The following is a 247,500-nucleotide window of genomic DNA, read 5'->3' as shown; positions in this document are numbered from 1 at the left end:
TCTTTCCTAACATCACGGCTGTTTATTACCTGTTTTCTATTGAAAATATTGTAATTTCTTGTTTACAATTTATTTTATGGATCTCATTTAGAAGCTAAATAGTCCACCAGACGGGTTTTTTGTGAGTCGGAAAACGCGGTTTTCCGTTCAATAAGGAATCACTTCTGGTTTTGTGAACCGGTTCAACTGGTTTATTGAAAACAGCCGACGATCAAAGTATAATTTGCTGCAGTGTATACACGCCATTTCAATTATAAAAAGTATTTTATGGTCAGAATAAATATGGCAGATCCGATTATTAAAGTAAAAAAGAATAATTATTGACATTAACATTGACACTACAGAATATTTTTCGTCTCTAAACAAAATCATTAGACTAACGTTACTACCATGTAACGTTACAGCATTACATTTGACACAGTTTTAACTAATTTAATTTTTCCACATATATAGCTACATAATGCTAATTGAGCATACTGAATCTGTCGGTATAACAGTACAGTGTTCTGAACTGATCTCAGATCAGCGTTGAGCCTCGCTCGCGTCTCGCAGCTCCACATTGACCGACTCCATTTTGTGTGAAAGGATTGTTCGCACAGTCACGACTCATTCAGAGGAGAAACATTAGAAAAAGGTTTGTGCCTGAGACAGTTAATCTTTTCATCTTCATACTTGCATGAATTAAGCTTTTAAGGGATGTGTTGTTTAACCGACTGTTTTGTGGAGCGATTCACCAGTTAATGAGCTTTATTTGGATGTGGGTTGTGGTTCTTCTTAAAGGCCTTCTAAGCCTTCGTCGGTGTTTGACGCTTACAAAATAACAGCATCGTATCACGGTGTTTTTTTTTTTTTACATTGTTTGCATTTGTTTTAAAGAAGATGAGCGGTTGTCGTATTTTCATCGGTCGGTTAAACCCCTCTGCTCGGGAGAAGGACGTCGAGCGGTTCTTCAAGGGTTATGGGAGAATCAGAGACATTGACCTGAAAAGAGGCTTCGGATTTGTGGTACGTTTTGCCTTTCGTAAACAATTTAATAAAATTGCCGATATTGCAACAACATGCTGTTTGTGTTGCACTTTAATTCTAGTGATTTATACTAGGTCATGTGTTGTATGTATGTCAGTGCTTAACCTCAATAATATTAATAGCACATGGGCTGTGTTTCAAAACCTAGTGAGCTGTCTACAGGGACACTTGTGGTGATAGAAAGCTCTCCTTGTTTTTAGACAGCCACCTAATGAAGTGTTAATTTGTGTGTGTGTGTGTATATATATATCATTTCAGGTTATAAGTATAAATTTAAGTTATTTTAATACTATATATTTTCAAATTCGATACCATTCAAAAGTTTTGGGGAACTCAAATGCTGCATTTATTTGATCAGAAATGAGTAAAAACAGAAATATTGTGAAATATTTAAAATATCAATTTTAATATATTTTAAACAGTCATTTATTCCTGTGATTGCAAAACTGAATTTTCAGCAGCCATTACTCTAGTCTTCAGTGTCACGTGATCCTTCAGAAATCTGTGACGTCTTTACTGTCACTTAATAAATTTAACATTTCCTTGCAGAATAAAGTATTATTTTTTTTAAAAACATGTCTTACTGACCCCAACGATTTGAACAGTAGTGTATATAATATTGTCATATGAAATTGCAACAATAAACTGAGCAATTAGCAAATGTAAACGGATTTGTTTTGATATTTAAGTAATATTAATTGGACATCTAAGTAGGAAAAATAAACTAATGCGGTATAAGGAGACGAATCAATAATCCTCTCCACTTTAATAATAATCACATATAAATTTTAACTGCTTATTTGTTTGCAGGAATTTGATGATCCAAGAGATGCAGAAGATGCTGTTTATGATCTTGATGGGAAAGAGCTCTGCAATGAGAGGTATAATTTACATCAGTGCCTATTTGTATAGTGCTTATCACAATACATATTGTTTCTAAACAGCCAAAAGGCGACAATGGTGAGGAAAATCTAAAATGTTTAAGTGGAAGAAAAGAAGAAGCCTTGAAGAGAACTGAGATTTAGTTAAGGCAGACACATGTATGAGAGAACCTTATTTTTTTTTCTGCAGAGTGACTATTGAACATGCCCGTGTCCGCCTGCGTGGGGGCCGAGGTCGTGGTGGTGCCGGTGGAGGTAGTGGGGGTGGTGGAGGACGTTTCCCTGCTCGGTATAGTCGTGGCTCCCAGGACAGCCGGAGGTAGGGGTCAATTTTTGTAAAATATACTTTGCTCATGCCCTTTTATATTATTGCACATTAACCTTATAACGTTATATCCGAGTACTTTTTCTTTTATTATTTAAAGAAATTAAAGGGATAGTTCACCCAATAAAGGAAAACTATCCCATGATTTACTCACCCTCAATCAAACCATACTAGGTGTATATGACTATCTTCTTTCAGACTAACACAATCGGAGATATATTTAAAATATTCTTAGTTCTCCAAGGTTTATAATGGTTGTGAATGGGGGGGGACTGTGTTATGAAACCCAAAATAATGCATCCATCCATTAAAAAAAGTAATACATATGACTCCAGGGGTTAATAAAGGTCTTCTAAAGCAAATCTATGCGTTTTTGCAAGAAAAATATCAGTAACACTTTACAATAAGGTTCATTAATTAACATTATTAAACTACATTAGTTAACATGAACTAATAATGAACTTATACAGCTTTAATTATTAGTATCTTTGTTAAAGGTGCTAAAGAGGATCTTTTCGTCGACTGAGAAACCAAAGACTGTTAGTGAGTTTTTGAAATGAGCGCATGCGTAAGAACAACCCCCCTCCTTCACAGCTCATTTTGAGGGAACGCCTCCCAAAACTCGTGCACGAATACTGGAACAGGAGTGTTTACCACCGGCATTCGCTGTATCGTGTTAGTGGATTCATTATGTCGGACTCACCGCAGGTAACTCATAATCTGCAGCTGTTACTCCTGTCTCCTGACAAAAACATTGCATGCGGCGCCTGTGGAGTGTGGAAAGTTACTGGAGCGTGCAGCCGCGCTCGTCTCTCACAAGGAACGTCACGGCAGTGATTGACAAGCCAGAGGGCGTAAACTATTGGCTGATGTTTACCTCGTGCACAGATGATGTATATTAATATTATTCCTTTCAGTGCACCTAATAAATAGTCTTTTATCAGTTAGTAAAGACAGTTTCAAGTAATATTGCAAAAATGTATAAAACAAAACATCCTATTTAGCACCTTTAATGTTAATTTCCACATTTACTAATACATTATTAAACATGAACAAACAATGAACAACTGTATTTTCATCAACTCATGTTTGTTAAAACATTAACTAATGAAACTTATCGTAAAATATTCATTTTTAACACTTTATAACCTTGGAGGACTAAGGATATTTTTAAATCTATCTCCGATTGTGTTAGTCTGAAAGAAGATAGTCATATACACCTAGGATGGCTTGAGGGTGAGCAAATCATGGGATAATTTTCATTTTTGGATGAACTATCCTCTTAATACTTTTATTCAGCAAATATGCATTAATTTGATCAAAAGTGACAGTAGAGTCATGTTTGCGCAGATAAGGTTGTGTAAACGTACTATGTTCAGTATTTTTATAGAAATCTAGTCGATAACTGTTTCACCTGTCAGGAACCCTCCACCGATGCGCACAGAGAATCGTCTCATTGTGGAGAATTTGTCGTCAAGAGTCAGCTGGCAGGTGAGTGTTCATCAATTTCCTGTCATGTTTTGGGGAGCCAGTTGTATTCCCAAACACTGCAAATAACACACACAAAAAAGGATTCCATCATAGACAATTAGAATATGTAGAGTTAAATTGATTTATTACCCAATTAAATGTAAATCAATGGCAGAAGTTGTCATTCTGAGATTACTTTCAAATTCAAGGTCATATAATACTGAGGAAACAGTAAGGTTAAGTCACTTTGCCTCTGTTTTAACCAATTGTTCACCCCTCTATTTACCAGCCTGACTGTTGTGTCGTATGGAAGAGCTCGCTAATGGTGGAGTTAACCCCTACAGGGTCCCTCTCTCTGGTTAAGCCACTCCCATTGTGTCCCACGCCTAGTTGACCTCCGCCGATCGCACGAGAGCTCTCTGTGAGTGATGCCCTCTCGCTCTAGACGCAGCGGCTGCCGCTACAAAGCGCAGTTTGTGACGGTGCCGAGCTGAAAGAGAGAGAGAGAGACAGAGAGTGAAATCGAGAGATCGAGAGAGAGAGAGGGGCAGAAAGAGAGCGAGAAAAAGAGAAAAAGAGAGCGAATCTCTGGCTTACGCAGTCAATCGAGGGGTTCGGTAATTTGAGAGGCTTCGATCGGTATACTCACCCACCCAGCTCTCTGGTGGTCCCACACACGTGGCCGAGGATAAAACAGCCCGATGGGTACGTTCCCAGGTATTAGTCTATAATCTCTTCCTCGCTGTTTACGCTCGGTGCCCTTGAGGGGATGGCACAAATAGGGTACGATCGATGGAGGGAGGCCTTGTGCTCTACCACACTGTATGCACTTGTGTGTTGGTAAGAATGCATTTGCCATGTAAATGTACATTTTACTACATGTGGGGCCCTTTTTTTACGAGCCGCTCCACATAGTTCCTCTGCTAGTCTGAGTCTTGTAGTTACAGGGGTCCGGGAATGTCACAGCATTGCAAGCCAAAATTTCCCAGGTCAACAGTTTTCCCTTGATGGCACCACTGGCACCACTTTTTGTTCCAGTGCTCATTCATTTTGGCGATAAAACACAGAAGTCTTTGTGTTTGCACGTTTGAGAAGCCAGGGTTGCCATCACAACCTTTGAATAGAGTGTGGAACGACCATGAATTGGATTTACCTCTTCGCTGCATACCATGTTGTGATTCTTCACTAGCCTTTTTTCAATTATTTTCTGATTACCAATTCAGAACATTACCCTACACTTTTTGTTGGTTACAAATCTATCTGTGTGCTGCGATTTTCTTACCTTCAACTCATTTTAATGTTTATATGTAGCATATCGAACATGGTCCAGGCTTGAGCAAGATCTGAGAGGTTCTCGGACCCCAACTTTGATAGTTAATTCACCTTGATGCTTCATAAAAGGTGTTAATGTGCTAACCTCAGTTACCTAGCTAACTCAAAATGCTGCTGTACTGTGTGTAGGATTTAAAGGATTTCATGAGACAAGCTGGAGAGGTTACTTTTGCAGATGCCCATCGGCCAAAGCTTAATGAGGGGTGAGCTGGGTATTTTCTTTCCTGTTACTCTTCCAGTAAAGTTTTTGTGCATTGAATTCGATCAATTACAGTAACTGTAAATATATGTGATGTTAAGTGGTTGAATATCGCAATGAAGACAAATCATGGATTGAGTCTAAATTGATACTTTTTGGCTGTTTTATCTAATAATTTGATCTTTCTACAGTGTGGTTGAGTTTGCCAGTCATAGTGATCTAAAAAATGCCCTGGAGAAGTTGTCTGGGAAAGAGATCAATGGAAGGAAAATCAAACTTGTTGAGGCATCCAGGAAAAAGTGAGTTATTCTTGTTTTTAGCTGTCTGTTAATGTTTAAAGTTTATCATTTTAAAATATATTACTAATACATGTAATATATATTACTGTATACAATATATGAATTTAAAAGCATTTTGAAAGCCGCAACGTTTGAAAGCAGGCGTCTATCAGTGGACTGGTCCACGCCTGCTTTCAAATGCTCCCGTGTGTATCTGTGTAAGTACACAGTGAAGAGCATCACTGATGACTATTTACAACGTTGTTGAAGCGTTGATCATTGTAGCCAATCACACACATATCCGATGAGCGCGTCAACACATTGGCCAATCAGGTGTTTATGAATCCACTCAATAGTGCTCAAAGCGTCACATTTTTAACATTTCAGTACCGACTTGGTACTTTTGACAACTCAGAAAAAAATTACTTTTTAAAATGTATAAAAAAAAAATAGAAAACTTCTTTTATATTGTAATAATATTTCACAATATTACAGTTTTATGGTATTTTTGATGAAATAAATGCAGTCTTGGTGAGCATAAGAGATAATAAAAATTAACGATAGTGTGAGAATTGATTTTCTTTTCTTTCTCTTGTCCTGTAGATCCAGAACTCGGTCTCGTTCAAATAGCTCATCTCGCTCTCGTTCACGAGGGCGTTCTGCATCACGTTCTCGTAGCCGCTCCCGTTCCCACAGCCCCAAATCACATAACCACTCAAGAAGTCATTCCCGTTCACCCAGTGCTTCTCCTGTGCGGCCCAAAGAAGCAGCACGTGCTGAATCAGCATCCCCACCGACCCCAGTGCAGCGCCCCCCACCGTCTCGTTCCCCCTCCGCAGACAGCCGTCATTAGACGCTGCTGCACTGGGTGCTGAGGGAAGCGTCTGTGATCAGGCACTGCAATAGGCTGATGTTTATCGCAGCAATATTGCCCCACCTTTGGTCAATTTAGGTCCCGAAAGTGGAGGGACGTCCTCTCTCCATGCCAGGAATTTCACAGCACAGGCTCTGTTGCTAACTTAAAGGTATTTGACAGGAGAATCAATTTAAATCAGGACTAGACAGCTATTTTTGATGATTTTTTTTAAGTTCATGTCTGAACTGGGTTTTGTGGTTGTATTTTTTTTTTTCACTACGTAAAGAGTGAGGTTTGCTTTCTGTTGAGAAATTCTTTAATTCTATAAACATTTATGGACAAGCCAGTAAATATGATTGTTTTCAGTAAGTTTGACCCTTTGTTGTGTTCTGAAAATTTGTAATTAGGGTTTTATGAATAATGAAAATTGTTTGTAACGTAGATGAAGCTTGAATTATAATGATAGAAGTCAAAGAATTATCTGAGTTCCTTTCACACTGCATGAATAAAGAGATCTTGTTTCAAATTTGTGAATCTCTGTATTATATACCAGCCTATTCATATGTATGCATTTGATTCCTTATTGTGTATACACATTTTTGTTGCATTTTTTTGTACGATTAAATTCTGCTTTTTTTGCAATGCATATTCTCTTATTCCTTAACAAAATGAGGATGAGATTTTAATATGCCATATTTCTGATGTATTATTTTGTTTTAAAGTATGTGAACATCATATCAAGTTGAATCAATGTCAGGTTTTGTCTGGATATGTTTTGATGTTTTTCATTCATTGGAAGCTGTACCATGATATAAATATTAATTAAAAAAAATTAAAAATTATAATTAAAAAATTTTGAACATTTATAAAGTTTGTGTAGCACTGTCAAAATAAATAAATTCCCTGAAAGCTGTGTCAGTAATGGAGTCAGTTGTTCATCTGAAAACTCAAAAACATTACACATTAGACCAAAATGTTTATCAAAAAAAAAAAAAAAATTACAGTACACCATTTACTGTTAACATGAAGGTATTATTGTAATTTTACAATAACTTATTTTGAAAAAAATAAGCATCGGACTACTTAATGTCATTCTCTGTTTAATTTGTTTTATGGATTTGATATGTATTGAATTTATTAAATGCTTATAGTGAAATTAAAACAAAAAGGCACCTGTTTCATAGCTGCTGAAAAAGCAGTCACTTTTGTGCTGTGCAACCACATACAATTGTCACAGTGTTGAAACATTTCAGGCTGATGCTTTTCAAGGAGGAAGAAAAAAAGTGCACTTTTTGCAACTCAGTATATCAATCTTTCTTCTCTGTGGCCCCAGCACCCACTCTACTTTGGCCCCAAATTCCTTTTCTTTTTTCAACTTTAACACTATGCAGTCCCCTCAAATGTCACTGTTGGAGTCTAATAGTTTCTTAAGATGTTATTGCCACTGCTGTGTACACTTGTGTAAGAAAAGAAAAATCATTTTTACAGTCTAATAAAGAGAATTACAGTCAACTTTGTGTGTGTGTGTGTATATATATATATATACACACAGTGGGTACAGAAAGTATTCAGACCCCCTTAAATTTTTCATTCTGTTATATTGCAGCCATTTGCTAAAATCATTTAAGTTCATTTTTTTTCCTCATTAATGTACACACAGCACCCCATATTGACAGAAAAACACCGAATTGTTGACATTTTTGCAGATTTATTAAAAAAGAAAAACTGAAATATCACATGGTCCTAAGTATTCAGACCCTTTGCGCAGTATTTAGTAGAAGCACCCTTTTGATCTAATACAGCCATGAGTCTTTTTGGGAAAGATGCAACGAGTTTTCACACCTGGATTTGGGGATCCTCTGCCATTCCTCCTTGCAGATCCTCTCCAGTTCTGTCAGGTTGGATGGTAAACGTTGGTGGACAGCCATTTTTAGGTCTCTCCAGAGATGCTCAATTGGGTTTAAGTCAGGGCTCTGGCTGGGCCATTCAAGAACAGTCACGGAGTTGTTGTGAAGCCACTCCTTTGTTATTTTAGCTGTGTGCTTAGGGTCATTGTCTTGTTGGAAAAGTAAACCTTTGGCCCAGTCTGAGGTCCTGAGCACTCTGGAGAAGGTTTTCGTCCAGGATATCCCTGTACTTGGCCGCATTCATCTTTCCCTCGATTGCAACCAGTCGTCCTGTCCCTGCAGCTGAAAAACACCCCCACAGCATGATGCTGCCACCACCATGCTTCACTGTTGGGACTGTATTGGACAGGTGATGAGCAGTGCCTGGTTTTCTCCACACATACCGCTTAGAATTAAGGCCAAAAAGTGTTATCTTGGTCTCATCAGACCAGAGAATCTTATTTCTCACCATCTTGGAGTCCTTCAGGTGTTTTTTAGCAAACTCCATGCAGGCTTTCATGTGTCTTGCACTGAGGAGAGGCTTCCGTCGGGCCACTCTGCCATAAAGCCCAGACTGGTGGAGGGCTGCAATGATGGTTGACTTTCTACAACTTTCTCCAATCTCCCGACTGCATCTCTGGAGCTCAGCCACAGTGATCTTTGGGTTCTTCTTTACCTCTCTCACCAAGGCTCTTCTCCCCCGATAGCTCAGTTTGGCCGGATGGCCAGCTCTAGGAAGGGTTCTGGTCGTCCCAAACATCTTCCATTTAAGGATTATGGAGGCCACTGTGCTCTTAGGAACTTTAAGTGCAGCAGAAATTTTTTTGTAACCTTGGCCAGATCTATGCCTTGCCACAATTCTGTCTCTGAGCTCTTCAGGCAGTTCCTTTGACCTCATGATTCTCATTTGCTCTGACATGCACTGTGAGCTGTAAGGTCTTCTATAGACAGATGTGTGGCTTTCCTAATCAAGTCCGAATCAGTATAATCAAACACAGCTGGACTCAAATGAAGCTGTAGAACCATCTCAAGGATGATCAGAAGAAATGGACAGCACCTGAGTTAAATAAATGAGTGTCACAGCAAAGGGTCTGAATACTTAGGACCATGTGATATTTCAGTTTTTCTTTTTTAATAAATCTGCAAAAATGTCAACAATTCTGTGTTTTTTTCTGTCAATATGGGGTGCTGTGTGTACATTAATGAGGAAAAAAATGAACTTAAATAGCAAATGGCTGCAATATAACAAAGAGTGAAAACTGTAAGGGGGTCTGAATACTTTCCGTACCCACTATATATGTATATATATAAAAAAAGGTTCATAAACAGTGTATTCTCACCGAACCCTCTATATGAAAACATAGCCTGTTATACAGTACACAAATCCTCCAATTACATAACCCGAATGAAAACCACTACTTTTAAACTTATACTACAAAAAAAAAGGTCATTTCATTTTATTAGGGTAAGTCTATAGTGTATTTTATTATTTATATGGCATTAAAACAATTATAAGTGTTTCAGTTATGACTAGATGACAGTACAAAAGAACAATTAGGTTCTACAGTCAAATTTATTGTTACTAGCAGTATTTCAATGTAAACAAAAATCATTTTAAAACTGGCCATTCTGTTCTGCACCTACTGTTTCATCGATTTACTCTTCTATAAAAGTGGAATGAAACCGTTCAGCGTATAGTGATATTTGGTCATAACATTGCTTTTTCAGCTTAACAAGCACTATAGAGTCCCATAAGATGTCACTGTCAGGGGGTAGGCACCACTGCTGTGTACACTTGTGTTTCTGTGTAAGAGAAGAGAAAACAGTTCTTAAGTATTTATAATACTTATGAGAATTTAAAAATAAGTGCTACATCAATTTTAAGGTTAATTTTTTTTTTCTTTTTCTTTAAAGATAAAATACGTTGGTAAACTTTCTCCTTAAGCCCTGGGTATAGTTCTTTTTTTTAACACATAGCTACGCTAGCATACATGTATGAATGCACAGCCTTGCAAAGTATACTTCACTTGACTTGGCGTTCAAGTTTTGAGCAATCTCTTGCCACGAGTTACAGCCCATGTTAATATATTTGTATTCTTTCATGCTAGAGTTGTACAAAAAAGGATACTTTCTAACCTCTTCGCACAATCTGCCGTCTATAAGACCTTATGTAGCCACTCCCCTTTTCAGCATTGCACTTGTTGTCTTTGACTTCCGGTTTGTATTTTCACAGCAATTTTATGTATTTATGAATGAACTGTTAGTTTTAAAATCTTCCCAGTCTACTGACATTTGTTAAGACATCTGCTTTAAACATCACAATGTTCATGATAACTTTTGTTAACTACAATAAGTAAATCCACTTCACCAGCTAATTATTCTTTGACAGAGATGCCATAGAAATATACAGGGCTACCTGTATAGACAAAATTCTAAAGATGGCTGCGTGCACATTTCTCTGGTCCATAAGATCTATAGCCTTCCATTGGATGAATCCCAAATGCCACATTTCTATGCACTTTCGGTCTTGGCTGCTGCATACGCATTTCGGCCAATGGCTGAATGTCAAATGGCACCCTAAACCCTCAAGTTGCATTCACATGGGGCGTCTGCATTAACGCTTGACGGCGGGTGCGTCGGAAGCTTGTGTCGATGCGACCGTTATTGTGATAACAGCCAATCACATTACTTTCCGGTGTTGCATGAACACAATTGGCTAGCTACTGCTCTAGAGTGTTTGCATAAGGCGATTTGATTGGCTGACGCCTGCATTGGCACTTGAAAAGTTGAGAAATCTTCAACTTCTGCCGCTTGCAACGCGAGTGAAGCTACGCGACAAGACAGAACCCACAGTTCAGCAACGCATGATGTCACCCATTCAAAGTAAATGAGAAGAGTTAACGCCTACACCCCCTGTGAATGCAGCGTGATAGTCTTCCTCTGAGTCCGCACTTTCATGATGTAATGCCGCTTTGACTGCCAGGTAAAATCCTCTGAGTAGCTCACAAACTTGCGGGCTCAGCTGAAGTGTACATATTGGCCGCAGAGGGGGCTCGCGAGCACCCTTCTGAAACCTAAAATGATGAATGGACACCCTAAGGTCTGGTGGACTTAACGAACATGCAGCCATTTTAAGTCCACAAGACCGCAAGTGTGTAGAAGTGTGCCATTTGGGATTCGGGCATTGTTGTTGTAGCTTGCATGCTTTCCGGTATGTTCTGTTTGTGCAGGTTTTCTTCGACTACCCTGTAAAACGACGCCACCTTGTGAAAAATACACACAGTTAAAAAAAAAATGCGGTGGTGTGCATACTCTTCTGATGACAAAATTTGCGTCGCCCACTGAACGCTGACCTTCTCGTGAAGTATACTTTGGGTTATAGAAATGTAATTTCATAAGTTTAATGGAGTTCATGTACCTTGGGATGGTCTCAGCTTCTGATGGCATCTGAAAAGGACTATGAAGATAAGAGCCTCGACTATCTGGAACACAAGGTAGATAAGAGGAAAGAAATACAGCTGACCCATGTACTCATCAGGAAAGGCCACCTTCAGGATTGTGGAACACAGTTGGATGTTCTGACAGCCTACCTCCACAGAAACAGTCCGTCTGCAACTGAGGACCCAAGGACACAAATAAACATCACACGAATGAAAAATGCACTGTGTCTGAACAATAAATCAATTGGTTGACTATCTTGAAAATGGATTTAAACCTTGGCCAGATACAATACAATTTCATATCCTGGTGGACATACATACGGTGCATTCATTCTGAACAGAGTGGACAGGAAATATCCACATATGTATCCAGTCAATGGCATCAATGCAGCTGTGGCTATAAGCTGAGGAGATAGCACTGAGAAAATTTTTCTTCCACCAGTTATACCAGCAAGAACAGCAATGACAACAAAGGAGATCAGCAAGATCATCAACCCAACCTACAAGCCAACAGGGAATAAAACAGGAAAATAGTTGCAGAACATGCTTATAATTCATACAATTTGTCTATTATGCTGATGACATTTAGCCAGAGGATTATCCTTTACAATACAGCAGTTTGCATGGGTCGAGCAGTGTTCTAAAGTGTTGGTAGTGATATAGTGTTTTCACAACATGTTAGAATTACCATAATTACAAGATCACATGTCAGAGCTTTATAAATAAAATTAAGAGTTCTATGAGGGCATAAACACTTGGTAGCCTTAGGCTGAAATCTCATTATAACTCTAATCCTGCGTATGTTTGTGTTTTCTTGTTCCGGTCTGTTTGTGTTGGGGATTTTTTTCAAGTGATGCTCACTGCAGAGCTAAATGGGTCAAATGGGTGGAGCATAACCTAACTAGGTTTAGGGTTAAGGTTAGAGCAAGTGATGCTCGCTGAAGAGCCAAATGTCCAGCACCCAGTCTGGATGTAATGGGTGGAGCTTAACTTAGCTTTTTCAGCTTTTAGACAGCCTATAAATGCAAATATAATTACATTATAAAATACTCGTACACCAATGAGGGTCTTAACTGCTCTCATTGTGACGTAATCTGGATTCTCCAGATTTGGATAGCCTTCACATGGAATTAGCATTTGGCCTCCAACTTCATTGACCAATCTCAGTGCCTGAGTGCCTCCCACTCTGTCCATCCATCTATGAGCGTTAGTATTCCTTGCCTTTGGATGGTGTAATATATGTGTATATTTCCAAACACAAAGTGTATCAGTATCAGAGCTCCTCCTCCAGCTCTTCCTCACTATCATCTTGAGCAAGAGACTGGATTATACACTATATTGCCAAAGGTTTTGGGACGCCTGCCTTTACGAGCACATGAACTTTAATGACATCCCATTCTTAATCCGTAGGGTTTAATATGGAGTTGGCCCACCCTTTGCAGCTATAACAACTTCGACTCTTCTGGGAAGGCTTTCCACAAGGTTTCCACAAGTGATGTTGGCGAGAAGGCCTGGCTCGCAGTCTCCGCTCTAATTTATCCCAAAGGTGTTCTATCGGGCTGAGGTCAGTCAGTCAAGTTCCTCCACACCAAACTCGCTCATCTATGTCTTTATGGACCTTGCTTTGTGCACTGGTAGTCATGTTGGAATAGGAAGTGGCCATCCCCAAACTGTTCCCACAAAGTTGGGAGCATGAAATTGTCCAAAATGTCTTGATATGTGAAGCATTAAGAGTTCCTTTTCCCTGAAAAACAACCCCACACCATAATCCCCCCTTCACCAAACTTTACACTTGGCACAATGCAGTCAGGCGAGTACCATTCTCCTGGCAACCGCACAACCCAGACTCATCCATCGGATTGCCAGACAGAGAAGCATGATTTGTCACTTCAGAGAACACGTCTCCACTGATCTAGAGTCCAGTGGCGACGTGCTTTACATCAATGCATCTGACGCTTTGCATTGCACTTGGTGATGTAAGGCTTGGATGCAGCTGCTCGGCCATGGAAACCCATTCCATGAAGCTCTCTACGCACTGTTCCTGAGCTAATCTGAAGGACACACAAAGTCTGGAGGTCTGTTGCTATTGACTGTGCAGAAAGTTGGCGACTTCTGCGCACTGTGCACCTCAGCATGCGCTGACCCCGCTCTGTGATTTTACGTGGCCTACCACTTCGTGGCTGAGTTGCTGTTGTTCCCAATTTCTTCCACTTTGTTATGATACCACTAACAGTTGACCGTGGAATATAATTCACTGACTCCTGAGAGCGAGCCATTCTTTCACAAATGACTGTAGAAGCAGTCTGCCGGCCTAGATGCTTGATTTTATACACCTATGGCCATGGAATTGATTGCAACACCCGAATTCAATGATTTGGATGGGTATCCCAATACTTTTAGCAATTCCTGAAGTTTGCAGTTCCTGAAATATGCCTGCTCTCATGTTCAGACATCACAGGCCTCATCACAGGCATTTTCGAATGTTGCTTTGTTAGAGTTCACTAACTGGTCTGAAACACGGGACTACAGCACCGAAGAATTGCCCAGAATCAGTTACTTTGTCTTTTATATAACAGAAGGCCTACTTGGAAGGAGACTGCATGCCCACTTGGAAGGAGACTGTATGCCCTCCATGTTCAAGTATAGAGATGCCACAATGGCTTGTCACCATCATATTCATATCCAACCCGGTCCATCCCGAATAGGGAAGACCACCTCTCTGAAGAGAAGGGCTTTATCTGGCATCCCAATCCAGAATTGTGGATCTGCACATCTGGTGGCGTTAATTACTCTGTCTCAGTGCATGCTGAATACGATTACTGAAGCTTCTACAAGGCACCTTTACACTGATGGAAAGATTATGAGAGCTCAAGGGAGGAGAACCATGTGAATTGCTCAATGCCAGTCATTCTGTCCTTACAAGAATGCCTAGAGAGCGACAACACGCCTTCTATAAAGTATATGCTGCTGCCTTTTTATCATTTTAAAGCGAGGTTAACAACCAGTCAGCAGCCAGGAATGACATGGTGGTCAAGTTTCTACAAAGCACGATAGGGTTGAACGATCCCTACTTGTGATTTGGCATTGGTTTATAGTGGCTGGGTAAGCACCGTCCCCTCCTCTATTACTACTATGTTTGTCATAACAAGGCGGTGCCTAAGCTGCCGTCACTTAGCCAACTCACGTTCACATTCACCATAGTGTTTCACCATAGTGCCATAGTATGACACAACATCTCATTCCTTCATTTCAGGGAACCAAGGTTATGTTGGTAACTGGAGATGCATCGGGCTTCAGTATTTCTCGGAGAAAGGTGTTTCACCAGAGTGCCATAGAATGACGCAACATCTCATTCCTTCATTTCAGGGAACCAAGGTTACGTTGGGAACTGGAGATGTTATCTTTCTAGTTATCCTTGATGTGCATCGGCATTAAATGAAATTGTACCTAAAATGTTAGTTGAAGTGCTGTCACATTTATTGCAATATCCAGTCATTTCAATAATACTCCACGGGATCAGGAATTTGGAATGATCAAGGACAAAAGATTTCCCCACGCAGTGTTAGCATCTTGTTTACTCAACTGTTAAATAAAAGCAGTGTTACTCGTCGTCGTGGGAGTTTAATGTGTGTTAACAGTTTGACATTGACATTGAACTGGGAACATAGGACCCTTTTCATGTGTTCATTATGTGACATATTAATCTGGGAAACATAAGACCCTGGCAACATACAAATGACCATCATGGTGCTGTTTTACGAATATCAGCATGGCAGTGATTCGTTCGTATAGGAACAATGTGTGTGTGCACTGTAAATACAGCACAATTTTTGGAAATTTTTTTGTTTAATTTCTGTTTATTACAATCTAGAAATTGTTAAAGTATCCATACATGAATTAACACACACCTGGATGATGATCTTAGAATACTGGGGCACTCGGTAGTTGATCAGGATCCCAATACCACAGGGAACCAGGATCAAAATCAGGGTCAAAGTGATCCAAATGAAAGGAACATACTCCACCAGGTTTGGGAAACCCAGGCTGTACACTAAGAGCAGGAGGGGCATCATAACCAATCCCAGTGCTGTGGAGCACATAGTCATCACAACACTGAGAGAGAGAGAGAGAGAGAGAGAGAGAAATAGTTCAATTAAGAACTGCAAACTTATAAGATTTTCAAAAGGTGAGAGACCAAAAAAAACTGATCCTCCAAGCTGATCCTCTGCTGTCCAAATCCAAACAGAACCCACAACAATTCAATTTGGCAACACATGACGTCACCCATTCAAAGTAAACGAGAAGTGTTGACGCCGACATTAATTATTAACATTAATTAATGACACAGACAACAGCAAAGGCTGCTGTCACTTTAAGAAGGAAAGCACGGACCGAAAAACTGGCACACATCCGGTTTCTTTCTCAACTGTTCACTTACGGCATAACCAAGAGAATACTTGCAGAGACAGGTATTTTGACATAATTTTGTGTATGTGTCCGTTCAAGCACAAGTAAATTAATTTGTTGTTCGAGCACTGTCTGACTGTCTCTCTCTCTCCATGCACGCGTTTCAGGGGTGTGTGGCTATACAGATAACGGTTTAATTGCGATCCGTTGCCCAAATAATAATTGAAGAACAGACATCTTACCAGAGATGGAGAAAAATCCTGCTCCTGTAAGTAAACGCGTCCCTGTGAACCGGTCCTCAAAAATGTTGGTACTCAAAAGCACTTCCTTCCATGTTTTCTGGTGCGCGTTGTTTATTTTTAACGTGCATGCACACATGCGTACCACTTGTGTTGCCCCCCTGATTATCTTGTGGTGTGTATCCAGCATAAGATAATATATTAAAGGTGCACTATGTAACTTCTGGCCCCTTTAGTGGCTAAAAAACAAAACTGCATGCATTTTGTGAAAGAACATTGTTTTGGTTGTGCTTTGGCTCTGCGTGACTGCAGATGAATATGGTTTGTGGCACATGCGAACACCTACAAATAAAAAAAGAATGTAATCTGTGCATAAAGGTGCAATATTTTATGCTTTTGTTTTGCATAAAATTTCTAATTAGAAATTAGATATTTTTAAATTAATGACGTTCACTGATTCTTAAGATAAGGTGATAAGGTTTTAGATGTTAGTTTTTATATTTTTAATACTACATTATTAGAAAGGTCTCAGATAATGGACCATGTAAGGGAACATGTTTTTATGAAAAAAAAAAAAAAAAAGTTTCTTCTAAAAATTAACATTTATTCATTTTGTTTGTGTCAACTCTGTCAGAAACATGGTCACAAAAATTATTCTCATCGCTTCATAACATTAAGGTTGAACCACTAGTTATGCTGATTATTTTAACAATGTCTTTACTACTTCCCGGATACTGAATGTGGTAACTTCGTTGCTTTCTATAGGAGATAAAAAACCTCTTGGATTTCATCTAAAATATCTTAATTTGTGTTCTGAAGACGTTGCGGGTTTGAAACAACATGAGGGTGTGAAATAACATAACCACGCAATACACAGAAGCAGGTGTGTAACTCATCAGTAGCCTAACCATAGAAAGAAACTAGTAGCTGGTAAATGAGAACAAAGGAAACAGGTACAGGAACTACAACTAAACAAAAACAGAGCATACATGTTAAATAGTGTACCTTGTATCATTTCAGAGTATCAAAAGAAGGTCTAAAATGTGCAAAAGAGCATGAATTACTGAATTGATTCATTGTTTATGTTCAAACAAAGTCATTAGAATGATTTGGACTTTCCAACACTAAAGAGAGCAACTTTTAAGGCGAAACAATTCACTAGAATAAACTTAGAATCTAGGGCCCAGTTTCACACACAGATCCTTCTCCAAGATTAGGCCTTAGTTCAATTAGAGCATTTAATTAGCTTTTATAAATGTACCTAGAAAAAAAAAAACATTACTGGTGTGCATCTTGAGACAATGGCACTGACATATTTAAAGTACCCCTTTAGTCAATAATTTTATCCATTAAAACTAATTTTGATCACTAAAATAACATATTTAAATGTTTTTTCCTGTGAAAAAAATTCTTCATGCCTTAAAATAGCTTAAATGTAACTCTACACCTTGCCTCATTTATTATACACGGATCAATGAATATGCTAATTAGCCCCGCCTCCACTCACTCTCATGGGCCCAGAGATCCATTTTGCTGAGGTAAATGCTGCACAAAGGAATTGCTTTTTGCTAATTTGCTAATGTTACACAAACCACGTTCCTGTTTGTCATATCAGAGTCAGACAGCTGCCTTCTAAAAAAGCCGGGGACACACTTAACTACTGTAAGGCCGATTATGAATGTAATTTGATACTTACCGATCATGTCCAAACGCGAAGAGTCAGAGTCTGAGCCAGAGCCAGTTGCATTCAGTCGGTGTTTATATTCTGTGTGCAAGTATTTAAATCTGCTCAAAGGAGACAGTGTATGTGTTTTGAGCTCAGTAGTCATTAAGTGTGTCCCCAGCTTAAAAATCAAAAGGATTTGAACAACTTAGAACGTCAGTGGAGAAAGGCATATAGCTCATCATAGCATCGTAATACACCTGCTATAGTTCAATATCATATCAACAGAAAAATATATTGGGATAACCTGGTTGGTCAGTTAATGAATTGTGACATCACAAACACCAGCGATTTCAAACCATGAGATCACTGCAGTTTTAATGAGAAAATACTCAGCAATGGTGTTGACTTTTGAATTTGCACATGGTTTGTCTTAAAGAATATTAAAAACACATAGGGCCCTATTTTAACGATCTAAACGCAAAGTGTGAAGCGCATGGCGCAGGTGCACTCAGGGCGTGTCCAAATCCACTTTTGCTATTTTAACGACGGAAAAACGGTCCGTGCGCCGGGGCGCATTTTTGAAATGGGTTGTCCCTATTCTCTTAATGAGTAATGGGCATAACGTTCAATAAACCAATCAGAGTGTCATCTCCCCTTCCCTTTAAGAGCGAGATGCGCTTGCGCCATGGCGGATTGCTATTTACATGCCGGAATTTGTTGGCGGAAAAGCTGAACGCTTTTCAAGCGAAGAAACTGATCTGCTCGTGCGCAAAGTTAAAGCGCGCGAGCAGATCATCTATGGGACAAGCAGGATATAACATTATATATATTATATAATTATATATTATATAACATATAACATTATAAAATACACTGACTTATTAAACACACCGATTCAACTGAGGAGTTCAACGAGTGATGTTTTGCTGAAATTACCTGTTAAGTGGCCAGTCAATCTTTCAGTCGTCTGCTTTGGATGCAGGCTTTCAAATAGCTCCGCGCGATCAGTCAGTTAATATGTGTGTGTATTGGCAAGATTGTTCAATTAATTAGCCAGTTTCGTTCATCATTATAAGTAGTAATAGGCTGAATTGAAAATAGGTATCCTAATTCTAATACACACAATGACTATTCATCATTACATTTTTATATTTATGTAGCCTACACAATAATATTCTTTTACACTGTAATCCTTTTGTTTTTAATATTTGGCATATTTGTGTGATACGTATCCCTGTGTCTAATAAGCAAAGTCAACACGCACTGTGGACGCGCCCAGAGGTGCAGTTTCTACCAACGCGCTCTAACAAAAAAAATATTGCGCCATTGACTTTAGACTTTAGACCAGGTTTGAGTTGGTCTATGGCGCAGTCTATTTTCAGCTCCTTAAAATAGCAATGCGCCGGCAATGCGCCTGAACACACCTCTTTTTTAGACCAGCACGCCCATGGGCGCACTAACTGGCGCAAATGCATTTAGCCTACTAATTTAAGGACGTGGCGCCGAAAGGGAAAACGGGAACGGCGCCGGACGCAACCTAGCAAACACACTTGCGCTGCGCCTTGCGTCGCATTGCGCCGGGTGTATTATAGGGCCCATAGACATAAACAACATTAAAAACTTGATTGTCGCCACAGGGGGGGCTTTAAGACATAATTTTGAAATATTTTAAAACAGCTCATTACCAGGCTATTATTACCATATCACATCATTATTATATATAAAAATATATATGATAATATATATGAGATCATTCCAACGGTATGCTTTATGCAATAAACTGAAGCTCTGTTAGTATGAAAGATATATAATTATAGAAACTTTAACGAGAAAAGCATTAGAGGATGCAGCAGATCAGTGACAAAAACATCCTGTTTTGCTTTATCTTTCCTCAAAACTGGAATTGGAATGTGTGCTACAGTAAATAATGAAGTTAACTGCAATTTTTTTATTTTTTAGGGTTTCTAAATAATAAAAAGCTGTATAGTTTTAACAAATTAACTCACCTAGGCTACTTGAACATTCTATGCAAACATCTGGGCTAAAAACACACAAACACCTGATTTGCTGATTGTCACTGATCTGTTATTGCTCAATTGGCTATGTAAACTATTTAAAGGAAATCCATAGGTCTTGCATTTTTGCAGCAGATTTCTCAATAAGATGAAGCTCATCTTTTTCCTTATTCTATTATTGTTACATATTTATTGTCTCAAGAATTACCTGAGGTTCATGTCTCCCTGAAGGGCCAGAGTAAAGATGTTTGAGATGTTTCCTCCAGGACAGCATCCACAAATTAACACAGATATGCTCTCCATAGCACCTAAATGAAACAGCTTTGCTAGGCAGAAGGCTGTGAGGGGCATTATACCATATTGAGCCAAAACTGCAATTGCCACCCCTTTGGGTTTTGTGAGATGATTCTTGATCTTTGGGATCTCCATTGTGCAACCAAGAGACACCATGGTGATAAAAAGAATGACAATTAAGGCCAAACCGATGATCTTGTCCATATTTTGATTCAATGCAGGAGTGGTGTTTACATTCCTTGAAGAGTTGGTTTGATTGAAAGTATCCATCTTTTTTTTTTTTTTAGATGAATTTATTTTATGTTTTTCATAAGCTGTGAGATAGAAAAGAAAGGAAGTTAAAGTGTAAAATAACATTTAAGTAATCCAATAAACAACAACAAATAACAAAGATTGTTAAAAGTAGAATGTTTGTTTTTCAGTAGATAGATAAATCTCAAACCTACCTCTGATTCATGTAGTGCTTTAGTGAATGTGTTGTGCAAGTGAGAAAAAAATAGAGGTCTCCTATCTGTCCTCTGATCTAGTGTTTCTTTTCAACCCGTTTGTTCCTTAACCCTTTAAGGGCTAAGATATTTATAACCGTTTTCATTCACCTTATTTACATTTAATATAATGTAATAATTTCTGAACAGAGACAATTGTACTCTGATCTGTTACCAAACACGCATAGATTTCAGCTTTTTTCCGTGCAGTTGTTTCAAAAAAAGAACATAATTGAAAATATACTCATTTGAAACATACTATCAACCTTTTTCATACATGTATTAGGCATCAGAAATAACTAGGTAAATTCTTTCCAACACGTAGGCTTGTGGGAGAATGCTGCTTTATTCCACACCACGATGAATATGTTGAAACAGAGTGAAACTACAGAAAGGAGATGTAAATATAATAGAACTACTTTGTTATCTCCAATAAAATAACACTAATATGAATTTGTTATAGTTCTTAAAATGGCTAACAGTCCACATTAAACAGCTTTATAAATAGTAAATGTAACAAATTGAATACAAATTAATCACAAAACTTACAGACAATGCTTTCTGCAGAGGATCACAAAATGAATGGCTTGCTTCAAGTTCCTTCTGTGTTGTACTAACTGTAACTGATGCAATTAACTGAATTTAACTGTCATGGAATGTTACAATGGCAACTATTTTTAAAGGAAGCTACTATCTATTGGTATTGGAATCAACATTAAATTAATGATCCAGAACAAGAAATGTATGCGATCCTTCATACTTTTCTCCAAATTTTGTTCTGTAGCAAATTCTGTTATGTTATGCAGATTATTTCCTTGTTGAGTTTTCATGTTCTTTGTCATTCAAGTTTCAAAGCTGAAATCTTTGCAAGATTTCGATTCTCGTGTTCTTTGCTACCCACCGTCTATAACCACATCCTACACAATGCAGCTGTATATTTCCAGTTAGTCAGCCAGGTAAGGGAGAAAACAAAATAATAATTTACATTTATGTATTTGGCAGATGCTTTTATTCAAAGCGATTTATGTATTCAGGTTACATTCCCTGGGAATCAAACCCATATATTATATTATATTATATTATATTATATTATATTATATTATATTATATTATATTATATTATATTATATTATATTATATTATATTATATTATATTATATTATAATAGATTATATTAGATTAGATTATCAACAACAATACTATGAATAAATCAAGACCAGTTATGTTTTTTTAGTATGTTATATTACATTATATTATATAAAGGTACTTTCAATTAATCAAAATCATTTGAACAACCAATCATAAACATTTGAACATCATTTTAATCTGAAAAGCTTTTTCTTAGGCATATTCTTAATGTATAGTGCCATCTAGTGTTAAATATGAAATACTTGCTAAACATTCTATGTATCTGAAACACAAAATTATCTAAAAAAAAAAAAAAAAAAAGTGTTACTATACTTTAGGGTCCAACAAAATTAAATTACAAATCTTATGTTAAAATATGTTATGTCATATTTTAAGTATTTGCAAGCTTTTATTTAATATAACGGTGCATCTTCCATTATGAAGTGTTATGAGAGTACTTGTATTTTTTAATTTGACTTATTTAATGTGTGTATACACTGGCATTGCAGTTCACCAAAGGGGTCTGGGTGGGTCAGATTAATCCTGCAGTGAAGCAGAGCCCCCCTGAGGAGGTATGGGGGAAGGGTGCTGGTGGGCCACATAGATTGTCTGAGCTCAGTTGCGAGCTGCCACATAGACAATGCTGCTTTATGAAGCAGTCACCCTTCATCCCGCTTCAGACTCCTGTAGTCCATTTCATTCTCCACAGCCAGTATAGCATTTAGAAAACAGATAGTTGGAAGTGCAGAAATGGATCATTACTAATGGAGGTGGAACATTATGAAAATGTCTGAAAGGGGTTTTGCCCTTAGGACTGCAATGCATTCCTAGTATTGACACCCCATGTGTGTACATTCTTTGACCACAATATGGATTCAGAAAATGTGCATGGCCTATATGAAGAATTTCAAAAGGACATAAAGCTAATGGATAAGTAAATGAGAAGTTGGTTGGTTAATGAATGTTTAATTGCAATAACAGCCAACAAATTGGGTGACTTATTACTTATATATGTATAAATTATATATATATATATATATACACATATATATAATAATATGGGGGAAGGGTGCTGGTGGGTCACATATTATTTGTTGTGGTATAAGGTGGGTCAGAGCAAAGATAGGGCAATGAGAAAGGGTCAGTGACAGTATTGGTGTGTTTGCATGAGCCCCCCTGTTTGGTACTATGACCCTGTTGGGGGAGTGAACACAACTATGTGCTTGTTTTTACCCTTTTACTGATCCAGCAGCTCTTATAATCCACTGTTTAAGCTCCTTATCTGTAGCACTATTTTGAGGAGAGAGGGAAAAAATAAACTATCTGCCTTGCTTTTTAGGGAGTCTGACAGTTGATCTTTATGTTGACTGTTTATTTATAATCTGTACAGAACAATTGAATTTTAATCATAAAAGTTATGTGGTCTTATAAAATACCAGCACATATATTTGATATGGGTTTGCTGTATTCTATCTAGATATGTGTGTTAGGATCATAAGATGTATGCATTTTTATTGGTTACAATGGATTTTTTTTATAGTATGTATGTATGTCAGAGTATTGAAACCATTATTTAGACATTTATAATTTCAAAATGAAAAAATAAACTACTTTATACAGATTTAATTTTTGACAGTCACAGTCATAACAACAAAAAAGTATGTTATTCTCAGAGATTTTGTAAAGAAAGTATTTTTCATTGACATCTGGACATTTTTTATATTAACTGCAGAAGGTTATATATATATATATATATATATATATATATATATATATATATATATATATATATATATATATATATATATATATATATAATGTTTTTATTTAATTTATATTTAACCTCATGATTTTGTGTAGTAAATTTCATAAAATTGAATGAAAAGGCAAATTTGACAGCCATTTCATGTTTTCTTGTTTTTACAACTTGCTTTGTTTGTATAGGCTATCTAAAATATATCAATAAGAAATCAAAATGTTGTATTTCAGAAGATTAACTAAATAAATATTTGTTTTGGAGTTTATTTAGATTTGTTTTAAACTATAACCCCTATTTAGGCTGTTTATTTAGTATGGACATGTGGTTTGTATTGTTCTAATAGGCATACTAATAATAATAATAATTAAATACGAATATTAACAATGGACGAAATGTTTATAGTGAAGGCCTAGTGTTACTTACAAATATTTGTAGTATTAGTAATCGGCGCATTAGTCACAAACAGCACTGAGCACTTTCCACGTGTCTTGCTGGTAGCGTGACATAAAATGAACTTCATTTACCATAAGGCACTCCGAATAGAAGGGCTTTCCTACAACGCGAAATAGAGGCGCCGCCCACAAATGCTGGCTGGGTGTTGTAGTTCATTTGAATAGATTCGTCGTTACATCGACCGACCGCATAGTTCTAAAAAGACAACAAGTCCCACAATGCTTTGCGCCGCAATCACAGACGTGACACGCCACGGTAAATGTCCGTGTGTAGGCGAGTCACGTGTGGAGAGTCCGTTGATCTCGTTTCGTGTAAGCAGTGAATCTCTCCTGTTTGTTCATTTGATTTGGGCCCCATTTCATGTTGTTTTCAAAACAACATTTCGTGTAGTTTTATCTATCTTCGCCGAAGAATGAGCGACAACGATGATATCGAGGTCGATAGTGATGTGAGTATAGTTATTTGTGTTTGTACTCTGCATGTTTGATAATGAAACCTCTTCTATTTTCGATTCTTGAGCCTCAATACGAGGCTAGCCTGTTAGCTAGTTAGCCAACCTAGCGTTTGAAATAATTTTCTAACCAGCTTAATGAGAATATCCAGCCAGATGAGCAATTACTCACGGGGTCGAGTCTATACTTGGCTCCATATTTGTACATTTGCGATGCTATGTACTAAAAACAGTGCATTGCATCCATCAATAGCCAGTTAAGTATCACTCTTACAGCTGTAGCTACAATTGTACTTTCTGTTCTGTTTTCTTACAGGAAGAATCACCGAGATTTCACTCTGTGGTGCGTAATAAGCGGAGCAATTAATCCAGTTTAGCCTTTAATGCCGAAAATATCTTCTCTTTTTGAGATTAGCTACAATTTATTTCCGGGTAGGTACTGAACGGCCGTAACTAATTTGCATCGCTGGACGACAAAACAAGCTAGAATCAAGCCTAAAAGGGGGTAGATGTGGTGGATTCGATGAACACGAGCAGTGGAGCACACAGTCTGCTTGTTTTGAGTCGGTTCAGGGAGTTCAGTGCTCGACAGCAGGGCACTTGCTGCAGGAGGGAGGGACGTGAGCGCAGGGCTTATAGAGAGCCGCATCTACAATGCGAGTGCGCGGCGCGACACGTTAGAACGCTCGCGTCATAATCAACGACGAATTCTCTATACTCGAGCGTTCTAGCGTGTCGCAACGCTAGCAGGTGTACATGGCATATTATTGGACGATCTCCATACGGCGACAGGGTTGTAATGCATGCCTTTCACCCCAATGAGAGCTTGTTTTTCTTAGATCACACTGTAGGAATAATTGAGCAACATTAAATATTAATCCTGAACCTATGGAACATCCCCCCCTTTTCAATTTTCAAAGTAAATTATCAATACACGTGCAAAACAGTGATAGAAAAGAGAAAAAAACAAAACGAAAGTGTTTATATTATATACTTACACTTTATTTTTGTTTTTTCTCTTTACATATTATATATTTTATATTTTTATATATTAAATCTAGATGTGTAGCCTAATTAGGATAATTCTGTCATTTATGTATCATGCTGTTCCAAACATTTTTTTTGGGAGAATGAGAAAAGATGCATGTAAATGCTGACTAAGTTTGTCAGTCCCTAATATTAATTGGTTTTAAATTTTCTATATTTTCTATTAAAGTAATACAGGTTTGGATCGGCGTGAAAGAGTTTGATAATAGACCCTTTTCACAGACTGTGATGACGCGTTTTAATGGTCATATATATTGTAAATCCTGCAAAGTTTTTTTTTTAATATATTTTCATTTTTTTAAAAATGTATGTACATTTATAACACTATACTTTGCATAAAATTACAAAAAAAACTAGTTGACGCTGCTGCAAGGGTGTTTCTAATACAGCGGCAATGGGAGTGACTGTAAAAATGACATCTTTCTCTCTTCTGACTGCCGATATCAATTGTTCTCTACTTTTTTTTCCTCTCTTTGAAAGTTGTGAAAACACTATTGTGGATTTTTTTTGCTATTTTAGCAAATGGAAACACAAAAAATATATTTTAATGTATTCTCTCATTCACCGCTATAGAATTTTACCCAACTATGACGACTTCCGCTTCTGAGAAACCTGGAAATGTGAAAAGGGTCTATGATGGAATTAAAAAAAAAGTAAAATATTACTTTAAATTGACTGTAAAATTTCCAGTCTGGCCAGTGAATTAAAGCGCTTGGTTTCTGTCAAGCTTTCACGCCTTACAATTACTCATGCATTTGCAATAGGCTTTTTTTAAAATCACAATGTTTTTGTTTTTGCCATTATGACATCACGATAATCCAAAGGCCTGAACAAGTGCATGAACCTGCTGCTTGGCTTGATATCTTAAATGTGCAACTTTAATGAGAAATATGTAGAAATGAAGTTATGGCATCGAGTAGCTAATTTCCAATACAAATTTGAAACTACATTGCTTAGTTTAAAGGTCCCACTTTATATTAAGTGGCCTTAACTACTATGTACTTGCATTTAAATTAATCATTTGATACAATGCATTTATTGTGTACATACATGTTTTTACATTGTATTTATATTTTAAAAACAACTGCATGTAATTACATCTGTTGACCCATCCCTTACATCGTACCCCTACCTACCCATACCACCAAAGATTTCCCTAATCTTACCTGTATCCCACCTCAATAGCAGCAAAAGTGTTTTGCAATTCAATATGAACCCAATAAGTACATTGTACTTATTTTTTGATGCAAGTACATAGTAGTTAAGGCCACTTCATATAAAGTGGGACCAGTTTAAATTATGTGACCAGAAATGAAGCACAGCAGAAAAGGATATAATAAAATGGATTGAAATGTAAATTTGGGCTTCTTAAAAAAAAAAAAAAAAAAAAAAAAATGCCTGGCCTTCCATGCTTTATGCATTTGGACATTTTGTGTGATAAGACCACAGTCTAACCAGAATGATCTTATGTATTTTAAGTATCGATTCATAGTTGTTGTTTTTTTTCTGCACACAAACCCTAAACTGTTTGCTCAGCATGCACTCAGGCTTCTCTGGAGAATGGGCTTGTAGAGCCCTTCTCACCTTAGACTGAGACCAATTTTTCCTTCATTATAAACTTTAACATAACTATAATAGTTATGTGAAGTTTAACTATAATAGTGTTATTGTCATTTTTTGGCTTCCCAACCAGTAAATGTTTTGATGTTAAAAAGAATAGAACTTTCTGACATTTACTCACATTCATATCAGTCCAAACCTGCATGAGTTCTGTGGAGCAAAAAGATATTTTGAAGAATGTTTAATGCAGTCCAAAATGACATTGGACCTTATTGACTTTCATTGAATGGACAGAAACATGTTGTGTGTTCCACAGTAGAATGTCATACAGGTTTGGAACAACATGAGGGTGAGTAAATGAAGATAGAAGTATTGTTTTTGTGTGTACTATCACTTTAAAAAGTGAGTGGTCCGTCTTTGTAAGGTGTATTGGTAGGGTTCATAGTGGGATGTTTAAAATAGCACTCATCACAAGCAGGGCTGTTTTTACTAGCCTTGAGTTTTCATTGGGTAGACTGGAGACACAAGGTCTACAACGTCCCCAAAGTCCTGTTTATCTCCCTCTTCTTTTTGTGCTGGGAGGAAATAGTTTTTTTATCAGGATGTTGGGATCATAAGACAACAAGAGTGCATGTTGTCTGTATTCCGAGAAAGTTTTCCTCTGCAGTACTGCTTGTCATTTTGCTTTCTTTTATGTAATTTATAGCCCTTTATACTTTTAATTTTACTGGAGACATTGCTTGTGCTTATTATTATGATGGAATTGTGGAGAAGCCATATGCAGAGTATAGTTTTTGCTATACTTGAGTGCAGAATAGCCCTTGACATGTTGAGTAGTCTGTCACCTCGCGTGCATGTAATTCAATCCTGACACTGGCAGTGTACAGTGTCACCTTTTAGTCATCAGACAGACAGCCTGGATCTGCCAGTAACACTGTCGCCACACCTCGCCCTTCCAGGTGGTGTGTAGACATTGGAATGTTTTTGTGCTGCCCAGTGGCACTTCAGCATTTGGATAACTGCTTTCGTTTTGCCCCTTTTTTCCACGGAATGCAAAAGAGGCTCTTGTTAATGAGTCACTGGATTTGAAACAGGTTTTACAGCTGTGCCTTTATATAATAACAGTGTCTTGGCCAAGCCCAGTGACATTGGACTCCAGTGGCCATGTTGTTTTCTCAGCTTGTACAGTCTCAGGGTACTAAAACCAGGCCTAACATAGAGACTTTTTGTAGGATAGTGGAATTGCAATCTTTTTGTGTGTGTCCTTTAAAAGCAGATATTTCAATACACACATTAGTATGTCTTAAAGGGTAAATTAAATTTCTGTCATTAAGTACTCCAAACCTGTAAGACCTTCGTTCATCTTCAGAACACAAATTAAGATATTTTTGATGAAATCCGAGAGGTTTTTTTTATTATTATTATTTTATCTCCCATAGAAAGCAACGAAATTACCAAATTTAAGTTCCAGAAAAGTAAAGACATTGTTAAAATATTCAACGTGACTACTGTGGTTTAACCTTAATGAAGTCACAATATTACTTTTTGTGCGCAAAACAAAAATAAAGACTTTATTCAACAATTTCATCTCTACCTTGTCAATCTCTTGTGCAGTTTATGTTGAAGACATTGCAGAGCTTCCGTGTTCTACGTCAGAACGCCGACTCAGTATTGGCTGGCTCCTGCGTCAGCATCACACGTATGCGTCGCTCATGTGAACAGTGTTGGCCAATACTGAGTCGGCATTCTGACGTAAACAAGGAAGCTCTGCAATGTGTCTTCAGCGTAAACTGCTGAGGAGAATGACAGGCTAGAGAAGAAATTGTTGAATAAAGTCGTTATTTTTGTTTTGCGCAAAAAAGTAGGGCTGCAACGATTAATCGTGATTAATCGTTTGCAAAATAAAAGTCTGTTTACGTAATTATATATGTGTGTGTTCTGTGTATAATAATTATGTATATAAATACACACACATTCATGTATATATTTAAGAAAAAAATTATATTTATATATAAAATATTTGTTTATGTAATATTAAATATATGTAAATATATGTAATTATAATACATGCATATATTTCTAAACTTTATACCTGTATGTGTGTTTATATATACAGAATTATTATACACAGAACACACACATATATATTACGTAAACACACTTTTATTTTGCAAATGATTAATCGTTGCAGCCCTACAAAAAAAGTGTTCTCGTCACTTCATAACATTAAGGTTAACCACGTGGACTATTTTAACTGGACCATGAATGTGGTAATTGTTTTTGCTTTCTACGGGAGATAAAAAAAAACCTTCAGGTCTTACTAGTGTGGAACGACATGAGGGAGAGTAATTAATGACGGAAATTTCATTTTTGGGTGAGCTAACCCTTTAAATGAACTAAAGGAAGTTATAATTAATTGCGCATTAGCTAAGGATGTTCTGACAGACATGTTCCAAAAGATGCAATAAAATAGACATCACGCAGCTTGTTTCTCTGACAAGTCTCTCAAAAATATTTTTATAATTGTCAATATCACTTTGTTAAAACAATAGAATATAATCAAGCTTTTGTTGACATTTTAAGGTCTACAATTAAATAATAAAAAAAAAAGCTTTGTTGAACTGTAAATGTTTCTTTATAACTAACACTGTTACCCAATGGCACCATGACAAGCGAAGAGGCTGAAGCCGCTGTGATTCTCTCATTGCAGGCAGACAAACGGGCACATCACAATGCGCTGGAGCGCAAACGTAGGGACCACATCAAAGACAGCTTTCACAGCCTTCGGGATTCCGTTCCCGCCTTGCAAGGGGAAAAGGTTGGTAAATGTCATTGGTAAAACCGTGAGGAACATAAGTAGGAATAAAAGATATTTGTTCTGTGTTTTGTTCTTTTTGTCAATGAACTGTCTACTGTGTTACACATTAAACTATTTGTTGAATATGATCAGTTTAAATGTTATCATGTGCTGATTAGCTTAGGATTTCCATGATGTTTTAAGTTGGAGCTGGGGTGTGAATGACAAGTGTTATAAGAATTGAGAGCAGAGTAGATCCAGACTGATTTATGTGATCCAAGTACAGGCGTGGTTCCAGGAAGCCATTACAAGGGGAAATGCGGTTTCTCCTTCCTTTGGTCTCATATCTAAAATAGAGAGCTCAAGTGTGTAGTAGAAAAAGTTGTATGACCCTTATGTTAGAGCCTCTAGGAATATATGCAAAAGTGCATGGTTTTTGTTATATTTTAGTCTATTAAAATGTGAGTCACATGACTAGGAATGCATAATATTTGTTATGCAGTACAACATTTGTTATCGGCTGATGTTAGAGTTTTTAAATGTACTGGTATCACTTGATATTGGATGTTTAACTGTTCTCTATTTTTGCATTTAGGTTAAGTTAGTGTTAGATTGGTGGTGAAGTTAATCTTAGCCTAATTTAGTAACAATGTTAAATGTAATATTTAGCATTTTAATATCGGCCATTTATCGCTTATCAGCCATATGACCATTTTTTTTTAGTGTTGGCTGAAATTTTCCAGATGTGTAGCCATGGTAGTAGAACACGTAGGAGATGCAGGGAACATGTCCCCCCACTTTTACAATGTAAATTTGTCCCCCACACTTTTTTTTGGGAAAGTGTGTTCACATGGAGGTTTTCATGAGCCAATGTCAATAAATCTCAATTTGAATTCAAAGAGACAAGATGGTCTATGCATGACCTGATGTTTTCTTCTTATCCAAAATGTGGCGATGTAAGCATTACGGAGCGCTAAGAATTCTAATGAAATGTATGTTTCATTAATACTTGAAGCCGGAAGGCGCGTTTTTACATAAAGTCCAGAACAGACTCATAGAAGTAATGACTTATTTGGACAGAGGTATCCAGCTATTGCTGTAGCTGAATAAAAAGCTGAAACATTAAGACAATAAACACACAATTGTGACGATATGTTTTATTTGTTTTTTAGAGGCATCTCTGTGTGTTTTCATAACATTAAAGTATATGAATAATGCAGTGCTAATTGACACAGCCTTTATTACAATATAGAAACTATAAAATATCTTTTCTTTCTGCCTTATTCTGATGAAAAGCCTCATTACGTGTTCAGAGTGGCTTTAAAAAACATGCTATTTTACATTGCACGAAATCCATGATGACTTAAAGGATTGTTCACCCAAAAAATGAAAATGTGATGTTTATTTGCTTACCCCCAGTGCATCCAAGATGTAGGTGACATTTTTTCTTCAGTAGATCACAAATTATGATTTTTAACTGCAACCGCTGCCCTCTGTCATTCAAATAATGGCGGTTGATGGGAACTTCATCTGTAAGAGTGAATAAACCTTGCTTAGACAAATCCAAACGAAAACTTGCGGCTCGTGACGACACATTGATGTCCTAAGACACGAAACGATCGGTTTGTGAGAGAAACCGAAAAGTATTTATATAATTTTTTTACCTCTAATACACCACTATGTCCAACTCCGTTCAGGACTCCTTTAGTGAGGTCTGATCGCGCTCTGACAACGGCAGTGATGTCCGACACTCATTGAAGTATATGCGCGAGACATCACTGCCGTTGTCAGAGTGCGATCAGACATCACTAAAGGAGTCCTGAACGGAGTTGGACATAGTGGTGTATTAGAGGTAAAAAAATTATATAAATACTTTTCGGTTTCTCTCACAAACCGATCGTTTCGTGTCTTAGGACATCAATGTGTCGTCACGAGCCGCAGGGTTTCGTTTGGATTTGTCTAAGCAAGGTTTATTCACTCTTATAGATGAAGTTCCCATCAACCGCCATTATTTGAATGACAGAGGGCAGCGGTTGCAGTTAAAATCATCATTTGTGATCGACTGAAGAAAAAATGTCACCTACATCTTGGATGCACTGGGGGTAAGCAGATAAACATCAAATTTTCATTTTTGGGTGAACTATCCCTTTAATTCACAAGTGTTTGTAGTACATAAACCAATTATAAAATTGCCATTAGGAGAAATATAAGACAGAAATTATTGGTTATTGTTCAGTAGTGGAATTAATTTCTTAGTCAATTAAAAGCAAGAGATATGAAAAAATTCCCATTTACTGTTGAAATGATGTGTAGCTACTAAAAGAAGAGGTTTTTAAGATGTTTGCATTCATTGGGATTGTTTGGTTGAAATGGGTTTGGGGTTTATGTATGTGATATGAAATTGCATTCCTTGCGTCAAATTCTAGTTTTTCATTTGTTGCTGACAGCAATCTATCAAACAGGCATCCCGAGCTCAAATCCTAGACAAAGCCACAGAGTACATCCAGTACATGCGACGGAAAAACCACACACACCAGCAGGACATCGATGACCTGAAGAGGCAGAATGCCCTGCTGGAACAACAAGGTGGGTGTCGCTATGTTATTCCTGGCTTTTATTGGCTGTTTGTTATCTGGTCATGGTGGTTTGTGTGCTGAAGGAAAAGCCTAATTTGGCTGTTGTAGCAAAAATGAAAGAATGTGTCGTCTTGTCTCTTTATTTTCCAGTGCGGGCACTGGAGAAAGTCAAGGGGACCACGCAGCTTCAGGCCAACTACTCCTCTTCAGACAGCAGCCTGTACACCAACCCCAAGGGCAGCGCTGTATCAGCCTTCGACGGTGGTTCCGACTCGAGCTCGGAGTCTGAGCCGGAAGAACAGCGTTCCCGGAAGAAGCACCGCGGGGAGGATAGCTAAATAGCGGATCCTCGGCCTGCTCCACAAAGTTCTCCTCTGAGGGGAGGGAGAGTCACAGCAATAGCCTGTTTCTTGTTGTATTTTGTGTACCTCAATCTCCCCAAAACCACCTTGATCAATCTCTTTCAGTGAATGTCAACCCTCGATTCCACGCCTGAAGAAACCTCTTCAGCAGGTTTGCAAGGGCGAGGGACGCCAGTTACAGGAAGAACACTCATGGAGAAAACGGCTTGTTTTTACTCTCTCTCCCTCTCCGACTCTGTTCGTCCATCTTGCGTCCTGGCACGCGCAACAACAAACGATTTAAACCCAAAATGAGGCAGCTTTGCAACTTAAGAACTTGATGCTTTTTTTTGTTTTGTTTTTTTGTACCCTTGTCTGCAATCCCTCCAGGTGGAAATTCAAAGGGGTGAATGAGGCGTACAGCTCCTAGCACTGCTAAAATATACATTTTTGTTGAATATCTTAAAGCCTGCTTAGAACTTACCCATAGCTGAATTGTCCCGAGTGGTTTGCCTTTCTAAATATTTGTTACTTTTCCATAAAGGAATGTTTTTGAAGCATTTATCAATGTACCCCTTGTTAAACCTATGGGATGAGTGATGCTTTTTGACATGTTATCGATGAAATCCTCTATTTAAAAAAGAAAAAGAAAAGCAACATTCTTTATGGGAAGGCTGCTGAGCTTGTGTTGTATTTGTTGTTTTAGCCTGATGTAGTAAAGTTTACAGGTTGGGGGAAAAAAAAAAAAGATTTTTTTTCTTTTAAAAATGGGGGTTAAAAAGTGAAAAAGCTTATATTTTGCATCTGTCATCTGAGCCTCCCAAACATGTATTTTATGTATTTCACTCCATATTGGGAATATAAACGTTCCAAATTATGTATCCCCCCCACAAAGCTAGTCGATATTGAAAGAGTAGATTCATGTCGTGACTTTTAAAGGTAAATGTTCTAAATGTTTATTGGAAATTTGACCGCTGCACACCGCTAAAGTTGCATTTTGAGTGTCTAGGAGACGTGAGTGAGTGCGCGTGTGTGTGTGTATATCTTACCATATTTTCCACTTAGAACATTAGTAAAACTGAGTAGGTCTTTCTTTGTCTGATTCCATTCCATGGAAATTACAGGTATGTTGTACATACTGCCAACAGTTGTCTTGCAAGTTGAGGCCTACCTTTACAATGAAAATATAAATAAAACTATTTTATCCTTTACTCATGCTGTATGGTTCCTTTTATACCAGTGGCTCTCAGCCTTTTTGACTCCATGGGGCTCCCCTTTGTCCACAAAATATTTTTTGCAATTTTTAGCTGATTAAATGTTTGAGCTTGGCATAGCTATACAAAGGTATATTCATGAATATATTCATTTTTTTCATTATTTGATCATTTACTCACCCTCACGTATCAAACCTTTATGACGTTAATAAGAGAATTTAGTATATTGATGCTAAGCTCAAAAAAAAAAAAAACCTGACAAAATAGTGGTCAATATTTGTGCACTGTAATCAAAGTTCTTACACCTTACAACAGCTTTGTGTAAGGAATAATTGAAAATGTACAGTTATTGAAAATGTTCCCTCCATCATAGCTCTTAAGTCTAATTTGTACTTCTGCATATTCAAAGGTACAAATCAGGAGATGTGAATGACCTTTACTCACCCTATTTGGATGAGAAAAAAAAAAATGGAATCAAACACTTTAATGAAAAAAACAGCTTCAGTCCTCATTCACTTAGTGTTCCACAAAAGAAGGTCAAACGGGTTTGAAAAGACATAAGAGTGAGTAAATAATGACACAACTTTCATTTTAGGATGAACTGTTCCTTTAATGTAATAAGATGAAATCCCATTCTGTTTTGATACTTCATACCACCATATTAAGATTTAAAGCATGATGGTTGAATAACTGAATACAATTGTAATGCTCAAATAGCACAATGATAAAAAAAATTACAAAATGTAAACTGTACTTATGGCTGAGTGTTTGTTGTACCAAGACTATTTTCACATATTTGACAGTTACGATATTTGTTTCAGTCATCTGTAAAATAGCACTAATTAGAGAAAACAGAAATTAAAGTCAAATAACCGACTGCTCATAGTGAGTATAGATCATACATAATACACCAACTGAGAAATAAAAACAAACTTTCATCCAAGTCTTTATTTCTGTCCAGAACCTACTGCCACATGCACTCTGGGAAACGTATGCCAAAGCCCAAAATAAGCTGGTATGTGCAATAAAATATCAATCAATGAATGGTGCATGAAAAACACCCTGCCTAGTCAGTTTCTACTGTTTTCCCTGGCTAAAATCCACAACCCCATGCTGAAGCTGTAGTATATCAGGCCCTCGGAGTGTTTCCCCATCTGTAGATGCTGTACAGGTCAGCAAAGGACATTTGGATACAGCATTTACAGAAGATGCCTCTGCGTTAGGTCAAGCTAGCTCAAATTCCCAAAAATGTTTACAAAAGAAAAAGAGGAAAAGTCTATGACTGGTCCATCGCACTTGGCGTAGCTCCCATCTGAAATGGAACAGGTAACCGGTGGAAATGTTCAATCGCTTTGGCGACCTTCTCTGGACAGATGTTGTAAACTGGATGAGTTGGTGCCTGAAAAGAAAAAATATGAGAAAATTTAGTTATATTAATACATTATTCTCCATGTGGGTGGACTCAACTGAATTTTTAGTATCTCTTACCAGCCTGTTCTCGTCTCGACCGAGGATCAGCTCATTATGGAGGTCTTTGCTTCCGAAATGCTGTGCAATTGAGAGTCCGCTCAGACAGTAGCATGTGTGGTAGAAATCTCTAGACCTGTGGGGAATCAATCATGAACTACTATGAAAGTCTGCTTTGGTCTATAGTTAGTAAAAGGACAAAATATCTAAGACAATTGTATTTTTCAAATTTTAAAGTTAATTTTAATTTAACTTTGATCCTTACATTTAAACAAGACAGATGTAATGTACAACAGGCCAATGGATTATGACCTTAGATATTTGTCTTTTTGTTTGTTACTGTAAAAGGATACGTCAAATCATTTGAAATCATATTCGCTAACTAATCATTCAGACCAGTCTGTGATGTGAACCACTTAGTCTGATTCATTGAAAAGAATCAAATTCAAAAGATGATTCACTCACAAACGGGAACGTTTTGCTCCACACAAACTCTAGATGAGAAATATCTAGCAGAATAATGTTTCAGAGCAGAGCAGAACTAGAAAAAGTTTATTCATGATAGAAATTTACATGACTTTAATTCCATGACTAGATTTTTTACTCAATTACAAAAATAATTGGAAATGCAGCTACAATAGAAAACATCTTTCCTCATATACACTACCATAAATTCATTTTTGAAAGAAGTCTCTTGTGCTCATCAAGCCTGCATCAATCCTTTGATCAAAAAAACAGAAAAAAAAAACAGTAATATTGTAAAATATTATTACAATTTAAAATAATGGTTTTCTATTTTAATATACTTTAAAATATATTTTTTTTCTGTAATGCAAAGCGGAATTTTCATCAGCCATTACTCCAGTCTTTTGTGTCACATGATCCTTCAGAAATCATTCTAATATGAGGATTTGATACTCAGTTATTATCAAAGTTGGAAACAGTTGTGTTGCTTAATATTTTTTGGAAACTGTGATACTTTTTTCAGGATTCATTGATGAATAAATAGTCAAAAAGAACAGCATTTATTCAAAATATAAATATATTAAATAATTTCTAACAATATAAATATTTACCATCACTTTTTATCAATTTAATGCATCCTTGCTGAAAAAAAAAAAGTATTAATTTCTTCCAAAAAAAAAGAAAGAAAGAAAAAAATACTGACCCCAAACTTTTGAACAGTAGTTTATATTGTTACAAAAGATTTAATTTAAATAAATGCTGCTCTTTTTTAACTTTTTATTCATCAAAAAATCCTGGAAATTATCCACATTATGAAAAAATATTAAGCAGCACACCATTTGTAATAAATCAGCATATTAGAATGATTTCTGAAGGATCATGTGACACTGAAGACTGGATTTTTAATGATGCTGATGCTGAATTCAGCTTTGCATCACAGACATAAATAATATTTTAAAGTATATTAATAAATAAATAATAATTAAAAAAATATATTACTGTTTTTTTTTCCTGCACTTTTGATCAAATAAATGCAGGCCTGAAGAGTAGAAGAGACTTCTTTCGAAAACATTAAAAATAGTAATGTTTCCCAGCTTTTGAATGGTAGTGTAGATCTTTGCAATAATGGATTAAATATTTAGTGTAAATATGTGTCTAAACATTACATAAATACATTTTCTCCTTCAAAAAGACACAACAAAATGTGTATACCCTTAGTGGTTCTAAACCAGTTGCCCATTAGGGGGTCTCAGCAAAGTTCTTAAGGGGCCTCATGATGACTTGAATGATTTAAAATGACACAAAACAAGCAGTAAAATAAGCTAAAACAACCCAAAACACAACAATTCCTATTTTTAGTTCACTGTTTTTAATTCTTTTGTTTTTCCCCTTTGAAGAACCAGGATTCCCACAGTGTAGAAAAATCTGAATATATGTGTAAGCCTTTAAATCTCGTGCTCCCTCGCGCTTGCCTTAAACAGCATAAACAAAGTTGACACAGCTAATATAACCCTCAAAATGGATCTTTAAAAAAAGTGTTCATCATGCAAAATGTCTAATCGCGTAAGTATGGTATTTATTTGGATGTTTACATTTGATTCTGAATGAGTTTGATAGTGCTCCGTGGCTAACGGCTAATGCTACACTGTTGGAGAGATTTATAAAGAATGAAGTTGTGTTTATGAATTATACAGACTGCAAGTGTTTAAAAATGAAAATAGCGACGGCTCTTGTCTCCGTGAATACAGTAAGAAACGATGGTAACTTTAACCACATTTAACAGTACATTAGCAACATGCTAACGAAACATTTAGAAAGACAGTTTACAAATATCACTAAAAATATCATGATATCATGAATCATGTCAGTTATTATTGCTCCATCTGCCATTTTTCGCTGTTTTCCTTGCTTGCTTACCTAGTCTGATGATTCAGCTGTGCACAGATCCAGAAATTAATACTGCTTGCCCTTGTGTAATGCCTTGAACATGGGCTGGCATATGCAAATATTGGGGGCGTACATATTAATGATCCCGACTGTTACGTAACAGTCGGTGTTATGTTGAGATTCGCCTGTTCTTCAGAGGTCTTTTAAACAAATGAGATTTATATAAGAAGGAGGAAACAATGGTGTTTGAGACTCACTGTATGTCATTTCCATGTACTGATCTCTTGTTATTCAACTATGCCGAGGTAAATTCAATTTTTCATTCGATGGCACCTTTAAATGTACATTTTATGAATTCTAGTTGTGCCAAGCTCTAAAACATTTTATCGGTAGAAATTGTAAGTAAAAAATATTTTTAAAGTCGCCATGAAACGGAAGTTGTGATTGTTCTTTTTTTCCCCTACTGTGACTTATATCTGAGTGAAACGACTTCTGAAATGAGAAAAAAAAAAAAGTAGGGTGGGGCATGATTTCATCGTTGGGGAATTGATTGGATCATAGGAATACAGCCCCACCCTCGTGCCATAGCACATGACAGGAGGAGAAGTTGTTTCAAGGGGAAAGGAAGGTTAATGTTTTTGATTAAAGATTATGAGGGCACATGAATTTAAAAAAAATAATGAAGTGCACACATAAATCATTTATAATAAATAGTACAATATTACATAAAAAATCATTCTGATTTCATGGCGACTTTAAAAATTATCCACTATATCACAAACAAACAATTGTAAAAGTTATGAGGTATTCGAATATTTTTTGGGGACAGTGGGGGGCTTGGAGTCAAAAAGTTTGAGAATCACTGCTTTATTTGACACATTACTGGTGATATTATTGCAAAATGATAGACTCTTTCATATACGTGTATGCATTTATGTGTGTGCGTGTGAAGTGTAAGAGCTGTACTCACTTGCCCGGTTTGTCCAGAAGGCCTCCACCAGGATTCTGGCAGCAGAGGAGGATGTATTCCTGCAGGGCCTTCCTCTCAAACATCCAGCTACTCACACTCAGCGTTGAGTCTCCTATACACACACAATAATATTTTCTTCATAGGTTAAATAACTACATATGACACCAGATCCCAATATATCCATGTTGGATTTAAATTTTGACAATGTACATAGGGGGAACAAAAACATATGAACATTGTAGTATTTTTAAGTGCTTTATTATCTCTCTATGTTTTCACCTTCTTTAAAAAGAGCCCTGTGGAGTAGCGGTAACAGTCCTGCTTGCCAGAAGGAGTAACAACCATCCACCAGCTTGTTACAGCGGCCTTGAAATCCACCTTCAAAACGCATTTGTTTGCTGGTTACCCAGCGCTAATGAAGAAAAAAAGAAAGAAAAGCCTCCAATTTACAGGTTTACAAGTATCAGCATAGGAATATCATTTAGTGCTGCTGCCTTATCGTTAAGAAAAATCAGCTTGTGCACTGGGACTGTAAAACACCCTAATGTCAAAGTCTGCCAAAGACCCTCGAGATCTGCTGATCTAAGCATCTACAACATTGCAGCACACTAATGTTAATATTTCCAAGCATGTTTAGTGTCCCTGAGGAACCAGTAACGAGATACTTCTCCTCCAACGTTCATAATACGCACAACTGACCTTTAACGCATCCCATAAACCTCAGTTTATTCACTCTAATGGACAAGAAGATTCAGGTTAAATGAAAGGTGGATGTGTAGCCAAAGCAAAACAAGGCAAGACAAAGGACTTACTAACAAGGCTTTGAGATCCAGCATGTGTTCTTTGCCCAGTATGACTAGGGCAGCAGTACCACAGAAGGTGTAGCCACCATGTGCCTCAAGTCCTGGCACTCCACCTAAACCGCCCTCCCAGTTCTGACAGCTGAAGTTCAAAGGAAAGCACAACATTTTAGTATTTATGGGTCATTCTCAGAAATATATTGTGCTGTGTTTGAGATTGAACTCTTTTAGGGACTGTTTAAACAAAAAGGTAAATGTTCTAAATGTTTATTTTTGCCTAAAATGTGAGACACAGGACATAGGACAAAATGGTCTGGAGATGTGTTTTTAAAAAGTTGAATGACCTGACCTGAAAGACACAAGCGCAATGGTCCGTCTAGACTCTAGAGCATGTTTACATAGAAAATCAGATCAGTAGAATGTTCTGTGTGAACAGCTTTTTAGAGTGGAATAAATAAATAAATGTATTTTTTAATGTTTCTTTTTGCATGCTCTGATTCATAACTACATTTTAACTGCTATATATGGATATTAAAATGTTTTTTGTTTTTATAATGCAGAATTTGTTTTTCTGTTCAGCCCTGCTATGTGGGACAAACTGCATATTTATTTAAATCACAGCTAAAAAAACAGAGGTTTGATGTTTGTTTTTTAAATTCTTTATCAGTATTTGATTATGTTTATATTTATATTGGCCTTGTCAAGCTTGATAGTTCAGCTGTTATTATGGAGGAAACCAATAAATAATTTCTGTCTAAAAGCATAAGAGTACTGACACTGCATAAATTTTCAACCCTGTAACATTCAACTCAAACTAATTTTTAAAATTTTTTTTTTATTTTTTTAAATTAACTAAAACAAAAAGTATTAAATATTGTTATATAATTTTCATTAATGTAAATAAAGCTGATATTAAACAAATATTAGGTGAAAAACGTAATGTTGGCAACTAAATGAAATAAAATAAGTACTAAAATGTTTATATATATATGTTTATGTAACACACACACATTATATATATATATAAAAGTTACAAAACAAAATGACAACCTAAAATAAAATGTGAATGGAAATGTAAAAATAAAAGCTTATTCAAAACATAAATAAATACTATAATAGTATATAAATAATACTAAAATAACAGTAGCTACATTTACATTGACACCTTTTGTTTCAATCAGAATGAATTAATTCTGATTGATGAATCCGAATGTAGTGTTTACATGAACGCTATAAAAATAAAGTGGTGGGGTTGGTGTGTGCGTGTTTATACTGTACGTCACAAGCTTAAAATCTGAATTGATTTTTTGAATATACAGTTTCAATATGCATTTGCGCATACACTAAAAAACTATTTTCATGATTTCATGAACATTTTTTCTTTTGTCAAATCAACTTCAATAATTAATGTGGTTCAGATAACAATATTTTGAGTTTCTGTTGATTAAACCAATCACTTTATTGTATTAACTTGAATTTAAACTATTAATTTGAATGAACTGAAAATTAACTGAAATTTTAAGGCAACCAGGTAACTTAATTTTTTAAGTTAAACCAACATTTTTATTTTTTTTTTAATCTATTTCGTGTCCTGATCAGGAGACAACAAGCACATGAATAATTGTGCCATGCTGCTTATATTTATCAAGCAGTAAAAACGCCCCAAATTCCTGCATCTCATCTATGGATGAGAGTCCCAAACAAGGACTGGTGGGACAATATTGTCCTGCTCCACTTTACAGACGATGACTGGAAGGAAAATTTTAGAATGACACAACTGTCATTTATGACACTTCATTAAACAACAACAACAACTTGTTTTACGTGCCATAAGTCATTACGCCATTTCTACATCATTGCACATGCGCAGTTCTTTCCATTTTCGGGTTTCAATCCGATCAAGTGTGTACATGTCCTCTCGATCAGATCAGAAAAGTTTTAAACCACCCCTTATAATACGAATTAAATTTTAATCGGATTTAGCCAATTCATTCCGACTGACATGGTTACATGTGACTTTTTTTATTTCGACTGTGCTACTAGTTAGATTATTAGGGTCCATGTGAACAGCTACTGACCCCAACATAATCTGAATGTAACTGAAATGGCACATGTTTTGAATAGAGAATGTGGAAGGAGTTACCTTAGAATCCAATTGTGCGTCCCATCAAACAGGGTGGGAGTGATGATATTAGTGAGTGAAGCCACAGAAGCTGCACAATATGCACTCCTATCAGATCAGACACACAAGAGCAACCCAGAGTCAACAGGCAGACTACTATATCATCTATGCAAGTTAATAACCATGAGTTACATTATTAGAGTAAGACTGAAAGCCTGTAGGATCAGCGCTGACCTATGGTGAACATAAAGAATTTTCTAGCACTAATCTGTCTGTTGGGAACAGTAAAAGTTCACTCCTGAAAAATGCCTGAGTATAGTAACATCAGAACATGGAGAATAAAGAGATGTATAGCTGTTGTGAAGATGCTTCAGGGTATGTTGCAAACACGGTGACAGAACTCACCTGACGTCCACCTCCCCGCCCACGTGCATCACAAAGGAGCCATCTGGCTGCTTCACAGAGTACAGGAAGTCCAGGAGCTTCTCTCTGATGGGGGATGGGGCAAACAGAATGTGTTACTATGGCAATATAATCCACACAACATCTGAAGGTAAACAGGTGATAATACAAAGCAAACATGAAACCTGTTGATGACTTTGTAAGCCTCCTCTGTACCCAAAATGCAAAGAGCGTTGACAGCTGCGTAGGTAGGTGCCAGGTGAGCGTGCTGACCCGGACCTCCACCAAAGCCACCTGTCGGGCTCTGACATCTGGTCAGAAACTGGCACACACTAGCAGACAACATTCATGGTTGTGATATATTTACATCAACAGGCATGTAAATGTATGAGAAGAACTAAAAAATTAAGCAAAAAGCCAGAAATTCACTAGAGAAATCACTTTCATTTATTTTCATGGTATGACCAATAACTGATAAATGATCGATTAAAAATCTAGTTAGTCTAAATTAAAAACAATTAAATTTAGGCATCACAACATTATAATGCACAGTATGAGAAATGAAAATTCATTTTGATATTTGGTTTAAATAAGTGTTAAATAAGTGTTATTAAAGTTAAGTGAGTGTTAGATGATGGTAAAGGTAATCTAAAAACAGGGTAAATGAGCATCTATAATTTAATTTCCAATATCAACTGATACCAATTAATTAAAAAATATATGGTACGGTAGCGATATATTGTGAATCCCTATTATTATGATTGAAAATACAATTATACTAAATTTATTCCAATCTCTAATTTGACTGCTAATAAAGTCAAAAGAGATAATTCTGTTTGGTGTCAACTATCGCTTTAAGAAAAAGCATAAATATTAAAGAACACATTAACATTCACAGCAAAAAATGACTTAATTCACCTCTTTAATACTTTAACAGTCACTTGAATATGAGATTTTCAGTCTACTTCAAAGTCATCACCTAAGATATAAAGCAGGGGTGGCGAACTCTGGTCCTGGAGAGCCTCAGTCCTGCAGAGTTTAGCTCCAACCGTGATAAAAACTCATCTGCCTATAGCTTTCTAGCAACCCTTCAGGCCTTGATTAGCTATGCTGCACTGTGGCTCTCCAGGACCGACGTTCGCCACCCCTGATATAAAGGTTTTAACCCCAGCAGCTATAAAGTGATCTTAGCTTAGTTTGCATTGAGAAAGCAGATGCATCAGTGTCACAGCTTGACGTAATTTTGACATTATCTGTAGTGGTCACATTAAGACCACGATATTAACTGGGTAAGGGGACCTAAACACCTGCTTCCATGCCACGTGTACAATGATAATGATGTGCAGAGAAGGGCTGGTACTCACTCTGAGGCAACAGCTGTCGGCACAGGCTCCTCTAGCAGCTCCAGACTATGCAGGATCCAATAGCACAGCCAAGGCCGGCTGGCATCCAAACACTGAAGCAAGACAACATGCAGATTCAGCAGCCATTACCGGCACTCTTAAACAGAGCTGCTCAGGAACATGGTGTTCTCGTACAAAATACACAAAAACTAGAAGCATGGTGTTCTCTCTCTCTCTCTCTCCCACCCACTCACATACACAAGTAATGTATCACATGGTTTTAAAAGTAAAATGTAAGGCTGTAGATCCTTAATGGCCTAGTCTAAACCAGCTTTGTATGTTTGCGTTAATAACAAAACTTAAAAAAAAAAAAAAACCTAGAATTTTTTAGAGTGTACAGGTCAGGAACAAAATGAGGGTGAGTAAATAATGACAGAATTGTCATTCTTGGGTGAACTAACCCTTTAAGTTTTTTGTTTTTTTCCCCCAAAATATTGTTTACCTCATATGCATCAGATAGATGGCGTAAACCTTTCTTCAGATAATGATAGTGTTGTTCCCTCAGTAAAGCAGGCCTGAAAAAAAAAAAAACAGTGTGTAGAGTCATCCATTTAATCATATTATTAAAATCTAGCTATTGCAAATTGTAATAAATTATTTTTGCAATATCTCCTTATTCACAAAGTGACAAATGATCAGTTTAAACTTTTACCAAGATTCATAATAGCTCACTAAAAGGCAACAACTTATTTGTACAAAGCAAGTTCAACCACTGAGCTGACATCCTCCAATTATCCCCATCAAAGGAAGTGGCAGTGTTAAAATGATAGAGTCAGTGAGTCAGAACAGCCTACACACAGTACGCTTGACTTCAGTGCTGGCCGCAGAGGTGCTGGGGCACGTCTAATTTGAGGGTATCTCAGCTGAGAGAACAGACCATTAACCCTTGTTCTTTCTATCCTCTGCTTCTCTCTACTGAACCAAAGAAAGCATTGCATTCATTACATTTGTGACCAGCTGATCAGAGCGACGTACGTTTCAAGTTTCATGTAAAGAAATGCTGAAGTTGATAAATTAGCAGTGTTTTCTTCGCAGGATAATTCATTTGTCCTTTCATGCCTGAAATTAAATGGTTAGTTCACCCAAAAATGAAAATTCTGTCATTTATTTACTCACCCTCATGTCGTTCCATACCCGTAAGACCTTCGTTCATCTTCGGAACACAAATTAAGATATTTTTGATGAAATCCGAGAGCTCTCTGACTCCTCCATAGACAGCAATTTAATTACCACTGTCAAGGCCCAGAAAGGTATTAAAGACAAGACACGATGTAAAAATAATACATGTGACTGCAGTGGTACAACCTTAATTTTATGAAGTGACAAGGATACTTTTTGTGCACAAAAACAAAAATATCGACTTTATTCAACGATCTCTTTGCTTCCATGTCAGTTTCCTACACAGTTGATGTAGTAACGCAGTGATGTAGTGCATATAATAATGAGTCAGCGTTCGGACATAAACGCGGAAGCGCTGCACTGTGTTTACTACGTCAACTGTGTAAAGAGACTGAAGGCCCCGGTATACTTCAAACGAAATTGAAGAAAGAACTGATGTGACACCATTTAGAACAAAATCAGGCCAAAACAAAGTTTGTTTTGTGTTCTTTTTGGAAGTTCGAAACGGCTTGCCAAAGCGAACTTTCAGGAAAAGTTCGTTCCAGCACCAAAACACCTTCGTTCTACCATTGGTCAGTGATGATAACGTAACATGGGGTGTGCGCTGAGGCTCCGCCTTCACTCGCGTGGAACGCGTCTCTGACTCTTTGATCTGTTGTGTTTGTTGTGGTAAGAGCTCCGCGGGTGAAAGCATGAACAGACTAGATAGCTGCTTTATAGTTCAAAATGAAGTTGTGCTTGTAAAAAAAATGAGGCACTGTTTTTCATGTTTGATACTGTAAAGCTGCTTTGATTTTAAGCAATCCATTGAATACAGTGCTATATGAAGACGTGACGTGACTGGAGTGCTACTTTGCAGAGCTCGTGCTAACATTCCCATGCTGTTATGATCAGACGCTTTTCTTATGCGGTCTATAATAAATGCTTGCTGTTTTCTCATTTTTGTTGTGTTTATTTTGTTACTGAGCAGAAAGTGCACGCACATATTTACATATTCATTACCCACTCAGTGTGGGCGGGGTCAGATGTTCGTTTACAGTATATCGCTGGTCACACATTTCGAACTTCGTTTTACCCCTAAACGAAGAACGAAAAAGAAGTTTGTTTGAAGTATACCGGAGCCTTGACATGTAAGAGATTGTTGAATAAAGTTTTTTTTTTTTTTTTTTGTGCACATAAAGTATTCTCGTCACTTCATAACATTAAGGTTGAACCGCTAGAGTCACTTTGACAATTTTAACAATGTCTTTAGTACCCTTCGGGGATTGACAGTGGTAATTAAATTGCTGTATATGGAATATCAAAAATATCTTAATTTGTGTTCCAAAGATGACTGAAGGTCTTACAGGTTTGGAACAACATGAGGGTGAGTAATTAATGACAGAATTTTCATTTTTGGGTGAACTAACCTTTTAACTGTAATTGAACTGACAGTCTGTGGATGTACCATCCAACTTGCTACACTACCATTCAAATGTTTGAGGTAAAAAATTCTAAAGTTTCACCAATTTATTTGATAAAAAATACAGTATTTTAAAATAACTTCTCTATTTTAAAATATACTTTATTCCTGTCATGGCAAAAATTAATTTTCAGGAGTCATCACTCCAGTCTTTAGTGTCACATGATCCTTCAGAAATCATTCTAATGTGCTGATTTGGTGCTCAAAAAACATTTTTTAATATTATCAGTGCTGACAACAGTTGTGCTGCTTAATATATGTAGAAAACATGTCTTTTCAGGATTCCTTGATAGAAAGTTAAAAAGAACAGCATTTAATTGAAATAGAAATCTTTTGTTACACTGTAAATGTCTGTGACTTATGATCAGTTTAATGCACCCTTATATCATTTAAATATTAATTAATTTAAAAGAAAACCCTACTGACCTTAAGGTTTTGAACAGTAGTGTATATAATTATTACTTAATTATTTATGTAAAAAAAAAAAAAAGAAAAGAAAAAGAAATTACCTTTAACTGCATCACAAGAACCTCACATCATCATATTGATATTACGCACAATAAATGGCATCATCATCATCTGAACATGTATCTATTCCCAAAATGACTGTTTGTAGTGTTTATGAGTGTGTTTTTCCATAGTTTTCTCATTGGAGTATGAAATTAAAAACGTTGTGGCATATCTGAATATGTGGTAGATCAGCTGAAGTGCTACTACAGCAACTCGTCCAAATGTTTTGGTTACACATCCTTTGTCCTCCAGTCTGATTACATCAGTTTTAATCACATCTGGGTTTCTTATTACTTCTCTTGGTATAGAGGAAATAAGTTACACAGATACACAGATGTCATGCTGTGGTGAAAGGTGAAAATTAGCTGTACCCGCAGCAAATTTCACTGGTATATAGACTTTAAGTTTTTCTGCATATGATGTGATGCTGCAAAGTAATACAAATTAAAAATGAAAAATAAATAAATAAATACAACTATGCTACAAAACATACTCAGCAGACACAAGCAGAGGACAATCTGATGGTGCGAAAGACATCGGTCACAGACAAAATATGTACTTGTACACACTGAAAATCAATGCTGTGGAGAACCTGTTTGTGTTAATGGCCAGAGAAGGCTGAACTTTACTTACTGCGGAGAGGTGTGAATTTGCTGGTAAACACTGTATACCTCTTGAATACTGCATTCAACTTTTCTCTGGATTCAATGATAAAACAGGAAACAAAAATGTGGAGGTGAGATAACCGAACAGAAAATGTGACAAAGACAAGCCAAATGACATGCAGACAGAAGGATCCACTGTGGTTGATGCTGACTGCGCATATGAGTGGCTGACATCACATCCTGTTCAGCGTGTCAAACAAAAGACACAAAAACAGTCAACTTTATTTTGGAAATCATAGTATGACTTAAAGGTGCAATATGTAATAATTGTGTCCGCTAGAGGTCGCTAGAAGCCTATTCAGAACAAAGGCGTAGCTGGATGACGCCAAGTTTGAGAGCGGAATCCTGGGACATGTGGTCTACATCTCAACGGACGGTGCAAAAGAATAGGGATTGGAGTCTGGAAGAAATCATAATCATGGATGAGATTATTTATGTTTCTGTAGTATGAAGCAGAGCAGGACCGAGTGTTGTGGGAGCTGAACGAGGCCGCTGGAGCGATTGCGCAACACACGCCTCACGAGCAGCGGGACTTTTATTATGCCACAGTCGCCGGCACCGATTCCAGTCATGAGTATGAGGTAACACAGCTCTGTTTAACATATTATTAGATATATTTGAGTGTGTTGAAAAAATTATAACGTTACTCTGTGCGTTCGCTCGGCGGCTGCTGTGAGACACTGTTGCACACTGCAGTAAGACAGATCATATTAAATATTGGATGGCTTGTGTTGATAAATGGCATGCAATTAATTTTAAAACGTATTGTATGATGGAAAAAAATATGTATTACTGTTAATAAAAATAAAGCTGCATCTGATTATGCTATGTTAGCTACTTTACAAAATAGTGTTTTTCTCTGAGGCATTGTAAAGCATGGTACTCGCAAAAAAATCAAGAAAACTGATTTTAAAAGTGCCCTAGAACCCCTTTTCAAAAGATGTAATATAAGTCTAAGGTGTCCCCTGAACATGTCTGTGAAGTTTCAGCTCAAAATACCCCATAGATTTTTTTTTAATTAATTTTTTTAACTGCCTATTTTGAGCCATAATTACATATGCACCGATTAAGAGCGCGGCCCCTTTAAATCTCCCGCTGCCCTCCCTAACATTACACACTGTTGGAGAGATTTATAAAGAATGAAGTGTTTATGAATTATACAGACTGCAAGTGTTTAAAAATGAAAATAGCGACGTCTCTCTTGTCTCCGTGAATACAGTAATAAATGATGGGAACTTTAACCACATTTAAAAGTACATTAGCAACATGCTAATGAAACGTTTAGAAAGACAATTTACAAATATCACTAAAAATATCATTGATCATGTCAGTTGTTATTGCTCCATCTGGCATTTTTCGCTGTTATCCTTGCTTGCTTACCTAGTCTGATGATTCAGCTGTGCTCATCTAGACGTTTTGCCCTTGTCTAATGCCTAGAACATGAGCTGGCATATGCAAATATTGGGGGCGTAAACCCCAACTGTTACGTAACAGTCGGTGTTATGTTGAGATTCGCCTGTTCTTCAGAGGTCTTTTAAACAAATGAGATTTATATAAGGAGGAAACAATGGAGTTTGAGACTCACTGTATGTCATTTCCATGTACTGAACTCTTGTTCCCTTTCGATACTTCACTCGTACTGCGTATGGGGAAAGGTCTCCCTTTTTCCCCATACGCAGTACTCGTTCCGTATCTCAGGGAACCGAGGTTACGTTAGTAACCGAGTACGTTCCCTTTCGATACTTCACTCGTACTGCGTATGGGGAAAAAGGGAGACCTTTCCCCATACGCAGTACTCGTTCCGTATCTCAGGGAACCGAGGTTACGTTAGTAACCGAGTACGTTATTCATCTATGCCAAGGTAAATTAAATTTTTCATTCGATGGCACCTTTAAACAATAAGACTAAACGTGTTGAGCTATACAACAATAATTGGTTTTCTGTCTATAAATATAACAAAACAGATGTTCCCTTGTCTATTAAAACGTGTAATATATTAAAGCGTCTTTGGTGTTTCCATGGTTTCAAGAAATAAAACCGAAACCCCAGGCAAACCGAGGGTTAATGCGGGTATGACGCAATTGACTCTTCACATGTCCTTTGGTTAAAATTGCAATTTTCTCACGATTTACAAATAGTTTACATTTGGGTTATTTTAAGCACTCAAGTGAACAAAATATATAAAACTGGCCTAGTGGTTTTTGGATATTTTACTGCAAAAATATTACATATTGCACCTTTAATCAGTGCTTGAAAATTTCTATGTAAAATTCTGAGGTAAAATAATAATTAAAAAATAATTTAAATATAATAAAATGTTTAATCATATAACTTATTTATGTATATATAATATATAAAAATATAATAATTATGTAATTCATACATAATTTCAAAAGTCTCTGAAGCAAATTAACTATACATTTTCAATGTATTGGTGCTAAGATTTCTAAATAAGTATACATGCAAATAAATATCACCTTTCACTTTATAACTTCTCATGTTAACTGTCAACCACCCATATAATAATGCAGGTCATACATTACAGTGCAACATAACATTAACCAGTGAAGTATAAGCAGATTCTCGTTGCAGTACAATATTCCAGAAAAATAATATTCAAAAACGTTTATAAAGGGATACTTCACTCAAAAATGAAAAGTCTGTCATTATTTACACACCCTCATCTTGCTATTCCTAACATAACCTTTTGTTTTTTACTACAATGTTGACAACATATCAGTTTTTGGTGAACTATCCTTTTAAATTAGTCTATATTATTTACTAAAAGGAATACGTACTGGGTTACGCAGTGGTATTAGTATAATCGTATTCTGCACGTGCAGAACACACAGCATCACTCTCGGTGTGCACTACCGTATCCTTCTTTAGCACAGTGGAGCACAGAAGCAGAGTAAATAGACAGTTAGCTCTGCGCTAGTACCAATTAGCTAACTAATACTAAGAGTTAAGCTCACCTGTTCTTTCGAGGTCACCGTTTGCACGCCGTCATCGTTGAAAAGCTCAGAGGAGTGTGATTCATGAAAGCATCGCAGAGGTGGAGACGCCTCTTCCATGATTTGGTTTGAAAACACATGCACTCAAAGGGAACAGTTTTCCAGCAAAAGCAAGTGTCAAGACAGCGTGGGCGGGGTTTCCTCAATGGAGGCCAGTGACTTAGAACTCAAGTACGGGAAGCCTGAAAGCACATTTGAGAAAATGGTAGTGGTGCAAAGTTCTCCTGAACGGTTCTCTCAAACAGTTCGTTTCAATGAAACGGTTCAAAAAAGATCCAGTGATTCTTTTACGTCATGACGTAATACGTACATAACGTCCCTCGCGTGACACCAAAATGACATCAAGCTATTCTTATTTTTATTTATTATTAATAGGCTACATTTGTTTAAATCATATCTGTTTATCATTTTATTTATTTTTAAATTAATTAATTCGTTTATTGCTTATGTGTGTTTTCTTTTCAAATGTGTGTATATTTACCAGGGGAAATTTGGTAGATGCTCTTGTCCTGGTGTTTATACAGTATAATTTTTGTTTCCTCAATGTATATGTATATATACATTATATATATATATATATATATATATATATATATATATATATATATATATATATATTGCTTGGCATATTTTGTGCCAAAAACAATTAAAGTAATACTACACACATGCTGCTGATTATTACTTTTTTCAGATAATGTTTTATTAATAATTACATTTATTTTAATCCCAGTTTAGTGTCCATGATTCAGCTCATAAACAGTTTGGAGTTCTAAATATAACTTACTTAAATATAATTTACATTAAACAATGCTAAAATTAAACCAACAACAAAAAAATGAAAATATGTTTAAATAAAATTCTACATTTTAAAGCAAACTTTGTCGGATGTGACTCAAATAGACGGTTACTAGCGATTCAAGTGATTCAAGAAGCTCTTGAATCACTTGAACCCAACCACTTTGGTTAATTCAATCCGATTCGTTCAGTCCGGTTTTATGAACCGATTCATCTGATTCATCTAAAAGATTCGAACTATTTGGTCACAAATCAGGCATTGCTAATTAACAAGCCTTCATCTCCATGTAAATTTACGTCTTTGACGTGATGTTTTTGTTTGTTAACAAAAAACGGATTCACTATGAATTTATGACGGCCTAAAATGCTTAAATTTCAGATTTAATGTTATGCCCCAATTTTATATTTTTACAATATTTAGGCTATATTAGGTTGTAAACTACTATAAATGTATTTTATGAGCGTATTCTTGGTAGGTCTATATATAAAATTAATCTAGGTAAATATCAGTATCAAATATGTGTGCCCGTTATCTCCACCCATTTCCTGAGGTGTGAAGGATGTCGGCGAAACGTACAGGGAGCATACAGTAGCCCACCGCACCCACCACATCAGCGGTACTGACTGATTTCTGCTCACATCGACTATTGCTTTATCTTCACAGTCATTCGGGGAATCGGCACGTAAGCACGGACCGGTCGATGGAAAAAGCGAGAAGATGATACTTTGAAGAGGGTGGACATGGAAACCCGACGCTGAGTTCCTTTAATTGTGACCATAAGACACCATGGCCAAACAGTATGATGTGCTGTTTAGACTCCTGCTTCTCGGAGACTCCGGTGTCGGCAAAACCTGTTTGTTATGCAGATTCACGGACAATGAATTTCATCCCTCACACATTTCCACAATCGGTAAGAGTGTTACTTTCATGCATCCGTTCAAAGAGTTGCAGAACAAACAGCACATACCGATAAAAAAAACCCATAGCAGCGCTGGGCCATTATAGTCTATGAGCCGTGAAAAGAATGGCTTGAGAATTACACCACATAATTAGATGCATTAACACAACCTTTTCTAGTTCTTTCTGAGATGCCTAAGTGTTGGTGTATGTGTGTGAGAGTGAAGTATTTAAATATTGCATTTTTACACTGCTGTCACACAAACCTAGTAGTGTTTGCTTTAGGTTGTCCTGGGCTAATAGAAATGCAGTAATCTAAATTAATATAAAATCATAGGTTGCATAAATGGCAGTGAAGACAATGAAAGTGCAGGTGTATGTTATTGCTTGCATTCTCTCTAATAGATTGATCCATAAAAGTGTCCTGTCAGGCATTCCAACTCACATTGTTTTGATATGAAATCGAAACCAGGTTTAACTCAATTGTAAGTTTTGGTCTTTATTGGAATCTCTAATGCCATTTTCTCTAAAAGGACTATTTTATCACTGCAAGCTTTTAAGCACCCCCTGTAGTAGGGATCATTTTTATTTTATTTGATTGGATGTTATGAAAAACAAAATTTGGTTTTAAAAAGGTATTTCATAAACCTCTCATTTCAGTGTTCACACTGTGCTGATATTACGTCCTGACAACAGCGTATTTAAAGATAATAAACAGAGAGATTAATTTACAATAGTTTCCATGAGTACATAATTTTATATTTTTCTCATATGCTAAATTCTAATATGCATAAGGAAATAATTTTACTGATTGTCATTAGAATGCCCATTACTGTCTCGACCACAAACTTTTAATTTTACATATTTTTCTCATTCATGCAAACTAATAAGTGACGCTTATAATGTATAATAGTAGTCTTTCCAAACCTTTAGGACTTTCTTTTTGCTACCATGGAAACCATGGAAGTAGTGATCTTGCAAAAAAAAAAAAAATTGCTCTTCCATACACTGAATGTGCATGATGACCACGATTATCCCTATGCAATTTCATTGTATGGAAAAGAGTAGCTTGGCTAGTAGTTTGCTAAATATCTAATTTCGTGTTCCACAGAGGCAAGAAAGTCATATGGGTTTGGAATGATATGAGGGTGAGTAAATTGTGACCGAACTATTATGCCCCTTTTCATAAGATGTAATACAAGTCTCTGGTGTCCCCAGAGTGTGTCTATGAAGTTTCAGCTCAAAATACCCTACAGATCATTTATTATAGCTTGTCAAATCTGCCCCTATTTGGGCGTGAGCAAAAACACGCCATTTTGTGTGTGTCCCTTTAATGCAAATGAGCTGCTGCTCCCAGCCCCCTTTCCAGAAGAGGGCAAGGCTTTAACATCTCACGCTTAGGTTGCTCAACAACAACACAGCTGGAGAATCTCACACAGCAAAATTGACGATTGTCAGTAACGTGTACAGCCTTAGGGGCCATACACAGAACGCGTCTTTGAGTCTAAAACGCGAGGGTCTCGAGATGCCCTTTTGAGATGTGATGCAATAACGACAATAACGGATATAATAGAAATAGGCAAACAGAAGGATTGAAAGTTTTGACATGGAAAAAAGAAATTAAGATAATAATGAGCGCCTCCTCTGCCATGTTGCCGTCAAATAAAACAGTTGTCATGCCAACTTCCCACTGTAAACAGAAGCTTGCAACGGTTGCCCCGCCTCCGAGTTCTTCTGATTGGTCCAATGTTTTGGAACTGACATTGATGAGCGCCGCTGGATGTAAAAGTTGAAATTATTTTAACTTTACACAGCGTCTTAAAAATGTGGCGCTCATGTGCGAGGTGCTACAAAAGATGTGAGACACGAGCGTAACGGTCATGCACGTCCACCAAGAGCGTTTACATAGAAAAACAATGGGAAAGTAGCGCATTGGAATAGAAAAACGTGTTCAGTGTGAACGGCCCCTTACATTGTTCAAACCGGAGTCGGACACTGATGGAGAGACTCAGGAAGAAGTTATAACTTTTAGAATATAACTGGATGTTTCTGAATGGTTAAATTTGATAAATTTATGTATTTGCTGGGGAGTTGATTCAACTCATCGACTAGCATGTGCCGCTATGTTTGAAGAGCCGTCATGCAACTTTTGTGCAAATCCAGCGTTGATTTGACCCTCGTTTGTGAAGCAGTCCGGCGTAAAATGGCGGCATGGTAACAACACTCTACTGCAACAACACTTCCTCTTCTCAAAAGCAGACCAACAGGGCCTCACCCCCTTTGTTGCATGTTCACGGGGACAGGGTTTGTGTAAATCTAACTTATTTTTATGCATTATATGCATTTTTTATTTAATTCCAACTTTAAAAGCATTGGATCATCATTATCACATTTACAGGGATAGTTTGCCCAAAAATGAAAATATTATTATCATACTATGAATTCTACGAAAGATGTGAGGATGAGTAAATGATGACAAAAATTCACGTTTTTATGTGAACTACTTATTTTAATGAAGCGTTTGAGGTGCTGGACCCAAAATTTTTATCCCTCAATTAAATCCCATGCTTCATTAGATGTGGAGTGAATGTCAGGCTGTTATTTTGCAAAAGTTCACGGTTTGCTCTGTTGTGTAGCTCTCTCAGTGTTTCCAAGGGAGCAGATAATATCAAGTGGCTTACTCTTGAAATTAGACATAAGATTCATAACCCCTTCCTATTCCTGATGATGATATCCCCCCCAATCAATAAGGAATGAGAAGCCCTGACTCATTCCTGCAGCCTGCTGTCTGTCCCATCAGAGTTTATTTAATATGGTGGGATGGATCTCTTTTTGTTAAGTAGTGATGTGATACAGAACAATCTTTAACTGCTGGATAAAAGCTTTAGTCTGACTGGTCCTGAGAGATGGCTGGCGTCTCGCCCTAAAACATGGTTCAATAAGCTCTGGTCCGCTGGGCTATGACCCATATATATATTATGATACTAGGCTGTCAAGGACCTTAGCGCTGTACTGAAATATTACTCACAGTGGAAGAGATGTCTGTGTGGTCTGAAAGTTAATTTGAAGCATTAGCTAATGGTTATATATTTGCCTCAAGGCAACATGCTGTTATGTTAAATTGTTCTTGCTATAGAAAGCAGCTGTTGATTGATTGGCTAGATGATAAATAGAAAAAGGTATGAGCTCCATTTCTATTTTGTTGGTTTCTCTTGTTTGTTGTTTGAGATGCTGTCAGCACAAGAGAAATTGCGCTTGTGTTTAAATTTGTATGTGCTAATCACCATAGCATATCTGTCTGATTTCTTGTTAAAATTATTTCCATTTCCAATTAGCCACTGTCTCAGAAGGGAAGTGTCAAAGAGATGATTTAATTGTTACAGCTCTGGCACACTGACACGTTTAATACTCATTACTGTCTGTCGAATGGCCATTAGATTGAAGGTCAACTTTTCGTTGTCTTTATATTTCTGGTGTTCATAAACCTTATAATATTCTGGTAATAGGTTTCAGGATATTTGTGTTCTAGAGTTTTAATAGTCAAAATATTAAAGAAATAGTTCACTTTAAAATGAAAATTACCCCAAGCTTTATTCACCCTCAAGCCATCCTAGTATATGTATATGACTTTCTTCTTTCTGATTAACACAATCGGAGTTATACTAATAGATATCCTGATGCATCCAAGCTTTATAATGGCAGTGAATGGGGCCAACGAGTATGAAGCTCAAGAAAGTGCATCCATCCATTATAAACATACTCCACACGGCTCTGGGGGGTTAATAGAGATCCCGAAGGGAGTTAGCAATTTAGGACTTCCGGTTTCATAGCCGAAAAGTCTATGGGTTTTTTGAATAGGTTTTTGCTAAATCGCCTGAAATAAGGTCTGTGGTTAACAAAGCCTCTAAATACTTTCACGTTTTGATCTATGACATAAAACACACCAGTTACAACCCACTTGTGATTTTTTTAATCTTTTACTGCGTCTTCAAATCGGCGGTTGCTAACAAATTGCTAAAAGGGACTACTTCCTTTGGCGGGGACTTTAGACGTCATCATTAAAACCGGGACATTTAGACAGCATTTCTCATGAAAAAGTGGATAAGTATTCATACACAATGCAGATCATAATCAGTGAGCATGTTTGAGGAAGCTTGGTGGTGATGACGTTGATCCGCGACCATGGTGTGCTGTAGTCCGTTTATAGCCTACTGTTAGCCTTTTATATCTGACGACTTTATTTAGGCTTCAAAATCTATAAATGTTGTGTTAACTTGTAAAGATTATCTTGATAGTCAAAACGTGTAAGTGTCATAACCCTTTGTTAAACACAGAGCTTATTTTCTGCGATTTTCCAAAAGTCTATGGGAAAAATGAATAGGCTTTCAGTCGAGGGAACCCGTGCGCCGCTAACTTCCGGGTTGGCCTACAAAAACGCGTCATCCCTGGGGCACTCTATAAAGGCCTTCTGAAGCGAAGCGATGCGTTTGTGTAAGAAAAATATCCATATTTAATAAGTTAAATATGAAGTAAAATATCTAGCTTCTGTAATGAACTTACGAGAAAAGCATATCTCTTTTCCAGATAAAATACTATTAATTTCTTTGTTTTACTTTTAAACTTTTAATGAGGTAAGAAGAATTACAGTGAACTTGAGGTAAGGCAAAATTGTTGGTTTGGTTTTTCTTTTATTTTTGTAGTATTTCACTGAATTGTAGTTGTCCTTTCACTGCCTGTGATTCTGGCAGGGAGAAAGGGAGATGCAGCTCTTTCATCATTTTCCTTTGCCCGAGGCCAACCAATTCAGTGGCTGTAGTGCTGACCTTTCTGTGTCCCTGTTTGACAGCTCAGGGCACTGACACGCCTTTATTTACTGCGGTTTGATAAAGAAGCTTTGCAGATGGCATTAAACTGTTTTCAAAATGGCTTTATACTCATGTCTTATTTTAGTATTTCTTGTACTTGCTTTTTCTAGTGCGTGGCATGCCATCTGGTTTCAGGCATTGAATTGAATCCCTTGAAAATGAAACAAACTAGCAGTTAAAATCATGTTAGAAATGAAGACCTCTATGCAAGCTGCCCATGTTGTCTCTCCAACAAAGAAATTAATTAATTGGTCCTTTATTTAATCGCATTGCAGTCAGGGCATGTTAAAAATTGAAGAGACGCCTGTTGTTTTGGAGTCATAATGGTTCTTGAGAGTGGAATTTCCTAGAAAAAGATAACCATTCCAGGAGCTGGAAGCTCGCAGTTGAGCTTATTGACAGATACTCAATTATTGCAGTTTTGTAGTTATTGCTGTTATTTTCTTGCCTGTTTCAGCTTTAAAAGAGAGGTGTTTTCTTTCAGGGCTCAAGGTCTTATTTTTTCACACGTCATTTTCGTGTTTGTTCGTCAAGTTTCATGTTTACTTCATTTGTGTCTAAATAAATTGGATTATTAAACTCATAATTGCAGTGAAGGAAATCATATTAATTAATCATACTTAGTTTTTTTTAATCACAATATCAATGAACAGAGGGATACATTATAAATTATTTCACTACTTTCATTTGAGCCGATGTTGCTATTTTTGCCCTGGAAACTTGTTAACCATGTACAACCCGAATTTCGGAAATGATGGGACGTTTTTTAAATTCGAATGAAAAAGAAAACCTGATTTCCAAATCACATGAGCCAATATTGTTTTTTCACAATTGAACATAGATAACATAACAAAATGTTTAAACAGAAATTTTACACTTTTATCCACTAAATGAGCTCATTTCAAATTTGATGCCTGCTACAGGTCTCAAAATAGTTGGAACTGGGGCAACAAATGGCTGAAAAAAAAAGAAATTTTGAAAAGATTCAGCTGGGAGAACATCTAGCAACTAATTAAGTTAATTGATATCAGGTATGTAACATGATTAGCTATAAAAGGGATGTCTTAGAGAGACAGAGTCTCTCAGAAGTAAAGATGGGCAGAGCTGTGAAAGAGTACGTAAAAAGATTGTGAAGATTGTACGTAAAAACAATGTTCCTCAACGTCAAATTGCAAAGGCTTTGCAGATCTCATCATCTACAGTGCATAACATCATCAAAAGATTTAGAGAAACTGGAGAAATCTGTGCGTAAGGGACAAGGTCGAAGACCTTTATTGGATACCCGTGGTCTTCGGGCCCTCAGACGACACTCTTCGGCATGATTGTGTCAGTGACTTTACTAAATGGGCCCAGGAATACTTTCAGTAACCACTGTCAGTAAACACAATCCGCTGTGCCATCTGCAGATGCCAACTAAAGCTCTATCATGCAAAAAGGAAGCCATATGTGAATGGTGCATGGCTTCGTCGTAGAAGAGTCCAGGTGCTAAATTGGTCCGCCTGCAGTCCAGATCTTTCACCTATAGAGAAAAATACTTCAAAGGCGACCACAAACTCTTCAGAAGCTGGAAACCTATATCAGGCAAGAATGGGACCAAATTCCAACACCAAAACTCCAGAAACTCATAACCTCAGTGCTCTGACATCTTAAAACTGTTTTGAAAAGAAGAGGAGATGCTATACACCATGGTAAACATGCCCCCGTCCGAACCATTTTGAGACCTGTAGCAGGCATCAAATTTGAAATGAGTTCATTTTGTGGATAAAATTGTAAATTGTTTCTCAGTTTATACATTTATGTTATCTATGTTCTATTATGAATAAAATATTGGCTCATGAGATTTGAAAATCTTGTAGTTTTCATTTTATTCACATTTTAAAACGTCCCAACTTTTCCGAATTCAGGTTATAAGCTAACACCTTATTTCCACTCTTAAGTTCTGTCCTGTACATTTTCTTGCAGTTGAAGTTGCAGTTGATAATATATAAAAACTCTCAAGTGCTTAAGCTCGACCTAAGTGTATTTCTAAAAAAAAAGTGTTCACTGCCTTTCACTGAGTCTGATTTGAATTGTTCAGTAAAGTGAATGGTTCCATGAGAGCATTGATTGAGTGCTCATTTTATTTAAAAATATTTGGAAATCATTATGAAATGTTTTCCTTTTCTTCTCCAGGTGTTGATTTCAAAATGAAGACCTTAGAAATTGATGGCATTAAAGTACGAATACAAATATGGTATGTTTTATTTTTCTCTGATGATGTAATATAACAGCGTTTGATCAATTGGTTTTGCTATTCAGATGTCTCTATGTCTGCAGGGACACAGCAGGTCAGGAGAGATATCAGACCATCACTAAGCAGTACTACAGAAGAGCACAGGTGACCTTCACAAATCTCACTAGACCTACTGAAGGATTGAGATCGAATATATTGGTGTCCATTGTGTGATAAATGCGAATTGAAATTGATTCTGTATCAACAGGGTATTTTTCTGGTGTATGACATCACAAGTGAGCGCTCGTTCCAGCACATCATGAAGTGGGCCAGTGATGTAGATGAGGTGAGGCTGTGGAATTTAAAGCATATCTGTCTTTATTACTGTAACTAAATATAACCTGCTTCATATTTCTAGCTCTTCATTTAAATTCCACCACCCCTCGTTCTCCCCGTTACTCTCAATCCACAATGGGGTTCCAAAATTTGGAGGCTACATTGCGAATCTGGGAAAGATTAAATTTAATCTCCCAATTTAACAGCAATTGAAAGTTTTTGCTGTTTCTGTTTCTGCTCTGCTCCATTCATCCACTTCTAATGAATCTCTTCTGGTTCTGTCCAGTACGCTCCTGAGAAGGTGCAGAAGATACTTGTTGGGAACAAGTCTGATGAAGAACAGAAGAGACAAGTAGCTACAGAACAGGGAGATAAGGTAAAAAAATAGTACTTCCCTGCTGTGCAGTGCATCTTTCATTTATACTACAATTTCCTCCACAGTTGTGATAAACCTAAAACATAATATCTAAGTTTAAAGACATCTTTAAGAACAAACATCAATTTCAAAACATCATAATCATCACTTTTTTTTCTTCCAGCTTGCCAAGGCTTATGGAATGGATTTTTTTGAGACAAGTGCCTTTACCAACCACAACATTACAGAGGTACAGTGTTGCCTGCATGCTTTTTTCTTTTCAGTATTTCTGTATTTTATCAGTTTTGTTCATTTTAGATATTTGAAGAATGGATAAACAAGTTGTTCTCGCAACTTAGGGTTCATATTTTCCCTTCCATTACAGTCTTTCACCCGATTGGCTGAATTAGTCCTACAAGCCAATAAGAAGGATCTTGATTTGTTGGGAGGATCCATGAATGATGAGTTCAATCTGGCTGTTTTGGAGGAGCAGGAAGGGCTGTGTAATGTTAGCGATGACACCCGTAAGTCCTGCTGGTGCTGAGGACAGGAAGTGACATTTTTCAGTTGATTTCCATATTTATGTTGCATTTTACAATTTGATTTTTTTTTTTTTTCAGTTAAAAAAAAGGTGATAAAAACGGCACTTCAGTGCAACTGTACATTATTTATTCAAGCCACACATTCAGAGTCACTCTCAAGTTATCTTATATATATATATATAAAGAAAAAGTGTGAGACGTCATTGACAGGATTTATTTAACATGGTTGTATGGCTGGAACGCCCATGTTAACATGTAATATTTGTTCTTGTGTTATGCTGTGGGACTTCATGTGAATATTTCCAGATCTGATTTGGCTTTCTCTAAAATTCTCTAAAACCTTGAATGCTTCTACTTGACCTTCAATGAATGCTCTTTCAAGGTAATAAATTTATTCTCAAGTGATTAATTGATGAAGCTACAGTTTCTCATGTCAGTGTAATATTATAAGCTTCTTTTCTGTAAAAGCATAGTAAAAATATTGTCACTAATTATGCTGCTTACCCATTTTGGTCCACTGTGATTGCGAATGAAAGCAAGGGTTTTTATCACATTAATCTGAGGTTATTGTACTAAAATATTATCATTTAATATGGTATTTATACCAATATTACATCAAGCACTTTTGTTATCAATAATCACTATTTAGCTGATTAGAATAGTTGGAATGTTTAAGAACTTCTGGTCAAACTTTCATCACAGCACGCCAAACAATAATCAACTTCTCACCCATCCCAACTTGTATGAAATTTATGCAGAATGATACGTTGTGATTCCCAGCATTAATGCTGGTGTGCATCGCTGCAATGACATGGGTTGTATTGCTAATGATTCAATGTATATTACACTATTGCAGCATTTATATGTGCAAGTGGTATTGTACTATGTTGATTTAAATGAACTCTTATAATGCTGAAATGTTTACCTGTGTTATCTGAGAACTTGTTTCATGAAATATGTCCAAAAACAATTAGAGAGATTTAAATACGTATGTGGTTATTTATTAAACTGTAATATTGTGATTCTGTTTAGAGGGTCAAATATTTACGAATAAACATTTCATTATGAAAAGACTTTTTTTATTGAAATTATGGTACTGAATTATATTGGATATATAGACAGAATAGTGTGATTTTTCAGAATATTGGATATCTTAATGGGATAGTTCACCCAAAAATGAAAATTCTGTCATAATTTACTCACCCTCAGGATCTTCCAAACCTGTATACATTTCTTTGTTGTGTTGAATACAGAGGAAGATTTTTTTTGAAGAATGTGGGAAACTGAACAGTTCTGGGGCACCATTGACTTACATCATTTTCTTTTATATACTATGGAAGTCAAAGGTGCCCCAAAGCAACCTGGTTACAGACTTTCTTCAAAATATCTTCCTTTGTGTTCAACAAAACAAAGAAATATATAAAGGTTTGGAACAACTTGAGGGTGAGTAAATGATGACAGAATTTTCATTTTTGGGTGAACTATCCCTTTAACACATCTCTGTAAGTGCAACACCACAAGTCAACACTAGGAGGCAGTTGTGCAAAGCTGAAATCCATGCACGGAAATGTTATGCATGGTAAACACACTGGGGGGGAAACAACAGGGACAAAGAATGTGTTTATTTTTTTGGGTTATGCTTAGAACTGGGTGATTATCCTTCAGCATTTGTAAAGTATTTTGGTCATGAAGTCAATTATTTTGCTCAGTTTTATCAAGGTTATGATGTTCTCAAAACAGAAATGTATGCCTTGAGGGTACATATTATTAAGTGTTCTTTAAAAATACTCTGAAATAAAATATTCTGATTGTACTTTTTTGTAAAAAAAAAATAATAATAATAATAATATCTTCCATACTCAGCTGGATAAATTCTGGACAAAGAGAGCACTGATTTGATAAGCAAGTTTCATGCAATGTGCTCATGTGTGCTCAAGCAAGTCATACAAATAGATAGATGCAAAGATAAAATTGTAAATATATTACAAAATAAATATATCTCAATGTTACCAAATAACTACATTCCCTAAAAACACTTTCTTCTGTGTGAAACAAATGATGCATTGGTAAAACATTGGCTTAACATTAGTTAACTACATTAGTTAACATAAACTAACAATGAAAAATATGTGTAAAGCATTTTTTAATCTTGGGTAATGTTAATTTTAACATTTACTAATAGATTATTAAAATCACAGTACTATTTTTTAATATTATTTAATAGACTTGAGCTGACATTAAAGGGATAGTTCACTCAAGATCACTCACCCTCAAGTTGTTCCAAACTTGAATTTCTTTCTTCTGCTGAACAGATATTTTGAAAATGTTAAGAAGATATTTTACAAAACTAACATAACAGAACCCCCTGTAAATCCCAACATAACACAACATTAAACAATAACTTATGTCTCCCTATGTTAATCTTGTGCAAAAACACACAAAATAACACCTAATTTCAACATTTATTTATACAGCCTGACGCAAAGCATGCTGGGAATTGGAAATCTGCTGCAACTCAACTCAACTCAGTCATATTAACTCAACTCAAACTCATCAAGTTCAGCTTACTACAATGAAATTTTGAGTTCACACAACTTTTTTCTATTAAGTACAATGAACTTTCATTATTATTTGAGTGAAACAAGCTCATTTCATTTCATTAATTTCACTGTTCAGTTTTACAGTGGGGACACATTGACTTTCATAGTATTTTTTTTCCCATACTATGCAAGTTAATGGGGCCCATCAGCTGTTTGGTTACTCATATTCTTTAAAAAATGTTCTTCCCTTTAACTAACATTAATAAATACGATAACAATGAATTGTTTATTGTTAATGCATTAAAGGATTAGTTCACTTTCAAATATAAATATCAAATATAGCCTAAGCTTGACTCACCCTCGTATATGACTTTCTTCTTTCTGATGAAAACAATCTGATAAATATTAATAAATATCCTGATGCATCCCAGCTTTATAATGGCAGTGAACAGGGGTCATGAGTATGAGTTGAATAAAGTGCTTCCATCCACTTTAATCCATCATAAACGTGTACTCCACACGGCTCCGGGGGGTTAACGAAGGCCTTCTGAAGCGAATGGATGCGTTTGTGTAAAAAAAAAAAAAAAATCCATATTTACCAGTTTTGAAGTCAAATATCTAGCTTCCGCTAGACTGCCTTCCGTATTCAACATACAAAGAAAGTGTAAAACTCTTGAAGTTCAAAAAAAAAAAAAAGCTTAATTGACGCGACGCCAGTTTACACTTTCTTTGTAACTTGAATACGGAAGGCGGTCTTGGCGGAAGCTAGATATTTTACTTCATAACTTGTTCAATATGGATAATTTTTTACACAAATGCATCACTTCACTTCAGAAGGCCTTTATTAACCCCCCCGGAGCTGCATGAAGTATGTTAATGATGGATTGATGTGGACGGAAGCACTTTCTTCAGCTCATACTCGTGACCCCTGTTCACTACCATTATAAAACTCGGATGCGTCAGGATATTTATTAATATTTCTCCAATTTTGTTCATCAGAAAGAAGAAAGTTATACACAAGGGTGAGTAAAGCTTGGGGTAATTTTCATTTGAAAGTGAACTAATCCTTTAACTTAAGTTAATTATTAAGACCTTATTGTTACCAATTTATGTTGTCCATGCAATGAAAAATTACATGGGCCAAATAAACACTTCTATCTTCTGTTCTGTTTTAAGAAAGAAAGTCATACAGGTTTGGAACAAGTAAAATTTTCATTTTTGGTTGAACTATCACTTTAACTGTGTGCAAAAGGCAATATGTTTTATGTTACCCCACTCTTTAAAACAGCAGGGTATCATATCAGAATGACTGAATGAAATACCACACAATGCATCACATGCACACATCTATATACAAAACGTGAGTATTTTTTCAATAATAACGTTGGAGTGCTCTGAGTCTGTTTGGCACACATGAATACACGTGAATGTTCTCATATTCAACTAAAAGACTCATTGTTTTTGCTTAATTGTGGTACCTTTTATACACTGTGTAGAGGATGCATTTGTTAGGCTAGTTAGTAAATCTTTTCAGGTGTCACAGTGTGTTCTCACAGATGACAATTGGAAGAGCTCCATTGTCTCCAATGAAAAGTCTGAGCTGACTTTTTACATCTCTCGAGGTCTCATCTCTGTCATCACTAGTTGCATGCGGAACACAAACACATGATAAACAAGGACTGAAGGACTAACTTGGATAACATAATGATGGTTATCATGTAAGAACTGCCAAAGTCTGGAGATTACATGAGGACACATTTGGCTCACATGTTTTGCTTTAATCCTGCTATTGTCATTAGTCTCACTTTTGAGTTAAACAAGATTTAATCTTTTTCTTCACCCTTATTGTCAGAGTTTTGGAATCCGGGATCAAGCTGATTTCGAAAGAGGAGAAAAACAGCCCTTAGCTCCCCTCAGTTTTCCTTTCCTAGATAATCCTGTCATGCCATAACCAAATACTTTCATGCAATTGGCTCTTACCTATCCTCATTTAATCATTGATTTGCTCATAACAAAAACTTGCCAGGCATTGAGAGAAATAAACCAATGTATCCTTAGGACAAGAACGAGAGGAGCGAGCAAGAAACAAGATGTGCTTTAGTATTATTTTTGGGGTGCGTACGCATGCAGCGGGGGCGTTTGGTGAGGAGAGGGGGGGTCCAGCTTCAGGACACTTCTGCTAAGCACTGTGTTGTCATCCTCCCACCTCGCCACTCTGTGCTTTCACACCAGAGTGAGTCACGCTGGCTCTCTGAGCTCTGGAGGTGCGCAATGTGGAATGCTAAGCACCCTGAGAGAACTTCACAGAATTCAGACTCTTTCTACTCTGGCTTCTCATCTCTCCTTTATACCTGCTTGAAGATGTTGAAAGAGGCTGAGAGAAAGCTGCTTGATCTTTGTTTCCACACACAGAACTAAACGTACATTTGGTGTTGTCTTGCTTTACTTTACTGTTTTAGGCTGATTACTATCAATGGGATCTAATGCTGATTTTTCTCAACTGAGACTATCTATCTATCTATCTATCTATCTATCTATCTATCTATCTATCTATCTATCTATCTATCTATCTATCTATCTATCTATCTATCTATCTATCTATCTATCTATCTATCTATCTGTCTGTCTGTCTGTCTGTCTGTCTGTCTCTCATCTATCTATCTATCTATCTATCTATCTATCTATCTATCTATCTATCTATCTATCTATCTATCTATCTATCTGTCTGTCTCTCATCTATCTATCTATCTATCTATCTATCTATCTATCTATCTATCTATCTATCTATCTATCTATCTATCTATCTATCTATCTATCTATCTATCTATCTATCTATCTATCTATCTATCTATCTGTCTGTCTGTCTGTCTGTCTCTCATCTATCTATCTACTTTATCTATCTATCTATCTATCTATCTACTGTATCTATCTATCTATCGATCTGTCTGTCTATCTCTCATCTATCTATCTACTGTATCTATCTATCTATCTATCTATCTATCTATCTATCTATCTATCTATCTATCTATCTATCTATCTATCTATCTATCTATCTATCTATCTATCTATCTGTCTGTCTGTCTGTCTCTCATCTATCTATCTATCTATCTATCTATCTATCTATCTATCTATCTATCTGTCTGTCTGTCTGTCTGTCTCTCATCTATCTATCTACTTTATCTATCTATCTATCTATCTATCTATCTATCTATCTATCTACTGTATCTATCTATCTATCGATCTGTCTGTCTATCTCTCATCTATCTATCTACTGTATCTATCTATCTATCTATCTATCTATCTATCTATCTATCTATCTATCTATCTATCTATCTATCTATCTATCTATCTATCTATCTATCTATCTATCTATCTATCTATCTATCATCTATCTATCTATTTGTCTGTCTGTCTGTCTGTCTTTCTCTTATCTATCAAATTCAAATTCAAAATTGCTTTATTGGCATGACTGTAAATAATACAATATTGCCAAAGCATACATATAACAATAATAAAAACATCTGTATAATAGAAGAAAATATAAAATATTATAATGCTATCAAATATTACAACATAACTTAAACTTAAATTAACAGTGTAACACAATAGAACATGTCTGAACATTTGTTACCACAGTGGTTAAACAAATATATACACACACATGTACGGAGGGTCACTGTGGTGGACGGTAGGGAAACACACTGAGGTCAGACACACACATTACACACATTCACCTGCTGTCTCTCAGGCTGTGGCACATCCACACGTATCTCGCAGCCAGTGCTGCTGTCGGTCCCTCTCCTAATATTAACTTTATTTGCTCTACTTCACTCATGGCAGTAAAGTTCTTTATTACGTTACTGAATTTGGTGAAGTAGAGATCTCTAATTGATATGTATTTGTGACAGTGAAGGAGGAAGTGCGTCTCTGTCTCGATCTCTCCTGTCCTGCAGTGAACACACACCCTTTGCTCTCTGGGTAACCAGCTCTTTCTGTGTCTGCCGGTCTCGATGGCTAGACTGTGCTCACTGAGCCTGTACTTGGTCAGGATCCGTCTCTGAATTTGATTTCAGTGTTCGATAGAATTGTAATTTACTTTGTGTTTTAGTTTTCTCATCCCAATGTTCCAGATATGTATTTTTAGATTGTTTGAAGATTTGGTTTATTTTGATGTTTGGAGAAGCAGTGCTGGTCTGAGACTGGTTAGTGTTAGTAGAGTTAGTCAGGTTAGTAAGTCTCAGAACCAGCTGACTGAGGTGACTCTTTTCGGGGTTCAGTTCTTGGGTTTGTAATGCTTTAAAATGTAGCGATTCTGTGGGACTTGATTTTAGATGCATCCAGAATTTGAGGGATCTTTTTTGCATATTAATAATCAATGGGAATCGGCCTAATTCTGCCCTACATGCATTATTGGGTGTTCTTCTTTGTAATTTTAGGATCATTTTACAGAATTCTGTGTGTAGGGCTTCTGTTGGATGTCTGTCCCATCTAGTGTAGCTCTGATCACTGAGTGGACCCCAAACTTCACTTCCATACAGCGCAATGGGCTGAATCACACTATCAAAGATTTTACACCAGATTGGAATTGGTAAATCAATGTTTTGGAATCTTTTCTTGATGGCGTATAGAGCTCTTCGAGCTTTATCTTTGAGAGCATTCACTGCCATACTGAAACTCCCCGATGCAGTGACGATCAGACCGAGGTAAGTGTACTGCATTGTGTGTTCTAGGGCGGTGCTGCCTAGACTGAACTGGTATCTGGTATCTATCTATCTATCTATCTATCTATCTATCTATCTATCTATCTATCTATCTATCTATCTATCTATCTATCTATCTATCTATCTATCTATCTATCTATCTATCTATCTATCTATCTGTCTGTCTGTCTGTCTGTCTGTCTGTCTCTCATCTATCTATCTACTGTATCTATCTATCTACTGTATCTATCTATCTACTGTATCTATCTATCTATCTATCTATCTATCTATCTATCTATCTATCTATCTATCTATCTATCTATCTATCTATCTATCTATCTATCTATCTATCTGTCTGTCTGTCTGTCTGTCTGTCTGTCTGTCTGTCTGTCTCTCATCTATCTATCTACTGTATCTATCTATCTACTGTATCTATCTATCTACTGTATCTATCTATCTATCTATCTATCTATCTATCTATCTATCTATCTATCTATCTATCTATCTATCTATCTATCTATCTATCTATCTATCTATCTATCTATCTATCTATCTATCTATCTATCTATCTGTCTGTCTGTCTGTCTCTCATCTATCTATCTATCTATCTATCTATCTATCTATCTATCTATCTATCTATCTATCTATCTATCTATCTATCTATCTATCTATCTATCTATCTATCTATCTATCTATCTATCTATCTATCTATCTGTCTGTCTGTCTGTCTGTCTCTCATCTATATCTATCTATCTATCTATCTATCTATCTATCTATCTATCTATCTATCTATCTATCTATCTATCTATCTATCTATCTATCTATCTATCTATCTATCTATCTATCTATCTATCTATCTATCTATCTATCTATCTATCTATCGTCTGTCTGTCTGTCTGTCTGTCTCTCATCTATCTATCTATTTATCTATCTACATTAGTACTAAGAGTTTTACACTTGCTTAAGAAAACTGCACCAAAGCAATTAAAAAACGAAATATAACAGACATATTGACACACACAAATATATATATATATATTATTTAAAAAAAAAAATTATAACACATATAGTTTATTTCAATAATATAGGAGTCAGGGAAACAGTGAAGTGCCTTAGTATATTGATTCAGGCACCAGGAGAAACATTCAGCATGCATATCTCCACTTTCATACTGCACTGTGCACCTATGAAAAGATAATTATGATTTCTTAATGAGATTGCAGTTATCAACTTGCATTAGGACTTATTAATGCTTCTCAGAGGGAAATGCTAATAAAGTCTTGGAACATGCATAGTGAATATAACTGACTGTCATTAATCTCTCTCTCTGTGGGCATTTGGTAATTACTTTGCTGATTCCATCAACATAATAACACAAATATGAACAATAAACAACATGGGCTAGCTTAATTGTATGCTAAATTATGTTAATCGCTTAGACTAACTAGTGCATCAGCCATTTTGAAGGCCTCACACGCTCTCTGCACTGCTCTTCTCATTGGGCCACACAAAGACCCTGTGTGCTCAGCAACAACTTGTCACCTTTCTGCATGTCATTCTGTATTAGTATATCTGCATCACTTGAGTGGAACTAAATGAATGGGACCATTCTTCCTGTTCCCCTGGCATCCCTGACAAGACATTCCTATGTGAGGTCACACATGCAATTGTGTGGTAAACAAGTAGGGGGCGTCATGTATTGATCACTCAAGCAGGACAAAGGCATTGCTAAATAATTTAGATGGTCGGATGGTAGCAACCTGCCTGACATGATGAATTCTGTTTGCGCACAGATGATAATCCCTGCAAACTTCTTACCCCCCTTAAATTGTGTTATCAAAAAGAGCATGTTGTTTGTTAATTGTTTTTTTTTTAATTCTTCACAAAATAGTCTTCATGGACTCTAGACTAGAACAATTTAAATCGATTAACCTCCACATGTGCTCAGTTTGGATTATATGTGCACTAAAATATCTGTCATCAAATATGGACAGTGAATGCTGCAGTGGTAGTAGCTTGACTGAAATCTGCATCACAGTGTTTATATTAAATATTTTTTTACCAAAATTAATTTATTTTCACGAGTAACTGCAGACAAGTTGTCATGGTAACAAACCGCATATTGTTTTAATGATGTAATCCGTTTACTTATAATCCTCTGTAGTTTAATTTGATTGATTTTCCTTTGGAATAGTTTTGAGACACATGAGTAAACATGCAGTATATTATATATATATATATATATATATATATATATATATATATATATATATATATATATATATATATATATATATATATATATATATATATATATATATATATATATATATATATATATATATATATATAGAGAGAGAGAGAGAGAGAGAGAGAGAGAGAGTAACTATTGGAACTATAGTCACATGAAGATCCCACACAACATTGTCACTTTTACAGTACCAGTAAAAAGTTTGGACAAGCTTACTTATTCTTATTTTTTATAGTTTATTTAATCATGTACATACTATATATGAAACCTATCAGTGGTCACTCTCAACAGAGAATAAGAAAGGTTGCTATGTCCAGTTATCCATCGATTCGTCAGCATTTGACACCAACTAGTTTTCAAAGTTTCAGTGGAATAGTCATCAAAATATAGACATACAAACTCCCAGAGCATTGTAGTTTGTGTAAAACATAATGTGAAATTCCTTTGTTTTGGGTTTACATTCAGACAACAAAAATTGATAGTGAAAATAACTTGTGATGGTATTGATTTTAGTTGTGCATTTTTTAATTGTCTGAAAATAAACCCAAAAAACTCATTTTGTGTTTTCACAAACTACTTCCTGCACGTGTTTGGTTATCAGGGACTATTGGTTACAAATAGCAAAGAGAAAAGCTGAAGAACCTACAGGAGGTTAAACACGGGACAAGGTAAATAAACACTCACTGTTCGTACTATTAAAGTGTTAATCATTATGCTTAGAATAAAGTCACAAATGCTACCCAGCTAACACGACACAGATTTAGTAATGCACATATTGGACAGTTCAGCCCTACTCTTGTCAAAAACAACAGAATACCACTCGCGTGATAACCGTGCAGCACATAAATTGTGCTGTTGCTACGGCAACGCTGTCCGTAGGGGGCCCATTCCCACAGATACAAATCACGCTCCTCTCTGCTCTCAGCTATCGCGAGATTCCTATTAGCGAAGCGTAGCAGCGGCTTGCAGTGACCTCATCAGCAGCTGCAGCGTGAGGCGGAGCAGCAACTTTTGTATGAACTTCGAAGTTGAATAATTGTGAACGAGACGCTGAGGCCAACGGTACTGCTGCTGGAGTAGATACAACAATACGCTGCAAAATCTCCCGCGACAAACGGGAAAACAGCAGGAATAACGGCTGCACACAGACTGCACTTAGCTGGCGACTATTACGAGGCGGAGAGAAGCTTGTGTCGGACTTTTATCGGAAGATTTTGTGAGAGAAGAGACCGCACGAGAGCAGCGGGAGGTGGAGAGCGAAGAAGGTGAGTTCATAACATGTCTGTGATTTAACTGTCCATGCCAACTCCCAACAGTGCTTATATGTATGTAAAGGGGGCCACGGATGTGTTTTCTCGGAGAAATGCGCCTTTGTAATCTGTAAAATGCCCGCGTTTTATCCCTCGAGCGAATTGCGACGGTTAACGAATGATATCTAACGTACTCACCTGATTATCAGAGGAACGCAAGAATCTATCAGAAAGTTGCAGTGAAGGCGATCATATTTTGATAGATTATAGCAGGCAGAATGTAAATATATACATGTCGTCCGCTGTGTTGTTATTATTTGGTCTCAATTTGATAAACAAGATGGTGTAAGGTAAAGATGGTGAGGTTATAGTGAATAGTTTTGGTCTTAATTCCAGATGTGAGAAGAACAGGAGCACAGCAGTGACAGACGTGCAACTTCATAAACATGGATTGTGTGTCACATGCATATATAATTTCTGCATCAGTCAGGGCGAGAATTTAATCAAATAAGAAAAGACATGATTTTGACTCCTATGTTTTTCATTGTTAAGTCAGGAGTTGCGTGCAGGTTAAATGAGATGCTTTGTAAAACTTGAATCCTTACAAATGAGCACTTTCAGTTAATGTCGTTCTGTAAATGTGAGTGAATTTTAAAGTGTGATTTCCAGGTCAGGAAAAGTCATGTGGATTAATACAATTTTAATGTTTCAGTAATATATATATATTTTTCTCTCTATGCCAATTTCCTTTTCTTCAAGTAGATAAAGCTTTTACTGTATATAATTCACTTAAAAATCCTTATACAATAATCACTGGAAAAGTTATGCACATTAATTGGTCAAAAAAGAGCCCTCCATTTTATATCAATAATTTTGAGAACAATGGCTGTGTCTCAAAAACTATTGAGCTGCCATCACCGGCTCTTTTCAGACACTGATAATCTATGGAATCTGTTGCATTAGCTGCAAATCAGATCAGGTGCCCAACCGGAGGAGTTATTGGGCTGTAGATCACATTGCATTTATTATGCATAACATTTTGTCACTTCGAAATTGTGAGGTTTGTGTTGTAGGTTGACTAATGGCCCTTTGCTCAGTTTTCTCCCTGTAAGGGCTTTACTGATTTGTCATTTGCATGTCTTTTCTTCATTGTGTGGGTGGTGTGTGCTCACTGTGTATTGGCCAGGCTCTAAATGCAGTTCGTGTGGGGGTGGATTTGAAGAGCTGGTCTCTGATTGAAGTGCTTTCTGCCATTCCCTTTTTAACTTTAAATGTATGGAAGATGCAGACCATCACCAGATCTTAAAAATGACCAAGGAAGAACTTATACCATCCCCTGAGATGTTGAGGTTGCTGTGTCCTTTGACAGAAGTGCGTTTTTGTTTAGTCTCGAGTCAGTCTGATCACTTTTAGACTTGAATTTTTGTTGTTCTTAGATCCATCTGTGGACCAGCACGGATCCCATAATTCCTTTTTTTTTTCTTTTCTTTTTTTTTTTTAAATATATAAATAGCATTGTTAATGTCTTTAGACATAATAAACAGTCAATGCTGCATTTATAAGATGAGTTTGATAAAGTCAGTAGCAAGCAGATATCGCCTTACTGAGTGAAACTTTGTTAGATTTAATGTTTTCTTTCCCCAGCCTCTATCTAAGAATGCCAAGGATGCAGTTATCTGCAGGCAGTGTCGCATTTCCAATATTAAGTAGCCTATTGAAAGGGAGTGTGTAGGTGGACACGCACATGTTGTGAAACATGTAGAAAAGGAAATGTGCGAGAGGAAAAAAGACGCCGGGGTGGATGATTGGCAGCAGAGGGATTATCAAGAGTTTTTCACATGTAGAGTGCTCCAGATTCTATAGATACCGATTGGATTAAGGTTTTTATCATTGCCACAGGCTTAACAAATTATGTGCAAGTTTGTGCATTTAACAGCTTCTCCTGTTGCTCTTCTATATGCTGTTGCTATGGAAGTTTGGTTAAGTTGTTAGGTTATGCAAGCATATTTTTCAAGATTTGGCAGGAGACAACCTCCAAATCTAATTCTGTAACAGGTCTGCATCAGATGTAATACATCAGATAAATTGTACTCTTTTTATTTCTTAATTCTTTTTAAAGCACCTTCCAAGCAAATTCCTTGTACATGTTGTACTTGGCAATAAAAGTGGAAGAAGATAGTGTATATAATAGTCCTACCTTTTTAATGCTTATCACATCCATTGGTACGTATTTACACACATATACGTATGTTGTTTACAAGTGGCTCGTGACTGTCTAGGGATGCACGATTTATCGCACGATACAAAAAATAAAATTGAACTTAAACGTGATTACCGCTTAAACTCGATTCTTAGTGCGATTATGAAATTGCAAAGGCTGCGATTCATTTTAATTTTTTTAATGCGTTTGTCAATGAATTATGGCTCCAAATGCTAATCCATCTGAAAGCACTGCGAGTTTGAGTCGCTTATAATGTACATTTGAAAAAGCAACACGCGTCAAACATCTTTCTAGACATAAGAAGCATTAACATCTTGTCCAACAAAAGACATTTAATAACATGTTTTACTCCAAACTCACTTCATAACGACAGTTGAGCATCCTTCTGTGAGATGAGGCAGTCATGTGTTTGTTAGTCATGTTTAATCAATCAAAGCGTTTCAATCTTCTGTTTATTCAACTATAGCGATATGATGCGAGTTATCTTCTTCTGCGGCAGTGCATATTTGGAGTTTCTGCACAAAAGCGCCCCCTGGCTTTCAGATGGAGAAGCATTTACTACTGATCACAGAGCCGTACAGCTCTGACAAGATACGCATAAAATAATCGCAGCCTTTGCCAAATTGTGTGTGATTTAATCGGGATAAATTGTGCAGCCCTATTCCAGTCTTACATATATTATCTGAAGTTATTTATTATTGCATACAATCCAAATGGCCATTGCTTTTGACATCTTTGTATATATCTGATTGATCTCATATATGATGCATTTCTTTGAGTTAAATAACGCGCTAGCAAAGTGCTCCAGTTTACCAGTGTTCATTCAGCGCTTCAGCGCGTGCAGCTCAAACAATGCACGACTAATAATAACTATGATTGGGACTGTCATATTACATAACATTAATGAGAACACTATTTTAACAAATCGTTGTGAATTCATTGGGTTTTGTTGCTGTTTTCAGCGCGTTGTTCCAGGAAGTGCGTTCACAGCAGGAGTACACATTCTGACAAGCACACATCTGAGGCGGCATTGGTGACACATTTCTATTAGTTCAGGGCTCAACACTAAGGATTTTTTTCTACTGGCCCTGTTGGGCCAGTGGTTCAAAGTTTTACTTGCCCCGCCAAAACAACAACAGCAACAAAAAAAGACTACAAAATGGGCCTATAAAATAAGCATTATTGTTTTCGTTGTCTTTGTTATATTTAACCTCAATATATAAGGTTATGACACCAAAAGCTACTAGATATAAGTAATAAAATATTAACAAATAATCATATTATGAGTAATGGCACAAATAAATACAACAGAACAAACATAAATGAAATAAATGGTGCTTTTCAAGCTTTTCATGTAGGTTTAAACAGGAGATTTTCAGGTACAGAAATTGTAATCTTATGTATAACTATATAACTATAGAATAGATTAAACTTTATTACAGTTAATCAGTCAAGAGCAGTTACAGATGCATAAAAATGTTTTTAATGTTGAAAATATAAAACGTTAAGTACTGTTATTTGAAATTATAAAAAAATGAAAACACTTTAAATGTGAAATTAAACCCGCCATTAGGTGGCAGCGAATCCCTGTTAATGAGCGAATCATTGAGATTCAACCGATTCATTCAAATGGCTGATTCATTCAGGAAGTGTTGCTCAGAGATGCAAAACAATGCTGTGGACTTTGGAACTATTTTAGTAGGCGAAATCGAGCGAAACAGACGATTTGGTGCATGCGTGCACTCAATGGGTGTGTTTTGTTTTTGTAAAGTGAGGGACATACATGATAATGTCAGATCTTTAAATCAAAAATTACGATATCATAGACGATATATAACGCACACCCGACAGCACTGGCCCGATCGGGCAAGTGACCGTTCCGTCTACTGTCCCGAGCGTCATTCACACTGGCCCACTGCAAATGCTGCTGTTAATGCCACTGCAGTAGATGCATATTGCAGTATTAAGGCTAATGATTAATAGATTAATTGGTTGCTTATTGGGAATTTGTAAATTGACATCCCTTGTATAGAACAGAATGAAGGTGAGTAAATAATTACAGATTTTTCATTTTTGGGTGATAAATCCCTTATCACCCAAGTCAATAGAGATGAAATCCAAATAAGTGACCACAGGTGACAATGACCGAAGCATTGTCACAAACAAGGGAAGGAAAGGACCTTTTTCCACCCACATTTCTATAATTAGTCCATAAAGTTCCTCGATGTCATTGCATTACTCCCGAAATTTTGACCTATTCTTAAAAAGGTAGATTTTTTTTAATCAGCTACTGGTGGTTTCAACCAGTACTAATTTCCAGCATATTGTTCTGCCACCTCATTTAATCTCCCATCTTCCTGGAAGCAGCAGCTGTTGATGCTGATCTAATGAATGGCAAAGAAACAGTTTCAGAATGTATCTGCATTATCGCTGATATTCCCACCAACTGTCTCGCCATCTGCCTAACGGCGCTTGTTGTGTTTCGTGCAGGAGAGCAGAGATTTTCAGCCTCTTGCGCTAGAGAGGATGGGTGTTAACATGGCACCCAAATGCTGAAATTAGTATTGAAGGCGCCCATCTTACTTTTGGACTCGATAATTACAGCCCTGTCTCCTCTACCACTTTGGGCTCCATCTTAATGCAGGCTGTAGCCTCAGATTTATGCAGCCATTAGTCAGGAAGACAGTCTGTTGAAAATTGAAGGTGAGAAATGAGAGCTGCGGAATTTTCGATGCTGGATTCTTACTATGTTTTTGATTCATGCAGACTCTCAGTATTGAGGCTTTTTGAAGTGATGTTTTTTCCTTTCAAAAATAAACCAAAAACCTAATGCCTTAAGTGTAAATTTGGCAGAATGAAACCTTTAGTCAGGATTGCATGGATGCGTTATCAGTATTCGGTGGAGATTCACCTTTCTATGAAAGCATATATGATGGTATGATGGTATTTTTAGAGACAGACACAATGTCTTGAGCAAACCTCCTTTAGGAGAATCTCTTCCCCACTTTCATGATGAAACATAAACTTCATTTAATAAATGGGAGCTTGTCAATATCATATTCTCATAGCCTTCCACAATTCTTTTTGATCTATTTAAAACCTAATCGCATTTTGAACACTGTGTCTTTTGGAACACGTTATTTGTATCGCATCCACTTCCCTTAGTCATAATGCGGTATCCTAGTAACAGCTTTGCGGTTTGGCTTATTGGTCAGCTAGTTCAACTATTCTTTAGAATCTGTTGTAATGATGTGGAATGTGCTCAGGCAGGTCTTCCTGTGTATTACATTCATCTCTGTGTGGCTTACATCTACACTGTAATAGTGGTTAGAGTTTTGCAAAACATTGTATTCACTAATGACATCATCACTGGCTTAAGACTAGCCAATAAGAGACTCTTTTTCTTGTATTAATTTTTATTGCTTGTGGATGCATAAGCCTGAACATTTATTGATGAGGATTTGATGGCAGTGATGTGTTCTAAACATTTAAAATCATATGTGTACTAGTTGAAATTATTAAAAACATTATTTTGTTCAATTATTTTAATTGCACATGCATTCAATTTGTGTAATTTCAGGCAGTTTACAATAAATACAGGGTAAGGCGATTTTAAAGAGAGTAATTAAAAGGCTTATTATATACAGAAGGGTACCCACTTCTTGTTATTCAGTACCTGTTTTGCTGCTTTTCCTAAATCCAATTGGGCTCTGGAGTTTGTGGGAGTGACTGCAACATTTCCGGGTTCAATTAGATAAGAATTAAGGGAGAAGTGGAGCTTTGGAGCTTGGCCACTTTTTTATTACTCTAGGGGGGGAATTGGTTTAAATTAGATTTTTAATCACAGACTCTGACGTTTGGACCCTAGAAAAATGTGCAAAAACTGTACCATCAGGACAAGAGTACAACAGCTTGTCAATGGGATACAATTGCATTTTTTTCCTGGCAGTATGTATATTTGACGCCATTTTTTCATGGTATTGAGTGACATGAGTCCTGATCAGGGGAACAACGGAAGACTGGTTATTTAGATTGTAATCAATGGTTGGGTGGAGTAGGGCTGCACGATCATTTTAGCATCTTCACAATGTGCGCATCTGTGATGTAATGTGCGATGTCAAGTATAGGGATCGTTAATCTGTACGAACAAGACACAGTTCAAAACGTACGTGATTCTCGGATTAATTGCAAAGTTATAATTGCAAATTATGACCTAAAACATGTATAATCATACAATGAAAGTTTGTCACTTTAAACATTTAAGCGATTTTAAACCATTTGAGTGCACAACCATTTTAGTTCTGATTTAATTTATATAGTGAAGACAATGCAGTGTTATTTTACATTTGATTATTCAATTTCCGTACCTGAATACTGTTAGTCTTACCTGAAAAATGTAAAGCACTATTTATTTCATTTGTATCTTTGTTGCATTTAGGGGGAGTTCAGGTTGATTGGGACATTTTTTCCCAGTCATCTCAATGGCAAAAAGTGTCTTAATCAACCTGAATTCATCCTATGCTTGTTTGTAATTTGTTAATTATTTTCTATGCATATTCACTCAACTACAAAGTCCCTCCAATGATTCTAGAATGATTAATTCTTTACAAATAGAGCTAATTTAAGTTCTCCATATTGCAGAAAAACAAAATACAGCAATTTGTGCAGCCCTAGGGTGGAGTAACGTTAGCTAGCAATATATGTTAGCTGTTTGACCTCACCTTGCAGCAGTTTTTATTGTCACAAGATGCAGGTCCACTTGTTTTAATTTGATTTAGGTTACTGAGATTTGCTTAAGAACTCCTTTACATGCAATTATGCAAGCTTATTTTATTTAGTGGTAATCTGCTTATAATGATCTCTAGCCTGTTGTGATATTGTTACTGTTTAATCCACTTTCAGCTGTAGTGTTTGTGAATGATAAATCGGTAATGGATTTGCACCAGGGCTAAGTGGTTTTGTGGTTAAGGATGTAGCTGTGCTAATAGACTTATAAACTTTGTGTTGCCAGCATTCTATTTTCAGTGTTTTTTCTTGTTCTTTGTGTGGACATTGCTCTTTATCTTTGATATGCTGATATCAGCAGAACTTCTGGCTGACCCGGTGAGCTCTTCCTGGCTTTCTTGAAGTAAATGGATTGCCAGGAAACAGAATATCTCCATGTGAAATCAATTCAATGTCATATGTAACACTGCTTTCGTGGCAGTCTGGTAGCAACATGGTTTTCTTTAGCAAATACTGTCACAGGTTAGAGAGCCATTATAATATGTAATACAATATGCCAGGACTTCCTAATACATTTTTAAAGGATAAAAAGGTCACCAAATTAAATCTAGACATTACAAGGTTTTTAGATGCACTATTGTATATGTACAAGTTAAACTTTGTGAAGGGTGAATTCCTTAAATAATAATAATTTAAATACAGTTTAACCGCAATCAGCCTTGATATATAATCGACTAGTGGTTCAGTGAATTGTGACATTGATTCAGATTGAACTTGAGTTTGAGACTGATTCATTAAAAAGAACTGACTCATTTGTTAGTGTTTCAGACATCCTAAGTCATGCTAAGGTTGTTGTCATGTAACAACAGAAAGATGCTGTATAGCTGTGCAGCAAACACTGGAATGCACTGTAGAGAAGCAATCTGCCGCATATCGATTAAAACAAATGTTTCTCATCTGTTGCCGATGGCAATTCGATATTCTCAAGTTTTTATTTTTGTTGCATTTGGAACTATTTTAAACTTTTGTAACTTTTCCAGCAGGAAATGTGCTGTGCTGTTTTTAAAAGGTGTGAGCAGAGGGCCATGGGTGAGGCTGACGATGTGGAATGAGTGAGAGGGATCTGGGCTCAATAGAGGTGAGGTCATCCATTTGAGCTGTATAGCAAAGGCCAGCAAACACAGGAACAATCAAATGTGCATGCCCCAGTACCCCCCTGCAGCCCCTGCCACTCTTTCGTGTGCATGTGAATTTAGGTTCTCTGTGACTCAAAGCAAACATTGTCACCAGGAAGTGAAGGTTAATGATTATTTGGGTAAAGAGAAATGAAACGCTACGCATCTTTTTTGTCAAAAACATGTTAGTTCTGACCTGGACATGCTATTTACAGATGTTCCTATATTGCTAAGAGTGAGACTGTGGGTTTTATACAGTATTCCAACTGGGTTAGTCTAATTCTGAGCATTTTACTGTGTACTTTGGTCTTTTAAAAAGAACACAGACTATCTGTGGATAATGCAGCCATATTGGTGAATACCTTTTGTGAGCATTTCCTCTGGTATTTTATTCTAGGAGCATCTGTTTTTACATTGTCATTCAGATGATTTGAAAAGAATGATTCACTCTGATGACAAGCTGCTTTTGGTGCACTCTCATTCAAAACAAGTGGGCCGTTTTCATTCGGGTCCAGTGAATGATTTGAACCTGCTTTGGTCAGAGCATTGGAAAGGTGTCTAGAAAGCTGCCATTTTGGAAGAGCACTCAGTCACATCTTGTGATCAGCTCTTGTGGTTGTGATCCCTACTGCTAGTGTTACTTCAAAGAAGTTCTGTCATGCAAACAGTTTTGCCCAGTACCTGAACCATAAAACAATGCCCTACAATAGCCACTTTTGGAGTAATTGCTAGGAAAATGGCTGCGAAGCACGTCAAACTCATTGAGCACTTTAACTCATTGTTTGCGTCTGTCATTGCCAAAGGCAACAAACATTTGAGAACAATAGATAGTTCTGCAGTTTGCAGTAGATTACAGTAGTAATAAAAAAAGCCAAACATTTTTTTTAAATTATTTTTTTTACATATATATATATAATATAATATTATGTATGTATGTATGTATGTGTGTTTATTATTTTAATTCAATTATTATTTTTAATTTTCCAGTGAATTCATTGTTACTGGATGTTTTTAATACCCAGCCAGCTGTTGTGAATTTTTTCTAGGAACTGAAAATTGGTCCAGTTCAGATGAACATCTGATGCAAAGTAAGCTGTAGACGGGAGCAAACTGCTATAATAGCCAGTCAATTAAAACCCAGAGCAGTGATTGATCAAATTTTATTTGTTTACCTCCCTTGGGTGATTGTAAGTGTGTTTACTCTCAGTTGAATACATTTACTCTGTGGCTTTGCTGCTTTTTTGCCCCAGAGTTGTGAACAGATGTGTTTGTGTATCTGTCTATGTGGTTACTGTATTTCAAAAACCACAGACAGTAATAAACAGGATCTCGCAGGCAACTCATTGTTTGCTGCAAGTCTAATGCCTTCAGGAAAGTTTTGTTAGGGCGTTTTCTCAGAAAATGAGAGCCACTTAAAAACTTAATAGTCATTGGAGTTAGACATTAGACAGTTTTTTTTAATTGTGTGTGTGTGCATCTTAAACATTGATAGAATCAAACCAGAAATTAAAGTGTTATTGATTTAGGAAGTGCTTTGACAGTACCCACTGGGCTCAACACTAAGGATTTTTTTCTATTGGCTCAGTCGGGCCAGTGGTTCAAATTTTTATTTGCCCTGCCAGAATTTTCACTGACCCCACCAGAAAAAAAAACTAGGTAAAAATTGTTCCTTGATTTGAAAAAAACATCCTTTCACTTCAGGTGCATAATGCCAAAAAAGTCATTGCAAACAAACAAGAAAATAGACTGAATTCAGTCCAGATTAAAAAAAGTCTAGCAAAAAGTGCAAGGTGCATGTGAATCAAAAGCTATCATTTTTGCACCATGCAGTTTATAAAATAAAAAGTTTTATTGTTGTTGTTTTGACCTATGCAATATTTGTATTGGAGTACATAATTTAGATAATACTTGATTGATTCCAACTTTGATACCACAGCAAAAACTACTTGCCTAACTAATATAAAGTTCAAACTAGGGATGCTCATTTCGGTTAAATTTCTCGACCGACAACCGACGCTCGTTATCCGATTATTAACCGTTAACTGATAAGATTATAATATTGTATAGCCTATATAATATGACATTAAATAAAAAATACAATTGACGAGTGTCTGTGTCTTCCACGGGTTTATTTTAACATGCAAACAGCAGCATAGAACAGATAAACAACAGAACCTGGATTCACATTATCAAATTGTCACGCACCTGCAGCGTTTCTGACAGCAGAAAAAAATAATTTAAATAAAAGGCATAAAATAAATAGGCCTACACTAAATATTTTTCACTTAAATGTTTAACAAATTAAGATGACAAAACAAAAACACGGTGAATCCATTGAAGCTTTTAACAACCGGTATTTTAGACATTTTTTCCGTCAAATAAAAATAGCAGGCCTACCTCAAGGATTGTTATTGTTATGACCACAGACGGTGCACGTGTGCACACCGAACGCGTCTTTCCGCGCTCATGGGCAAAGGAGTTTCTTTGAAAGGCTCGCGCGCGAGACTGAGCGGAATGCGGGAAATGAAGTATACCATGGCCCTGAATTGTAATGGACTGGAGCTCACGGTTCACATCGAGAGAAATGGGAACGCGGGGGCACCGCTATGCGACCGCAAAAGGCACTTTCACTTTCGTGATCAAAGTGCATGCCACTGATAAGCTTTGTATTATGCAGTATTACAGTAGCATACACATACCAATTAAACGCGCAGGTCTCCTCTCGTGCGTCCTCCCCACTGTGTCGCCGGTCGAGGCAATAATTTTCGTTTCGCTTTTAGATATCTCTTTTATTGATGCCATCAATGCTTTTAACTCAAAACAGTCCATAAACTACAAATCCTTCAGTCAAGCCAGCTCGCGCGTCAATCTGAGAGATCAGCCTCTTACCTTAAAGTGTCAAATTTCTCGGTTTCTGAATGGACGGTTTTGCTTGATTGACAAACGCTAACGTTCGGCCACGATTTATATACCATCGACCTGTCCTAAAACGTTAGCACGCTGTGATCGATTGCTTGGAAATGGTCAGTACTTCTTTTCGCTCGCTTCATTTTGCTTGTTGCTTAGCGAAATATGTCTGGCACGTGTGAAACTCCCGGTGAGTTAACAAATAAGCATATATGTATATATATAGCATATTTTTCTTTAACCATGCAGCAAAAAAAAACAAAAAAATCGTTTAACTGATAGTATTAATCGGTTAAAATTCTTACTTTCGGTTAACGGTTAAACGGTCAATGCGAGCATCCCTAGTTCAAACATTATAGAAGACAAGTGAGTCTTCAGTAATAAAATAAGAACAAATAAACCACTTAATAAACCAACCAACCAACAGCTCAAATAAATGCAACAGAACAAAGACACAAATAAAATAAAGTGCTTTAAGTTGCTCAGAAAACTGTACAGTACAGTAACAGTATTCAGGTTCAGAAATTGAATAATCAAACGTAAAATAACATTGCATAGTCTTTACTGTATAAATTAAATATAGATTAATCCTTGTTAAAGCTACAAAAGTTGTTTAATCAAGCGCAGTGAGTGAATTATTATTATTTTTTTTTCTTCTTTGTCCTTTGTTGTTTGATTTAACAGTAATGACACAGACAGCAGTAGGAATATTAGTCTGGTGTCACTTTAAGACCGAATGCCCGGACCGAATATAGTGTTACCACGTGTTTTAATATAGTGTTATGTTACACGTGTTCCTCAACTGTTTACATTCACTTAAAGGTGCTCTAAGTGATCCTGGGTGGATGTAACTTCCTGTTGACGCTCGAAGTGTTGTCGAACACCTCCTCCTCCCCCTCCCCTCCGTGCTTCCTGAAACAGTCATGAATGCGCATTTAAAATCATTCTTGTCGGTTATTGACTGGAGCATGTTTATTATGATTCGTGGTCCAGGCTGCACCAGTTTGTTTTTATTGCCGTTTTCGGAGCTTGTGGCGACTACAGAGACCGTGTTTTTTTTTACAGTGTGTTCAGGGGACAGGCAGCTAGCGGATAGTGAGGAGATGTTTGATGTATGTGACAAAAAATGTTTTGGCCTAAAAACGCGTGACATCACTTAGAGCACCTTTAAGATGTAACTGACTGTGTTTGAGGATACTCGTCAAGATAGGGATTTTGACAGAATTATGTGTGAATTTGTCAGATCAATCATGAAGACGTGATAGAGAACTCAGTATTTGTGTGCTGTCTGAGAAGCAGTTTTCACGGTGTGCACTTTGGATATATGTGCATAGTGTGCGAGTACCAAATTGAGTTCTCTTCTGCGTCTTCTTGCACTTGAATATTTAAACTGGCAAGACTAAAAACATGCAAATGATTAACTTTCGTGATGCAGCACTGGCCAGATCAGGCAACCGACAGTTCTGTCAGCTGCCCCGAGCGTTGTTCACGCTGGCCCTAGGCCATCGGGCAGTCCTTATTGTCGTGCCCTGACCCAGTATCTTACTAACAGTACAACATGTGCAGATTAAACTGATGAACCTAATTTGAAAAATCTGTGGGGAATTTGAGTTATCACATTAAAAGTACAGGATTGACTCTCTCACTGCAGTGGCTCACTTTTGAGAATAACAGATTACCTTGCACATGTCAGGTGCTCCTGGGCAGGTTAAGTACAGGTTTAGCTCAGTTGAGCATAAAGTTCCTTGCATTTAGATTTCTTTTGTATTACTCATTATACATAATGAAACTTCTGTAAGTTAATTATTGCAATACGGAGAAAAAAAAAAAAAAAAATTTCCTTCACATTTAATCTCAGATGCGAAGAAATTAACATGGGACATTCCACTCTGGATTAAAATTCTTACACTCTGAATTCCTGGCATCACTCCCTCACAATGCTGGTCTGTTCACACAAAGTTGAAATCTCCATGTCACCTGGTAGGGCTGTGAATAAACAAGTTCATTCAATTCCTAAAAGCTGGGAAAATTTAAGTATTACTTGCCAAACCTAGCATAACTTCTGTTCATACTTTCACTGTAAAAAAAAAATTATCCTGTTAATTTTAGAGTTAAAAAAGGCAATTTGGTTGCCAGAAATTGACCATAAAAACAAGGTGACAGTGTTTCAGGTATTACGGGATCGCCTTTTGGTGCCTGTATATTTTACAACTTAAGTTATAACCGTATTCCATTAAGTGATATAATGTTAATATACCAATCTACCTGAACTACCAAAATCTGCTTTTTACCTTAAAATGTACAGGTAACCACCATAATTAAACGGGTAGTAAAGTAGAAATCCACACAATGAATCGGAGTTTATCATATGTGGCCTGTCCATAAAACATGACCAGAGGGTAACACACATGACATGAAAGTAATGCATTAACTAAATAGCAGAAATGTAACACAAAGCACTAAACTCATAACTAAAATGAGAATAAACAAGATTATTTAGGTGTGGAGAGGGGCGCTACTGTTTTTTTTTTTTTTATGTGATCAAACTTACGATTTTTGCGTGGTTCACCTAGCAACCACATGACATAGTCAATCTCTTAATGAGTGAGATGACTTATTAAATAGCTTTTGTTACCTTGCTTGATGCAAAAGCACAGTATATGGTGACTAGGGCTGCAACAAACGATTATTTTGATAGTCGATTAATCTATCGATTATTAGAACGATTAATCCACTAATCATCGATTATTGCACTGATTAATCAGTAAGCTTTGTTTGATTATTTCATTTTAGCAGTTAGTTAACACATTGAGTTATACTGTACTTTAACTAGTAAATAAAACAAGGAAATCACTTCAGCTTTTGAAAGTTTATTTTTAATGATTTTCAAGCCAACTAAATAGACCAATATCCTTCAGGTTTTCTTTCCCCCTCAGAAGTCATCAATAGTCCAACTGTTACAATGACTGGTACAGTGTTTTTAAGTCTGGGAATTGTAATACCTTTTTAATAACAGTAAAAAATTTTTTTTTTTTTTTTTTAAATGCACCTCTCTAGATAAATAAATAAATAAATAAATATATATACACATTTTATATATATATATATATATATATATATATATATATATATATATACAGACACACACTAACTATCGAGTTTATGGTCATTGAATGGCTGAGGTAAATGTTACATTATGTGTGATATATTTGTTTGCAAGTTTTATTGACTTCTTTCTGCGGTTAAAACTCCCATTAAGTGATTACATTACAGATGGATTCATTTCAGTAAGTTCAGTAAGTTAAGTACTTTTTGATGTTCATTCATGTCTATTTCGCGCTGTAATAGAGAGGAATATGGTCACATGCCGCTTGAACAGAGGTGTTACAGCGATCTGCCACTCCAAGTTAAACAGCGTCACAACCACAAGTACTGTTTGAATCCCGTAGTAAAATTGACAGAATTTAAAAGCTGAGACTTAGTTTTATATCAAAAGTAACCTTATCTGTCGGGGTGCGTTGTCTGTGTCCTCTTTGCTCTGCGATGCATCTTTCACTGTGTGGGACGTGTGGCGTGAGAACAGTGAGTTTGAATGAGAGTTGGTGGCCCTGCATGACAGTATTCTGTAGTTATGCTAAACGTTATGTTTGTTATGTTTATGCTATGTTAATCTCCCACATTTCACGGGTTCGACTTTGTTTGCACTACGTACTCCAAAGCGCTGACTTCTTTTATTGGATTGGATCCGGCAGGGCTGCATTACAGTAATGCACTATAGCGCCCCACTGGTAACACCGCGTTATTGCAGGCAAGAGACTATTCGACAACAAAAATATTTGTCGACAATTTTTTATTGTCGACGTTGTCGATAATGTCGACTAATCGTTTCAGCCCTAATGGTGACAAACATCTGAAAATCTGTTTCTCGTTCACTGGCTTGATTCCCAATTTCATAACACCTGCCTGACTTTCTCAGGTGGGGTGAAAACTGTGAAACATCATCCTGTGTTTGTCTTGTTGCCTTAGAAACAAGGATGCAGCGGCGGTAACGGCCTTGCTGTGTAATGATGGTAATTAGCAGTAATTTTCTTCTGTGTGCCTGCAACATTCCTCTGATCTCAATAGACAGCGCTAGAGGAGAAAATGTCTGTTGCTGAGCCTTCTGTAGAATTTGTCAGAGGACTTGGAGGAACGTGAGCTCTGTTCCTTGTATGGCGCGTCACTAATGATGCCAATGAGTAATTCTGTTAGGAAGGCAATTATTGAAGACTTTGCTTCATGCGGTAGAACTGCAAATAGAGATTTCAGGTAGATGAAATGCATGCTTGACCATCAGTTGGTTATTTTTAACTCTGTGCAGTGATTCATATCTCATTTTCGCTCTCCCTCTCTGACTGAAAGAGTATAGGAAATGCATTAGTGGAAAAAGAAGCAAGCACCCAAGACTTCTCACCTAGAGACACAGACACAGACACAGACACAGACACAGACACAGACACAGACACACACACACACACACACACACACACACACACACACACACACACACACGTTTAAGTGCAGCTACCCTGCTGCTCTCTGAACTTCGCTCACATCGACCGGGGCTTGAAAACACAGTATTAAAAGACCATATGTGCTGCTTTGGCCTTAATGATAGATTGACATCTGAGAGCTGGAGTGATGTAACAGTCTTTATAAAACAGATGGATGGCGGTTGATCAATACAGTCTTGCTAAAATACATGTAGAGAAACGGATATGAAGTTCACCTAGCTACTGTAAATTACTGCACAACACCAACTATATCAGCGATTGAAAATTTAGTCATCATTTACTCAAATTCATTTTGTAATTTTTGTCATGACGTCTTTATGAAATTAAAAAAAATGTTGGCAATTGCCAGTTCACGTTTACTTTGAGAAAAATTTTACCTTGTAGATGTATATAATATATATATAATATTTTCTCACATGCAGTTCAAAACATTGCTGTTTATTTGAGTGGTCTGGCATGTTGATATCTGGCTAAAAGGTTAGTTCACCCAAAAATGAAAATTCTATCATTACTCACCCTCGCTTCATTCCAAAACCATAAGACTTTTGTTCATTTCCGGAATGCAAATGAAGATCTCTTGATAAAATCTGGGAGCTTTCCATAGACAGCCTATGCGTTTGAAACTTTGACACTTCAAAAAGTTCATAAAAACATTGGAAAACTAATCCATAGAAATTAAGTAGTTTAGTCCACATTTTCTGAAAAGACTTGATCGCTTTTTGCGATTTAACAGATTTCATTTAGGCTTTTACTTGCATATAAACACTGATCAGCAAACATAAACAGAAGCTCAACCGAACTGGAATGACACACGCGAACAAACCTCTTCCAGAAGCTCAAACGTCCTGTGTAACCAATGAGGTTCATTCTTTTTTTTCTTTTTTTTTTTTTTTTTTATGTTTGAGCTTTCGGAATTTTCATTTTTGGGTGAACTAACCCTTTAACCAGTGGCATGACTTTGGGGGCAGGACTACTTGACAGGGCGGGGTGGATAACATTGTATGTTTGGAAAACCTGATGATCCCATGAGTGCTGATTGCCTACACAACGCTGAAACAAATAATAACCTCTAGCGTAGCTATTTTTCGTGATCATCTCAATCCGTGATTTTTCTTAGCTCTGAATTGAATCCATGAAGTCTGACCTTTCTTGACAGGTGAATGTGTGATTGAGTGGCCTGTGTTTGTGCTTAACTGGTTTGGGGGAAAAAAACATGCTATCATCAATCATTATTGTTGCAGTTTTGTGCTGCAATACATATACAAGTATGCAATACAAATGGCATACTTTACCTATAAATCCTGCATTTTCTAAAATGGATGTCCTCAGCAGCATAGTCATTTCGTCAACATCTCTCCTGCCAAGTCAGCTCTAGGAAACAGCCATCTATTCAGATGAACTTCTTGTTCCTTGAGGCAGGGTTTACAGCATGCTTCTGAGCTGCCTCGTGTTCCTTCACTGTAGAGATGTATTGAGAAGTCCCTGCCCCCGCAGTTAATTGTTTTGTTTTGCATGGAGCAACCCAGATGTCTGTAGTCAAGGAATGGCTTGACCCTTTCTTAGGATGTTAGCTGCATGGATGAAGGCATTTGAGAAAGGGCTTAGCAGCAGGCCTTTCTTTCAGAGGTTTTTTTTTTTTTTTGTGACACAAAGCCATACATCTGTCAAAGAATCACATGGCTTGTGCCCCATGGACCTGCACTGCACTCAGGAGAGGGATTAACCAAGAGCCCAACTACAACTTTTCTCATAGTCATTAAACATGGAGTTCTCAGTCTCACTGTAATTGCCTTAGAAATGGGAGAATACAGATCATGTCATTGAAGGTTTTAATATTCATCTTGCCTACACCAATACATATAAATGTATTAGCTTATTATGAATATTACTGGCATTATGTGGTCTGAATTTTGCATTTTATTAGCCTCATATTGTTTTTTTTTTTGTTTTTTTTTATAAAAAAGTAATAAAGTTGCTACATATTAATAGAATACATTTTTTTTTCCTTTTTCTTCCCTGTTCGATAATGAAGCAGTTCATCAACAATCATAAACATTGCTTTTTCAGTGCACTTGAGGCGAGAAAGAAATTGAAACCTGAAATTGAGTCTCAGTCACTCAATTGGCACAGTTTCATTCACAATCCAATTATGATATTGTGACGCATCACAGTGTATTGAATTGTGACATGTATCACAATGTGTACTGTATCATGAGGTAGTTGGTGACCAGAGCTATTGTTGCTGTTTCCTGTTGTAGTTTATAAGCTATTGCAAATTGACAATTTTATTGTCGATTAACAGATTTTTGCTGGCTATACTGACTACTTGCCAAGCTTATAAAAATTGTGGTTTTGTATGCCTTCCATAATTATGCAAATAAAAGGAAAAGCACTCTAGGTAGTAAACTCTCTAGTAAATGAATGTCCCCAGGGCGCTGTGGCATCACCCCTGCAGCTGCACTTGTTTGTTACAGAGGACATCATGAAAACAATAGCAGCTAAGTAAAACAGCTGCAGCAGCAGGGCTTCAGGCCTGGATAAAGGCCGAGCTTTAATTAGGCCCAGTCCATGGTAAGTGGAATGACCTAAAGCTTTCATTAGCATGACTCTCCTCCGGCTTCCTCAGGGGGTCTCCATCACATTGCAACGGTATTGACCATCACAGCACCTAGCCAACACTAAATTCTAACACCATGCAAATGTCTTATATGGCTGTTACTTTAAACTCCGGATGTGTCCAATTACACCTCATCGGAAGGATGGTAAGAGTGCTTTAAGTGCAGTTGGAAAATAAAGGATAGCACCTGTCATCAAGAGCAGCTGGGATTATGTATAATATCAGATGTAAGTAAACAACGAGAGTTAAAGCAAATTCTTTCCTTAGCGTTTAGATCTGTGGCTTAATCAAAGTCGACTAACATTATTAAAACCAAATCACCTTTTAAGATGCTTATCCTGGAAAGAAAACCCAGCTTAACCTTTCTGGTAGTAGTGGTACAGTATTTCAGTAGCTGCCATTATGCAAATGTACCTCTAATAGCAACAGTAACATTTTGGATTTGTGTGCATCTTTTGTATATGGAATGAGTCAAACTCCCTTATGAGCTGGATGCCGCTGTGGGAGTTGGAAGTACGCTGCTCCAGCATCTGCAGTCCACTTTGTTTTGTGGCTGAGCTGATTTATTCCATTCTGGCGAAGTCTTGCATTCATATTCTCTTCCAGAAATAACAGCTTCCTCCTTAACACTCACAGTCAGTTCCAAGGCATGCAGTGAAAAACAGCTGAATGCCTGATCGTCTTTAAATCCTCACCTTCAAACGTGATAGACGCATCGATTCCTTCACCAGTTCACCTCAAAGAAATTTCTCAAATGTCTTTTGGTGTTTGCCTCCACTATTGAGTTAAAGGGATGGCTCATCAAAAAAATGAAAATTCTGTCATTTACTCACCTTCAAGAATGTCGTGTGGGGTTTGAGGAAAAAATGAGGGAGAGTAAATGATGACAGAATTATAATTTATTTTTGAGTGAATTATCACTGACTAAACTTACCTAAGGCACATAGTATACTTTAAAGGGATAGCTCACCTCAAAATGAAAATTATCCCATGATTTACTCACCCTCAAGCCATCCTGGGTGTATATGACTATCTTCTTTCAGATGAACACAATTGGAGATATATTTAAAAATGTCCTTGCGCTTACAATAATGGTAGTGAACGGGGGCCCTGTTTTGAAGCCAAAAATAAATGCATCCATCCATCATAAATATAAGGTCCAGGGGTTTAATAAAGGCCTTCTGAAACAAAGCGATGGGTTTTTGTAAGAAAAATATCCATATTTAAATTTTTTTATAATCTAAAATAACTAGCTTCCGCCAGATGATCATACTGCGCAAGTCAACTTGAAATGAGTAAGCTTAGAGCTTAGACGCCTCTCACGATTTAAACAAATCGGGCTGGGCAACAAAACAAAGCTCCTCTTATATCAAAATTTTCTGACATTTCTCTTTAAAATTTCTCGTTTTAGACTTCTAATTCGTGACCGGTGTTTTGTTTTGCTCTATCCTCCACGCTTCATGCGCCGGTTTAGACTTCACTCTTCCGCCGCTAATCGTTGTGTATGGTCGTATGCCGGAAGATAGTTTTTACTTTATAAAGTTCTAAATATGGATATTTTTCTTACAAAATCCTATCGCTTTGCTTCAGAATGCCTTTATTAACCCTCTAGAGCCGTATGGATTATTTTTTATGATGAATGGATGCATTTAATTAAAACCATTGGCTTGAGGGTGAGTAAATCATGGGATAATTTTCATTTTTGGGTGAACTATCCCTTTACGTTTGGCACGAACTCTTGCAGCCAAAGTATACTTCATTTGATAGCTTGTGCGATCGCAGGCGATGAACACATGCTAGGGATGCGCCGATCCGATACTCAGATCGGGTATCGGCCGGATGGGACCGATCCAAATCCGATATTGTGCGTGTACTATTCTGTGTTATTATTAAGCTCCACAAAAGGCACAAAAACATTAAAAAGCACCATAAAGTTTCCATGTACCATATTATAAGTGTTCTGAAGCCATTCCATAGTTTAATTTGAGGTACAAATAAATTAGTCGTTAAATTAAAGTTCACGTAAATGGCTCCCTCCGCTGTGGCTGTCGGTCATTCTTAATTCAGAGAAAATCTGAATTAAAACTCTCTCCAAGATGATTCAATGTTTCTATTATACTTCATCTGTAGACAGAGATACCGGTTATACAATACGCATAAATATATATTCACTTTGTGCTTTGAACTTTTAAATTTGGAGCACTGCCGCCGCGTGCTTTGACTCAATGATGCTTCAAGCGCATCATTCTGCACATGGGATGCGCGGTAAGCGCTTTGTGCCACTCTGTATGGGAGCCGTTCATATTCTAATACTTTTTTTGTTCTGTCCTATATATCATATGTTGCTGCCTCATTAAAAAAAATTCTGCTATAAATTTAAAGGAAATGTCTTTTAAGTTTATAGTATATATTTATATATAAATATATTTAGTTTGTCATGTGTGACTTGAACATTCATGAAAAACAAGTCATGACTCATGGATGAAGGAGTCAGCTGGACTCCTGGTTATTCTGAATGTCTACCAAGCTAGTGAAGCTATTGGTTTATTTACAGTTGTTGCACTGATGCACAATTATTTAATAAATAATTCACTACATTTGTGTCTGTTTATTTTGTTTTACAAAGTTAGCAAAGTAAAGCTTGTCAAGCCTGATGCCTTGCACAAAAGAATAATCCCAGTTTCTTACACACAGTGAGGCATACAGTTTATTAGGTAATTTAGCACTTTTTTATTTCTTGAATATCAGAGGTATCAGAATCGGTATCGGAAGTGAAAAAGGCGGATTGACGCATCCCTAACACATGCACACTAGAAAGTTTCAAGTGGATTCTGACTAACTTGCAAGCCCTCAACAAATGCGATTGTGATTGGCTACAATGCTAACAAAAACGCGCTGTAAATAGAAAGCTTTGAGGCTTAGAGCGCTCAAACACAAACACAAGTGTTTGACAGCAGCGTCTATCAGTGGGTACCGAATATACCCGTTACTCTGCACTACCGGTACTGCAGAAATGAAACCATTTGCATCACATACAGTGTACGCATACCCTAGCAGACGTAAAAATCAAAGTATAATTTGGGCTTGGTTATCTAAAGCAGAACATTTAGTTTTGGGTATGGTTTTGAAGCCCTAATACCGTGTACTAACCAGGCACAACACACCAGGGCTGAATTCGGAACATCATACTAGCATACTTTTAAGAGTAGTATGCTTATATGCTATTTCAGTTTCAGCAAAGGTATCCAGCAGCTTTGTGTCCATACTCAGAATGAAAATGCTTTCTGTTAAGGACCATTTTGCCTAATATATAGACAAGTCTGTGAAATGTACAGTTTGTAATTGTTATAAAAATGTTAAATTCAGTGTGTTAATAGTTGATTCTTTGTGATATTTACTAGCAATTTCTGAGTAAAAATTGTTTCAGAGTCTCTTTGCTGGAACCAAATAATATAGCGTGAAATGACTAAGGGGCAGGAAAGGTGAAATCAAACTGTTGGACCAAACAATAGGAAAAAAGTCTAAAAACAGACCAAATACCTCAATAGGGAGAGCAGGATGAGAGCAGTACGGAAGAGAAGAGAGCTGCTCATCATGAGCTCTGCACTAATTAGCTTGGCATTTTAGCTTCCTCAGGCAGGCCCACCAAGGTGCTGAGTGTACAGAGGTCCCATATCTGTGCTCCAACCACAGGTCCTCAGTTGGATTTTATGTTAAATGCTTTGTTTTCTTCTCCATAGCTAAGAGATTGTGAGTCAAGCGTGGGTATTACAGTAATTTATATTTGGCACTCCAAATTAACTTTTTTTAATATGTGCAATAAAAAGGTGTTGATTTCATGCTGGGAACTTGATTCCTTTCCACCTTCTGGCATATTACAACTTCAAATAGTTTTGTGGGGCATTTCAGGGTTGCTTATGTAAGAGGTATAAAAAGGTGATAATTACTTCCAGGGTTTTGGGCTTTTGTGTATCCTGTATGAAAGTGTGAGAGTGAAAATGCCCCATTCTGTCTGCTGTTGTCTTGTCTTGGTGCTTTGAATCATCTTACTTATCATTACTCAGTCTGACTCATTATATAGTAATCTTCAGGAACTGTTGAATGTGTGAGACATCTCTGGTTGTTTTCTGAGTCCTATCACTGATGTTACTTGAAAGAACAAAACAGAGCAACAGACGAACAGTCTGAATATCTTGCATTATTGAGTGTTGGCAGTCAGTGTCGCTTGGCAGACATTTAGACCTCACAGAAGAGCATGTAGAGTTTATCTTTTTTATGACTTGTAATGTGGTCAGGGGGTTCGACATTCCAGTAACGTTTGGAATTCTGCCGGCACCAAAGAAGCTGGCTTCATCCCATTTTCTTTAACATGGGAAATGTTTTCTTTTCAAAATGCATGCAACTTCATGTCGGGTTGGAGGGTGTTCAGATGGTGCAGTATTAAACCATGCTGCGTCATTTCACTTCACCAAGCTCAAATGTAGCATTACTGTGTTTGGTTTAATTCAGGGTGTGTGAGCTAATCTTGGGTAACTTCAGCTCAATTACTTCAGTGGTGCACATGGCAATAGAGCACCTGCTGGTTTCAGACTATTAGACTAGGGACATATTGTGAACTTCTACATTCATTATATTTGGTTGTTGATGCATGTTAACTGTAGAGAAGAAAGAACCTGACTTGACGACATGTGCTTTGGGGGATGCACATGTTAGTCTTGATGGCCTTCTTTGCTGAATTGATCCATTGCACAGATTATAGTGTATATCAAATCCTCCATGAAGATCCTTTTACATCTATGTAAACTTTCCATTGCACAAAAGTTTATTTTTACGTTTATTTTTTTTTTATTGTGGAAAAAAAGTTATTTTAGATCATTAATGTTCCTTACCATAAGAAAAAAGGTTCTTTTAGGAACTGCTCACTGAAAGGTTCCTATGGGAACCCAAAATGCTTTTGTGGCATCACAGCATTTATTTATTTAATTAATCTTTAATTAGTTGAAAATGCATTATTACATGTAGAAATGAACAATTCAAGTTGAATAATTTATCATTAGTGCATGAATTAATTAGAAAATGAATTAACAGTGCACGATAATATGCCAATGAATGAACATTAATTAGATTAAGTAACTAATGGTAACAAATTGAACCTTATTGGGTGTTACCAATGAAATAAAACAAAGGCATGTAGGCTTCTTGTATTTCTAATTTAAGTCAACGTGGCTTTCCCCCCCCATGTAATAAAGATTAAAGAAATAAAGTCAGGTGAGTGGATTTCTGTTTTACTAGTCAGTATTATTGTTGATTATTGATTGATGTTAACATCAGTGGCATATTAGTCTGCATTTATTTTACACTACAGCGTCTAATGCATAGTTCCCATATGCTCATATAAATTTTTTTTAATTACCCAAATCATTTAAGACCTAACAGACAATTCATATTAATGCATTGCCATGCGATTTCACAATGAAGCCATGTGTTTTTGTAACTGTGAGCGCATACACATGAGAATTCAACTGCAGCTACCTGTTAGTCTGACAACATGCAGGTGCCAAACTGAGTTGGTTCTTGGTGTTACCAATACTTATATATATATATATATATATATATATATATATATATATATATATATATATATATATATATATATATATATATATATATATATATATATATATATATATATATATATATATATATATATATATATATATATATATATATATATTTATATTTATATATATATATATATTTATATTTATATATATATATATATTTATATTTATATATATATATATATTTATATTTTTATATATATATATATATTTATATTTATATATATATATATATATATATTTATATTTATATATATATATATATTTATATTTATATATATATATATATATATATATTTATATTATGTTTTAGTTTATTTTGGACTTGATGGTGAAGTTCTGGTGCTTTTGACATTCCTGGTTATTTCATTATCTGTATGATTCAGAGGTGCAGCATGGCTTTTGGAATTTAGAGTGGAAACCGGAAACCTCCTTTTTGTCTGCCAAATAATATTGGATCCTCATGCACACTTTTCAAGTTTCTTACTGTGTAATGGTTTTCAGATTTAATCTGACATGCTCAAAAGACAGGTTTGTTCAATCCCCACCATTGAGAGGAGCTTGAAAAACCTGATGAAAATACTCAGAAAAAATAAATACAACATCAGGGGCCAAAGAACACTAAGCCCCTTGGTACGTGAACACCATCCAAAGACTGAAATAAATAAATCCCAGACTGGAGGAATTTGACTTATTTTTTTCGCTCGCTCTCTCTTTTTTTTCTCTCTCTCTCTCTCTTTTGGAGAAGAGTTTGGCCGAGATGCTGTGAAAGCAGCTGTAGGATAGTGTGGTTTTGGCTCGACCGCTGTTATGGTTTTAACAGGGTTCTTCCTCTTCCCACCCGACACTGCTCGCCCTGCTCTGGAGGAATGCAGACAGGCCTACAGGGTGATCTGTCTCTAATGTGAGGAGCAGCACTGTAGCTGTATTTAAGGTCCCACACTGGCCCCTTTCTAGGCATGGACTTGTCAACCATTAACCAATTTTGTTTTTGTCCTTTTGGGTCAAGCTTTAAATACTTAAATCTTATCAGTATTGTATATTATTAATATTGTATAATTAATACTATATTATATTTTATATAGACCCTAAAGCCCTATTCAGACAGGACTAATTTCCTAAATTACGTTTGCGTTACAATTCTTATCACTCAACGTCAATGATTCCTACTCCCACAGAGGTGGGCGATATGACCAAAATCTTGTATCACGGTAGTAATTTTATTTCACGATAACGACATATATAACGATATAGTCATTTTTGCTTTAAGGTTTTTATAATATCAATTTTTTTGATACCATAGACATTTCATATTTTTTGTCAATATCACAAAAACAAATACTAGCTTAACTAAATAAAAACAAATACAGCATTGTCTACACTGTACAATTATTTAATCTCTTATTTACGTTGTGTTTGCACTGTTGGTTAAATGAAAGCCTTTGTGAGAGTGCAGAAATCGAGATCCACATGTAATACTTACTTAATATACAAAGATGTTAGCCGATCATAGCAGTGGGCATCTACATTTAAGTCTCACAGCAGACACCCCCTTCCAACAGAGTGTTCAAATCAGAGGGCTAAAATCACGATAGAAAATGGCCTTTCATTTGTTTTCATCTGTTTTGATTGTAATTACTATAGTAATAGCTATAAGTTATGCATAATTACATGCAACTAACACTAAACCAAACCAAACCCTAATCCTAACCCTATAGTAAGTACATGTAGGTACTTAATAATATTACTCAATATAATTACAGTGTAACAAAGACACCGCAAAATAAAATGTAACCTAAAAATCATACTAACATTATAAGTGCATCTCAGGAAACATAAAATAATAATTAAAAAATGTAGTTCATGACTGCTTTAATCCAGAGATAGCCATGGATTATTCCTTACATCAGGGATAGGCAACTTCGGTCCTGGAGGGCTACTGTCCTGCAGAGTTTAGTTCCAACCCTGATAAAAATTTGATGAATTTGGTGAATTTTTATCAGGGTTGGAGCTAAACTCTGCAGGACATTGGTCCTCCAGGACTGAAGTTGCCCATCCCTGCCTTAAATCAAAATGGATTTAAATATACATTTTTTTTTAAATGCACAGTAAGCTTCTTTGCTTCTTCCTGTTCTTTACTGAATGGTTTTCCAAGACATTTCCCCATAACCTGAAGGAATTCCTCTTTCTCAGTGTTTATGTAACTGATCCCCAGCCTCATCTGTCCCAGCTTGAGGCTCATTATAGGTAATGGACTCTCTGACAAATGAGGCCCTCCCCCTGTTGGAGGAGTTCTCCAGTACGGCTTGTCATGTACACAGATCCAGACTGGTCAGCCGCAGAAAGTTAGATGGGGCGGCTGATTGGCATTTAGTGGGCGAGTAAGTGGTAAAGTGTTGGATGTGGTGTGGAGGATTTGATGGGACTCCCTGTGGATTCACAGTGAGGAAAAATGAAGGACATGGAATCAACTAAAAGACTGGTCCAAGCAAACATAAAAAGTTGGCTTTCCTTCATCACTAGCATTTGTTTATGGTGGGAAGCGTTTCAACACCTCAAACAGGTTTCTCCGGTTATTGCAGCAGTATCCATGGTTACACAATGAATCAGGTTTTTAAATTTTTTTTCTTTTGTTGATGGGAAAAGTGAAAGAGAAGAGGAAAAAAATGTAGAATGAGTTCTAGAAATTTTGGCTGTCATAAATCCTAAAGCAAAGATGTTATGCAAACATTCAGGTGTTCCTATCTTAGGGCCCTACTTTTTATTTATTCATCCAAAATTTTACCAAATTTCATGTTATACTGTAAATTCCATTTTATAACACATTCCGCAATTCCATTAGCTCTTTGCACATCGCAGAAAGCATAGGGCCCTACTATCTCTATATATATTTGCTTTACAGTTTTTCTGATTTTGGACGCGTCACCTGTAAGTGGTACCGCTCACTGGGTCGGAGCACATGCGCTAACCACTCATCTCTAGGTAACTGTTCATGAACATGAGCACATTATTTTTACAAAGCTAAAAACAGCAGCATATGTATATCTCTCAGTGCCGCTCTTTGGTGTGTTTGCGTCACGGGGTGGTCCGAGCTGCTGAAAGTGTCCACAGGAAAGAAAAGCACACAATAGAGAGGAAATGAACGGGTGTGTGATAATGGCTGCTAGCGCACCAGTCGTCACACACTCGGTGAGATCTCAGAGCATAAGATCTGCTTCAGGCCTCAGCAGATGGAACACTCTGCCTGAAGATCAGTCGAATGACTCCATGACTAATGAGTTTTCTTAACATCTGGACTTCATTTGATGGCTTCTAAAAAATTTGGTATAATTTCATATATTACATTACATTATATAATATAATATTGTCCAATCAATGCACCTCTGCTTTGTGATTTTAAGTGCCATAATTTCTGAATTGATCACCATGGTTACAGGCCAGAGTACTTCCCATCCATTGCATATTTTGTGCTTGTGTTGAGGTTTATAGCACATTATGGGCATTACAGTGACACTATAAATCAATGATGATGTTACTTTTCAAAGCCATGATTAGTTTTATATAAAGTGCGCTATATTGTAGAGTTATTGAATCACTACTGGTAATCTCCAGTTCTGTTCAGACAAATACATACACACAAATACTCACATATACAGAGTTAGTAGTTTTGTACATGCTGTTTCTTGCTAGCAGGATTTCTCATGTAAACAACAGCAACACAGCAAGTGGTTATTTTCTCTCCTACAACATATTTCCCATGGTACCGGTCTGTCAGCACTATGTGGCCTGATGATGTCGTGACGCTGGAAGCAGCCAGGCCACTGGACTTTTATTCTAATATAAATCCTTTTTAATTCTTATTGATTCTTATTGACTTGTCAAATTTGCCCCTATTTGGGCGTGAGCAAAAACACACCATTTTTGTGTGTGTCTCTTTAAATGCAAATGAGCTGCTGCTCCTGGCCCGCTTTCCAAAAGAGGGTGGAGCTTTAACAGCTCGCGCTTTAGTTGCTCAACAACAACAAAGCTGGAGAATCTCACGCAGCCAAAATGAGGATTGTCCGTAACGGTGTTCAGCCTTACATTGTAGGAGTTGGACACTGATGGAGAGACTCAGGAAGAAGTTACAAATTTTAGAATGCATCTTGACATTTCTGAATGGTTAGTGGATACATTTATGAAGTTGCTGTGGAGTTGATTCAACTCATCGACTAGCATGTGCCGTCATGTTAATCTTTTGTGCAAATCCAGTGTTGAATTGACCTTCGCTTGTGAAGCAGTCTGGCATAAAATGACAACACATTAGTAGTCGAAGATGTTTTGTGGTTGAGTCATAAGTAACACTGATACATTTCTGTCAAACACAACTAGCATAAAGTAATAGAGCGTATGGAGGCTAAGGGACAGCACACGGAAAGTGGAGCTCATTCATTGCATTACTTAAAAATATGTATGATTTTTTCATCTGCAGCTTTGCCTCGCTTGCAAAAACAAAATGGCGGCCCCATGGGTGGAAATGTGCAGATTAAGGGGCTGTAATATTATAATAAGATCCCCTTCCTACGTCACTAGGGGAGTGAAATCAGAGCGGCTCGTCTTTTCACATGCTTGCAGAGAAAGGCTTACCAAAACAAAGTCCTTTTTCACATTTTCTGGGTTGGTAGATGAGCTGGGGACCCGATTATAGCACTTACACATGGAAAAAGTCAGATTTTCATAATATGTCTCTTTTAAATTATAATTCAGTTACAAAAAATTTAAATTGGTGGTCCATTTTTCTGATAGTGTCACATTGAATTTGCAGAATCAATTTTACGTAATATATTTTATTTGGTCTGGTGCTTGATTTAAAGATCTGGGCTAGATGTAGGGCTGGGCGATATATCAAATGCTTTTGTCACGCGCATTTCGTCAGTAAAGCCGGTTCCCTGATTGCCGCTAAATCGCCATCACCTGCTTTCAAATGAAGCGGCATTTAATAGACAGAGCCGTAGATCACTGATAAGCCACGCAATATCGCGTTCAATATCGACGGCGATTCATATCGATATTGAACGTGATATTGCGTGGCTTATAATATATATATATATATAAAATATTCAATTTTGGACCTGTCAACGACATGGTGGATATATGATACTGCTTTGGATAAGTAAGCAACTTCTAAACGACAATAGCTATTATCTAACTGTGTACCATTTGATGAGACAACACTTAAATCTCCAAAACCACAGCGCAAACATGAACTTGCCATGCCTTTGTGAACCTGATTTGTCTGGTTACACTCCTGGCACAGCTCAAGCTGTTTAAATATCTCACAGGAATCTCAACTCATTGGAGTACATGTAAAACAGAGCATGCCATTGGTTGTAAAGATGCTCTTAATTTCAGGCAGTTTTGACCTGCCCACCTTAGCATTAAACAAACAGAATTTTTCTGAACTAAAACACAGTTCCTTCTGAAAATATATTTTAACTATTTTTAAGCAAGGAAATGTGGAGAGGTTGTTGAGTCAGCCGTGAGTATTTTGCCATTTAAGCATGCCTTTAGAGTTTAATGACAGCAAATGGATTGTTTAGAACTGCCATTTATTTTTAGTGAGCTGTTCCTTTCAAAGCTGATAAGACATAAGTCTCCAGCACATATCGAGTTCCAAATCTTGAGTCGCCCTGCAGTTCAATTAAATGTGGTTGTGCACAAACACTGTACTTAAAGACCCCATGAAATTTAAATTGTGCTTTTGTGTATTTTAGTCCATTTCTTTTAGCTTTGAGGCCATCTAAATGCTAGTGTACTCCTAACGTTACGCATGTATTGAGCATAATAGATCAGTAGGATAATAGTGAAATCTTATTAGAAGTACTGTTGTGTATATATTCACAATGTTTGGATGCAGAAGAATTTTTAATAGACTGTCTTATACATCTTATTATACATACACCTACACCATATTAAAGGGTTAGTTCACCCAAAAATGAAAATTCTCTCATTTATTAATCACCCTCATGCCGTTTCACACCCGTAAGACCTTCGTTAATCTTCAGAACACAAATTAAGATATTTTAGTTGAAATCTGATGGCTCCGTGAGGCCTTCATAGGGAGCAATGACATTTCCTCTCTCAAGATCCATAAAGGTACTAAAAACATGTTTAAATTGGTTCATGTGAGTACAGTGGTTCAATATTAATATTATAAAGCGACGAGAATATTTTTGGTGCGCCAAAAAAACAAAGTAATTACTTATTTAGTGATGGCCGATTTCAAAACACTGCTTCATGAAGCATCGGAGCATAAATTAATCAGTGTATCGAATCATGATTCAGATCGCGTGTCAAACTGCCAGCGGCTGAAATCACATGACTTTGGCGCTCCAAACAGTAGATTTGATACCCTGATTCATTTATGCAGTGTATGCATTTATTCATGAAGCATTGTTTTGAAATCGGCCATCACCAAATAAGTCGTTATTTTTTTTTTTTTTTTGGCACACCAAAAATATTCTCGTCGCTTTATAATTTTAATATTGAACCACTGTACTCACTTGAACTGATTTAAATATGTTTTTAGTACCTTTTATGGATCTTGAGAGAGGAAGTGTCCATTGCTCCCTATGGAGGCCTCACGGAGCCATTGGATTTCAACTAAAATATCTTAATTTGTGTTCCGAAGATTAACGAAGGTCTTACGGGTGTGGAACGGCAGGAGGGTACGTAATAAATGACAGAATTTTCATTTTTGGGTGAACTAACCCTTTAAAAGATGTACTATAAATAAATAAAAAAGGTGACCGCTATATAAAGTAAGCAGCTTATTTTGTGCTTAAAATATTAAGTGAAGTGAAATGTAGGTTACAGTTTGAGCTGACCTCGTCTTTATTTCCGTTTACAACAAAAGGTGAAATGCAGGGACCATTTTCTAGCTCTCTGGTGATAAAAAGGCCCGTCTGTCCACATTATAAATTCCACTCATTGCTTAGTTTAGGCTTCCAGATATATAATTTGCCTTAAAGTCCTATAAGCATAATTTTACTATCAGGATTTATGCTTATGTTTATTCATCGTCATTGTTGATAAATGGACCTAGATCCTGGTCTCAAGGACAGCATCGTCAGATGCCGTGATACTTTGAAGATTCAGCTGCCTTTCTTTGACTACTTCTGGACTGAATGTCTCTTTTTCATTTGAATTTTGAAAATGTCTTATTTTTCTGAAAGTTAGGGAATATAGTTGTTTGCTCTATAAAACACAAGACCTCAACAGCTTTTATTCATTCTTCTCTCAATTTAGCTTGATTAATAAATGGAGGACCAGTACTTTTGTTGAATCAAAGATCTTTGTTTCTTGAAATAGCGTTTTAAATGGAGAAAAGAAGTAGGCGACCCTCATTTATCAAAATAAATGCAGAGAGCCAAATCGGTCCTGAAATCTCTGCGTTTACCTTCTCCTCGTCACCTCGCAGCCGCACAGCAGCTTTGGTCTCCACCCACTCACTCTCAGTCTTTCACACGAGCCCCGCAGAGGGAAATTACAAGAGGGCAAAAGCAGGTGCGCCCAGAAGCTGTGATTAAGAGCTTGTGGAGGTTTGAACCAGTGGGGCGGTGTGCAGGGCAGACCATAAGAGGCCCAAAGACAACATTTTAGTGTCAGTTTAAAATGCTAGATTCCATTTATTGGATTTAAGGACACTTGGTCACCCTGTGTGAGCTCATATAGTTGAGCAGTAAAAATCAAGGAAAACTGGAGGTAAAATCATAACAATGTCACATGTTTTCAATAATTGCATAAAACCATGCATCGTAAAATCACTTTAGCAACTGGCAGCAACTGTTACATCTGACAGGCTATGGTGAAAGCAGATAAATGAAAATGTTGGAGTGCTGCATTAGTTAATGAGAAGGAAAAGATGAGGCTATTCGTTGAGGTGCATTTCATCATATGTTGGTAACAGTCTTTATTAACATGATGGTTTTAGAGCATTTCATATGATGGATTGTCACAGAGATATATTATATTTTGTAAAAGATGACGTCTCTTTTACCTACAATTTAGTTGCATTAACACACTAAATTCTGAAGAAAATGCAGTGTGGCAATTGATGGCTTATTATTTCTTGTTATGAAGGATATGAAGGTTACAAGTGGAATGCGAGTTGATTGGCTAAAGAAAATAGACAAAAATAATTAATTATTATTATTATTAATAATAATAATAATAGTAATAATAATAGTAATAATAATAGTAATAATAAATAAATAAAACTAAAATAAATAGTTAAATGAATAAACAAGAGTTATTCTCTTAAAATAATGAATATATAATGACACTCCTATAGATTAACTGACCATAACTTTTATCGAGTGTGTAGCTTTGAGATTATGCTTTTGTTTATTTGTGGCCATTAGCCAGTACAAAAAATCTAAATAGCAATTTTATAAACTCTTTTCACTCACACAATTATTTGCAGTATGTGTGAAGTTATAATAAGAACTGAGTGGAAATTTGATATTGTTTTAATAGGACTTTTATTCTGAGAGGGTGGCTCGGCTCCTTCTCTCTGAACTCATGGTGTGTTTACCCTCAGACCTCCAGGTTGATCCTGTTTTATTCTCAGAAACTTCCTCCATTTCCCCGTTTGGGAGAATGAAGTCTGACAGCTCCTGTCAAAAGCGGAGAGAAGTCGTTGCTGTCTGACCCAAACACAAAGAGGCTTTTGTTATCCGAACCTCCAAACCAGAGTCTTTAACAGCAGTTAAGTGGCTAAGTAGATATGAGAAAGAAAACTTAGCACAGAAATGGGTGTAAAAATGTAGTCAAATTGTCTTGAAAGCGCTGTAAATAGTGCAGAGGGGAATGCAAGAGCGCATTCAGTGTGAATAGCCTCTTACAGCTTCAGGTGTCACTGTGAGTCAGAGGAGAGAAATGTCCCAGCAGTTCCCATGCTGATATAATCACAGCTCCCAGCAAGTTTCTCCTCATCGGTTTTGGGACTGTGAAACTCCACAGATTTTTGGAGCTTTCAGAAATGTGCTGAGAATGGCTCTGCAATTAGGTTTTTCTTAAAGGAGTTTTAAAATTTGGATACAAATAATAAAATAATGACATGTACGGGTTTTGCCTTCAGCTTGTTATAATAAGTCACTGTTGCTTAGTTGACTGCTGATTCAGTTTTCAGCATTACATTTTTTTCCCCCACATTTTTTGCTTGCCATTCATCCCCATTTCTTCCTGTTCTAGAAAGGGGAAAAGACAACTTCCTTTGCTGTGTGAACAAGCTGCTCTGGCCACCATATCCCAATGGAGGAAAATGGTGCTATTGGCTAAAGCCCAGGAAGCTTAATGACCTGCCCAGGCCTTAGACTGAACAGCACAGTGAGATTCATTCACAGAGCTAGAAAAGGGATGAAACCTGTTTTCACACCAATCCTGTCTGCTTTACAGTCTCTGTTGCTGTCTGTAGTAGACCTGCCATTTTCTGGACTTTACCTTCTCTTGAATTGTGCTTACTTTCTTAATTCCAATTTAAAATTTATGCTTATGCCAATACAAGTTGCACTGGGTATTGAACTCTTAAATGCTCAAATTGTCTGTAATTTGCAAGTCGTAACTGTCTATATATTCTGGTTTTCGGAGAGAATGTTTCCTGAAGCTAGGAGTGAACTTAATTAACTGAATTAACTTTTCAGCTTAAGGTCTTATTCTGAGGATCTCAGAGCTGGAATTATTTTAAGAGTGCTTTTCTGATCTTTATCAATGGCTGTACTTCTCAAATCAAGTTTTCTTGGGCCTCTGATAAATGGTGTTATTAAATTATGTAAGAATTTTCAGATTCAGGTTTTTTAATATGCCTTGCAAAATGCAGATGATCACATTAGAGTTGCACAATATTGGACAAAAACTGACATTGTGATATTTGTTTTTCTTTTATATATATTTAAATATGAAAACAGTCACCAGATAAAGAGCTCTATTTGGAAATAATGAATCATTCTAGGGTAATTGGGGGGATTTTGTAGTGGTGTAAATCTGCATACATAAATACAACAGAACAATGATACCTTAAAGATGTTTTGAAGGGAAGTCTAATAGTATTCAGGTACAGAAATTGAATAATCAAATGTAAAATAACATGGCATAATCTTCACTGAATAAATTAAAGCTACATAATAATGTTAAAGCTACAAAAGTGATTTTCTCTTTGTATTTTGCTTGATTAACTCAAGGACAGCAGCGCGTATAGTAGGCTGCTGTCACTACAAGTTAATGCACGGATCCAGTATAATAATATTGCATCCATTTTTTTTTTCTCAATTGTTTACAAGGATACTTACCAAGATGGGCATTTTGGCATAATTTTGTATGTATGTGTCTGTAGCACAAATAGACAAGAAAGAGAATGGAGTTCGGTGTTTACTCTATGATGGTTAAACTTTGCAATTAATCCGAGAATCAAGCTATCGTGCAATTTATCGTGCATTTTTTGCACCTTGGTGCTTGGTCCATACTGATCAGGTATCAAGTATGATCCCTATACTTGACATTGCACATGCTGCAATGACTATCGTGGATGTGCACATCATTATATCAATGCTAAAACAATATATTGTACAGCACTAGGGCTGGATGATTAATTGAAAAACCTCTAACCAACGTAATTTCCCATGTCGGTTATTTCTTTTTTTTTTTTTTTCTTTTTTTTTTTTTTACACACACTACCATGTGTGTAGCCACATGACTCTGCCCCATCCAGTCAGTGGCATAAAAGCAGGTGAACGCTGGTTCAACACATGATGGTGCGCGAGCGGTGAGCCTTGCTCACAATTTACAACTCGCAGCTTCACAATTAATAGACGGTATGACTAATTCACACACGCAATCACTCGTACTGGTACTGTGCTATTTATCTTTATATGATTTACAACGAACAGAAATCTGTAAGAAATATTAAAAACATTGATAAAATAACTGCTGATAGTGAGCTATGATGTCAGATCACTCTTTCAATAGGAAAAAATATCCCACCTTTAATAGTCAATCATATTTACAGTACAAACCTCAAACCTTGTCAGTGAACTATAAGGGCAAAAAAAAAAAAAAAAAAAAATCGTAATCGAGGTAAAATGTTCAATTAATTTTGATTTTAGGCCATAATTGTCCAGCCCTACTAGATCACAATAAAATGTTACAGATTCATGCAAACTGGTTTGCATTGTTTTAGCAAACTAGTAGTCATAAAGGATTGTAATATTTTGATATTTTAATTACCACCTATTTACTATTTACCATGCTCACCATGGCTGCACTTATTTGATAAAAAAATACAATTAAAACAGATATAATGTGAAATTTAAGAACCATTTTCTATTTTAAAATTTTATTTTATTCCTGTGATGGTAAAGGTGAATTTTCAGCAGCCATTACTCCTTCAGAAATCATTTTAATATGCCAAATTGGTGCTCAATAAACATTTCTTATTATCAATGTTGAAAACTGCTTAATGGCTTAATATTTTATTAAAACTGTGATACACTTTTCATTTTTTTTTTTTTTTATAAATAGAAAGAACTGTATTTATTTGAAATGGTAAACTTTTGTAACATTATAAATGTCTTTACTGTCACTTCTTTTACATTTATTTACAGCTACTCAAAAAAAAACAACAAAAAAAAAACAGATTTGCACCCTACATCAAGGCTTTTTTTGTGGGACTGGCAACAGGTAGGACCTCTTCTGTCCACCATTAGTCATTATGCATTTATCACCTGCTTTTTATCCACAGCAGATTACTACGTCTTGAATAATAGTTTCTTTGTAGCAACTTGGTGTAAAATTCCAGCTCTAGGGCAAGGGGGTTGAAACAGCTGGATTGACATCACAGTGACTTTCTGAATCACCGTCTACTCACTGTTGAACTTATAACCTGTGACATCTCATCTGTGTTCTTCTGTCTGGCAAAGTAGCCAGAAAAAAAGAATCTGGTGCAGTGAGGATCTGCACATTTCTCTACTCTTGTTTTTCTAGCCTTCTCTTCTGCAGTTCCACAAATACCAACCAGCCAGAAGCTTGTGCTGGGTGATCGTCAGCTCGTGCCTGAGATAAGATGGTCCGCCTCCCAGAAATGGAAGCAGGACACAGTTGTGTGTTTTGATGGCGATGGCACGCAGGGCAGTATGGGAGCCAGATATCAGAAGCCCTGTTGCTCATCGCAAAGCCATTTTTGGATGTAATGACTCACTGATATGCTTCCTCCTACACCAACCTGTGGTAGCGCAGGGAGCGCCCCAATTCATTGCTATATCCAGCCAGATTTTTTTTTTATATATATCAGTGGCAGAGCACCTATACTTATGCATCACCAGAGTGACTTCTGAATCTTCTTTTGGAGCTCAAATAGCATAAGACTGAAGTTTGGGTGGTTGTTTAGAATTTTCTTTTTTAGTTTAATGTTGTCGAAGCTTTACACCCACACGTCTTATATAAGCGATACCATTATCTTTACACCTCGACCAAATGCTCTCTTAGACTAACCAACTTTGTTTGTAATTCAGCAAAATACATAAGCAATCCAGTCAGGCTGTCAGACAACAAGCCCTGCCCCCTTTTCATAAGCCGTTAATATCTAAAAATCATTTGATAGCTGCACAATGAAACATCACATCTCTGGCCTTCTATTTTTTCCTTCACTCGTTTTTTTTTTTTTTTTTTTTTTTCATGTGATTCTCCGAAAGGCTGGAATTATATGGTGTGAGGCTGTTTGACAGCCTCTCCTGTTAATTACACCACAGTTCTCTTTTTCTTTTTCTTTCTCCTGCTGTTTTCTCTCTCTTTCTCTCAGCTATTTTCGTCTTTTCCTCCTACCATCCCTGTGACTGTGTTGCTAGGGACTGTCGGTGGAAATGTGGATGTTTCTCTTGTAGAGGGAGCCAAGGTTTGTCTGGTTGACATGCTTACAGTTGACGGCATGTACAAGGCCCTTGGGGCTGGTTGTGAGGAAAGCAGTGTTAATTTGTACCACTGTTTTTAGGCCATTATTGTTCAGTGAAGGGCACTCAGTTGGAGAAACAATCTGTTTCATTAAAGATGTGGATTATACTTTTGTTATAAAACAGACTTTGCACTCCGCAACTGTGAAAACTTGCCATGCTTTTATAAGATGAATGAAACAGTTTAGTGGAATTCCTGAGATCCTGATGTGTTTACATTGACAGGCATTCGCAGCAACAAAATGACTGGAAGTCATTCATTTCCTCTTCAAAATGAAGTGCACGTACACACGCGCACACATGCTAAGCTACTTTTTAAATGCATTTTAAAATGCAATGTATTCCTGTGATGTTAAAGCTGAATTTTCAGCAGCCATTACTCCAGTTTTCAATGTCACATGGTTCTTCATAAATCATTCTACTACGGTGATTGGAGGCTCAAGAAAAAAAATGTTTCTATTATTATCAATGTTAACAGTTTTTCAGGATTCTTTGATGAATAGAAAGTTCAAATTAACAATATTCTGTAAAAATGTTTTCAGTTCATTATGAAACTGGCGGTACAGATTAGAAAGTGACGGGCTGCCAGAATCTTTGTAATTAATGGGAAACACTGCAGCTTATTTTCTCACTATTGTGGAGACCATGAGAGCAGCTCCAGCTGAAAGTTCATGTAAATCGATACCACAAACATGGTGTCCTCTGCTCTGTTGACATCTCTTTTATTTTCAGGGTATGTGGCCTTGTTTAGTTGAATGAATCCTTTTAAAACGGCCTTGCTGAGCTTTTTTTATTATTATTTTTTTTATCTTTGTAGATGATGGAGCTAGCTTTTGAAAAAATTGTATGAAAAAGTTGTCAGTGAATTTCCTGATGTGAGTGGATAGAGCAGCTTTTCTATTTAATATGTCATATGCATACTGTGCATTAGATTGAACACTTGTCAGTTGTGTGTGAGAGAGAACCTATTTTTCCCTTTCTCTTTTTTGGTGGTTCTGTCCATCATGTGTTTTGACACAGGTTCTGTCAGTTTTCATTGTTCTTTTGATAGAAAGATCCTATTAGGTTGTCCATTTCAATAGTCTCATATTTCTCAGTCAGCAAGACATATGTGATTGGACCCAAGAACAAACCTCCATCACTGTATGTATGTTAATAATGAATCATGTCAATCATCAGAAATCGTTGTCTATAGCGGAGATTCAATGGGTGCAAACCTATTGAATAACCAACTAAAGGGCTTTTCACACTGTGCTTAACCCCTGGGTTATCATTGCTTTTAACCCCGGGTAAAACAACGTTTCACACTTAATTAAGAAGCAGGGTTAGCAGCACCGCTTTTTACCCGGGTTTATGAAACCCTTCTCCGGAGCAGGGTTAGCACCGCTTTTGCAAAAAGATACTGGATTAAAAAAAACCAAACATAACACTTCAATTAAAACTGTGCATATTTGAAAAACATATTAATATGAAAATATTAAAATGAGAAGTTCTACAGAACAAATTCTACATAAAATACTTTAAAGGTTAAAATATTACAGCAAAATAACACATTGTAAATAGAAACCTTTGACACTTCACAAAGCACTCTTACACAAACACTTACAGGACCATTTTAAAGCAGCTGGCTATCAGCGGGTACCAGTACTGCAGAACGGCAGATATCGTCACATTAAATGAAATAAATCTTTGGCAGGGCAAATATTCATTCTGTTCAGCTAACAGAATATTGTCAATGCAGGAAAAACTCTGATATGGTGATATTATTGAAAGGTGCCCTAGAATTGAAAATTGAATTTACCTCGGCAAATTTCATTTGTGCAAAAGACCTCTAAAGAACAGGCGAATCTCAACATAACAGCGACATAATGCAACAGTTGTGATCATTAATATGTATGCCCCCAACATTTGCATATATCAGCCCATGTTCAAGGCATTAGACAAGCCAGTATTAATGTCTGGCGCTGCACAGCCGAGTCATCAGATGTTATGCAGGTAAGCAAGCAAGGACAATAGTGAAAAATTGCAGATGGAGCGATAATAACTGACATGATCCATGATTACATGATAATTTTAGTGATATTTGTAAATTGTCTTTCTAAATGTTTCGGTAGCATGTTGCTAATGTACTGTTAAATGTGGTTAAAGTTACCATCGTTTATTACTGTATTCACGGAGACAAGAGCCGTCGCTATTTTCATTTTTAAACACTTGCAGTCTGTATAATTCATAAACACAACTTCATTCTTTATAAATCTCTCCAACAGTGTAGCATTAGCCCCATTAGCCATGGAGCACAGCCTCAAATTCATTCAGAATCAAATGTAAACATCCAAATAAAAAATATACTTACATGATCTGATTCATGCATGCTGCATGCATGATGAACACTTTGTAAAGATCCATTTTGAGGGTTATATTAGCTGTCTGAACTTTGTTTATGCAATGTTTTATAGAGTTGCGAGCTTGGGGGCGCTAAGCGCGAGCATTTAAAGGGTACACGCGTTGAATCGGCGCATATTTAATTATGCCAAAAAATAGGCAGAAATTTTAAAATTTAATAATAAAAAATCTATGGGGTATTTTGAGCTGAAACTTCACAGACACATTCAGGGGACACCTTAGACTTATATTACATCTTGTGAAAAAGGGTTCTAGCAGAGTGTGAGCTTGTAATGTGTACAGCTGAAGAAGCAATCACCAGTGAAGAAGCAACGTGTGTTTGTACGTATGGTCACAGCTGTTCACACAGATTAGCAGCGAGCTCTGCTTTACCTTCTTCCTGTCTCTCCTGGTTGATGATTCATGCTCTGATGGCTCAATCACACAGACAGAGAAGAGGAAATCTGCTGGCTTTTTTAATCTCAAATGCTTGCATCACAGGTGAAAAAACACCACTTCACCGCCTCAAAGATTAGTCCAAACTCACCGTGGTATGTTTGTAACTGGATGCTGCTCGCCTTTGATGAATTTCTGCAGTTGAATTTGAAGTTTTGTTATAAATATGTTGAAATATAAATTTTTCAAGGTTATCATACTGTACCAACACATTATCTTTACCTTGTTTGTTTTAATTATTTGCTAGTTTTCTAGTTCAGTGCATGGGCATAAATACCAAATTATATCATACAGAGCAATTTTAAAATGTCAAGCTACTTTTTTACACCACAGGGCTCAGCAATAAGGATTTTTCTGTTGACCCAGTGACCCAGTCAGGCTAGAAGTTATAAATGTAAACGTATAATGTGTGTGTTTTTATGTGAATATAGGCTATATATTCAATGCTTCTACACAAAACTGATTTTGTTTTTAGTTAAGCTCAGCTCTAAAATATTTAATTAGCTAGATATTGGTATATTACGGTAGTTTTAAGATCATTTTTACAAATAACTTATTGTTATTGTTGTTGTTTTTATTGTCTAAATTGATTATAAATTAAAAGTCAGCTATGTCTAGAAATTTCATGGAAATTTGTTGGCCAAAGAATCCTGAAATTGTACAGCTATGTAACTCCATAACAGTTTAATTATTATTAAGAATCATGCTCTCGTTCATATCTTTCCTGTATTGACAAACAAAAATGTATTGAGAAAGAAAGATGGATAGACAGATTCTGAGGAGGAAGGGTGTGAGGGGGAAAAAGGAAAAAAAGGCAGGCAAGAAAAAAAATGTGGTGGGTGCGTGGGAGACCACATCAACCTCAGTCTGACGAGAGGTTCCTCTTTAGTGGGTAAACACTGCCTTCCATAGTTGAAGTTGAAAAATGAGGGGTTTTATCATCAAGCACCAGACAGCACAAAATTGTGTTTTTCAGTTCAGATTTGTGCCATTAAATATTGTGTTAATGCAGGATTATGTTGTTGTTCATGACTTTCTTTGCCCACACAAAATCAAAGCTTTTAAATGTAGTCGCTCATAAAGGAAAGAAACCAAGGCGGAATACCTTTTGCCTGGCAAAGAAATCTGTTTTGCCACTTGCTTTTACAAATCTGGCTACGTGTTTCCAGCTGTACGCATCAAAAACAACAGTACGATCCTCCTTAACTCATTTAAGGTGCACCACAGGTTGCCATTGAGAGGGAAGCATTTGGGAAAATTAAGGAATAGGAAAAAAAATTGATGAGTGACTGCAAAGGAAGAAGCTTTTGTCTGTCTTGGAATAGTGTCAAAAATACTCTTATGCTGTTTTTGGATGTGGCCCTGTACTCAGGAAATGTTAATGTGTAAACTGACATGGCAATATATGATTATTTGTATTGGTTACTTGCCATTCACAGTGATTTGCAGTTCATCAGTTATAGGGACGGTTATTGGACAATATAAGACTTTTTTTTTTCTTTTTTTTTTATTGTGTATACTCATTTTCTCTGTTTTTATCTTTACACTAATAATTTAACACTATTACATGTAATCTTAAGCCAATCTCAACATGAATATTCATTTTCATAAAGTACATTTATTATGTTGCAATGTCTAAATTAGGGCTAGGTGATATGGCAAAAATGTCATATCAGGGTTTTTTTTTTGTTTCCATCTTATCACGATTCTTTTATTTTGGTTTTTAAGGCTATTTTGCAAGTTAATGTGCAGTACGGCCAAACTAATTTCCCTATTTAAAAAATAAAGCCCTACAAGCTAATAAAATATAAAAGGGAAAAAGAATGTGATGACCAAAATCTTATTTACTATTGTTTTGCATTAATAAGTGCAGTTACTAATAATATTACATGTTTATTCATTGAAAATTTATCCACGTCAGCACTATTCTAAATTCTGCGCTGAATTTGAATGCTTCCTACTAGATCTCGCAGCGATGTTGTTATTAATTTTGTGGCGAATTGAAATGTTTTTTTCACTGGATTTTCCAACGGTGTGTATTAAGCAGTGTCACATGATCACGATCGGCTCGCGCTGCGCTGTCTATTATCACTGCGCAGCTCAAACGATTAGCGCTGTTTTGTTTCACTTTCATTTCGTTTGCCATTTTGATATTTCTCATATGAAACACAAATGGCAGCTCTTAACAGTTGTGCAGTGTGGTGGTCACACCAAAATTTAGTCTCATTTGCAGAGAAAAGGTTGCAAATGCGACCATTTAGTCGCAATCTGGAGCCCTGCTGTAGTTTTTTGATTTATGTCAGATTTTGTAAAGAAAAATTGGGCCACACTACCGTGGTATAAAAGTTATAGCAGATAGTCTCTAGTCTATACCACATTTCATATACTGTCATGCTGCCCAGCCTTACTTTGACATGAAGTGCACTTGCAAGCGCCAAGGAACAAGATTGTTTCTCTTTTGTCTGTTACCACAACAGCCACATCATTCACATTCTGTCTAGCTTCAAATAACAGGACACAGCAGTAAGTAGGAACCTCAGGTTGCCATTGATACTGAGGAAGTTATTTATCAAAGTAGAGATGAAGACATGTTGTCTGCCTCCCAACAGTCCCCCTCGCACTCTCTCTTCTATGGAATGAGGTGAGTCACATGCTGAAGCTTTAATCATCCTTCTGTAAGGCCACAGCTGCGTGCAGAGGGGTGGTCTGAGCCAAACGCTCTGATGTCTCCGTCTCGACCGGTCCTCACACCTCACACAACAGGTGTTGTCGTACTTCGACCTGAAGGTGTTACTCAAAAATGGACCTTGTCATCACCAAGCCAAGGCAATGTGCGTGTAACAGGGTGAGGAAAAAGTGCCCTTTTTTACAGTTCCTCTATTCCAGAGAACATGACAAAGCCCCCCCCCCCCCTTTTTTTTAATATATATATATATATATAATAAATTAAATTTATATAGGGATGAAAATAACAGCGTTTTGACGACATGGCGACAAACACACTCTACTTTAACAATTTAATTAATAAAAAGAGAATTGAATGAAAAATAGTGATATTCCTTAAATACAGTTTTAAAGGTCCCGTTCTTCGTGATCCCATGTTTCAAACTTTAGTTAGTGTGTAATGTTGTTGTTAGAGTATAAATAAAATCTGTAAAATTTTAAAGCTCAAAGTTCAATGCCAAGCGAGATATTTTATTTAACAGAAGTCACCTACATCGAACGGCCAGTTTGGACTACATCCCTCTACTTCCTTCTTTAATAACGTCACTAAAACAGTTTTTTGACTAACCTCCGCCCACAGGAATACACAAGAGTTGCGTTTGTAGAGTGTGTTTGTCGCCATGTCATCGAAACGCTGTTATTTTCAATCCCGCAGTCCAATCACCGGGTCTGATTCCGGCTCAAATTGATAGGGTGAAATTAAAGACATGTTTACAATAACACTGAGCGCATGCATCTCCACATTATGGTAAGAGGCGTGACCTTTCCGGGCAAGGAGCGCTAAGCTGCTGTCGAATCACAACACAGGAACCGCTGGCACAATCGGAACTCGTTACGTATTTCTGAAGGAGGGACTTCATAGAACAAGGAAGTCATCAGCCCGTTTTTTTTATGACAGTGGAAACAGCGGTATACAGGTAAGTAAATTATGTGAAAAATACTGTGTTTTTTTTACACGCGAAACATGAACACATGTTATATTGCACACTATAAACACAATCAAAGCTTCAAAAAACCACAAAAAACGGGACCTTTAATAAACATTATTATATTGAATCATTGTTATATTGATTATTTTGGTCTGTTGTAGTCAAGAGCTTTTTAGTTCCTGTGTGTCTGTGATAGTTTTTATGAAATAAAGTGGTGAAATGCTCAGGAGATGAACTGTAGAGCAGCTACACTCATTCACAGAGACGAGAACAAGCAGACTTCTTGTTTAAATAGCAGTCTTTTTCCAATTTGATATTCACAGACACTAGTCCATAATATTGTGATTTATTTAAGTGTACAGCACTACTTTTAATTTTTGCCATTCCTCGTTATACAGAAAATTCATTTTTTTATGACTAGACTTCGCTGTTCATTTGCGTTTTCTGCATCGCAGAAATCATAGGGCCCTACAGTTGTACTGGTTTTGCACTGGGCCTGCAATGAATAAGGAATGTGCTCTTTTCAAAGGTCCAAAAAAGTCTTCTCAGAAATACCCACTTCTCTGCAGTTTTGTTGAGCTTGTGTGGAGGATGTTGTTTTCCTAAAAGCGGTTGTCCTTTTGTCTGAAAGGCTGCAATTATATGAATTGTTCTTGTGTTCAACACTATTGTTTTTCTTCCTTGGTTTTACAGAAAGATTTCAGTAAGTTCAGCCCAGTACCACGTTTCCTCCAAGCCTGCAGACATTCTTTATTCCTTCCTTGTGGTTGGAAAGCCTGCCATTTTTTTATGACTTACAGCCATCACGTTTTTAGGACTTAATCCTTTGCTTTATCAATAAATCCTGATTTTTTTTTTTTTTTTGGCAAAATTTTTTAGAGTCGTTGTATAATGAGGAATCTTTTGAGAAAACACTTTATGCACTGTGAAAACTTTGAAGCTATAAACCTCCTTCCAAGCTGAAAAAGAGCATTTATGGAAACCAGCCTGCAAAATGTCTCGTCTTCAACTTATGACGTCACATGCATCAACACATTACCATTGACATTTACACGTCAAAGGGTTGGTTAACCCAAAAATTCTGCCATAAATTACTTGCCCTCATGTCGTTCCACACCTGTAAGACCTTTGTTCATCAACACTTTTGATGAAATCCAAGAGGTATATAACTCTTTAATAGACAGCAATATAATAAACACTTTCAAGGTCCAGAAAGGTACTAAAGACATTGTTAAAACGGTTGACGTGAATTCAGTGGTTCAACCTTAATTTTACGACAAGAATACTTTTTGTGCGCAAAATCAAGCAAAAATAACCACTTTATTCAACAATATCCTCTCTTCCCTGTCATTATCCTTATGCAGGTGATGCAGTAAGCACAGTGAAGGCTTCCGTGTTTATGTCTGAATGCCGGCTCAGTATTGGCCAAAGCTGATCACGTGAGCAGCACGACGCATGCGTGTGATGCTGACTCAGGAGCCGGCCAATAATGAGTTGGCATTCTGACATAAAACCTGGAGTAGCTGAATGTAAACAACGTTTGAGAATGACACAGAAGAGAATAAAAGTTTTTGTTGAATAAAATTTGTTTTGTTTTTGTGCGCACTTCATAAAATTTAAGGTTGAACCACTGCAGTCACGTCAGTTTATTTATTTTTTTAACAATGTCTTAAGTACCTTTCTGGACCTTGAAAGTGGTGATTATATTGCTTTCATCAAAAATAATTTGTGTTCCGAAAATGAACTTCATCGTCTTACGGGTGTGGAACGACATGAAGGTGAGTAATTAATGACAGTATTTTCATCTTTGAGTGAACTATCCCTTTAACGATTCCAATTGGTTTATCAGAAACTAGACCCATCCAGTCACAGTGAGGTAATGAGGAGAAAGCACTGTGGTCTCTTAATTTCGGTCTGGCTAACCATTTATGCACCACATTCCAGCATGGATTGTTATGAATCTGTCATGGTGATGCAGGCTTTCCAAAGAGGATGTTATTGAAGTATAGGGAGTTAAAACTATATTTGAGCTGACAGTAAACTCACAGCCTGTGTCTTAGTAGAGCCTTTCTTAAAGGCACAGCAGCAAAAAACAGATTAATTTGTCAGGGTCACAGAGAGGGTGAATTTTGTTTTCATACCGTTCCTTTTTTAATGTCAGTCTTTTTCTTTATTTAAGCTCTCTTTTTGTATAAAGGTTTGTAGCTCTGTGTGTATTTTAAAGCGGAACCTATTCCGCTATTTTATTCATTATTCATTCAGCCCACTTTTACACATGGTTGTTGTTCTCAATTGAACATTTGTTTTCACCCTGACAGGATGTTTTCTTCTGGTTCCCAGCTTAAGCTAATGCACCTGATTCAATTTGTCAAGTGCAAACCAATTAGTGTAGTAGTTATAGCTGGGGTGTTAGTTTAGGTTTGGGTTGAGAGGATACAAGTAGAGAATGACTTGGTGAACTGTAAATGTGACACAGAACATTTAATAATTACTATAGGTAGCAGATATTTATGTTAATAATATACTATACCGCTTAAAAGTTTGGGATCAGTAAAATATTTTTTATTTAATACTTTTATCCAAAAACATTTAAAAATCTTACCAATACCAAACTTTTAAATGGTATTGAAATGGAATGAAGTTATTATTAAGTATATTATATTATATTAAGTTGTGTGTAAAAGCTGTTATTTCCTGTTACTATCTCTTTCTTTATAGAAAGACTTATGCTATAAAAGGTCACATTTTGTCTGAGATTTGTTCTCAGAGTTAAAGTTCTCATTGCCATGTTAGTCATATCTGCCCTGCTCACGGTCTCTCTCGTGAAGCTCGTCACAGGTATCTGTCTCATTAACTGGCTACATGCGATCTGTCAGCCCGCGCTGCCCCCATCTGTCATATTCTGGGCTATAATTTGGCAGCTGTGTATGACTAAGCCTCAGAGTTCCTCTCAGCCTTGCAGAAGCACCTGTGCTGCAACCTCTGAAATTTATTACAGCAGCATTTCTGAGTGAGAGCAAACGGGAGAGGAAAAGCACTCTCTCAAAGAATGGAAATACCCATGACCTCATCTGCAGTCTGTGCAAGCATGTGTTGGGGTTAGTGTGCCGCCACACCCGGCTCTTCACACACCCCTTCCAGCCATCGGGAGGTCAGGACTCACCGGCAGGAAGATTATCTCATATTTTCATTAGCGCATATACATAGTCTAGCACTACAAATGTGATTCATAAACTCAAAATGTCAAGTGATTCAGTAGGATTTGTCTATTGTTCCAGTCTGCAACCTTATTTGGGAACAGATTTTTGTTTTTTTTGTTTTTTTCATATCGCTGTAATAATAATTCTTACTGCTGCCCTTATGCTACATGCTGTCATTACACACAGAACGTTTGGTCATTTGTTTTGCCCTTTTTGTAATGAGCATAATATTTTGCTTTCACATTCCAAGTGTTTTTTTCATCTGGTATTTTTTTAACTGTACGTTTATACTATGAATCTTTTACGCAATGTCTGCGTTGTAATGAAGCATTGCTCTGCTTCCAGGGTTGTTCTCCTGTGGTGCGTGCGGCAGATTATGTAGGTATGTGTAGTCATTGGGCTTCAGCTCTCTCATTAAGGTTAACCCAGCAGCACCGCTGCTCTGCACCACAACACACAGCAGATGGTTGCCAGGAAACCAAGGAAACTGACATTTCAGAGCTTCTCCTGTCATATGGGAACAATGTTCATCTGTAGTGCATTATAATTTAGGCAATGAAGCTTTATACGCAGTGCCACCTGCTGTATTCATATTTCACCAGTGTAACTATCAGTCGAGGTCTTATTTTGGGTTTAGTAAATGGTAATCTTAAAGCTTAAATGTTAAAACTCACTTTTTCGTGTTTTCCTAGATAGAACCACTCAAAAATGATGTAAGCTTTCAGTCGATTGTACAATTAGGTAACGGATAGTGTGAATTTTCATTTCATGGCACCTTGAGAGAGAGAAAAAAAAAAAAATTGTCTTCGTCTAACAATAGGTAAAATGAGCATCTACAGTTAAATTTCCATTATCAACCAATCAATACTACAGCGATTACCTGCAGCAATTTTATCTAGTGTTACCAGGATTGTACTTTCAGGCAAGTGGGAAATAATTTGTTCCACTTGAAGTTGTTGACTTGCTTCTGATCATCTCTGCTTACTGCTTCGTTGCATCATACTCAAAATCATCCTGCTGATATCTGGTCAGTCAATTTGGTTTGTGTTTGTAGCCATGCAGTGATTTGCCTCTCTGATGGTGGTGGCGGCATTGATTTGTTCATGTGGTGTAATCTGCCCTTTGGCACTGCCAAGTTTATGAACAGTGTTGCAGTTAAAGGCCTATCATACTGAACTCTGGCTGAAACTGCTGAAATCTGTTCATTAATTGGTGCCTTGTTTTATTCATCAAAAATAAAATAAAATAAACGCATAGCCAGAAAGATATATCTGAATTCAGAATGTTCAGAATGAACGTGCATACATTTTTCCTTATGAAAATTTTAGAATTTGCAAATGCATGTAAAATAACATCCTTGTTGTCTGACATAAAGCATAGCTCTAAAGTGTAACTCTCATGAGTTTTAAAAACACTCAAGAGTAAGGCACTTGATATTTTTGCCATTATTTTTGCCATAAGTATTGCCATTCTGTTTCATTATCGTGATGGCTGGGTGTGCTGTTTCTGGAGGTTGGCATCATAAAGGGCCCTTCTGGTTACCTCTGTCATTTTTTTTTTTAAACTTTATTTTAATTATCAAGATATCTGTTATGGTTGCTGGATACTTATACTGTCCCCATTTTTCTCTGTTTCAGTTCTGCATAAAGGGATGAGAGGAGGAAGGTTGGATCACGTAATGGTCGCCACACATGCCTGATTCGGGTTCACTTTAAAGTTCACTTTCATCCCGCTGTTATCTGTCCTCCATTCTCTGGCCTCTCCAGCTGAGTGGCTGCCCATGTTCCCTAAGCTTTGTTATTTTAGCTACACTGCGGGCATGCTCCAGTGCTGAGCTCCGCCACTTAGCCGTACCATGACCAGTCTAAAGCGTTCACAGACCGAACGGTCTGTGGGCGGCTCCGTTCCCGCCACAGATGAGTTTTATACTCGGCGTCTACGCTTGCCCAATGGTGGTGCTCCACCTCCTCGCAGCGAGAGCACGCACTTGACTGGCACGCCCGGAGTTCCCAAAATGGGCGTTCGAGCGCGGGTCGCCGACTGGCCCCCCAGGAAAGATGGCGGCAGTGGAGGAAGTGGAGGAGGGGGAGGAAATGGAGGTGGGGTGTGGCACATCACAGTGGAGACGGATTCCCCCTCCACCACCACAGGAAGTGCCCAGAGTAACTTATCAAGCAAGCTCGGCCACCTGATCAGCCCTCAGGACTCATCCATGCTGCGCAACATTCACAACACGCTGAAGAACAAGATGCATAGTAAAGGCAAAGACAATCGCTTCCTCTCACCCGATGGCTATCTCGGGTCACCCCGCAAGGGCATGCGTCGTATTCGGCAACGCAGCAACAGCGACATCACCATTAGTGAACTGGATGGTGATGGCAGTGAGGGCTGGTCTTTCTCAGGATGGACGCCCATGCATCGAGAGTATGGCAGTACCTCATCTATTGACAAGCACGGCGTGTCTGGTGAAAGCTTCTTCGATATGCTCAAAGGCTACCAGACGGAAGCTCCAGACCAACGCAGCCCTGCCCCTGAAAAGTTAAGCGAGTTACTTACAGTAGCCCATAAACAAACTGCCCTTGACTTGCCTGACGGACCTCTTGGTCCTCTTCGTGGCAGTCCCGCCAGTCGTCTGAAAGAAAGAGAAAAACACATGAAGAGGCGTTCAAAGTCGGAGACGGGTGGTGAGTCCATATTCCGCAAGTTGCGTAGCGTCAAAGCCGAAGGAGATTCATCACGTGCAGGTTCTGACGCAGAGGATGGAAAGTCTGATGATATGGGTCCCCCTCCCAAACCATGGGTCTGCCAGAAAGGTTTCGCGCACTTTGATATTCAGAGTATTCTGTTTGACCTGAATGAGGCTGTGCAGAGTCGGCAAAGTGCTGTTAAGCGGAAGAACACCACCACTGGTGCCTCTGCTGCAGCTGCGGCCTCTGCCTCCAACACTTCATCCCTTTCATCTACCCAAAGCGGAGCTTACAGCTCCCCTTGCGGCAGCCAGGAAGAGCTCAACATCAAGGATGGGCCTTCTCTTGACTCGGGTGATGACAAGAGCAACGATTTGGTTCTCAGCTGCCCGTGTTTCCGGAACGAAATTGGAGGTGAAGGAGAGAGGAACATCAGCCCTTCAAAGCAAGGTAGTATCGGCAGTGGCGCCTCCAGCTCTTCAAGAGATGAAGAAGGATCCCCTGAAAGAGCTCCCAACACACATTTCAGCAATGCAGGGGTGGCTGTTCTTGAATCCCCCAAGGATGGCAAAAGTCTCCACCACGATCGTGGAAAGAGCAACATAGTTGAACACGTGGACTTGGGTGCCTATTATTACCGAAAATACTTTTACTTGAGAGGTGAGTGTTTACTTTTTGTAGTAATACTACCCTTGATGAACTGGTAAGATTTCTCAATGGAGATACTCACACGAATTGGGGTTGAACTTGTGTATGGAGGACTAGGAGTGCCTCTCTACTTAATATAAAGAAATTAATATTAATATAATATAAATGTTATTGATATCCCACTTTTACATTTTCATGTGAGTTGGCAAATGAATAAAGAAAAATGATTTGTAAATGCTTTATAAAATGAATGTTTTATAAATGAATTAATCATTAATTGAAGCAATTATTAAAATCCTCAGAGCACTGGAACTACTTAGGTGTTGATGAGACACTGGGACCTGTAGCTGTCAGCATTCGTCGGGAAAAACTGGAGGATCACAAAGAGCACGGCCAGCAATACAACTACAGAATCATCTTCAGAACCAGCGAGGTGAGCGCTCATTCACACCACCAAATACAATTGGTATATATAGTTGTAGTATCTGAATCAAACATGCATCTTTGTGCCTGCACAGAGAGAGTTAATTCTAAGCAGTTAGCGGTGAGTGAGATCCAGGTCTGACGCCCACTGCTATCTTATATAACACGCTTAGAGGCGAGTTCTCTCTGTTAGTGCTCGGCATAGATCACTCTGTGCCCTGACTGGCTTGTCACCATACTGCTTCTCAATCACACACTGCTTTTGACAGCAGCTTAGATGAAGGTTAGACAATCTCTCTAATTATAAAAAAAGAAAAAAAAAAAGGCTCTTACATGTGACCTCTGCCTTTGGCATCATTTATAGAAACCGTTTATGATTCACATTCATTCTGATGGGCCTTAATAGCTTTGTGACTAAGGTGACGCATAGCCCAACATGGCAATCATTCCACTGCTATTTTGAGACTGGCAGGTGGGCAGACGTGGGTTAGCTTAGTATAAAACTTTTGTACCACTCATTATGGCACCTTTTCAGGTGTTTGAGATCTCTGAATCATAATGAGCAGTTACTAAAAGACAATAGTATGTTAGGTTCTGCAATACCAGGTACTAATTTTCTCAGAACATCTCTTATACCAATATTTAACACCCACCCATTGAGTCTCACCTGTAATTTACAAATGTATACAGATGGTGAATATATATTTCTAGACATATCTGAATCAATAATACAAAGACAATTCTGTGTCATATTTTTAACCTTTCTACCTGTAGTTAACAACCTTACGGGGCTCCATTTTGGAGGATGCTGTGCCCTCCACCTCCAAGCATGGCTTGGCTCGAGGGCTGCCTTTAAAGGAGGTGCTGGATTACCTCGTACCTGAGCTCAATGCTCACTGCCTCCGACTTGCTCTTAACACACCGAAGGTCACAGAGCAGCTGATGAAACTGGATGAGCAGGGGGTATTATGATCTTACATTCTGTTACAATTATCCAACGGTTAATCATTTATTTATTTTTATCATGATTTTGGTAATGGCTACAAAGTGAAGAATCTTATCCTTGCAGTTATCCTAAGAAGTGCACTCCACTGCACCAAAAAAAAAAAGATAATTATAAAAAATAATTGAAGTAATTATATGGTAAGTTGATTAATCTCATAGATTTTTCACTATATTGATTTCTTGCTACCATATTTGTTGTTTTTCATAATAAAATACAAAATATAATCTTTATGCATATTTAATATGTATGTACACATTTGTATTCATAAATAATATATTTGTATTTATGATTTATTTGCATCCTTTTCTGTCGTAAAACGATTCGAAATTAAAAGGTTCCTTTGTGAATAAACTATATTAAATTGAAATAAAATAAAAAAAAAATGTATGCAATAAAAACAAAATCAAATGTGTTTACCAGTTTTGTCTAAATTTTCAATAGACAGTTTCAGTTCGGACTGTTAGGCTTTACAGAGTTAAATGCTTTGTTGAACTATTGTGTTGTTATAAGTGCTTTTTTTTTTAATAAATTAATTGTACTTAATTAGCACATTCAATTGGCAGCCCAAAAAATTACTCCCGTTACTTTTGTTTTTCATGGGTTGACAGTCTTTCTTTGCTATCTCTTGTGCAGCTCAGCTTCCAGTTGAAAGTGGGAATCATGTACTGTCAGGCCGGCCAGAGCAGCGAGGAGGAGATGTACAATAATGAGGCAGCAGGTCCCGCCCTAGAAGAGTTCCTGCAGTTGCTGGGGGAAAGGGTGCGCCTTAAGGGTTTTTCCAAGTACCGTGCCCAACTGGACACTAAAAGTGAGTCTTATCATCTTGAAGGTTTGTTTAATCGACACTGAAGCCTGAAAGGAGTATTGTGTGATTAAAACTGCAAGTAGCTACAGGGCCAAAACGCCTAGTGAATCTCTGGTCTCCTGTCATGTCAGTCTAGTAGTTAGTTTATAGGGCTAGTTAATTAATTCTAACAGGATCACACTCAAATGAGCCTGCAGCTCATTCTAAATACAGAATGTCCCTCCGCTGTCAGCGGTTTATTGACAAACGGAGGTCGTGTTTAAATGGGAATAGATCTAAACTCTAACAATCACCTCCTGTTCTATGCTGTAGTTTGTCTTGATTTGAACCCCAGAGCCCATGTTTGAGACCCAGTCATGCGTGCCGTGCCTGGCACGCATGCTCCACCTCTCCCCTGTGACCATGAGGAATATTGTCTCTGATCACATGCATGCTTTTAATTCCATTTATCAGACTTGACATTTTACCCCTTATATTCCCTCCCTCCTCCCTGTAATGTGGTTGAGAAGGGGCAGTGGAGGTGTCAGAAAGCTTTGATCTCAGCTTGACGGATTAGAACGTGGTTTCACAATCAGGTGGAGTACAGAGATCAGGAAGGAGGGACTGAGGATAAGATGAGTTTGAACCCTTGTGTCTCTGTGGCTATGGTGCAGAGTGACAACTGCAGTATCCTGTTTGTGAACAATAGGAAAAAAAGGGTCCTATTGAAGAGTGGCAGCCATATGTTGCCCTAACAAGTCAAGGAGCATTAAATAAATGAGGGTGTATGATCAAAGGCTCTAGATTGAATGTTCCCTTCAGACAAAACGGAAATCCTTCTTTATTTAACAAAAGAAAGACAGGTGATCATATAAAAGCTGTATATGAAAGGCTAATGTGAGTGTTTTTTCTTCCAGCCGACTCTACTGGAACACATTCTTTGTACACAAATTTTAAAGACTATGAGATCATGTTCCACGTGTCTACAATGCTGCCCTACACGCCCAATAACAAACAGCAGGTAAGCTGTACAAAAAAGCATTGTTAATATAATTGAAACACCACAGTTTAAAAGTTTGGGGCCTGTGTGTGTGTGTGTGTGTGTGTATATGTATATGTATATGTGTATGTGTATATATATATATATATATATATATATATATATATATATATATATATATATATATATATATATATATATATATATATATATACTTATATATATATATACTTATATATATATATACTTATATATATATATACTTATATATATATATACTTATATATATATACTTATATATTTATACTTATAAATATATATATATATACTTATATATATATATATATACATACATATATATATATACATATATATATATATACATACTTATATATATATACATACTTATATATATATATATATATATATATATATATATATATATATATATATATATATATATATATATATATATATATATATATATATACTAATATATACAATACACACATACATGCATATATATATATATATATATTTATGCATGTATGTGTGTGTATATATATATGTATATATGTATATGTGTATATATGTATATGTGTATATGTGTATATGTGTATATGTGTATATGTGTATATGTATATATATGTATATATATGTGTGTATTGTATATATTATATATATATATATGCTTGTATGTGTGTATTGTATATATTATATATATATATATATATATGTGTATGTATGTGTGTATTGTATATTATATTATATATTATTACATTATTATACATATATATATATATATATATATATATATATATATATATATATATATATATATATATATATATATATATATATATATATATATATATATATATATATATTATAAAATAGTAATTAAAACTTATTATTGCATTAAAGTGATCAAAAGTGACAATTATAACGTTGCAAAAATATTATATTTCAAATAAATGCTGTTCTTTGGAAATTTGTTCATCAAATAATATTGAAAAAAGAAATGTTTCACAGTTTCTAAAAAATATTTAGCAGCACATTGATAATGATACATTTTTCTTGAGCACAAAATCAGCATATTAGAAGTATCATGTGACACTGAAGACTGGAGTAATGGCTGCTGAAAATTCAGCTTTGCCATCACGGGAGTAAATTACATTTTAAAATATATTCAAATATAGATATCAGTTAATTTTTAGTTGTAATTGTTTTTCACAATATTACTGTTTTTACTGTGTTTTTGATAAATGTAGCCTTTTGTGAGCAATAACAGACAAAAATCTTACCTTCCAGAAAACTTGAACGATGGTGTACACTTACCTATGTTGTTTGCACTTCATAGCTGCTAAGGAAAAGACACATCGGAAATGACATTGTCACAATCGTGTTTCAAGAGCCCGGAGCAAAGCCCTTTAGTCCCAAGAACATCCGCTCACACTTTCAGCATGTCTTTGTGGTTGTACGCGCACTCAACCCGTGCTCTGAAAATACCTGCTACAGGTGAGTCAATTGGCCCTTTTTTTTTAACTGCAAAAAAAAAATCATACAGATTAAATTCCAGCAGCTGTAGGCGAACGTGCCAAAATGGGGCATCACTTTTTTGTAGTTTTTAACCATGAATTTTTGGACAGATGCATTTGCATCACCACACTGTGATTTTCAGTATGTGGCAGCAATAGTGCTCAACACTGTATGATGCAGTGTAATCATTGTAGACTAGTGTAGTAATGAATCGGTCAAAAAAAATTGTACAAATCATTCTACAGAATCATTAACTGAATCAACCAGTTAGTTACTGAAATTACTGAATTAACATCTGACTCTCTTTCTGAACTGTAACTTGGGTTGACTCAATTGTGTTGAACAGTAAATCTATTGTTATTGTCTCGAGGATTTGATTAGACAAAAAAATCAGTGTAGTGCAGGATATGTAATCAATATTTTGGCCCTTTTTTCTGGAATAGAAAGACTGTACAATTTAAATGCATACATCTACTGAATTTTGTTAACTTTTAGTTGTCAAAGATAATAGAGATGGGCTTTCATGGCTGGTTGTTCACTTGAAGCCTAGTTGAAGTTGAAAGTTTTTTTTTTTTTTTTTGTAATAAAAACAAGAAGAATTTTTTATTTATTTAAATAAAACCATCGGCCAGTGAATTTAAAATCAGCTTTTCCCTCTCTTGTTGTATTGCCAGAATCTGCTCGAGTCAACATCTAATTATAACGGTGTTGTTTTTGGTTTTATTTTTGAAGAAATGGATTTTCTTCCTGCTCGCGGTGGGTTACGTTCTCGCTTGATGTCCTCTGGCCAGCTTATTATTCTTGTCGTACAGCACATTACCCAGGAGAGCGCTGCTCTTAACCACTTCAAATGAGCTAGGCCCGCTTAATTTCCTTCACGCCTACTGGGGGCTGTTTATCAGTAGGATTTGTTGATCATTGCATCGCTTGCAGTCCAACCTCGAAAGTGCTACTATGAGTCAAACAAAAGACAAAATGTGTGCTTATCTGAACCGAACGGGCAACAAATATGATGCTGATCATTGATATCTTCATTGTGACTTACTCCCTTAATCTTTCACTCGCATTCTCCCTCTCTCGCTTGCTCGGTTTCTGTTTTGCCTCATGAAACTAATAGAGGTTATAATTGCTGATGGGTCTCATTGTGTGTCGTCTTAATTATACCCAGTAGGGAGCCTCATCGCTGTTCAGCTCTGAAAGTACAGAATTTACAAAGGCTCGTCCTGACTGAGCCTCTCTGGAACAATAAGCTAAACGGAGCACATAACAAACGAGAGGGCTGCATGCACACCCTTGCCAACTGTCCTCTCCTGAGTGGGGCTTGATGAGGGCCTGCCGCTTAAACCCGACAACCCTGCTCCTCCTTCCCTGACAGACTCTTTCCCTCCCTTTCTCCTGTAGCCCCTTCAACCGCAAACTGAATTCTTCTTGTGAGCATTAACTTTTCCTCAGCGGTGGCCACTCTTGCTATATTAACCTGCTTGGACTGTTTAGACAGGAATTGGCATGGAAGTCAGGAAGTGGACCAGGTGGGTTCAACGGGTCTCGGGTTTTCATTTGTGATCGTGTAGCGAGGCTGTTTATTTGTGTAAAGGTAAAACACGGGTATGAAGGGTGATTAAAGGTGTTTATGAAGAGAGTTAATGATTTATATGCCCTCCTGCTGATTTATTGGCTGCTGTCGGGTGTACTGAAGTGGTTAACACTGTTCACTTTGATATTGGCAGACAACCTCTCAGCCACCAGTGAAATGTTAAGGTAGATGGGAATATTGTACAAAGCAGAAAGCTGTTACACTGCTTTTTTTTTTTCCAGACAGTCTGTACAGAAGTGTTTCCTGCATCCCTATTCCATTGACGCAGGGTCTACAGTGACACAGCAAAATTCATTGTTGTGACTGTGCAGTCTAAATCATGTATAATGGAATCTGCAGACTTTTGCATTTTTCCCTTAAAATATTGTATATTGTAAATAACGTATGGTAGTTTCCACACAAATTATTCTTGAGCACCAAATCAGAATATGAGACTGATTTCTGAAGGATCATGTGACACTGAAGACTGGAGTAATGGTAAACCTTCAAATGGTAGTGTAGCTACAGAAGGTATTTTACGTAAAGAAATGATCAAATATGTCACAATGAATTTTCTTGAATGTCATACTGGAAATTAGTGTGTCAGCAAGAGTTCATCCTTTTAATAAGTTTACAGTTTGTGAGAACTCTGCTCTGTGTATGTGATACTTGTACACCTGTGTGTTTCTGAGTGGGTCAGGGTTTATTTGCTTGTGTGGAGGTTCTATGGTTCCTTGCTGTGGGCAGTGGATGCTCCACCAACCCACACACTGTGTATTTATACTTTAGATATGTAATCCAGTTTGCCTCTCCACCTAAGCCAAGGGGGTCGGCTGCAACAATGAAGTCAGCCCGCTTGCTGTTAGTCACTGAATAACTGCTCGATGCCCAGAAGTGGATTATGTTTGGGTGGAATGTGCACTGTGTTATTCTGGCTTTTGAAAAATGATGATGACTGTTATTGTCCAAACTCTCATACAGAGTTTGGTTTTTGTATGCCATTGGTGAAGCACAATTGTGGGTGTTTGGACTGCTTAGTGCTTAAACAGAAAACAATGTAATGAAGAGAGATTTAAAATAATGGAGCATTGCCAAATGTACATTTAAGTTTTACTACTGTGGTACTGTGGTAAGTTTTTTGGATATGGTTATAACATAGTTTTTGGAGCTGCACCATGGTAATACCATCCTGTTCTTTTAAAATTTGTTGGAGTATCATGTTTAAAAACAGATGAGATGTGAAGATGTGTTTCAAACGATACCAAGTTTGACGGTGGGTTTTTTCAATTGTAGGAAACACATATCCCATTAACACTTGCAGCAGTTTAGCGCTTCCATTCACTAACAGCTCTTAACATCTCCACTTATCGCTTGGCAATAATGTATGTATAAACACAAAACACTGAGTTGTCTATTAAAGGAGAGAGATTTAAAATAAGCAGTTAGAGAAATGTACCATGTTTTTGTGGGATGTTCCATAGCAATACCATGCTATTCTTTTGAAGTACCTGGGAGTATCAAGTAAATACCAATATATATGAATATGATGACCGTTAATTACCATGATGTGCATAAAATATCTGTGTAATTGGGAACAAGGGTGATAACTCGTGGCTCACTTCTTGTGGGCATCAAACCAGCAACCATCTGATTTCCAGCCTTAGTCTTAATCAAGTCTGTGTTATTTGTCCCTGCAGGCAAAGAAAGGAAAACAATATGACTGAATTAGATATCAACAAGTTATTCATCTCAGTCAATACTTCAGCAAGCTGCTGGTACTGCAGGAGAGAAGTTTATGTTGTGATGAATTTGCAAGTTCATTTTTCTACCACACACATACAGGTTTCCCCTTTAGTGTTTTTACAGATCAGGCCCACGCACAGACATCAGAATTTTATTTGGCCCCTCTCTTTCTCTCGCCAACGATTCTAACTTCTGGCCGCCACTTTTCTTTGTTTTCCTCCTTCAATATCAGTGTAAAAACAGGCTAGTGTCTCTCTTTAGTCCAGCCTCATTACTGCTATGGCTGGCTAGTTGCGTGCGAGTTCCAAGCATTCCAGACAGAACAGGAAGCTTTAGATGTCTATTCCAGAGGCTTAACAAAAGGAAAATAGTGGGGGAGAGATGAAGCATCAAGGTAGAGAAGAAAGGTTTGAAGATTTTCAGAAATGAATTGATTTCATAAGGTTCTTCTGTAGCATACGAGGGGTCTGTCCAAAGATTACTAGCTCTGTGTGGAGTTGTCAACAGCATAATAACCATCAGTCTTTTTGATAATTTCCTTCTATTCCCATTTGGCAATGTATTTGATGTCCCCACTACCACAATTCACACTTTGACTCTTAGTTTCATCATTTCCATAGCAGCCACATTGTCTTTTGGAATGAATTTCGTTCATGCATAAACATGAGGGCCTTTAGGGAAGTTTGCGAATGGTTTAACAATTATCTTGTGCATGTGAAGAGCTATTTGTCTCATTGTTTGAAATCTTCTCTCTTGTTTCCCTTTATTATCTCCACCCCCTCGTTCACAGTGTGGCAGTGGCTCGCTCACGAGATGTACCTGCCTTTGGTCCACCTATTCCTGAGGATGCTACATTCCCAAAGTCCACAGTCTTTCGAGATTTCCTTTTGGCTAAGGTCATCAATGCTGAAAATGCAGCCCACAAGTCAGACAAGTTTCGCGCCATGGCCACTCGGACACGGCAGGAGTACTTGAGGGACCTGGCTGAGCGGCACGTTACGAGCACGCCTATTGATCCCTCGGGCAAATTTCCTTTCATTTCTCTGGCCCACAAGCGTAAGGAGAAGACCCGGCCCTACCTTGGCGCGGAGCTTCGGAGCCCAGGGGCCATCACCTGGCCTGTTTACGCCGAGGACCATGGAGCCGGAGGAGAACTGGAGGCCCTGCTGGCCATTTCAAATGACTTTCTAGTGCTGGTGGACCCAGAAGCCAAGGCTGTTGTATTCAACTGCGCTGTCCGAGATGTCATTGGTTGGACGCTGGGAAGCCCTGCTTCCATGAAGATCTACTATGAACGTGGAGAGAACATCTCCCTACGCTCCATCAATAACAACACAGAAGACTTCCGTGAGGTTGTCAAACGTTTAGAGGTACGTGTGGAGTTGCAGGTATCATGACAGATGGAATTTTAATTATTTTCATTTTTTAATGATGTTCTTCATTTTATTTTTTAAAGAAATTAAGGAATTTTAAATATTTGTCATTCAGTCAGACACAGCATATGGACCTGAGAGCTTGTCTCTTGGTTCTTAATCATTTTCATTTTGTATCCAAGTGGGATTACAGCTATCAAGCTTTTGGACAAGCTCAAAGTAATTTTGAGGGCTGTGTTGTGTATGTTTCATTGTGTGAATTAATGGGGTGTATAAGAGAGCCTTTGCATAACTGTGCAGTGGCTTGAATGTACTTCTGATTTGGCCCCCTGCCCATTATGTCACTCTTCAAGTGCAAGAGCTGTTGCCATGGTAACAAGTACTCTGTGAACTGAATGCTCATGATCTCCATCACAGTCATGAAACATATTAACAGAGCTTTCTTTGAGAAAAAAGCCCTGATGCTGATTTGCAGATTGGGTACATAGCTTATGATAGACATTTCCAATCCATTTTGCTCATTTTTGATAAAGCCTTGCATCCTTAATAGAGGACATGTTTCTAAACTACATAAAACTACTTGAGAATCAAGTCATATCAGTCTTTCCCCCTTCCTCTCAGCACCTAACTAAAGGCTGTGAAACATCTGAGATGACCTTGCGGAGGAATGGGCTGGGCCAACTTGGCTTTCACGTTAACTATGAGGGCATCGTGGCAGAGGTGGAGCCGTACGGCTATGCCTGGCAAGCAGGGCTGAGGCAAGGCAGCCGATTGGTCGAAATTTGCAAGGTGGCTGTGGCAACACTTTCACACGAGCAGATGATAGACCTGCTCCGCACCTCAGTCACAGTGAAAGTTGTCATCATACCACCCCATGAGGATGCCACACCTCGCAGGTAGGTCTTTGAGTATCAATTAATGGTTTAATTCATTATTTCTTGACTGAATCCTGGTGAATAAGTAGCAATTATTTTTGTCAGGTAGAAAAGTAAACCAGTCATTCCAAGTTTTGCAATAACATAACAACACAAAACATTGCACCTTTGTGCCCACACATGCAAACCAAAATAGATGAGATCCGCCTTTCCAGTCTAGGCTTTCCTGCAGGCGCTGTGCCAACTTGAAGGTTATAATGATCAGGGTCTAAACTACAAATCATCTGGATTTTATTTCCGTTCACTGTTCTTTTTTTTTCTTTTTCTTTTTTTTTTTTTTACAGTTTGGTGTTGCATTATTATCTATAAAAAAAACACCTACCATTTCCATTTTTGACAGTTTATATTTTTTTCTAAACTAAAAACTGACACTCTATCCCCCAGTTTCACAGACAAGGCTTAAGCTAGTCCTAGACTAAAATGCATGTTTGAGCTGTTTTAACTGAAACCAACTTGCACTGACATATCTTAAAATAAGTCTGTGCCATTGTTTTGCCTCAAGCAATGTTTTTTTCTGGTGAACGTTTAAAAAAGCTACTTAAATATCCTAAACTAAAGCCTAATCCTGGCTTAGGCTAAACCCTGTCTCTGAAACCGGGCCTGTGTCTCTTTTGGGTTTTAAACCAACAAGAGGAAAAAAATGAGGAATTGAGCCACTAGAGAGGTATGAGCCTGCATAGGTGTTAGGGCTGGGCGATATATTGCATGCGATTGTCACGCGCATTTCGTCAGTAAAGCCGGTTCCCTGATTACCGCTAAATCACCATCACCTGCTTTCAAATGGAGCGGCATTTAATAGACAGAGCCGTAGTTCACTGACAAGCCACGCAATATCGTGTTCATTATCGAAGGCGATTCATCTGCGATAATGAACGCGATATTGCGTAGCTTGTCAGTGATCTACGGCTCTGTCTATTAAATGCCGCTCCATTTGAAAGCAGGTGATGGCGATTTAATAATTTCAATACCACTAACAACCAAATTCATCTTTTTATAGGGGCTGTTCAGAACTGCACCGTATGCCAGTTGTTGAATACAAAGGCAGCAATGAGAGCGGCTCATTTGAGTACAAGTTTCCTTTCCGGAGCAATAACAACAAGTGGCAGCGCACCTCTTCCAGCCCACAGCAGTCCCTCACTGCCTCACCTCAGAGTCACAGCGGGACCCCGAACCGTGCTGTCAGCCTGGGGGCCAGCATGGGCAAGACCCTCTCTGCGGAGCGGCCAGAAAGAGCTGCTGCCATCCCCCGCAGCGTGTCCAGTGATGGTCGACCCCTGGACTCCAAAAGGTCTGTATGATGGCTGCCATTATAGAGTGGAGCTTTTAAGTTGCTCTTCCCCTTCATTTTTTATTTTTTTTTGCCCGTTCTTCCTGTCTCTCGTTTATCTGTATTTGTGTGTGTCGCTCTTTATGTACCTCTCTCAGGATGTCTCCAGGTTCTGAGAACTATGCCCTGACCTCCTCTCTCATGTTGGGCCGCTCGCCGCACAACCGCAGTTCCCCCAGTAACCTCTCTTGTTCCAGTGACACGGGTTCAGGCAGCTCTGCTCACTGGAGGCAGAAGTCCATGCCTGAGGGGTGAGGCACTACAAAAACACTTCCTCTTACTGTCTATCTCCTCTTTGTCCTTGGTTTCTTTTGAACCCTTAAGTGTCACTTAATCACCCAGTCATCTCACCACTTTATCTGTTCAAGCTTTCACACAGCTTTTAACGACAAGATGGCATTGATCGCAAAACGATGACAACGTATGCATGTTTATGTTTACATTTATAGATTTGCACACAACAGGCACTCTCCTCTCCCAGCGGAGCGGCAAATGGCGGCAGAGGGAGGAAGCAGTGGCAAGTCAACCCCCAGCTGGCCCAGAGTGGAGGACAGCTCTGACAGACCACCATCAGGTCAGACCACACTCCATCAGTGATGAATTATTAAAGGGAAGGTTGTTAAATGCAAGGTGTCTGAAAGTGAGGGTAGGAGGAAGCACTGCAGGAATGAATGAATGAGCTCAACAAAACTATTAACCGAATGAAAGGTTGAAAAGGCGAATGAATGAAGACAAAACACCATTTTAGCCAATTTCAGGATTTCCAGATTTTATTCAATTCTTGTTCACAAGCTTTTGATTTGAGTTGATTCGATGCCGATTCATTTAACCATATTTCAGTTTCCATTTTGCTTACATATAAAATAAATGGTCATAGTAGTAGTAGTAGGAGTAGTAGTATACAGGGAACATTCTGACTTAGTACCTTTTTTAGAAAAATTAACAACAGGGCATTTCAGTTGCTTCACAGTTTGTGCTACGCAGTGTTATTTCAGTATTTGTAAACTATTACAGGTTTTATTAATACTTTGAATTAGAATTTATTTTTATATATAAAGTTTTGTATATTAATTTTAGTAAGTTTTATAAAGTTGTAGTAATTGTGGTTTTGTCATTTAATTAGTTTAATTTATGTATATAGCTTTATTTTTTATTTAGGGTACGGTTGAACTAATTTTAGAACTTAAAATTATTTATTTCACAACATTTCTAGATTTTGTTTAAGGTTTCTAAGTTTTATGTTTTCATCTAACATTTATATTTTATCTTCAACTATATTTCAGTTACCAAAAACAAATTTGAATGGTTTTAATAGTAGTTAGCAATAGGGGTGTAATGATGCATCGTTATATTGAGATTTCGCGATACGATTATATGATTTGTGATAGTTTGTTTTATCCAAGGCTTAAATTACTGTATTTATAAGGTATAATTATATAATATAATAAAATAATATTATTATTTTAATAATAATAATAAAGTAATAATAATAATAAAAAAAAACCTCTCTCCTTTTTTGACTTAAAATATCGTATTCAGTATCACGATTTTTATCGAAACGTGATACGAGTGTATCGTTAACACACTTAATTAACAAAAACAGCACTGATGTTACAGACATGGTACCACAAATCATGTGGCTTGTTGGGGACAGGTGCACTATTATTTTACAAAGAGCTCGGACTTAGGATTTTAAAGTGGACAAAAACATCCCATAGGATTTCACTGGAGGAAGGATCTGAGGATCAGAATATCAAAGAGACTTGAGGGTGGGCTCTTTTGACTTAGGCCAGTAAGTAACTACTCAGAACACCTTAGCAACTGCATAGTAATGTCCCAGCAGCCACCCACGACACCTTAGCATAGTGGTGACCACATGACCACTCACATTCATTTGAAGATATGTAAAAACCTAGTCTTTCTTCTCAAGTGCTTTCATTAGAAAACACTGAAAGTGACATTTTGTTTTAACAAAAGAGCTCATGGAAACACCATATAGACATCTCAGCATGAAAACCAAATGCAATGAAACTCTCGTTCTCAGGGTGCTTGTTGCCATGCTGTAGGCTGTGTGGTTTTGATATCCCATGTTTCCACCTGGCATTGATGGCTACTCTTTTCTTTTTGTTGGGCCACACTTGTTTTTGACAGCAGCTCGGCTCAGTTCGGTCTTCTCACCCTTCTAACACAGCAGATCATCTGATCCTTCCCTCCCCCTGAATACCTCTGTTGTATAACCGTGGTCAACCTTAGAGCGCTCGATAGATCAAGCATAGCCTTTGAAAGTAAGCTGTGTCCAGTGAATAGCAGCAAACATAAACGGTGTCTCTGAACAGCAGGCTGTGCATGGGTTCAAGCTAAGACAGAAATACCTCTTTCCTGCTGGTACGGTTGTGTAAGCAGCGCTTTATGTGCCTCTAGCACCCCCCCCCCCCCAAACTCTCACTCTTCAAGGTCCAAGTGTGCTGTGACTCACACTACCACCCCCTTTCTGCGTATTTTTCTTCTTTCTCTTCCTCTCTCCATTCCTCTGCTTCTCCACATGTCTCCTGTTTTTGACAGGACTATTCCCATATATTTTTTTTTTTTTAAAAGACTGCAGGACCTGCAGGCTGTCTTATACTGTCTCCACTGTGTCTGTCTGTCTCTCGCTTTGTCTCCGTTTATGTCCCTCTTTTGTATATTTCTCTGTAACCATCTCACTGCTTTCAGCTTCTCTGACTGTTGTGGTCAAGCGGCCCACCTCCACACTCTATTGACCCCTCTTAGCTCCGCTATGTGGCCTCTCGGAGACTCGGATGGTAATAGCAGGGTCCGGCCCACACAAAACACATCAAAACGCATCTGAGCAATTTGGCCCAGTAAACCTTATGACCAGTGCTGTAAATGTTACCACAGCCTAGAATTATATGCCGTTCTCATGATTGCAGTCAACTTTTTGTAGCATGAGAGGTCAGCAAATGCTGACCTATGTCGGTTTTGTCTTTTGGGATGGCTTTGAGCAGTCACCTCGCTGACATGTTATATTTGTAAAGATTTAAATTTTAGACCCAAAGAACCTTAACTTAAAGGGTTAGTTCACCCAAAAGTGAAAATTCTGTCATCATTTACTCACTCTCATGTCCTTCCAAGCCCATAAGACTTATGTTCATCTTCAAAACACACTTTTTAATGAAATCTGTGCAATTTCTGTCCCTCCATTGACAGATGTGCAACTTTGATGCTTCAAGAAGTTCATAAAAAGATCGTAAAACTAATCCATATGAATTGAATGGTTTAGTCCAATTTTTTTGAAGAGACACAATCACTTTATACACTGAACAGGTGTATTCATGTAAAACATTCATTAACGCACACATCAGTTATGATAAACAGAAGCTCAAGCATGTTCACTTGACGTGAGAACCAATGAGGTTCATCTTTGTGTGTTATGCGGCATGTTTGAGCTTCCGCGAGAGGTTTGTTGCGCATCAAGCAGGTTCGTCTGAGCTGCCGTTTGTTTACTGATCAATATTTATATGTGAGTAAAAGCCTAAATTCAATCTGTTTATCTTATAAAATGATTGTCTCAGAAAATTTGGGCTTGACTGCTCAATTCATATGGATTTGTTTTATAGTCTCTTTATGAACTTTTGAGTTTTTGCTATTTTTAACACATTTCTGACTTTTTATTATGCTCATTCACATCCAAACCTTTACTTTTTCCCTGTAGCTTCTAGATACTTTTCCTAAAGTGATGCTCCATTTCTCTAAAGCAGTCATGTTAGCACAAAATTGTATATTCAGGAAGTAATTCGAATTGAGTAAAGAGTGTTTTGTTTCATCTTAAAGATTGTGGTTTGTACAAACTGAGTTTGAGTTCTGAGATACTGCAAGGTATTATTATTCTGAAAAACAAAAAAACTCTGCTTTGAATAGCTAAAGGGAGGTAAGAGGCAGGAAGTAGGTTGTCGAGGGGAAGGAAAGCCTTTTCAAAAAGCTCGAAAGGAATTGCCCCCCTCTGACAAAGCAATGTTGCAGTGGCTCATGCATGTACAAAGAAATGGTCTTATTTTCCTAACACAGACGAATGTTTTTAAAGCTTTTTTCAAATATATTCCCATGAATACTCTTATGTCTTAGCGCCTGTGTAATCAGTCTGTGTGAACTGCGACACATAAAGTCTCTGATGTTTTGTGATCATTTCAAGCATTTTCTGACATTCTGCTTCCTGTCCGTCCATCCCCCTCCCCCTTCTGAAGTCTGTGTACTTAAACTGCTTGTACCATCTATTTTTGTTATGCTGGCCATTATGTAACAACCAACAATTATACAAGAGTTTCTTTTACACACACTGTCCTTTAATGAAATCAGCACAGACTGCATAGGCTGTATTGATAATTTCAGATTTCTTTGAATCCTAATTGTCTATTTTTTTTCCCCAAGGAGGAGAATCTATTGTGCGTGCGTGTGTGCGTGTGATTTATGATGACACAAATTTGTATAATGACATGGGTATTACACTGGTATTACGACATAAACATTAAAAATGAGGACATTTCATGAGTCCTCATATTTAAAATAGCTTTAAAAACATACTAAACAATGTTTTATTAAAAATGTAAAAATGCAGAATGTTTTCTGTAATGAGTAGGTTTAGGGGTAGTGTAGGGGATAGAATGTACAGTTTGTACAGTATAAAAACCATTACGCCTATGGAATGTCCTCACTTTGATAGCAAAGCAAACCTGTGTGCGTGTTTTTGTGACGTATCAGGACACAAATCAACACAACATCATCAACACGACAGCCAGTGCCACAGTTTCCTCAAAATTATAATCACGACTATTAATCATGTTTATTCTATCAAAAGAGTAATGTAACTATGGCTATTTTGCAAGTTCTTTACCAACCTACACTTCACCCAAAAGGCCTGTAGGTGGCACAAAGACTTAAATTTAACCAACTATGATAACTTCATTAGATGGTAAATCAATACAAAACATGGTTTTGGTGAGCGCTTTGTAATATGTATTCACATTAGATTTTAAAGCAACACAATTAGTTTGCAATAAGACAAACCAGATTCAAATTGCCCAGCAAATTCGTAAAGCAAAGAAAAATCATTTCTAGCTGATCAACATTATGAAAACTGGTAAAACCTTTAGGAACTTCAAAAGATAAAACAGCGAAAATCCTAATATTACTTCCAATATTTCCAAATTATGTTCATTTTCATAGAGAGGCCAATATCGTGACGATTAATTAAAATCAATCGAGAGAAGCAGATATCGTTATCGTGATAAAATACGATTAATCGTGCAGCCCTAATTTAATTTAATTTGACTTGACATTTGATATTCAACCTTATCCTTGAAATTGATTCAAAAGTGCTTTTGATCTGCCTGCATTAACACTATTCTTTAGAATAGAAAAATTATATACCAATTATCAATGTAAAGCTGCTTTGACACAATCTGCATTGTAAAAAGCGCTATATAAATAAAGGTGACTTGACAAATTTGTATAATGACATGGGTATGACATAGGTATTACAAGGAGAGGGTGACTTATGAAAATATTACCCCATGTCCCCATTTTTCAAAAGGCTTATAAATCATACAGAATGAGTTTTTTGAGAAAGTAAAAATGTACAGTTTTCTATGATGGGTAGGTTTAGGGGTTAGTGTAGGGTGATAGAAAATACGGTTTGTACAAAAACCATTACGCCTATGGAATGTCCTCACAATTCACAAAAACAAACGTGTGTGTGCATGCATGTGAACTATGGGCTTTGTTTGACATTTCTCATCTAAATAAGTCTCAAATGTGTCTGTTTCCTCCCTGCTGTTGTGCCCTCATTTTCGGTATTCACCAGAATGTTTTTTTCTGTTAAGTACTGTCTAAATGTCCTGTTTTCTAATGCAATCTCTTATCTTCTGTAGATGCTCCAGTCACTAAGCCTAGCTCGTCCTACTCAGGCGGCCCACGCATCCAGAGACAGGAACAGGTCATTCACCTTTCACCCAAGAAGGGCAGCCAGGTAGGATCTCATGCTACATATTACCACTCTTAAAAATGGCACCCCATGGTACCTCTTCACTTAAGGAGCTTTATGTAGCGAGCATCACCATAAAATACCACAAACAGTAGTTTAACACTTAGTTAATATGCAAGTCAGAAGGATGGTCAGAAGCACCATTTTTATGATTGAGGGTGGACTATTTTGACTTGAGCCAGAAATCAGCCCTGAGCACCCTAGCAATAGCTAAGTATATTAAATAAATCTTACTAACCCCAAACTTTTGAACAGTAATGTATGTTACTGATCTAGCATCAGTAACATACATTACTGTTCAAAAGTTTGGGGTTAGTAAGATTTATTTATTTATTTGGAAAGAGATTAATATTTTTATTCTGCATCAAATTAATCAAAAGTGACAGTAGACATTTATAATGTTACAAAAGATTTCTATTTCAAATAAGTGCTGTATTTTTGATAAAATAATTGCAGCCTTGGTGAACATAAGAGACTTATTGTAAAAACATTAAAACAAAACTTACTGACTCCAAACCTTATAACAGTAGTGTATGAGAAAATGTTCTATTTGTATTCATGTGAGTTTAACTAGTTTAACTCTTTCTGAATATATGAACCTTTCAGTGAACATTTCCTTTCTCTTACAGTCTGAAGGTCCATACTCCCACTCCAGCAGTAATACGCTCTCCAGTACCACGTCTAGTGGGGGTCACAGCGATGACAAGTGGTATGATCTTGGTAGTGGAGGGATGGGAGAGCAGCCTGAAGCTGAGCCAAACGGTCTGGGTGGCGGTGGCTACCTGCAGGGTGCTTCAGCTGACAGTGGCATCGATGCTACATCATACGGCCCTACCCATGGGAGTTCCAGCTCTCTGCTGGCTGTGGGATCTGCTGGGGCCAGAGAAAGAGCCCCTTCACCCTGGCACAGCCCCACAGAAGGGGGCCGGAGGGTGCTTGAGAGGTCCCCTCCCGTTGCAGAGTCCCCAGTGTCCCCTGCTGATGTTCCGCCTACTACCCGAAGCCCACCGACCCATCTACTGGTCCGGGATGGCAGTTCTTACAGTCTGAGTGACATGGCCTCCCATTCTAGGTATGTTTTGATTCACTTAAACTTTTACAGACTTGTAGATGTTTTTTTTTTTTTTTTTTTTTTTTTTATGGACTAGCAAACAACAACCTAGCAAATGCTCAAAACTCCCTAAACAATGCCTTTGGAACCTTCCAGAACACCTTAGCAACACCCTGGCAACCACACACAACATTGTGATGGTGGGCTTTTTTTTATTTGGGCCTGTAAGCAGCCACCTAGTCACACCAGAACACCTTTGATGTACCCTAACAACTGCATAGCAACACCATGGCAACCATACACAATATTTTAGCATCGTATCAGTGGGCTCTATTGTTTCAAAAAAGTAATCAACCACCTAGCAATACCCAGAACACATTTGAAGTGCCCTAGCAACCACCCAGAACACCCTAACAACTGTATAGCAACACTATGGCAACCACACAACACACATATTTGCATAGTGGCAGTGGGCTTATTTAATTACCAAATAACCAACCATCAATACCCAGAAAACCTAGATTTCCCTTAGAACACCACATTAAATTTCTCTAGAAAGCACCTAGCAACTACATTGCAACCACACACATCTTAGCATTGTGGCGATTTTTTTTTTTGTTTTGTTTTGTTTTGTTTGGGCAAGAAATGTTGATCCATCCAGAAATGTGCTCCAGAGTTTTGATGTTAGTTTTACATGTTACAATTCTTCGATATACTGTATAATTTTTTTGTAGTAGTGGTAATATTATGACAAATATGATGCTATATAGTATGTGTACTATTTTTCTAGGATATATATTTTCTGAGACAGTCTAGACATGTTTTCCCTTATCTGGCCCTCCCTCAGCACACGCCACTCTGTCAGCCCTGCAGTCCTGAGCTCCAGCCACAGCTCCCCACGTGAAGAGTCTTCCTCGGCCACCTCCCCCTCCTCCTCTTCCTCCCAGAGCTCAGTGTCACCTGGCCCCAAGAGTTTCTATCCTCGCCAAGGGGCCACTAGCAAGTACCTGATCGGCTGGAGGAAACCGGGCAGCACCATCAACTCTGTGGACTTTGGGGACACACGCAAGTAAGTAAAGGAGCTCGGCCGTGAGGATGATGCATGGTTAAAAGATGTGTGACTGGATTTTAAAGATGTGAAGGAGAGATGTTTGAAAAGATACACACAGGGAAACAGTCACAGCAAGTTCATAAATCCTGGACTAGTTGCAGTCCTGCTGGATATATTCCACACATTGTTTTATAGACAGTTAAGAATGTTCTAGTTGTTTGGTCTGACCTTCCTCTTCAGTGGCAATAAATTTATTTAATCTTTTTGTCAAAAGAGAAATTTGGGTTTTGTTTTGCTCTGCCTCTTGGATTTTTGTTTTTTACTAATACATGACTGCCACCTTCTGGAGAGGAAGAGTGATAACAGTGAAAGGGAATATGTGCATGTTGATCCTGAAAATATGGAAATGATTGCCTTAAAGACCCCCTGTGGTGAAAATCAAGTTTTTAATATTGTTTATATGTCTAAGTGGTGTTTTAATATGCTTTCAGACAAACTATGTGTATTACTGGCTACAGGGGGACTTTAAAATTGACAGAGTAAAGGATTTGAAGTTTTCATTTAAAATCTTGCATTATGCCCTCAGAAGACCACAGGGTGAGGGGACAGACGCTGGGTCTTCTCAGTCGAGGCCTTCTCTTAGGGATCTGCACTCTCCTCAAGCCATGTGCAAGTCTACAGTGGAAGAAGATCTGAAGAAACTCATCACACCAGAAAGTCCCCCATCCATTCAGCACAAGGAGAAGGTATGTCATCAACTGAAAAGAACTATGATACTGAGCCAGTGTGCTGGCTAAAAAAAATATAATTTTAATATTTTTTTTTATTTCACAATGTAATTTTCTAGTTGTAATATTTTTAATAATGATATTATTGTTCTTTTTTATAGTCATATTGAAATATTTTTCTTAAAAAAAAATGCATTTTAAGTCGCAGTCAGTTTTTATTAGAAAGATGAAATGTGGATTACAGTAACACAGGGTCAGTTACTGCAATCATATATTTCTTCCCTCCTCTTCTTTGCAGTCCTCCTCCTCAGGTCTAGCAAGCTCAGGGCGGCGTTCTCTGCACCGCACCCTGTCAGATGAGAGTATATACCGGGGTCAGCGGCTGCCGTCTCTGGGAGATTCAGTTCTGGAGCAGGCTCTGGCCAGTGACGTGCTCTTCAGCTGCTCTACCCTTCCACGATCGCCGACCACCCGTGGCGCCCCTCTGCGCAGACCTTCCTACAAAATGGGCATCAAGATGCATGGTGAGAGAACCTGTCATGATTGGGTCAGGGTAGCACAATCTATAGAGATGTCCTGACAATGCAAATATCATAGAACAAATCTAATAAGTCTGGAGTCATCAACGCCTACTGTCTGCGACAGTACTTCAGGGGCTCCACCAATTATTGTTTGATCTCAAACAAATTTCTGTGAAAAATTGAGACTGTGCATTTAACAAAACAACAATATTTTATAACTTCAAAGCTAAAATTCAGCTGAATGTTTCATTGTCTGGGAAGTTTTTATTCAGTATCACAAGTTATGAAAAAGCATTGCAATCCCCGTTATGTTGTGTAAGATGCACACTCCACAATCTCTAACTGGGCAAAAGCACACAATCACACACATGCGCACACACACGCCACCTCACGTTTTCTCATTGGCTATGTGTTAGGTGACCTCTCAGCGTCTGACACCTCTCTAGCAGACCTGCACGAGCGGCACAGGCTGCCTCCTCCTGAGCTGGGTCTCATGCCTCTCCCGGACACGGACACAGACAGCGGCCTGGACTGGACCCACCTTGTGGATGTTGCCAATGCTTTCGAGGGTGAGAGAAGACCACAGCGCAGTGAGCCCATTTCTCTTCTCTTTATCTCTCCTCCTCAGCTATGTCACAGCTTTGCACAATCCACCTGTCCATCTTCTGTAGGAGGGAGAGGTATTTATTTGATTAAAATTCACATTTTAGGGTGTTTCTTCAAATATGGGCACTTTCATATGTCAAGGGTTGTTTGTTAAAGCTACATTATGTACTTTTTTTTTTTTTTTTGATAAAACATAAAATGTTATTAAAATGGGATATTGCTTACATACTGTACGTCATTCACCTGTGTGTGTCAGTGAAAAGTAAATTTGACATGGATAAAAAAAAACTGACCACGGATCACTCAAAACTGCAAACCTCCTCAAGACATATGCAGTTTTGTAGTTTTTGTTTTAATAATTTTAGTACTTCAAATTACTTATTTGGGTTAGTTGCCTGGTTCTGCTTTGTCTGTAAAATTAAATAACCTAATGATTGTGTGAAATGTGTTTTAATGGGAGTTTAATTTCTAAAGGGTCACAACACAAGGCAAAAAAAAAAATGCCCATAGTTAAAGCACTACCCATTACTGGGATTTATGATGTTAAGGGTTTATCCATTTTGTGCAATGATATAACATGCTGAACATAAGGATTTGGAATAATGTGTGAAATGCTGTTACATTAATGGGAATGTCCCCTGCGGGCTTGCACTGATGGACAGATGTGAAATTATGTCTTGGAATGTGCGACTGTGTTAAGCTCGAGGTGATGCTTTATCGTATGCCTAATACTGCCTTCACAGTTAAATTAATGCTCTGCTTGTCACTACACCATCATCTCTCTCTCTTTCTCTCAACTCCATCACACTCTTCTCCTCCCATTCCCCTCTCAGTGCAAAGAGGGTTTATGTTTAGTTCTCAGGACGTCAGTCAGAGAGGAGAGACTTCACTCAGTCCTCAGCATCTAGAGCTGCAGCCAGTGCCCCACACCAGACTCTCCCCCAGGTACATCCATTACCCTCTCACATCTCAGCTTTTTCCTAATAGTCCAACAAATAATGTGTAATTCTTATTGTATATGTAACGTGAATGTGGTTTCTTAGTCATGCTGTAGTTTGTTGCATATGGCATCCATTTTGTCCTAACTCTGGTTCTTCTGTTAGTGAGGGGCCTTCAAGCTACAGTGGGAAGGTTTCTCAGCTAGAAGCTTTGGTGAAGATGTTGCAGGAGGACTTGAAGAAAGTGAGTAGAACTTATACAATATTCAGAATGACCTCATGGTGTGGGTCGTCGGGAATCATTTCCACTTTTCCCTCATTAATGATGGCCCTGCTTGTGCTGGTAAAGCACCAACAATGTGTGAAACATTAATTTTCATTAATTAAACAAATTGGCAACCACGTGTAAATGTCAGTAAAGTGCAACAGTGCCCATCCACTTTTTTTTGGCCTAGGTTTTGAAAGTGTTTTTCGGATAGGGATTTTAAAGTATTTAGTTATAAGCCGTGAACCAATACAACCAGCTACGAGGTGGATCACAACAAAAAAACATTTGAAAATATGACTAAAAGACAAAAGGAAAAGAATAACAATGCCATGAAAACAATGGAGAAATATAAAAATAAGATGAAATGCTGGCTGATTGCTATAACAAAAACATTTGACAGCCATTTTAAGGGTTAGTTCACCAAAAAATGAAAATTCTGTCAATAATTACTCACCCTCATGTCATTCCAAACCCAAAAGACCTTCAGTGATCTTCAGAACACAAATTAATATATTTCCGATGAAATCCGAGAGCTCTCTGACCCCTCCATAGATAATAATTTAATTACCACTTTCAAGGCCCAGAAAGGTAGTGAAGACATTGTTAAAATTAGAGCTTAGATTCTCTGCCCGAGCCGGTCGGGTCGGGCCGATATTTCCCGCCACTGTCCTCGGGCCGGGTTGGGTCGGGTCCTTGATAAAGCACGTCACATGTCATGCGCAGCGTCTCGTCCACTAGCACTCGCAGTCTCGCACGCGTGACGCATCACACCTGCTCTGCATGCTGTACTATTCAGTAGCTTAGCTTGAAGAAGCAAAGAAAAAAATTAAAACAGAAGAATTAACTTTGAGCAAGTTTGGAGGAAAATCTGAGGTTTGGAAACTTTTTAAACTAGTCGTGGGGAGTGACAACATATGTGTTGGCTTTGTCTCGTGCATTAAATGCGGCACGCTTCTCGCCTATGACAGCAAAAAAAAGGGGACTTCTGAATAAACAAACAACGCAGTTTACATGCTTCTTCCTTACCGTATTATTCATTAAGATAATAATTAATAAATGCACGCACAATTATGAACTTGATAAATGTTACAGATGTGTTTTACTATGCACAAACAAATGCCTTTCAATTTACATGTGCAAAATTCAGAATTAAATGAATGTGCTGCAATTTGTACAAAAAGAGAGTCTGTAGTAGCCTATGTGTTTTGGCCATTAAATAAGCACATTTAGTTTCAAGTTTAAGTTTTGTTTTGAAGAAAGATTTTCTTTAAAGTGAATTTCGTTTAGTATAAATTGTATCTTAATTTTAATACATTTTTCAGCAACCAATTGCCTGGATTTAATACATAAAAAGCAATATAGCAGACAATATAATAATGACATGGAGGCGCCGGCGCGCCGCGGTCACACTTACACCATTTGAAACTCGTAACACGCTGTCACCGAATTTACAAATGCACATCTTCCTTGTTTCTCACACACATATTATGTGGAAATAGCAATATGTTAAAGTAACATTATTATTAATAATTAATCTTTAAGAATATTAGATTGAATGCTGAATGTTGTGCTTGTTCAATTTAATAAAATTAAAACTTTAATTATGATAATTAAAATAATTGAATATTTAATATTGAGTGGCCAATTTTTGCTAATTTATTAATAGTATTTATATAATATATATATACTGTGCAGCTCCCCCCTGTAGCGTAAATGATCTAGCACAGCAGCACCTGCTTTAAAAAAAAAAAATTTGGTGCCTCCCTTGGTTATAACGGCCCACATATTAAAAATGGTCGGGTTTAAATCGGGCTCGGGCTCATAATTACAGTGAACGTGTCGGGCCGGGCTCGGACACAACGTGTTCGGGCTCGGGTAGGGTCTGGCTTGATTTGTTGGGCCTGATCTAAGCTCTAGTTAAAATAGTCCATGTGACTACAGTGGTTCAATCTTAATTTTATGAAGTGTCTGCCAATACTGAACCGGCTTTCCAACGTGGAACACAGAAGCGCTGCACTGTGTGTACAACGTAAACGGTGTAGGGGAATTATTTATTATTAATAATTAAGTTATTATTTTTTGTTTGTTTTTTGTGCACAAAAAGTATTCTCATCACTAAATAAAATTAAGGTTGAACCACTGTAGTCACATGGACTATATTAACGATGTCTTTACTACCTCTCTGGGCCTTGAAAGTGGTCGTTAAATTGCTGTCTATGGTGGAGTCAGAAAACACTCAGATTTCATCAGAAATATCTTAACTTGTGTTCCGAAGGTGAACAAAGCTCTTACGGGTTTGGAATGACATGAGGGTGAGTAATTTTTGGGTGAACTAACCCTTTAACTACCTCGTATCTTACAGTAAGTCTTTAAATGTTTATAATGGAGAAAATGAAGGGGATTTTTACTTCTGGAAGTCATCAAATCTTGAACTAGTGGAATAGACAAAGGTCGCTTTGGAACATGAAAATGAGTAATTGTCTTTTTGCCTTTATTTTTCCTAGATAAAAACTGCTTGATAATTTGACTGGAATAGTTGAATATATTTTGCGTTTTGTGTTGCATTTACAACCCTAGTAACTGTTGTAAACTGGAGCTCTATCGATTTATTTAAAGCGAGTGTATTCACATTTATCATTCTCACTATGTTTTTCTTTTTCTCCCAGGAAAGGGAAGAGAAATTGAAACTTCAGGCACAAATTAAGAGGCTTTGGGAGGACAATCAGAGGCTGCAAGAAGAGTCTCAAAGCTCTGCTGCCAAGCTCAAGAAGTTCACAGAGTGGGTCTTTAACACCATCGATCTGAACTGAGCCATCTGCAGAAGACAGTCAAGATCAATAGACTTCTCGAGGACCAGACAGACATGGGAGAGACTTTTATTCCCATGTGTGACCGGATTGAGAATTGTCCATTCACAATTCAACGCAATTTGTTATTCACATTAGCATTCCTCTACAAACTCTCAACACATCTGTGGCGACATGGCTGATATGGCTCAAAGTGAGGGAAGGGCAAAAAAACAAATCTTCTCCACTCTAGATCCCTTGGGACATCATTAGAAGCACCCACGGGAGTAACTAGTAACTAGTAACTAGCTGTGATGCCAGTTTCTGCCTTCCAGGCTGTTCCATTCTTGTCCCTCCTCTGCCCTACTTACAACTGACAAACTGACATTTGGTTCCAGTCATTTGGACAGTGCTTCTGCCCTGCCCTGTGAAGACCCCCTGCCTCAGAGCCCGAGTAGAAGACTCCTCTGCTATACAACCACATTTCAGCACCATGTCGTGAAATTTTGCGGCAACATTGTGATTTTGGAGTGCTTTTCCCCTCAAACTGTAAAAAGTCTGTCTGCATGTTCCAATCTACAAACTCCATGTGCCGCCCTGATCTTCGGATAGCATTTGCGTTTCAAAACAAGGAACGCACCTTTTTTTTTCTGAAGGTGGCATGAAGTGATTTGCTCATAATGAAGTCAAAACTTGTGTTGTGTTATGATGTTTCATCTCAGCATCAATCAAAGCAATAGCAGGGAGTCTGAATCCTTGTCCTCAAGACTGGACTTGCGCAAAAAACATAACGACTTTGGCAATATTCTGCCTTGATTCCTCTCGAGTACATCTCAAATCTGTGGTACGAACACTGATGATCCTACAAGTCTGGAATTTAAGGACATGTCTTATTTTGGGAACAGTTCACTTATTTATTTCATTTATGTTAAGAGTAAACAATTTCGATTCTCTATGCGTGCAGTACAACGGACATCTGTGAATAGCGTTCCATTTCGGAAGGGGATGTCACTTCTTTTGGACTCTGTTTTTATTTTTGGTATTATTTTTATTTCTAGTAGAGTTCTGCCTGAGCTGCACAGTATCTTTTGTTGTGCAAGTTGTGGTGCCCTAGTCTGCTATTGTGTTGCTTTAGTGCCATCTAGTGGTAATAAGTGATCGTCTCACTTGACTTCAGCTCTAATCTATTCCAGTTTGTTTCCACGTTGCCTAAACACACTCATAGTGATGGAAACCTTCCATTCGAACAAGAGATAACGCTGTAAAAAGCAGACACGGGTATTGGATTCAATATCAGGGATGGGAGGAGGTGCCTTTCTGAGAAAAGGGGAAAAAAGGAAGGAAAGCCTTTTCAGAGTCATATCTGAACTCATAACAGGAGACACAAGTTCTCATGAAAGATGCAATGGGCTGCTTGCAGGAACTAGCCTCAGAAAGAATGCACTCAGACAGAGTCAGATCTCGGATGCTTTGGAACCAGAGGGATGGCTTAGTTAAGAGCCAGTTTCGCTGTCTGGGATCAATAATATTGAACAACTCGCCCAGTAATCTCGCACCCGGTTATAGCACTTTGCTCTTGTTGTCAGTTTCTCAGTTCCTCTTCCAAACATAGCGGCATTCCCAGAGCAGAAAGGTCAGGAATCAAAGACCAAACATCCCGCCCTACTTATATCACTGACCCAAGTAATGTATATTGTATAGATCTCCTTCATTATACTGTTTATACTCTTCAGGAAGCACTAGCTGGTTTCTCAGTATAATGAAGGCGGAGTTGCTTTCTGGATACTTTACATGTTATGAAGAAGATGTGCACAATGGATCCGGAGGTAACTTCGATTTGAGTGAGCAGCCATAATCGATTCTGTTCTAGGAATCACTCGAAGTGTCTCAGAAAGTGCCTCCTGATGCCCGCAGAGAACGAAACACTAAGAATGCCAAACTTTTGCCTCGGTCAAAACTCCCTGTTAACAGGGACGACCTGCACAATGTGGAGAACGACATGAGATTTTTCGTTTCATTTCTAGGCTCAGTCAGGAGTTTGAAACGAGAGCATCAAACTCCCTGACTGCTATTTATTCTCGCATCACTCCACTCTGGTTTGGTATTCATTCTCCCAACATTCTCGATCTTTTATCATTTTAAACGCATAAATGTTTTTTGTTCAAGGTAAATATTGATGACTGTGGGAATGTGAATTTTTTTATTTTTTTTATTCATTCTCTAGCTCCTATTTCTTCTAATTTTGTTCTTAGCTTTCTGATTTAAATTTCTTTGCACTGTCTTTTTTTTTTTCTTTCATTTTGTATAAATCTATCGCTATTCGTTTATGGACATGCATAAACATATGGCTCTTGATGTTGCTTCTTGTTCTTGCGTATTGCAGTCACTTTTGAGAGAGATGAGGCTGGGATTGTTTTCCTTCCCTCGATCTCTTTTATATTGTGCCATTAGACGTTATTCCATATATTCTCCCATCTAAACTTTAAAGAATTGTGTTTTTAATGATGTGCACATTTTAAAAAGGAGCATCAAGATAACAAACAAAAAGTACTGTTTACATATACTGTTCATCTTCTTTGTAAAGTGTAGAGGTTTAAAAAGAGACTTTCCAGTGATTACAGTATTAAGGTTTCATAAATAAATAATAATAAAAAAAACTTGATTTGAGGTGCTGTAATTATTCATGAACTGGTCAAAACAAATGGCTCTTGCTTGCCGCCTGCTCTATGAGGTGTAATCTGCTATTGCTTTCTGAGCCAATAAATTAATCTAAATGCAATAGTTGAATGTCATCCCACGTCTCCTCGTGTTTATTATTGCTGCGATCTGTGCCCTTGTTTTATGTTTTTGTCTTTCTCTCCATCAGTGTTGTGCTTTTGTGGGAGAGGCTGATTTTTGCCACGGTAGCGGCGAGGATAATTGCACCTTGCAGTAAGTAATCAGCAAAGCCTGTTGAAGAGCAGGGCTGGATTGCCAAGGGCTCCTCACGTCCTCCTGCTGATCTGCCTCTGATTGTGACGTTAACCCTCTCGTGTCCGTGGCCGCGTGTAGCCGAATCCCGTCTAATGCGGTTGCGGAAGTAGCTTCTACTGGTATCGCTGAATTTGCAGAATGAAGTCGCTTTTAAATGCTGCGAGAGAATCTTCTTTTTGTGGAAATGCTAATGTTGACCCGAAATGGAAAAGAATGTAAAGGGCATCTCTTACCTGCAGCTGTCGATTCTGGCCGAAAGTCTGTGCAACAATATCTGGCCAAGTTAGTGAAGTCAAATAACCTTGCTGGATTTTCATGTATGTGCGGTAGGAGACATTTCGGATATATCAGTGAGCAAATGTCAATGGAGTTATTATCTGCTTCAAACTATTGGAAATGGACATGTAGACGACTTGAGTGCACAGACCCAGACTGAAGTGGAATGTCCTCTGCTCGGGAACTTTGGTTGAACAATGCAATAGGGAATTTTTAGTGCACTTGAAATAAACATGTTGTAGAGCAAGTAGTGGGAGCAAAGGGCTTAGAGCTCTTCCCAAGAGTGCCGGCTGTTGTAAATGCTGTCAAAAACCTGTTAGCAGAGCTCTCCGGTACACTGTAAAAAAAATATTGGTTTAACTTAAAGTCACCTGGCTGCCTTAAAATTTTGAGTTCAATGAAATTAAAAATTTGAGTTAATACAATAAAGGCGATTTGGTTTAATCAACAAACTCAAAATAATATATTATCTGAACCACATTAAGTTGATTTGACAAAAGAAAAAATGTTCTGATAACAAATCATGACATTTTTTTTACAGTGTTTTTGCACTAATACAAGAGAACCAGGATAGAAATTGGATAAAGAACCAATGCCATAAAAAACAATTTTTGGTAACACTTTATAATAAGTATACAGTAATAAATACTTATTACTAAATCATTTGCAAACTATTAGTTTGTAGTTAATTCATAGTTAATATATTGTAGTCTCTAGGCTATATACAAATAGTGAGTTCTTTATTCATTGTAACTTTAACCAAAAGGGTTAGATAATGTTTTATTATGCTTTAACAAATTAAATAGTTTTCACTTTAGATTAGGTCATGGAAAAAGTCATTACGTGCTTTGAACCAACCACATTAATTGCGTATTAAGTGTTCCTTTTTTAAAAACATGTATAAATTATAGTTTTCGGTGATGGGGATAGGTTTCGCTGTAGAGTTATTGTAAGGGGATAGATTGTACAGTTTGTATAGCATAAAAAAACATTACGCCTATGGAGAGTTCCTGTAAAAAACATATGCCAACGTGTGTGTGTGTGTGTGTGTGTGTGTGTGTGTGTGTGTGTGTGTGTGTGTGTGTGTGTGTGTGTGTGTGTGTGTGTGTGTGTGTGTGAATGCAATACAATTAAATGCAATTAATGTCTAATAAAGGTTGGTTTAAAGCAATTAATGACATTTTTCCATTTTCTGTGACCTAGAATTATTTACTACTAATAACCAATTAACAATTCCTTTACTACAGCTAATTAAACAATAATTGTTAGTGACAATGAATGAAGAACTTACTATTTGTATATAACCCATTAATATATTAACAATGTAGACTGTAATATAATAATTATGAAGTAATTATAAATTAAGTTTAATGATTTGTGAGTACTTTATTACTGTATACTTATTATAAAGTGTTACCCTATCTTTTTCCTCCTTCCATAACTAACTTTTACCCTACTTTTGCAGTACCAAGTGCATTTGTTATTTTATTTTTTTTTATTTTTTTGGTGAAGTTACATTTAGTCAGTATTTTGCCATATCATATTTATTCATTTTAGTCAATTTTACTAATGTAGTCATATCAACTTGTTACTAAAACAACTAAAATAACATTGAGTACATTAAATGTTGTGAAACCTTTTATTTAGTAATTCAGTCTTTTTTTTTTTTTTTTTTGCACATTCAAGGATAAAATTTGGAATATTATGTTGTGTATGTATCTCATTAATGTAATCCCATGAATAGGATGCATTTCAATTCAAGCAGGTCAATCATTGACAATTTTGAGTTGATATTTGAAACGATTGTACTCTTTCTAGATTTTTTTACTGTATTGTTTCATTTCAGTCTATTATTACAGCCCTCTTTACTTTAGTCACAGTCAGACTTGACTTCTATTCTTAGCTACCTGCTCTAATTAGCATTTACGAAACATGTGCCCTTTCCTGCAGGTCTCTGGTAAGAAAGAACATAAATGCACTGCAAATGTAACACTCGTGACATGTTATCTAATGCACACTGGAACATTACTTTCAAGACAGAAATGTCTAGTTCAGTACAAGCAAGGAGAAAACACTTATATTTGCAACAGATATTCATCCTGCAGCTCAGCGGAAGATCATTTCCTGTCCGCATGAAATGGAAATACAGCTAATTTAGTGAGATGATTGTGTGTGCAATGCAATTAGGCTACTGGAGATAGGGAAACACCTTTGCATTTTTCTTGCATCTCTCACTAGTCTAAATAATTAATCTAGCCTGATGTGGGAGGGTTCCTGATACTGTCAATTTGTGCTGATGTTGCTATGCGCCAATGTCCATTATGACTGTATATGTGTGTACACATGCCTCTTTGAGTGAGTGGTTGGCTGAATACATTTGTGATTCAGACATGATGAGCAATTACTCCTCCCTAATGGCTTCTGAAGGTATTGATTTTGGAAAAGCGACCATTTGAGCATGTGCTAATGCATGTTTGGAGTATCTGTATTTTAAATCACAGTATGGGGTAAATTTTAAAGCTTGAAAACGACCATTTTTTCAGCCTCCAAGTATATACTTGTGTGTAAATACTGTTGTGCTCAGCCATGACACTTATACAACCTGACTAAAACAATGCAGGACAAAGAGCCCCAAAAATAGTGTAGGAGCTGTGCTAACACCTAGGGCTCAGGAAGCGGCTGGTTAGAGTATGTGATAAAGGACACTTCCTGGCACTGATAAATGGACCTTTCCTGGCTGTTCTCTGCAAAGTAGAGTACTTGCTATTTGGTCAAGGGTTCATAACAATGGCCCTAGCTAGAAATGTGCAGACTGGAAATGCAGCGTTCTTTATTTTATATATATATATATATATATATATATATATATATATATATATATATATATATATATATATATATATATATATATAATATTATAAACGAGTTGTAGCTTTACATTTGCATAATCTTTCTGTTAGCAATCCTTTTTGAGCAACTTCAGTCTGATTTTGGAAAATTTCATAGCACTGAAACGGCCCTGGTTAAAGTAACTAATGACTTACTTTTGGCCTCTGATACTGGATCTCCCATTATTCTTATTCTCTTAAACATTAGTACTGCTTTCGACACCGCAGATCATAGTGAATCACATTGAAACAGTTTTTGTTATTTCCGGCACCATCTTAAACTGGTTTAGATCCTATTTGACTGGACGCAGACAGTTTGTTGCTTTGGGGAAATACAGGTCTGATATTAGGTCAGTTTCTACTGGCATCCCTCAGGGCTCAATTTTCGAACCCTTACTTTTTAATCTTTATTTATTCTCGCTTGTTCAACTCTTGTGAATCACTTTTATGACACACAAATCTATATTCGCTGTAAACATGGTCGAAGTGAGGTTGTCTCATTGCTCACTAAATGTATCTGTTAGATAAAATCATGGATGGCTAATAATTTTCTGTGCTTAAATAGTGATAAGACTGAGGTCATGCTTATTGGTTTTCCTCATCAGCTCAGTTGGGCTGACCAAAGTCCTCTTATCATTGATGGTTCTGTACTTGAGTTTCAGAGCAAATTAAGGAATCTTAGAGTGATCTTTTGATTCCTCATTGACATTTGATCCTCATGTACAAAGCATTGTTAAGACTTCTTTTATGTCAGAGATATTGCAAAATATAACGGCCATGCGACAACTGGGTCAGAGCATCTCTAAAACTGCAGCTCTTGTGGGGTGTTCCCCATCTGCAGTGCTCAGTATCTATAGTGGTCCAAGGAAGAAACAGTGGTGAACTGGCTACAGGGTCATGGGTGGCCAAGGCTCATTGATGCACGTGGTGAGTGAAGACTGGCCCGTGTGGTTTGATCCAACAGATGAGCTACTGTAGCTCAAATTGCTCAAGAAGTTAATGCTGGTTCTGATAGAAAGGTGTCAGAATACACAGTGCATCTCAGTTTGTTGCGTATGGGGCTGCATAGCCGCAGACCAGTCAGGGTGCCCATGCTGACCCCTGTCCACCGCCGAAAGCACCAACAGTGGGCACGTGAGTATCAGAACTGGACCACAGAGCAATAGAAAAAGGTGGCTTGGTCTGATGAATCACGTTTTCTTTTACGTCAAGTGGATGGCCGGGTACGTGTGCATCACGTACCTGGGAAACACATGGCACCAGAATGCACTATGGGAAGACTGCAAGCCAGCGAAGTGGTGTGATGCTTTGGGAAATGTTCTGTCGGGAAACTTTGGGTCCTGCCATCCATGGATCTTACTTTGACATGTACCACCTACCTAAGCATTGTTGCAGACCATGTACACCCTTTCATAAAGCAAAAATGGTTCAGGAATAGTTTGAGGAGCACAACAACGAGTCTGAGGTGCTGACTTGATCTCCAAATTCCCCAGATCTCAATCCAATCGAGCGTCTGTGGGATGTGCTGAACAAACGGATCCATGTAGGCCCCACCTCACAACTTACAGGACTTAAAGGATCTGCTACTAACATCTTGGTGCCAGATACCACAGCACACCTTCAGGAGTCTAGTGGAGTCAATGCCTCGACAGGTCAGGGCTGTTTTGGCAACAAAAGTGGGATCAACACAATATTAGGAAGGTGGTCATAATGTCATGCCTGATCGGTTTATAGTATGCAGCGCTCCCAAAGTTTTCTCAGAGACACAGTAACTCCAGTTATATGTGTAGCGGCAACTTACTCTGTGAAGTTATTAAAGGTGTACTTCTTCACTCTTTCTATAAATCACTCCTAATTGCATCATATTTTGTCAGAACTTGAAGAAAATGTAACAAAAAGTAAAGATCGACTCCCAGAACTCAATCAGGATTCCCTGTGGGTATGTATCTCAGCTGTGCCAGAAGGCCAATTAAGAGCCAGTAGGAAAAAAAAAAAGAAGGGGGGTTTGGGTGTGAGAAGATGTGTGCATATGTATGGGATAGAAGAGTGGATGCTGCAGACAAATGAAGCAGCAGATTGCATGAGTGGACCTGCAGGCTTCTTCAAGAACAGGAGACAAAAGACACACTGTGTTCTCTGTGAGGTCTCTGTGGTCCAGATGTGTGACATTCTGTGGCGGATGAATTAACTGTGTACTTGCAGTGCATTTAATGAATATTTCTCCCCATTTTCTGTTTCTAAACCATGAAAAATACTTATTTTGCAATGTGCAAATTTGATGGTTTTCATATATTAAACATAAAATATAGACTTGTTCAGTCTCCCAGTATCACCCAGATGATGATCTATACTTCCTCTTTTTGTTTAAAGCTATCAAATCATGAGAAATCAGATTTTCCTTTGTTTTCAGATAAAAGAGCTTGATGTACTATAAAAACTGACTTTCAGGACTCAAAACTTTCTACCAAGAGGCTTAAAAAGCATTTATTATAGACTTTTTCAGCTTGCTTAAAAGGGCCTCAAGATATTGTCCCACTAGCAGTCTTGAAACAGCTCAGTTGTGGTCAAGCATTTCTCATCTGACAACTGTTTTTGATGAAATCTCACCCTCTTCAGAAGTTCTGGCAGCTATCAGACTGTAGCCCAAGACTGGTTGCCCAATAAAGCTAATGCAGGGTTGAGCCTTGTCAGTACCTGTATGAGAGTCCACCTGGGAAACTATAGGTAGCTGCTGGAAGAGGTGTTAGTGAGGCCAGCAGGGGTTGCTCGACCTGTGGTCTGTGTGGGTCCTAACGCCTCAGTATAGTGTTGGGTACACTTACTATACTGTCAAAAAACAATGTCCTTTGGATGAGACATTAAACCGGGGTCCTGACCAATGTTGGGGAAAGATACTCAGTATGTAATGCCTTACGTTACTTTTGCGTTACTTTTTCTCATCTGGACTGGGAAACTTGTTTGTTTTTTAATAAAAAAATAAATAAAAATATTCTAATTTTGGCAAATGTAAAGGCCCTTTAACAACAAATTCACACCTGTACAGTAGAGGGTGCAGCTCAGAAAAGAAAGTTCAGCACTCTTTAACAAGTAAAACAAAAAATGACACATGAGTTCACGATTTCTCTCAACATCTGGACAGGAGAGCTGCTAGTCAATAAATGGGAAATCAAAGTAACTTGGGTTACTTATTTGAAAAAGTAACTCAGATATTGTGTTGTAAATTTTAAAAGTAATGCATTACTTTACTAGTTACTTGGAAAAAAGAAATCTGATTACTTAACTCACATTACTTGTCCTGACTCTGTGGTCATAAAAAATTCCATTCGAAAAAGAGTCGGCGTGTAACCAGTAGACCCTCACTGCAGAACACACGAGGCCCAGGGGGCGGAGACTGGAAGGTTAAGGGTTATGTAAAGTGGGGAGGGGTTGAATCCAGATTCAGGGGCTGGAGATGGGTAGGTTTAGATCCAGGGGGTGGAGATGGGTAGATTTAGATCCAGGGGGTGGAGATGGGAAGGTTTAGATCCAGGGGGTGGAGATGGGTAGATTTAGATCCAGGGGGTGGAGATGGGTAGGTTTAGATCCAGGGGGTGGAGATGGGTAGGTTTAGATACAGGGGATGGAGATGGGTAGGTTTAGATCCAGGGGATGGAGATGGGTAGGTTTAGATCCAAGGGGTGGAGATGGGTAGGTTTAGATCCAGGGGGTGGAGATGGGTAGATTTAGATCCAGGGGGTGGAGATGGGTAGGTTTAGATCCAGGGGGCAGAGACTGGAAGGTTAAGGGATATGTAAAGTGGGAGGAGTTGAATCCAGATCCAGGGAATGGAGATGGGTAGGTTTAGATCCAGGGGGTGGAGATAGGTAGGTTTAGATCCAGGGGGTGGAGATGGGTAGGTTTAGATCCAGGGGGCAGAAACTGGTAGGTTAAGGGATATGTAAAGTGGGAGGAGTTGAATCCAGATCCAGGGGGTGGAGATGGGTAGGTTTAGATCCAGGGGGCAGAGACTGGTAGGTTAAGGGATATGTAAAGTGGGAGGAGTTGAATCCAGATCCAGGGGATGGAGATGGGTAGGTTTAGATCCAGGGGGTGGAGATAGGTAGGTTTAGATCCAGGGGGTGGAGATGGGTAGGTTTAGATCCAGGGGGCAGAGACTGGTAGGTTAAGGGATATGTAAAGTGGGAGGAGTTGAATCCAGATCCAGGGGGTGGAGATGGGTAGGTTTAGATCCAGGGGGGCAGAGACTGGTAGGTTAAGGGATATGTAAAGTGGGAGGAGTTGAATCCAGATCCAGGGGGTGGAGATGGGTAGGTTTAGATCCAGGGGGTGGAGATGGGTAGGTTTAGATCCAGGGGGTGGAGATAGGTAGGTTTAGATCCAGGGGGTGGAGACAGGTAGGTTTAGGGATATGTAAAGTGGGGGGGTGGGGTGGGGGGGTTGGATCTGGATCTCGTGTTCTGCAGTGAGGACTATCTCATCCTGGCCAAATTTGCCCATTGGTCTCTGTCCATCATCATGGCCTCTTAATCATCCCTATACTGTTTGGCTTCATCACTGTATGTGATGGGCTTGAGTGTGCACATTCTTGACATCCAATAAGTGTTGCATGACGTTCTCCTGCGGCTCCAGAATGATTTGTTAGCTCTCTCCATGTATTATAATCCTATTTTCTAAACAACTAAAGAAATATGTGATAAGTTATGTAAAACCAGGTTATTTAGGCTGTCTAGCTCCACACATATTTCTGAAGGATCCCTGACAATTTCAATCTGACACTAAACTGAGCGGCACATTTTTGGAGAAATGTCACATGTTTGCAGGCTTTGCAAAGAGGCTGTTCTCGAAGAATGGGGGAGTTTGAACACAAACGCAAAACTCACTGTTCACAGCTTGTGTATGTGAGCACCAGAGCACAGTGTACAACTCTGTTGCTCATTTCATATGTGAAGGGACCATTTTATTCTAACAGTCTTGTTTTTGGCACACACAAGAACTAACATTATGATCAACTCAAGTTATAATGTTAGTAAAATCAAAAAGGCCCCCCAAGTAGGGTTACTAGTGTTCTTCTGGATTAGGGGGTTTAAGAATAAATTGATAAACTGCTGGAGTTTATTAATGTGTTCTTAAACCTTAATCCTCTTAATTCATTTTACCAAGATGTCCTAATGAGAGAAATACAGACATTAGATTACTCAACTGAATCTTTGTAATCACATGACAGAAATCAAATTCAAACAAAAGCATTCTCTAACTTAAAACACATACATATTTCAAAATTGCTTGCCAGAAACTACAGAGGGAGACACTCCACCCCCAAACCCCCACCCTCTGTTATCCTCCCTCCCTCATTCCCTCCCTGTATCTGACACACACTCTCACACTCAGCTGCACACATGCCAGGATCCTCACACTGTACCTGAGCACTTCACTCCACGCAGCGACCACCCACGCTGGGATCCAGTGCGCGCGAGAGAAGGACAGAGTGGAAGGAACCCAGTGCTTTCCACAGCTGCACAGCTTCTGAGTCCCTTAATAATATTTTCCCCCCACCAACACCCCATCATCATCATCATCACCACCACCACCACCACACAGTCTCTTCAAGCCAGTTAGATCATGAACCTGCTCTTTTCTGGTTGCTAAGGAGGGGGATATCGAGCTCCGAGGAGTGGACGAGGCGGTACTTACTAAGGTAATGCGCTCTTTCTGTCAGTTGTTTGTGTGACTGGGTGTCACTGTAAACTTGTACCAATGTTCGCTCGCACTGAATGATCAATTGTCATGTCCAGCGCTGGATTGAAGTGGCTCGCGAAGTGCTGGTGAGTTTGAAGTGAATCATCCTGTCGCCTCGCGCTCCCTGCTGTGCGTGTGCGCGACGGAGGGAGGGAAGCTGGAGTGAGTGAGTGAGTGAGTGAGCGCGAGCGAGTCTTTCACTGACAGGGTTTTTCTGCCTCTATATTCGGCATCGCTCTGTGGAGTGCTGTGTGAATTGGGACGGTGTTCCTGTGGGGATTGCGCTCTGAAAGCAGCTGTTTGTCTTTTTTAAATAGCTACACATGTTTGTAGTGCAATGCGGCGCTGGGAAATCATGTCCACGTTTCTACCTTTAGGTTCGCTGGTGTTGGTCACAAACAGCTGTTATGAGCTCGCGCTCCTCATGTGGCCAGCGTGGAAAAGCATTATCAGTTTAAGGTTACTAATAAGTCCACGGATAATTTTAGGAGACTATGAGCAGATACTTCTTTTCTAGCACACTCGTTCAGGTGAGACACAGCGTACAGCAGTGAAGTGAAGTACAGTCTGTAAAGAAGACCAAATGCATGGAGCCCCTCATTCTTTCTGTATGTCTGTCATTTTGGTATTAAATAGACATTTTCAGTGGCATGTTAAAATAGGCCTAATCGTTTTTACGTTTAATCACGAAGGTTTTCGGGATGTTTTAACACGTTTGAGTTTCTGTATATACAGTTGTATTTGTTGTTGGTTGTATTTAAGTATGTAAAGTAAAAAATGGTAATGTGTTAACTTAATAGCTACTTAAACCTCTCTTTGTTTTTCCAGTTAACACTAGACGGTTGAAACTTGGAAAAGACGCTATTTCCTGCATTGTAGGCTATTGCTGTATTATGGCTCCTGAGAGGAACGCATGTAGGCTGTAGAGAAAGATGTGTTTGTCAACATAAATGCTCCATTATCTGAAACTGAAAACTGATCTATTGTCTTCTCTGTTGACTCCAATTATGAGTGGTCGATAAATCGCTTTCTGTGCAACCGATTAGACGAGTAGAAAGCTAAATCCCTCAGCATTCATAACCCATGATTCAATGTAATTAGAGGTGGCAAGTACCAATTATTTCCTAGGTACAATTTCGGTATTCTTGAACCAATGTGTTTATTTATTTTTTAATATTGAAACACATACACTACAACTGAGGAAATTAAACTGAATTAACTTTTATACCTTTCTTACCATTTTTTTTGTACCTTCATAATACACCTTTTTGTTACAAATAAACATTTTAATTATATAATGTGTGTGTGTGTGTGTGTGTGTGTGTGTATATATATATATATTATTTATTTATTTATTTATTTATTTAAAAAAAATAAGGTATTGGTCATCAAAAAATGTCAATTTACTCCTCAACATGCTGCTTCAAACCCTTTTGATTTGTTTCCAGAAGTTCTATCCACTTTACTTTCCATGAATGTGCGAGACTTCTAATTCATTGCATTACAAACCAATGTGTTTATGATTACAAAAAGTAATTAAGATAACAAATACCAGTTTGCAGTAGCCTATCAAACAGCATAGCTCACTGTTTTATGATGATACTGCTTTTGCGTAAAAAAAATAAGGTGGATAAAGGTGGTTCACGTGAATCGTCTGCTATATTCGGAATCTTCTGAAGCCATGCAATAACTTTGTACGATTAATAGTCTGAAATATAAGTCATGTCCCCTGACACATACAAATTTTCCACATAAGGAGGATAACAAGAAACTCTCCAAGAAGTTCATTGGTTCTTATGTATCATCAACATGTTCAAATTGAATGCGTGAAAGTGAACAAGACCCCTGATAACCCCTGATAACAATAACCCCTGCCCTGATGCATGACTTTCTTTCCACAGTGGAACACATTTTGAGTTTTTATGTATGTCAAAATGTTTTTTTCTTCACACTATGAATGTAAATATAAGATACTGAAGCCCCCAATGGGGTAAGCATCATAAATTAGTCCATTGCTTTATTCCAAGTCTTCAATAGTATTGTGAGACACATAGTGAAATTTAAGACAATTTTTATTGAGAATATTTCCCTCTGCTTTAGCTCTCAAATCTCATTCACACTTTTACTCTGTAGATACTTAATTCATTGTCTGGGTGGCACAGTGCAATTTTGTATGACTGATCTCTCTTCTGTTCTGTCCTTTCCCCACAGAGACCGCAAGAAAGATCAAGAGACCAAGAATGGCTCAGGCCTCTCAGGACCAAGGTGCAGTGGGTGTGGCTGACCCAGATGAGGACTCGCCCAACATGATAGCATACAGGAAGGTACTGCTGCTTTTTGCCTTTCAATTTTATATGCTTTGGATTTGCCATCTTTAAAGTCTAGTCAGCAAGTTAGTAGCAAGTTGAAAGCAAAAGGAATTCAGTCAGCAAATATATACAATGAGGGCAGGGCAGGCTCAGAGTCATGAATATTGCTTAGTACTGGATTTGAATTTGAATTAGTTTATTTGTCTGTTTGCCGGTGCATTGTTATCACTTGATATTTATTCAACTTCTTTGTGTATAGAATATTTCATTCCCTCCCTGACCCGCATGGTCATTTTTAATAAATGGAAGTTGCCTGATCTGGGTGAAAGTGTCTGCATGGAAGGATATAGAAAGCATGAAGTATTCCTTTATAATTCAAAGAATTTATGGTTGTGCGATTCTTATTCCAGCTCTGGCTTTTGTGGTAAACTTCTGCTCCTACATTTAAAGTTATAAACGTTTCATGAGAAAAAGACTTACATTTGCCATGCCAGTTTCCTGTATTCGATCATGTGGCGTGTTTAAGATGAATTCTGATCTCAGAGGAGAAAATAGCTGTCAGGGAGTGGTTAATTTAATATTAGCCACAAACCTATAATAGCAACCCATTTAGCAACCCATTTTCATTTTCATGTGAGTTGAGTTTTCTATAGAAACTGTACTTATTTGCTTTGTGCCATCTTTCTGCTTGACCAGTTAGCCTGGAACCTCCCACAACCAAGTCTTTTATGGAAAACCAAGTGAAGCATATTGATGCCAAATGATTTGCTTCTATCTGAGTGGAGATAATCAGCTCAAGCTGGCGCAAAGATATTGCCAAATTGACAGAGAAACATTGTGGTGGAAAGTGCACCTTTAGATTAAGCCAATGAGACACAAACAAATTTTAAACGAATCACTCTTTGGAGACCCTTTGCTGAGTATATCTAAATAAAACGTTATTTATGAAAAATCAGTGGCACTGAGAAGTACGTCATTGATATTACTACACTTAAAGACACAATATGTGATTTTTCTCCAGAGGTTGCTTATTCAAAACAAATGCGTAGCTTGATGACGCCTTGATTTCGCGGAATCATGGGAGGTGTTGTTTTCATGTCTACAGCCGGAGACTTGGGCAGAAATCATATTCATGGATGAGCTAATATATTAAAGATTTATTAACATTACTGTAGTATGAAGCAGGGTGTGGCTGAAAATCGTTGGAGCGGAACGAGGCCACTGGAGCGATTTGTTATTGAGAGACAAACACGACACACACAAGCAGTGGAGCTTTTATTATGCCACAGACGACCATTTCCGCTTCTTCCTGTCATGTGTATGTGGGTAATGCAGTGCTGTTTTATCATATTAGATACATTTGTGTGTTGAAAGTTGTTATAGTGCTACTCTGTGCGTTCGTTTGGCAGCTACTATGAGCTACACTTGTTGTACACTGCAGTAAACTAGATCGATATTAGGTTATAGATTATGATTACTTACTGTAAATAAAGAAAACAAAATTTAAACAATAAGACTTACTTTTTTGAGCTATATAACAATGATTAGTTATGTCTATGAATGTATCCAAACAGTTGCTCACCTGTCTAATAAAAACACATAATATATTAAAGTGTCTTTGGTGTTTTCATGGTTTCTACAAAATAAAATCGAGGGTAACGCGGTTATGATGTCATTAGCGTCGCATGGATACGGTCCGCGTCCTGGTTAAAATTGCTTATTTCTCTGGATTTAAACATTCTTGGAAACATTTGAGATAATGTAAGTACAACAAAATATATAACATTGTTCTAGTGGTTTTTGGATATTTTAATCCAAAAATCTTGCATATTGTGCCTTTTAATGAAATTTTCCAGAATATCCAAAATGACTTGAAACAAGACAAGTTTTCTTGAAGAGCAGAAAATCATAAGGTATTAAGACTTATTTTCTTAAATGCGTCTTCAATATGAGTGTATGGACTTGTTTTAAAGGATTAGTCCACTTTTAAATAAAATTTTCCTGATAATTTACTCACCCCCATGTCATCAAAGATGTTCATGTCCTTCTTTTTTCAGTCAAAAAGAAATTAAGGTTTTTGATGAAAACATTCCAGAATTATTCTCCTTATAGTGGACTTCAATGGTCTCCAAATGGTTGAAGGTCAAAATTACAGTTTCATGAATAACGTGCAAGCCGTTAATTTATGTTTATAAGCATATACGGTTGTATTTTTTTCCGAAAATGACAGATCGTTTGGCTAGATAAGTCACTTTTTCCTCGTCTGGTATCGTTTAAAGCCCTTTGAAGCTGCACTGAAACTGTAAATTTGACCTTCTACCGTTTTGAGTCCATTGAAGTCCACTATAAGGAGAATAATCCTGGAATGTTTTCATCAAAAACCTTAATTTCTTTTCGACTGAAGAAAGAAAGACATGAACATCTTGGATGACATGGGGGTGAGTAAATTATCAGGAAAATTTTATTTAAAAGTGGACTAATCCTTTAAGTAAAAACAAGTAAAAATATTTTTAGATATTTGTACTGGAAGGCAAGCCAGAAAAAAAAAAGAACATTTAAAATGTATACATGTCATAATGGCACTACATTTAATATGTTGAGGAATGATTTTGGACACCAATGTTTATGAATAAAAATGAAAGTGCCAACAGGGTTTTTTTTTAAGCCTGAAAAATGTCTAGTTTTGATTACAACTGTCAGATGTTTTCAGATTGTGTGGAACTTATATAGGATCGGGACCACTGACCTGCAATGAGATGATTTTATTGGCTGTTTGATTGATAGCTTGCTGTTCCTCTGGTTGCTTACTACCTCACAGGGATATGAGATGGGCACCAGATGGCTCACAATATGCTCTAGGCACATGGAAGAAATTCCCATTGTCCCTAGGGCATGAGCATGAGTTCATAATGTCTGCTATTCTTCTGTGTTGAAACAGACAAACACCCAGTCTAGAGTGATGGCGTGGAAGTCTCTACTGGAAAATGACTCCACAGTCCTTCTCTCTAGCTGTGACCATTGCGGTGATGGCCGACTGTGATCTTTTGCACCCTGTTGTAGTGGATGTTGTGTCTTGGTACGCACCTCATCTCAGTTTTTTCTGGTTTAAGAGGAGAAACAAGAGGGATAGCGCATGCATGTGTGAACAGACACAATTAACCTGGATGCGCAGCGAGACAGGACTGACTTTGATGAATATACCCATTAAGGAGAGCATGCAAAGCCCCAAGGGGTGTGAACATCATTACCATGTGGGAGAAATGCAAAAAGAGGGTGAAACTATGGGAGAGAGTATTCACTGGCTTGTAGAGACCTTTTTCTTCCCAATATGCAATTCAGTCAACCTTTCCGAAGCTGACAGCAATCTCAGTGTGTTCTGTTATGGTGCGTGAGCACATGCTGTGTTCTTATGCCTTGAAAAAGACAAGTCTTCCCGCTGCATGGGGAATAAAAAAAGTGAAAATGACGTGTGGCCAAATATGGTGTCCCATTGTGGGTAATGAGAGTGGAAGAGAGCACTATTCATTCACTCCCCCCACCTACATTTCCTGCTGGTACTGAGACTCGAACCGGCAACCTTCGTGTTACAAGTCCGACTCTCAGCCAACTGCCCCCAAAATAACAGAGGTGTGGGTAATGTATGGGTATGATGGGGTTAACAAATTACAAGTAATGCAAGTTATGTAATCAGATTACTTTTTCAGGTAACTAAAGTAACACAATACTTTTAAATTTACAACAAAATATCTACATCTATAGAGTTACTTTTGAAAATAAGTAATCCAAGTTACTTTGTTTTCCCATTTATTGACTGACACCTCTCTTGTCCCCATGCTGAGAGAAATTGGGTGATCCAATTCAATCATACTAAGCAAAAATTACTTTAGATTTAATTTTTGTTTTGTTTTTATTGCTGAAGTAAGAGTTGAACTTTCTTCTCCTGCATCCTATTCTTCTCCAATCCAGAATGGTAGCACAGCTGAAATGTTTGAGCTGCGCCCTCTACTGTACAGGTGTGAATTTGCATTTTCTTCAGCCTGAGGCTAATTTTTTTAACTTTTGGCGTGAAAGAGGCTTTACATTTGTGAATTTTTTTTTAATTAAAAAACAAACAAGCAAGCCCAGTCCAGGTGAGAAAAAGTAACGCAAAAGTAACGTAACGCATTACTCTCCATAAAAAATAACTAATCTTTACACAGAAAAAGCGGCACAGAAACCAACTCTGAAGTGGCAAAAAATCACAGAAATGTGCATTTACACAGACTGTTTAATGCTCCTCTGAAGCGGCATAAATGCATTTACACAGGGATTAAAATCACGGGAAACAATGCTTTGAACATAATTACTTTAAAACTAACAGTTTTAACAAAATGAATTTAAAAATAATTAAATAATAAACAACGAAATATAACTCGAAATAAGAAAATACAAAATTTTTTTGAAGCTTTGATTGTTTATAGTGTGCAATATAACGTGTTCATGTTTCGTGTGTAAAAAAACACAGTATTTTTCACATAATTTACTTATCTGTATACCGCTGTTTCCACTGTCATAAAAACGGGCTGATGACTTCCTTGTTCTATGAAGTCCCTCCTTCAGAAATACGTAAAGGGTTCCGATTGTGCCAGCGGTTCCTGTGTTGTGATTCGACAGCAGCCTAGCGCACCCAGAGCCATAGAGAGCGCACCTTGCCCGGAAAGGTCACGCCTCTTACCATAACGCGTACTGCACATAGTTTTACATGTGGATTATTGTGGTGTTGTGCCGAATGAACACAAAAGACAATAATTCCCGAGAGACTGAACTCTTTAATCTCCACAAGCAGCCACAAGCAGCGACAGAAAATGTACAACATTAGCACTCACTCAGAAGAGTACCTCATACGGAAAACAGCCATATACATAAACATAGTCCCCTCTTGTGTCCATTATGTGCACTGCAGTCCAACATTAACTATTGCAGTAAGGATACCACAATTATAATTTTCAGGAACGAGTTAAACATAAATTGTAACCATTGATCTCTAAGTACAGCGTCCCTGGGAAGGCCAAACAAAGGTGATTGGACTGCGGGATGAAAATAACACCATTTCGACGACATGGCGACAAACACACTCTACAAACGCAACTCTTGCTCTTCTCCGTGGGAGCGCAACAAGACCACGCCCCTTTTTTTGTGTATTCCTGTGGGTGGAGGTTAGTCAAAAAACTGCTTTAGTGATGTCATTAAAGAAGGAAGTAGAGGGATGTAGTCCAAACTGGCCGTTCGATGTAGGCGACTTCTGTTTAATAAAATATCTCGCTTGGCATTGAACTTTGAGCTTTAAAATTTTACAGATTTTATTTAGACTCTAACAACAACATTACACACTAACTAAAGTTTGAAACATGGGATCACAAAGAACGGGACCTTTAAATTAGTAAACTGCGTGCTATATCTCATGCTTTGATGTTTGTCATAATAAAAATTGTTATAGTTGGAAAAATGCATAGGCTTTCAACCGAGGGAACCCGTGCGCCGCTAACTTCCAGGTTGGCCTACAAAAACGCGTCATCCCTGGGGCACTCTATTCCGCGTTCATTTACACTGAACCAGAACAGTATCAGACTCGCCTTTGATACTAGGGGCTGAGGTGGGTCAGACCCGGTGTATTTTAGGTTTTCTTTAATGCGGCATTGCGTCTTTACACTGACTCCTGAGCAGATACAAACCCGCTTCAGAGTAGCCATAAATCGGCTGTGTAAAGATGCCTTAAGTAATGCAGTTAGTTATTTATTTGGGAGTAACGCATTGTAACGCATTACTTTTAAAAGTAACTTTCCCTGACACTGATGGCCACTACCAGTAGGTTGTACTCATACTCCCTCTTTTTCCTGATTCTTGGCAGAGAAAACACTTTAAATCAACCGTATCAACTGTATGAAGGATATTATTTATTGTTCCTGAGGGAATATGAGACAAAGTACCTCCAGGTTAGTCTGTTTCCCTGACATCCACTGACCCTTTCAAATAAGTGCAGAACTAAGTGAGAATCTGACACGCTCAACAATTCTGTTGGGGCAGTTGAGTATTTTTAGAGTTGTTCTGGCAACCTTCAAGGCTTTATTGTAATATATAAATGTAATATTCTTTGGATCTTGTTTCTTATGACAGTTCCCAGTGCAGCTTTATCTAGTGAGATATGTGGATTTGTTTGTCTGCCTCTGCAGAAAATAATCTGCCAATTCCCCCCAAAACAGCAATTAGAATGGGAACCTGTTCTACCAACAAAGCCCAGGTGAAAGTATCTTTTCCCATGCTATTTTTCCGTCTCTGGCATGTGCAAGCTGAGCTGTCAGTGCATTTAAATTTGTTTGTATATATATATATATATATATATATATATATATATATATATATATATATATATATATATATATATATATATATATATATATATATATATATATATATATATATATATATATATATATATATATATATATATATATATACAGACAAATTTAAATGCACTATAATATATATGAAAGAGATGCATTCATTTAATACTTTTATTTAGCATGGACTTATTAGATTGATTAAAAGTGACAGTAAAGACATTTATGTTGCAAAAGATTTCTATGTAAATAAATGGATGTACTTATAATAAGTAGGGTAGAGAGAGAACCTTTCAACAGTTCTGTACATTGGAATGGATTATGGCCAGCTGAATTAATCGGGTAGAGGGATGGATACAGAGAGACGTTTATTTCTCCTGTCACATCTCAAGTGTCATCAGTTCTGTGCTGACCTCAGATGCCCTTTAAATCACTGTCAGTCTCACTTGTCTACCTTGATTCTATTATCGATGTCATTTTACGACAGAACACTGCATGCACCTTTTAACCTTTCTTTGTATGCTCATTTTGTAATTTTGAAATGGGCTTAAATTATTTAGTCAATGACCCGTGCAGGTTTGTTGATTGCAGCTACCTGCCGACAGAAGAGATTTCTTCCTCAAGCCCGCCATGGGCTCACAATGTCAGAACCGGAATATATAACCAACAGCGAAAGGATAAATTAGCCAGACAGTATTGGAGTCTGGCATGCTGGGGCATCAGTTTTCCAGCAGAAGATAACTGACAAATATTTTACACAAGATTTATGTCTCACTTTCATGTTTACAGCTAAGGCTCAGGCAATTTTCCTGCCCGCTCATCTCAGGAAAACATAGCTGACCTGGGAACCACTGAAGCTTTGTTCATTTTGTTTTGAGGAAACTGAGCCAATGATTTGCAGGTAGCCACAGATATGAGATGTGTGACTGTCTGAACGGAGGGAATATAACAGTGCGACCCAAGTGTCACTTTTTTAACTTTAGTTTATGTTGCTGTTTGAGCGTAGTAACTTTGCAGACATTGTTTATGCTCAAAGTTCAATGCAAAGGGAGATATTTTCTTTTAAAGAATTCTCTGTTTAAGGACAACTACTGAACTTCAATTCAATGCTGGATTTGCACAAAAGATTAACAAGATGGCACATGCTAGTCGATTAATTGAATCAACTCCACAGCAACTACATAAAGAATGCATCTGGACGTTTCAGAACAGTTAGTGGATAAATTTAAGTTGTAACTTCAAACCGGAGTCGGACACTGATGGAGAGACTCAGGAAGAACGATGCAAAGCTGAACACCGTTGCTTATAATCATCTTCATTTTTGCTGTGTGAGATTCTCCAGCTTTGTTGTTGTTGAGCAACCGAAGCGCGAGCTGTTAAAGCTCCGCCCTCTTCTGGAAAGTGTCTGGGAGCAGCAGTTAATTTGCATTTAAAGGGACACAAACAAAAATGGCATGTTTTTGCTCACACCCAAATAGGGGGATACTTGACAAACTATAATAAATGATCTGGGGTATTTTGAGCTGAAACTTCACAGACACATTCTGGGGACACCAAAGACTTTTATTACATTTTGTAAAAGGGCATTATAGGTCCCCTTTAATGACTGTAATGAGTTAAATATGGTATGATTTATGATATTTGTGAATGAAAGTAAATTATTTTCCATTCAGCAGATACTTTTATTATTCAGAGTGATGTTAAGTGTGTTGTACAGGAGACCATCCCTGGAGCAATCTGGAGTTTAGTGCCCTGTTTAAGAGCCCAGTGGTCACAGAACAGTGTGGGGATTACAGTAACTCAATTTTCTGGGTCAGGCCTCCTTTGGATTAAACCTGCAACCTTTGCATTGGCAAATTAAACAACCACCATTTCGAATTTTCATGCGGTTTTCCGCTACCGTGTCCTGTTGAGAGACCATGACAAAAACATGATGAACATTGCTAGATCTAATCAAGAGGCAACAAAGCAAATCTGTCCCAAATGATCCTTTATTAATTACAGGTATAAAGGACAAACCAGGTAGGAAGAAATATACTTTGGAGGCTCTTGAAGCTAATTATATCAGTCAGGCCTATTATCATCCCATATTCAGTTGTAATTAATTACTGTCATCCATAGTCTGCACTACAGTGGCCATTTTTGGCTCGAAGAGAAACAACCGAAGTGAAAAATCTCCATATTTTATTTGGCATGAAAATGAAGTGAGGGTAATGTTAAGAGGAGCGGTGTGGAAAGAGCTGCAGAAAAGCTTTGCGTTCTGGTACTGTAGTAGACAGACAGGTGCAGTAAGACGACTTAATATAAAACAGCAGCACAGTAGCTTGATATGCTCCTCATTATCACTTCACACAAGCAGACAGAAAGGACTGGTGCCCCATTATTGCTTTTTTTCTTGTGTTTTTGCTTGTGTGTGTGGGTGTGGGGTGGGGGAGCAGGTTTGTCCTTGTGTGAATTCTGACAGCTCAGTTAATTATTTCTTTCAAGCTCTGTTGAACTTATTTGGGCGAGTATTTCTTTGGGCGGATTTCTTATTTGTGTTATTTTCTACACTTAACCAATTAGTTCATGACAGATGACCGAGTTTGCTAACCTTCAAATGAACAGCATTTGCCTCTGCACATCATTTAAAATGCCAAATCTGCAAATATTGTTTGGTGCTTCACACAATCAATTCATGTTTCCATCTTTATCCTCAGATGCTGCATCCAGCTAAAGGCTCCTCTCTGGCTTTAGGACTTGTGAGCACATGCATGAGTTTGGTATTGAAACAGCATGCTGAATTTGTACGGAATTTGTTGAAAGAGATTTGAGGAAGTGGCATGGATTTGTACCACTTTCAGATGTTCCCTTGCACTGTTTTAGGAGTGTTCAAGAGGGTCGCTGCACTGGATTAAACTCTCGAATAAGCAATTATACAGTTCCATTTGAGGTCAGAGGAAGGTCTCAGGTTTAATCTTTACTGTTTTAGGCGTGTTAGCTCCCGTCTTCATCCACAAATGGCTATATTTCAGGGCTGTAGCAGTTCTGGCAATGTTTTTCTCACCCTTTGATTGTTTGTTTGCACACAGAAAGAGTTATTTAGTTATTGATCTGCTGGGGCCTTGAAATGCTGTCATGACATGATGATGTATCCCGGCGGAATGCTCCAATATGAAGGGAATCCAGGAGGGGGGTGGAGCAAGCATCCTAATCTCTGTTTTACAATATATGTGAATCAGCTGATATAGACGAGCTGCATTACTTTTGAATTCCTCATATGAATATTTTTTAGCAAATATAATCAGTTATTGTACCATATTAAAAGACAACAAACACTTTCACCTAATAGCTATCAAAATGAAAGGAAATGATAGTCCACCTAAAACTGAAAATTCTGTCATTATTTACTCAACCCTCATGTCATCCTAAACCTGCTTGACTCTTCGTTCTGTGGAACATAAAAGAAGATATTTTGAAGAATGTTGGTAACCAAAACATTTTGGTTCCCATTGACTTCCATTATATGGACAAAAAAATAAAATGGAAGTCAAAAGGTGTGTTCAACTAGATCGATCAGCAAAATTTGCTGCTTGCAGTGGGGGGCGGAATTGATAACGGAGCCATTAAGTCCAACACTTTCTGCTTCCCATAATGAAGCTTGTGCAGTGTTTATGTAATTTTTTACAGACAAAGTGGATTAGATGCAATATTTGTCCAATACACAGATGTTTCAGATGTTTTCATGAAGCAGCAGAAACAATTTTCATGTGCTGCTTAATATAGCACCATCTGTTCTTGTGGTACTTTGATGCCATACGTCACAGTGATGTGGCAATGGCGCAGTCTCAGGTTGGACAAAATTTCTAACCAGCATCCACTGCTTCAAGTCAGATGCCAATTGCTCTGTGCAGTGCTGCATGAAGTCGAACTTACCTATTGGGAACACAAACTAGTGACCAAAATTCTTCAGGTTTCATATGTGGACCATCCCTTTCACTATGAGATTAGAATCAGCATCCTCGGTTGTTGTGGTGCTTAGGCTCGGAATACGAACAGATGCTGATATTGTTGCACTACGCAGTTTTGGACAATCCGCTATTGGGCTACATTAGCATATGGATGTATGAAGGTTATTGTATGCTGAAACAATCACATCATTTGCAGTTAAAAAGAGCCAGAGCCCTACTTTCCAAGGTGTTATTTCACAAGCATAATGAAGGCGGCCATTTCAAAGGCAGCCATTCTATGAAAATGGCATGAAGACCTATTCATACTATGGGTGTGCACAGGCCACTTCTTGCGAATCCGTTATGAGCCAAGCCTCACGCATTAGGCGTAAAGATTAGGATTGAAGGCTCCTCGGAACAATAGAAAGATACACCTGTACTTTCAATTCACCTTCTCAAAAGAGCACCTGGTTCTTCATGTATCTAATTGTTTATTGTCTAAAAAGATAGCCCACACACAGATTTTCTTCTTCTCAGTGAATCTCATCAAACAATATGTCTCAGCAATCAGCAGATATTTGCTGTGTAGAGTTGGTATGCTGAGTCATTTTGAAATATACACAGTAATATAAACAGTTCAGTAAATGTGTTCTGATTGGTTGCTAGAGAGATAAGCCTGATTTATACCTTCGCCTGGACATTTATTTTCATTAAAAGGGATTATTTCTGGTATTGTTGGCACATTTTGTAAATGTAACTAACTTAGATGCACAAACTGGGTGCCGGTGTGGTGAGACGTACATCAGATTCGCCTTGCATTTGTGCATCTTCAGATGCAGAGCCGCGCAGAAAGTTACAAAATTTGCTGTGCACGGCGCCCCGCGAAATGGGTTTGCGATGCGCACTTCCGCCATCATTTTTGTTGCGCGCACCCAAGCGAACTTTGATGCGTTGAGTATATCAGGCTTTAGGTGGTTTCTAAGGTGTGCAGAGTATTGTTGTAGAGGCCAACTGTACAGTGTGCAATGTAGTATAAAATGTCAAAACATTTTGTTTTTTATCGGCTCTTTGCAAAAACAAAGAATTCTCTAGGATTTTCTTCATGCTTAGCAGTATTCTAGCAAAAATGGTCCCAAGACTAAACTGTTTTATTGGAAAATAAAGTGGTTTCTTCGATATTGATTTTTGGTAATTGAGATCCATGGCTTTGTAGAGAGGCTTAAGAGGTTGGTCAGGTCAAAAGACTGGGAGCAGGTGCCATTCATGAGTCCATGATTAATAAATGTGAACTTTACCCAGACCACTGTAGCACTGCTGCTCCTCAAAGACATTAGCAGGAAGCCACTGTCCATTAATGGACACAGCAAAACCTTTCACTCTAAATTACTCTACTTTTTTTTTTTTTATTAATTTATTTTTATTGTTCAGACGTCCATCAGATTTCTGGTCTTGTTTGGAGGTGTTTTATGCATAAGTACATGCTTAGAGTAGGTCAAAGATCACATGTAGCATAATAATTAAAGATTAATATTAAATCTGTTTGTCAGCAGTGTAAAATTACCTCACATTTGAATGCCAAAATACTATAGTAATTCATCTTGATTCTCACACAGATTTTTAGTTATGAGCAGCACTAGTATGGAGGCCAAATACCACAGCTAAACCCGCTAGATAAGAAACTGCCATGAAAGTAAACTAGTGGGTCCCACATGGTAGTGATGTAGTTCAGTCGACTTTAGTTTGCTGTTTGCTCTTAGAATAATACATTGCATAAATGAGGAGATGCTACCACAAACAATTCATCAAGATTCACTCTGTTACCAATACCAATAGAGCCAAAAATAGTAAACAATAAAGCAGTAATTTGCATGCTGGGGAAAAAGTGTTCAGTTTTTTTTTTTTTTTTTTTTTCCTAGGGATGATATGACAGTTTAAAAATGGATCTTGATGTCAAAAGGTTAGTGACCCCTGTTCTAGGTTCTTGTGAATGAGCCTTGAGGGAACAACTCTATATTTAGGCATGTGGTACTACATCCCGTAACCTCAGTGAGGAATGGCAGATGAGCCTGGGCCGTTTTTGTTGAGGCAAATTGACACAGCGGATCTTTGTTCCCATAAGTCATGTAGACGGAATGATGATGTGTTGCAGTCAATGTATTGGCTGTGAGCGAAATGCTCCTCTTATCTAACAGAGACTCAAAGCCTCAGTGATCCAGAATGCAGTCCCCTTGATTATGAATGTCTCTCCTGACATCACACTCCCTTTTAAGTGTTTCAACTGGCAGACACAGATAAGGCCAGTTGCTGTTTGAATTGGCGAGCTGCTGTCAAGTCCCGGTGGGCTGCTCTTTCTTTTAAATATGGACGAAAAGGTGAAATAGGGAGCAGAAAAGGGAAAGGGGGATTTAGGTGAAGAGGATTGATAGTGACATTTGATGTTGTATTTACTAAATGCTAGGCTATCTGAACAGCATTTAGCATTGAAGGATTAGCATAGCAGTAATGAAACCCTTGCCCTTGGCATTTTAACCATCCACACTAAGTCACAGCCTGCACTTCGATGGCATTCTGTATGCCAGCCACCTACCTTCACCTGGGACCTTCCTGTTTAATACAGGAAAATGCAGTAACCTTAGTTTACATTAGTTTTATTCGCATGCATTCTTCCAAGGCAGCTTCTGAAATCAAACCTGTTTGAGATCCCTGTGTATTTAATCCAGGTTGGTTCAACACGGTTAGAGTGCCGCTTTACTGCACTGTCTAACATTGTCACGCCGCAGAGACAAGTGTCGTAATCACAGAGAAAGTGCCAGAAAGCCGGGCTGGGTGATGGATAAATAATTGAAGTGTGGGATGGCAGGATTAGAGGGTGGTGTTGAAGGGCACAGCTCTGTAGATTTGTGCGTGTGTGTGCATGAATAGTTGATGAAGACAGCTGTGGGACAGTTTAAGAGCTCATTAAGATGCTTTTGCAGAGTCCATTGTCCATTGTGAAGAAAGCCTAAGGGAGACAGAAGAAAATGTGCAGGAGTGAGAACCGCCTTCAGATTTCTATGTTCATTTGTTTTGTGACATGAAAGTACTGGCCTGTCATTGGAACGTGTGCAGTGAGTGGCTTTTAGTAGTTTAGATGAGAGTTGTCTCTCTTTTAGCATTTTTATATATATATATATATATATATATATATATATATATATATATATATATATATATATATATATATATATATATATATATATATATATATAATATATAATATCATATCATATATATATGATCTGATCATATTTTTTTTCCAAGCACATTTTGCCAATTCCACTCCACATCAATCTTAACTACTATTAATATTGTTTTTAATAATTTATAAGTGATATATAATTGTTCATGAAGGCTGGAAATGAAAAATGCCTTATATTCAGGTGTGCAGAATTATTAGGCAGGTTCGCTTTTACAGGCAAAATGAGCCAAAAAAGAGATTTAACTCAGACTGAAAAGTCAAAAATTATTAAATACTCATGAGAAGGACGCAATGCTAATGCAATACTAGAAATTGCAAAGTTAAAGCATGACCATTGGACAGTGAAATGCTCATTGGGTCAGCGGGGTCATACAAAAACAACTGGAAAAAAAAAGACACGTTAACTGCAAAATTATTAAGAATTAAGGTGAAAAATTAAGTGTGAAATCATCAGGAACCCTTTAGTCTCCAGCTCCACCATTTTCCAGAACTGCAACCTACCTGGAGTCTCCAGAAGTGCAAGGTGTCAGGATCTCAGACACTTAGGTTAGGTGAAGAATCCTAAAAAGCGACCTGCTCTTAATAAGAATCACAAGCTGAAGTGTTATAAAATACATGAAGACTGGGTTTTTATAGGCCTTATAGACAGACAGATTGAGAGTGACTCCTGAAGGACCAGCACCACATCCTCTTGTACCACTGTTTGAAGAATTTATCTTCCAGAATCTGGCAGTAAGTTTTGGAAGATCATTTTTAGTCCATCTCTGCAAGACGGACATTTCAGTATAAGAGATGGACTAAAAGTGACTCCCACACCTTACTGCCAGATTTTGGAAGATAAATTCTTCAAACATTGGACCAACATTGGAAAATAACATCATTTATATTCCAGAGAAGAAAGAAAGTCATACAAGGTTTGTGAAGACACTAGTTACCGATTAAATAAACGATCTATTCCTTTTACATTTTCTATGAATGATGTTGTCATTGTGAAATTTATTTTAAAATAAAGAATGAAGTCACATTGTGAGACATAAAGCCACTGACAATTATGGTAGAAAAGTTGCAATTGTGAGAGATATGTCATATTGTGAGGTAGAGTTGTCAAAAGTACCGACTTCGGTACCAATCGTTACTGAAATTTAAAAAATGTGACGCTTTAAGCATTGAGTGGATTCGCAAACGCCTCTGATTGGCCATTGTGTTGACGCGCTCATCAGATATGTCTGTGATTGTCCACAATCATCAACGCCTGGGAGCATTTGAAAGCACATGGAAGTGTTTGAATTTGAAAGCAGTTTTAAAGTGGTAGGGGTAGTGTTTTAGGACTGGTCCACGATAGACGCCTGCTTTCTAACGCTCCTGTGTGTATCTGTGTAAGTGCTCCGTGAAGAAGAGCATCATCGATGACTATTTAAAATGTTTTTGAAGTGTTAATCATTGAACCAATCACAGACATCCAATGAGTGCGTCAACACAGTGGCCAGTCAGAGGTGTTTATGAATCCGTTCAACGGCAACCAAAGCATCACATTTTTTAAATTTCAGTACCGACCTGTTACCGAAGTCGGCACGTTTGACAACTCCCAAATAAGTTGGGCCAACTCAAAAAATGTCAGTTATGATATTCCCAATTTTAAGTAAGCAGAACTATCATGTTTTGAGTTTGCTGTACTCATGCATGTTAATTGCTCCTAACTTGAAGTACAAAGTTAGCTAATTCATACATTTTTTGATAGCAATTAACATAAGATATTTAGTTAATTAACTTTTTTTTATTTTGAGTTCTTGCCAATCAGATGAAGTCACAGTTATTAGAAAGTCATTTTGAGAGATTCACTTTGATTTATTCTTCATGTGTAAATCACAGATAGAGTTTGCTAAATTAATAAATGTAAATAAAATTGCAATTGCAAGATATAGAAAGAAACTTTGATGGTGCCGGTCAATTTTCATACATCATACAGAACAGAATTAAATGTAATTTATAAAGTCATATAATATATGAAGGCAAATGTAATGTGTTAAAGGGATAGTTCACCCAAAAATGAAAATTTGATGTTTTTGTTTCTTCAGTAGAACACACATTATGATTTTTAACTGCAACTGTCACGCTCTGACAACAAAAGTGATGTCTTGCACTCATTGAAGTATAAGCGTGAGACATCACTTTTGTTGTCAGAGCGCAATCAGACCTCACCAAGCGAGGACATAGGGTGTTTTAGAGGTAAAAAATGACATAAATACTGTTTGGTTTCTCGCACAAACCGATCGCTTCGTGTCTTAGGACATCAATGTGTCGTCATGAGCTGCAGGGTTTAATTTGGATTTGTCTATGCAAGTTTTTTTTCGACTCTTATTGAATGTGTTCCCATTCGCATTATACGGCAATAGACAGCGACGGTTGCAGTTAAAAATCATCATTTGTGTTCTGCTGAAAAAACAAAGTCACCTACATCTTGGATGCGCTGGGGGTAAGCAGATAAACATCAAATTTTCATTTTTGGGTGAACTATCCCTTTAAAGCGATAGTTTGCCTAAAAATGAATTTTGTCATAATTGACTCACCCTCATGTAATTCCAAACTGACTTTCTTCTGCACAACACAAAAGATATTTTGAGACATGTCTCCATTTTTTTTTTTTTTTTTTTTTTTGCCTATACAATGGAAATTAATGGCAACATTTTGTGTTTAGAAGAAAGTTAGTTGTACAGATTTGGGAAAATATGATGGTGAACTTATTTACAAATAAGTTATTGTGTTAAATAAATTGCATCCAATAACACGTTAGCTTTGACAGGCCTAATAATAATGTAATCTGTAATATATTAAAAATGAGCATACCGTATTTGTGTGCTTCACACCTTTTTATTGCTTTAGCTGCATATCAACAAAGTGGGGCAAGCCCAGGCTGAGCTTCTGTTCTGGACTGGAGACATCAAATCACATGAGGTCTGTCTGTACCACGTCCATATGCTTCCAGTTTTCGGTGTGAACGCGAGGCATATGCCCATGCGCCTTTAAAAAAACCCAAAGCAAGATTGAACAGATGCTCTGCCCACAAGAGATAAGTATAGATTTTATAGATCTCACCCTCTCCTCCGTCTGTGGGCTCTATTAAGACCTGGACACGGTACAATCCGTCTCGAATGACAGCTACTGTTCATTAGCCCATCATACTGAAATAAATGACAAGCCTGTTCACATTTTCACTCTTTCTGCAAAATTTCAGCTGTCCTCTTCAACTTCCTCTATTCTTCTCTTTATTTTATACTATGCACAGGCATTCACATAGTCTCTCTCCTTCCATTGCTCTTAATTTTTTTCTTCACACTGAGGCACAAACATTCTTTTTCTGTCTTTCTCCTTCAGTTGTCTTGCTGTCACTCTCCTACACTCTTCGTCCTCTCTCTCTCTCTCTAACACACACATGCAAACTCACACAATGCTTTTTGCTTTACACATGATTGCTGCTGCTGTGGTGCTTATCTCTTCTGGGAGTATAATAATATTTTTTATTTATTTATTTATTATTTATTTTTTATTTTTTGCTGCATGGGAACAATTCCCAGACACGCTTTCAAATCTAACCTTCAGAAAAATAATTGCTAATGCATATGCCAGTGTTATTGGAATACTTTAAAATTGCAACTTGCCATGTTATAAGCTACCTCCATCATATAATATTATATTTTTGAACATGTGACCAATGATAAATTTATCATTTAATAAGAGCCAAAAATTTCTGGCACAGAACCAGTGAGAGTTTTTAAATTAATAAACAAAGCTGAAATTTAAATTCAGCTACTTGCGTATTTCCTCTCTTGAATAACTGATCTTTTTATTTAGAATTAGAATCTCGAATATTCTGGAGTCACAAAAAAAAAAAGAAAGAAAAAATAATAATGCACTGAAAAATATTGGAGAAGGATTTAAAAAAAAAACAAAAAAAACAAAAAAAAAAACAATAGGATAAGTGACCCTTTCCTACTCTGTCTCTAATTAAGCCACTTTTACACATTACCTGGCCCTAAGCCAAAATTAACACAGCTAATTAAATTTGAGACTGTAAATTGCTGTTAAATGCATATTCGCCATGCATTCTGCATACTAAATTGAGCATCAAAAAATAAATCTATTTAATTGCACTAATTCATATTTTGTTTTTCAGATGTACTTTTGTCTTTTTTGTATTCATATAATGTCTTTTAAGTGTGTCTCCTCTCTTGGTTGAAGAATAATGATACTAATGCCTTTAACAAATGATTGTGAAATCCTCCCTACGGATCTGACTCTGCTTCCTTTCTCCACTGTCAGATGCGAGTGTACTATAATGTTGAAGTAAGCCCCCCCTGTTAAAACATAACTTAACTGTGGTTTATCACACCCGAGTTCAGTTTCTCTAGCCACACCCATGCCTGATTACTGCCACACCTGTTCACAATCAAGAAATCACTTAAATAGGCCTGCCTGACAAAGTGAAGTAGACCAAAAGATCCTCAAAAGCTACACATCATGTTGAGATCCAAAGAAATTCAGGAAAAAATGAGAAACAAAGTAATTGAGATCTATCAGTCTTGAAAAGGTTATAAAGCCATTTCTAAAGCTTTGGGACTCCAGCGAACCACATTGAGAGCCATTATCCACAAATGGCTTAAACATGGAACAGTGGTGAACCTTCCCAGGAGTGGCCGGCCAAACAAAATTACCCCTAGAGCGCAGCGACGACTCATCCAAGAGGTCACAAAAGACCCCGCAACAACATCCAAAGAACTGCAGGCCTCACTTGCCTCAGTTAAGGTCAGCGTTCATGACTCCACCATAAGAAAGAGACGTGGCCTGCATGGCAGAGTTCCAAGATGAAAACCACTGCTGAGCATAAAGAACATAAAGGCTTGTCTCAGTTTTTCCAGAAAACATCTTGATGATCCCCAAGACTTTTGGGAAAATACTCTGTGGACTGACGAGACAAAAGTTGAACACTTTGGAAGGTGTGTGTCCCATTACATCTGGTGTAAAAGTAACACAGCATTTCAGAAAAAGAACATCATACCAACAGTGAAATATGGTGGTGGTAGTGTGGTGGTCTGGGGCTGTTTTGCTGCTTCAGCACCTGGAAGACTTGCTGTGATAATAATGCTTGACCATACCAGAGACTTATATTACATCATGTGAAAGAGGGCATAATAGGTGCCCTTAACCTGCTGGGTTTGTCCATATTTCACCTAGCTAGGGTTTTTTTAACCCAGCATTTTTTAGAGTGTAGGCTATTTAATTACCTTTTCCTGTCTTTTTGACATTCTGCCGTGAGTGTTAGCAATTCAAATTCATACAAAACTTACAAACATTATATTATTACTGTATTTTGTTTTCTGTCCATGATATCATAATTTCTGTTTTATACGTTCAATAGACCAAAATCAAACATTATAGTGCTTTCATTTCAATCAGCAAATGATTTAGCCAGTTCAGTGAATTCTATGATTCACGTAAAGGTGGGATCAGTAGATTTTGAAAAACGCTGTTGGACATTGTTGATATTTGAAATCAACCCAAACAACCCCACCTCTCTCTTCATTGCTCTGCCTCCAAAACTCACCCTCCAATCCTAACTACCATGCTCCGAGTCGGACTCGAACCCCGGCCCATCCGCTGCTGGTAGGCGAGGTGAGTGCACTAACAATGACGCTAAACACCATGTTCTCTAGTGGTCGTCAGTATGCAGTCATTTAACTGCAAAACTCTCACTATCTGTATTCTGTCTATCACAGCTGACGCGCAAAATGTACACGAGTAAATACAAAGTGTTCATTGTTAGTCCACAGCACAGCAGCTCCAGACAATCAATCCCAGTGTTACTCACGTGTGAAGCGGAATCAAAGCAGCCTCTGCATCGGTTTTCAGGCCTTCCCACTTAGCTCTTTCCAGCAATGGAACGTGGTCCTAAAGCGCTTGGCCAGTCATAAACCTTCATTCCAGTGATATTTTTTTGAGCTTTAGTATTGTGTCCCATCTCTCGTTCTGCAGTTGTTGTTTTTTTTTCTTATTTTCAAATCTCCCTCTTGCTCGTTCTCTCTCCTCGACCATCATACGCCCCATAATGCTGATTGGTTAGACGATTGTTGTTGGTGTCGGCCAACTAACTTCCAAACAGTGGTTTTAAAATTCACCTTTCTACTGAGTCCACCTTTATTCTGAATCTGAATTCTAGCTGAATTCAGATTCAGAATAACATGTTAGCATAATTACTCCGTCCGTCCATGTATCATTCTATTTATCTGTGTCTTTCTGTTGTTGTTCTATCTATTGTTCTGTATGTCCCATCCATCCATCCATCCATGTATTTTTCTAATTATCTGTTTGTCTTTCTGTTCTTCTATTGTTCTGTATATCCATTCATCCTTCATTCTATCTATCTGTTTGTCTGTTGTTCTATGTTCTGTATATCCATCCATCCATTCATCCATCCATCCATCCATGTATCATTCTAATTATCTGTTTGTCTTTTTGTTGTTCCATCCATCCATCCAAACATCCATCCATCCAAACATCCATCCATCCAAACATCCATCCATCCAAACATCCATCCATCCATCCATCCATCCATCCATCCATCCATCCAAACATACATCCACCCATCCACCCATCCAAACATCCATCCATCCATCCAAACTTACAGAAACTAGTCTGGGAGTGCCGAGCCTTATTAACCCAGAGGTGGTTCATTCCAGTGAGCTTTCATTGTGATCATTCAAACAGATTCATGCTTTATCTCAGTCAGAAGGGGATGTCTGTAGAGCTTTCATTCTCTCAAGTGAATTGCAGATCACAATAGTTCTCTTGTATTTTGCTTGCTAATCAAGGGCGACATCAGTGCAGCGGCTCCCAAGAATTCAGACCACACTGGATGGATTCCTTAAAGAGGAGAAAGCACTCTGTGTCAGATTAATGAGAGTTTGAATACAGTGGATAAAAGACGGTCCACAGGTCCCTGCATGTCAATTGACATGCGCTTGGATGATTGACAAACAATCCAAAAGGTTTATAGCATATTTTAGTGTGCCATATTAACAGCAGCTTAGTGCAATGCCTACCTTCAAACACTAAATCCCCATATCAGTGGTGTTTTCCTCTGTGTGTGAGAGTGGAGGTAAAGCGGAGGCACTCTGGGTAAATAGAACTGTCATCTCTCCTTAAACAAAATTTCTACACTCAAGGAGACTTGCGGTAATGAGCCTGTCAATTTTCCCGGGCACCCTCGGAGGATGCCGGTGTGTCAGCCCTAATGAGGGTGCTTGTACCATTTCGCCAGACGAAGCACAAAACAGGACTGCAGCAAATGCACCTCACCTTGTTTAAAACTGCTTCCACTAGGATCCGGCCTGAATCATTGGTCCCAATGATTATAGCATTGACCGGGGGTTTATTGTCAGCTGGATGTTATTAGAGGTGATGAGAGTTTCCGCCATCACATTACAGTGTTTGATGAGTCTGATGTGATGAGTGAGAAGAATGCTTTTTAATGTAACTCACTCAAGGCAGTGATTAATTGCTTTGATAAGGCCTGCTGACATTGTGAAATTCTGCTCTGTTTCTAATAACCACAGTGAAATGGCTTAAGGTAATATTGCGCTTGTCAACGTGGATCCTCTTGTGTCTGTGTTCATCAAAAGGAGTAACATATTTGTCGATAACACTTTAAATGAGTTTTAAAGGCCAGTTAACTTGCCATAGTGCATTAACAATTAGGATATTTTATCTTGTGCCCGTCACCCTTAGATAGTGTGATTGCTGTTAGAAGTGTTTGTGCTTTCATTATAAATCCAAAGAAGAAATAATAGCATACAACACAAAGGACAGTAATAAAACAAAGCACATTCATACTCTGGGCTTTCTTGAACATTTCCTGCAGGTAAACTGCTGATGTTTTGAAATCTCTTTTGCATTGTCAGCCTTCTTTTGTGTTAATTCAGTCTCATAAAGGAGTATTTGTGTGCTTGATGTACTCTTTCTTCTGATTCCTTTAAAAACATATAATTATTAACAATGGCATTTCATCCATAAATAGCTACATTAATGTAAAAAAGAAAAGAAAAGAAAAACTGATACATTACAAACATTGACAGATAAAATGTATGGAATTTATGCATGCCGCGTCGCAGAGCTAGTGCAAGACAAGCATTTTTGGTTAAAAAGTAGATATGTTTTTATTTGTTTTTTGTTTTTGTTTTTTAGAAAATGACCAATCATTTTGCTAGATAAGACCCTTATTCCTCAGCTGGGATCATGTAGAGCGCTTTGAAGCTGTAGGTGGAAATACCGATCTAGTGTCGACAAAGTGAACATGCAAAGACTAAGTCAAATGCCTTTTACAAAAAAGGTAAAACAACAATGTTGGATAATTTTGAAGTTTGAGGACAAAATGAGATGAGTTTTTTCATCCCTACTGTGGTACTTCCACCTACGTCACACGTGACCTTTCCAACGTGATTACGTAATCCGTGGCATATTGCAGAGCAGTACAGGACGAGCATGATTAAAAGGTATATAAATAATTTTTTTTTTTTTTTAGAAAACAACTGATCGTTTTGCTTGATAAGACCCTTATTCCTCACCTGGGATCGTATAGAGCGCTTTGAAGCTGCACTGAAACTGCAGTTTGGACCTTCAACCCGTTGTACCCTAGTGAAGTCCACTATATGGAGAAAAATCCTGGAATGTTTTCCTCAAAAACCTTAATTTCTTTTCAATTGAAGAAAGACAGATATAAACATCTTGGATGACATGGGGGTGAGTAAATTAGAAGGAAATTTTCATTCTGAATTGAATTAATCCTTTAATTGTAACTGCTTAGTTGTTAAAATATTGTAATTAATATTTCAAAAATATAGGAAATATACTGGTCCTTGGATCATAATTTGTTGTCGTACTATATATATGTTATGATACAACTATGCCATTTTAACCTACCCAACATGACCTTTTAATAGCTGATTACTGTGCATGAAAGGGTTAAGTTCACCTTAATGGAGCTTTTGTAAATTATTACAGATACAATAAGGGGTAAAATCAATGAGACTGTAGGAGCCTGAGCCTGTCTGAACCCAGAACAGAAGGATTTTGTCTTCACCCTATTGAGAGACATTAAATTGGATGACTGGGCAAAGCACACTTTTTTCCTCAAAAGATTTTTCAATGTGCTTAAACCTGGGTGAGGCCATCATTATGTCTGCAATATCAGGGTTCAATTTTGAGACTGCATTGATTAAAATGGAGTGTTAGGAGATTGTCCTTTTGTCTTATAGTATTTGTTAGCTAACTTGTTAGTTTGCCGAATGAATCAGTAAGTTGGGTTACACTTTATTTTGATGGTCCCCTTTGGATATTCTGTTGATTATAAATAACATTGTCTACTAACTCTTATCAGAGTATTAGTTGACTACTGTTAGGGTTAGAAGAATAAGGGGTTAGGGTTGGTTGAATAAGCTGACATGTATTGTAAAGTTACTTATATACTATCAGAAAAAAAGGTACAGTGCTGTCACTGGGGCGGTACCCTAAGGTACAAAGGTAAAAAGGTACTAATATGTACCTTTTAAGGTACAAATATGCACCATTTAGGGGTAAGTAAGGTACAAAGATGTACCTTTTTACCTTTGTACCTTAGGGTACTGCCCCAGTGACAGCATTGTACCTTTTTTTCTGACAGTGTATAATGTCTGTTGGGGACTATAAAAAAAAATAAATAATTTTTTAGCAGATATTAAGCAGACAGCCTTACTCTACCAATTCTCTACTGAGAGTTAGTTGACATGTAGGTGCAATGTTATAGTCAACAGAATGTCTAAAGACTCAAGAGGACCATCAAAATAAAGTGTTACCATAAGCTGTCTTATTTTGATGTTGTGTGAAATGCAGTATGCAAATATGCTAATTCACTGTTTTGGTGCATTCTTTTGTCCCACTTATAAAGGCACGAGAAGAAAGAGCACCTTTGCAATGAATTCAGAAGAATGGGGAATGTGCTGTGAACAAATGTCACTGTCACTGTGATGAAATGGTTGCTTATAAAGCTCCATACAGGTGTGCATTCAAAGAAGCAAACAGGCCAGGCGATTTAAAAAAAAAAAAAAAAAAAAAAAAAAAATCTGCCTCAAGCTAAAGAATTCAACAACAACAACAAAAAAAAAGTGTAAAAAAGCTTCTTTCTGACAGTGCCTATTTTAGGCTACATGCTTGTTTTCATAACGTTCATTGCATGTCTTGGACTATCTTTCACCAGTGTTCTCTGTGATGGCTCAAGGAAACTGTGGGTATTAAAATTAGGGAGGCACCAATATGGGTGCACATATGTACTGGCCAATAATCTGTATTGGCTGATAAAAGCCATTATTTTTACTCTCGGCCATCAGCCGATGATCAGGGGCAATTATATCCTGTCAATCAAAAGAGGGCTAAAAACATGTCAGACTGCAACTCATACTGTGTGTGGAAACAAATGTCTCTTGAGTTGAATTTAGGGCTGTCAAAGTTAACTTTACAATAACAATGCTATTTTTAAAATGTCTATGCGTTATAGAAGGCTCTATTTGACCATATGAATCATCTTTAGTTCAAGCTGGGTTTCCAGGTCCAAATAATGTTTGGTTTAGGGTAAAAACATTATTTGTAGCACACTTCCTATCCAATAATCGCAAATAGCTTTGTTCAAACAAACCATAAATGCCGTTTTGATGCTCTTAAAGGGATAGTTCACCCCCAAATTTTAATTTTGCCATCATTTAAACACCCTCAAGTTGTTCCAAACCTGTATGAGTTTCTTCTTCTGTTGAAAACAAAGAAGATATTCTGAAGAAGGTTGGTAACCAGGCAGTTGACTTGTAGCCATGCGCATTTTATGCATAATTTTGTGAATGATTTAGCCATATTACAGAAATATTAAGTGCTAACTCTAATTGTATCGTATTATCGTCCTTATTTCATTGATTTATAATACAGTCCTTAAGAAAATCAAATATCTGTATTCTGAATAATCGGCTATTGGTATTGGCGTGAAATTTAGTAACAGTGCATCTTTAATGAAAAGGACAGTGTGTCAATTGCTAGTGTCATTTTGTTTTGCTCTGTTGCACCTTTTTGGTCATTATTTTCTAATGGATTTTTAATTACACTAAATTATGCTTCACAAGAGAGGATGTGGATACAGGTATAGGGAATGAGAGGGAATCAAGTATTCAGAGGATGCTGCTGTTCATGCACTGAACTTGACTTGAAATTCATGAGTTTGACACTGGGTGAAGTTTATTCCCGTCTGAGCAGCAGATGGACAGTGGGGTGAAAACAGAGCCTATATGTGAATACACTGAAGAAAAAAAAAAAAAAAAAAAAAAAAAAAAAAAACGTTTAATGCTCAAGGCAAGGGAAATCTATATTTATATATCATATTTCATACATGATAGTAATTCAACGTGCTTTATAAAGGCATAATAAAGAGAAAGAAAATTTAAATTGAAAAAGTAATTTAAAAAACAAAAATAAGTAAGGGAAAATTATTAAAAAGAAAAAAATGTAATTAATAACAAAAATCCATATTTATTTTAATGATAATAAAAAATACTGGAAAACAAGACCCAAGACCCAAAGATGATTTTTATGTATGTCTGAACATGGGAAGTGTGAGTTCAGGGAACATTTTTAACAGTGAGAACTGGAAGAAGATTGTGTGCTTCTGAAAATGAGTCTCATAGCATGTTTTCTTTAAAAAAGACTGACCTCTGCCCAGCATCCGGTTGTTTTGTTCTCTTTACCTGTTTTGCTGTCAGCATGCTTCAAGAGAGACTCAATGCCCAGCTGGCTCGGGTCATGGACGGAATTTAGATCTTAACATATGCTGTTTTGTATGAGATGCGTAACTCGTACTACATGCAATGTAATACCACCCCCACACTCTCCTTTTCTTTTTCTGTATGACTTTAGCTGCAGTTTTTGGTGTATCTATATTAGGAGCTGCCAAAGATTAACATTTCAGCACCTTAACAATAAATCACATTAGTGTCCAGATGGTAGTTAAGCAGATCCTCTATCCATTTACAGCTTCACCACTTTGGTTTTTGCTGCTCATGGGAGGAAGTCTTGCATTATTGAACATCTTTTTCGGCTCCTTATGATCCAATATCCTGCATCTGGAATTGGTACTGGTAACTGGAAAATTAAATGTTCCATTTTTTTTGGCGACCTAGATCTGTTGGTGGTTCATATGCTGGGTGTGTGAATGTTTGTTTAAGGATGTGATTTAATGTGGTGGATGCAAGAATGTATACATGAATTATACTCATATACATGTGTGTAAATATATATTACATTCATATTAATACATTAATTTGAATAATGTAAGAATTTCTTTTCTTGATTAAACTATCCTAAATATCAGTGCTGTTGTATGTGGCTAAATTTGGTCTGTTTTGAGAATGAAACATTAGGAGAGATATTCAGCTTTGACTAAAATCCCTGCAGATGCCCAAGGGTTTGTAATGTCTTGGATATCATACTGAAATAACATAATAAATGATCAACTGCACACAATACTAGAATAATGGCAAAGAAACATCTAGAAAATGTAGTTGTTTATACAGTGAAACACAATCAATCTGTAAATGAGCAGTAATGCATTAAGCAGTGTCAACATTTGAATGTATTTTCTTCAAGCAGGCTGGGAGAATATGTTGGCTGCAGTACCTCTGGGGTAGATATGTTATTGCCATGTCATATTAAATGCTCATTTTTGTTTGAATGGATTACAGTGTAGAGCCGACCAAACTGCAGAAGTGTCAAGAGAGCTTGTTAATATAGAAGTTGTAAAATTAAGTTATAATAACATGATGTTTGTAGTGTTTTGGGGCACCAAAAAATGTGTTTGTTAATTTAAATGAACTGTATGAGTCATCGTCTACCATTATGTTTTTCCTGTCACCTTAGATTATATATTCAGCATAATAATCTTTGAATCCAACTGCAATCTTAGCATACATAATATGTGATTTATGATCTCATAAATTTGATTTTATTTATTTATTTTTTTTGGACTTTACATTTTGCAGACCAGAATTACGTGATTAGTATTACTACTACTAATAACAATAATGATAAGAAGGATTATGGACCCTGTGATGAAGCATTTCAACAGTTATCAACATCGGAAATCTAGTAAAGTTTTTTTTTTTTTATGTAATACACATTTATAATGCTATACTTGTGTTATATTACCTTGGCAGTAAATGACAAAAACTAATTAGCTCTGGTGCGAGGTACGTGTTTCTAAAACAACAGCTGAGGGAGTGACGGCAAATTTGACGTTTACTATTGACTGCTGTAATCAATCTCTCTATATTTTTTTCCTCTTCTGGAAAGTCATGGAAACACTATCACAGATTTTTTTCTTTTGCTATTAGACCAAATACCAATACCAAAATTATATTTGCTGTCATCTCCCATTCCCATTATAGATGTTTACCCATGACGACTTCTGTTTGGAGAACGCCGGAAATGTGAACATTTTTTATAAAAACCAATTAAATTTATTTAATAATTAGTTTAATAATAATTATATGTACTGTTTGTATGTGTGTGTGTGTGTGTGTGTGTACTGTATGTACTGTATGTACTATATACAGTGCATCCGGAAAATATTCACAGCGCTAAATTCATTATTTTCCTCAAAATTCTACAAACAATATTCTATAATGACAACGTGAAAGTAGTTTATTTGAAATCTTTGCAAATTTATATATTAAAAAAAAAAAAAAAAAAAAAAAAATCACATGTACACAAGTATTCACAGCCTTTGCCATGATGCTTCAGTGTTTCTCTGTGGAGAAAGGAGAACCTTCCAGAAGAACAACCATCTCTGCAGCACTCCACCAATCAGGCCTGTATGGTAGAGTGGCCAGACAGAAGCCATTCCTCAGTAAAAGACACATGATAGCCCACCTGAAGGACTCTCATGCCATGAGAAACAAAATTCTCTGGTCTGATGAAACAAACATTTTGGCCTGAATAGCAGGCATCATGTCTGGAGGAAACCAGGCACCGCTCCTCACCAATACCATCTCTATAGTGAAGTATGGTGGTGGCAGAATCATGCTGTGGGGATGTTTTTTTAGCGGCAGGAACTGGGAGACTAGTCAGGATCGAGGGAAAGATGAATGCAGCAATGTACAGAGACATCCTTGATGAAAACCGTCTCCAGAGCGCGCTGGACCTCAGACTGGGGGGAAGGTTAATTTTCCAACAGGACAAACGACCCTAAGCACACAGCCAAGATAACAAAGAAATGGCTACAGGACAACTCTGTGACTGTCCCTGAGTGGTCCAGCCAGAACCCAGAATTGAACCCCATTGAATATCTCTGGAAAGTTCTGAAAATGGCTGTGCATCGACGCTCCCCATCCAACCTGATGGAGCTTGAGAGGTCCTGCAAAGAAGAATGGGGAAAAACTGCCCAAAAATAGGTGTGCAACGCTTGTAGCATCATACTCAAAAAAGACTTGAGGCTGTACTTGGTTCCAAAGGTGCTTCAACAAAAGATTGAGTGAAGGCTGTGAATACTTATGTACATGTGATTTTTAATAATAGTGCTGTGAATACTTTCCGGATGCACTGTTTAAGATGCCAAGACCAAAGCATTTAAGTGTGTCTATACAAATAGTGACCTTCTGCATCCTCTGTGCAGAATTAATGCAGATCTGACCACCATCTTAAACTTGCAGTACCATCATGGGATAATATGGACTTGGATTTTATAACTCATTGAGCCACTGCATGTATAGATCCAGGGTTTTCGTAAGGGATGGTAAAGCTTTAATTGGCTTTCCTGTCAACTCAACCCTTATCTGGTCATGTTAATCCAGGCAGATAGATTCACTGAGCCTTTACTGCAGCAGTACTGAGACCCAAGGAGCAGACTGGCTGCAATGTGATTACCTTGCTTCTTAAGGACACACATAACAGTGTTGTCACCCATTTGTCACTGATCTCTAATTGGTTCAAACTTTAGATGATAACCTTTCATAACCAGCAAAATGGCATCATACTTGTCGTCGTTGTGTGATGATAATACTAGTGGAATGATAAGTGTATGCCAATGCTGCGGACAGTAAGAACACTGTGTGGATCACGTCTGGAAAAAGTTGATGGGGTAAATCAAATAAAAGCTTAAATCAAATTTATGTAAAACATGTAAACTCAATTAGTCTTGAAGACCAATCAAAGCTTCACTAATGTTCTTAGAGCTAATGAGCTGTAAAGTACTCTGATTTGGAGATTAAATGGATTCATGGCAATGATGATATAAGGCCTAACAACAGCCAAAACTACATTTTGCATGGCTTAGTGCACAAATTATGGTGCAGTATTGTTGAGTGATATCAGACATGCTTTGAATATCATTGATAGAATGTTCAGAATTCAAAATGTTACCAATGCGGTGATATCATGCATGTAATGCATGTGAATTCTATGGATGCCCTCGACAAATTATTGCCTCGGTGCACCGGCAAAAGTAATGGTTATAAATGCATCAGGGAAAAACAGCAAGGAGATTGATTCATCATATTTAATAATTAATTAATAATCTAATGTTCTGTATTTTTGCTGCAGTCATCTCCGCAGTAGTGGACGCATCTATATGCACGTTTCATATGGATTACACAAAATGAGAATATTTGTTTTCCATTTAAATTGGTCCATTTAAAAGTAGACATTTTGCTTTCTATTGCTTTCATGTCTGTGAGGCAAGTTTGTATGGAGTTTCGGTTCTTTTTTAAAAATTTTTTTTTTTTTTTTTTGGACAGCGCACCCTTGTTGCTTTCATTATTTTACAGAAGCACAACGTTTTGTTGTTATTGTATTGTAATACACACAAATAAAAGACTTTTCACAGATTCAAAACATGTATTACTCTCATCTGTATGACCAAAAATGACTGAATATAAAAAAATGAATATAAAAAATGAATATATTAAGTGCAAGTGATCGCACCGGCGCCTCCATGTTAGCTGTCATGCAGTAAGCGCGCTACTATTCAGCTTTCACACTCCACGCAAACACTTGAATAGCCCACATTTTTCTAGGTTAACATTAAAGTGAGCGGCCATGTACAGTTGCTAAGTTACATGCTTCAGATGATAAGCCGTATTTGACGTTAACGAATGATAGGCGAGCATTTGGATGTCCTACCCAATATACTGTAATTATCACATAGGCCAGCTATTAATTATCTGTCCGTCACAGACTGCGTGACTTTGCCACTTCCTGTGAATTTTTTCCCCCTGCGACTAATAAAATTTTGTTCGACTAAACCTCTTCTCGTTGACTAAAGGTTAGTTGACTGTTAGGGGGCAGCCATAGTGAATTCAGACTGATCTTTGTTCTCACATCAATTTGCATTGTAAATTGTGATCTGTTAATTGTTCTAGAGTGATTTAAGCTAAAGAAGCATTGTTTTAAAAATTAATTGCCAAACACTTATGAAGTAGGGATGGGAAGATTAACTGATATGTATCGATACGCGGTCATGCGCGTGCACGATGCGAGTGCATCGGTAGAGCAGCAGAGGATGAATTAAATTTTGGAAGCAAATCGAGATGCATCGTTTTTTGCGAGATGCATCGGTTTTTCCGAGATACAGCTTATCCTTTTAATACAGAATGTATTTCTTTATTTATTAACAAGTGTTGTCAACCTGTTTTTTTGCGCATAATTTAATCGACCTACATAAAGTAGGCCTAAGCAACGCACTTGCGGATGTGTGTACACTACAACTCAATGTATCAGCTGCGCGGATGAAGCCAGTGATGCGCCCAAAGGTAGTTGTCAGGAAGCGCGAGGAGTAAGCAAAACAAACATGCCGGACGGCGAGATCATTTATCCTCCACTGAATTTTAAATCTAAAGTTTGGGAACACTATGGATTTTACAAGAAAGACGGATGACTTGACAAGACAGATGCAATTTGTAAAATGTGCCGCGCATCTGTAAAATACGCGGGCAGTACGACTAATCTGATATCTCACTTGAAAAGCCAGTTTGTAAAAAAAGTATTGGTTTTACTTGGTTAATAAATAATAAAACTAATTCAATGGCACCGCATCCTTTTTCACATCACCACATAAACTTGATCTAATTATCTAGTGCTGAATTATCGTATCGTATCATGATATGGGTGTGAATCGTATCGTATTGCATCGCAAAATGCCACACATGTATCGTTAATATATCAGATTGGATACTTTGTATCGAGATGCGTATCGGATCGTCAGTATACCTTAGATGCTCAACCCTATTATGAAGTTTTTAGACTTTAAAGTGCCAGACCAGTCAGAACAGAGTAGGATAGAAAGCAATTTAGAGGGACTGAATTTTCGAACAAACCGTTTTCAGGCACTTTGAGAAATGAGGTGAAGTGCAATGTATATTATAAAGTGTTTTTGACCTTGGATGCATGTAAACCTATTGTAGGAGACTACCAAAGCAAAAATATGAACCTTTAAAATAGCATAATAGGGCACTTTAAATGAATGAATAAATTCTAGAAAAAAATAGATAAGAAATGTGACACAGGAGACTAGAGTAATGGATGCTGATAATTTAGCTTTGCAATCATTTATCAGAATTAATTTACTTGTTAATATATATCAAAATAGAAAACCATTATTTTAAATTGTAATTATATTACACAATATTACTGTATTTGATGTTTTTTTAACAAAACAATGCTGCCTTTGAGATTTCGTGCAGCCATAAAAGACTTCTTTCAAAAGCATTAAAAAAAAAATCGTACTATATATACACTGTGTGTATATATGTGGAAGGTTGCAAACAACAAGTCCTGATAATGAAGGGACTGTTTTTTTGTGCTAATTGGATGATGCTGTTTTTAAATTAAACTTTACTCGACTCATTTCTTTGCTCTGCATGATGTTAATGGACTCATTCTTTCCCTCATCTGGGTATTCTTTATTTCTTGTAGAGAACAAATAGATAAGGGTCTGACTTTATGCATATTAACAAATCCTATAGTCAGATCAATAATCTGCAATAGTAACTGCGTGACTGTAATTTACTACATCATAAGCGATAACATGGCACAACAGAGAATGATCATGAATCCTGGTATAACATTCAGAATCACCATAGGTCTCTCTCTCTCCTTTTTCCTTTTTTACAAGGTCAATTTCCCTTAGTTTACATTAAAGTTGTCAGGGTTTAATGGTCCTCTCAAAGAGGCTAATGGCCCGAAAATGTAACTTCATGCTTGTGCATCCAAACCTTAATAATGAAGCGATCAGCAGAAGACTGAAAAAAAAAAAAAAAAAAACATGGCTGACAAAACCATCCATCACCCAGCCTTAAGAATATTCACTCGTTTCCCTGTTAGGCTCTTCCTAATACTCTTTATGCTACTCTTGACTGCCTTCACCTTCCTCCTTCTCTCACATTACTTTTTGCCTCTGTCTCTTTTGTTCTGTGTCCTCCTGTAGGACATCAGCGCCAGGCACTAAACTTGTAATGGCCTGTCACTATCTCTGGTCATACTGTGCTGAAAAGAAATTACTTTCTGATGGCAGTGCCCTACAATGGCTATTCATCTTAATTCCTTTTTAATGAGTGTAGCTGTGTCTTCCATGACTCTTTTCAGAACTTCAGAAGTTACAGAAGGTTTTTCACCCATCTATCTGACCTTGAGGCTGGCCAATGCTCTGCACTTTTGTTTCAGAACATATTAGTCATCTATAGACCTTAACCACAGCAGTCCCATCTTTGAGTTTTAACAGGAATGAAAGCGAGGCTGTGAGGGATAGACATCTCTTTAGTGGGTTGCACTGTTATTCAATGTTTTTGGATTGTTCTGCTGACGTAACACTGCAAAAATATCTTTCCAAGAAATTTCATGAGGAGACAAACTCTTGAAAATATGAGCTGTTAATTATAAGTGACCTAAGAACTTTATACAGCTTTTTCACAGCGGATGCCATTGAAAACATGGTCCTCGAAAATCACAGCCTTGCTTTTATACCTGTCATGGCACTGCTCTGAATAAGGTCTATTCTTGGCAAAAATGCTTATAGCACAATAGATAAATGCAAGCGGAACGCTGATGTCCCAGGTTCACATCCTGAAGGAGTGTGTATACAGTATATACAGAATATAAACATTAACTGACAGGTAGCAGGAGAAATAAAAGTTGGTCTTGGTGGGAGGGAAGTGCACAGGGCGCAATAGAGAGGCGGGATACGTGTATAAAGCGATCCACCATTACTTTCGACAGTACTTTCATATAATAACATTATCTCTAGGCTCCTGTGACTGAAAAGGGACTGAAAAGGAACTTCAGTATTGTAGCCAGCGTCAATATTATAATACCCCAACCCATTGACAAGTAGCCTGACACATTAAACCTATCTTTACCCCCCCCCCCTCCCCCCCTAGAATTGTTTTAAAAAAAAATTAAAAAAAATAACAGAAAGTGGACATTTTATTTTATTTTGTTTAGTTTTTTGTTTGGGGGGTCCATGATGCCGCCTTGTTTTCTTGGCATAGCCTTTCCAAACCAACAGAGATGTGTTCATTAACCCCATGTAAACATGAGCAGAACTGCTGTCTGTGGCTGAGCAGGCCAACAAATCTGTGTGCCTGTTTTTGGCAAGCACTGGGAGTAACTCAAGGTCTGGGGAGCAAATTAATTGCTAGCTCATGGGGGGACTTCATAGACGAGAAGATGCTCTCTGAGCTCCATCAATTTATCTGAACAGATGGGTCGATGGAGATCGTGAGGATGAGACATGGAGCCATCACGGCTCAGCTCCTCTAAATACTATTGGATGTAAGGCAGGGAGAAGCCAGGGCTCCTTCCTGCTGGTGTGTTTTCTTCCTCATATATCATATGATTTGTTAACAGTGTGCAGTAGGCTGAAATTGTTGTTTAATGTCCCTGATCAGTCAATTTCTTTTCATTTTTCAAGTTTTCATGGCTACCAATGGTGACATGTCATGAGGGAGTAAAATTATGACTAACCAAGACATAAACAAAATTAGTTGTTTAATGAAAAGGCTCTTGCTCAGTCAGTGAGGATAATGTACTTCGCCAGCAGAAAGCAGAGTAAACCCAGGTATTCTGCATAAAAAAAATAGTATTTTTTCATTGTTTACTTTCATATATTAAATATATATTTGTGTGTCCAAGATGCTATATAGCCCACATTCTACGGTGGGAATGAGGGATGTGAATAATGTTTTCATGCTGCGAGCTGGCACAGAGCGTATGCACCACAATTTTAGTCTGTATACGCAATAGAGAAAAAAACTGATATATTATCACAACTGATAATGTGTATATATATATATGTATATATGTGTATATATATATATATTTGTATATATGTATATATGTATATATATATATATATATATATATATATATATATATATATATATATATATATATATATATATATATATATATATATATATATATATATATATAATTATAATATAATATAATATAATATAATAATATGTTGTTTTTGTTTAAATGTCTTCTAGATGTTTTATACACAAAGCAGTTGTATGCACTGGGAGAAGTTTTAAGATAGGCTACATTGCCCCCAAATTCCAAGATATATTTTATACTGTATACTAACATTCAAAGTGTGGGATCCATAAGATTTTTTCTTTTTTAAAGAAATTAATACTTAATTCAGCAAGGATAAATTAAATTGATAAAAAATTACAGTGAGAACATTTAGAACATAATATAACTAAATGCAGAAATAAATGCTGTACTTTCTATTTATCAAAGAATTTTAAAAGAAAGTGTCACTTTCCACGAATATTTTAAGAAGCACAATGTATTCAACATCAATGATAATAAGAAATGTTTCAAATCAGCATATTATAATGATTTCTGTATGATCATGTGACACTGAAGATTGGAGTAATGATGCTGAAAATTCAGCTTTGCCATAACAGGAATAAATTACTTTTAATAAATTACTTAAAATATATTAATACAGAAAATAGTTATTTTAAATTGTAATAATACTTCACATTATTGCAGTTTTTACTGTATTTTTAATCAAATAAAAATATGAAGTCTTATTGAGCATAAGAGAATTCTTTAAAAAATAAAAATAAAAAGTTACTGACCCCAAACTTATAGATGTGTAGTGTATGTTTATATTAATCTGTATATTAACAAGTTGTATTTCTTTCTAAATATTATTTTTCATGTATGTGTGTTTTGTGATATGGTAATTTTTATTGATCGGCAAAAGGAACTGGTGCTGGTTTTGCAGAAAATTGAACCTTACATACAGGACATAATTGATCTTTTTTTTTTTTTTTTTTTTTTTTTTTGTATTCATCTTAAATACAGGAATATTGATGTTAATCAAAATAAGGCATGTACTGTAGCTAATGGAGAAATGAATTTGCTCAGTGCTGAGAAATATTGGACATATTTCCATGACTTCTGTTGATCGATCAAACTTGAATTTTCCAAAATCGAATAACAGAAGCATGTTATCAGTCCTTTATTGATTGTCAGTGGATTAAGATGAGATTGCATATATGTATGCATGCTGTAAAGGAAGCTTCCACTTTTCCTTTAATGGTTTCCTTTGTGAAAATGCCCATTTTCCATGCCATTTACCTCCAGGGTAATGGCAATAAATGAGCTAGAGGCTTTTAAAAGGACTGCACGGATCATATTTTGTTTGCTGATCCATCCAGCCTAATGCATTTGTCAAATACAACTGGTATAATCTGCTGCTACATCACACATTCCCTCACCTCCAAAATGAATGAGATCCTTGAGCTTTGCTGAGCCAGCAGCATTTCAGAAGAGTTGCACATCAATAATTCCCTTCCTCTCCAATTTATCTGCCAAACCTGTAGCTTTTGGCTTTGGTTTTCTGTCTGGCCCTTTTCCCTTTTCGCTCAGAGCTAAATCTGGACTTTAGAGCGTGGAGTACCTGTGTAGATGCAGGACGGTAATGAGGGACTTAATTAGTCGAGGGCTTTAGAGACGAGCTTACTGCTTCCTCCAATGTCTCCAATGATGTTATGGGTGCAACAAAACCAAAACGGCTTGGAAATCAGTAGGCATTGGTTTGCATGGTCCGTTTATTGGGCTCATAGGTTGGAAGAGTGCATGCTATAATTGGGCCTCTGAGGGATCTTCTAAGAATCTGAGGCTCAATCTGAAGGTAAGATCTCTATCAGAATCATCTAAGCATGACCTTCCACCCCTTGTGAGTGAGAGTTTCCAGGAAAACAACTTAGACCAGTGATCATTTTTATTTTTAAGTTTAGTCTAATAATCATTAACTTTCATTTTCACTTAGATGACATCTAATTTTAGTTGATGGAAGTGAGTTTAAAAAAAAAAAAAAAAAAAATGTTTTTGAAAGTCTCATGCTCACCAAGTCTGGGTTTATTTGATCAAAAATACATTAGCTGTTAACCCGTGGTACGAACGCCATAGTGTGACAACGAGCGCTTATCGGGATAAACTAAACATTGGATTTTCAAAAGTATGTGAAGTATGTAAAGTTTTAAGTTAACGTTTGTATTTTAATATATTTTAAAACATAATTTGTTCCTGTGCTGGCAAGAATTTCCGGCAGCCGTTACTCCAGTCTTCAGTGTCACATGATACTTCAAAAATCATTAAAAAATGCTAATTTGGTGTTTAGGAATCATTTATCATTATTATCAATGTTGAAAACACTGGAAAGTACCATACTTTTTGCAGGATTCTTTGGTGAACAAAGTATAAAAGCAGCATTTATTTAAAATATACATTTTTTTAACATTACAAATGTCATTAATGTCAGTTTGAGCAATTTCATGCATCCTTGCTGAATAAAAGTATTAAAGGTGCCCTTGATTCAAAAATTGAATTTACCTCGGCATAGTTAAATAACAAGAGTTCAGTACATGGAAAAGACATACAGTGAGTCTCAAACTCCATTGTTTCCTCCTTCTTATATAAATCTCATTTGTTTAAAAGACCTCCGAAGAACAGGCGAATCTCAGCATAACACAGACTGTTACTTAACAGTCGCGGTGTACGCCCCCAATATTTGCATATGCCAGCCCATGATCCCAACATTATGAAAGGGATTACACGTCTGGATCTGCACAGCTGAAACATCAGACTAGGTAAGCAAGCAAGGACAATAGCAAAAAATGGCAGATGGAGCGATAATAACTGACATGATTCATGATAACATGATATTTTTAGTGATATTTGTAAATTGTCTTTTATAAATGTTTCGTTAGCATGTTGCTAATGTACTGTTAAATGTGGTTAAAGTTACCATCGTTTCTTACTGTATTCGAGGAGACAAGAGAGCCGTCGCTATTTTCATTTTTAAACACTTGCAGTGTGTATAATTCATAAACACAACTTCATTCTTTATAAATCTCTTCAACAGTGTAGCATTAGCCGTTAGCCACGGAGCACAGCCTCAAACTCCTTCATAATCAATGTAAACATTCAAATAAACACTGTATTTGCATGATTAGACATGCTGCATGACGAACACTTTGTAAAGATCCATTTTGAGGGTTATATTAGCTGTGTCAACTTTTTTTTTTTGTTTAAGGCAAGCGCGAGCTCTTGGGGCGTGGAGCACCAGATTTAAAGGGGCCGCGTACCCTGAATCGGCTCATTTATAATGATATCCAAAAATAGGCAGTTAAAAAAAATTAATAAAAAAAATCTAAAATTTGAGCTGAAACTTCACAGACACATTCAGGGGACACCTTAGACGTATATTACGACGTATCTTTTAAAAAAAAGTTCTAGGGCACCTTTAAATTCTTTAAAAAAAATCATACTGACTGGTAGTGTACATTTGAAAATTACATTTTAATGAGAGTACAAAAGTAAAACAAATATATTAAAACATTTTATGTATGTTAAATACCTTCTTAAATAACATTAAAATAAGTACACAATATTGTATTACATTATTATGATTTTTGTTTTTACACTTATTCATTCTTATTTTATTGAATTATGGAAAGTGCATATTTACAATGTTACTTACACATTCTAAATAGTGCATAGCTGAAGTTCACTTGTACAGTCATGTTGTTTTGTGTAGGAGTTGTAATATTAACAATTATTTTCAACATTATTTCCCTTTTACCACAAATATTCAGATTCTTTTGCTGTTTTTCTTTATAACAAGTCTACAAAGGCAGAACTTGGTCCATAGGCAAGTTACTTCACAATGGCTGCAGATGTATAATAACCAAAGGAAATATGGATTTGTGGAATGCGGATGTTTGTTTATGCAGGCAAATAATCATATGCGTCTCTTTTGTAAATAGATGAAAGGGTCCCTATTGTTTGCTGTGCTACTTTTTACATTCATGCCAAAGCATTCTTTTCACTAGACCGTTCCGATTATGCTGCTAGAATGTCATACTAATGTATGCTTGTATAAATGTTTAACAATTATATGAAATATTCAGTAGCTGTACTTTTTAATGCCTTTAAGTATTTAATCTTTGCTGTGGGTTCAGTTTCTAAATCAGCCAAAACTGTGTCTTATATTTAGATCTACTTTTATCACATATCGCCCATTTGCTTCCGGTGATTAGGGCCAGATCTCAGGGGCCACGTCCAGCTTCACCTTGCCTGATTTGCAATCTACTAAATGGCTCTGAGCTCTGGCTGAGTGGGATGCTGCCAAGCATCCTTTCCTTTGTATCCCACTTTTATGTCTGGCGGTGGCTGATCAATGAGAATGTGGAATCAGATGCTACTGATTTGAACACTGTCCAAAGCAAATGGGGTGGAGAAGAAAGCTGTCCAACTGACAGCAAGCACAGCGTACACCAGCTGTCTCATTTCATCTCGGAGAAAAAAAACATGAAGAGGTCAATATCAAACATTTTGCTCTGCTTTCCACAGTGCCCCCTCTCATTTTTTTCCCTTAAATCTGATCTGATAGAGGCCACACATCCTACGTTCTTTCTCCTGAATTGAAAGTTGCAGAGAATCAAAAAATGTGCCGATATGCAGAGACCAATTCAATTTCAATCCATGCCAAGGCTTTTCCGGCTGAGTTCTACCCACTCATGACTCCCACATTGTCTGTTTTATCCCAGTCTGTTCCATTCATTTCGCTCAGTCACCCAGAACTCTCTCATATGAGTTTCTGGAGGTGTGACACATTTAGACTTAATGTCAGCAGAGTAATTAGGTGAAATGAAAACAGTCATTGATATTGGCAAATTTAAATAATGATTAATAACAGTAAAATGAAATAGAGATCAATATACACAAAATGAAATGCAGCAATTGATAACTGAAAACAACAAAATGAAATATGGTAATTAATATCTGCAGAAAGAACCAAAACCTATTATAGAGAATAATGTATTAATGATTGTTTTAATGTGTCATTTTCATGGTTTACATCTGTGGTCCTCAGCTTCATAGCATGCTCTATAAAGGTTCAATGTAGTTCTATAATACTTCACATTTGAAACTGTAATCAATCACTGTATTTCTAGACAGGGTTTCAGAAGGATTACTATTACATTGGAGCTGTGGCCTTGGGGCTCCAGACACATTGGCTATGTCTGACTTCATAGAGCGCAAACAAGTTGTGGTTTTAAAATTCTACATATGGCACATTTATGTTCACCACCAACAACAGCAAATATTTAAGCAAAATCTATATTTTAGTCAGAATTATTGCACTCCTATTCTATTGCGCTTTGTCTGTTTGGTGCACATGCGTGTGTCGGCGCTCGTTTTTTGAAGTTTGTACTTGCAGAAGGCTTGTCCACTCCTGTCAGCAAAACTGAAATATTTGCTTGACTTTCTAACATTTACAGATGGAGAATATGTCTGTGAAATGTAAGTTATGCACTGATGAAATTATTGGATGTTATTTCAGCTTAAAGATGATTAATAGAGGGATGTTTGTTCCCACCAATCGCTGCACAAGGGTTACATGACCAATGTTCCCTCTAATTTTATTTCTCGCTGAGCAAAACTTTTCTCTGTTGAGCGTACATTTTGGCCACCTGAGCAAAAACATACATTATATCAGACCTGTACAATGAACGTAAACACACACACACAAAAAAATGTTTTTATCATGCAACTGTAACATTTAACTTCAATGTGCCGTTTCTATTTTATTTGACCCTTGATGTAACTTAGTGATTTATTAAATAGTATGTTTGAAAACGAGCAGTTCAGTCACTAAATTAAGCACATTTTAGGTTACTTGAGATTATTTCACATTGCTGTATTAACTGTACCAGTCTTTACCAAGAAATTCTATTAAAAAATAATTTCTGTCCTCCTGCAGGACAGTTCAATTCTTTCTAATAATATAATATGAGCAGTTACAATGATGGTTTGGGACAACCATAATGTGTTTTTGTATAGTCAATTATTAGCAACAGACAGTGTTAAACCATCAAAATTACATGTTTATTGCTTATGAATTTCCCAGATTTTATATACCAGGAGGTTTCAAGATTTTTCGTGGCAAGGAGCCCTAAACAATCCCCTTGTGAGATCATTTTTTTATTAGGCTTACATTATAATATAATAAAATATAATATTTAAGTATTTAAACTGATGAACAGTATTATATCAGTTTAAATGCTTCCATTTGTTTTAATATATTATATAGTGAAAACAAACTGAAGCATTTAAACAGATCTGATAGCTAAATATTTTTTATGAAAAGTGAATGTTAACTCCCTGAAACCCACACCACCACCACACACAAAAATCTATTTAAACTGAGGTATATCACTGATGTATTTTGAGTTTGCAAGCTACACCTGTGGTGGGTGTGTGATTGTAAATGTCTCAGAGTTTTGTTAGCTTTCTGTGCCCATCATCCGTTATTTCCTCCACTTTTCATTAAAACATGACGTTTTATTTCACATTTCTTTTTGTTTCGCGTTGCCTCTCATATTGAGGTATTTAGTCCGCAAACATTACAGTATTCTTACCGCTCAGGGCCAGCCAGCTTACATGCGCTCAATCGTTCTCTTTCTATGAAACCTGTAAACCGCATTCACCGGTTCCAACTCGTTGTCCCGGATTGTCCAGAGCACTGCAATTATTTCTCATTTAAACTACTACAATCATTTTCATGTCTGTTCTCTGCGCGGCAATTATTTTTTTCTGCGCGGCTGCGCACGTGCGCAGCTTAGAGGGAACAGTTATTGAATGGAAGTCAATGAGAGCAGTCTGGGCGATTCTCGGTACTCCACAGAACATGACTTGGCGCTGATTGGACTGTATATCCGGATCTGGATCTGTATATAGGTGGAACAAACAGTCTAGAACAGTGACAGCTAGCGTCCCTTTCACACTTTGGTGGTATGTCGCCCTATTGCCCTAATGCAGAAACCGGCCCTGATATTAATTATCACCCTGATGCTTCCAAGCTTTATAATGGCAGAGCATGGAAACCACCTGTTTGTAGCTCAAAAAAGTGCATCCATCGATCATAAATGTACTCCACACGGCTCTGGCGGGTTAATAAAGGCCTTCTGAAGTGAAGCGTTGCGTCTGTGTAAGAAAAATATCCATATTTAACACATTATAAAGTAAAATAACTAGCTTCCGCAAGACCGCCTTCCGTATTCAACTTACGAAACAATCGTAACTGAAGCTTGTTTCGCTTCACTTTGATGCTTCAAAAATGTCACAAAGAGATAGTAAAACTAATCCATATGAATTAAGCAGTTTAGTCCAAATTTTTGAAGACATGATCTCTTTATATGATGAACAGATTGAATATAGGCTTATATTCACATATACACATTCATCAACTCATACATTAATTGTGGTAAACGGAAGCTCAAGCATGTTTGCTTGACGTGTGAGAACCATAGGGTGAGAACCAATCAGGTTAATTCTTGTGTGTTACGCAGCACATTTGAGCTTTCGCAAGAGATTTGTTTTAGCGCATCATTCATATTAGATTGAGCTTCTGTTTATGTTCACTAATCAATGTTTATATGTGAATAAAATCCTAAATTCAATCTGTTCATCAGCGATCAAGTCTCTTCAGAAAATTTGGACTAAACCACTCAATTCAGATTTTAGTTTTACGATCTCTTTAATGAACTTTTTGAAGTGTCAGATGTGTAGCTGTCTATGGAGGGACAGAAAGCTCTCAGATTTCATCAAAAGGATATTCATTTGTGTTGTGAAGTTGAACTTTAAAATCTTTAAACATGAACTTGTAGAAATATCTATATATGGGAACCCCCTTTCCTGCCCATATTATAATTAATTTCCTGTCTCTGCCAACAAAATCCCAAAAATAATGGCACAAAAACACATGCTAAAGGAAAATATGGTTTGTAAGGAAGCTTTTTAAAGTATTTACTCTCTCTGCCCATCTGTCATCTCATCTAATTATACAGAAGATTGTAATGAACCCAGCCACCTGCAATGCTTTAAAGCCAGTTGGCTAATGGCACTGCACTGTAAATTTTAAAGTTATGTGGGAAAATTGGCATCCTTCTGTTCAAGGGAAAACTGGTCAGTCGTGTATGGTGTAGGCATAGCTCTTTATTCAATAAAAATGCTTAATATGAAGACTAAAAATCAAGCTTATTTGATGTCTTCAGCTTAATTTGGGAGTCTAGAATGAAATGCAGTTTCATACCAAGTATGATAATGTATAATGTAGTTGTACTACATTGAATTTAATGCACTGTCTCATGTCTCATGCACTCATTTGTCTTTAACCAGTGCTATAATAGATGAAGGCATTTCTTTTTCAAACAAATATCCTTCCCATTAATATTCAATATTCATATTCAATCATATTCTCAGTGATTATTTACTTCATAAGCAAAGACAGAAACCTGTTTGTAGCTTGTGAAATGATGGTGTTAGTGGTGAATTTGACTTGCCATGTTACCACCAAGGAGGTTTTTGTCTGTTTGTTTTTCTCCCTAAGATCATCCTGTTCTGACAAAAATAAAATTAACCTAATCACACTTAGAACTTAGTAAAATTAATTCAAATAAGGAGTCTTGTATTGTTTTATTAATATCTCTACTCTATGGCTAATGCAGGTGTAGTTTTACTGTGACAGAGGGGATCTCAGAGGCTTTGGTTTCTCCAGTTTCAAACCTCTTTGAACATGCTGCACTCTCGGATGATGTAAATTATGTTTTTTTTCATGTTCTGTTTTCAAAGCTATACATTTCAGGGTGTTTGCATATTATGTGCAAGTTATTTGTGCCTGAAAGTGCTGTGGGGAACAAATGCAATATAAATGCGCTTAGTTGAAGCCATTGTAATTTCTGATTTGGTGTCTTGGATGACTTTGAAATGAAATTTACAGTGAGAAATAAAGATATACCTGTTTTATACATTAAAAAATATAGCATCTGAAAGGTGCAGTTGGTTGTAAATGTACATTTCTGACCAACGTTTTCCACTTTTGATGTAATTTTGAGCGAGAAATTAGTATTGTAGTAATTACATATTCACTTAGTTTTCATCAAAGCTCTCTCAATTTTGTTGTAGATCATTAAACAGTTATGCCTCCTCAGAAGTCTGTCAGAAATCATTTTGTGAGGTACCGTCCTGCACGAACGGTGCTTGAGGAGTCATTGCCTTATAAGTTTTCAGATGCAGCCAGTAGGGTCAGTTGTAATTTCTTGTTGTCTTTAAATTCGAGTTTGCTGAGCTTCTGTCATCTCTGTCAGTGATTCCTTGGTTAGTCCTGCTATTGTATCTAATTCATGTGTGCTATGTTCTGACAGTGTTGGCTGGATTGCTTCAGGCTCTGTGTAGATGCCACTGCAGTTCAGCTCCAGTGGGCCGTGTCATGAGAATTGCAGAGATTAAAGAGCAGTGAATTGTTTTAAGGAAATGCTCATGTCTCTGAATCAGTCAACAGCGCGACCGGTGAAAACTTTAGTTTGTTCTTTCTTCACTTTACAATAGACGGCAATAGAAGAATAAAGCACCACAGGAGTGACCACTGACATAGAGAGAGAATGAATGAATGGATGAACAAATAAATGAATTAAATCCAGGATTCAACAAGTTAAGCTCAATTACCAACATTTGCGACATAGTAATGATTATCACACAAAAAAGGTTAAAAAGAGGTTACGGTGAGGCACTTTTGATGTGGCCAATTTTTGGAGCATTTGAAAGTAGAAATGTAACACTTATATTTTATATGAGCACTTACATTATTATTATATTTTTGTTAGATATTGTGTATTATTGAGCTGTAAAGCACTTAAAAACAATGTTTGCAGTTCTTTTTGTCATCACATTGTCATGGCAACAAAGTTATATGTAACTTTTTATATAACTTTACACAGAAAAGGTCAGCAAGCAATTTTTTCACACTAAAATTGTTAATATACATTATGTATATTCTGTCTGTACTACTTAAACTTTTATTGCCATTGTGCGTGCCTCACTATAGCCCAGATTCTTGCTTTTTAAAAGAATAGGAGGGACAAATCAAAGTTAATTTTCATGGTAATCAACTTTACCTTAAGGGATAGTTCACTCAAACATGAACATTCTTACCCTCAAGTTGTTCCAAACCTGTATGAATTTCTTTCTTCTGCTGAACACAAAAGAAGAAATGGTAACACTTCACTTGAAGGGGTATGCATAAGACTAACATGACACCTTCATAATCATGGCATGACACGTGTCATGAATAGGAAGGAGGTTTTATGCATGTTTATGACAACTGTCATTACATGTCATTCGCTCAATTGTCAATTTAAATGCAAAGATGACATTATTTGAGATGTCTTTGTTACGACAACTTGACATAAACCAATACATCATAACCTGTCATAAACATGACATGGCAGAATAATTATCAAACTTAAAAAAACTACTTTGCTTTATGGGTTAACATTACATTACATTATTTTGGTAACACTTCAGTATAGGGAACACATATATAAACGATTAACTATGACTTTCCCCTCAATAAACTCTTAATTTACTGCTTCTAAATATAGTTCATTGTTAAGTTTAGGTATTGGGTAAGATTAAGAATCTAGAATATGGTCATGCAGAATAAGGCATTAATATGTGCTTATTAATTACTAATAAATAGTCAATGTTCTCGTAATATGCATGCTAATAGTAATAAGCAACTAGTTAAAAGACCCTAAAATAAAGTGTTACCATTATTTTATAACAGTGTCATCTTTTTTAAGAAATTTGAAATTGTCTATTATCTGACCTTCTGTTGAAGGAAACTTAAAAAATCAAAAAAAAAAAAAAAAAAAAAACATGAAATGAAAAATATTCATGACTCTTATAAAATTACTTGTCAGAGTATTGTCACTTAATGACAAGTCCAATATGTACCACTGTAGTTGAGGTCAAGATACATATTCATGACACTATTATAATGGCCTCATGACAGCCAATGTCAAAACCAACCACATGACAGTTTAATGTAATGTTAACCCATTAAGCTAAATGAGGTCAAGTTGTCATGACAAAGACACTAACAGGTTATGATGTATTGGTTTTTGTCAAGTTGTCATAACCCAGACATCTCAAACAATGTCATCTTTGCATTAAAAATGACATACCGGTAACTGAGCGAATGACATTTAATGACAGATGTCATAAACATGCATAAAACCTCCTTCATATTCATGACACGTGTCATGTCATGATTATGAAGGTGTCATGTCAGTCTTATGCACACCCCTTGAAGTAAAGTGTTACAGAAGAAATTTTGAAGAATGTCAGTTACCAAACAGTTGATGGTAATATTTTTTTAATCAACTGCTTGGTTACCGACACACTTCAAAATATGTGTTCAGCACAAGAAAGAATTTCATACACGTTTGGAACAAATTGAGGGTGAGTAAATGATGACAGAATTTTCATTTTTGGGTGAACTATCCCTTTAACTTGTATTGAACTTGAAATATTCCTTTAAAAGCCCCAAATTAAGGGTGTGCATTTCTATAAAGGACAAGATCCAGGTTATTAAATTGTCTCTGGCTTTTTTTCAAAGCCTGACGACCCTGTCATCATATTTCCATTAGGAAACACATCTCACAGCTGCTGTCAAAAGCATCAGCCATGTGCACTTGCACTCTCTGCAGAGCTCAGACTCTGCTTTTGACCTTCAGGTGATCCAAAAGCAGTCTTACACTGAAGCTTTTTTTTTTTTTTTTAACTTTAATTATGAATTACTAGAGAAACCTGGAGCGAATAGCAATCAATTCGTCTGCCGATTAACACACAGGCTTTGTTGCGATTATAATGATTTTTTTAAGAGGTAGGCCTAACCTCAGGGTTGTGGATTATCCTGTGGCGTTTGCTGGGCCTGTGTGCAAATCTTTTCAGCTTAACCAAGACCCATTTGATTGGAAATCATGTGCTCTGAAACAGAGCTACAGTTCACATGCACTGTTGTACACTATTACATTACTGACTTACCAAGCTTAATTGTTTTTAGGTCTCCAGGTAATAATGTTTCATTCATTGATTTTTAAGGTACTTACAAAAGATTGGTGAATTTGGCCCAGGCTACCTGGCAGTTCTTTCAATGCCTCCCAAGACTTGCTGCTCCCTTCTGCGTTGTGTTACTTTTTAATTATGAATCATAATAAAAGACTCAAGCTTTAGAAATTTAACACATAGCCAAAGTAAAGAACATTTAGTCATAAGGGTTTTAACATTAATTAGCAGAAAGAAAACCATTTTTGCACACATGCTTTGGTGAGTTGATATAGCAGTTTATATGCTAATTTTGTCTGTTTTTACACATTTATGAGAGTGTGAATGAGTTCTGGTGCCATTAAACATCATCTAGACGCCTAAATGAATATAATCTCATTGCTCTGTGAAAGAGCGTGACATTGTAGCTCAAATGAATTGGTGAGGCAGCCATGAACAGTGCAAAGAACAAAATTTAGTGTGGAAATTACAAAAGCTTCATTTTTGGTGCTGTATTTAAGTTAAACTCAAAGCTTTATGAATACATAACATATAGTAACAAAAATGTATTTTAGAGTAAAAAAGTATATAACAGTTTTTGCCTGATATATTATTGTCTTTTCCTAATTTCTTTTTTATCTTAATCATTATCATATGTGTACAGAATTTTTGATAAGTATTTCAAATAGTGGTTTAGTTAAAAGCCCCGCAAAAAAGATATTTTATAATTAGATTTTTTTGTCATACAGTCTCTTATTTTGAAATGTTTAATCTGTTTCTATTGTGAATTGATAACTTATGCACTCTCACAAACCCTTTCATAGAAGGAAATCTCATGTTAGAGTACATAAAGGCCGAAATGATCATCCAAGACCTGAAATGACCTCAAACCCCTATAGAGTTTTATGAGGTTTCAAAGAGCGAAATCGAGAGAGAAAGGGACTGTAAATTAGGTATAGTTTGGAATGAGCCTCTCCCTCAGGGACTTTCGTTATACTGTTGACTTTTTTTTTCAGCCGGCTCTATAAAGGTCTTTGAATCCTTGAAGGCCCAGGTGGAGAGTTTGCATTTAGACATCTGCTTCTGACGTTCAGAGAACAGAAGTGCTTTTTGATGAGAGATGAGATCAGCAGAGACCAGCCTTCACCTGCATGCCTGCTTTTTCATGTCCCAGCTGCATAGCCAGGTGTTTAAAACAGAAGAGCCTCTTAAAGTCATGGAGGCCACTCACAGAAAGCCACAAGTTTGCAGGTGGGTGTCCTTTTTAACTCAATTGCGAATATGTAGGTTGATGTGATGAATCTTAAAGTGATAGTTCACCCCAAAAAATGTAATTCTGTCATTTACTCACCCTAATGTTGTTCCAAACCTGTATGACAATGAATAATGAGTTTCGTTTTATTCCTCAAACAAAGCGATCAAATGACTAATATAGTGTGCAAGTTCATATGAATTGAAAGCACTGACACAATACCTAAATAGTATGTTGTTTTGATTAAAGATTATGAACTTTTGTTTATTTTATTATTTGTTTTATTGTTTTCAATATTATTTTGAATGTACGTTAATGAGGTCAATTTTCTTTTTATTTCATTTTGACTTGAAATTAAAGGATTAGTCCACTTTCAAATAAAATTTTCCTGATAATTTACTCACCCCTATGTCATCCAAGATGTTCATGTCTTTCTTTCTTCAGTCGAAAAGAAATTAAGGTTTTTGATGAAAACATTCCAGGATTATTCTTCTTATAATGGACTCCAAACGTTTGAAGGTCAAAATTAGTTTCAGTGCAGCTTCAAAGGGCTTTAAATTATACCAGACGAGGAATAAGGGTTCTATCTAGCGAAACGATCGGTAATTTTCTAAAAAAAAATACAAATATATATGCTTTATAAACACAAATGATTGCCTTTTCAAGTGCTTCTGCTTTCTGTATTCTTAAAAAAGCTTCCGCTATAAGTCCTACTGTACGCCTTTCCTATTCAACATACGGAACGAATGGGGCGCCAATTCCGTTTTTTCCGTAAGTAGAATTGGAAAGGCATAGGACATACAGCATAACCTTTATGAAGAATACGGAAAGCGGAATGGTGGAAGCACTTGCATGGCAATCATTTGTCTATAAAGCGTATGCAGTTGTATTTTTTTTTAAGAAAATGACCGATTGTTTCGCTAAATTAGACCCTTATTCCTCGTCTGGTATCATTTAAAGCCCTTTGAAACTGCACTAAAACTAATTTTGACCTTCAACCATTTGGAGACTATTGAAGCCCACTTTAAGGAGAATAATCCTGGAATGTTTTCATCAAAAACCTTCATTTCTTTTTGACTGAAGAAAGAAAGACATGAACATCTTGGATGACATGGGGGTGAGTAAATTATCAGGAAATTTTCATTCAAAAGTGAACTAATCCTTTAAGTCCAGGCTTGATATAACTAGGGATGCAAAAGGACAGAAAATTTCCAGAATTTCTGGAAAAATGTTTTTCTACCTCATCTGATTATGTTCCTTTGGTATTCTTAGACTCAGTAAGTGTAAATATGATACAAAATTCACAGTATAAGATGTTAATTGGCAGCTTATGTTCACTTTTCTTACTGCATAAAGCGTTTTCCAATTAACCTCTTTATGGGCATCCTTTGACCACATTTCATAACACATTATTGTCTCGCTGTGGGGTTTGGAGCTGTCATAACACCGCCTCTGAGTATAAGAAATGCTTGTCACGTCAGTATGCGCCTCGGGTAGACATGGTTGAGTGTCATTCATCAGGACCTGGCTGTGGAAAATCAACAGCATCGATTGTTCACAAATCTCCTACAGGGACTGAGCAGATGAGCCACAGGATGCTGCAAAAGTATTATCATCAGGAGCGCTTCCCATGCTGTTATCTATGGCAACACTAACCTGTCTCACGAACTAACTCATGCTGCTTTGCTACAGAGCCTGACCTTGATGCATCTTTAAAGTGCCTTGTTTAATTTCATGGATTTACCTGGCAAGCAAGACAAGCAAGTGCACTAGAAGATGCTTTTCCACCATCTACTTTGTTTCAGAAATGACCTTGCCTCTTAAGTGGTTTCAATAGAGGTGGAAATATGTCCTTGTTTTTTTTTTCTTCTTCTGAGTAAGAGTGCCATTCACAGGCTACAGAGACTTGCTGTAATCAAGTTTGAAAGATGGGCTTGATTGAGAAAGGGCTCTTACTCTCATTCAAATCCCTCAGAGACAGCGAGATAAGTCATTTTCATGTCGTCATCAACATTTTGTTTAAATGTCTAATCTCAATATAGAGTTCTTTATTATTCAAGTAAACCTAATAAAAATGCAGTAAACAACATTGTGGTTGACATTTGCATCAAGCTCAAGATGACACAGAGTGAGCGTTCTCCGATCAAAGAAATCTGCCTTTTTGGTGCCTATTTGTTATTAGAAAAGTGACAAGCGAGTGTTGCTTGATCCTCACTTGATTGTTACGGTCAGGAGTCCAATCAGCACTTCTCTTTTAAATGTCCTCGTTGATAATCTGCTGTGTAATAGGCTAGTTGAGATATTGTCGCAAAGACATTATAACAGTACTACACTTAAAACACTTCACTGAATTCCACAGAGACCACAGTTATTTTAACAAGAAAGGACACATGCTGCTATAAAAAAGAAATCTTCCTTTTTCAGGTTACAAGGCACTTTTATCCAAAACGACTTCCAGTGCTTTCAGTCCATGGGGGGAATATTTATGAATTTTCTGGCCATAATATTTTTCAAATATATGCCATATATATGTTGTAAAAAGCATGGCTTAAGGAAATAAATTTTTTAATTTATACCATGGTCTGTCTGAATAGATAATTTTGATTAGCTGGAAAGTGTGTAATAATTTTTTTTAATTTAAGTAATTCAACTTACAGCTTAATTGCTAGAGAGACACTGCGTAGATGCAGAATTCACACACGCACGCACACGTATATATCTCTTTCGATAGGGTAATTCATTCAAATAACTTTACTGCACTATTCTGTGTCTGATTTAAAGTGGACATAATGCTATATCGAACAAGCTTTAACTTGTCAATGCTGGCAAATGACCATGGTATAAATGGGATAATCCCCAGCTTGTCATGGATTATCCTTTACATAGGAAACATATCTTTTTTAAACTTTCAAATTCAATCTTAAAATATATTTTGGATAATATACACTAAAGAAGGTTTTTTTTTTTGTTTTTTTTCTGTGTTCTATTTTAAAGGTGCCCTAGAACCAGTTTTTACAAGATGTAATGTAAGTTTAAGGTGTCCCCTGAATGTATCTGTGAGGTTTCAGCTCAAAATACCCCATAGATATTTTTTTAAATACATTTTTTTAGTATGCCTATTTTGGGGCATCATTAACTATGCACCGATTCAGATCGCGGCCCCTTTAAATCACGCGCTCTCTGCCCCCTGTGCTCTTGACTATAATACAGTGCGTTTACAAAGTTCACACAGCTAATATAACCCTCAAATGGATCTTTACGAGATGTTCATCATGCATACTGCATGTATGCGTCGGATCATGTGAGTAGAGTATTTATTTGGATGTTTACATTTGATTCTGAATGAGTTTATCAGTTATTAAAGCTCCATTTGCCATTTTCCATTTTTTTAAAACTGTAATTTATTCCTGTGATGGCAGGAATTGTCAGCATAATTACTCTAGTCTTCAGTGTCACATGACCCTTCAGAAATCATTCTAATATGCTGATTTGGTGCTCAAGGAATATTGAAAACAGTTCTGCTTAATATTTTTGTGGATTTTGTGAATAGAAAGTTGAAAAGAACAGCATTTAAACTCATTTATTTCAAAACTTATTTTATTTATTTTAATTTATTTCAAACTGATTTTTTATAATGGATATAATATGTTGGACATCAACCTGAAAAATGAATGCTATATCAGATGCAGGTACAGTAATACACTTGTTTAGTCAATCTCTCTCTCTCTCTCTCTCTCTCTTATATCTTATAATACCATAATGGTCTACTCTACATATTACAGTACTCAATGTTCCTCCTTTACTAGTTCTATAGTGATGTTTTAGAATTAGTAACAAAGGCTTGGGCTCAGCAGTTAAACTGTCAACTTGAGATTTGAATCCGTGGCAGAAGGAAGTAGATCTGCACAAAAGAGGGTTTTAAAGACACGCCGTTGTTCTTATTTATTTACACAGGTATGCCGACAAACTGTTGTATAAACGCAATATCACACTTTTTTGTGTGTATGTATATATATGTATATATATGTATATATATGTGTATATACATACCAAAGAGTTTGAAGTTATCATCATCTACAGTGCATAATATCATCCAAAGATTCAGAGAATCTGGAACAATCTCTGTGCGTTAGGGTCAAGGCCATATATATCATATATATGCACACATGTACACACACACAAGGTATTTTATTACAATTCTCTGGTATCTGAACACCTTATTTGCTTTCCCAGATGAGCTAGAAGTTTGTATTTCCTTGTCTAATACATTATGTAAATGTGAAATGAAAAATCCAGATAGTTTTTTCTTTCTTGTGAACTTGTGAAGCAATGTGCCAGGGCTTGTCATTTTTCTTTGGGAAATGTTTACAAGCACTTCCCGAACCGGAGGCTGCTTCACCAGCTTTCCTTGAAGAGTGCTAATTGCTACATTTAACACACGCCGCGGTGGCCTCTGAGGGGGACAGTACTGTGATAACCTTTATAAGAACTCGGCACAGTGTTTTGACAGAATATGACACATGTAAGTGCTTTTTGGGATGTACCAACGTAAGGGCCCATCCTTAAAAGAGCTCTCTAGTGAGTGCTGCTGATTGTACTGAAATAGAGTGACAACCCAGCATGAGGCTGGGTGAAGAGCGTCTCTCAGAGAGATAAGGCATGGCATCCGTTAAGTTCATTTAATGGCACTCTCATTAAGGAATGATACACAGCTTCACCATGATGACTAGTGCAAAATGGCTTAAAATCAGTCTCTTTTTATTTGGGATGGTCCTGCTGGCCTTCATAACAGACCACTTATCCTACTTTAAGCATTTGGCTATCAAAAGAAAAGCATGTTTTGTTGTGTTTTTACATTCCACTGTTGCGTTTCTGTATTTTTTCTATGTAAACATGTTGATGTGTTTGACCATTGCACTTGCATCTTTTGCAGAGTTTTGTGCATGAAATGCCATTCAAAGCTGAATTTTCAGCATCATTACTCCATTCTTCAGTGTCACATGATCCTTCAGAAATCATTCTAACAAAATAAAACAAAACCAAAAAGTGGCACTCAAATTAAAATAACAACGACGCATCTTATTCTGTGTGAATGGCCTAAAAGTAGTAGCTTGGGCCAAGGGGCCAAATCACACTGTATACAGGGGTCAGGGGCCCCTAATGGTCATCTGGTCCATAATCCAGCCCTACTTTTCCTCTTTGAATCTTTGAACATTGAGAAATTTGTGAGGCAAGAAGGTGTGAGGCTGTTGGATAGATGCCATTTTGCCCTCTAAACACCATGTAGCATTTTAACTGTATTGATTTTAATGTTAAGCAGATTGCTCTGCTTTGGCTTCCTTTGTTGCCGTTGGATTTAGAGGTGGTCTTCCTGGCTTGCAGTGCTATCTGTCTACAGCCAGGATCTCTCATGGGACTCAGGCCAACACTCATCGACCCATTTAGAATAGTTTGCACCATAGACTCACGTTTTAGCCACTAGATAGAGAGCATTAAACGAAGTGAAGTGCTTTTTATGGGTAGAGAGGGGAAATTAGTCTCATGTGGTAATGGATGGGATGACTAGAGTGTTTTTTTTAGAAAATGAGGGCGAGTCCTCGTGTTGCACAGCTGTATGTTTTGTTCGACATGGCTGATGATGTACGCGCCCTCTCTTTATACTTGAAGTGAAGTGGCTTTGCTTTATTTTAGCAGCGTCGTGTTGTCATGGGCTCATGGGGGTCGGGGGCTGGCTTTGATTGTTTATATATAGCTACTGTATGCATTAAACGTCTCTGAAGCAACTGAGATCTCGCCTCCTACACGACACATGCAAAAAAAGAGGGTTGAGCGCCACAGAACAGTGATGACAACATGCAATCTCCAAAGCAGAGAACGCTACCTAATCTCATTATGCTCCCTCTCTCCTGCAAAACTATGAGCTGTTTTCATCAGTGCCGGGATTATTTATAGACTGTAGGTGCAAGCTTGTGTATTCGAAAGGCCTCTGCTTAGACGCCTGTGTATCTAGAGAGGAATGAGAACAGATGTTCCCATCACAATTGAAAGGATAATTTCTGTGGCTTTACAAGATTTTGGGAATAAAAATAGAATAAATACATTTGGCCCATGTTTTGTGCGCTTTGGGTACTTGATGCATTTAGTATGATGAGCAGTAGATGTAGGTGTATGTATTTACACCTGTTATGATTGACAGTTTGGTTAGAATGTGATACTACACATTCCTTGAAAAAATAACTGTAAAATTATCACATCAACGCTAATAGTGGACTGAAATAAAATGAATCACTGTGCTTTTAAAGTGACAGCGTTCTGGTGTGAAACAGAGCTGATTTCTTATTTACTACATTGAGTATATCCTTTAATTATATAAAGTAATAAATATATAATAATATATTTTATTATTATTATTATTATTATTATTCCAAACATTTGATACAATGTATACAGTGGTTATCAGGAGTGAGATATTGTACTACAAATTATTGGTATTGATAAATAGGTGCACAAATCATTGTGTTTGTATTTTCTACTGAATTTTATATGCCATATGCAGCAAAAAATTAGACTCAGCGTGGAAAATCTTCTTGCAGCTACGCTTCAGCTGTGCTGCTCCTACTTTTGTGGGCTGTGTTAATTCTGTATCCTGTCAATATGGGCACTGAAATAAAACTGAAGCAGACCTAGACTGTAGCTACAGTATGACTAACTAGACAGACTCTTTCTTCTCTCGTCCTGTAGATTGAGGACATCATCACACGCCTCCAAGATGAAACTGAAGGTGTGCCAGTCAGAACGGTCAAGAGCTTCCTGTCCAAGATTCCCAGCGTTGTTACAGGTATACTGGCGGGATGTGGGTTTTTCAATGGTCGTTGTTATCATAAAGAAAATACAGTAAGGTTTAATTGTAGCAATTCAGCTGTATACATTTTCAACATTGAAATACTGAATTTAAGTTATTTTATTAGCTTACTTACTTAAAGGGTTAGTTCACACAATTAATTACTCATTAATTACTCACATTCATGTTGGTTCAGACCTGTAAGACATTTATTGATCTTTGGAACACAAATGAAGTTCTTTTTTAATTAAATCAAAGAGCTTTCTGTCCCTCCATTGACAGCATACGCAACTACTGTACCACTTTCTAGCATGTTGTTCACGCAACATTGTCTGCTCTCGCGTCAGCACAACATGCATGCGTTGTGGTGCTCTCGTGAATACAAGTTAGAAATTAAAGGTGCCCTAGATTCAAAAATTTAATTTACCTCGGCATAGTTAAATAACAAGAGTTCAGTACATGGAAATGACATACAGTGAGTCTCAAACTCCATTGTTTCCTCCTCCTTATATAAATCTCATTTGTTTAAAAGACCTCAGAAGAACAGGCGAATCTCAACATAACACAGACTGTTACGTAACAGTCGGGGTGTACGCCCCCAATATTTGCATATGCCAGCTCATGTTCCCAACATTATGAAAGGCAATAGACAAGGGCAGAACGTCTGGATGTGCACCCCTGAATCAACAGACTAGGTAAGCAAGCAAGGACAATAGCAAAAAATGGCAGATGGAGCAATAATAACTGACATGATTCATGATTACATGATATTTTTAGTGATATTTGTAAATTGTCTTTATGTTTCGTTAGCATGTTGCTAATGTACTGTTAAATGTGGTTAAAGTTACCATCGTTTCTTACTGTATTCACGGAGACAAGAGCCGTCGCTATTTTCATTTTTAAACACTTGCAGTCTGTATAATTCATAAACACAACTTTATTCTTTATAAATCTCTCCAACAGTGTAGCATTAGCCGTTAGCCACGGAGCATAGCCTCAAACCCATTCAGAATCAATGTAAACATCCAAATAAACACTGTACTTACGCGATTAGACATGCTGCATGGCGAACACTTTGTAAAGATCCATTTTGAGGGTTACATTAGGTTACATTTGAACTTTTTTTTATGTTGTTTAAGGCAAGCGCAAGCTTTTGGGGCGTGGAGTACGAGATTTAAAGGGCCACACACCCTGAATCGGCTCATTTCTAGTTATGCTCTAAAATAGGCAGTTAAAAAAATTAATTTAAAAAAATCTATGGGGTATTTTGAGCTGAAACTTCACAGACACATTCAGGGGACACCTTAGACTTATATTACATCTTTTAAAAAAAAGTTCTAGGGCACCTTTAATATTTTGTACATAAAGTGTTAAATTGTGAGGGTTTTTTTGCTCAAAGTTAAATTGCGGTTAAACCACTTGGGTCACATGGATGCCTTCAATGGAGTGTCTATTTACACTAAGTGTAAATAGCCTGTCTTGTTAGCAAAGGCTATTTTGCACTAACTCCGCCCACCAATGTCTGGTTGGGCCACACAAGACAACCGATGTCTGCAGTGGTGTAGGCCATAGAGAGTATGGCACATGGAAGTAGCTCTTTAATACGATCAGATTTGAAAGGCATATATTTTTTTAATAAAAATGAAAGAAAAAAAAAAAGCTGCTGCCTTTAATGATGTCTTTACTACCTTTCTGGGGCTTGAAAGTGGTAGCTGTGTTGGCTATTAATGGAAGGACAGAAAAATCTCAGATTTCATTAAAAAGATCTTAATTTGTGTTCCAATGATGAACTAAAGTGTTACGGGTTTGGAACAACATGAGGTTGAGTAATTAATGACAGGATTATCATTTTGGGGGTAAACTAACCCTTTAAAGTGTAGAAAAGATGAACAATATTTATTTATGAAATTATTTATAAAAATTTGTTTAGGAAATATATGAAATTCATGGCTAGTTAGCTAACATTTGGCTTTCTCATTCAGCTTTGTTTCTTTTTTCTGCTTGTTGTTTTTGAGATCAATGTTTTCATTTTTTTTTTAACTGGGGACTTCTTGCTAGCTATCAGAATTATTATTAGCAGTCAGGCATGATTATGTTATTCTGTAAGCGAAAGTTTGATAATAGGTTCACAGTAGTCTGATGTGATGTGAATGTACACGATTTTAATAAATATTTATGTCAAAAGAATTATTAATTTCAGTTGGGTTAAAACTTTTTAATGAGGAAAAAGTTACTGAGTGCACCTTTTAAAATACCAATTTTCTTGTGTATCTAAATTAATGAAGCTTTTTAAAAATGTTTTAAAAGATTTATATCACTGCCAGTGCTGATAAAATGTATACAAAGGGTTGTTCTGAGTTGCTGTTTGTCAGGGCGTTTCATAGATCAGAGTGTGGATTCGGTGACAGATCCGGAGCCACACACCCTGTGGTCTCCGCCGATCCGACTAACCACTTTAACTTTCACAGCTTCCTTTAGAGTATGATAATGAATGCTGGGAGAGCTGTGATTTGTACTTATAAGCCCTCAAAGAGAATAAACCTGAAGATATGGCTTGATCTGCTCACATTGCTAAACACAATTACTACAGTGAGCAGCTCTAAATGGATGCCCACAGGCCCGGATAACTAATAGCTGATTTGGAAGCATTGATGTTGTACATGATTGAGGTGGTGCTAATGTAGATTTAGCTTGACTGATCTGACGCATATTGAATTATAAACCATAACATGTCTTGGCGCACAGTGATGATTTTGTCTTTATATAAAGGCTTTGAGAAGTGAATGTAATTTATGCATAAATTTACATGTGAAAATAAGCTGATGTATTTCCCCATTTTAAACTTCAGGTTCAGATATTGTTCAATGGATGATGAAGAACCTCAACATAGATGATCCCGGTAGGTCCTGATCTGAAAAAAGATACACATCTTATTGATGACTGCAAGTTTTAATTTGCAGTTGTTTATGGAAGTATTTAGTGAGAGTAAATTTCTAATTTCTGTATTTACAGTGGAGGCCATACACATCGGCAGCCTGATCGCTGCCCAAGGCTACATATTCCCCATCTCTGATCATGTTCTCACCCTCAAGGATGATGGGACATTTTACCGCTTTCAGGTAAGCTTATCTATATACCATCAACCAAATAAGAGTCACATGGATTGTATCCTGGCAGCTGTGGTTTCCAGGACGTGATCTTGTTTCACTTCAGCACAGCTGAGATTCTGAATCTACTGTGCGAAACTATGAAGAAGCTCCACTGACCTTTACACCTGCTGAACAAATAGGATTTTGTTTGATCAGTGCAGCTGCTTTATTAAGCTCTTCACTATAGACGGCTTAGGTCAGGCAGTACGTAAATGAGATTCATTTAACATATTATATATACACTTCAAAGGTTTGGGTCGGTACGATTTAAAAAAAAAAAGCATTTAATATTTTTATTCAGCAATTGATCAGAAGTGACTATAAATACATTTATAGTTCTACAAAAAGATTTCTATTTAAAATAAATACTGTTCTTTCTAGGGCTGGGCGACATGGCAAAAATGTAATCTTGATAATTTTTTTCCCATATTGATCAATAACGATATATATTTCGATATATAAAATGTTAATGCTGCCAGCTTTAAAAGAGTATCCCAACTATGACTGAAGCCACAAAAATTTGAGGGTTCATTAATTACATTTTAAAGTATAGTTTATTAACAGAAACAGATACACATTAAAAATTAAAACAACTTACTTACTTAGCGTGTGACCTGTAATTAAAAACAAGTCCGAAATACACCGGGACTCTTATTTTGAAATGTATACACAATTGCGGGCTGATCCTTCAGATTCTTAGAACAGTCTAAAACATTTTATATAAAGGCCATAAAGTAGACATGAGTTAAACTTGAGTTCATTAGCAATAGCTTGGCATATATCTGCGCTTTTCATTGATTGAGAATTAAATTAAAGAATTAAAAGAAATATTGAGAATTAAAAGAAATAGCCCCTGAAGGGCTATTGCGTGAGCCTGTAGAACGTGCAACAACGCCTCTTTGTGAAATATCCACCACATCTGCAGCGCACGTGGGAATGTCAGCGGGAGTAAACAGTTCTGACGCACACATAACGAGCAGGTATGAAACACGTAAGGCGAGGGGAGATTTTCCACTAGTTAATCGATCGCGAATGGTTTCATTATCTTGGGCGGATACAAAAGTATGAGACGATAAAAATAATAAAAGCATAAATGTGTCTCCAAATATACTTGGGTGGCCGTTAATATACCTGGGCGGCCCACCCAAGTAAAGTCTATGGGTGCGTCTCAATCAGCTCCCTAGTTCAGTAGTCAGGGCACTGATCAGGGAGTCAGCCACATTCATTTACATGATATATTGATTCACGACCTAGGAAGCTAGGGAGCAGATTGAGACGCAGGGTATGTGTGGGAAGCACTGTGATGGAATAGGTTGGTTGTGTTGCCAGTCTTGTTTTTCACTGTCCGACAACATATTTTACCAATTGTTTTGATCTGCACCTGGTTGCTTTTCAAATAACCAAACCACTTCCATAAAACTGAATTCGTGCTACCTTTTTGTCGACAATTTCATAATTTTTGGATTAACTCAAGGTTAGTTTCACTTTCGTTGCTGCTTCCACTCATTTTTGTCATCCTTGTGTCGAGTTTGCTTTGCAAAGTGCCATAGGAAATTGACTTTGTTCTTTGACGTGAATGTTAAAAGCTGCAAGCTGATTGGTTGTTGTCGCATATTTCTGCTGTATGATTGGCTCTTATATTAATCCATATTGAGTAAAAATGCCTAAAGCTTATCGTTATCGACATATATTTTATCAAAACTATCTCCTTACCTTAGCCCGATTCACAATGGTAAGCTTGGAATAATGTTTTCTAATAGTACTGGTGGGTCTCCACAGGTAATTTGAGCAAGCAGCCGTTCGTCTTCGTGTCATTACATCAGTTTACATAAAGAACGAGTCCCAGCTAGTAGGCTATATGGCATGTGGAGGATGCTGCTGGTAGCAGATCATTTATAGCCTTTTCTCACAGCAGCTGCAATAATTAAACTTATCATTTTGATGGTGGATTGTAATCCAGAAAGGTCCAAATGACAATCATCAGTGACAACTGGAGTTTCACCCGTAGTCAAAAGCAAAAGACTTCAGACTGTGGAGTGGCTACAGAAATTGAAATCTACAGGTAACGCTAATACACACTAAATACGCAGTCACGTAATGCTGATGTTGTTAACATTAACAATTTGAGAACAAAGTATAAGAATAATAATCATTTGCACGGTTTGACGATATGAGCTAAGTGATCGTGTCATTTAATCACCATTATTAGCGCAATTTATTGTAAAGCTTTTTTTCTCAGTTGGTCAGAACAAAAGTGGCAGACGTTACTTACTTGTTCAGATGACATTTTCCAGTGAAAATTCTTTTGGTCATACTTCCACGACGTAGAATCTGTGATTCCGAAGTACAGTATCCACACCGATGTGGTGACTGACAGCAAACATTAGATTCATCTGTGCTGAGGAGCCGTACCGACGCACAACCCACGTAAAGATGATTCTGCAAATAACTGCAATTGCAGGTTTCAAACAGAGATGGCGACAAAGAGGCAAAACTTACAGGCTGCAACTTAAAATTCTAATATTTCCAGAATATTACTTTTTTTGGCTATGTAAATGCAGCGTTGGTAATTATCTTTCAGAAGACGAGACTTCTTTCATAAACATTTACAAATCTTACTGACCACAAACTTTTGACCAGTAGTGTGTTATGTTTATTGTCTGTTGCTGTAGATCTAAGGTGTTAAATTATATTTCATCTCACTATGTCCTCCAGAAATAGGTGCATGTTTATCTGCTAAAAGGCTGATGCTTAATTTTTCAGCGATTTAGATGATTAGCAAAGAGATGGCCAAGGGCACATCTTCCTCTGAGCCTTTTTAGCTTACATAACTCAGAGGAGTAACACTGCAGTCTTTTGACTGCTGGGTAAAACTGTGAGAAATGCTATTATCTCATTTGGAAATTATTTCAACATTTAAAGTAACACATCCAGGTTTTTTTTTAACCAATCACCTGAGCAGTGATTATCATGTGATTAATCTTTGAAAGAGCCCTCCAAAAAAAAAAAAAAAAAAAATAATATATATATATATATATAATTTTTTTATGTACAAAAGATATATATATATATATATCTGTTCTAATTTTACATCATGTACCCGAGATATATATATATATATATATATATATATATATATATATATATATATATATATATATATATATATATATATATATATATATATATATATATATATATATATATATAGCAATACATAAACTATATATATATATATATATATATATATATATATATATATATATATATATAGCAATACATAAACTATATATATATATATATATATATATATATATATATATATATATATATATATATATATATATATATATATATAGTTTATGTATTGTTTCTGTATCACTACATAATTACAGTATCAAAGTATCCATGTTTTAAATGACCATATTCAATTCAACCCCGGAAACCAGCTGTAAGTTATCGAGAGTTTTAGAAGAAAAGCAGAATTCTCTGATAATGACATTAGGCTATATCTTTCCAATAAGCATGATACAGTATCAATAAGCCAATGAATGAATCTAAGTTTCTTTTGTACATTCATTAATTACTCAGGGGGGAATTAGTGTTTCTCTGTTTCTCTGGAGTATGGCTCATCAGCTCATTCCCTGACGATAATGATCTCAATGCACCATCATTTGCTTTCTGCCGCCTGTAGTCTTTTAGACTGGCTCCACGAAGGCGAGAGAGTTAGTTCTGTTAGTTGAAATGTTGTTAATGGCTTTTATAACATAAATATCTTCATATAATATCTGCACGAAATGGTCATTATTTCAGCTTCAACTTTGGCTAGTAAGCAGGTGGCAGACAAGAAATTCTCGGTTCATTCAAACTCACACCTGATTTAAAACAATATACAAGTAAATCAATGAAGTAGTTACTGGCAATCCTTAAGCCCGGGACACACCAAGCCAATGATCGGCCGTCGGGCAATGTCTGGCTGTTTTTAAGCACCGGCCAACTAAGTTTCTTGGTGTGTTCTGCACCATTGGCTCTAGTCGGACAGAGTCTCGTTTTTTTTTAGGGGCCGATTCAGCATGTGGAATCGTGTCGGGCCGTTGGGGGAGAGAGAAACCTGATTGGCTGTTCAGTTTAGTGAAGTAGTCAAAGTGTGAGAATAATAGCAAAACAGTGAGCAAACAAGTCAAGGCGGTACAAACAGAGGGCTGTTCTAATTTTACATCATGTACCCGAGTGTTCCTGGGTGAATGTTTAATATTAATGTGAGCCGAGTGGAATATGGAAAGCCATCAGCATGAATGATATTCGCGCTGCTTTGTTTACGGTTTGTCAATGTGCAGCCTGCAGTGCCGAATTTCGACCCCCTGCCAAATTATTACCCCCCTCGGTGAAGTCACTACCTGATTGCCTAATCCTAACCCCTTCCTCACACCTACTCCTAAACCTACCAGTACTAGGGGGTAATAATCTGGCAGGGGATCGAAATTCGATCCATTTCTGAATTCTGAATATAGATGAATGTATATGAGAAAAAATAGACAGTGGTCTCCTTACAAGCAGGCGCAGAGCGTGCGTGCTGGATGACAGTTGGCTCTAGTTCTCTTGGTGTGTTCACGTGCAGATTTTTTGCCCCAATGCAAGGCAACAACACAGTCAGCTTTTATCAGTGCTAGTTCTTTGGTGTCGGTTTGAAGTGTTCTATACCCTTAAGTAATCACTTCATCTAAATATTTATTATTCTATTCTTCAAAGCCCCCTCCATGTTGGCCTCTGGTATTTCTACTGTATTATGACAACATTGCTTGCTTTCAAACATTTTTTATTAACAGAAACTGAAAATGTTGATTATAATAACCATGAATATTCAAGATTCTAGATTCAGGACATTTAAGATTATCTGTGTTCTTCAATAAAAAGATCACCAGTCTATATTCTGCTTTGTTTTCTGACTTATTAAAATTATTTACATTATGAAAAAGGGATATTTATTCTGAGATTTGCTAAAAATTACATTTAATGTTTTTACATTAGTGCTTTTAAAGATTAACTTAAAGTGAGCATTAGATAAAAAAAATATAAGAAATGAGCAATGCAATTTAATGTATTTTAGCTAGAATAAGTTAATGTTCATACTTACAATCTAGCTACTAAATTGTGGGAAAACTTCTACAAAACTCAAGAGGAATCATCTTTCTCTCTCACTCAGGCTCCATACTTTTGGCCTTCTAATTGCTGGGAACCAGAGAACACAGACTACGGTAAGAGAGGGACCCTGCTGGGCAGACTCCCAATGACGTAAGAGCACACCGAGCCTTACCATACATGCCTTTCAGAGAGCTAATATAAATTATAACACTGAACACCCCGTGTTGAGCTCACAGTCTGCTTTCCCAGGACTATTACAGCTCTGTTGAACAGTGAGGGAGAACTACAGAGCATCTCTGTAGGTGTATGAGTTGACTGTGGGCAGATGTTCACTGATGGTCAATGGTGACTCATTCACAGTTCCTACTGTCTGTAAACTGGCCAAGCAGAGATGATAGATGCAATAAAAAGCACAAAATCCAATCAAGCTCTTATGCTGGATGTGTGTTTGTAGGGGTGGGATTATACGTGAGAGTTTAAAAGGCCAAATCTCTCATGGCCTCTTGTCTGTTTCTCTCTTCTCTGTCTGTCTCTCTTTCTCTCTGTTGCCTGTCACAGCCATCTATCTGTGCAAACGGACCATGCAGAACAAGACCCGGCTGGAGCTGGCTGACTATGAGGCAGTAAGTGACCCACTGCAATGACAGCTGAAAGAGAAAATAAAAGTAGTGTGTTTTGCCAGCATAGAAGCATTTCACTTTGGATTCTCGTAGCTATTGTGAGCCCTTGTTGTCGAGCATTAAACTTGAAGTGTATCATTTTTTTCAAAGATACTTTCTCCTCCATAGCTTAATGTACTGAGATAGCAATAAGTATGCCATTTGTAGATTGTTTTTGAGACGATATACTGAGTAATAAATGTATACATTACTTGAAAGGAAGTGAAACAGTCACTTCACTTGGCTCTTCACTACTGACTATCCTGAGCTATGACGTCAATTTCAGCAGAGAGGGAAAATGATCAATTTTATGCTCTTAAGAGTCTTCCAAAAATATTGGTCACTGGCAAAACAGCTGCTATAAGAAATATTTTGTAACATTATACACTACTGTTCAAAAGTTTGGGGTCAGTAAGTTTTTTTTTTTTTTTTCTGTGTTTACGTAATATATATATGTGTGTTCTGTGTATAATAATTATGTATATATAAATACACACACATACAGGTATAAAGTTTAGAAATATATGCATGTATTATAAATAAATATATATTTATATATATTTAATATTACATATAAACATAAATATTTTATATATATAAATATAACATTTTTCTTAAATATATACATGAATGTGTGTGTATTTATATATACATAATTATTATACACAGAACACACATATATATATTACGTAAACACAGACTTTTATTTTGCAAATTTGCGATTAATCACGATTAATCGTTGCTGCCCTAATTATTCAGCAAGGATGCATTAAATTGATCAAAAGTGACAATAAAGACATTGATAATAATAAGAAATGTTTCTTGAGCAGCAAATCAGCATGTTAGAATGATTTCCGAAGGATCATGTGACACTGAAGACTGCAGCAATGATGCTGAAAATTCAGCTTTGCCATCACAGGAATAAGTTACATTTTAAAATATATTCAAATGGAAAACAGTTATTTTAAATTGCAAAAATATTTCACAATAGTACAGTTTTTACTGTATTTTAGATCAAATAAATGCAGCCTTGGTGAGCATAAGATATTTTTTTTTTTAAACATTATCATACTAATCTCAAACTTTTGAACTGTAGTGTGTGTGTGTGTATATATATATATATATATATATATATATATATTTAATACACACACACACTAGGGCTGTCATGATATCAGATTTTATTTTTCACACCACGGTTATTGTGGCTAAAATAATTCACGGTGACGATATATCACGATATCTATAGAAAGTAGAAACCTTGAAAACAAAACAATGTTATCAGTAAAAATTCATCTTTACTTTGTTTATTTTGTGTTTTGCTGTCTTTATTAGCCAGTGAATCACGCCATTGCATACAAAAATTACAACGATTGAGACAACAATTGTCTGAACAGAGAAGAAATTATATTATTTTATAGTTCCTTTACAGTGATTCTTTACATGATTTTACACGGCAGTAGCTGCTCGCGTTGCGTCTTCTGCTTTATGACAGATGGCAGCGTTACGGTACAATACCGCCACCTATTGTACTTTGGGATGTCAAGCAGGTGCTGGCGCTGGATTATTTATGTGTCATTTTATCATACAGGTACTATTAATTTGAAATATTATGGTTATCATGATATATTGTCACACCCTTAATTAACATGATATCAGTATTTATGTTTTGAATATTACGGTTAATGTCAATACCGGTATATCGTGGTATATAACGGTATATTTGAAATGTCATACTGCCATACTCTTTTGCTGCAGTATAAAGTATTGTGCACATTATGTGAATTATCTGTATTATGCTGAATTCGAAATAGCATGCTTCTGCCATTTTTCAAATATATGAATAAATGGTAATAGTAGCTACTACAGTATGTGTTTCCAAATTCAGCCCTAAATACCTGGATGACTTACTACATTTGGCATTGTGCAGTAATTCAAGTTGACTTCTTTCTTTCTTTCTTTCTTTCTTTCTTTCTTTCTTTCTTTCTTTCTTTCTTTCTTTCTTTCTTTCTTTCTTTCTTTCTTTCTTTCTTTCTTTCTTTCACTCATTTATCTCTGACTCTTTCATTCAGGAGAATCTAGCGAGACTACAGAGGGCTTTTGCCAGAAAGTGGGAGTTCATCTTCATGCAGGCTGAGGCACAGGTCAAGTAAGTGCTGTTGTCAGGACAACTACGCAAACACTTGCTCTCACTCATACCTGCTCTCTTCTCGGTTGAAGACAGATCTACGCTTTGTATTCAGCCCACACACATTCACACAAAGACATACATACTGTATATACACAAACTCTCATTATGATGTAACACAATAATATCGCTGAAGTGCAGTTGTTAGGGGCGAGACATATTAGCATGTGCGTTTGATTTGGAGTGGCTCTCATCGATTGAAGCAGTCTCTTACTCTTCAAACACCGGCTGAAGAGCCTCATCTGATGGCCGAGGGCTGCAAACACAAGTCAACCCTGCTCTGATTTTTGATCATCAGTCTGTGTCTATCATCACACTGTCTGCAGTACCCTTTTCAGGACAAAACCCCCAATTTTGTGGAAAGCGAGAACAGGAGAGATGAATGAAAGTGTCTCAGGGCTCAAAACCAGGATCAGTGAGAAATAGAGAGAGAGAGAGAGAGTGATGCAGCAAATGTCAGTTACGTAAGAGTGAAGTGGCAGGAATGGAAATGAATTAGCTTTGCTCGCAGGCAGGTTGCAACTTTGATGAGCACAAGGGCTTTGCTCTTTGTCTGTTTTAACGTGTGAGGCAGGACACGTGTGTGTGTGTGTGTGTGGATTGGGAATCTTTCCTGCTCTTTGTTTAATATTAATGTCTTGCAGCTTTGTGTTTCTTTGATTTTGTAGGATCGACAGGAAAAAAGACAAAACGGAGAGAAAGATTCTGGATAGTCAAGAGAGAGCCTTCTGGGATGTTCACCGTCCTGTGGTGTGTGAGGGGTGGACCCGGTGTGGATGGGTTGCTGTGTTTGCATCTTGTTTGAATTAAATAGATCACACTGAAAAAATGAAGTACTTGAAGACACCATTTGTGGTTCTTCAATTAGCACTTTGGAAAAACTCAAGGGCCATTTTAAAAAGCTAAATGGAACACAGAATTTCCTTCCTTTAGTAACTAAAATGAAACACTTTGGGGCACTTCAAACACATATTGAAGTTTCTGGAGTACATAGCAGGATATTTGAGGATGTATTTTAAAAGATGTCTAGATGTTCTCCAGAGGGTTCTGCCAATGTGGTAATCGGCAGAACCCCCAAATCGTGTTTAAAAATCTGCACTGTTCTCTACTGGTCCTTCAGATTTGAGCAAATTTATTCATTTTGACAAAAAACATTTATTTATTTAAAAAAAAAAAAAAAAAAAAAAAAAATTCTTTCACCTATAATTTCTAGGACTGTCAGTACATTAGAAATATTCAGTAAACTTGACAATAATATTCAATTTGTTAACATTATTTAATGCATTAGTTATTCTGAACATTTTACAGCATTTATTAATTTAGCTTAAAGGGATAGTTCACCCAAAAATGAAAATTTTGTCATTTACTCCCCCTCAAGTAGTTCCATACCTGTATAAATTTCTTTGTTCTGTTGAACACAAAGGAAGATATTTGGAAGAATGTTTGTAACCAAACAGATCTCGCCCCCATTGACTACTGTAGTATTATTTTTCCTACTATGATAGTCAATGGGGGGGGGGGGACTCTTTGGTTACAGACATTCTTCCAAATATCTTCCTTTGTGTTCAACAGAAAAATGAAATTTATACACGTTTGGAACAACTTGACTCTTGAGGGTGAGAAAATAACAGAATTTTCATTTTTGAGTGAGCTATTCCTTTAATGTGAATTTATAAACATACAATTTACAAATATACAAAATAAAAATACAATTTAAACATATTTGAAATGTTAAAATGTGATGAAGTTAGCATTTAAAGGTGCTAAAGAGGATCTTTTCGACGACTGAGAAACCAAAGACTGTTACTGAGTTTTTGAAATGAGCGCATGCGTAAGAACGTGTTTACCACTGGCATTCGCTGTGTCGTGTTAGTGGATTCATTATGTCGGACTCACCGCAGGTAACTCATGGGGCCCTATTTTAACAATCTAAATGCAAAGTGTAAAGCGCACGGCGCAGGTGCACTCAGGGCGTGTCCAAATACACTTTTGCTATTTTAACGACGGATAAACGGTCCGTGCGCCGGGGCGCATTTTTGAAATGGGTTGTCCCTATTCTCTTAATGAGTAATGGGCATAACGTTCAATAAACCAATCAGAGTGTCATCTCCCCTTCCCTTTAAGAGCGAGATGCGCTCGCGCCATGGCGGATTGCTATTTACAGGCGGAATTTGTTGGCGGAAAAGCTGAACGCTTTTCAAGCGAAGAAACCGATCTGCTCGTGCGTGAAGTTAAAGCGGGCTTGCAAATAAAACAAGCACTTTCAGTCTTGCCAGAGTGAATAAAAACAAAATCTTTTTTTCCATTCTTGGAGCAGGTGGAGGGTATATACATATGTGCGATCCCACAGGAGGATCAGGTGGGGGCGCTCTGCTCAGACTCCGTTTCAGGCTTTCTCCGCGCGATGAGTCAGTTAATATATATGTGTGTGTTAATTAATTAGCCAGTTTCGTTCATCATTATAAGTAGTAATAGGCTGAATTGAAAATAGGTAGCCTAATTCTAATACACACAATGACTATTCATCATTACATTTTTGTATTTATGTAGCCTACACAATGATATTCTTTTAAACTGTAATCCTTTTGTTTTTAATATTTGGCATGTTTGTGTGATGCGCATCCCTTCTGTGTAATAAAGTCAACGCGCAGTTTCTACCAACACCCTCTAACAAAAAAATATTGCGCCATTGACTTTAGACTTTAGACAGGTTTGAGTTGGTCTATGGCGCAGTCTATTTTCAGCTCCTTAAAATAGCAATGCGCCGGCAATGCGCCTGAACACGCCTCTTTTTTAGACCAGCACGCCCATGGGCGCACTAACTGGCGCTAATGCATTTACTAATTTAAGGACGTGGCGCTGAACGGGAAAACGCAAACGGCGCCGGACGCAACCTAGCAAACACACTTGCGTTGCGCCATGCATCGCATTGCGCCGGGTGTATTATAGGGCCCATAATCTGCAGTTGTTACTCCTGTCTCCTGACACTGCATGCAGCACCTGTGGAGTGTGGAAAGTTACAGGAGCGCACAGCCGCGCACGTCTCGCACAAGGAACGTAATGGCAGTGATTGACAAGCCAGAGGGCCAATCGTTTACGCGATGATCGCGTAAACAATTGGCTGATGTTTTTAAGGCCCTACCTCATGCACAGATGATGTATATTAATATTATTAATTTCAGTGCACCTAATAAATAAGTCTTTCATCAGTTAGTAAAGACAGTTTCAAGTAATATTGCAAAAATGTATAAAACAAAACATCCTCTTTAGCACTTTTAAAGTTATAGTACACTTAAAAATGAAAATTTTGTCATCATTTAATCAACCTCATGTTCCAATCTTGTTTGACTTTTGGAACACAAAAGAAAGATATTTTAAGAAATGTCTGTTTTGGTAACCAAATGGTAATGGTAACCAAAACCAACATTATTCAAGTATCTTATTTTATGTTTCACAAAATAAATAAAGTTATACTGGGTCGGAATGACATGAGGGTGAGAAAATGATGATTAAGAAACAAACATCAATAAAATGTTGTAAAATGGCTATTCCATTAAATAATATTAATGAATAGGACCCTAATCATTAGTGTTAATTAATAGTGTGATTAATCTCACAGCTTTTATAGTTAACACATTAACACATATTTTTAAGGAAAGAAAACAAAATAATATGTGTAAATTTGGGTCCAGCAATTTTGTGTGAATGATGATCGTAGTGGAAAATGTGTACATCATATCAGTTTTTATAGCTATATTTACATGTGTTTGTGATTCACAGCCTGGGTGTGTCAACACCACAGAGATGGACATCAGGAAGTGTCGACGTCTGAAGAATCCTCAAAGGGTGAAAAAGGTGCTGATGCTGTATTATTTTGTGTGTACTGTATGTATGAGACAAATGATTGTATTGTAACCATCTTCGTCTCTGTCTCACAGTCGGTGTATGGGGTAGTGGATGACACACAGACTCAGAGTCCTGTACACACACCCTGTATACAGCAGAGCAGCAAGGACACCAAAGAGGACGTAGAGAAAGAGGTGTGTGCGAGCGATGGTGTGAATTTGATTCTCAACAGCCTCACGGTGGCTATTAATATTTAGCACAGATCACTCACATGCTCAAGTGAAGATGCGGCGTGTAATGGTACTCTGTCTTTTTCAGATTCTTTTCTTGAACACTCAGTTGGATCGACACTGTATGAAAATGTCCAAAGTCGCTGAGACGTAAGTCCTCTTTCTTGATCTTTCCATGAAACTCAATTTCAAACTCAAAAAAATTTGCTTATTAGGGATGGGAATCATTTAGTCATAATAAAGAATCTAATGGTTCCAGTTCTGATTCTTCTTAGCGATTTTTGTTAGTTAACAGTTCCATTAGCGATTAAATTTAGTACTTATAAGGAATAAATATTTTGAAAAAAATGAAATACAATTTTATTGCCGAATTATGAGTTCATTTTGATAATAAATAGCTTTGAAAATACTGAAAAGTCTGTTGTAAAATTTTATGCAAGAATTGTTTTCGAGACAACATTTAAAGGGATAGTTCCCCCAAAAATGAAAATTCTGTCATCATTTACTCACCCTCAGGTTGTCCCAAACCTGTATGAATTTCTTTCTTCTGCTGAACACAAAAGAAGATATTTTAAGGAATATGGATAACCAAACAGTTAATCTGCCCTACTGACTTCTATAGTATGGGGGGAAAAAATAAAAAATACTATGGAAGTCAATGGGGCCCATCAACTGTTTTGTTACTAACATTCTTCAAAATATCTTCTTCTGTGTTCAGCAGAAAAAAGAAATACATACAGGTTTGGAAAAACTTGAGGGTGAGTAAATGATGACAGCATTTTTATTTTTGGGTGAACTATCCCTTTAAGTCCCTTTCACATCAAGGATGATAACAACAATGATAACAAATATAGCTGCAAGCAGCAATTACGGGGCCAAGCACAAAAACGGCACAAGAAGCCAGCCAACATGGCCGTGAGCATCAGACCAACAGCAGCAGTGAGCAATTAGAAAAAAAAGTTATTAGCATTTTTGTCAAGTTTGTTATAACTTTTGAGCACGAGGTGGCGCTGGTCCGAAACTTCTCAGGCTGCTTCAGGGCATTGTCCTGATGACCCATACCAAATTAATGAATTTTGGTCAAACCCATCAGAAGTTATAAGCAAAAATAGCCATTTTTCATATCTCCACTCCAGTAGGTGGCGCTGCGCCGAAACACTGTATGATACCTCAGGTCATGCTTGTGATGACACGTACCAAGTTTGGTCTGAATATGTCAAAGCATTGTAGAGATACAGCTTCAAGAGTAATTTTTGCATCATCTCTCAAATTCTTTGCTCCGGTATACGAAAACGGTTTGACTTATCAACTTGAAATCCATAACTTTTTGTCGGCATGGTCTGAAGATGATACGGTTCAATTTTGGTGAAAATCGGAGCAAAGGTCTAGGAGGAGTTTGAAAAAGTAGGTTTTTAAAGAAAAACAATATGGCGGACAGGAAGTTCAGCTGAATATGGCAAATTTGATATCTATGTTCTCAGCATGACCCAAGGAATCTATTGAGACCAGTTTCATTACAATCGGTAGATATTATCAAAAGTTATTAGCATTTTTGTCAATTTTGTTATAACTTTTGACCACAAGGTGGTGCTGGTCCGAAACTTCTCAGGCTCCTTCAGGGCATTGTCCTGATGAACCATACCAAATTTATGAATTTTGGTCAAACCCATCAGAAGTTATAAGCAAAAACAGCCATTTTTCATATCTCCACTCCAGTAGGTGGCGCTGTGCTGAAACATTGTATGATGCCTCAGGTCATGCTTGTGATGACACATACCAAGTTTGGTCTGAATATGATAAAGCATTGCAGAGATACAGCTTCAAGAGTCATTTTTGCATCATGCCTCAAATTCGTTGCTCTGGTATACGAAAACGGTTTGACTTATCGACTTGAAATCCATAACTTTTTGTCAGCATGGTCTGAAGATGATACGGTTCGATTTTGGTGAAAATCGGAGCAACGGTCTAGGAGGAGTTCGAAAAAGTAGGTTTTTAAAGAAAAACAATATGGCGGACAGGAAGTTCAGCTGACTATGGAAAGTTTGATATCTATGTTCTCAGCATGACCCAAGGAATCTACTGAAAACAGTTTCATTACAATCGGTTAATATAGTCAAAAGTTATTAGCATTTTTGTAAATTTTGTTATAACTTTTGACCACAAGGTGGCGCTGGTCCTAAACTTGGTATGCTCCTTCAGGGCATTGTGCTGATGACCCATACCGAGTTTCATAACGATACGCTAATGCGTTCATAAAATACAGCATTTTAGCACCAAATTTAAAATGGCCGACGGCCAAAATGTCCAATATGGGAAAATTGGATATCATTCGACTCGGCATGATTCCCCGAATCCAACGAGACCAAATTCATGATTTTTGGCCAAACCCATCAGAAGTTATAAGTAAAAATAGCCATTTTTCATATCTCCGCACCACTAGGTGGCGCTGCGCCGAAACGCTGCATGTTGCCTCAGGTCATGCTTGTGATGACAGTTACCAAGTTTGGTCTGAATACGATAAAGCGTTGCGGAGATACAGCCTTATGTCTATTTTCGCAAGCACTACGTACAATTCGTTTGCGTGTTTTTCGAAAACGGTTTGAGAAATCAACTTGAATTCCATAACATTTTGTCGGCATGGTCTGAAGATGATCTGGTTCGATTTTCGTGAAAATTGGAGTAACGGCCTAGGAGGAGTTCGAAAAAGTACGTTTTTCAGAAAATTCAAAATGGCGGAAAAATTTTCATGACGGAAAATGACGTCATATGGTGCAATCAATTCGTCTTGACCCAAGGAATCAGAGGAAAAAAGAATTTTGTTTCTAGCCCTTATGGTTCAAAAGTTATTAACATAAACATAAGTGCAACTTTGGACAGCTGATGGCGCTAGAGGGATTGAGTTAGAGACTCCAAATTTGCTATGGACAAAGGTCAGACTGTCCTCTAACTGTGTGCCAAATTTCACAACTTTCCCGCAAGCGGTTCTATGGGCTGCCATAGACTTCAAGAGCGGAAGAAGAAGCGGAAGAATAATAATAAGCGTACGGAACGCCAACAATAACAATAGGTGCCTAAGCACCTTCGGTGCTTGGCCCCTAATAAAGATATAGTTCTAAAAATCATTCTATATGTAAAGGAATAGCAGAGTCCACACCACATTTATAACAATAACTGCACAGGAATCACTTTCAGAACATTTTTTTTTTCAGCTGATTAACGATAAAAACATTGACAGCCAATCAGACAGTATGAACTTCACTTCACACCTCAGTTAAATTTTAAGCTGTATATGTTTGATTCACTCAAAAATTCAAGTTGTTCATTCAGGAATCTGACTGGTTGTGTATGTTTTTAATAAACTAAACAATAACACGTGGTTACACTTTATTTGGTCCACTTTTGACATTCTACTAACTGTAATTAACTTTGCAACTACATATCAACTAACTCTCATTAGAGCACTAGTAGACTGTTAGTAGACTGCTAGGTTAAGGTTGGGGGTTCGGGTTAGTAGAATAAGTTGACGTACTTGCAAATGAACTTATAGTCAGTAAAATATCTGTTGGGAAGCATCAAAATAAAGTGTTAGCAGATATTAAAGGTGCCCTAGAACTTTTTAAATAAATATGTAATATAAGTCTAAGGTGTCCCCTGAATGTGTCTGTGAAGTTTCAGCTCAAAATAACCCATAGATTTTTTTTAATTCATTTTTTTAACTGCCTATTTTGGGGCATCATTTATAAATGAGCCGATTCAGGGCTACTGGCCCTTTAATTCTCGTGCTCCACGCCCACGGAGCTCGCGCTTGCCTTGAACAGTGCATAAACAAAGTTTACACAGCTAATATAACCCTCAAATGGATCTTTACAAAGTGTTCGTCATGCATGTGTCAGATTATGTGAGTATTGTATACTGTTATATTGTTTACATTTGATTCTGAATGAATTTGAGGCTGTGCTCCGTGGCTAACGGCTAATGCTACACTGTTGGAGAGATTTATAAAGAATGAAGTTGTGTTTATGAATTATACAGACTGCAAGTGTTTAGTAATGAAAATAGCGACAACTCTTCTCTCCGTGAATACAGTAATAAATGATGGTAACTTTAACCACATTTAACAGTACATTAGCAACATGCTAACGAAACATTTAGAAAGACAATTTACAAATATCACTAAAAATATCATGTTATCATGAATCATGTCAGTTATTATTGCTCCATCTGCCATTTCCAGACGTTAACTGGCTGCCGTTGTCTAATGCCTTTCATAATGTTGGGAACATGGGCTGGCATATGCAAATATTGGGGGCGTACACCCCGACTGTTACGTAACAGTCTGTGTTATGTTGAGATTCGCCTGTTCTTCTGAGGTCTTTTAAACAAATGAGATTTATATAAGGAGGAAACAATGGAGTTTGAGACTCACTGTATGTCATTTCCATGTACTGAACTCTTGTTATTTAACTATGCCAAGATAAATTCAATTTTTCATTCGAGGGCACCTTTAAGTAGTCAGTCTACTAATACTCTAATGACTGGTAGTTTACATGTAGTTGCAAAGTTTCTTTTAGTTAGTAGAATGTCTAAAGTGGACCATTAAATAAAGTGTTACCTAACAGACTCATTAGAATCATTCATTCAGGAAACCACACTTGTCATGCTGCATGTTTCACGCTCTAGATTCAATAGCAGGGTTACAGTGCCACTAAATCAGTCATGCAGAAAACTGTCAACAATGGTGGAGGATTGCATGTTTGAGAACCGTTAATTCAGTTCCAGAAATAAATTAAGTTCCAGTAATAATTTGGCTCCAGTAACAAAAAAATTGACTTTTATACAATAATATGAAATATAAATAAGACTTCATTCCTTTGTCTTGCAGATTGATGAGCTACACAGAGCAGTATCTCGACTATGACCCATTTGTTGCAGTACCAGAGCCATCTAACCCTTGGATCGGTGATGATGTCACTTTCTGGGAGCTAGAGGCCAGGTATGAAAACTTAAACATCACATCTCTCTTTTTAGATTTCTCTTTTCTCTAGTCAGGTTTCATTAGATGAAAAGGAGAGCGTGCAGGAGGTTTAAATTGTTAATTTTCCACCTTGTAAATTCTGCATTAAATTGATCTATTTTTAGAGTTACATTTCTCAAAAAATTCTTCTCTTTGTTTTTATGTGTTGTCTTCATGCCTGTGTCACTGTAATGGGGTCCATCCTAAAATAACATATAGGTTTGCTGACAATTCTTGAATTGTGGAAAAAACATGGCAAGTGATAGAATGTCCAATGAAGATGCACTATAAAACTACAGATTTTAAGTCATCTATTTTACAGCAAAATATTGAAATACATAGGAAAAGCATAGGACTGTGAAATTTAGAGTGCGCGGAGACTGATTTGATGACATCGTTTGCAAAGCGAGAGTCATGTTTCCATAGTAACAGTGACTACTCTGATTGGTGGACCTCTCGCCAGGATTGTGACTAATGTAGTACCTCGTTCTGAATATCTCAAGTAGTTTAAGTCTGCCGAAAGTCCTCCTTGAATTACATAAAACACTACAGTTTTCTTCATCTCTGTTTGCCTGAGCCGATCACACAGCACCTCAAAGATGCCCTGACAGGAATTAAGGAATACCTCCCACACACACACACACTCATCCCAGCGTTTCATTTCTGGGTTTCTTTTGGTATATCTCTTCACATTGTTCAACAGTGTGAATCTTGTCACTTAAATTATGCAAAAAGAGGTTGACTAATTTACCTTACTTAATTAACAGTAGTTGGAATTAAGCTTTCTAAAATGATTAGCATTCCTGTGGTGCTTTACACACTGTAACTTATTCAAAGACTAATATACAAGATATTATTAGACGTGATTAAATGATCTTGTGTACACACAGTCTCTTTCTCTCTTTGTTTTCAGCGTTGTCTTAATATGACAAACAATGGGGCATTGTGTTGTCAAAGCAGTAGCTGCTGTCAGTAGATATTGCAAAGAACAATGCAAGTTAAATAAATAAAATACTGTCTTTCTCCCTCCCTCTGTCTGTCTCAGTAAGGAACCGAGTCAACAGCGAGTAAAGAAGTGGGGCTTCTCGTTGGACGAGGCTTTAAAGGACCCGGTGGGCCGTGAGCAGTTCCTTAAATTCTTGGAGTCCGAATTCAGCTCTGAGAACCTCCTGTGAGCCTTTCATCACCATATTCCTCTGTCTTCATTTCATTTGCACTTCTGTGACATTTTCCCCTTTACACTCATCCCTCTCTCTAAACCTCCCATTCCGCTGTTAATGACTTGCACAAAATGTAGCAGAACAGGACAAGCAAAAGGTCAGACCTCAACCGCAGAGCTGCGCTTTAATATCGCCAATGAGAAAGAGCGAGTAAATTCACTGATGGTACATGATCATTACCACCTCCAAAGCCTGATCACTGATGCATTGTGATAAGCTACTGCAAACCACGGGCGTCGTGGGGCAAATGAGGCAGCGGTGGGCCCCAAGAGATGCCCAACCAGGACAGCGAGGCCCCGAAGGGAGCTGCAGAGATAACGCAGGTCACTGGAGCCGTAAAGTGACTAGGCAAGAGATAAAATGCTGCTTGTCTCCATGCATCTCTCATTCTTCTCTTTCTCTCGTATCTCCACGTGTCCCCCAGCTAGGCATCTAATAGCCTCTGTGGGGGCTGTCTTATGTTTGCCAGTCTGTGAGGAGAGTGAAAGTGATGTGTCCTCTTGACTGTCTGACACTCCCCTGGGCCCATTAGGCCCTAAACCACTTCTACACTGCAGAGATCAATAGAGCTACAGAGCAAGTGTGATATGAGGGTAGGAGTTTCTGGGCTCTCTATCTGTCATGCCAAACTCTGACTTTGCTAAGTGTGTATACTTACTTTAATAATTAACCTGGTGTTTGTTACTAAGGAGTTTGGGAATGCCATTGCCATCAGCGTTGTAAAGAGGTTCCAAAAGTAACGCTCGCCAAGTGCTGATTGGGAGTAAATATTGGCTTTAGGGAGTGAACATGGCCGTGGAACAGCAATATATGCTTATATAACACTTATATGCAATGTTCCTCAAGGTATTGAAATCGCTTTTGAATGTGCGCTCGCTTTTTACTTTCACTTACGATTTCGCGTTCACGAGTACTCTGTGTATAGGGAGCGGCGGTACTGACCGCACATTTTACAATTTGAGATACAAAAAGATGAGATCAAAGTTTTTGAACGGTAAGATTTTTAAATGTTTTTAACCCTTTGAGTGGTACGGTCCCACATATGGGATTTCGAACGTTTAGCGACGTCACATAACTGCCAGATTCAAACTGCTCTTTCGCGCTCTGGCTGAGAGACTGACGCGCGCAGCTCTTGTCATATATCACAACTATGCAGTGTTTTCAGCCACATAATGTTTCTTTTAAGGTTTCAGACATTTAAATACACATAAGCACCATTAAAACAATATATTTAGAGTTTATAAAATACACACTGATGTCAGACATCAGTGGAAGGAGCAATAACAATCCATTCATATACAATTTGCTGACATTTATTCATATCAGACACACATAATGGGCCTAAGTAACTACAAAGTTTACTCTATTATTCTTCCAGTTCACCAGCCACTTACTTGCATATATTTCGGGAGAAAATGATGAATTCACCTGCTGTAAATCCGACTGACAGGACTCTGCAAACTGCGGGGCAAACTAAGATGGCGGCGCCCATCTCGCGTTATAGATCAAGATAAAGATCATTTATAAAGGCTTTTAAACGACAAAACACACTCACTTACACATATTTGAGGATCGGAATATCAGATAGTTGATAACATGGTAAGCAAGTTTGTGAATATTTTAAATAAACAAGGAAAAACAAAATAATACCGATACACCAGTGTTATTGTGGCTGCGCTCAGCGCTCGTGACACGCATGACGCGTCACTATGGAAACATTAAAGGCAAACGTTCTAAAATAACGGTCGCCTTAAAGGGATAGTTCACCCAAAAATGAAAATTTGATGTTTATCTGCTTACCCCCAGTGCATCCAAGATGTAGGTGACTTTTTTTCTTCAGTCGAACGCAAATTATGATTTTTAACTGCAACCACTGCCGTCTGTCAGTCAAATAATAGCAGTAGATGGGAACTTCAACTATAACAGTAAATAAAACTTGCTTAGACAAATCAAAATTAAAACCTGCGGCTCGTGACGACACATTAATGTCCTAAGACACGAAACGATCGGTTTGTGCGAGAAACCGAACATTATTTATATCATTTTTACCTCTAATACACCACTATGTCCAACTTTGTTCAGCTTCCTGTTAGTGAGGTCAAAAAATGCGTTCTGAAGACGGAAGTGATGTCTCGCCCATATACTTCAATGAGCGCGAGACATCACTTCCGTTGTCAGAGCGCGATCAGACCTCACTAACAGGAAGCTGAACGGAGTTGGACATAGTGGTGTATTAGAGGTAAAAATTATATAAATACTGTTCGGTTTCTCGCACAAACCAATTGTTTCGTGTCTTAGGACATCAATGTGCCGTCACGAGCCGCAGGGTTTAATTTGGATTTGTCTATGGAAGTTTTTTCGACTCTTATTGTTCATGTTCCCATCCACTGCTATTATTTGACTGACAGACGGCAGCGGTTGCAGTTAAAAATCATAATTTGTGATCGACTGAAGAAAAAAAGTCATCTACATCTTGGATGCACTGGGGGTAAGCAGATAAACATCAAATTTTCATTTTTGGGTGAACTACCCCTTTAAGAAAACTCACTCTGGGGGGACAGTTAGAATATTTTAAACTCATGCTCGAAAGGGTTAAAAGAAGTCTCTTCTGCTCCCCAAAATGCAAATTCTTTGTTGGCAAAGCTGAATTTTCAGCATCATTATTCCAGTCTTCAGTGTCACATAATCCTTCAGAAATCTGTTGCGCACCAAGTCCTCTGACATCGACTTGTCAGTCATCTCTTTTGCTCACGTAATAAGAAATCTGACTCCTGCTGCGATTAGCGTCCGTGCAATAAAACTACATATGTTAAAGTTAATTTGATTTGTACTGTCCTCCCATTACCAATACTCTATATACAGCTGACATTTGTTATTGTTTTCTCTTTAGGTTCTGGTTGGCTGTGCAAGATCTGAAGTGCCGCCCCCTGCAGGAAGTACCGGCTCGTGCTCAGGAGATCTGGCAAGAGTTTCTTGCTGAAGGAGCTCCCAATGCCATCAATCTGGACTCACACAGCTACGAGCGCACCAGTCAGAATCTAAAAGACCCGGGCCGCTACAGCTTTGAAGATGCCCAGGTGAGTATGCTGTCACAGGAAGCTGGGCTCAGCCACTTTTGGCTTTAGTTCCTTTTCATAATTCCTACACCCTTTCTACACTTTTGGGGGAAATTATCCTACTATATGAACTAAATGAGATATATAACAATTGTATGTTGTTATTATTATTATTAGTGCTGTCAAATCGATTAATCGCATCTAACATAAAAGTTTGTGTTTACGTTATATGTGTGTGTGTGTATATTATTACATTTATATATATTATATATGTGTGTGTATAAACATATTTGTATGTGTATATACACACACACAGGCATACATGATAGATATATATATATATATATATATATAAATGTAATAATATATATTCACAAACATATATTACGTAACCACAAACTTTTATGTTAGATGCAATTAATTGTGATGAATCGATTTGGCAGCCCTAATTATTGTTAAATTTTATTATGTTCAATAAACAATGTGTAAACCCATGACATTTTGACAGAGTATTGAGGGCTTTTAGGTCTTTTGATGGACGGAGGGAGTATTAAAGCTGCACTTAGGGACAAGTTGTGCCCAAGGCAGAATCTTTTTCATTCTTTGAATTGATGAAAGAGGAACTTGAAGGCTTTGGGCCATTCGAGGAGATTGATGTTCAGTAATGCTGATGGATCATCTGTTCCTTGTCCTTGTCCTTATGGCTTTGTTCAAAAGAGTTTGCCTTATGTCTGTCTCCTTCATTTATCTACATTTACATGACTGGTGAAAGAGACAGAATAATAGGGATTGGAATGCTCAAAAGCAGGGCAATCTCTTTGGAATTATAAAATCCATTTTATTCCAGAAACTGTCATCGACTACAAGCTTACTGCTTTCAGAAAATTCAAAGCAAAATAATTGAAGAATGTGTTAAAGAATCAATGACATTACTGCTAGGAGTCTGTCAAGTGGATTACGCCTATTTAAAAATAATGTCTAAGGAAGAAAAAAAAAAAACGTGCACCTTCATCAACTTCAGTAAAACATTTCTTTTGCACTAGCAAAGTCTCGCTACTGCTGCTGCAAGATATGCCTTATCAGACATAGATTGACACTTCCTTTGTAATAACCTACAGATTTATTCCTGTTTGCATATGCAAAGTCATGATTGAGAATTGAAGCAGGACAGAGAGCTGGTTTTCAGAAGATTCCTGGCTCTTTCTCATTACTTTGCAATGAGGCACTTTTCTTTCGCCTAGGCTGCAGAGTTACTGTCAGCCTCCAATGTTTTTCTCTTTCAGGACCACATCTACAAGCTGATGAAGAGTGACAGCTACCCTCGTTTCCTGCGCTCCAATGCTTACCAGGACCTCCTGCTGGCCAGAAAGAAGGTTAGTCTCAATCTCAAATCTCTCTTTTGCCGTTTTTTGCTGTGTGAATCTGGATCGTTGTTCTGCATTGTTGTTTTTAGTATCTTTTTCACACACCCTTAGCAAACCCTTCAGCCATAAGAACAAAAATTTGTGCATCCCAGGAGCATTGTAAGTAAAATATATTCATATAAAAATATTGAAAAACAGAAAGAAAAAGAAAAAATATTTTCAGCGAGGATATTTTCTGTTAAGTTTACAGACATTTCATTTCATTCAAAAACCCAATACAATGCTGTAATTCAAGAGGAAAACAGGAAAATTCTTTCACATTAAACAGTACATTGGACCCAATTTTTATGGACTTTTTAGTTTTTAGACATTGACACTACATACTATGTACATATAAGTATAAGTATATATATATATATATATATATATATATATATATATATATATATATTAGGGCTGTCAATCGATTAAAAATTTGAATCTAATTAATTACATACTCTGTGATTAATTAATCTAAATTAATCGCATACATAATTTTTGCTGTGAAAGTATTAAATATTTCAATTCAAATGAATGAATGCAGGGTTTTTCCTGGGTCAAAAATGGTCTTCGTGGCATCCACACAAACAGTAAAAAGTGCCCTACCCACATGATCTGCGAGCCTGATGCTGACAATAAAGTACCCGTCACTCTCACTGTAATTCTTTCTTGCCCTCTTTGCAAAAAAAAAACAAAAAAACGTGATTTTATAGCTTTGTAAGAGAAGATGCTTTTTTGCTAAACCTGAAAAGTATTAAAAAGTAGCATTTAGAAGTTATATTAACTAATAATATAATTTTCTACCATATACAATTGAACTAGCTAACAACAACTTGCTTTGTTCTGGTTTCACATCACTCCAGTCTAAATTAACTGATTTTATAGGTAGGCCTAATTTACTACACATTGTCATTTAAGATTATTAAGGCTAATTTTACTAACCACTCTTGCTAAATGGGATAAGCACACTTATGTTCTCATTTCAGAGTTGTTTGAGTAAATGATTCATTATAGACCGTGTGGACAGATCAGCTGTTGTCATGATTCATTAAAATGAATCTGTTCAAATGAGTCATTAGGTCGCGAATCGGACATTAGCGGACGTCGACGCGTTGCGTGCGAATCGCGACTGTTATTAGGACATTGCAAAAGATTTGTCAACACAGAAAACACTTCACCACTGGATAGGATTTTCTTTTTGTTTACTGAAAGTGTGGTTTATGTCAGCTGCACGTGCAGGACGCCTGTCAGAGAAGATGAGGTGACGTTCTTTTGAGCACTATTCACACCCAGTGGTTATTCAGGAAAAACATTCTCAGAATTCGCCTCGTGAAACATGGATTCGGTCTTATGAACTTTTAGCATTGTGTCAGTTGATTTAGATTATTATGTGTGAGGTAGAGAGAGTGCAAAGACGGTGCTTACTTTCTCGCGCGCACGAGGGAGGAGCTCTGCTCGTTCTGTCCGTCAGCGCAGCAGTCGTCTCCCTCCTTCATTTTACAGTCGAATGGTGGCTAGAACGGCTCCAGGTTCAAAGGTCAATACGGAATGGATTAATCAGCGTTATTATATCGAAATTAACGCATTATTTTGACAGCCCTAATATATATATAATATAGTAAAACAAAAATAAACATATTAACCATTCAAAATAAAGATTTAGAGGGACATTGCTAACAAAAGAAAGCTTAAAAATAAAATGGCATTTGTTGTTGTTGTTTTCTGTGTTACAGCAGAAATTCCGTCCTAGTCAGTTCTTGACTTCAGGGACAATATTTCAGCCCTTAGTTTCATTCTGACTAAAACAAAAGCCTTGAATTGAAGGATTTCAAAAGAGTGTTCAATTTGCTCCTGTTAAAACATACTAAGCCAAATTATCATCTAATGACCTAATTACTCTACTGCTAACTTGGAATGGCTAAACATGCGTACCGTTCTGCAATTTGATTTGTTTTGGCCCCATTTTGTTTACTTCAGATTAACATTAATATCCTGAATGTTTTTTCATTGTACTAACACGTGTTAACCTTGTGCTGCGCACTGTATCTTCCCCTGTTCCCCTCCATTAACCTGGGCTCCACAGCCTGAAACTGAGCAAGGCCGCCGCACATCCCTGGAGAAATTCACTCGCAGTGTGGTGAGTGGCATCTGTTGTCTAGAAATAAGTCTACCTCAACAGTCCTTTTTTAACTTTACCTCAAAATTCTGGACGGTGGTTAGATATGATTCTGAGAACTATGTAAAGGGTTCATTTCATTTTATTTATTTTTTTTACACTGTTGCTGGCCAGATTTTTTTTTTTTTGCCAATTTCACTGTCCAATTTCAATATAGATATAATATATATTTAGATATAATTCCGGATATTTATGTAAAAAAAAAAATTTTTTTTTTTTTTTTTTAATACTCCTTTTATATTGAAACATTTAGAATTTCACCCACCCTGTCTTTGATAATTAAGTAAATAAATAAATATACAAGTTTGTGTGTGTGTGTGTGTGTTTGTGTTTGTGTGTGTGTGTGTGTGGTTCAGGTTTTCCCTACATAATGTTGACAAATGTCCCCAAAAAGATGGCAATATAAAAAGTTTTTTTTTTGTCCCCATGAGGAAAACAGCTTATGAATCATACAAAATTATGTTTTTTGAAAATGTAAAAATTCCGAAAGTTTTCTGTGATGGGTAGGTTGAAGGATAGGGTTAGGGGATAGAATATACAGTTTGTTCAGTATAAAAATCATTATGTCAATGGAATGTCCCCATAAAACATGGAAAACCAATGTGTGTGTGTGTGTGTGTATATTATATAAATTATTTTTTAATAAAGTTATTTTAAAATCATGACATCTAGAATTTATGTAAACAAAATACACTGCAAAGAAATACATGTAGTAAATGCAATATATATCGTATTTTCATTTATCAATATATACATTGTTAGTAAAGTAAATAGTATGTGCCATTATTGTATAAATTATATTTGGAATTTGCGAATGAATGTTATTAGTCAATTCCAATAACTAATACTCTTTAAAAGAAGACATTTAATAATAATGTAATTGTGTTTCAGGGAAAGTCTCTGACAAGTAAACGGCTGACGGGCCTCATGCAGTCCTCCTGACGAGTCCTGGCTTTTCAGAAGTCCAGACCCCTCCTGAGAAATTGCAGTTGGTTGGGGTGTAAGCGTCGTGGCCACGGCGGGCCATGTGTACGGCCCACCCTCTCTCCAAAACCCACCCGAACACCGCACAGCTACCAACTCTAGATGGCAGCATGCAATAAGTCCAAAAAAAAAAATATCTCCAAACGGCGACATTGTTGTCTGTGTCTATTAAATCACTGACTGCAAAGACCGCATACATGAATGTCAGATCTCCCTGTACCATCTAGAGAACCATAATACGTTTATATGATACCTATAACCAAACTGCAGCAAGGACTGGACTGTCTCGCCGGATTTCCATTTAAAAACGTTCATTATCAGATTTGAAAACAAGGTGTGCGGTAATCAGTCCAGTACGTCAACAATTGAATCGGACGAAGTGAGGATGTGTCTCAAATCTTCAGAGCATTCCAAAGGAGCGAAGAACATGACAAGGGCTTTCAGTGACTGTTCCCTCGGTCAAGGTTTGCACAGAACTTTTCTTTTTGTTGAACAGCCACTGAATATGAAGAATGAATGTGGAAGTAAAGGGGTTCAGAAAAGCACATTCTTATTACTTCTGCCAATCTGATGAAAGAATTATTTATTCTGTGTCTACTGGATGTGTTACACTCACCTATTAACACATGATACTTCAAACTGAGATGAGAATGATGTAGAGTGATACCTTTTAGACTCAGTTTTATTGAGGAATAAAGAAATAATAAGCTGGACAATAAAAGTGTTAGTATTGTAGGATGAGTCAGAGCACAGAATATTGCTTTTGCACAAAGACTGCGCCAGTGAGGAACACTGGAGCCCAGAGATGCTTGGTCTTGCTTGTTGGTCAGTATGTTTCCTGAACAGCTTTACAAAATGTCCAAAAAATAACATTAAATGATTTTGGAGCATCAATTGAGGCTCATTCCGCCACATAAAAAAAGTAGAAATGATGGCATACTAAGTCAGTTAATAGAAAAAAGGTTTAAATGTATATAGATAAAAAGTCAAAATTGAGATTAAAAGACATGACAAAGAGTTATACACAGAAGATGACAAAAAGTCTAAATTATGACAAAAACCTGTCACGTAGTAACTCATAATTTTGACTTTTTATCCTAATATTATGATTTTGGGCTTCCATAAGCATATGATATTACTGTATGTTTGAAAGCAACACATTGGTTCTTGTTAGCTATGTTTGTCTTTGCTTTAATGTAAGGTATTGTAGATTCAAAGTAGAATGTAAGTATGTTTCATGAATGCTTAGTGTCGGTGTAGCGATTAGTCTGATGATGATTTGCTCTGAACACAAACATCTGGGGTTCACAGCCCTTCATTCTCAACATATCAACTGTAGACAGTGGGATTGCCACCCATTAGAAAGGTATTTTTGCAGGACGTCGAGCAGCCAACCAATCTGCATCTCTGTTTTTTTTTTTTTTTTTTTTTGCTTGCATCGTTCCCTGAAGCAGCATCACTGCCAGAGACGCATAGACTTGAGCTACTGGAAAACATGAATTTTCTCATTTGCCTACAAGTTTAAAACCGGTCAAATGGCAGAACAGAAATGTTTTCGGTTGACATTTCCTCTACACATTTTCAGGTAGTTGATTTGACTCATAACTGTACATTAGGTTTAAATGGAATGTATAGACTTTGCAGCAATCCTGGATATGGAAGATTATGTGTAGAATACTGAACGTGGAATATAACTTAGAGGCACAAGTGCCATATTCAGCACAAAACTATGCATGTAATATTTCTAAAGACTTTTATTGCTTTTAGTTTTTTTTTTTTTTTTCATTAAAAAAAAGATGAGGACCCAGTAGGTCAAGATAATGGAAAGGAGGAACTGAAATCCTGAGACATTCAATAAACATTCAGTTTGAGAGCTCAAGAATGCTTTTTTATCATTTTATGTCATGTTCAAACTGTGCGTGATGGTCCATTAAACAAATATTAAATGTTTGTTATAGCATATGGCTACATAAGAGAATTGTGATTCCATGAGCTAAATTTTACTACAATAATGTCAGTAAAGCTTTTGGGGTAGCTTTGATCTGAACCGAGATCAGCACTAAATGGATAGTGGAAGGTGGTGTCCAAGGTCGTCTGTGTATGTGTATGTGCTGCTCTCTAGTGGTAATCATGAGCGGTACAAGTACAACCAATTTCGTTTTTTTCCCTCCATTTTTTTTTTAAACCGTGAAATCAGCAGAGCCTTGATTTTACTTTTTACATGTTTATTACATTTTACATTACAAGGATAAGAAGAAGAAAAGGGCATACGAAATAATATAAAAAACTAAGTACAAAATGATTCTCGTGACTGCAAAGGATTAAAAAGTATTCAACATTTGTGTTTGTATTACATGTTATATACAAGACACAGGTCATGACAAATCAATTGGGATGAATATCGCCCTTATGGTTAACTCAACTGCGTTTTTCTAGGCTACTTTTGGACTAGAGAAAATCAGTTCGTGTTGCAAGGCCTACGACTTTCGACGCTTCAGTTAAAGCTGCTTCGAGAGGTAGGCTTCTAGCTTATCGTCTTTTTTCGAAGGGAAAGTTCACCCAGGAATTACAATGGTTTAACAATTTAAAGTGTGAAAAGTCATACTGTATCAGCCGTCAGTTTTCCCCCCTATTTTTTTCTTTTCTTTTTGATCTAAACATAAATCATTAACAACAGAAATTATATTCCAAAAGGCTTACCTATGGTTAGATGAACGGACTCTAAATATCATCAAAACTACTTTGATTCTAGAACCTTTAAGAAATGTCTTAATGCACAAACACTGTTTTAGTAGACCATTGGCAAAGAATCATCTGCCAAAAAACAAATGTAAATGTAATGTAAATGACCTTTGAAAAAAATGCATAGCTAAAATATTCAACAGATCCCTGGATCTGGAGAGTGTTGATGAATTGGCTCTGAAAATAGAGCCTCTAATGTATTATACAGGTGAAGGAGGTGGAATGACATGAGAGAATGTCCAGATGGAAATAGAAATGCTAATATATCATAAGCAAAGAAATACAAAATGGAGTGAACAGATGTTTCACTCAGAGAGGTATGAAGGGCTCCAAACAGGCGGATGGAACAATAGAAGGTTCAATGACACACAAAACTAAAATGTTCCTGGAGCATAACCAGATATGTCCAACACAAAATAACAAAGATTTAAACAGTCTATGTTCACATTTAATAATTAGAAATTGGAATGGAAAAAAGCAGGCTTGAAAAAGCAACACAAAGCATGCCAGTATTGTCGTTGCACAAGGAAAAGCATTAGGTGTATTTGAATATGATGGCTTTCATGTAATTTACCGACCACACGATTGTCTGCTAAACTATATATAAAAGAACAAATTAAACAAACATTATTTTCCAGTCCTGATAAAGTAAAAACTATAAGTGCTGCTTCGATACAGGG

The 247,500-nt window shown here is 37.2% G+C and overlaps 8 protein-coding genes across 26 annotated transcripts in view; 5 read left to right on the top strand and 3 right to left on the bottom strand.

The window, feature by feature from the left end:
* Nucleotides 1-504: 504 nt before the first annotated feature.
* On the top strand, nucleotides 505-7,280 carry srsf5b (serine and arginine rich splicing factor 5b). Of its 2 annotated transcripts, none has more exons than XM_067383936.1 (8): nucleotides 505-634; nucleotides 877-1,005; nucleotides 1,837-1,907; nucleotides 2,098-2,226; nucleotides 3,654-3,723; nucleotides 5,164-5,237; nucleotides 5,425-5,532; nucleotides 6,115-7,280. In XM_067383936.1, exons 2-8 carry the CDS (start codon nucleotides 880-882, stop codon nucleotides 6,362-6,364), a joined length of 828 nt encoding a protein of 275 aa, XP_067240037.1. In that variant the 5' UTR covers nucleotides 505-634; nucleotides 877-879; the 3' UTR covers nucleotides 6,365-7,280. The 2 variants fall into 2 exon arrangements, with proteins under 2 accessions (XP_067240037.1, XP_067240038.1); XM_067383937.1 differs by having other exon boundaries at nucleotides 520-634; nucleotides 880-1,005.
* A 2,242-nt stretch (nucleotides 7,281-9,522) lies between these two features.
* On the bottom strand, nucleotides 9,523-21,630 carry slc10a1 (solute carrier family 10 member 1). Of its 2 annotated transcripts, none has more exons than XM_067383935.1 (6): nucleotides 20,761-20,976; nucleotides 20,229-20,628; nucleotides 15,602-15,806; nucleotides 12,015-12,193; nucleotides 11,672-11,868; nucleotides 9,523-10,056 (listed from the first exon to the last, which is right to left on the bottom strand). In XM_067383935.1, exons 2-6 carry the CDS (start codon nucleotides 20,582-20,584, stop codon nucleotides 10,019-10,021), a joined length of 975 nt encoding a protein of 324 aa, XP_067240036.1. In that variant the 5' UTR covers nucleotides 20,585-20,628; nucleotides 20,761-20,976; the 3' UTR covers nucleotides 9,523-10,018. The 2 variants fall into 2 exon arrangements, with proteins under 2 accessions (XP_067240036.1, XP_067240035.1); XM_067383934.1 differs by lacking the exon at nucleotides 20,761-20,976 and adding an exon at nucleotides 21,349-21,630 and having other exon boundaries at nucleotides 9,524-10,056.
* A 2,776-nt stretch (nucleotides 21,631-24,406) lies between these two features.
* On the top strand, nucleotides 24,407-34,109 carry max (myc associated factor X). Of its 4 annotated transcripts, none has more exons than XM_067383933.1 (5): nucleotides 24,407-24,587; nucleotides 24,907-24,933; nucleotides 29,908-30,015; nucleotides 32,457-32,580; nucleotides 32,721-34,109. In XM_067383933.1, exons 1-5 carry the CDS (start codon nucleotides 24,552-24,554, stop codon nucleotides 32,906-32,908), a joined length of 483 nt encoding a protein of 160 aa, XP_067240034.1. In that variant the 5' UTR covers nucleotides 24,407-24,551; the 3' UTR covers nucleotides 32,909-34,109. The 4 variants fall into 4 exon arrangements, with proteins under 4 accessions (XP_067240034.1, XP_067240033.1, XP_067240032.1 ...); XM_067383932.1 differs by having other exon boundaries at nucleotides 24,409-24,587; nucleotides 32,442-32,580; nucleotides 32,721-34,107; XM_067383931.1 differs by lacking the exon at nucleotides 24,907-24,933 and having other exon boundaries at nucleotides 24,409-24,587; nucleotides 32,721-34,107.
* A 618-nt stretch (nucleotides 34,110-34,727) lies between these two features.
* On the bottom strand, nucleotides 34,728-50,552 carry fntb (farnesyltransferase, CAAX box, subunit beta). The gene is made up of 12 exons (XM_067383034.1): nucleotides 50,373-50,552; nucleotides 47,366-47,430; nucleotides 44,084-44,156; nucleotides 43,603-43,694; nucleotides 42,424-42,570; nucleotides 42,242-42,325; nucleotides 41,858-41,944; nucleotides 39,727-39,856; nucleotides 39,194-39,326; nucleotides 38,915-39,026; nucleotides 35,614-35,728; nucleotides 34,728-35,524 (listed from the first exon to the last, which is right to left on the bottom strand). Exons 1-12 carry the CDS (start codon nucleotides 50,469-50,471, stop codon nucleotides 35,402-35,404), a joined length of 1,260 nt encoding a protein of 419 aa, XP_067239135.1. The 5' UTR covers nucleotides 50,472-50,552; the 3' UTR covers nucleotides 34,728-35,401.
* A 1,350-nt stretch (nucleotides 50,553-51,902) lies between these two features.
* rab15 (RAB15, member RAS oncogene family) lies at nucleotides 51,903-61,386 on the top strand. Of its 2 annotated transcripts, XM_067383031.1 has the most exons (8): nucleotides 51,903-52,117; nucleotides 59,142-59,202; nucleotides 59,286-59,346; nucleotides 59,450-59,527; nucleotides 59,804-59,893; nucleotides 60,057-60,122; nucleotides 60,258-60,396; nucleotides 60,493-61,386. In XM_067383031.1, exons 1-8 carry the CDS (start codon nucleotides 51,994-51,996, stop codon nucleotides 60,633-60,635), a joined length of 762 nt encoding a protein of 253 aa, XP_067239132.1. In that variant the 5' UTR covers nucleotides 51,903-51,993; the 3' UTR covers nucleotides 60,636-61,386. The 2 variants fall into 2 exon arrangements, with proteins under 2 accessions (XP_067239132.1, XP_067239133.1); XM_067383032.1 differs by having other exon boundaries at nucleotides 60,258-60,583.
* Nucleotides 61,387-70,925: 9,539 nt separating this feature from the next.
* Nucleotides 70,926-149,382, top strand: sipa1l1 (signal-induced proliferation-associated 1 like 1). Of its 6 annotated transcripts, XM_067383922.1 has the most exons (23): nucleotides 70,926-71,170; nucleotides 106,614-106,689; nucleotides 117,991-118,027; nucleotides 119,283-120,992; nucleotides 121,283-121,413; nucleotides 122,178-122,366; nucleotides 123,043-123,217; nucleotides 124,111-124,214; nucleotides 125,554-125,711; nucleotides 129,839-130,418; nucleotides 131,043-131,317; nucleotides 132,354-132,644; nucleotides 132,782-132,934; nucleotides 133,133-133,257; nucleotides 138,608-138,705; nucleotides 139,350-139,792; nucleotides 140,619-140,840; nucleotides 141,409-141,568; nucleotides 141,849-142,074; nucleotides 142,488-142,751; nucleotides 143,511-143,622; nucleotides 143,781-143,859; nucleotides 146,550-149,382. In XM_067383922.1, the coding sequence occupies exons 4-23, from the start codon at nucleotides 119,501-119,503 to the stop codon at nucleotides 146,691-146,693; spliced, it is 5,421 nt and encodes a 1,806-aa protein (XP_067240023.1). In that variant the 5' UTR covers nucleotides 70,926-71,170; nucleotides 106,614-106,689; nucleotides 117,991-118,027; nucleotides 119,283-119,500; the 3' UTR covers nucleotides 146,694-149,382. The 6 variants fall into 6 exon arrangements, with proteins under 6 accessions (XP_067240023.1, XP_067240022.1, XP_067240024.1 ...); XM_067383921.1 differs by lacking the exon at nucleotides 117,991-118,027; XM_067383923.1 differs by lacking the exons at nucleotides 106,614-106,689; nucleotides 117,991-118,027 and having other exon boundaries at nucleotides 142,521-142,751.
* An 8,820-nt stretch (nucleotides 149,383-158,202) lies between these two features.
* On the top strand, nucleotides 158,203-245,941 carry rgs6 (regulator of G protein signaling 6). Of its 4 annotated transcripts, none has more exons than XR_010894955.1 (18): nucleotides 158,203-158,501; nucleotides 160,754-160,866; nucleotides 214,912-215,008; nucleotides 217,860-217,910; nucleotides 218,024-218,130; nucleotides 223,364-223,415; nucleotides 223,861-223,925; nucleotides 226,034-226,110; nucleotides 226,818-226,899; nucleotides 229,930-230,004; nucleotides 230,088-230,189; nucleotides 230,314-230,375; nucleotides 235,108-235,218; nucleotides 236,285-236,410; nucleotides 239,350-239,536; nucleotides 240,799-240,888; nucleotides 242,652-243,055; nucleotides 243,986-245,941. XR_010894955.1 is itself a non-coding variant. In XM_067383926.1 (18 exons), the coding sequence occupies exons 2-18, from the start codon at nucleotides 160,783-160,785 to the stop codon at nucleotides 244,034-244,036; spliced, it is 1,473 nt and encodes a 490-aa protein (XP_067240027.1). In that variant the 5' UTR covers nucleotides 158,203-158,501; nucleotides 160,754-160,782; the 3' UTR covers nucleotides 244,037-245,941. The 4 variants fall into 4 exon arrangements, 3 of the variants coding, with proteins under 3 accessions (XP_067240027.1, XP_067240029.1, XP_067240030.1); XM_067383926.1 differs by having other exon boundaries at nucleotides 243,002-243,055; XM_067383928.1 differs by lacking the exon at nucleotides 242,652-243,055.
* A 406-nt stretch (nucleotides 245,942-246,347) lies between these two features.
* Nucleotides 246,348-247,500, bottom strand: part of dpf3 (double PHD fingers 3) — a 52,637-nt gene continuing 51,484 nt past the window's right edge. For all 5 annotated transcript variants that reach the window (XM_067383916.1, XM_067383915.1, XM_067383918.1 and 2 more), the window contains one exon: nucleotides 246,348-247,500. This exon is cut by the window's right edge and continues 808 nt beyond it. The gene's annotated coding sequence lies outside the window, so the exon portion shown is untranslated.

The sequence above is a fragment of the Chanodichthys erythropterus genome, chromosome 4, assembly GCF_024489055.1.
Source record: "Chanodichthys erythropterus isolate Z2021 chromosome 4, ASM2448905v1, whole genome shotgun sequence".
Lineage (NCBI taxonomy): Eukaryota > Metazoa > Chordata > Actinopteri > Cypriniformes > Xenocyprididae > Chanodichthys > Chanodichthys erythropterus.
The sequence above is the reverse complement of the archived record's forward strand: the minus strand, read 5'-3'. Positions and strand labels throughout refer to the sequence as shown.

Bases quoted from the DNA above. Each gene is read 5' to 3' on its own strand.
- srsf5b (XM_067383936.1), top strand. From the start codon at position 880: ATGAGCGGTTGTCGTATTTTCATCGGTCGGTTAAACCCCTCTGCTCGG. The intron at 1,908-2,097 runs GTATAATTTACA...TTTTTTCTGCAG, and splicing joins AAAGAGCTCTGCAATGAGAG to AGTGACTATTGAACATGCCC. The intron at 2,227-3,653 runs GTAGGGGTCAAT...TTCACCTGTCAG, and splicing joins GGCTCCCAGGACAGCCGGAG to GAACCCTCCACCGATGCGCA.
- slc10a1 (XM_067383934.1), bottom strand. From the start codon at position 20,584: ATGGATACTTTCAATCAAACCAACTCTTCAAGGAATGTAAACACCACT. The intron at 12,194-15,601 runs GTGTGTGTTAAT...GTTGGCTTGTAG, and splicing joins ATTCTAAGATCATCATCCAG to GTTGGGTTGATGATCTTGCT. The intron at 11,869-12,014 runs GTATGTATGTCC...TTGGGTCCTCAG, and splicing joins CTGTTCAGAATGAATGCACC to TTGCAGACGGACTGTTTCTG.
- max (XM_067383932.1), top strand. From the start codon at position 24,552: ATGAGCGACAACGATGATATCGAGGTCGATAGTGAT. The intron at 24,588-24,906 runs GTGAGTATAGTT...GTTTTCTTACAG, and splicing joins ATATCGAGGTCGATAGTGAT to GAAGAATCACCGAGATTTCA. The intron at 32,581-32,720 runs GTGGGTGTCGCT...TTTATTTTCCAG, and splicing joins TGCCCTGCTGGAACAACAAG to TGCGGGCACTGGAGAAAGTC.
- fntb (XM_067383034.1), bottom strand. From the start codon at position 50,471: ATGGAAGAGGCGTCTCCACCTCTGCGATGCTTTCATGAATCACACTCC. The intron at 47,431-50,372 runs GTGAGCTTAACT...CATTGAATCCAG, and splicing joins CGGTGACCTCGAAAGAACAG to AGAAAAGTTGAATGCAGTAT. The intron at 35,525-35,613 runs GTAAGAGATACT...TTTTCTTTTCAG, and splicing joins GTCGAGACGAGAACAGGCTG to GCACCAACTCATCCAGTTTA.
- rab15 (XM_067383031.1), top strand. From the start codon at position 51,994: ATGGCCAAACAGTATGATGTGCTGTTTAGACTCCTGCTTCTCGGAGAC. The intron at 59,528-59,803 runs GTGAGGCTGTGG...GGTTCTGTCCAG, and splicing joins GGGCCAGTGATGTAGATGAG to TACGCTCCTGAGAAGGTGCA. The intron at 59,894-60,056 runs GTAAAAAAATAG...TTTTTCTTCCAG, and splicing joins CTACAGAACAGGGAGATAAG to CTTGCCAAGGCTTATGGAAT.
- sipa1l1 (XM_067383920.1), top strand. From the start codon at position 119,501: ATGACCAGTCTAAAGCGTTCACAGACCGAACGGTCTGTGGGCGGCTCC. The intron at 139,793-140,618 runs GTATGTTTTGAT...GCCCTCCCTCAG, and splicing joins GACATGGCCTCCCATTCTAG to CACACGCCACTCTGTCAGCC. The intron at 142,752-143,510 runs GTATTTATTTGA...TTCCCCTCTCAG, and splicing joins ATCTTCTGTAGGAGGGAGAG to TGCAAAGAGGGTTTATGTTT.
- rgs6 (XM_067383926.1), top strand. From the start codon at position 160,783: ATGGCTCAGGCCTCTCAGGACCAAGGTGCAGTGGGTGTGGCTGACCCA. The intron at 218,131-223,363 runs GTAAGCTTATCT...TCTCTCACTCAG, and splicing joins GGACATTTTACCGCTTTCAG to GCTCCATACTTTTGGCCTTC. The intron at 236,411-239,349 runs GTGAGCCTTTCA...TTTTCTCTTTAG, and splicing joins TTCAGCTCTGAGAACCTCCT to GTTCTGGTTGGCTGTGCAAG.